A 259,722-nucleotide genomic window follows, 5' to 3' on the forward strand; every position below is an offset into this window, starting at 1 on the left:
CTAGCCTACACCTCTCCTCCTAAAACTGTTTTTATACTGCGCTAGGATTGTGTAGGCTACATCACTAGTTTTACAAGCGCACACTAAATGGAGAACAAGGATTAAAATGCAGACTGCACCTTAATTTAAATATGCAGTAGTTTACTGAGCTTTTTTTTTTTTTTTTAGCTTTTTTTTCTCACGGTGATACAATAGTTTTTGGATGACACCAGATGACACCGAGCACTTTTTATTTGGCAAGTGAACCAGACCAACTGGACTAATGCGAAATGATAAGCTGTTGAACGATTTAGTAGGCCTATGCTGAGACATACTTTGTGGTTAAAACTATGAAAACCAGTAAGCCTAGTCGGCCTCAGCTAACTTCAAGCACAGTAAACTAGCCAATACACGGCAGAAAAACAACTACATAGATCATGTATTTTTCCTCTTTATCGATTTGTTTCAAATAGTTTGCCACGCACAACACTGAATTTGAATCAAAACTTTTTTACATTGCAGCTGATCCACCCGTCTGCATTTACTTTCAATGAAACCCGTTGACGTTGACAGCCGTCCGTTAACACATAGCGAAGGACATCCGAATGGTGGCGTTTGCACCGACTAGGCTCCCTCAGAGTTCTGGGCTACTTCTGCTGAACTCATTATTTTCATGATGTCCAGTAAAGAGTGCCCAAGAGGCACCAAGAGTGTCAAATAGACGCGACCATCAGTGGGAATGGCGAGTTAAAGTCATTTTAGGACGATAGTTCAAACACCGTTACAAACTTTTTTTGAACACCCTAACACACACACACACACACATACAGTATAGCAAGGTTCCGGCACTTACTGTACACACACACACACACTCTTAGGAAGACATACACACGCACACCCACACACAGACACCAAGGGCGTAGGTTTGGTCTCAGCTTTGGGGGGGACATCCAGAAGTGAACTTTTACTGGGAAGACTGTAATTCGTTTTTGTTTTCGTTTAGTTTAAACAATGGCCTCTTGCGTTTATATTAGGCTACTATACCCGCGTGTAGTAGAGGAATGTGTGCGGACGACAATTATTATGTAGTATCCACTGTTTAACCACTAAATGGCAATGTTGTTTCTCAGAAAACAGAAGCTACACATATCTTAGATTTGCCCAGATTATATAGCCTGTTATTTAAGTAACTGTGTATGCGTATGAACCATAGTTTAGGAATAATGTCTATACATTTATGAGACATAATACATAAATAGCTGAGACTGTGTAATGCTGAACAAACAACATTTTATTAACATAAATTATTATGGACATTATACTAGCAAAAAGTAGCCTACTGCCACAGGGAATTACTTTCAGAACTGGTCTAGCAATGCAATGACAGTTCTTCATTAAACTGTGAATTCGGTGGTCTCCCTTTTATCACTAGTTAATAATATTTTCCACGGTAGGCCTACAATCTAAATTTGAAAGTCTGGTCACTAACGTTACCACTGCTAGTTTGTGTGGCTATAGTTATTTGCTTTGTGAAAAAGCTTTATGTCCCCTTTGCATGTGTAAAGCTTTGTATGTTCCCTCTTGGGTGGCATAGATGATCTACAAAGTACAAAAAGGGGCAAACATATACGTGCTGAAGAGCAAAGGGAATGTTAAAATGTTTTACTCTGGCCTTTTATGGGGTATGTATTGGCAGACAGCCTCGGTAACTTACCGTTATCGTCGACACCCGCATGCACGTTTGTCTGCCAGTCAGACTCTGCTAATCTGCTTTGACACTCTCGTGTCCTGTGCGTGTAGCATTTTCAGCCAATCAAATCACGGCGTGCCTTGTAGGCCTACTGTCGTGCTGGCCGTCGGAATGCAAAAATAAGTTCGCGGAAATATTGGGGGGGACAATTTTGTCATCTTAAAATGTTGAATGGGACTAGTCCCGTGCGTCCCCCCCTAAACCTACGCCAGTGACAGACACACACACATAAAACAAGGTTCCAGCACTTACACACACACACACACACACACACACACACACAAACACACACATTCAACACATTTGAGTAACAAATAACAAAAGCAATGTGTTGGAAACAACACAAACTGTGTTGTCCCTATCTGGACACAGAGATTTGTAGTTTTCAACAAATTTATATTAAGAGTGTACACACACACACTCACCACCACACTTAGGCAGACAAACACACGCACATACCCACACTTAGGGAGACACACACACACACACACACACACACAAAACAAGGTATCAGTTCAGCACTTACTGTACACCCACACGCACACACCCACACACACACACCTTCACCACTGTTTGCCAATTGTTTACAAAACTATGGACTATTACAGACATATTAATTATATATATTACAGTTTTTCACAGTTGCTCAAACACTAAACCCCATTCTCTGAATCAAATTCTCAAATGCCTGAACACATTTATTGAATTGTTCCCTTTTTTGGCAAAACCATAGACTACTTTCACCCACTTTCACCCATTTTACCAAACTCATTAACCCTTTTTGCAAAACTGTGAACACATTGTGCATTCTGATGCACTTCTTATTTATATTGATAACCAAACAACGCAGAAGTTGAACACAATTAGTGCACAGTCGTCTCCATTTGAACACTACCACTCAAAATTGATAACACTTCTGTCTAATGATGTGACAACCAATATAAGTCAGTTCAGAGTTGACAGAGACGCAGGGGACAGCAAGTGTGTGTTACAGTAGAAGTGGGGTACAAGGAAGAGGAGGGTGCAGGTAGGAGGAAGAGGATGAAGAGAAAGACAGAGAGTCCCAAGAGTTGCAATACTGTAAATGATGATATTTGGGCAACAATCATTGACCATGTTCTGGTTCATGGAGTGCCAATGAGAGAAGCAGGACTTCATGGTCCAACCCAACATCAGTGGTTTCTCTGTGGCGTCAATAATCCAAAGATTCAGACTACAGAAGAGAAGTAGCGTAAATGTCCATTATCATACAGTACAGTAATCACTGAACATCCACTGTTACACACTTACTGTACTACCCTTTGAGCTCAACTCTGAGAGAGTGAAAGAGCTGAGTTATCAGTATGTCCAAGTAAGTCTAAATTTAGGCACAATACAATATTACAGTATTGCATACTTACAGTACTGTCAGAGTCTGTGGCATCACAGTACAAATCATATTCAGTACAGTATTGGCCTGTCTTTCTGTTCACTTACAAAACTATTTTTTTTTTTTTTTTTTATTACTTTATTGCAATCCTTTTGTCATTCATGCTGTACACATTTAAACAGTCTTTGCATTTATCCATACACATTGAATCAAGTCATTCAAGGAATATTTTATGATTGCATTTTTTTTTTATTTTTTTTTTATATATAACAAAAAGGAAATAGGTAGAAAGTAAATAAATAATAATAATAGATAAACAAATAAATAATGGGGAAAAAAAAGAAAAAGAGAAAAGAGAGTAATGTCCATGTAGTGTGTAGTGTATGTGTGTGTGTGCGTGTGTGTATGTGTGTGCGTGTGTGTGTGTGTGCGTGCGTGCGCGTGTGTGTGCGTGTGTGTGTGCGTGTGTGTGTTGCATCCAGTATCTGTCACATGTTATTGAAATAATGTTCTATTTTGTTTATTTTTTCCTCAGGATATAATTTCTTCCATTTGTCTAAGTTATCTCTTACTTTAAATGTGAGTTTTTCCATTTCTAAGACTTTTTTTATTAAATTATGCCAATTATCTAAGTTTGGTGATTTGGGTTGTTTCCAGGACATTGTCACCTGTTTGAGGGCTGTTATCCGTACTATATTAAATATTTTTTTATCTATTAGTGCTATTTTTCCCAATATGTTAATACCCAGGATATTTTCCCAGTCCAATATTTCTTTTATGTCGAAAATAAAATACAAAGCTTTCTTAACCTCTTTCCAAAATTCATTCAACATAGGGCATAGAAAAAAGATATGACCATGATTTGCATTCTGTTCTCCACACATTCTCCAACACCTTGTACCTGACAACTGATATTTCCCACACTTATCTGGCGTAAGGAATACTTGTTGATGAATTTTCCAGTTAAATTCATTCCAGTGTTTTGATTTTGATATTGTGAAAATGTCTTTTAGAGAGTCCTTCCAGTGTTCCATTGTAATAGTAAACTTTAATTCTTCTTCCCATTTTCCCTTCTTTTCATTCTCTCTCTGACTTATGTTTTGAAGTATTTTGTATATTTTTGAAAGTCTCTCCTTTCCAGTGTGTCTTATTTCAATTAGGTATTGCAACAAAGGATTCTCTGTTGCTCCTTGTGGATTTCCATTGATATAACTCCTTATTTGTAGATACTTAAAGAAATGTTTTGAGTCTAAATTATATTTCACTGTAATACTATCATATGAATCCACTGTGTGCTTTGTGAGCATTTGTGAGAACGTCACTAATCCTTTCTTAGCCCAGTCATCTAATATTTTATCTGTTTTACTTGGGATAAAATTTGGATCATGCTTAATTTCTCTAAGTAAAATGTATTCAGACGGTATATTGATTATCTTACATAATCGTCTCCAGTTCAATATTGTATTCTGAATGCAGAAATTGTCAGTATGTTGTTTCTGAACCTTCCGACTTACAAATGGGACAGTACCTAATGATATTTTAGTTAGTTCTCTTTCTATTTTTACCCATTTGGTCTTCTCCTCACTCTTCATCCATTTCAAAATAATTTCAATTTGAGTTGAGAAAAAATAATTCTTAAGATTTGGCATTCCTAATCCCCCTTCTTCTCTCGGCTGAGTTAATAATTTTAATTTAACCCTGTGCTTTTTGTCGTTCCAAACGAAATTAGTCAGCATTTTGTTCCAGACAGTAATTTGAGACTCTGTTATGACTAGTGGTAGTGCTTGAAATAGAAACAGGAACTGTGGAAGCACCATCATTTTAATAGTGTCCACACGTCCAACTAAACCTTCTGGGACAAGTCTCCATCTATTCAAATCTTGTTTTATTTTGTTTTCCAGGGTACCATAGTTGATTTTATACAATTCATCCAAATTCTTACTTATATATATGCCCAAATATTTAATTTTCTCTGTATATTTAATATTGAATAGATCCCTCACGGTCTGCTTAGTATTTTTCCCTACACTTAAAGCCTCACATTTATGTTCGTTTAGTTTGTAACCTGAAAATTTACTATATTCTTGAATTACTACCATTAATTCTTGTATTGTCTTTTCTGGTGTTTTTAAATATATTATTATATCATCAGCATAAAGTGCTAATTTATGTGTTTCTTTTCCTATTCTAATCCCTTTTATGTTTGCATTTTGTCTTACGGCTACTGCTAAAACTTCAATATATATTGCAAATAGCAGTGGAGAAAGAGGATCTCCTTGTCTAGTACCTCTTTGTAGGACAAATTTTCTTGATATAGTTCCATTAGTTTTCACTCGGGATACTGGATTATTATATATTGCCTGTAACCATAAAGAAAATTTTTGATCTAAACCTATTTTATCGAGAACAGCAAACATAAAAGGCCAGCTTACCAAGTCAAAGGCTTTCTCCGCATCTAACATTACTAACAATAAATCCTCATTCTGTTTTTGAGCATAATCAATAATATTTATAGTCCTCCTAATGTTATCCACCAATAGTCTTCCTGGTATGAAACCACACTGATCTCCATCAATCACATCTACAATAATATTTTTTAACCTATTAGCTAATATAGTTGATATAATTTTATGATCTGTGTTAAGCAATGATATTGGCCTATATGAAGCACATTTTGTAGCATCTTTCCCTTGTTTATATATTAGACTTATAATTGATGATTTCCATGTTTGTGCCCATTTTCCTGAATCTAATGCATGGTTATATGCCTTAACTAAAAGCTGAACTATTTCATTTCTAAAGATTTTATAGAATTCATTTGTGTAGCCGTCATCACCTGGTGCTTTCCCAGATCTCAGGTTTTTTATTTGTGCATTTACCTCCTCTGTCGTAATTCTCTTTACCAGATTTTCATTCTTCTCCTGTGCTAGTCTTGGCAACTCTAGATCCTTTAAATAATTCTGTATTGACACTACATCTTCCTTAACCTCCTCTGTATATAATTTTTCATAATACCTAGCAAATTCTTCTGCAATTTGGTCCTTATCAATAATAATTTCAGACTGCTTTGTGTTTAATCTTGTGATATAACTTTTATTTGTCTGTTTTTTGAGATTATAAGCCAAGAGCTTTAAAGATTTTGGGCCCCCATCCCAATTCTGTTGTTGTGTAAATCTCATCAGTTTCTCAATGTCCAATATACGGATATCATCAAGCCTTTGACGTATTTCTTTTAGTTCTACTTCGTCCTCCTTGCTATTTGTCTGACTATGTCTATTCTCTAGCTGTTTAATTTCATCTATTAACCTTTTCTGTTGTGTTTCCCTTATTCTTTTTTTTGCTGATGCATATGATATAATATGGCCCCTTATAACCGCCTTAGCTCCTTCCCATAGTAATACTGGATCTGTACCGTCTGTATCATTTATTTCTACATAATCTTTAATTACTTTTCTAATTTTTAAAATAAATTCTGCGTCTTGTAATAATGAGTTATTTAGTCTCCATGTAGTTTGCCCTTTAGTGCTATTTACTGTGATTACAATTGTAATGGCTGCATGGTCTGACATAGTAATTGCTCCAATCCTGCATTTTTTTACCAATGTCACATCATTTTTAAACATAAAAAAATAGTCTAATCTATTGTATACAGAGTGCCTTCCTGAGTAGCATGTATACTCCTTCTTACCAGGGTGAAGCATCCTCCATACATCTACCAACCCTACATTTGCACATGTTTTCCTCAAGAGGCTTGCGTTCTTTTCTGCTCTATGTATCTTACCACTAGTGGAGTCTAATTTTGCATTCATAATCAGATTCAAGTCTCCAGCTAGGATTGCTATCCCTTTACATTTTGTAGTTAGAAGTTCTATCAATTGTTGCATAAGAACTACTCCTGTGTCTGGGGGGTAATAAACATTGAAGAATGAGAAATATGCTCCCTCTATTTTTCCTACTACCAACACATACCTACCTTCTTTGTCTTTATAAAGTGTTTCTACTTCAAAACCTACATGTGATTTAATTATCACTGCCACTCCTCTCTGACTTGAGTTGTATGAACTGAAAAATATCTGAGCATTTGTCTTTCTTTTAAGTTTCTCATATTCTTGCTTTTGCAAATGTGTCTCTTGTAAGTAAATAATATCTCCTTTATCCTTTTCCATTTGTAGGAGGATTTTCTCCCTCTTTACCTTGTTATTTAAACCATTTACGTTCAGTGATATTACATTGAGATCATGCATCAATCAATTATCAGACATATTAATGTAGCAAATCATTTTTTCTACCGAATAGTTGAGTAATTTGAAATCAAAACTCAAATCAATCGTATTTATTTTACTGCCAATACTTATACCTTTACCGACAATATTAATGTGCGTACGGAAACTGGAAGCTATGGAAAGAGTAATGTATGTAGTGTATAGGGAGTGTCTAAAAAAGAAAAGAAAAAACAAAAGAAAGAACAAAAAAGAAAACAGTTGGTTCCGAACAAAAAAAAGGTATTCATCAACCATATTCCTCCAATGGTTGTATTGGCGTGCCTCGGCCGCCTTTAAAGTGTATATATACACTTTACACACAGGTATTAATACCTGACAAGGTTATACATAGCCTCTAATCCCCTTTTCTATTAATTAATCTTTCAAATGAATATAAACAACACAATAAAGATCCACCCCCAAACCCCTTCAACCCCCCCCCCCCTTCTCACAGACATTCAGTCTACTCTTACACACTCACACTCACACACACATACACACTCTCACTCACTCACACTCTCACTCACTCATACTCTCTCACACTCACACTCACACTCACACTCGCATCTATACTCATGCTCTAGATTCACACACAGTCATGCATACACACACACTCTCGTCCTTTCACTCACATTTACACTCATGCTCTAGGCTCACACACTCGCTCACATCCACTCATATCCCGATGTCCTCCACTATGCATAAGCACACACATACATACATACACACACATACACACCCACACTCAGACTCACACTCACCCATCCCCAAACTCCCCATACCTATACTCATGCTCTACACTCAAACAAACACACACATGCACACCCATCCACTCATATCCCGATGCCATCCCAGTACATGCACCCGCACACACACGCGCACGCACGCCCACATACACATCCCTAGACCCCCACATTTATACTTCTGCTCTCGATTCACACACTCACTCCTATCCCAAAACCCTCCCCTATTTACATGCACACACATACACCAACACATTCATCCACACATTTCCACTGAGAGAGAGAGAGAGAGAGAGAGAGAGAGAGAGAATTTAATCAGTATCCTCTTTTCAGCTTTGCTTCCACATTGGGTCCCTCTGACATCCCATCAAAAACAAACAACACAAAAAAAAAAAAAAAAAAAAAAAACACTCAAGTCTGTCATTTCATATGAAGCTGAAGCTTATAAACCATCCCATTCAACCAACGTATATCAATGGGGGTCTTTTATCAGATAGATCAATTATGAAATTAGATAGAAACATAACTTAAATAAGTTCCTTTTGGAAATAGCAATGAAGGAAACACTCACAAATGTCCTCGTCAAGCATCGATCAGTTTTTGTATTCCTAAACATCAGCCTACTTCCCAGCGAACCTTTAGTAGATTCTTCATCCAGTAGGGCCTTCATTTGGCTTGTATAGGCCTCTCTGTTGTAGAATCTCCTGGGCTTGTTTTGCATTCTTAAAGACTGTTGTAGTTCCATCCTGATTGAATACTTTGAGCCTTGCTGGGGCCAAGATGTGCGATTTAATCTGCAACTTTTTTAATTGTTCCCGCACAGATCTATATTCAGTTCGTTGTTGCTTCACTTTTGTTGTAAAGTCATGATCCAGATATATGCGCTTGTCGTTGAAGAGTATCTCTGTTCTTGACCAGGCCGCTTTAAGCACTTCTTTCTTCCCATTGAAGTTTGTGAAGGACACAATAATTGGTCTAAGAGAACCCTCGTTTCTTTGGCCAATTCTATGCGCCCGGGCAATTGGAATCTCCTGCTCAATGCGCAGAACGTCTTTGCACAGTTTTTGAACAAACGTAGTCATATCATCCCCTTCAGTATTTTCATCGATGTTGTAGATGCAAACGTTATTTTGTCTCGATTTGTTCTCAATGTAATCCACCTGCTCACCCATCTCATGAATACGGGTTTGCATGCGCTTGATTTCCTCTTGATATTTAAACGTTTCATCCTCTTGTCCACTCACCCGCGTCTCCAATTCATCTGTTCTCTTCGTTAGGGTCTCGACGTCTTGTCGTAATGCCGCGTTTTGTTGCATTATTTGCTTAATGTCTCTTTCCGTTTCATTTTTGAAACTTCTGAACTCCATTCTAAAGTCCAGAATTTCCCCCGAGAGGGATTTCTTCAAGTCTGCCATAAGTTCTCTCATTTCGTCTGCGTCTACCATGTCCGACGCCGTCTCCTTTTCTTGGTTCTTTTTTTGCCTACCAGTTCTACTTGTTTTTCGGGACATCTGCGTTTCTTTCTCTAGATTACATAAACGTTATTTTCCTTCATTTTCAACATAAAACTTCTAGTTGCTTATTTTACAAACATTTTGAGGATAGAGAACTCAGCGTATCACCTTGCCGGCGCCATTAATCACCTGACCGGAACCCGTTACAAAACTATTGATGTATATCTTCATATAGGCTAGAGGATATGAGTAGAGAGTGATAAGTCCTTATTCTTTATATTTTCATTGTGATATTTTATTTTTCAAATTAGAATGAATACAATTCCTCCAGGAGCCATAAACCCTGCCCTGAAAACTGTGTCTTCCATTGTTTGGTGTATTGTCTTATCACTGCTCTGCAGGAGTGTAATTTTGCCTGATGTGTTCAATGATTTGAGACCATTAGTTAGTTTTGAGCAAAGTTAAAAGTGTTTTGAGGTGATTGTTCAGTTTTGCAACAAGATTGAAGGGTTTCGAGAATGTAGTTTGAGAAATGAGTTTTGTGTTCACAGTTTTGAGAAAAAGGTAAAGAGTTCTGAAAAAGGTCTTCTAGCAATTGTGAAAAACTGTAATATATTAATTACCCACATGACAGCATTTGATAGCCTAACATGACTGAATTACTCTAACTCTACTCTATAACATTTACATATATTAATTTACATATTACATATATATTTACATATATTAATGTTAATTTACATATAACATATAATATAACATTTGGTTATATTTTGTTTAACTGTGTGTTGGGTGTCATTCAATCTACTGTAGATTTTGGAACCACTTCCAGGCATGCTTGCCAATCTCCAGTCCTGATTGGGCCTCCTTCCTTATGCAGACGCTGGATGCAAACGATCCTGAGGGTTCCACGTGTGTGATGTCATGATGACCTCGGGGACTGCTTCCTGACAACTAAAGATTGTATAATTCTATTTCATTCTAACAGGGGAGCTACACCAGGCGCGTAACTGATGTTCCATTCGCGATGTGTATGCTGCAGCAGTTAATAATCACTATAATCAATGGAATGAATTTTACGCGTTGCGAACAGAGTGCTTCAGTTACGCACCTGGTGTAGCTCCTCTGTAATAGACTCAGACACTAAACATTGTATTGCGTAATTCTGTAATTCTTCTATTCTAAAGCTAAAAGAGTGCGTAAGTGAAAGTGTCACGTTGTCCCGGTAACGCGATTTCCTGTTGTAAACAAACAACCTGCAAATGGCATTTTCTATTGCCTCACTGTGTTGTTTCTTTCAAAATTAAAATAAATGAATTTTAAGCGGTAAAAATCACTACCATGTCGAGGCGTTTATGTATGCTTCTGGTGTACTAAAAGGAGACTTCTGCGCCAGCATGAAAAAAAAAAGTTTATAATGTAACAGTAAGCTGGGCTAATCTATGATTACATGAAGTTAGCTAATGTCAACCGATGTCAAATCGTAAATTAATTTGCGCAAAAACGTGGCTTTTTCTGTAAAACAATCATCTGGCATAGGATTTCAGATTGTGAATTTGATTTGTTTAGAACAGAAATATCGGTTGTTACGGAAACGTGACATCACACTTACGCACTCTATTAAATTACAGGCAAAATCTATAGAAACAATCCTATTAAAGAGATTGAGAACTTGACGTAAAACGCATTTTGGGAATCGGCGGCCCAAAACTTAAAGGAACACTTCACCGTTTTTTTTCATATTAAACTATGCTATTCCCTTAATTAAGACAAGTTGATAAATATCTCTCACGTTTCAATGCGTGCACTCACTGGCTCTGTGTGCGGAGCATCTTTGATAGCATTTAGCTAGCCCAATGCATTCATTAGGATCCAAACACCTCCATGTTTTCCCTATTAAAATACAGTTATACGCGAGTAGTCACACGACTAAGTATGATGAGACAAAATAAAACGTGGTGCATTTACAAGCAGGCAAAAGAGATAACTATATTGTGTGGCGGAATAACATTGGGAGCACTTTGACTCTGTGCAGTAATATCCTCACTCCAAAGTGAAACTGAAAGTGCAGGAGTGAGGATATTATTGCGGCACACAATATAGGCGAAATACCATTTACCATTTTTGGAGCTTTTGATTGCAACTGCAATACAAATGTTTGGTGTTTTCTTTGATTGTTATAATATTTTTTTAAAGTAATTTTACACTTGAACTATTTCTGTTGGTGTTTGGGGACCGTAGAGATTGGCAGGAAATGAGTAGAATAGAAGGAAGGCATGGGAGAAAAATGACTGCAGATCAGAATTGAACCTGGGTCTCCATGGGCACTTTGCCACAAATGTGGTGTGAATGCTGTGGCTTGTGCCATATCACCCCCTTCATACTTGAACTCAGGGCCGCTGCTAAGCTTTTGGGGCGCCCTAAGCATAAATGGACAGGGAGGCCCCCCAACTTGGGGCCCTGCGCGCTCTGTGTACTTTGTGTATGGGGAGCGCCGGCCCTGCTTGAACTTTATGAAAATGGGCAGTTGATCAGACCTTGGGAAACCTGGCTTCAGGAAGTAAAAGCCCTTTTCCTAAATAAACAATGAAGTGGATTAATCATAAAGTCAACTGCCTGCAGTGTGATCACACTCCTACATTATATTGTATTGTATTATCACTGCTGGACAATGGTTACAACAAGCAAGTGTGGTCTCATTCCTGCCAATAGCATTTGGGACCCTTACAACCTTTATAACTCAATCACTTCAGGGCTTAGACCTTATGAGGAGCATTATGATTAACACACACACACACACACACACACACACACACACACACATTTCTTTCCAGACAGGAGGGTGGAGAGGTGAGAGACATTTTTTTCTTTCATTTTTTAAAGAGGCTAAATTTTTGCGAGCCGGCGGCGATGACTGCGGCGTGGTACAAATGCACAATGGCACCTGAATACTGTTTTGTGCGTGTGATATATGTTTGTGTATTGTCCCGAGTGTGCTTGCGGTCACTGTCGTGTCAATGTGTAAATGTTCTCCCAGAAAAGTCCTTGATCAATCTGTACTGTTTATATTATGGGTTTTGATGATTTCAACATTGTTGGAGATCCTCAGCATTGTGTTGATATGGGTGGTAATATTACTTGTAATGTTCTTGACCCTGATAACCTAAAACCGTTAAGTGATATACAATTGTTCACTGTTACATCTTAACATCAGAAGCCTAAACAAACCTCATTCTGATCTAGCTTCCTTACTATCGAATTCAAGCAGTCATTTTAATGTTATTGGGTGTAGCGAAACCTGGCTTAATGACTTTTCATATGTCGATTTACTTAACCTTGATAGGTATAATTTACACATTAAGATCAGACCAAATAGATCAGGTGGAGGGGTCTGCCTCTATGTTAAGAGCAGTCTCCAAGTAAAAACTTGTGATTTTTATTTAGAGGATGACCATTGTGAGTCGTTATTAATTGAAATGTATAATAATGGCAAATCATTCATTGTTGGTGTACTCTATCGCCCACCAGACTCTCCTCTTGACACGTTTTGCTGTAATCTGGAAGATCTATTACACAAACTGAATAAACAAAAAAAAAGACTGCATACTCCTTGGTGACTATAACATTGATGTTTTTAAGGAAGATGGGGCAAAACATGGTTTTATGAACACACTGCAAGTCGTGGGACTCTGTCTATGATAGTGGGACTCCCAAAGCTGCATATGACTATCTGACTAAGATCATCCAAAACTCAAAGGACACAATCCCTGAAAAGACTGTCAGATGCAACACCACTCTCCAGAACCCTTGGATTACAAAGGGAATTTTAAAGTCTATTAAACATAAAAGTAGGCTTTACAAATCATACGCGAAAGATCCTTCTATCTTAAATAAAGAGAAATACACTTCTTATAAAAAATAAACTAACACAGATCATAAGAAAGAGCAAAAGAAGTCATTGCACAGAACTCTTACAAGCTTCACAGGGGGACTGTAGGAGGTCATGTAATGTGTTAAATGAAGTCCTCAACAGGAGACGTAAACTCAATGTTTTGCCTGATCTTGTCGATGCTAAAGCTGATCTTGCACAGAGCTTTAACACTCACTTTGCCTCAATAGGTGTAAATCTGTCTGAAAAGATAAGTCAACCCCAGGGTGTTACATACAAGCAATTTCTTCCTGGTAGCTACATTCGTTCATTTTACATGAAACCAACAGATAGTACTGAACTACTCAAGATCATCATGGACTTGAGGAGCTCATACAGTACACTGCTGGTGTAGATGGAATATGCAGTAATATCATGAAAGCTATTGCTAACATTATTGTAGAGCCACTGGCCCATTGTATTAACCTTTCTTTACTTACTGGCGCTGTACCTAAAATGACTAAAATAGCCAAGATAATTCCAATTTTTAAACCAGGTGACAGAAATGATATGAGCAACTACCGGCCCATGTCAATCCTGCCCACTTTTTCCAAAGTAATGGAGAAAATGGTATACAATAGACTCAGTGGCTATCTTGATAAACTAAGTATCCTTGTCCCCTCTCAATACCGTTTTAGAAAAAAGAGTACAACCTGTATGGCAATACTTGACCTAATAGAACAAATTCATGACTGCACTGAAGAGGGCAAGTATGGTGTTGGTATTTTCTTGGACCTATCAAAAGCCTTTGACACCATTGACTTTGATATCTTGCTGGATAAATTACATCACTATGGTATCAGAGGTTTAGCACTTGAATGGTTCAGAAGTTATCTATATGAGCGGGAACTACCTGTAAGCCCATAATCTTTGGGGTCCCCCAGGGTTCTATTTTGGGGCCACTCTTATTTATCCTATATATACTGTAAATGATTTTGTAAATTCTTCTAAAATATTCTATAAAATAATTTTTGCTGACGACACAAAATTGTTCACATCTCACAGGAACCCTCTTATTTTACAAGACATAGTGAACTCTGAGTTAATCAAAGTGGACTCCTGGTTTAAATGTAACAGACTGTCATTAAATGTCAGCAAAACAAATGTCATGTTATTTAAATCTAACAAAAAGTTGATTCACACTGGTCACTGCCTCATTAAAATTAATGGGCAGGAAATAAAAAGAGTGCATGCCACTAAATTCCTAGGGGTCCATATTGACGACTCTGTCAACTTTAAATGTCATATTGACCATCTTGTAAATAAACTGTCCAAGTATGTTGGCCTGTTTTTACAAGATCAGACACTTCCTTCCACTGTCTGCCCTTCTTACATTGTACAAAACTCTCTTTGAACCTCATGTTAACTATTGCAATGTGATATGGTGCAACACCTTTACCAGCCATCTTACCAAACTAGTATCTTTGCAAAAGAAAGTCATACGGGCCCTGTCCTGGTCAGAGATAAATTCCCCCACCCCTATTTCATCGTTTTGAGTTATTAAGACTGGCTGAGCTAAATGTTTACCATAATGCCTGTCTTATGTTTCAAATTGTCAACAGGCTCAACCCTAGATTAAGTAGTCGTGTTCCAAGCTCCAGTCCCCAGCACACATACCCAACTAGAACTAAATCACAAATCTCAGGAAAATGCCGCCGACATGTGCGCACTAGTATGAGTGTTGTCTGTAGGGGGCCGCAGATTTGGAACAGGATTGATCATGGCCTTAAGGTGTTGCCCTCTATCTCCAACTTCAAAAAACAACAAAAAAATAATCTCTTACTAACCTATATCTAATATAAATATTGTCACTTCATGGACCGCTGGGATGTACAGTATGTGTATGATTGTATGTGTATGTAATGTAAAGTGTTTTTAATGTAATGTAATGTTATGTTAAAGGGATAATCCGGAGTGAAATGCACTTTAGATCAATTTTTCGGACTATTGGGAGTACATACGTTGAGTTGACACCAAAATCATGTCATTCGGATGTATTTTGAGAAAGTTCGAGCTCACCGTTTTTAGCCAAAACTCGTTAGCCTGGAAGTGACTCGGGCATGTCTTTCGCCGCTACAAAACGCTATTTTTATACCTCTTCTACTGTTCCAAACAACACTACACTTACGTGGTAGTGAGTAGAGGGTCCGTAAAGCCAAACCGAAGTATCCCCACGTCTTTATGTGGTCGGATAGAGAGTCCAGAATAAATTTAATCGAGTCAGTGCCTTTCCGGAAATGTCGCAGCTGCAGCTAGCAACGTTTTAACAACACTTTATTAACATTTCCGGAAAGGTACGGACTCGATTAAATCCAAGACCGAATTAGTCTTCTTCTGTATTGAACAGATACGGGACGCTCTTTGTTCCGTATTTTAAGGAACTACTCAATGCACACACACTACAATGAAAAACACACAAAGAAAACACTAAACATATAGCCTACAACCTAATGACACTTTAATGCAGCGTTTCTCAAACTATGGGCCGCGAAACGTGGACCCTGAAAAGGACCCTGAACAAGCTACACAGCATCCTGGACAATGACTGTCATCCACTCTACAGCACTATCATACAGCAGAAGAGCTTGATCAGCTGGAGACTACTCTCCATGACATGCACAACAGACAGACTGAGAAAGTCATTTGTACCCAGGGCCATACAACTGTACAATGCTTCACTGAAGGGAAAAGGAGAGTTGGACTTCTATGCATAGTATATCTGCACCTCCACCCTCTTATACACTTACATGGCATGGCTTACATGTCTACCCTCATGTCTAACTCTTATATTATTACTATGTTAAGTTTATTTTAATTGTCCATATATTTATATTAGTACTGTTATTATTATTACTATGCTTACATTTTGTACTGTACATATTTATTACTGGTCACTAGAATTTAATCTTGCACTGTTGCACTGTTGGACTTATTTGCACTACCAACTTGACACACACCTCAGACTGGATCACAGTACCACTCCTCAGTACATTCATGCATACCTTATCTATAGTATTCTACTGCTCCTTTAGTCATGTTGATTGTTGATTTGCTTTTTAATTTTCCTGTTTACATTGTTTACATTGTACTGTATGTTGTGTGTGGTGTCTTAAGCTGCTGGGACCTTGAATTTCCCCTTGGGGATCAATAAAGTATCAATCTATCTATCTATCTATCTATCATTTTATCTTATGAAAAAACTCAACAGTTAGGCAGCCCTTCCCCCATATCGTAGTAGGCCTATAGGCAATTTATTAGAGGGGTCAAAAAAACTCATAAAGTAGGCTAGCCTGCTACTTTTTCCAGACTAAATGTGTCACTTTAGTGATTGGCTCTTTCAAATGCAAATAAGGTGGATGGGCTTTTGAGTGGGCCTGCTGCAGGTCCTAAGACAAATCCTAAGAATTTATTGTTTTAAGAAAGTGCCATTATCATTGCCATATTCTCTTAAAACATAGGCTATATATTTGAAAACGAGTTGATTAAAGGTTTCTAATGGTGTTTCTATAATATGATAAAAGCAGAGATTGAGATGTGTGTTTGGAACAGTTTTTCAAATCCCCCGGGGGGTATTTAGACTCCAGGGTGTTAAGCACTCATTCACAACTGTCCCATCGCTAAATGCTCTCTTGTGTTGCGTGATCACACAAGTGTACCTGTCGTAGTGTGCTTTTAATTTGATAGGCCTAATTATTATCTCTGCCAAGGAGGTTGTTTTCATCGGGGCTCAGTGTGAAAGGAACAGGTCAACCCCGCGATTAGGGGTGTGTGACTGATGACTTATTTGGCAAGGCTATTATTAGGCTTACTATGCATGGCTGTAGGCAGCTATGAGGCCACTGAGATCTGGATCTCATCGGTTTGAGAGCTGGAAATACATGTGTTTGCTAAATATCGGTATATTGTTGTGCATGTTGCGTTCGCGACTCGGGGAAGTGAAAGCAGTTCTGTATAGACATTGCAAGTTTTCATGGTGATCATCAGGGCAGCTGTAGCTGATTGTGAAAGCCGATTGGAAATACATAAGTTTAGAGCGAACGTTTCAACTATGTTTGCCATGGTAGACAAAAACACTCAAATAAAACAATAGCCTAAAAAATAACTGTAGTGCGTAATGGACACGGCTCTATATCCTAAATAATTTTCGAGGTTCGCCATTTGGTAATATGACCTATCCTTACTGACAATATTTTTTTGGGCACAAATGAATGGGTTTGCCCTTAGTTTAAATGGAGGCCGGGGAGAGCGCGCGGCAGCTATTGTTATGTATGGAGCTGGCTTAACAAAGTTTTGTGCGTTATATATAACGCACACAATTTTGTTAAGCCAGCTATATATATATATAGAGAGAGAGAGAGAGAGAGAGAGAGGGAGAGGGAGAGAGAGATTCATGCATGCTGCATTACCGTGACCCTATACCTTGTGGATGTTTTTTTTTCTCATTGGAATACAGCAGGACAGGATGCCTTTTATCTATCAAACACAAAAGCTGAGATTGTTGGAAGGACTAGGCTACTCAACAAACTTGTTTTTCGTTTCTGGGAGATCTCGTTATCGTTTTGGATTGTCGGATTTTATACTTATTGTATAGGATGAACAAAGTCTATGGATTTGCTATATTAAATCCAGTAGCCTAATAATTAGGCTATGTGCCACATCCGATTTCGCAAGTGGTGTAGTAGGCTACATTTAAAAATCGACAGCCGTCTATGAGATCCATTTCATGAAGACCAATTGTCTTGTGCGATCATTCCCCTTCCCCCACACTCGTCTAACCAGTTCACTACATTATACACTTGACACTTGAGCCCGACACTATGTCAATGTAAAAATGTGTGTGAGTGTGCGCTGAACCACGAATTCACATATTAACTTTTCTTTTAAGCAGACATCGCAAACATAAAAAAAATTGCAAAACAGAAAATCTTTCATTTTTTTTAATAAAACGATGACTTTTGTCTTGATGGGTTCCGGAGAGGTTCTTCGAGAGAGTTTTGAACCCCGGTTGCTGGCATACGATACACATGCTTCAACCAGATGCGCCACTGCTCGAATGTAATTACCACCAAGCTTTATTCGCTCCATACACTTGAAACGCCGATCAGAAGTTCTGACATGTTAAACTGACGTTAGTTATTAATTCACCACATGATGAAATGCTGTCATATAGCTTGACGCCCAGCAGCCTTTGGTAGTCTATGCCTATCTCTGAATCAACATGAACATGCATACGATACATACGTTGCTAGAAATTTATTTTGCGGAGCTATGCCTGCTAGTCGATGGTTACAATGAATCACCCTCACTGCCCTATCGCATATCTGACCATCCAGGGACGTGCACAGGAATTTTGAGGGGCAGTTGCTCGGACCTGAAAAAAGGGCACCCCCCCCCCCCAAAAAAAAAAAACACAACTCATCTCTAGGCCTATCTGCCCTATGTGCCTTCTCCTGGTCCACATTTTCCGGGGTCAGGGGGCTTGTGGCTGCTCCTCATCTTATAACGTAGCCTAAGAAAAATTGTCATTACAAGGCTAAAATATGAGTCTGATTAATATTAATCAGTTCGCCAACACAGTGTCATCTTTATGTCATCACAGTGCATAGTCTCTGTCTCACCTGCTGGTTGGCTTTTTCGTAGCCAACCCTACAGTGATGTGCTGCCCTTTTGCCTACTTGAGTTGTCTCTCCCTCTCCTGAATGTTTTCAGTGGTCATTTTTACTTCAATAGCCTACCCCAAATAGTGATAGGATTTAAGCATTTAACCATTTTGAATGAAATAATGCATGTGATGCATTAGGCTATTTCCATCATTTATTCTTGCAAAAACGAAATGTGAGAAACTAACTATTATGCCTACCAAAAAAATAGTAGCCTGCTATGGGACAACGGGCTGCTTGTCTGCTTGCAAGCTCTGTCTGATTATTTAGGCTAAACGTAGCAAACAGCCTGGATTTATGGAGATTGTAATTAATATCGTAAAACTTCATGATGATTGTTCGTTTGTTATACATCACAAACTAACCTTTTCCGACAACGTTGAGGAGGCAGTGGGTCTCACCAGACAACCGCGACAACATCTTTCGTCTAGGGCCGCGATAGATTGTCATGCAGACTCAACTCAGGTGCTGGTCGCGTGCAGCGCTGCAGCTACAGTACGTAAACAGAATTTGCCCTCCCTCTGACTTTCGCTCTCGGTGCCCCAATGGAATAGCCTGGCTAACGCCTCCCACTTCTCAAATGAGACGTGGTCTGGCAACCAGACGTTCATTTTCTCGTATTTGAAAAAATGCCCAGATCCGTTCATTGGGCGCCACGGATGTCAATCAAATGCGTCTCTGCATAGCTCTTCATGGTCTTGCTTTCTCCCCTGTTCTGTGATTGGCCTCCAACATCAGGCGAAAATGGGGGCGTTAGTTTCCAGACTGCCTTAGCAGCGTGAAAGAAATCGCCGCGCAAGGCAGTATGGGAAACCCAGGCTACCAATGGAAGTGAATGAGGCTACTTTTACTTTGCGATTTAAAAAAAAATCTAGGCCCACGTGAAATAAATTGTAGCCTACGATTTATTATTATTTTTTACCCTCGGAAGGGCAACAGTCGAGAAGGGCATATGGGCAGTTGCCCGAGCAACCTGAGCAACCCCCCTGTGCACGTCCCTGTGACCATCCATTGTTACAATGTTACAAAATGCGCGATCTTCTCCATGCATGTAGCCTACGGTTATAAGTAAAGTGACACGCATAGGCATGTATTAAAAGAGATTTCTGTTAAATACATTTTATTTTCAGTTGTCAAAAGTGGTGGGGACAAAATCTGTGATAACAAGTGCTGGGTACATGAAAGCTACCCAGCGTCGTCGGTTAAAATGAACATGCCTCCGTTTTAAAATAGCCTATACACATTTCGAAGTATTCCTAGCATGTAAATGTAGCCAAAATGTCCATCTTGTCCATCTCTTTCGTCTTCGCCTTGACATTGACAATAATAGCCTATTCACGGAAATGCGGCCTTGTAACCATAATGAATTCATGAATTAATCTAAGGTTGCCTTTCGAGTATTTCAGGTTGAATTGAACGCTATTTCCTTCTGATAGGCCTATAGGCGATTTTCTAAAACCATTTTCATTCATTTCAACAATGGTTTATTGAAACGTCGTTTGATTAATTTCGCCAGTCATCACTTTCATTTTAATGATTAAATGAGACGGATATGTGGAGCATTTCTCTCCCTCTCCATTGACCAAAACGTTGCTCTGGCATCTCTGCTGGACTGACTGAGTTATAGGCTACGTCGAGTGAGAGAGCTGTGAGGTAGGCTGTAAACATTCGAAAACTCTGCAACTGCAATCTAACATGCCGAGCGTCATGTCTCTTTTCTCCGCTTGTCACCAGCGCGGTGTCCTCGGGTTTTTCCATGAGCCGAACCTTCATATTATTAGGGCGGTCTATGTTGCCCCCTTGCGGTTGCAGTTTTAATTACAAAGTCCCGATTCATCGGGATTCCCGATGTGCGGGAAAAAAAGGAGCATTCTCAACCCGTACCATCTGTAAGCTTTTTATCACTGTTGCAGCATCTACTTTAGCTGTTGGAAAAATGTCCACCCATTTAGAATAATTATCAATGTTACAGTTTTTTTCAATCGCTAACAAGCGTTTGTCCATTCAGTTGACACATTTTCAAAAATCTAAACAAGGTTAGCACAGTATCGGTCTTTTGTGGCCATACCATTCACACATTTCATGTCGTTTTCACACAGTATGCAGTCAGCGAATACATTTTCACAATGCTTACATTTTCTTAACAGACCAACTATACCTCCCAACAAAAATGGATTGTTTTTGTATTATTTTCAAATGTTAACACACAACATCCCACAATAGTTAAAACAATATTCCAAACCTTAGATACAGTATAAAAACCTCTGCTTCTGCAATGTTATCAATTCAAAAGCAATATAGCTCAGCTGATAATAAACAAACAATCGAATGATTGACACATAGATGATTTATGTTGGGTAAATTGGGCCAACCACAGCTGATTCCAGTCTGTCTTTGACTCAGTGGCAGGGGTTAATTCTCTCTATTGCATTGACACTTACACAGTAAAACGAGGAGGTGATGTTTTTGGAAGCAGAAACAGAAAAAGACAAATACTGTAATGTCTGGACGAGGAAGAGTAAGAGTAAAGGGCCCAGGGAGAAGAGCAGGCCCAGTGAGAGATGCAGTGAGAGGTGCAGGAGCACGGAGAGGAGCAGGTGCAGAGATCAGACACACAATATTGTGCTTTTTTTTTTAGTTCACCCCCTTTTTATCTGGGCTTTTTTGCTGTTGTTTTTTGTTCAGAATGATGCTGGATTACATGTTTTGCATACAAATACCTGTAAAACTAAAACATAAAAGTCTATGCAGTTTTTGTAATGTCAACAATAGCCGGTATTTTGAAACCTACAGTAAGCGTTACTTGAGAATGGCCATTTCACTCACGCTTTGCCTGATTCACGTTCGGCGTGAAATGTATTACAGCTGCATTACAACTTACCGCCACTAGGTGGCAGTACAGTCCGCTGTAGCATTGCTGCGGTGTGATTGATACTGTAGCCCAGTTCTACTCATTCAATAGGCGGCCAGGAAGCAACCTCCAGTGGCCCAGCCCATATAGTAGCCTAGGCTATATTTCGGAAATGCCAACAGAAATCCCTAGGAGCCTAGTCACCTACAGACTGCAACAATACAACTCTTTTATTGTTTTGTTTTTTCGGGTGTTTGTAAATTCAGTCTGGCACTCTGAAAATGTTCGCAAGGCTCTGCACTTCGAAAAAGACGAGCATGAACTAACAAACTATTTGTCATAGTTCAAAATTGCCATTAACACAAGCAGCAGATTGAAATAACACTTTATGTTTCATTCGAGAGTTTGACAACAGTGAGGATGATTAGCACTATGCAAACAAGTTTTATTGAGTTAGACTGCTTCTCTATAGGCTAATAGTTCCGTAATCTGACGTAGGCTATTTCGTCATGAATGTAATTCTGTAATTTCTCTTTGGATAGCTATCCATCTATCCAATGGCGTCAGTGTAGTTTTCAGGGGACAAAACGCTATTTTACAGCTTGGTTTGATAAGTGCTGCGGACATACATTTTATATGATCTTAACGATGTTGAGGACTGTTGCGTTTCTGACTCTGCTGCGCTGTTGTCGCCAGAACTAGGCTATATTTAGGTTACTTTATCAGCTTCGTACTTAAATGGCTCATTCCGAGGATAGTTCTATGGTTTCTATCATGTCCTCAGGACTCGGCTCGCCCAAAAAAAAAGAAACCAGAGCCAGAGTGATGCTGAAATCGATGTAGTCATTCTAACTCCACGAAAATTACCACCGCCGCTGGTTAGTTTGCTTTGGTTTGTGGAGTATCCATATGAATTTGAGAAAATGTATAGGCTTTAGACCTACATTCTCGGGGGGCAGAGACATTTTTAAAGGTAGTCTAGGCCCTCTATGAAATACAGTAGCCAAAGCATAAATCTTTTAATCGTAGTTCCGTGGGCTATTCGAAATTACGCTCTGATCAGCGGAAGACGGGAGCAGTGAATCTAAATATTGGTCGTTTATCGAAGAACAGTAGCCTATACCATGCCTTACCATTATCTTTGATATTTCAGTGCATGGTTTTGAATATTTTAACAGTTGCCAAAAATATAAGGGATTCAGTCAGTCTGAACGCACGATCAAAACTTCTGACATGCATACTGACGACTGTCCATCAGATCAGAGTCTATGCTCTGTCAATCTCAGACTCTCACAAAATTAAGGAAGCAAGTAAAACGCAAGATGCACGGGAAGTAGGAGTATGAATGATGTAGCCTACGTTTCTTAATGATTGTCGAAATGTTTCTTTCGGTGGGAAACACGTCCGGCATGGTCCAGCGACATATCGTTATAGTCATTCATTCACCACATGATAAAATGCAGTCTAGCTTGACGTACAGTAGGCTAGACAACGGTAGGCCTATGCCTATCTCTGAATCAACATGAACATGAGTAGGCTATACCTATATCTAAGTTGCTAGAACTTTATTTTGCGTAGCTATAATGTAGGTCTAGTCAATGGTGAAAATGAATCACCGCTCACTGTCCTGTCAAGCGTAGCCATGTATTAAAGACATTTTATTTTCAGTTGGCAAAAGTGATGACAAAAAGTGTTAAAATGACGCCTATCTATCTATCTGTCTATCTATCTAACGCTCAGTTTCACTTGCGCAAAAAGACGAGCATGAACTTTGCGAGGTTATCCGGTTCCTCAAATTGGTGAGGGTTCTGTTACATCTGCGATCAAGTGATTTGAAACATAGAAAATATTATAACGATTAGTCTAGTCTAGTCTTTGACTTTTGAGTCGTTGTCCAAGCATCTATGCCGTGCCGACGATGGCTACCACAAAGCCATTCTAAATGGCTCCGAAATGGGCAGCAGCATCAAGTGTTGGAAGCTAACTGTACCACCCCCCCTCTGTGAGCTGGCCTCTGCTTAGAACACGAATTTAAAAATCCCCCACCCCCCAAGAGCAGTTTCACACATCATTAGCAATCTTTTGTATATGTTGAGTGTGCGTCTGCAACAGTGAGCCTACTCCTTTTCGGCTTTCGGAAACAGCATCATTTTCGCCGGGGACCGGGTAGCCATGTCTCCACCACTTTTTATGACGAACGATTTTGTCCCCACCACTTTTTAAATGTTTATCAATTCATCGAAAAAGTTGGTGCCCACCAGTGATGCGCGGGTACGTGTCTGAACGGCCCGCCCCGCCCCGCCGTTAACAACTAACCCGACCGCAACTCGGACCACAAAAAAGAAGGCCTTTTTTTGTTCCTTGTCAGCGTTCATCCAAAAATTAGACTATTTCAACATTGAACATAATTAGCCTAAGGATTTTCCTATACAAATTCTGTTTCAGCCGTTCCTCACATGAATGCGTTGAGACTCCCAAGCATGAAATGCAGGCACAGAATATTACCGTATTACTATTAAGAAACTCTTTATTAACGTCTTCATCAATGGACCAAAACAAAAATCAAAACGTAGGTTACGAATGTAACTATGGATCTGTGAGACCGAGGGATGACCGTCACTACGGTCTAAAAAGGAATGATCACCTTCGTTCTGCCTATCACCGAGACCATATGTCAAAATAGTCATGTCCATGACCTCCGGAAGCAGAACGACTTGCGTTAATAAATAGCAGAGAATGCTCCCGGGTCAGTCTCCTATCCCTGAACGCCTCAGAATGGTCCGAGCGACAAGGATAGTGACGGTCATCCCTCGGTCTCACAGATCCATAGTTACATTCGTAACCTACGATCTGTTTCGACCTCACTCTGACCGTCACTACGGTCTAAAAAGGGATGACACATACCAAAAGGGTCGCGAGGAACCCAGAATCAATGATTAAAACCTCGCTCGGTCACGGACATGAGGGCGGCATCGCCGACTGGAGGCGGGCGAGTGACATCCACCCTGTAAAAACGGGTAAAAGTGCATGGCGTCGACCATGAGGCCGCTGCACAGATATCGTCTGCTGCTACACCCCTAAGGGCAGCCCAAGACGTAGCCATACTCCTGGTAGAGTGAGCCCTCATACCAGAAGGAACCGGTATGCCCTGTGCCCTGTATGCATGGGAAATAACCTCCACCAGCCAATGCGAGAGTCTCTGCTTGGAGAGTGGAAGCCCCTGCCTTGCTGCACCGTAACAGATGAAAAGCTGAGAGTGCGCCTTCCGCAATGACTGCGTACGGGCCAGATAGGCCCTCAAGGCCCTGACTGGGCACAGGGTCAGCAACTTGTCTTGCTCTGCCTGTGAGGTGGAAGAAGGCTGGAATTGAGTCACCTCCAGAACCTGGTTAATGGACTGCGGATTAAGAACCTTTGGCAAGAAAGCTGGATTCGGCCAAAGTGACACGCTAGCACCTCCTGCCTGCCACCTAAGGCAGTCGTCACTAACGGAGAGAGCACACAGCTCACCGACACGTTTCGCCGAACAGAGGGCTAAAAGAAATGCAGTCTTAAGCGACAAGGAACGCAAATCTGCGTCTAAAATAGGCTCATACGGGCCTACAGTAAGTGACGTTAAAACCGTGGGCAGATCCCAGCCCGGTGCCCGCAAAGTGCGACCTGGACGCAACCGGCGGGCTCCCTTCAAGAACTGGCAAACCAAGGGATGCCTACCAAGGGGACCATTGTCCACACCCTGGTGAAAGGCCGAAATCGCTGAAGCATATACCTTCACGGTACTGGCCACCTTGCCTTGATCCAATTCGGACTGCAAGAAACGTAAAACCTGTGGCACGGGGCAAGTCGCTGGCTCGAGGCCCATGCCAACACACCAATCTGAAAAGATTCCCCACCTGAGTGCGTAGCAAGCTCTAGTGGATGGAGCCCTGGCGTTATTTAGCGTGTCCTGAACAGACACATCTACCTGCTCAACGACGGGCCCTGCAGGGGCCAGACCCACAGACAGAGGGTCCCTGGGTTCGGATGCCAGATCCGCCCGTCTGCCTGTGACAAAAGATCCGCTCTGCATGGCAACTGCCATGGATGACCCTGCAACAGCTGGAGCAGGTCCGGGAACCAAGGCCTCGCTGGCCACCGTGGAGCCACCAGCAGGACAGAGTGATGGCCCTCCTGGATCCTCCGGAGAACCTGCGCTATGAGCGGGAGTGGAGGAAAAGCATACAACAAGCCTGTCGGCCATTCTTGTGACAGAGCATCCAGGCCCAAACTGCCCCCCTGCCCTGTGAGGGAGTACCACTCCGGGCAGTGTGTAGTCTCCGCCGATGCAAAGAGATCCACTTGTGCGATCCCGTACCGCATCCAGATCTGGCTTACGACCTCCGCGCTCAATCTCCATTCTCCCGGCAGTGGCCCCGTCCTGGAGAGAATGTCGGCTGCTCTGTTCTCCACACTCGGGATGTGCACCGCCCTCAGTGAAGACAGCCGCGGCCATGCCCAAGTCAGTAAGGCCTCCGCCACCTTGAGGCACCGCTGGGACCTCGTTCCCCCTTGGTGATTGACGTAGTACACCGCCACAGTACTGTCCGTCCTCACGAGAACGTGTTGGTGTTGTAACACTGGCAGGAATCTCTGCAAGGCAAGATGGATGGCCTTCAGTTCGAGGACGTTGATGTGCTCCAACGTCCATGGGGGCTGCCACGTGCCCCTCGCCGTCCGTCCTTCCCAGACAGCTCCCCAGCCTGTCAGGGACGCGTCCGTCGAAAGGACCTGTCTCCTGTGTGGAAGGCCCCCCAGTGGGACACCTCGGAGTAAGAACTCCCGGTCCCTCCAAGGGCGCAGGGCTCTGATGCAAGCCCGGGACACACGCAGTCTCACCTGCCTGACGCTCTTCGGGTGAAGACCGAAGGCGTTGAACCAGCACTGCAGGGGGCGTGCCCTCAGCAGGCCAAGAGGAACTACCGCTGCAGCTGCTGACATCAAACCCAGCAGCTTCTGGACTCTGTGAGCAGTCGAGAGACCACCCAAGCGGAAATGACCCAGCATGCCGAGCAGGCTGTCCGCTCTCCGTGGCGTGAGAGACGCCGTCATGCCGACCGAGTCGAGGAGGACACCGAGGAACTCTGCCTGTTGGCGGGGTTGCAGGTTGCTCTTTTTGTGGTTGACCTTGAAGCCCAGGAATTGAATGTGGGCCAGAACAGTCTCCGTGTCGCGCACTACCTGTTCTCGGGAGGGGGCGCAGACGAGCCAGTCGTCCAAATACGGCAGTATTTTGAGACCGCGAGCCTGAAGGGGGGAGAGCGCGGCTGACACCACGCGAGTAAAAACTTGTGGGGAGAGTGAAAGGCCGAAATGTAGGACCTGGAACTGGAATGCCCTGCCCTGGAAGGCAAAGCGCAGAAAGGGCCTGTGTTCCGGGCAAATCGGAACGTGGAAGTAGGCGTCCTTTAAGTCCAAGGATGTGAACCACTCCCCCTGCCGGATGGACTGCATCACCACCCTTGTGTGGACCATCTTGAAGGGCAGCACCTTGAGATACTGATTCAAGGGCCTGAGGTCGAGAACGGGCCGAAGACCGCCATCCTTCTTTGGGACGATAAAATACTTGCTGTAGAACCCAGCGAGCTGTGCGCTGGGCGGTACTTCTGAGATGGCCCCTTTCAGAAGTAGCTCTTGAACCTCTGTGGCAAGTGCGGACATTAAAACCGGGTCTTGTACAGACGTTACCTTGACCCCTGAAAACATAGGGGGCCGTCGTCGAAATTGCAATCGGTAGCCACGAGCCACCGTGGCTACGACCCAAGGGTCTGGGACAATCCCCTCCCAGGAGGTCCGTGACAACTGGGAAGGACAATCGACGGGCGCCCCTGGGATGCTATGCGGGACCACCACCGCGGCCCGCACCCCTACCTGTGCCTCGCTGTGGACCCCCTCTACCCCTGGAACGGGGATATGGGGCCGATCTCCGGTCGGGTGGACGAAATCGTCGGTCACCAGAGGACTGTGGGATGTTCCCCCTCGGCGGAGGCCGGGCCGGCAGCCGCGGCCTATATCCGCCCACGGGCGCCCTGCTGACCGTTGAGGCAGGCTTACGGCACACACGCTGGACAGCTTCCCTCGACGCTGCAGCACGTTCAGCGCGGTCGAGCACCTCCTGGGATCCTGGGTGGAAAACATGCCCAGGGGTAACTGGGAGGTTCAGCAGCTCCTGCTTGATGGGCTCTGGCAGGGAGGTCTGTGCCAGCCAAACCTGCCTGCGGCACAACACCGCGGAACCCATGGCGTCTCCCACATCACGGGTCAGCTGGGCGTGGGATGACAGAGCTGCATCCAGCAGGGCCCTGGCGTCCTGGTCGTCTCGACTCAGCGTCTTGCGAAGCGACGCCAGCGTAATGGCCAGAGCGTTACCCATCCGGGCCGCTCGTGCTGCTGCATTAAACGTACGAGTGGCCAGGCGGTCCGTCATCGCGCCCTCTTTACGGGGGCAGCGTGGATTGGGCGACACCCCAGTGAGGCCCAGAGATGTCAACGCGGCCATTGACGGCTCGACCGGTGGCATGTCCCCGAGTCCAGTCTCCACGGGGTACGTGGCTGTTGCTAGCTGGCGGCAGCCTGCATTGAACTGCGGGCGCAGCGTCAACTTACCCCATGATGACCACAGCATCGCCGTGTAGTCAGGCGGCACCGGCACGGGGGGCGGTGGGGTAGCACAAGGGATGCCCTCCCAGATACCTCCCATGGGACCCGGAGCAGGTGTGGGCGCCTCAAGGCCCAGGATGTTGGCAGCGCTCAGCACCCGCGCCATCAGGGAGCTGACGGGGACCTCTCCCGCACCCACGGAGCTGTCACCCAGCACTGCAGAGCCCGTCTGCAGATCACCCATGAGGTCGTCACCTGAGTGGTCTGACTCTGTTCGGGGAGCATAGAGGGATAGCACATCCGCATCGTCCCGTTCCTCCTCCTCACCATGGCTCTCAGGCCTGGATGAGAGGGTGCCCTCCTGGCCAGGGGGCAGGGTGTCTTGAGAAGAGGCCCGGCGATCTACCAGCCGGTCCATCTTCTGTGCCAGAGCCTGGAGAGCAGAGAGGATCTGGAGCGACTCCGCGCTACCACCCTCGGTCGCTGCAGCTGTCGCCAGACGCTCAGCAGGACGCTCAGCCGGACGCTCAGCCGGTCGCTCAGCCGGACGCTTAGCTGGAGTGGGTGCAGCTCCCTGGGACAGCCTGTGGGGGGACCCACGCCGTCGGTCCCGCTTGTGAGTGTGCTTACGGCCATGCCCGCTGAAAGGGAGTGGCTGGACAGGGGAACGTCGCCTCTCTTGTCGGCCCCCATGCACGTGGCCGCATATCAGGGCGGCCCGGCGTTGTCTCTCACCCCTGGAGAGGTCGCAGGCGGCGCTGCAGGGGTGGTCGACGTCCTCCAGGACGTGTGCAGCCCCAAGACACATGGGGCACTCCCTGTGCCCATCGCTGGCACTCATGGAGGCGCTGCAGATCCTGCAGCAGTGTGACGCCATCGCAGGCCCAAGAAGCCCAGGCGGTGTCGACGACTGGAGCCCTCCTCGATCAGTCCACCAGGGTATTCCGGTGGCCCGCACCAGCGCACGAATGCACCTAGCAGGCGCACACTAGCCCCACCAGCTGCGAACAGCGGTCTAGGGTGCCACAGAACCAGAGAGGTGGCCCGCACCAGCGCACGAATGCACCTAGCAGGCGCACACTAGCCCCACCAGCTGCGAACAGCGGTCTAGGGTGCCACAGAACCAGAGAGGTGGCCCACACCAGCGCACGAATGCACCTAGCAGGCGCACACTAGCCCCACCAGCTGCGAACAGGGGTATAGGGCGTGGCAGGGGAGGCGACACAGAGGAGCACTGCAGCGATCAAACAAGAAGCACACAATAACAGCACAAATAAAGCCAAAAAACAGGCTATACAACAACAGAGAACACCCCAGAAATAAATCCAGGTACACTCAAACAATAAACCACTGCACAAGCAGGCTACAGTAACAGAAATATCACAGCAAGGTGATTACTTACCGTGCCACAATAAATAATAAACTCCTCACTGCACAAGCAGGCTAGAGGAACAGAAAATTACAGCAACGTGATTACTTACCGTGCTACAATAAATAATAAACTCCTCACTGCACAAGCAGGCTAGAGCAACAGAAAATATTACAGCAACAGTATTACTAACCGTGTGTGTTTGTGCAGGCGTGTGTGTTTGTGCGTGCGGAGACCTTGATCCGACCGTAAATAAAACGTAGACACTGATTAAAAGATGCACTTGCTTGTGCTACATTCTTATCAGCGATCATTGAAAAACTACTTCCTCGTTTGGGGCAAAGCCATCGATATCTCAGCAAGTGCTGCTTGCTTTCCGGTCCTGACAGTGCAGCGGGCACAGAATGAAGCACAAATTAGCAAGTGCATCTTTTAATCAGTGTCTACGTTTTATTTTTATAACGTAGCACAAATGTATTACATTCGTCAATGTCGACGTTTTTTAGTTATAGTTTTGGATGTTAGTACAAACAACAATCCAGTGGGATGGGATCACGTCTCACCGAGTCTCGCAACCGAGTCCCTACCGGTGCAGCGAGAATATTTTCGCGGACCAAACGTTGATAAAACGCCGAGTAATCTTAAGTAAACAACTTTATTTGCTTAACAATATGGTGTATTTGTGAAAAGAACGATGCACGTTCCTCGTTTGGGGCAAAGCCATCGATATCTCAGGACGTGACTATACGCTTCGTTTCCGGATCTGACCGTGCAGGGGCAAAGCCTCGAAGGCTTTGTGCAGGGGGTCTGACCGGTCTGACAGTGCAGGCTGCAGCTGGACGGTCGTGGTCAGACCAGGAGTGCCTGTGAGTGTGAATGAAACGATGTAGCCCTGTCATTAACAGCCCTGCCCTGTTAGTAGCCCTGTGTTAGCCCTGTCAGTAGCCTATCTTACTGTCTATGGTCGTTAATCTGGAGCAGTCCTCCGGCTGAGAGGAGCAAACGCTCCACCCAGATATGAGCTCCAAGGCCCTGGGCTGCCAGCTCCCTCAGCTCCCTCAGCTCCCCTGGCTACCTGTGTGCTTTTTTTCACGCTTCACCCTGATACACGCTCCTGGAGGGGGTGGCGTACGGTCGGATCAAGGTCTCCGCACGCACAAACACACACGCCTGCCTCCCTCAGTAGCTGAGTGACTGTTTTTGTCCATCACCTCCAACAGTAGGCTACTGTCAGCGCCAATTTCTCTTTTGCGTTCTCCTCTCTACCTGGAGACCGTCACCCGCCCTGCCCAAGACCCGCCTTAAAGAGAAGACTAACCAATGAGAGATAAACACGGACGTGACGTAGTTCCCGCCATGGGTGATGGGAGACTGACAGATTGCAATGTGTTTTGGAATCGCGTTTGCCATTGCCATTTGAATTTTGAGACACAAAGAGCGTGACAAAGTGCTATGCAATAACGGGGGCGCTATTTCTGCAAACCGGGCAAAACTTTTGGCCAAAAAATATTCAAAATGTTTTCAATATTTTTTTAAAAAACTTTTTCAAAAAACAATTACAAATTAAAAAAAAATTAAAAATAATTAAATTCTACATTGAATTTTGAACATTAAATTGCAAAAGTAATTGACAATTAAATGATGAAACTGAATATGGAAAATTGAAATGCAAAATGAATTGCCATTTGAATTTTGAGACTAAAGTACCATGGCAAAATGGAATGCAATTCAATCCATGTCTTTTAAAATGTTTAACCAAAATACATCAAATTGATTTGATGATTGCATTGCCACTTTGTATATTAAAATGCATTTTGAAAGAAAGTATTGCAAATTGTAATATTAAATTGCATAATGAATTAGCAATTGCATAATGTAATGTCTTTTAGAATTGCATATTGCAGAATGCATTCTCATTTGAATTTTGGAACTCATATGCTTCCATACAAATAATATGCACCCGTACCACGCAGGTAGCGAATTACGTAAGTGATGCCTTACCTTACAGAAGTCTCGAAGTCTCTTCAATACTCACAAGGTCTCTGAGGCGAGAAGGAGAAAGAGACTGACCCGGGAGCATTCTCTGCTATTTATTAACGCAAGTCGTTCTGCTTCCGGAGGTCATGGACATGACTATTTTGACATATGGTCTCGGTGATAGGCAGAACGAAGGTGATCATTCCTTTTTAGACCGTAGTGGCGGTCAGAGTGAGGTCGAAACAGATCCAAAACCCATAGAGCCCGATTGAGTGCGTCATTGCTTGCTCTGCGAAACCTTTATTGCACGAAAGAGCAGACGTGGGGCTTTCCAAGGAGCCACTTTATAAGTTGCGCAAGGACACACATTGCATGCTCATACCAATTGCAGGCTATATGCCTTGATGACATTGAATTAAGAAGTATTTCCTGATTGGGGACACTTTTAGTTTATTTGTCTTTCAGTCCATGGTTTTACCATTCGATCTTGCTACAAATGATCAGACTTGAGAAGCACGCATCGCATCAGCAACTTCACTCAGTAGCCGAATCGAAGGGGCCAGCAGTTCGAGAAAAAAGTTGCAGATCATAGACAAAGAAAGCATATGCTCTGAGAACAGAACACAACTGCATGTCAAGTGTAGCCGAGGGTCTGTCTACGCAGAAACAACAAGTGCACATGTTCGTGACAAAATATGGGGAATAGAATCGCGTTTCAGTGGGAATGTGTTTTCTTGACCCATAACCGCGGGTGACATTATTATGTGCAAATCTAACAACTGAGATGCATCCCCTATAATCATTAGGCTATAGATCAAAAAAGACAAGTAGAACACACAAACAACCATAGGATTCATGAGGTCATATCATTTTTAAATAAATTAAGTCACCGTTAATGCGACGGGGCAAACATGTGTTTCTTAGCGTCTTGAAACTTTCTTCTGAGAACTGAAAGTCCGATCAAACGTCATTCAAAGGCAGTCCATAATTCAAATGAAATGGTTTTCTAACGAAAAAGTCCTACCTTTTATAATAGGCCCAAATAATAGAATATTTAAATAGACAAGATGGGTGTGATGCCTAATTGTTTCCCGCCTGATCAAAACCGTTCAGGAATTATTTACGCAAAACTGAAACGTTCATAATTCATTCTCCCTCCTTCGCTTTCGGTTCAGAATGAAACAGCAGAGAGCATAAACCATATATAGTTTCTCCTGTAGGCCTATTTTAGGCTATTTGACAACAGCCAGCTATACATTTCAAATAAACATATAGCCCAATGTATAGCCTACATAGGCAAGAGGTTTGTGGTGCGTCGGAAAATGGGACATTAATTGTTTCCTGCATTTAGAATCAAGAATAACATTCGTGAACGATTTTGTTTTGTTGCCAGCATAAAAACAAGCGTAGGCCTACCATCACCCTATCCGCACATTTGAAATAAAATGTATGAATTGACCCAAAAACGAGAACACAAGGACATAGGCTTATGTTTTTAGTGGAAACTGGCCTCGTGACCTCATGAAACCGTTAGTGACAGCAAAACCAACCTAAACGAAACAGCCAGATGCCTCTTCATACAATAGGCTAACAGAAGACACCTTCATAAACAATAACAAGTTTTGTCGTGAGACTAGGCTATTAAAAGCAGAAAAGATGTTCAGCTTGCTTCGGGATTGAATTCAATTTGGGACTGTTTGGCTAGTGGTAAATGCCGACATTCCTAACCCTGCTCACAAGTGCCACCTGGTGGTTGTTTGGGACATTGCAGCTTCACTTGGGAAAAATAAATAAAATACACGTGATTCACGTGTGATTCTCATGAGAATCTCACGTGAAAGCGGCCAATGTCAACCAACGCCCACTGTAGTTTACTCTGACTGCATGTATCTTGTGAAGTGAAAACAAGCTTCATTCTTTGACAAAATAACTTCATTTTGAGTCAGGTTTCCAGTGTTTTGGTAAAGTTAGTGTGTGCAGAGAAATGACGAGTTAGTGTATGTAACAAAATGTGGTGTAACAACATGGAATGTGCTTTTGAGAGGAAAATGATCCATTTGGCCAATAGGCCCTTTTCACGTGATGTCAGCAGCTGGGTATCAGTTCGTCCGGTAGCAGTACAGTCATAACATAATTTAACTTTACTCTCAAATCAATGCATCTACGAGAGCAATGATTGCAAACGATAACTGAACATAACGTTAGTCCTAACGTTTAGGAGACCCGTGCTATACATAGCAGCAACTTCAGCTAGCTAACATGTTAGCAAGTTGGTTTGATATTAACGGGCCAAAACGCTGCCTTCTAAGATACCTTACAGGGGAGAGAGGCATCATGTCACGTCCGAAACAAAAACGCTGCCTTCTAAGATACCTTCGTTTTGCCCAGTTTTGAAGGCAGCATAGATGTATCCTTCATGCTGCCTTCAACGCCCAAAAGTTCTATTTAACTATGATGTCAGTGAACGGTAAAATGCTTCCATTCACCTCTTTGTATTTAGCTTGCAAAAATCACGATAGGTCTGTTTACACATCTAAAGCATGTTTATACTTCAAATTTCGACTCCTCTCCTCCACAACACCATCCCCGGGGTCTTAACAAGTGAACCGCGTTGGCTGGTCAGGGTTTTAAAGCATTTCCAGAAATCGCCCAGTCATTACACATCAGTGGCAATTAATTTGCAATGACTAGCATGCTAATTAGCGATATACGCTAACGCACCTAAAGATGGATGAACGATTTACATAGCCTATAGCCAGAGGTTGAAAGTAACTAAATACATTTACATTTACATTTACTGTATTGAGTAGTTTTTTGTGTGTATTTTGCACATGACGACGTCTGAGCGAAACACCGAAGTTTATAAACATTAGTGTTTTTGTTTGTAAATAATAAATAAATATAACTATTCATGTATATCCCGTGTTACATTTAACTTCTAAAATGTTTGCGATATTTTCTTTTGCAACATAACAAAATATGACTGATACAATTTGAAGGGCCTTAATTCTTCCTGAAGCACTGTTGAGGACATTAAAAACTGAACATTCGCACTGAACAGTTGGTTATGGAGGAAAGTGAAACCGTCTCACAATGCAGCAGCATCCGTTCCCACACACACACACACACATGCACGCACCCACATACACTTGCATGCACGCACGAACACACTCCACCACACTGTCTCCACCACACTATCACTCTAACACTATCACGATGTCTCAGGTCTATAGACATATCACTATCAGTCAGACAGTCAGTTTCCAATGGAACAGTAGTCTGCACTTGTATTAATGTAATGAAGATATCCTCTTCATCAGTTGTTCTACTGTGCCTCCGTACTGGTAAGTCATGTCTTCCACTCTTTAAAAAACTTTCCACAATTCAAAGTTCCATCAAAACCATGTTTGTTTCCCCATCATTCTTGTTGATTGACACTAGATGGATGAACCATTTACATAGCCTATAGCCAGAGGTGGAAAGTAACGAAATACATTTACATTTACTGTATTGAGTAGTTTTTTGTGTGTATTTTGGGTTTTTTGAGTAGATTTAAAAATCGGTATTTTAATTTAATTTAATTTAATTTTACTTGATTACATTTTGAGTGAAGTATTGTACTTTGTTACATCACAAATCCAATCAGTTACTTGAGCAAAAAAAGAAAAGAGGAAAAAAGTGAATTGTTGGAACTTCTAAGGTGACAATAATCAGCATGTCCTTCAATAGGGCATGAAGCGGTCCACTAGCGATGCTCAACTAAATAAACAACAGATAGCCTACTTTATGAATCGTTGTGCAGGTGGACTATAGGCCTACCATTTTGTGCTTTAGCAAGGGACCTTAGATAGTCTATTAGCCTATTTATATACGAAAAGGCAAACTTTACATTTTGTCTGACATTCATTTTGACATTTAATTTGGACATTGAAATATTCAGGTAAAATAAAATATACAGTGGAAAGCATACATACAATTTAGTATTAACCCTCATGTGCCTGACCATTCTAATTTTAAAAAGGAGAACTTTAGTGTAATTTTTCATGAAGATCTCCATTTCTCAAGGTCATGGAGTATGAAAAAAACCCCTAGACAATCGGTATTACTATAATTTAGCCACCTTAGCTGCCTCCCTAAACAAAAAAGTAACTAAGTAACTTTTACCTAACGATGTCGGGGGTCCACCGAATAGAGATTGAGAACGTGACGTAAAACGCAACGCATTTTGGGAATAGGTGGCCCAAAACTTAAGTTTTTTACTGACGTGCGGGAACAACGAAGTGCAGTTGTCGAAATGCCGTTTACCTGCTGTGTTATAAAATTCAATAGAGTAACATGAAGCTTATCTTTTATCGTTTTCCAGCGTGGACAAATAATAGTACACGCCATGTTTCAGACGTGACAAAAAGGCGAGAAATGGCATGGATAGCAGCAGTAAGGAAGCGCAAGATTATGTTCTGTTTTTTGCACAATTTTTCCCCGCTTAGTTTTCATTATTATCATGCCAGAGCATAGACCCAGAACACTAGTTTACATGGGCTGGCATCAAGCGAGCCAAACGCACCCATAATTCTTTGTGTTTTGATGACGTTGGTCACATGTCTTAGCGATCTCTATTGCTGATCTGCAGGGTCGCTCACTGCTTCAGACTGCTCGGTGCTTCTGCTGCTACTGCTTCTGGTGCTCTCCAGACGGCCTGCCTAGCGCTGTCTTCGGTTGGTCTGATTAGGGGCGGAGTGGTAATCGGGAGATTCGGGACATTTCCCGCCAGGCCGGCCGGCCTGATGTTGCATTTACACTGGCCCAAGACGTGACTGAGCGGCCGCTGGAACATTTGTTATCATAAGATATTTTCTCAAGTGTTTCCGTCATCTGAAATCGCTCATCGTTAATTGCTTCTTGATGGAAACCAACCACTATTTAAACCATTCAGTTGCGATATATACCTTAGTCATGGTTACCTTACATATTAATTACAGGCCTATTCATCTCAGTTCTCTCCGATCAGTGCATTTGTGTGTAGCCTTGGGTGTCTTCATTTAATTCTTCATATTATTAAAAAGTGTTATTTAACTCTTTTGGTCACAAATACATTCAAAATAGAACAGCCTCCTGGGAATGGCAAATACGTTTGCTAGGTCAGTCTATTACAGAAATGTAGGGGGATAGATGAGCGGCCCCTCCTCTAATGGCATGGCCCCTTAGCCTACACTATTCGTGAAAGTAGCGTTTTGATAGTGAACGGATTAGGTGTTTGCTTGATTAATATGGAAGGCAAGAAGAGGAAAGAGAAAGAGGGGGCTGAAAAAGGCAGAATTAAGAAGAAGCGACTGCTGGAGGAGCATGCATCTAAATGCTCAAAACAGATTTAGGCTACCCGTAGTCTAGTCCACGGCCATTACGAGTGCAGGTAAATTTGACAGAATGAAAATCATTGACGCAAAGCTCAACTACGTTAGGCTAGACGGAAAATATCACAAGCTAGTTAACTCATGTAGCCTACATTTCAAACGAATAAATGGCTTACAGTTTTTTTCAGTGACTGACATAGCGTTTGTCCAAACAGTTGTCACGTTTTCAAAACTCTAAACACATTGCGGCCATACCATTCACCAGTGGCGGTTCTAGGATTTTTCTGTAACAGGGGCCATTAAGGGGCCAGATGTTACATTCAGGGGCCGAGTACAGGGTACATCCAAGCACAGAAAATAATTTATTCAGTTCAAGTTTTCTCATTTATTTATACTGTGCGTAAAGGACACAATGCATAGAACTCATTGAATGCAACACACCACACGCACATACTCTTACCCTTATACTCTTATTTATACTATGCATAAAGGGTACACTGCATACAACAATGCATAGACCACACACACACACACACACACACACACACACACACACACACACACACACACACACACTACTACAGAAATACTGCCAAGCCTGAAAAGCTCATGGAACATCTCTTTGAAAGACTCCAGAAAAGCAACAAACTCAAGGAGCGTGGTCACTTTTTTCTATCCTATCCAGCACTCTCTTGATCTGATACACATACTCTTACCCTTATACTCTTATCTATAGGCTACTATGCATAAAGGGTACACTGCATACAACAATAGACACCCCCCCACACACACACACATTACAGCAAGCCTGAAAAGCTCATGGAACATCTCTTTGAAAGACTCCAGAAAAGCAACAAACTCAAGGAGTGTGGTCACTTTTTTCTATCCTATCCAGCACTCTTGATCTGATACACATAGGCTACTCTTACCCTTATAGGCTACTTATTTATTTGCTGCAACTGAGCAGAGCAGCCACTCATTTAATATGAGCCCTAAGCTGTTTTAAGGGCATTTTCACTACCTCTAGTTAGAAGCATTTATTCTGGTCATTGTAAGTGCCATTCACACATGCTACATATTGCTTTTTTCAGCACAGTCCAGATCTGCCACAATATCATGTATAAATACTTGCATTGATTTGATTTAGATTTTTAAATAATACAAATTTGAAAAGCGTACTATACAAATTCTTACATTTTGACGTGTAGGCTATCTCACCACAGCAAGCTGACAGCTCAACATGACTTGCATGGTTGTGTAGGCCTGACTGTCCTGAAAATGGCAATATAAGAACCATGATGGAGGTATACTTTGGGGCTGAGCAATTTACAGAAATATGTGGTGTGTGCCTTCCAGAAATAAATGGCAATTTTTATTTAGTGATGAAAAAATGACTTTCTCTCCATATTTGTGACACTAGCTGATCTCTCCATATTTGTGACACTAGCTGATCTGACATGACTTGTTTGCGATAGCACACATGACGTGCACAGATGATGATTCTCTATAATATTTGTTTTACTGCATTGCAATGAACACAGTAAAGGCAAAAAGTGTTTATTTGACAAACAAATTTGGATGCAATATGAGTCTTGAATTGGATACCATACAGGAGTTGGCATTCACACATTTCATGTCGTTTTCGCACAATATGCAGGCAGTGAACACATTTCCACAATGCTTACATTTTCTTAACAAACAACAAAATGATGGATCGTTTTTCTATTATTTTACAGATGTTACTGTTAACACATGACATCCCACAATAGTTAAAACAATTCCAACCCTCAGTAACCTCTCCTTCTGCAATGATATCAGTTCAAAAACAATATATCTCAGCTGATAATAAACAAACAATTGAATAACTGGCACATAGATGATGTTGGGTAAATTGGGCCAACCACAGCTGATTCCAGTTTGTCTTAGACTCAGTGGCAGGGGTTACTTTTTACATTTACATTATACTTACACAGTAAAAGGAGGAGGTGATGTTTTTGGAAACAGAAACATAAAAAGACAAATACTGTAGCCTAATGTCTGGATGAGGAAGAGTAAGAACAATGGGCCCAGGGAGAAGAGCAAGGTGCGGAGGTGCAGGAGCAGTGAGAGGAGCAGGCCCAAGGAGATGGCAAGGTAGAGATGTAAAATGCTTTTGACTTTTGATTACAGTATATGTTACAGTATATGTGGACATACATTTCCCAACCAAGAAATTTAGTGTAAAAATGGTGTATTGCATGTTTTGCATGCAAATGCCCGTAAAACTGAAACATGAAAGTCTGGACCTGGACCTTCATAGATTGACTATATTACATTTAGCCAACATTTTGTTTGTGTTTATAATATACGGAAGGTGGTCGTGCTCAAGGCATGGGTGGGTTGGGCCGGCAGTGGGCTGGCGGCGGGTAGGGGGCCGGTGTGGTCAGAATATTCCCGGTGGATTTTAGTGTCCCACTCCGCCCCTGTGCACATCGCCAACCTTGAACATTGGTGGGTCCACATTGCTTGGGGCCATGGGAAACCATTTTTCCCAGCTGCTACAGTTGCCAACAGGGTTTTCATTTGACATTAGCTCTGGAATGCAGTGTGAATCGTCGCCCCCGTCTCCCTCTGCTATTCTGTCCTCTAGAACAGTACGACTCATTACAAGTGTGGGCCTCGCTGTTCCACAGATCAAACATTCTTTATCTTGAGATCTATGAGATTTTGTTGGCATCCACCCTGATTACAACTCCCTCAATTGTTTTAGAGCCCGAATTAATGCCAGATTTGTCCCTGCGGTTCAAATTAACCCTAATTAATCCCATGGGGTCTTTACCTGACACATCAGCTCCCATCTGTAAGTAAAACACATCCTTTGTTTCACTCTCTGTTGTCCCCTTACAATTCTCTTCATTCCTCTTCATTCCACCCCTTCAGATCAAATGGACTTACCAGACCTGCTTTTATGTTCACAATGATAGGCTGCTTTTTCTCTGGTGTTGATCTGCTTCCCCGTGCTATGTTGATTTTATCTTTAAACAAAACGCCTAGTTACTCTAGCCCCGGCTTTGTCCCTGAACCTCTGCGGTTCCAGGACACGTCTGGTGCCGTTATCCAACTCTTTTTCTCTCCAGTCCACCACCACACATCTACCCAATGTCTGCACCCGGGCCCATAGAGTGTGGGGTAACCTGTCCCCAAACTGTCTGGTGTACCCGCATACGGACAAGCATAGATGTTGCTATTCTTCCCCTTCTCTTTGTTAGATTTACAGTCTATCACATCACAAAGGTCAAATTGAAACATCATGTCTTTGCTGGTGTCAACCTCCAGAATTACCTTAGCTCCACAGCTGTCCACTCTACTCTCCGCTGGGCTGCTCAGCCCCCAGAGAAACAGCAGCGTCACTAATCCCCTCGTTTTCATCTGATCCATATCCCCCCTGACGTTTGATTTTTATGTTGTTGTTTTTTTAAACTAACGCACAATGTGCAAAATGATGCCAATTATCTTCACCCTCCTTGTCTACAGTGGGTACGGGTTGAGAATGCACCTTCTCCCGCGGGACTCCCGAAGAGATCCCGCAGTGCGTCAAGCCGATTTTTTTCGAGGCTAAGGCAATGTACCCAAACAACCACCAGGTGGCAGAAAGTTTCAACTGCATTTAATGATGAAGACCGCATATCCGTCAATAGTCGACTCCTTAATCTCACTGAATCATTAAAATGAAGGTGATGACTGGCGAAATTATTCAAACGACACTTCAATGAACCATTGTTGAAATGAATGAAAATGGTTATAGAAATCGCCTACAGCCAGCGTTATAAGAAATATATAAGTAATAGTTAAAGTCTTCTTCCGTATTAAACAGATAGCCTAAGGGACGCTCTTTGTTCCGTAGGCTATTTTAAGGAACTACTCAATGCACACACACTGGGTAAACTGGCGCGCTACAAACATTAAAATGTCAAATCATATTTATTTCTCTTTGTCGCCATGATATTGGGGGAAACGCGGAGAGGCGAGATGGTCAGTCCTCGTATTTGTTCTTCGCGTTTCGTTATAAGAAATATATAAGTAATAGTTAAAGTCTTCTTCTGTATTAAACAGATAGCCTACGGGACGCTCTTTGTTCCGTATTTTAAGGAACTGCTCAATTCACACACACTGGGTAAACTGGCGCGCTACAAACATTAAAATGTCAAATCATATTTATTTCTCTTTGTCGCCATGATATTGGGGGAAACGCGGAGAGGCGAGATGGTCAGTCCTCGTATTTTTTCTTCGCGTTTCGTTATAAGAAATATATAAGTAATAGTTAAAGTCTTCTTCTGTATTAAACAGATAGCCTACGGGACGCTCTTTGTTCCGTATTTTAAGGAACTACTCAATGCACACACACTGGGTAAACTGGCGCGCTACAAACATTAAAATGTCAAATCATATGTATTTCTCTTTGTCGCCATGATATTGGGGGAAACGCGGAGAGGCGAGATGGTCAGTCCTCGTATTTTTTCTTCGCGTTTCGTTATAAGAAATATATAAGTAATAGTTAAAGTCTTCTTCTGTATTGAACAGATAGCCTACGGGACGCTCTTTGTTCCGTATTTTAAGGAACTACTCAATGCACACACACACTGGGTAAACTGGCGCGCTACAAACATTAAAATGTCAAATCATATTTATTTCTTTGTCGCCATGGTAGGCCTATGGGGGAAACGCGGAGAGGCGAGATGGTCAGTCCTCGTATTTTTTCTTCGCGTTTCGTTATAAGAAATATATAAGTAATAGTTAAAGTCTTCTTCTGTATTAAACAGATAGCCTACGGGACGCTCTTTGTTCCGTATTTTAAGGAACTACTCAATGCACACACACTGGGTAAACTGGCGCGCTACAAACATTAAAATGTCAAATCATATGTATTTCTCTTTGTCGCCATGATATTGGGGGAAACGCGGAGAGGCGAGATGGTCAGTCCTCGTATTTTTTCTTCGCGTTTCGTTATAAGAAATATATAAGTAATAGTTAAAGTCTTCTTCTGTATTGAACAGATAGCCTACGGGACGCTCTTTGTTCCGTATTTTAAGGAACTACTCAATGCACACACACACTGGGTAAACTGGCGCGCTACAAACATTAAAATGTCAAATCATATTTATTTCTTTGTCGCCATGGTAGGCCTATGGGGGAAACGCGGAGAGGCGAGATGGTCAGTCCTCGTATTTTTTCTTCGCGTTTCGTCATAAGAATATATAAGTAATAGTTAAAGTCTTCTTCTGTATTCTCTGCCACATTCGACAACAGCATTCAAGTTCCTTCTCAGCACGATGACGTGACTTTGCTTGCTGTTTGCCCAGATTAGAACAACATGCTCGAATTCACCAACAGAGTCGCGGCAACGTTGGTAGATACCAGTGATGCGCGGGTACGTGTCTGAACGCCCCGCCCCGCCCCGCCGTTTACAACTAACCCGACCGCAACTCGGACCGCAAAAAAAAAATATTGAAATACAGGACCCGACCCGCTTCCCGACCCGCTTATTGTAAAAAGTAGCCTAGTCTAACTTAGTCGTAGCGTCATTGAGCTATGCAAAATTGGTATCTCATATGCATGTAAAACAATAATATAGCCTATATTGCCTAATTATATATAGCCTATAATTGCTCAGAATTTGGGAAACATGCATTTAGTCTACCTTTTTTTTGTTCCGTGTCAGCATTCATCCAAAAATGTGGCTGTTTGACTCAACATTGAACATAATTAGCCTAGGATTTTCCTATACAAATTCTGTTTCAGCCGTTCCTCACATGAATGCCTTGAAGCTCTCCCAAGCATGAAATGCAGGCATAGAATATTATTAAGAAACTCTTTATTAACGTCTTCATCAATGGACCAAAAGTCCATTGCTCCGCGATTACAAATTGCAGCGAGATGAAACCTTTATTGCACGACGTGGGGAAGAGCAGACGTGGGGCTTTCCAACGAGCCACTAGGCCTATAAGTTGCGCAAGGACGCACATATTGCATGCTCATACCAATTGTAGGCTATATGCCTTGATGACATTAAATTAAGAAATATTTCCTGATTTGGGAAACTTTTAGTTTATTTTTCTTTCCATAATACCATTCGATCTTGCTGGAAATTATCAGACTTGAGAAACACGCATTGCATCGGCAACTTCGCTGCTCAGTAGACGATTCTGCCACTTTCTGTAGAGGCCAGCAGTTCGAGATAAAAGCTGCAGATCATAGACAGAGAAAGCATATGCTCTGAGAACAGAACACAACTGCATGTCAAGTGTAGCCGAGGGTCTGTCTACGCAGAAACAACAAGTGCATTTCTACATGTTCGTGACAAAATGTGGGGGATAGAATCGCGTTTCAGTGGGAATGCTGCAACTTATGTCTTTTTCTTCTAAAGACAATTATGTACGATATAAATGACAATTTATTTTTTTTACCGACCCGACCAAACATGACCCGCATATCATTAAAAATATTTTTTCTTGACCCATAACCGCGGGTGACCGCGGGTGACCGCGGTCGCCCGCTCGATTTGGATCAGCCCGCGCATCACTGGTAGATACGGATGCCTGCTCTTCAGAGCCATCACCACAAAGGAGCACTAGAGCCTGGTGCAAAACCACCAACTGGGATGGATCGAAGGGCAAGCAAGCACTGCCACACAACGTCAAGACCTTTGTCAACACTAAGCAGAAAGTTTCCTACGATGGGGAGAAGTGGCCGCAAGGACTGCATCGATAAGATCAACGAATGCCTTCGCAAGCCCCGAAACCCTGGCGATACATTTTCTTTCCTTTAATTCAATAAAACATTGTTTATCTGAAGAACTTTTCCGAGGTTGTCTTGTCTACCAAATCCTAAACTTAAATAGAGTAAACATTTTATCTTATGAAAAAACTCTTAGGGGGAACAGTTAGGCAGCCCTTCCTCCATTATCGTAGTAGGACTATAGGCAATTTATTAGAGGGGTCAAAAAAAACTAATAAAGTAGGCTAGACTAAATGTGTCACTTTAGTGATTGGCTCTTTCAAATGCAAATTAGGTGGATGGGCTTTTGAATGGGCCTGCTGCAGGTGAGAGGACAAATCCTACGAATTTATTGTTTTTAGAAAGTGCCATTATCATTGCCATATTCTCTTAAAACATAGGCTATATATTTGAAAACGAGTTGATTAAAGGCTTCTAAAGGTGTCTCTATAATATGATAAAATCAGAGATTGAGATGTGTGTTTGGAACAGTTTTTCAAATCCCCCGGGGGTATTTAGACCGTTAAGCACTCATTCACAACTGTCCCATCGCTAAATGCTCTCTTGTGTCGCGTGATCACACAAGTATACCTGTCGTTAGGGATGGGTATTGATAAGTTTTTATCAATATCGATGGCATTATCGATTCTGCCTATCAATCCAATTCCTTATCAATTCTCTTATCGATTCCCCAAAAATGTAGGTGCACCCACATTTTTCATTGCATCGCCTTTTACGCCAAAAGGTCACCTTTTATCGCTCTCCTTTCATATAATGTGAATGATTTTTTAACAATAAGGCGTAGAAAAAGCTTGTCTAAACACAATAAGGAATATACATATTCTTTATAAAGAATTATAAAGATGTATATATAGCCTACAGTATATATATAATATAATATAATTCTTTATATATTCTAATCTATACTACTGACATTTCTGATATTCATGACATTCATGACTATTCATATTACAACTCTGCCTCTTTAATTCAGCTGTCGGCTTGAAGCCTCAAATTGTAAACAAAGTAGCATAGTTGGCTAGCTTAGTCTACTGGTTGGACTGTTCAGTTTCCCCACATGTGTTTAAGTTGCAAGGTAGGCTAATACTTTTTCTCCTTGGGACAGGCCCTTTTGAGTCTTAGAGTTGGAAAACATTGAGATGATCAGTCAACTTAAATGCAAGAGTTTGAATCAAATTTGTGCAGTAGCCTCGCTATGATGCTAACCGAAATTAATTATAGGCTAATGTCGCTAGTTGTCTTCTATGCGTCATTGCTTTCACGATTGTGCATGTCAAGGGGCGTGTGTCCATTGAGCGCGCACGAGAGAGGGAGAGGGAGAGAGAGCGGGCCAAGGGGGTTACTTCTATACAGTTATGGCAAAGTAACACAAAATTTCAGGAAAACCAGAAAAAGTCCGACGTCATGCAGGCTGAGGGAATCGTTAAGGGAATCGATAACAAAAAAGACGTACGATGTCGATGGAATTGATAAGTTAAACCCGGTTCCAAGACGGAACCGGTTATCGATGCCCAACCCTACCTGTCGTAGTGTGCTTTTAATTTGATATGCCTTTATTATCTCCGCCAAGGATATAGGATGAACAAAGTCTATGGATTTGCTATCCAGTAGCCTAATAATTAGGCTATGTGCCACGTCCGATTTCGCAAGTGGTGTAGTAGCCTAGGCTACATTTAAAAACAGACAGCCGCCTGTGAGATCCATTTCATGAAGAGCATTATTGTCTTGTGCGATCATTCCCCCTCCCCCACACTCGTCTAACCAGTTCACTACATTATAGCCTATAGCCTATGCGGCACTGAGGACGACACTTGAGCCCGACACTATGTCAATGTAAAAATGTGTGTGAGTGCGCGCTGAACCACGAATTAACATATTAACTTTTCTTTTCAGCAGACATCGCAAACATAAAAAGAATCTCAAAACAGGAAATCTTTCATTTCTTTTAATAAATCGATTCATTTTGTTTTGACGGGTTCCGGAGAGATTCTTCGACTGGGTTTCGAACCCCGGTCGCTGGCGTACGATACCTATGCTTCAACCACATGCGCCACAACTGGATGTGAATTTCGAAAGGCTTCCCAGCTAACAATTTCTGGTTAGGAGAACGTTTTTAGAACGTTTTTTTCCTGGTTAGGAAAACGTTGCCTGAAAGTTGCGAAAGTTGCCACAAGGTTCCCCAGGAAAGTTTTCTTGACGAAAATACTACGTTTTTTTCTGGTTGTTTATTTTGGTTAGCAGAACGTTCTCCTACCCTTTAGGGAACTTTACTATATTTGGTTGCATTAACGTTCCCCTAACCTCCCAGCAACAAAGTGTAAAGGGGGAAAAAATATGTAGAATTATCGTGACATCCTTGCATGGCTCGCTGCACACTCGCCGTCTGCGACGCCAGCCTATCTGTAACCTGGGAGAGCGAACGTCTCTGAAGGCAATGACTAGTATACGAACCTTCACATTAGCTGCTTGCTGAACTGCGACGAATACAACCCGTTAATATGTCAGTGTGTCAGCTAAGTATTTAAATGCGGTTAGGTCTAATACTTTCTTGTCTACGGTGTCTTTTCCTATAATAAACGATTAGTCAGATCAAAACATAAGCAGAGCAGGCGCTAGCCTAACACACTGTTTCAACATTCAAAACTGGCTGTTTTTATTGCATCGTATGCCATTAAAAGTCCTCGGTTTAGAATTATGATGGATTTTGGTTTATTTTGTTTTAAATTGGGACTGGGAATTGTGGGATAGGCTGAGTGAACAGCACAGTAACATAGGCTATAACTTGGACTACGTGTTAATATAAAACAATTCTCCCCCGGGTACATTGTGCTGTTTAAGATGCAGTCTCAACGTTTGAGAAATAATTCATTGGAGTCCTCATCATCATATTTTCATAACAAATAAAGCTTTAAAAACATGAATGCATTTCAGGTGCCACTCTAATCGATTATGGATTAATCCAAAACTATTCGTCAGATTAGTTAGCATGAAATCGTTGTGTGCCTGCCTGGGACTATGGCTAGCTAGCTCTTCCACCCGGTTTACCCTGTACAGTGTTTTTTAAAAGCCTGTTGGACTTAATGGAACAAGTGCATGGAGAACGATGTGAAGAATGTGATCGATACCATACAGCCAGCCTACGTGAGTAACTTTATCTCTGTGTTATCCAAATGTCTTAAAGTTAGCGAGGTTGAGTCTGCTAAAACACCAACACCCCAGAACTCACGGAGATGAAAGTTTCATAGCTTCTCGCGCTGGTCCCTTTAGCTGACGGGCTGGCTTTGGTCGGCCGAATATCAATCCAACAGAGGGGGGAAGAATAGAATAGGGCTATATGTCGATTTTGCAACAAATTATTCCGACTTTGCAGTGTGGCTGCTGGCCGTGTTCAATTGGAAACTCATAGAAACTCTGGGGCGATTTTCATCAATCAACCCCACGCACATAACCAGAGAATACCGATATGGTTATACAAATAAGATACCTAAAAACAACTAAGTAGCAACGTTGTGTGAAAAGAGAAATGCAACCAGAATATAACGTTTTTTTCTTTAGTTGTAATAACGTTCGGGAAACTTTGATAACCTGGAGCTAACGTTCTCTCCAGGGTATTAGAAGGTTACTGATAAACTAACCACAGGAGAACCAGCGGCTAACGTTATTTGCTTGCTGGGATTCAACCAGAATATAACGTTTTTTTCTTTAGTTGTAAAAACGTTAGGGGAACGTTATTTGTTTTGACAACCTGGAGATAACGTTCTCTAAACGTTATTAGTAGGTTGCTGAAAAACGAACCATAGGGGAACCAAAAGCTAACGTTAGTGAAAGTTAGCAGAACGTTAATTGTTTGCTGGGTTTATTCGGGATATGTACTTGAACGTCGCCGTAGCCTACTTGAACGTCGCCGGTTAAAATGAACAAGCCTCCGTTTTAAAATAGCTTAGGCCTACACATTTCTAAGTATTCCTAGCATGTAAATGTTGCCAAAATGTCCATCTTGTCCATCTCTTTCGTCTTCGCCTTGACGTTGACAATAATAGCCTATTCACGGAAATGCGGTCTTGTAACCGTAGCCTAATGAATTCATGAATTAATCTAAGGTTGCCTTTCGAGTAGCCTATTTCAGGTTGAATTGAAGGCTATTTCCTTCTGATAGGCCTATAGGTTTCTAAAACCATTTTCATTCATTTCAACAATGGTTTATTGAAACGTCGTTTGATTAATTTCGCCAGTCATCACTTTTATTTTAACACTAGAAGCGCCGCGCCGTTCTGACCCACTTATACCTAGAAGCGCCGCGCCCCGGTCATTTGACCGCTTTGACGACCTACTAGAAGCGCCGTGCTGTTGTGAACTACTTAAAGCGCGGCGAGGCGGTCAAAAGACCGCTGAGTCCTTAGACTGGGAGGCTGTTACTTACACAAAATGATCGCTAGATGGCGCTTCGTGCACGAATCAAATCGTTTGGTCATAAATTCAGTTTGCACTAGTAGGCTATCATTCGTGTCAGACCGTGTTGTTGATAGTCTGTGGTTGTTTCATTATGACATACAGCACGTTCGAGTTATCTGTTCATTTAGTTGTGTTGATTTGTGTTGTTTGAGGTAAAAACTCTGGAAGAGTTCTCGAACAAACCTTAAGCAAACTTGACTTTCAACTAAAATGCTCTAAAAGTGAATGGGTGGCTAGTTCCAATTCACTCCCCAAATTCACTTCTATTCATTTAATAGGTAGCCTATCTGTTTATCCGCCGAAAATGAACAGTCTGCCGACAATGAACAGTCTGGTTTCAATTACACAGTAGCCAGGATTTCAGGCCGCATTTTACAGGCTACCGTGGCTACTTTCTAAAACATTTTTTTAGAGCAGAAAGATATTCTCCGTTTGTGAATGTGTATGATATGTTTGCGATGTCTGCTGAAAAAAGGCTATGGGCCTATTATGTTTCTACAATTTAAGCTAACGTCTAGGCCTACGTGAATTCGAGATCCAGCATTGAGATACACATTTGACCTACATTGCAAAGGAGACCTGTAGCTCACTGGTTAAAGCTTCGAAGCTTCCAGAATATTTGGTTCATATCATCAATCTTTGGTTTTGGTGTTTGTGCAACCTGGCCCTGAAGATTTAACAAAAGTCTGACTAGCCCTACGTAGGAATTAGGAAAGTATGTAAGGCGAGATCAAGATTAGGCTACGTTGCTTGCTTCTTTCCCCCATGTCAACTCACTGTGAGTTCGTATATCGTAGCAACGAGCACAATACTGATGTGGTGTGTCCAGTGGGAAAATCTCATGTAGCCTAGCCCAGAGCGGTAGGCTCGTTTATTTTTCGTGTGTCTCTATGATATAATTATTTTTAGATGCAAAAAGTCTAACTGGCTTAGTCAAAGTTTGTCAGATGGCGGCTCAATTTGGCTAGTATTGTGATTCATCCGTTTATTTCAGATAGTTTGTTATGAAAAACCATTAACAAAAAAATAATTGTTCGTCGACGTTGAAAAACAGTCTGCAAATTCAGTCTATATAAGCTACATTTTATCGCTCGTGCCAAGCTGCGAACACGGGTCTCCTGCATAGTGGGCGAGAGACTTAGCGTTGCGCCACAGAATGACTGCACCGTATATGTTTGGAAATATATTTCTATGTCCAGCAAATAGGCTATGTAAGAAAATGCGTATTAGTCTGAGCTTTAGGCTAAAAGATAGCCTACAAATAGAAGATAAGATACAACTATGAATGTACGTAGGCATACGCGCCCTACGTACATAAATAGGCTTCGACGAATTTCAGCTGAAAATATTTTTACACACGTAGGCCTGCCTAATAAAACAACGTCGCAGAACAACGTTTTCAAAACAAACTCGCATTTTACCACTGTAAATCGCCTCCATAGACTATGCCATGTAAATGAAAATAGTTATTAAAATAAATCACATATATAATACATATTGCACATATATAAACTATATGTTTTATGGTAAAATATTATTCTCATGCCCGACTGACAGGAAACCCTTGCGACATCTGCTGTGAGAAAAGAGAATAGCAGCCTGGACAAACATGGCCGAACGCGAGACAACATAGTGTTGTCACATAAGTGAGCGCAAAATAGCTCTAAACTAGCTTGTACCGGTGTGCTTTTGGTCATGTAAAAATTCTGGGTGACAAAACACGCATATTTAGGAAAAGTCGTGAACGTAGGGTCCTGGAATTGAATCGAGTGAAAAGATTTTATTTTTTTTGTAATCACTGCGGTCAAATGACCGCAGCCCGGCCGTTCTAGGTATATCTAGGTCAAACCTACACGGCGCTTCTAGTAATACGCGTCAGCGGTCAAATGACCGGTGCTTGGCGCTTCTAGTGTTAAGGATATAGGATGAACAAAGTCTATGGATTTGCTATCCAGTAGCCTAATAATTAGGCTATGTGCCACGTCCGATTTCGCAAGTGGTGTAGTAGGCTACACTGTAAAAAAAAACCTCTTAAAAAAACAGTAAATTTCCGGCAGCTGGGGCGCCAAAAAAATACTGTGCGGTACCAAAAAAATACTGTGAAGTAACAGAAAATTACTTTCTCGTAAAAATACGGTTATTTTCCATAATTAACATACAGTTTGTAGTTGTAATTTTAAAAGGATTTTTGCCTCATTTTCATGTTTTTAATGTTTAATTAGAAACATTTTCACATTTCAAAACAATGAAATTACCTACAAATATGGTTAATAAATGTTGTATTACGGATAATAATGCTTACATTTACAGAAATGTGCTGTTATTAGTTGGTTTTCATGGATATTGGTTGTATTATAATTTATATTTTATGTGATATAACAGTATATGACACACAAAATAATGTGATTCATCTTTCAAAACATGTCGCAAAAATGTGGAAAAACATGATATTGGGTTTACTATTGCAATAATTTACTGTTAATTTTAATTTTAATTTCCATTTAATCCCATCAAATGCATATTTAGAGCTCCCTCCCCAATAACACCATATGTTAGAAACCCTTCCGCAATAATACTAACATTATTGTAGGGCCCGGGTTTCTCCAGCAGTGCCTCTGCAGACACATAATGCAAGTAAGCATTGAGTGCCCAACTTTGTGACACTGCCAAGGGGGTAGAGGAATGCTATTGAAAAAGTATTCAATTTCGCATTGCACCCAAGAAGAAACATACATATACTCCAAAATGTCCATGTATTTTAGTCATGGTCCTCTCTATAGTGGTTATGCTGACAAATCCCTTACACAGTCATTTTCTGTGGAATGTTCAATCAGTTGTTCTATGACATACAGTGCACATCCCAAAAAGCCACAATAAAGAGTAATGAGGAAAAATTAAACATTATAAACAAGAAACTAACACTTACCCATAATCCCTAACTGCTGTAGGCTACTGGGATTCAGCCAATGTGAGCCCTAAGGACTAAGGACTAAAGACTTAATTGATCTCAGGTGCTAAGTGTGTGAGGCCTCATAGACCTCTGAAGTTCGCCTACAAAAAAGCCACCATCTTTGCCCAAATAAGGAGATCCGGTATAAGATTTTTTCTATGGGAAAATAACATGGGGATTTTCAATTATCGCACCTGTTGAACTCTGGCGGGGATGATGACATTGGAAATGCAGACGTTTTTCACTACACAGTTTTGTCCACTGCCGTCTAGTGGATGCTGTGATCTTCGGTAGGTGAAGACGGCACACTTTGATCTTTGCTACCCCAGAGCTAACTTACCATGCAACTTGCCATAGGCAGTTAGCTTCAATTAACTCCCGGATTTCCTTATATGGGCAAAGATGGCAGCTTTGGATCCTTTTTGTAGGCGAACTTCAGAGGTCTATGCAACTTGCCATAGGCAGTTGGCTTCAATTAACACCCGGAACTCCAAATATGGGCAAATTTGGCAGCATTGGATCCTATTAAGGCAAACTTCAGAGGTCTATGGGCTCAGATAGGTATTTGAGATTGGGACAGCACTTCACAAGATCACATGTGTCAGTATAGTTGAAAATCTAATGTTGATTCAACGTAAAACAGAGGGGACACTTTCAATATCACTTAAACATTAGGCTTCAACATAGTTTCAATGTTTCAAACCATATGAAATTACGAAAGATTTTTTTTAACGTTTTTCAATTAGTAATATATGCATTTCTGATGGGTGTTTTTGTAAAAGAACATGAATATAGTGTTTTTCACTGTTACAGTGATTTCTTGTTGTTTCAAATTTGACATGTGAAATCACAGTCTATTTTTGTAAAATAAATGGCATTTCCAAAAATAATTTATTCCAGACAAAATCTGTAAAAAAACACAGTAAAATCCTGACATATCACATTTATTTTTTACAGTGTAAGATTGCCTTTCGAGTAGCCTATTTCAGGTTGAATTGAAGGAAATAGTCCTTCTGATAGGCCTATAGGTTTCTAAAACCATTTTCATTCATTTCAACAATGGTTTATTGAAACGTCGTTTGATTAATTTCGCCAATCACTTTCATTTTAATGATTAAATGAGACGGATATGCGGAGCATTTCTCTCCCTCTCCGTTGACCAAAACGTTGCTCTGGCATCTCTGCTGGACTGACTGAGTTATAGGCTACGTCGAGTGAGAGAGCTGTGAGGTAGGCTGTAAACATTCGAAAACTCGGGCGGTCTATGTTGCCCCCTTGCGGTTGCAGTTTTCCCGATGCTTCGGGAGTCCCGATGTGCGGGAATGAAAGGAGCATTCTCAACCCGTACCATCTGTACCTTAACTGCTCGGGTTGACACCTTAGTGACTGCATAGGGGCCCTCCCACTTGGTTTCTGACCAGTGAGGCCTCCCTTTCACCTTGATATACCTGATCACCTACCACCATAGGTTGCAGTTCCTCTGCTCCTCCTTCGGTTTTTCCTGCGTTCAGCACCTACTGGGATATCAAATCGGTTATTTGCTCCAACACCTTGACGTATTCTGACTTTCGCCAGTTCATTTCTGTCGGGTCGTGTGCCTGTGGCCTGCTGCCACAGGTCCCCTGCTCTCATCAGATATTCGTGGGTGCTTTAGTTCTAGTGTGGTGAGTTGTCCAGCAAGAACTTGGTCGGGAATGTCTCCCGCAGTGATTTCCATAAAGTGTGGGCTATCTGAGCGAGGCTGCTTACCTTGTTTGGTATACACTTTCACCTGCTCACTTTCACCTGAGCTGCTGCTTTCTTCACTTGCGCTGTCCAACTTTTCATTCTGACTTTCCTCATCTCTTCTCTTGTTCATCAGTTCTCTCACTCTCCTTCCCTCTGACCTGGTAAAACTTTCATACTTACTTTTCCCTTCTCTTCTCTGTCAACCTGTCTGTTCTCTTTCTCCCAAAAATACCTTTCCATTATGCCTGCCCCATGTGTGTGTGTCAGCTCCATGTCATCTGCCTCGCTTGGTTGTTTGCTTAGTGTGTTGCAATTAGGTGTGGCCTCCTTGCTCTTATCCATTCTGGATACCTCTAAGCGCCCAGGGCCTGTTATCAGGACAGAATCCCCCTTTCCTGACAGCCCCCCTTGTTTTGAAGTGTGTGTGTGTGTGTGTGACCAGAGCCGCAGCAAGTGTGTTAGCTGGGCTCTATCTTAAGACTTTGTTTCAAACTGGCCTCATTCCCATAATTCTCAAATGCCCGGAGAGGTGGGGGTGCTGAACATCCTCCTCTCTCCGTCAACTGTGACCTTGGTGCTCCTAGCATGCATTCCTCGCCTCGCCTGAGCAAGTGTTTGCCACTGAGAGAAGTTACATTTTTATCAGCCCCCACCGTTCCCCTGACTTCGCCCTTCAGGTTTTCATACAGCTTCTCTGCCTGTATCTGTATTTCCAACGCATGTCTCAAGACATCTGGCTGCCTCTTTTGCAGGTGCATCTTTTCCAAGCATTTTAGTTTTGACTCTATCAAACACATCCCCGGCTCTCAATAGCCCTGCCATGTTGGCACAGACGTTTAGTCATCCGAATTTTACAAGCTAATTAATTTGCAAACAGACGTTCTTGTCTTCCCGAATTAAGCTAGTAGTATTCAATTTGCAACAGAAATTCACGTCTTCCCGAATTAAGCTTGAGATATTAATTTGGTTTCTATTTGTAACAACAATATTGAGGCAGCGTCGTCGCCTCAATACTTTTGTGACAATTCTATGACAATAGTCGGTGTTAATACTCACAACAATTGTGTACAACTCTGAAACACCACTATTAATATTTATTACACACACAGTATGTCCCTATTGTCCCACAGTTGTGTATGGTGTCAGGAGCTGGGTATACAAAAACCCAAAAACACTTCCTGCAATATCCGTGACTAATCAGACACTGGGTGTGTGACGTGCTGATAGTCTCGTTTCACCACACACAATCTATCCCCTTTTATCCTACCACACAAACACAGTACGTGCACAGTACTTACACAAACAACTCACGCTACCTTTTTTCCACAGTTCTAGAGTTTTCAAACTGCATAGGCCTGACCAAATGTCCCTTCCACTCAAGGCTCTAACCTCTATCCGGTCTTTTAAAATCATAGAAATTTGTAATTTGCAAACAGACATTCTCGTCTTCTGAATTAGGCTCGTCAAAAAATCTCTATATTTTGCAAACTCTAGGCTAGAATTTCACTCACACAAAAACTCATAAGCACTCAGTGTGCCTGAGTTTCGAGCGGTGATGGTGCACTCCCCCCCTACTCACTCACTAATCTCACATCTGAGAAACGACGAGGCTCGTCAGGACCGACTGGGGGTCGCAAGCGTGATCAGTGTCCCGAAAATTGCCTGCCTCGACACCCCGGCGGCTACCCTTTCCAGAGAGTGGAGTGCCCCCACCACTACCTTGTTGGGACTTCCCTAAGCATGCAATAATGTAATGAGGCTAATCCTTTTAATTCAAAACAGTCTGTGTTATCACCACTTACACTGTCAGATTTGGTCTTCTGTGATCTTTGCAGACAGACAAAAATCTACTCTAGGATAACAGTTCTATGCTATGGAGAATTTAGTGAAATAGGTTTCTCCTTACCTTTTTAAATGGCTGGCCAGCTTTTGTCTGTCCACAGGATCGCAGAAGAGAGGTCTCCTCTCCCCCAACGTCGGGGTCACCAATTGTTAGAAGAAAATGTGGTAACACTTTATAATAACTACACACAATTCATCATTTATTAAGCATCTGTTAATTATTAGTTAATGGTTTGTTCATCATTAGTAATTTATTGTTCATGCATAATTCATCATCAGTAAAGCATTTGTTCACAAAGTTATGAATGGTTTGTTCATAGTAAATAAAACAAATGTTTGTAAATACATGGTTTATGCCTTATAAATAATGAAACAACCATTTATAAATGAAATCATCTCCCTATTATGAACCAGTTACAAACTATTAGTAAATGCTTTGATCATCATTTGTAAAGTATTACTCCTATGCTAATTCTCATACTGTAATTCATGATTAACTCAGGAGCTACAAGTGGTTAGTTAATGATTTTTGTGAGCTCATCTAAAGTGAGGTCTGAATATGCCTTGCTACATATTTACAAATGAGTTATAAAGGTTACAGTTGTATTTATTAAGACACTTTTATCCAAAGAGACTTACACTATCAATGAAATTAAAGAGCAAGGCCACAATGGTGGCACCTGGGGATTGAACCCCCAATTCTTAGGCTTACAGCATGCTGGCCCAATGCCTTATCCACTACACTACCCCTGCCCATGGCTCTTCTAGCTAAAAATTCAGAAATATAAAACAGATGCGCGTGTTTGCTTTGAACAAACATTTATAATTGTGTATAGGCATGATTTACAGATGAGAGTTAATTTAGGAATTATGCTTCAAAATTAAGAATACAGCATTTAATAACATGCTTAACAGTGTGTAGTAGAAGACACTCTTGCATAGTTTTATGTGTTTTTAACTGAGCGGATGTTATGTTCTTCACTTCACAACAAACAATTAATAAACACCAGAGTAAAGTGACAATGTTTTTACTTGGTTAACTTCACTTCAGTATACGTCAATCAATTATTTACTTGTATGCTTTAACTCTCTAACTATTGTATCAATGCGCTGCTTAGTGCTACATCAAATGTAGTCATACGCATAACAGGAAAGTAGTCCTCTAAAAACAAGTAAAATTAGATCCCATCTAATTCTGAATAGAAGCAGAGGTAGTGTAGTGGTTAAGGAGCAGGGCTATCATTCTGTCACCTGTTCAGTTGGGGGTTCAAATCCTAGCTGCTGCGATTGTGTTTAATTTAATTGACATTATTGTGTATGTCGCTCTGGATAAATAGTCAGCTTAATGAATGAATGTGAATGTAGTATTTACAACTTATTTGCAAATGTGTAGCAAGGCAGAAAAAGTCCTCACTTTAGATGAGCTCACAAAAATCATTAACTAACCACTTGTAACTCCTGAGTTAATCATGAATTATAGTATTAGGAAGTGGTTTATAAAACATGTATTCACATCCTTACTAATCATTAGTGCATATGTAACAACTGTTAAAAAATGTATAGTATTTCATTAACAAAATGTTATTGCATGTTATATTAAGTATTAGCAACAATTTATACATATTTTAGAAATAGGCTTATTCACTATGAACAAACCAATCATAACTTTGTGAACAAATGCTTAAGTGATGATGAATTATGCATGAACAATTAATTACTAATGATGAACAAACAACTAACCAATAGTTAACAAATGCTTAATAGATGATGAATTGTGTGTAGTTATTATAAAGTGTTACCGAAAATGTTTTTCTTCAGCGTGTTGGTTCAGGGAGAGAGACGGACACAAGGACTGTGTTAAGAAAGACGGTTTACTGGTAGTAAGACAGAGAGTACAGCAATCGCAATGGGCTGCTGGGGAAGCTATCCTCCAGCTCACAGTTACAGCTAAGGTTTTATACTTCGCTGTTATCAGTCTCTGGCCTATTAGGCCAGTGCATATTGTTGCTACTCTGGGCTGGTTCCCAGAGTTTCAGCATTTCAGAGTTAGTGACATTCTGTTAGAACATAATGTTAACTAAATCATATTATTCTAACATAATTTTGATGTGATATTGATGTCACAATGTATTGATAGTCACAATGATGTGATCATTTTACAGTTTATAAAACATTAGTGTTTTTGTTTGTAAATAATAAATAAATATAACTATTCATGTATATCCTGTGTTTACATTTAACTTCTAAAATGTTTGCGATTTTTTTTTTGCAACATAACAAAATATGACTGATACAATTTGAAGGGCCTTAATTCTTCCTGAAGCATTGTTGAGGACATTTAAAAACTGAACACTCACACTGAACAGTTGGTTATGGAGGAAAGTGAAACCGTCTCACAATGCAGCAGCATCCTTTCCCACACACTTACACACACACACACACACACACACACACACACACATGCACGCACCCACATACACTTGCATGCACGCACGTACACACTCCACCACACTCTAAAAAGCGTGTGAAATGTTTCCTGTTCATGCTTCCAGACTATCACGATGTCTCAGGTCGAGACATATCACTATCAGTCAGACAGTCAGTTTCCAATGGAACAGTAGTCTGCACTTGTATTAGGTTGCTTATACTTTTTGAAAACATGTCTGTAGTTAACATTTTTTTATGATAACCCTAATTTAGCTGCGACTCCAGAAGGGCTATCAGCTGTTAAAGTTACCCTCCCCCATTGAAAAAAACCACATTTTGACACAGGTGCATATCTTGCTATTGGCCTTTGTTAAAGACATATTTACATATTCTATTTTTATTATGTTTGGTATTCTGAAATTCTACAAATTCTACAATCTGAGCTTTCATTCAAGTCCTTTTGTGAACACTTTGGACAAGTACAGCCAACCCTGGAGCTCTTCAAACTTTTAATCACACACGTGCCATTCCGCCTAAATCATATTTTTTCTTTTAATCCTGTGGCATCAGGGAGCATCAAAGATACAAAATGCAAACATTGTGTGACAGAGCTGAGGGGTTATTTCTGGACGACTACGCCATCTAGGGAATTGCGTGTTTTCCAAAAAATATACAAATACTTTTATTGGGAGGTTGACAAGGTACCAATGGAGTGGTCACTCCGTAAAACACTAGCAAGTGTGACCCGGGTCACCGGGTGTAAATAGTATTGTTGATTATACACTATTTACACCCGGGTGTAAATAGTAATCTTCATTATTTGCACCTGGGTGCAAATAGCATCTGCCATAAAATAAGGGGTGTGGAAGCCTGAAACTGAAACAACTAGATCTTGAATTATTTTAGATTGCAATTTCTGGCCCAAATTTTGGTAACACTTTACAATAAGGGTATATGAATTTTCATGAACTAATGCATGAATTAATGCATGAATTACGCATTAGTTAATCCATTAATATATCATGAATCATTATGACTTAACATGAATTCACTGATTGTCATTAATGAATTAATACATAAATAACTCATCATCTTAAGCATTAAGTACAGTTGGCACATCATCATGAATCATGATTAATTAAGCATGATCATGATGACTTTTTGTCAGACAAAATTTTAGACATCACCGTCATGGAGAAAAAAGAAAAGTAATTACACATGAATTCATGTTAACTAAATGTCATGAATTATCATGAGTTAATTCATTAACTCATGCATTAATTATACATGAAAATATCATTAATAAACATGAATTAATAGTATGTCATTAATGACATCAGGTATGGACAACAAATTCATCTTGAGCATTAGGTACAGTGGGTAAATCATTATGAATAATGATCAATTACACATGATCATGGTGATTTCTAGGTTTTTGAAATGTGCTCCAAGGGGTAAGTAAACTATACATTAACTCATCATGAACTAATTAAGACCATTTTCAGAGAATATCGAAGAATCCACATCGTTCAAATATAGGCATGTCCTCATTAGCTAAGCATTATCTTTTCATTAGTTAATCATGTCTGTGGCCCCTCAGATAAAGTGATGAACAGGTGGTGCTTTAAATGCATGAAGTTTGAAGTCATGCAAAAATGGTCAATTTACATTAATTAATGATGAATCACTCATGAGTTCATCATGTTTGTGGCCCCTCACCTAAAGTGGTAAATGGACCCTTCTTTATCACTGACGAAAGAAGTGATTTTAAAAAGAAATAAATTGTTATATTACATGAATCAAAGATTAAGTGCTCATGAGTTCATCATGTGTGTGGCCCCTTAACTGAAGTGGTAAACAGGTGCTTATTTAACATTGATGAATAGTGTTATTAACAATGAAGAAACTGATATTTAATTTGATATTTTTAATTCCTGCCAACAGGCACATCAGTGCATGAATCCTACACACATCAAAACACTACTTTCCATACAAAGTTGTAGGATCGAGTGGACCTACTGGCTGGCAAAGCGCCACAGCAAAGGCCCTCTAGGACGCTTAACACTAGAAGCGCCGTGCCTTTCTGACCCACTTATACCTAGAAGCGCCGCGCCCCGGTCATTTGACCGCTTTGACGACCTACTAGAAGCGCCGTGCTGGTGTGAACTACTTAAAGCGCGGTGAGTCCTTAGACTGGGAGGCTGTTACTTACACATAATGATCGCTAGATGGCGCTTCGTGCACCACGAGTCAAATCGTTTGGTCATAAATTTGTCAGACCGTGTTGTTGATAGTCTGTGGTTGTTTCATTATGACATACAGCACGTTTGAGTTATCTGTTCATTTATTTGTGTTGATTTGTGTTGTATGAGGTAAAAACTCTTTGACTTTCAACTTTTTCATAGTAGGCCTATTTCATTTTTCATATTTCGTTTTTACATTTTGTAATTGTATGCTACTTAGAAATGTTATTTATAGACTATTTTAAAACGGAGGCATACGTGTTCTGTGATTAGGAGCCTGACCCGACGGGAGGGGAAGGATGAAAAATGTCGACCCAACACCGGTGTTCTCGAGATCCGTAACCCGCAGTTCGGGTTTGGGCAGATAATCTACCCAGCAAGCAAATAACGTTCTGCTAACTTTAAGTAAAGTTAGCTTTTGGTTCCCCTATGGTTAGTTTTTCAGCAACCTACTAATAACGTTTAGAGAACGTTATCTCCAGGTTGTCAAAACGAATAACGTTCCTGTGATGTTCTCGTTGTGTGAATTAAAGAACAGACTGTGCATTCGTAAAATGTCGTTTACTTTACTAGGAGGTTCACAAGCATACATCCAACACCATCGGCTCTACCTAGACTGCCCTACCTACGCATGCCTGTAGGGGTCATGCTGTACGTCACTGTTTAAGAACATTACATCACTCCTTTTTTTTTTTTAAAGAATAAACATCTCTGTAAACATCATCTAAGAAAGAACTCATTCACTTGCTGTGTGCTACAACATTACTGAATTGTATACAAATTGACTAATGTAAAAACAATGCTCAAACTCTCAGTTTCTTAATGTTCTTTACAAACTATATCTAACTCAGCAGTCTTTCAGGAATCATAAACATGCATTCATCTCAAGTGAACTGTAATGCAGAGTAGTTGAATACACATTCATAAGGCTATTGTAAGTGTCATTGAACCTGTTATCTAAAACATTCAGATACATAACTTTGCTTTATGTCAAAACAAGTGCAAACAACACGTATGAACATAATTTCTCTTTTTTTTTTCTTTTTTTCACATTCAACTTGGTGATTCAATGATCACTCATAGTCTTTGAGGTGCAATGGCAACCGACGATTAATCCTGGATGGATACCTTGGAGTTGCCACCACAACAGCGTCATGGACTGGATCGTTCAGATCTGTTTGAACCTCGTGGGTTCCAGCATTGATCTTCTTGAAGAAGGAAGAATTCCTAGTTATGGAATGTCCACCTTTAGTTGCTGTTACCATGGAGCCTTTGACCTCTGACACAGTGTATGGCTCACTGTTGTATGGAGGTGTGAGCTTGTTGCGCTTGGGCTGCTGGCAAAGCACTGTGTCTCCAGGGGTCAGTGTGTTCGGCTTGGCGTGACGGTGTGAATCAGAGTTGGACTTCATCTTTGCTTTCGCCGTCCTATCACGCTCTCTGATGATGTGATCAGTGCTGTTGTCACTGGCTATGGTGAGCAGCGGGATTTTGGTGTGTATTTTACGCTGAAACATCAGCTCTGCAGGTGATGCATCTGTGGTACTGTGTGGTGTGGAGCGGTACTCACGGAGAAACGTGTTGAGTCTCTGTTTCCATGGGATGCTTTGAGTCTCTGCCACACGTATGGCCTTTCCGAGTGTGCGCATGAAGCGTTCTGCTGTAGCGTTCGCTTGGGGCCAGAGAGGTGTTATTTTGCGGTGGTGGAACCCTAGATATGCAGCAAACTGGGAAAACTGTTCACCGTTAAAAGGGGGGCCATTGTCTGTTTTCAGAACTCTGGGAATGCCAAACATGGAGAACACTTTGTCCAGGACCGGGATTACTGTACTAGCTGAGACAGACCTGACTATTTCAACAACTGGGTATCGAGTGTACTCGTCTATGATGACCAGGAGGTATTCGCCAGTCTGAAAAGGGCCATAGAAATCAGCGCATAAGTCATGCCAGGGAGCTTCTGGTAGCTCAGACATTCTCAGAGGTTCTGACTGTGTGACCAGCGTGTTGGCTTGACAGGCTAAACAGTTCTTAACAACGGATTCTGCTTTCTGGTCAATGTTAGGGAACCATACCTTTGATCTGAGCAGTGTCTTGGTCTTTACGACACCCTGATGTCCTTCATGGGCTAGCTGGAGCACTCTCTGTTCGAGGGACGCAGGGATGACAATTCTTGTGCCTCGGAGTATGAGGTCATCAGAAAGGGACACGGTGAGCTCTCCGCTGATTTGTCTGAACTTTTTCAATGTCTCTGCATGTTGTGTGTCACCTGTTACTTTGTGCCATGTGCTGTTTCTGATGTGGGCACTGACCTGCTGCAGGATCGGATCTTTGCGTGTTTCCTCCTGGATTTCCTCGAGAGTCATGGCTTTGGGTGTAGCGTGTTGAGCCACGAAGTTGACATATTCTTCTGCCACCTTCACCGCTCTTGTGTCCACACCCGTCTGTAGCTGGATGGGGTGGCGTGAGATGTAGTCGGCAGGGTTTTCTGCGCCTTTCCTGTACTCCACTCTGAGGTCGTAGGGCTGTAGCCTCAGTCCCCATCTCTCAATTCTCGCCGGTGGCTTTGAACGAGGGTTGTTCCATATGACCTCTAGAGCTTTGTGGTCTGTGACGAGAGTGAACGGGTTGCCATAGAGATACAAGTGGAAGTGTTCACAACTCCACACGATGGCCAACGCTTCTTTTTCTGTCTGTGAGTAGCGTCGCTCTACGTCACTGAGAGCACGGCTGGCGTATGCTATGGTGCGCCTCTCGCCTAATGTGTTCTTCTGGTAAAGAATAGCGCCTAGGCCAACTGGGCTGGCGTCCACCACAAGCTCTGTGACTTTACCTGGATCAAAGTACGCCATCACCGTGTTGCTGGTCAGGCTGTCCTTGATGGCCTGAAGTGCTCTAGCATGCTCTGGACCCCAGCGCCACGGTGTGTCCTTCCTGGTCAGCTCACGCAGTGGTGCTGAAATCGAAGCGAAGTCTCTGATGAAACGAGCACAGTAATTTGCCATGCCGAGCAGGCTTCGAACTTCGGTCGCCTCTTGAGGGTCGCTGGCTTCCTGTATGGCAGTAACCTTTTTGGGGTCAGCTGAGATGCCTCCAGCTGAGAAGATGAATCCGAAGAATTCAAGCTTGGGTTTGTTGAATTCACACTTTTTTTTGTTGAGCGTAAGCCCTCTGTCCCTCAGTCTCTGAAACACTGCTTTGAGGCTATCATCATGTTCTTTCTGTGTTCTACCGTACACTATATCATCACTTAGATTTTTAACACCTTTTATGCCTTGCAATGTTTGACAGATGGCGTTTTGGAACACCTCCGCTGCCGAAGATATGCCAAAGTTCAAACGCTTATAGCGTCTCAAGCCAAGGTGTGTGGTAAAGGTAGTGATGTACCTGCTGTCTGGGTGGAGCTCGAGCTGATGGTATCCGGCTGTCAGGTCAAGCTTAGAGAAGACCGTAGCTCCATTCAATTCGTGGATTACATCATCCATGGTGGGGGTGATGTGTCGTTCACGTTGGATGGCGACGTTCGCCTGTCTCATGTCGACGCAGACTCTCACCTTGTTCGGGTCCTTTGGCTTGGGTGGTGTGACGATCGGGGAAACCCATGGCGTAGGGCCTGTGACCATCTCGATAATGTCTTCCTCCTCAAGCTTTCTCAGCTCCTCTTCCACCTTTTGCCTGACATGGAAGGGAACTCTCCTATGCGGCTGACAAGTCGGCTGAATGTCTTTGTTGATGTGGAGTTTCACTTGAAAGTCTTTCAGCTTTCCAATGCCTTGGAATAATTCCGGATATGTCTCCATTAGCTCATTTGCTACTGTGCTGACTGTTGGAGAGGACACGGAGCTCACAACTTTGATGAGGCCCAGGTCATCAGCGGTGTTGTAGCCTAACAAGGTGCAGCTATCACCCTTCATTACATAGAACTTCGCCACAGTCTTTTTGTGTTCAGTCTCTGTGCTACATGTGAACACACCATTTATGGGAAGTGGCTTAGTGCTGCCATCCGAAAATATTTTAATGTCAGCTGGGCTGAGCTGTGGACTTGATCTCAGGGTACTGAGAACAGCTTCACTAATAATGTTCACTGCAGCCCCTGAGTCAATCAGTGCAGATATCCTTACCCCATTGAGCCTGATGTATGTCCGTGGCTGTTTGGAGTTGTCATCGCTGCTGGCAGCAAACACATAGGCTTCATCGTGCTCATCGCTGCTGGAGTGGACGTCGTCTGTGTTGGTGCTTGTGACGTTGTACACCTTATTGTGCTTTTCCTGGCGTCCAGCGCTGTCTCTGTAGTCTCTGCGTTTAGTGTCAACAGCTTTTCTTGGTTGTCTTTGAGTTGACCTGCACTGCTTTGCAAAATGATTAAGCTTGCCACACGCTTTACAGTCCTTTCCTTTCGCAGGGCAGTCGCCATTGTGTGGGTACTGTCCTCCGCAATTTCGGCACTGGCTGTTGGGCATGGCTCTCTCGGCGCGTCGGCTGAAAGCTGTTCGCCCCTTCTGGTGCACTGCATTCACTGACGCAGCGTTCTCCTCCATGCCTGCGGCTTGCTGCTCAGACAGTTCCATTCCTCTCCCGTAGTCTAACAGGTCATCTAGGCTAGCTCCTGACTCTCTGAGAGCTCTCCTGCGCAGTCTGGCTGAACTGCAGCTCTGAATAACTTGTGCCTTAATTTCGTTATCGACGTCGGCAAACTCACAGTTTTTTGCTAATATGCGCAGCCTGGTGCTATATGAGTCTAAATTCTCGTCTGGCTGCTGCACTGCCTTTCTGAACATGTAGATTTGATATTGTACGTTCTTTTTAGGTTCGAAGTATGTGCTGAGCTTCGTCTTAACATCTCCGAATTTGTCCTGATTGGCAGCTAACGTGTCATAGATATCATGCACACGCTCGCCTGTTAAGTGCAGAAGCAATGCTTTATGTCTAGCATCTCCAGTAATGTTCATTGCAGTGATATAATTGTCAAACCTTTGCAGCCATTTAGTCCAACGTGGTCCCACGGTAGTCGGATCAGCCTCGACATCGAATGCTGGCAGAGCGATTGTGTTTACTAGTGTCATTTTTTTTTTTGGAAAAAGTCTTTTTCGTTAGCTAACTTTACTCCAGTGGCTGAGTTAGCTTGCACGTTGAGTTAGCTATTCTTCACCTCACGTGTCTTCCTAGTATCCGTTCGTTTACCTTTCTTCCTCTTTTAGCTTTTGTTTTTGAGTGCAGGTTTCTCCTTCGGTTTTGTCCTCGTCGCCAATGTGATGTTCTCGTTGTGTGAATTAAAGAACAGACTGTGCATTCGTAAAATGTCGTTTACTTTACTAGGAGGTTCACAAGCATACATCCAACACCATCGGCTCTACCTAGACTGCCCTACCTACGCATGCCTGTAGGGGTCATGCTGTACGTCACTGTTTAAGAACATTACAGTTCCCCTAACGTTTTTACAACTAAAAAAAGAAACGTTATATTTTGGTTGAATCCCAGCAAGCAAATAACGTTAGCCGTTGGTTCTCCTGTGGTTAGTTTATCAGTAACCTTCTAATACCCTGGAGAGAACGTTAGCTCCAGGTTATCAAAGTTCCCCGAACGTTATTACAACTAAAGAAAAAAACTTTATATTCTGGTTGCATTTCTCTTTTCACACAACGTTGCTACTTAGTTGTTTTTTGGTAGGCCTATCTTATTTGTATAACCATATCGGTATTTTCTGGTTATGTGCGTGGGGTTGATTATTGTTGATGAAAATCGCCCCAGAGTTTGTATGAGTTTCCAATTGAACACGGCCAGCAGCCACACTGCAACTTAGTCGGAATAATTTGTTGCAAAAACGACATATAGCTAGGCCTATTCTATTCTTCCCCCCTCTGTTGGATTGATATTCGGCCGACCAGAGCCAGCCCGTCTAGCTAGAAGGGGCCTAGGTTGAGAAAACTATAGCCTACTTCCATCCTCTCAAGTCCGTGAAAAAAAACAGCCAGCTCTGGTGTGTTGGTGTGTTAGCAGACTCAACCTCGCTAACTTTAAGACATTTGGATAACACAGAGATAAAGTTACTCACGTAGGCTACTGGCTTTATGGTATCGATCACATTCTTCACATCGTTCTCCATGCACTTGTTCCATTCAGTCCAACAACAGGCTTTTAAAAAAACACTGTACAGGGTAAACCGGGTGGAAGAGCTAGGTAGCCATAGTCCCAGGCAGGCACACAACGATTTCATGCTAACTAATCTGACGAATAGTTTTGGATTAATCCATAATCGATTAGAGTGGCACCTGAAATGCATTCATGTTTTTAAAGCTTTATTTGTTATGAAAATATGATGATGAGGACTCCAATGAATTCTTTCTCAAACGTTGAGACTGCATCTTAAACAGCACATGTTCCCGGGGGAGAATTGTTTTATATTAACACGTAGTCCAAGTTATAGCCTATGTTACTGTGCTGTTCACTCAGCCTATCCCACAATTCCCAGTCCCAATTTAAAACAGAATAAACCAAAATCCATCATAATTCTGAACCGAGGACTTTTAATGGCATACGATGCAATAAAAACAGCCTGTTTTGAATGTTGAAACAGTGTGTTTGGCTAGCGCCTGCTCTGCTTATGTTTTGATCTGACTAATCGTTTATTATAGGAAAAGACACCGTAGACAAGAAAGTATTAGACCTAACCGCATTTAAATACTTAGCTGACACAATGTCAAGGTAACAAGCTGTATTCGTCGCAGTTCAGCAAGCAGCTAATGGTAGGTGAATTTACAGCCTATAATGTCATTGCCTTAGTCATCAGAGACGTTCGCTCTCCCAGGTTGCAGATAGGCTGTCGCCGCAGACGGCAAGTGTACAGCGGAGCCATGCCTCGATGTCACGATAATTCTACATATTTTTCCCCCCTTTACACTTTGTTGCTGGGAGGTTAGGGGAACGTTAATGCAACCAAATATAGTAAAGTTCCCTAAAGGGTAGGAGAACGTTCTGCTAACCAAAATAAACAACCAGAAAAAAAACGTTGTATTTTCGTCAAGAAAACTTTCCTGGGGAACCTTGTGGCAACTTTCGCAACTTTCAGGCAACGTTTTCCTAACCAGGAAAAAAACGTTCTAAAAACGTTCTCCTAACCAGAAATTGTTAGCTGGGTTTCTGTTGCAATCAAAATCAACCTAAGCCGACACGGTCTCACACCCAACTCGTCGAACGAGGACGCATGCAGCCGTGTGTTTAACACGATTTCAAACTCCTGTTTTAGGCCTAGGCCTACTTGGTAGATCGTACAATCTCTGGCAGGCTACAGTGAGGTAGCCTATATGTTTTGCAGCAAAAAAAGCTTTAAGTAAATGTGACAACCTTACATTTCCTTGCCATGCTATTTTGTAAGGTTGTTACATTTTCCGTGGGTGGGTTGTCTGTTCCTAGAACAATGATCTGCAGCATTGCACTAGGCTAACTGTGGGCTGGTTTGCGGAGCCCCGAATGGTATTTTCCTGAGGCATCCCTATGTGCGATATGGGCGCTCATTCCACTCCCTGCGCGACTCCTTGCATTAAGTTGGCCCAATTCTGTCCCTCCCGAACTGCGTTTAAATTGTGTGTTTAGCATCCAGTTGTCTTGCGTTCGTTTTGGTGCCCAATGACTGTGCGTGCAAAACATATCGGCATAAAAGCGCTTTCTTATGTTGACCCCAATAATGCCTGAAGTCGGCGTCACTGGTTGAAAAAGAATCCAGCATTTGTTTTAGTGCTTAACAACGATTAAATTTCCATTGACATCATAGTGAGTTAGTTCAGTTGAAATTCAATATGGTTTCAATATTCCTGATAACTGAAATCGCGTTGTCAAGGAGAGCGAGCCCCACCCAGCTGCTGAGGCTGCGTGTGACTGAATGTACAGTAACTCACCTCATATTACCAGTGGGTAGGGCCAACTTGCATGCGACAGGTGCCCGCTCGATTTGGTTAAGTTACTTTCATCGAGCTACGTTTTGAATAGGAAGTTGCACTTGTTGGACAAACCACCTTTGTGCTGCACAACCAATTTGACATAATTATTCAACGGGTGACCAATCTACTCTGGTAAGTTTGATGGGATTTCGATTTTTGTTCTTTCTTTTTCTTTTTGATGCTTTACTAATATAAACGCTGTCCTAACATGAGGATCTGGTGTCCCTGACTAATATGATCAAGTTCTGCTTAGCAGCTTATATTAGACTATTTAAATGTTTTAATATTGTTGGCCTCTTTCAGCCCGTTTTGATGAATTAAAGGTAGGCCTAAAGGTCCGATAGCTGACCAAAAATGGCAAAACGCCGTTCACCAATCGTCTAACCGTGTTGGCCCTCAGGAGCGCCTGCAGGAATTAATGCTATGGGACGCAAACCCATCTACAGAAGCCCCCACCCCTCTCCCCCCTTTCAACTTTTACATTTTTTCCATAAATTATGTATTTATTTAGAACATTCAAAGTATCTTCATGTGTGGATGACAACATGAATGAACATTTTTAATAATAGACTAGGAACATGCACTTTTCCTGGAACACGATGGATTTGTGAGTAGGCTTCACTGTAAAAAAATAACTATGCATCTTACTGCAATAAGACAAATACAATATAGCCGCAAGCGGCGATGACGGGCCCGAGCACCTGTGGTGCGGACCTGTGACATTTCGGAATTTAAAAAAGCAACATGTGCGGGTTGGTGGGCATGTGCATGAGCAACACACATGCCCACCAAATTTGGTTAATTTTTGTGAATATATGTGTCAACCACAACAGACAACAAGCTAGGTGGCGCTGTACACAGTAAAAGCAGCAGTGTAAATTTAACTCTTAAGGCCTATTCGAATGGGACTTATTTTACAGGGGGATGTAGAGTAATGCAGGTTTATCATATGACCTCTGTAATATAAATGTCCAATTCGGACGGGACTAGACATCTCTGTCATTTTACCTGACATGGGAGGAGTAACTACGTTTACGTTCCGCAGTCACATCTTCGTCGCCGTGCACGTGACACTTTGCGTCAGTTGCGTGCGGCATTTTCAGATTTCAAAGACTACACAAGTTAATTAAACTAGCAAACGTTAGCTTTATGTTATGCCATAAGTAGTTTGAAATGGCTAACAATATCAAGCTATTTTTTTTTTTAAAACATTTCTTTATCAGAGTTTTGTTCTTTTATACACACAACAACCCCAATCCCAAGGCACAAAATGAAATGATAAAGAAAGTCTTAAAAGCATCTTCTGTAGTAAAAAAACAAACAAACAAACCCAAATGTATATTTCCAACATACTATGTCATACTGGTCGGTGTCTAAACCTCCATACAATATACACAAACAAACAACAAATCAGTGAAGTATTTTTAGGGTTGTGGGTTCTTTAGGGGAAGAATGGAAAATACATACAGACTTTAAAAATAAATGCAATGCATTCAAATTCCAACCGTTTCCCAGCCTTCTACTTCAATATTGTTGTTTTCAAGAAAATCACAAAATATGTCCCAGATCCTCCAAAACCTGTGTAGCTTGCCTTTTGTAGTATAACTTAGCAAAATAAAAGCACATTCCTTTCAACCATTGCGCCAAAACAGGGGACCTGTCTGTCTTCCATTCCTTGGCCAGACAGCGTTTAGCCTCCAAAAAACAAATATTCAGCAAACGTTGGACATTATTAGAGGGGGTAAAGTCTTCCGGATAGATGTGCAATAGGCATAGTTTTGGTTTAAGGGGCACCTCTCCCTCAATGATCAGACTAGCAACCTCTATCACTTTCTTCCAAAATGATAAAGATTGTGGGCACTCCCACATACAATGGAATAAAGACCCTTTGTCGTGTTTACATTTAAAACAAGTGTCTGGAATGTTAGGATTAAATCGATGAAGCTTGGCTGGAGTGATGTATAGTCTATTTAACCACTTGTATTGTAGTAATTTAGAATTTGTATTTATGGTTTGTGACTGAGCTAAAGCATACGCTTCAGACCACTCTATCTCTGTGATATCCTTCTGTAAGTCAGTCTTCCAAGCTTGAAGGATATTATGTGATGATTCTGAGGATTTACTTACAAGGAGGTTGTACAATAAAGAGACCTGTCCTCTGGAGTTTAAGAAATCAAGAATGAGTTTTTCTAAAGTAGAAAGAGGGGGCAGTTGTAAGCTGTAACCTTGGCGACTTCGGACAAAGCTTCTTAATTGCAAATATTTAAAGAAATGTTTGGACGGGATTGTGTATTTAGATTGAAGTTCTTCAAATGACCTGCAAACAGACCTATCGTCATATAGGTCAGCTACCTTGGCTATACCTTGGGACGCCCAGAATTTAAATCCTGAGTCAGATCTTCCAGGATGAAAGGCATTATTACCATAAATGGGAGAAAACTGTGATAATGTTTGTGGAGGCTCAGCTAAATGTGCACAAACTTTAAACCAGACTGAAATGGTATTTTTAAGATAAGGATTTTTTGTCTTGCTAATTAGTATGTTCTTACTGGCAGAGTACATATATAAGTTTGGGGAGATACTAATTTGATGTGATTCAACTGAAATCCAGGATGGAGGATTATTTTTTTCAAAATAAAACATCCCTGCCCTGATTTGAGCTGCCCAGTAATACCACTCAAGGTTTGGAAGCTGTAGTCCACCTCTATCATATGGAAGATACAATAGTGATAACCTGAGCCTAGGGCGCCTATTGTTCCATATGAAGTTAGTAAAAAGCTTTCGTAGTAGGGGAAAAAAAGATGATGGTGGTGCAAGTGGGATTGATTGAAAGAAATATAATAACTTTGGTCAAATTGACATCTTAAGAACATTCACTCGTCCTATCATAGAGATAGGGAGTTTTGTCCATCTGTTCACTAGCTGAGTGACCTTATCCACAATGGGATTGTAGTTGTCGGGAACAATCTTATTAACACAAGGAAGGATCTTAATGCCCAGATAAGTGAAGCCTTTTGGGCAAATCAGAAAAGGACTGTGTACTAGAGGATTTTGTGCCTCATTTTCATTCAAGAACATAAGTGCTGATTTGGTATTGTTAATCTTATAACCTGAAAAAGAACCAAATAAATTAATTAGTTCTAGTAGAGAGGGTAACGTATATTTCAGATTTGAACAAAATAAAAGAATATCATCTGCATAAAGTGCTATACGGTGTTCTACATCCCCAACCTTTATGCCTTCTAATTTGGGATCTTTACGGATAGCCATAGCCAGTGGTTCGATAGCCAGGGTAAATAACAATGGCGATAAAGGGCAGCCTTGTCTTGTACCCCGTAGTAGATGGAAAGGCTGGGAAGTCAGTCCATTGGTTAAAACCATGGCCTGTGGATCAGCATATATTAGTTTAATCCAACTAAGAAAGTTCCCTTTCAATATCAAGCTATTAGGCAAACTAGCTAACGTCCTATTAGGAGCTGCACAGCATGTTATGTTTTCATTCAGACTATGGTGGAATTGTTTTCAAATCAGGATGTGACGAAATATTACAGACATGTTTACAGAGGGTCGCGTTTGCACAGGATTAATATTACCTAAGGTATATTTCTCCGGACCGTTTTACGGAAGGTAAAAGTGTCTGTAAATTTCACCGACATACTCCGTTATGTTTACTGACATGGCGCGTCCGGACGGGACTACATTACCTGGTAATTATTACTTTACCTGATGTCACCCCATAAAACTAATCCCATCCGAATAGGGTCATTCCATGCCAAACGTACAAATGTCCTCACTCGACCGTCACAGATTTTGCTGAAAAAAAATCAAGGTTGTTCACACACTTCTTAATAGGTTTAGTCCCAAATATTAGCTCTCTACTTCCAATTGTTTTGTCACAAAACATGTTTTAGCAACTACTCCCCCCCTGCATTTTTAGGCAGTGTTTTCTGAAGAGCCATTTTCAAATTGCTAATACCATAAAAGTGTTTAAGCTAGCTCATTCAAACCCTCCATGCTTAAAATACGCTACCATGACTTGAGGAATAAGGAGCGCCGAAGCGAGTGTTTGATTCAAACAACAATGGCGGCACGCAGCGAGGAGTCTTGTGCTGACATTGATTCTGCTATTTCAACCGTTTTGTCGAATCTATTCATTCTTTAAAAGATTAACAGAGAATGGTTTTGAAGACATTTTGAAATCCACCTGCCAATTTTTTTTGTGTCCAAAATAACAACTCAGAATGGTTTTTGCACTTGTGCAGAATACACATAAGCACGCATCAGCTCATCACTGGAGTAACGTGCACAGCTTGATAAAACTCAACGAGGCTGTGTCTCAAATCGTGTAGCCTACTGCTGCACTTGCCCGATCATTAATCACTAATCACTACATCCCATGTAGAAAGACTAGCGCCCGGGGAAGGTTTTGATTAAGTGTGCGTGTGCTTCTGTATAATATTTGCAGCTAATCTTGGCATTAGCGATAAAATTCCGTTAGTACACGCAACGTTTTGAGAGAACTGTCGGACACCCTTTTCTATGTTCTGAGTGCCGCTAGCGTTTCTGTGCTATTTTGAATGGCATCGGTGTAGACAGACATATCAGTCAAGACAATCGATCGATCTTACATGGTGTTACAGTGTATCTCTGTAAACATTGTTGCAAGTCTCGTTTTATCGGTGTTTGCTCAGTGTTTCGTTGTTTTATTGGCTAAGGCTACCCGCCAATGTGGCAGGTAGATTGAAAGTTTCACCCGCCAATCACAAAATTTACCTGCATTTTCACGACCACGAATGTAGCACAAATTAGCAAGTGCATCTTTTAATCAGTGTCTACGTTTTATTTTTATAACATAGCACACATCAGCATGTCAGCACTGTCAGACCCGCTCCATTAGGCGCGTTCAAGTTCAACTCCAAATGACCTCTTGCAGCAGCGAGAGCTGCCGGTGGCAGCAGGGGAGGGGATACAAATGCTGCTATGAAGTTGTACACTCTCTACTTCCCGTAGTCTAGACTTGACCATGTGACGAATCACGAGGCACGGACCCGCACGGACCCCTTGTGGATATAAGGAGGCATCTAAACACCTGCACATACGTCAGGGATGTAAAGGCCAATTAGGACAAAGACCTGACGTCATGATGGCAGGGTCTAGGCTCCGCAGCGCTTCGCTGTACCTTTTGGGCTGCTGCGCCGCCGCCTGGCCACGCCTTGCTCCCGCGATAAGTTGAGGCCAAGTGATACCGACTGCCGAGTAGGGTTGGGTAGGGGAGAACCGGCACAATCGTAACACTTTTTTACTGTCTCAGTTCAAACTAGCTTTACACAAAGACGATAGACTTGAGAGCTGTGAAACTTGACCAGCACAGAGTCATACATCTATACTCCATGAAAGTTGAAACAGAATTAAAAAAATATTTTATAGTTTGTTTATAATTTAACTGAACAGTGTCATGTACCTTTGTTACAACCTAGACACAGCCTTAAGAAGTGCGGTACAGTTGTAACGGTATAGCGTCATGGTTGTAACAGTGCTAAAATCGTGTTAAAATCGTGAATCCTATAACATATTTTAACACAAAACACTGCTGGCTTAAACAAAGAACATCTGTTTTCATATATAATCAACAAAAAAAATCAAAATGTATGACTGTTAAAGCTAATTTATTGTATGAGTGATTAGCCATTGCAGACCGTATGATACGATGTTATGCTAGCTCAGAACAACCTTTAAATATGCTTATTTTGGTCATATCAACTTGATAAAACCTGTTAATATAGTTAATAAACTGCTTATCTCTTACATGTCTGAAGCATTTGGTCCAACACTGATATTTGAAGTTGCTGTGTTAACTTTAATTGGGGGTGATCGCGGCACAAAAATCATAATCCATAACTCGCAATCATAACTGCTCACGCATGCGCAATAAAATCAGTTCATTTTGCCATAGAGACGGGTGTTACAACTAACCCGCACAGGTCATGTTTTTATTTTCATTTAATTGCATTTGCTATGACTATATAAATGAAATGGCACTCATGTTAACTTGAAACAGGGACTGACGATATGAATGGCATTTGATTGAAGTCTACACATTAAAATTTCGCGACGCAAACTTAAACAAACAGTTGTGGTTTAAAATAAAATAAAAATCGCGATGCTTGAATTTGGCTCTTTTTTGCTTAATATCTCTGGTTGTATGTATAGTAGACCATTCATATTTGGATGGCTATACGATTGTAGATAATTAGGCTACTTGATCTATTTGCGTTTCTGTAGCTACACCATGTCTTGAGAAATAAACACTGTTACATTTGTACCGCTGTTTCAATTGTCCCAGTTCTCCCCTACAGACCCCTGTACTTTTACCGGTACCGACCGAATCACGTCGGTATTACCGGGTATTGCTTCACTTGAAATTGAACGGTGCTAAATTTCGGTACTTTCATGTGCATCAGGAGCGGAGTGCGCCATCTGACGTCATGTCTGAGTGTAGGCTATAACGTTATGTCGGTCTCAAAAACTAAAGTGAATAGGCTAACTTAATATGCACCATTTAAGCCTGCATGTATTGCACCAAGAGCAAGCATAAATGAATCAAAATAATAGGCCTCTCCCTGGTAAGAACTTAAAATAAAACTGAGAGTTGACGGAGTGCAATGAAATGCACCCATCTTCTGAATCGCGAGTGAGCTGGATCCATTCAAAACGGTAAAACAGGACTTTAAATAGTTCAACGCATATGCGACAGAAAAATGTTTGAATACTATTAAAATGTATCATGGCTAGATGATAATGATGTCTTAACAGCATTAATAATATCTAGGCTATTTGCCAAATACTCGCTGTATTTGTTGTGACAACAGTTGCTCTAAGGATATTTGTGACCTTCCACGGCGAAATCAGTCACAATGTCCAAATTTTCAAAATCAAGTTATTACGTTTTCAGGAAGGGGCATAATCAACCTTCAAAACGATACCTATATCTAATGAATTGAACGTCATATTACTAAAATATAAACATTCAAAGGAGTTGAGTTCATCCTGTCATGCCAATAGAAAAACGGAGAAATCTGCCTTTGAAGTTAACCGTCGGCTCAACACTCACGAACGCTTTGTAAGGTCGCCGCTATTACAAGATTTACGGTACTTGTATCAACGACACAGCACGCGGATGGCTTGGTGGTTGTCGATGAGTGCATTTACCGTAAAGCGGCAAAAACGAGACGCCTCTAACTTCCTGCTTCCTCTAACTTTCTCACCTCAACAAACTCACGTTTTTAGACTACAAAAGGTCAGTTTTTCGGCGAAATGTATTCACGGCCGTACAGTGTAGACCTCCCACTGTTTCAAAACACTTACAAAAAAAAATCCACGATTTTAGCACAAGTGACATAAATGGCCATTTTTCTCAGAAACGCCTGTTGCGACAAGCGACTGGTTTTGCCGTGGAACGTCACATTTGTATTTGCTTTTGCTGCGCTGCTCCAAGCAATCAGCAGATAAAAGATGGTCATAAAAAAAATAGAAACTATGTCCTCACCGCGATGCGAGCAAACATTACGATACAATTCGTTTAATTTCATTGCTGTCAATTGCAGTGTCCTGACAGCAAGCAACACGAGCAGCGCGATGTTTTGAGAGAAGTTTTGTTGTTGGCATACGGTTTCTATTTTCTCTCTGTCGCTCGCTTTGCTCTACGTTGTAGGCCCACGCAACAGTTTGCTGGTTAGCCTACACAGCTAACCTGACAGACAGACTATGCGTAGCGTTTCAAGGTGGAACAATGCGCTGCATCAAGACTAAGTTCAAATTCACGATGGCATGGTTTGTTTTATTAGTCAAAGGATAACCGAACGAACGACCAAACTCGCCAGCCTACTACTCACGTTAGAAACGGAATGAAACGAAGTAATTTAAACAACAGAACTGGTAAGGAGTGGATAATAATCTACCTAGATAGCAAAATGTATTTGGCCCGGATCCGCCAGGGATTCCCAAACTGTGGAACGCATACCACCTACCTACTTGAGATAGCCTATGCGAGATGAAAAGGGCTATGGCGGAGAGGTGTTAAAACATGAACTTTTAAAGTATTTTGTAATTAATTAATGAATAAATGAATAACTTCTAAACCATTTGTAAACTCTATAGTAGGCTCAGAGGCGATTCTAGAGTCTGTGGGGGCCCTAAGCAAAAAATCCTAGGGGGCCCTACCCCAGTGGGCATTTGATATCAATTTGACATCAATATGACATCGAACATTGATGTAAAAATTACGTCACGAAATAGGTCTAGAATGAAAGTCATATTGACGTCAATGTACTGATGTCAATTTGATGTCAAGATTTTGACCTCTGCTGATGTCATTTTGATGTTATTTTGATGTCATGTTTTGTCGGGATTTGATGTCAATTCAACATGTATTTGATGTCATGATGGTTGATTACGTTTTGATGCTATTTTGATATCATTCAATATCAGGCTTTGATGTCAATTCAACATTTATTTGACATCAAGATGTCATGATGTTGATGTCATTTCCATGTCAAGTTTTGTTGGCATTTGATGTCAATTCAACATTTATTTGATGTCAAGATGTCATGATGTTGATGCATAGGAAGACAATGTTTTAATGCTATTTTGCTATCATTCAATATCAAGCTTCGCTGTCAATTCAACATAAATCCGAAATCAAACATTAATGACAAAAGTATGAACATTTATTGACAAATTTTGATATAATTTCAATGTCAAGAATCACTCAGGACAGGATGAGAAAGCGTAGACCCCCAAACCAGACTGGAGCCACTTGTGAATAACCTGTAACACAGATACATAAATGTACATTTCATTAGAGAGCTTTTCGGTCGAGGGTAGGTTTTATTACAGCAGACAAAGGCATTTAAGCATGTTGACATTTACCTTCACTTCGTCCTGAACTAGTAACACCAGTTACAGAGGCATATGGTTATTTTTATTATTAATGCTTAGACCAAAAGTCAAATAAATCAAATGTAAAACTGTATAGCTTACTTCACTTGGGTGGCAGGACAGGATGAGAAAGCGTAGACCCCCAAACCAAACTGGAGCCACTTGTGAATAACCTGTAACGCAGATACATAAATGTACATTTCATTAGAGAGCTTTGAGGTAGAGGGTAGGTTTTATTACAGCAGACAAAGGAATTTAAGCATGTTGACATTTACCTTCACTTCGTCCTGAACTAGTAACACCAGTTACAGAGGCATATGGTTATTTTTTATTATTAATGTTTAGACCAAAAGTCAAATAAATCAAATGTAAAACTGTATAGCTTACTTCACTTGGGTGGCAGGACAGGATGAGAAAGCGTAGACCCCCAAACCAGACTGGAGCCACTTGTGAATAACCTGTAACGCAGATACATAAATGTACATTTCATTAGAGAGCTTTTCAGGTAGAGGGTAGGTTTTATTACAGCAGACAAAGGCATTTAAGCATGTTGACATTTACCTTCACTTCATCCTGAACTAGTAACACCAGTTACAGAGGCATATGGTTATTTTTATTATTAATGTTTAGACCAAAAGTCAAATAAATCAAATGTAAAACTGTATAGCTTACTTCACTTGGGTGGCAGGACAGGATGAGAAAGCGTAGACCCCCAAACCAGACTGGAGCCACTTGTGTGAATAACCTGTAACGCAGATACATAAATGTACATTTCATTAGAGAGCTTTTGAGGTAGAGGGTAGGTTTTATTACAGCAGACAAAGGCATTTAAGCATGTTGACATTTACCTTCACTTCGTCCTGAAGTAGTAACACCAGTTACAGAGGCATATGGTTATTTTTATTATTGATGTTTAGACCAAAAGTCAAATAAATCAAATGTAAAACTGTATAGCTTACTTCACTTGGGTGGCAGGACAGGATGAGAAAGCGTAGACCCCCAAACCAGACTGGAGCCACTTGTGAATAACCTGTAACGCAGATATATAAATGTACATTTCATTAGAGAGCTTTTGAGGTAGAGGGTGGGTTTTATTACAGCAGACAAAGGCATTTAAGCATGTTAACATTTACCTTCACTTCGTCCTGAACTAGTAACACCAGTTACAGAGGCATATGGTTATTTTTTATTATTAATGTTTAGACCAAAAGTCAAATAAATCAAATGTAAAACTGTAAAGCTTACTTTACTTGGATGGCAGAACCCCCAAACCAGACTGGAGCCACTTGTGAATGACCTGCAACACAGATACATAAATATGCATTACTTTTATCATCAGAAAGAAATGGCCAAATATTTATCATAACCAATAATACACCCCATTAAAAATGCATTATATTGGGATCCACAGAATATGGTGCTGATCATTTTAGCTCCTCTTCCCATATATTCTAAACATTCACAACAAAGTGTCTGGTCTGTGCCAAGGCAAAGCAAGGACATACATGAAGTCAACAACTGCCTCTTCTATTTTGCCTCTTCTCAGTTAAATCTTACTCCAAGGAACGTTCAATGTCATTAAATGAACTCGTAGACGACAGTATTTCTACATGAAAATTTAAAAGAAATAGCCTCGTGCCCTTTGTGCATTTATATTTCGTAAAAGTTAGAGAGTAATCTCTAGCAGCTACAGTTCAATCTAAAAAGTCACCAGGAAACACGTCAGGAAACCGGACTTTTTAGATTGAATAGTAGGCCTGTTTGCTGGTTTCTAACGTGTACAAAATATAAGCACGAGTCCCAAAGCTATTTGTTGCTGCCAGCAGAGAATGTCGAGCTATGACGTATGTGTTTGAGCATGCGGCAGCTGGTTAGCGCTACCTTATTAGAACTAGCAGGCTACTGCTAACGTCATTCATATTAGAACCATTAGCTAGCAGCTAACGTTATCCCGGACTGGTGAACAATGTGAAATCAGCCTCCCTCCCAGAAAGAAATGATGTTTAGACATCCGAATTGGCCTACGTTTTCTTAAAGACTCCTGAGTCCAACATCTAAGCTTTCATAACGTTAACAAAAACTAGTTTTCCTGTAGCTAACTTTAATGCTATCGTTAGCTAACAAGCTAACGCTAGCTAACGCAAGCCAACTTTTGTTGTTCACAAACACAAAGTTAGCGTTAAACCAAATTAAACGTTGCTCATTTTAAACTCAGTTCTGAGTTTAGCTTTCATTAAAAGGGTAACAAAGCCCTAGTTGGACAGGATTTAGCCCTGTCTAAAGTGGGCTAAATTAGCTTGCGAAAGCTAGCAGCTAGACCGTAGCTGGTGTGCAATATCTGCAGACCAGCAAATCTTCGGATAATATCAGCAAATAAAGCTAGATAAGTAGGTTACTTGTGTTATGGAAGTACTTTTTCAGTGGATAGACTCGGTAGCTGCATAAATAAAGCATATAGGAGCATACTTACAGTGAGCCTTCAGACGCCGCTGTTTCGTCTTCCACTTCATCAACTAGAAATTTGAAAACTGAAGGAGCCGTTAGGACTGGAAAGGGCGCGTTCGATGTGCGTATCCGCACCGAGTCCGCCGCAGAGGGTCCGTTTTGGAACCCTCTGCTGTGTGGGTCAGGATGTTGAAAAACTCGCGTCGATTTACAATGAGTAGGCTAATAATATACCTTTTCAGACATTTTAACAGGCGTTGTTTTGACATAAATTTCACATCAATTTGACGTCTTATTTCCTGACATCAAATCAACGTTGATTTAATGTCAATAATAGCCTATAGACCTGAGATGTAGGGACCAGAAAAAACATGTTAGATTGATACCTTTGTTGGGCCTCTTTACAACCACAAGGAAATCATTACAAAATATAATGAAATTATGCATATTTATGCACGTCATACATGTTGGTCAAAATCTTGACTACTTGTTGATGTCAAATTGACGTCAGGATGCCAGCTACACAACCCCCCCCCCCCCCCCCCCCCCAAAAAAAAAAACTTGTTTTTAACATGTTGCTAGCCCTATGCCAAGCATTTATCATTCATTGCAAGTGCCATTCACACATGCTACATACTGGGGTTTTTTTTCAGCACAGTCTAGGCTACCCAGATCTGCCACAATATCATGCATAAATACTTGCATTGATTTATTTTAGATTTTTAAATAATACAAATTCAAAAAGCAGGCTACTAAATACAAATTCTTACATTTTGACGTGTATCTCACCACAGCAAGCAGCTCGACATGACTTGGTTGTATAGGCCTGACTGCTCTGTAAATGGCAAGAACCATGATGGAGGGATACGGGTCTGAGCAATTTACAGAAATATGTGGTGTGTAGGCCTACCTTCCAGAAATAAGCTGATCTGACCTGACTTGTTTGCGTTGTAGCACACATGACGTGCACACATGATGATTCTCTATAATATTTATTTTACTGCATTGCAATGAACAAAGTAAAGGCAAAAAAAGTGTTTATTTGTCAAACAAATTTGGATGCAATATGAGTCTTGAATTGGATACCATACAGGAGTTTGCTATAGCCTATAGGATCTCAAAACCGTATGCTATTATGAACGTGCCTTGCCATATAGAGAAACACATGACACGTTGGATTATGAACAGCTATTATCGCACACAAAAACATAGGGTAAGTGGAGCTAAATGAAGTTATTATTTTGCTGTCACTTGGTCTGTTTTATAACTTAAAAGGTTGTATTTGGTATCTGTGTGGATAGCTCTAGCTCTCCTCTTTCATCTGACATGCGTGTCATCTTTCTGATCGCGATTTCACGAGTAAATCAAACGAGAGCTAGTATATGACATTATTATTTGTTTGTCACTTCGTCTGTTTTTATAACACAAAAGGATCGATGTATTTGGTATCAATGGAAAGCTCTGTTTCCCCTCTTTCATCTGATATGCGTAGCATCTCTGTGCGATGCCGGGTTTGCCAGTAATTCAAGCGAGACTGGATGTGCGGGTGTATGCAGAGCAATATAGACTGTAAATATGATATACTTTGATTTAACTTCATGACTTTCATACTTGATCGTACAGACAAGTGCCTAGTCTCGTTGGAAAGCCCCGCTTCTGCTCTTTCGTGCAATACCGGTCTCATCTCGCTGCGACTAATAATTGCGGAGCAATGTAACAGTGAAGAATGGGTGTGTTTTTTTGATGCACTTTGCGCTAGTCGGGCTCAATATGTGTGGATTGTTTGCACTCTTTTGGACACAGATCCACTGTTTATAAGCCGATAGCATACACGTAGGCTACTATTTGTAAGACAGGACAGGACAGGAGCACACAAAATCACGTAACCCACCATTCAATCTCTGTTGACGAAATTCTCGCTTGTCGCACCAGTAAACGCTCTGAGGTCTCGGGGCCCCCTAACGGCTCGGGGCTCCAAGCAGTTGCTTGCCATGCCTGTCGGCAAGGTGCGCCCCTGAGTAGGCTATAGGGGCGGCTTATTAACACTAGAAGCGCCGCGCCGTTCTGACCCACTTATACCTAGAAGCGCCGCGCCCCGGTCATTTGACCGCTTTGACGACCTACTAGAAGCGCCGTGCTGTTGTGAACTACTTAAAGCGCGGCGAGGCGGTCAAATGACCGCTGAGTCCTTAGACTGGGAGGCTGTTACTTACACAAAATGATCGCTAGATGGCGCTTCGTGCACGAATCTAATCGTTTGGTCATAAATTCAGTTTGCACTAGTATCATTCGTGTCAGACCGTGTTGTTGATAGTCTGTGGTTGTTTTATTATGACATACAGCACGTTCGAGTTATCTGTTCATTTAGTTGTGTTGATTTGTGTTGTTTGAGGTAAAAACTCTGGAAGAGTTCTTGAACAAACCTTAAGCAAACTTGACTTTCAACTAAAATGCTCTAAAAGTGAATGGGTAAAAGTCAATTCACTCCCCAAATTCACTTCTATTCATTTAATAGGTAGCCTATCTGTTTGCGCCGCCGAAAATGAACAGTCTGCCGACAATGAACAGTCTGGTTTCAATTACACAGTAGCCAGGATTTCAGGCCAGATTTTACAGGCTACCGTGGCTACTTTCTAAAACATTTTTATTCATTTAGGGAGAAGCATAGGGTCTAGCTACATCGGAGGGAGGGAGATAGAGAGCTATGCTGAGCAGAAAGATATTCTCCGTTTTGTGAATGTGTATGATATGTTTGCGATGTCTGCTGAAAAAAGGCTATGGGCTTATTGTTTCTACAATTTGCTAACGTCTACGTGAATTCGAGATACAGCATTGAGATACACATTTTCACTGCAAAGGAAATGTGGTCTGTAGCCCACTGGTTAGAGCTTCGGCCTCACATCCAAAGGATTGTTGGTTCGATTCCCGACTTGTTCATGATGGAAGTTATTTTAAGCAAAGCATCAATAAATATAGGCTATGTTCTGTTTTTTCTATTCATACAACTACACGCACGCTGGCGAATTCGAACATTCTGAAACGCGCATATGCGATGAAACATGATCGCGCATTCTTCCACGAGTTGCCTAAATAACCATGCCTACAGCCTAGCCTATGCACAGAGAGAGGCGGTGGGGGTGGGGAGGCAGTTAATTGTCCTCGATGCGCGGTGATGTCTGTAGTAGGCTAGCCTAGACGAGTGTATGGGGGAGGGGGAATGATCGGTTTCAAATAGGCTATGTTGCAATGGATAGTGTGTTATGTATAGACCCCGAAGCCATTTGCTTTGAGAATAACGGCTGGCTGATGAAGTAGTTGGCTGGCTAGCTGGCCCAGCCAAAACCTAAATGAGGCTGCAGCCGCCAACGTTTTCATGACTGATCATGGCTTTAGTTGCCACTTCATGTCTACAGATGTCTATATTGTACTAGATCTCAACACACAATGTTATTGTATTGTTTTGGACAACGTTCTGCACGTTTCACTTCAATGTAGACTGCATGCGTTGTGAACAGGAAAGGAAACGGTGGAAGTCGCATCACGGACTTCTGTTTTGTTCTGTAATACCTCTATAATATCCTCTAGCCGCTATAGTATTTCTATAGCAATCTTGTAGTACTTCTGTAGTATGTCCCAATTTACTATAGTATTCCTATAAGATTCCTTTAAGATTCCTACAATATTTAGTCCCAAAATACTATAAGATTCCTATAGTACTTTTTCGTAAGCCTAATAACCTATCGCGTTCAATGTTGTAAATCCGTCTGTTCCAGAATATTTGGTTCATATCATCAATCTTTGGTTTTGGTGTTTGTGCAACCTGGCCCTGGACATTTAACAAAAGTCTGACTAGCCCTACGTAGGAATTAGGAAAGTATGTAAGGCGAGATCAAGAAGGCTACGTTGCTTGCTTCTTTCCCCCATGTCAACTCACTGTGAGTTCTGTATATCGTAGCAACGAGCACAATACTGATGTGGTGTGTCCAGTGGGAAAATCTCATGTAGCCTAATTTCTAGGCTCGTTTATTTTTCGCGTGTCTCTATGATATAATTATTTTTAGATGCAAAAAGTCTAACTGGCTTAGTCAAAGTTTGTCAGATGGCGGCTCAATTTGGCTAGTATTGTGATTCATCCGTTTATTTCAGATAGTTTGTTATGAAAAACCATTAACAAAAAATAATTGTTCGTCGACGTTGAAAAACAGTTTGCGAATTCAGTCTATATTAGCTACATTTTTACGCTCGCGCCAGGCTGCGAACCCAGGTCTCCTGCGTAATAGTCGAGAGATTTAACGTTGCGCCACTGAATAACTGCACCGCTCTTCTTTGGAAATGTTTGTCCAGCAAATAGGCTATGTAAGAAAATGCTTATTAGTCTGAGCTTTAAAAGATAGCCTACAAATAGAAGATAAGATACAACTATGAATGTACGTAGGCATACGCGCCCTACGTACATAAATAGGCTTCGACGAATTTCAGCTGAAAATATTTTTTACACACGTAGGCCTGCCTAATAGAACAACGTCGCAGAACAACGTTTTCAAAACAAACTCGCATTTTACCACTGTAAATCGCCTCCATAGACTATGCCATGTAAATGAAAAATAGTTATTAAAATAAATCACATATATAATACATATTGCACATATATAAACGATATGTTTTATGGTAGAATATTATTCTCATGCCCGACTGACAGGAAACCCTTGCGACATCTGCTGTGAGAAAAGAGAATAGCAGCCTGGACAAACATGGCCGAACGCGAGACAACATAGTGTTGTCACATAAGTGAGCGCAAAATAGCTCTAAACTAGCTTGTACCGGTGTGCTTTTGGTCATGTAAAAATTCTGGGTGACAAAACACGCATATTTAGGAAAAGTCGTGAACGTAGGGTCCTGGAATTGAATCGAGTGAAAAGATTTTTTTTTTTTTTGTAATCACTGCGGTCAAACGACCGCAGCCCGGCCGTTCTAGGTATATCTAGGTCAAACCTACACGGCGCTTCTAGTAATACGCGTCAGCGGTCAAATGACCGGTGCTTGGCGCTTCTAGTGTTAAACATGATGCCTGGCATACCGCCGACCTAGGCTACTGTTAAATTGCACAAAACAAAGATGGAAGGATTGCTTTTTTCATGAACATGGCCTAAAATAGCTAAATCATCATATAATGGATGATGGACTAATTTTTTGTTCTATGTTTGGGTTTGATGGAGTCTTTTTAAAAAAACGTTCACTATCCATTGTTCCTGTTCATACTTAAGAAGGGGTTTGTATTGTGTTAAAAACATTCTCAATGTATAAATTTGATTTTGGGCAACTTGTAGTTGATACAAACAAGGTGTTACAGATTCAGTAAGGGTAAGGTACCGGAAAAAATACCGTTGAATACCGACACCGAACCTCAGGCACCGGCACCGGCACCGGCACCGATATCGGTTCAAATGTGATAGGTACCCAACCCTACTGCCGAGTCGAAAACACACCCATCTAGACCATCGTGGACAGATTTTTAACGACGTGCATCTTGTGCTGCGCAGTTTTTGTGCTGCGCAGCCATCTTGAACGCGCCTACTGTCAGGACCGGAAAGCAAGCGCAGTCACGTGCTGTCACGTGACAACGTCAGCCCCAAACGAGGAAGTAGTTTTTCAATGATCGTTGATAAGAATGTAGCACAAATTAGCAAGTGCATCTTTTAATCAGTGTCTATGTTTTATTTTTATAACGTAGCACACATTAGCAAAGTGTATTACATGCGTTAGTGTCAACGTTTTTCAGTTATAATTGTGGATGTTGAATGTTTGTACAAACAAACACAAGAAATAAGCTTACCCTTAGCCTACCTAACGTTACCCTATACAATTGGCGGCCCAGATCTGGTCCACATATAGTGACATACTCATACTGACACACATCTCATACTGGATCACAGTACCAATCCTCAGTACATTCATGCACATCTTATCTATAGTATACTGCTTCTTTAGTCATGTTGATTTGTTGATTTGCTTTGTATTTTCCTGTTTACATTGTATTGTATGTTGTGTGTGGTGTCTTAAAGGGATAGTTCGGATTTTAAGACACGAAGTTGTATGGGTTCCCTGTCAGCAACGTAGTGCATCAGCACTGACTTACCCCCGACAGCGTCCTGTGAGCCGAGATCCAGCCGGTTTTAGATCGTTTTTGATGCCGGACTATTTTCTTCAGCAAGTTTCTGGGGTCACGAAAGTAAAGTGTTTTTCTTCTCAAAACCATATGCGTTCAACAGAGTGATATATTTGCACCACAAAAACGTTGTCCAGCTGTCAGTAGCGCGCAGTGATAGGAATCGCGAAAAATAAGTAAGTGATAACGAGGTTTGAATTTTTCCTGGACAACGTTTTTGTGGTGCAAATATATCACTCTGTTGAACGCATATGGTTTTGAGAAGAAAAACACTTTACTTTCGTGACCCCAGAAACTTGCCGGACTACTTTCTTCAGCATCAAAAACGATCTAAAACCGGCTGGATCTCGGCTCACAGGACGCTGTCGGGGGTAAGTCAGTGCTGATGCACTACGTTGCTGACAGGGAACCCATACAACTTCGTGTCTTAAAATCCGAACTATCCCTTTAAGCTGCTGGTGTCATGTACTGATGACGTCAGTGGCCGACGTTGTAATGCAGGTTCGGAACGGAGACGCCATGAAGTAAAGTTGAGTGAAACTTACCTCTCAGTGTGTGCGTGATTTAATTCGCTTACTAATGCATAACATGCAGCTTTAAGTGTAACATTGGCGACGAGGATAACCAAGCTCGTTATTAGTTAAATCTGAAGTGAGTTTAGTTCGTCTACAATGATGGAGAACAACAATATTAGCGTGCCGAAGTTTGATTGCTACAAGGAGCCGGCTACGCTAGGTCCTCGCTGGACACGGTGGCTAACAGCATTTGAGCTATTCGCAGATGGCAAAGGACTGATTATGGCGGAAAATGTCAGTGACCACAATAAAATTAGGAGAAGAGCACTACTCTTGCATCACGCCGGGACGGATGTACAGGATATCTTTTCTACTCTCGAGGACACAGGAGGTTCGGGGGACTACGATAAGGCAGTGGATGCACTGAACAACTACTTTGTGCCTCAGGTGAATACAGCGTTCGCGCGCCAATCATTCTATCAAATATCACAGAACAATGGGGAAACGGTGCAGCAGTTTGTAACACGCTTGCGGCAGAAAGCCAAAGACTGTGCTTTTGGGGCTGATATGGCTAACCAGCTAAGGGATGCTGTACTGAGTAGATGCACGTCGGAATATGTGCGTAGAAAGCTGCTCGAGGAGGGCTCGACGTTGACTCTGGCAAGAGCGCTAGAGATCGCGGCACAGTGTGAACGAGTCGAAGAGCAGATGATGGCAATGCGTGTGAGTAGCCCAGACTCTAAAGCCATAGAGACTGTAAACCAGATATCCAAAGGGAAATGGGCCAAAAAGAGCCGAAAACGTGATGGGGAGGAAAAAGGGAAAGAGAAAGTGTGTTTTAGATGCGGGCACGGAGATCACTTTGCAAAAGATGAGAAATGTCCAGCACGTGGACAAACCTGCAGGAAGTGCAATGGGAAAGACCACTATGCTAAAATGTGCAAATCTAAAGCTAGCAAAGGGTCAGTGAAATATGTAGACTCGGGAAAGGAAGAAAAGCAAGATGATTTTGCATTTGTAGTACGGGACAATAGATGCACTGATAGATTAACATTTAATGTGGGGGGTGTAGACCTAGTAATGTTAATTGACTCAGGGGCTACAACCAACATAGTGGATGAAAATACATGGGAAGGGTTAAAGAAAGAAAAGATAAAGTGTAAGTCATACAAGTCAGATAAAAAACTATACACATACTCATCAAAGGAACCATTGCCAGTGAAGGGATTATTCACATGTGATGTGAAAATAGGGAAAAGAGAAGCCAAGGCAGAATTTACAGTAATAGCAGGTCAAGGAGTACCGCTACTAGGCAGGGAGACAGCTACAGAGCTAGGGGTGCTAAAGGTGGGTGTAGATGTAGCAGCAGTCACTGATGTGAAGGCAGAGGTGAGGGGAAAATACCCAAAACTATTCACTGGGGTGGGTAAACTCAACACCAAGCAACTCAGGCTGCACATCGATGACAACGTGGAGCCCATAGCACAACCACTGAGACGGATACCTTTCCACCTAAGAGAGGCGGTCGACAAGAAGATTGTGGAGCTGCTGAAAATGGACATTATCGAGAAGGTGGAGGGTCCCACACCGTGGGTAAACCCAGTCGTTGTAGTTCCAAAGGCAAAAGACACTGACATTCGGCTATGCCTAGACATGAGAATGGCAAACAGGGCTATCATTAGGGGAAGATATCCGATTCCGACAGTGGATGAGCTGTTGCATGACATGAATGGCTCAGTTGTGTTTAGTAAACTCGATCTAAAATGGGGCTACCACCAGATGGAGCTCACAGAACAGTCAAGAGCTATAACAACGTTCGCAGTGCACAGTGGAACGTACCGCTACAAGAGACTTATATTTGGGGTCTCATCTGCTAGCGAGCAGTACCAACATGAGGTGGCGACGGCTCTGGCTGGCATTGAAGGGGTAGCCAACATATCGGATGACATCATCGTTCACGCGCCCGACCGTGAGACGCACGATGGGCGACTGCACGCCGTGTTGGACAGACTGGTGAAATGCGGCTTAACCTTAAATGGTGAGAAGTGTCAGTTTGAGATGGACAAACTAGTGTTCATGGGCATATTACTGTCAGAGAAGGGAATAGGGCCCACAAGCGAGAGAGTGAGAGCACTGGTCGAGGCACGTGAGCCAGAGAATGCTTCAGAGGTCCGCAGTTTCCTGGGATTGGCTGGGTACAGTAGCAGATTCATACCCCAGTTCGCTGCTATCTCAGAACCGCTGCGGAGACTGACCAAGAAAGAGGTGCCATTTGTCTTTGGGCCAGAACAGAAAGTGGCCTTCGAGTCACTCAAGAAAAAGTTAGCTGAGGCGGGCACACTGGCATACTTTGACAAAGATGCCCCCACCAAAGTGATAGCTGATGCAGGGCCAGTGGGCATAGGCGCAGTTCTGATACAGGAACAGCAGGGAGCTATGGTGCCTATATGTTACGTGAGCCGGAGCCTGACAGACTGTGAAAGGAGATATTCGCAAACGGAGCGTGAGGCCCTGGCACTGGTTTGGGCATGCGAACGCCTACAACCATACATATATGGCAAGAGGTTCGACCTCGTAACAGATCATAAGGCCCTGGAGGTGATCTATAGCCCCAGATCAAAGCCATGCGCCCGGATTGAGCGTTGGGTGCTCCGCCTCCAACCTTATGACTTTCAAGTAATACACATAGCCGGAAAGTACAACATTGCTGATCCTCTGTCTCGTCTCCTGGGGGACACTGCTAGGAAGACGACACACAAACACGGAGCAGAGGAATACGTGCGATTCGTGGCGGTGCAGGCGACGCCCAGAGCACTGACTACGAGGGAGGTAGAGAGAGCCTCCGCAGAGGATGAAGAACTGTCTGAGGTGAGAAGAGCGATACAGTCGGGCCGATTTGAAAAGTGTTCAGCTTATGGCCATATCGCAAATGAACTGTGTACCATCGGGCAGTTAGTGTTGAGAGGGACACGGATTGTCCTACCCCATGCCCTACAGAACAGAGCTTTAGCCTTAGCTCATGAAGGACATTTAGGCATTGTAGGGACAAAACAACATTTGAGGGGAAAGGTGTGGTGGCCGGGAATGTACGGGGCGACAGAAAAATATGTTAAGTCATGTCACGGGTGCCAACTAGTGGCGCGGCCCGACGTACCAGAACCATTGCGACCCACAGCTCTCCCTGATGGACCGTGGCAGGACATTGCCACAGACTTGTTAGGTCCACTACCAACAGGACATTCTATCCTGGTAGTTGTAGACTATTACAGCCGTTATTATGAGTATGAGATCATGCGATCCACGACGACAGATAAAGTGATAGACTGCTTAGAGAACGTCTTCAGTCGCCACGGTCTGCCTGTCTCTATCAGGTCTGACTGTGGGCCACAGTTCTTGTCATCACAGTTCCAGGATTTCTGTCAAGAGAACGGCATACAACACGTGAAGACAACACCTAGATGGGCACAAGCGAATGGAGAGGTCGAGAGGCAAAACGCGTCGATCATGAAACGGATTCGCATCGCACAGGCGGAGGGACTGGACTGGCAGAAGGAGCTGCGGAAATACATCACCATCTACAGATCCATTGACCACTCCACCACGGGCAGGAGCCCCGCCGAGCTCTTGTTCAATAGAAAGCTCAGAGGAAAGCTGCCAGACATCAGTACACCGAGGAGTGACCTCGAGGCCCGGGACACTGATGCTGAACGCAAGGGCAAGTCCAAAGTGTATGCTGACGAGCGGCGCGGAGCTAAAGAATCCCCAGTGCAGGTGGGAGACGAGGTGCTCTTGAGACAAGACAAGACAGACAAGTTCACAACAACATTTAACCAGACACCTCACATGGTAATCAGTAAGAACGGTAACAATGTGGTAGTCAAGTCACCCACAGGAGCTCAGTACTCCAGAAACACCACACATGTCAAAGTGTACACACCAGCCGAGCAGACACCACCACCCGGTGAAAATGAAACACAGACGGTGAATGACACAGAAAACACACACGCCGATCATGCTGTGAGGTCCACACCAGAGACGCTCACCAAGGGGTCATCCCCATGTCGACCTCTTGCAGTACAGGCAGAGCGACCTCGCAGAGAAGTGAAAATGCCCCAGAGATTCACAAGCTTTGTTATGAAATGAATGAAATTAATAGGAATGCATATGTTCATGTGTATGGTCTAAAAGATGTATGCACAGTGTTAGGAGGCATAAATGTTTTATTTGAAAAGAATGTTTTATTCTGACAGAGAATGTTGATGATGATTTGATTCATTATGGTTATTGTTCAAGTAGCCTAACTGATGGTTTATGTAAAGGGGACATTAGAGTTTTAATTCAAGTAAGGGGGGAATGTCATGTACTGATGACGTCAGTGGCCGACGTTGTAATGCAGGTTCGGAACGGAGACGCCATGAAGTAAAGTTGAGTGAAACTTACCTCTCAGTGTGTGCGTGATTTAATTCGCTTACTAATGCATAACATGCAGCTTTAAGTGTAACAGCTGGAACCTTGAATTTCCCCTTGGGGATCAATAAAGTATCTATCTATCTATCATCTATCTATATGCGGCCCAGATGAAGCTGCAGCAATAAAAGTAAAACACCATTCACGAGCCTTTATGAAATAAGCTCATAATTGGCAGGTAATAATGTTTCATGGTCCTAACTTGTCAAGCAACCGATTTAAACATTAACCACTATTTTAACCTGCTCTATGTGTTTATGTCCATCTTGATCTATCAGAAACCGTTCGTTTAGTCACAGAAAAATAGTAACGTTAAGCTCGTCTTTATCAAACTGTGCAGATAATCCGCCATTAATCAGAAGAAGAAGAAGAGAGTTTGTGAGGAGTAAAGGTAAGTTAACGTGACAAGTTTTCGACGTTAACTTATCTTTACTCACGAACTATTTTCTTCTTCTTCTCTCATCTTCGCGGAACTGGGGACGCATGAAAAAAAACCCTCACTTCCGGTCCTGACAGTGGAGGGGGCCTGTCCGGCCTGACAGTGCAGGGGGCCTGACAGTGCAGGCTGCAGCTGGACGCCTCTCCGCATTTTGGCGTGTTGGCGGGTGCCAATTTCATGCCCTGCTGACAGCTATACGTAGACAGGGCAAAACCCAGAACGATATGATTCAGGTCACTAGGCCTACCAAACATTTCTCAAGTTTGGTAGTGATATAAAAGTGCGTGATATAAAAATGTCCCAGGCAGAAATGGATTTTACGCGAAAAGTACTATAGATTGAGAAAAGTTTGGTAGTGACTTTAATCAGATCATTCTGGGTTTTGCCCTGTCTATGTGTTCACAGCAACTCCGGTCGATGTTTCAAGTCCATTACTTTAGTTTTGGCTATGTCTTTGTTTGTACGCAAACATTCTTGAAAAAAGCATTTTTTTTAAATCATGCGTGAAATCTTTTGTTCTGATTTTGCTTGACATATATATATATATATATACATAGAGGGGGGGGGGGGGTAGTTATTGGTTGGAAAATATACATTTTATTAAATAACATTTCAACAGTATACCTTGGAACACCAAAGTATTGTATAATGTCCTGATATAAAAACAGAAAATACTGAATTTCTGATGTTCATGACAGCAGAATTTCTGTAGATTAGCTTACTATTCATAGTGTGTGTGTGTGTGTGTGTGTGTGTGTGTGTGTGTGTGTGACATTTTTTATACATATTTTTTTATTTAACTAACAAGATGGTTGACATCTTTTTTTTGCAACAGGCTCAACGAAAGCCTTGGCTGTTTCCATGGCATCCCAGTTTGCGCAGAGCGTGCTGACCCTGGACTCCGAGGCTGTCGGGTCGCTGAAAGACGGCATCAACTTCAAGAAGAGCCCTGTGGATGGGAAGTGCTACATCATCTACAAGAGCAGCGAGGGTCAGCTGCGAGCATGCAGGAACCAGTGCAAGCACCAAGGAGGCGTCTTCATCAAGGACATCGAGGACATGGACGGCAGGTCAGTGGACAGCACTAAACAAACAACAAGTTACTCATTTTCACAGACAAAATATCAAAACCTTTTCCTTGTAAAATATCAAAACCAGTAAAACCTGAATTAAATGTGGGCAATAGTCATGAAACATCTAAACTGATTCAAAGGCCTCCTGAGCATCTGGCCTAAGCTTATAAAATTAATCACCACTGAGAGGAATATGCTTTGTGCCTTGCCTTACTTGGTGCACTTTTTGAGCAATGTTGCTGGACAACCACTAAACCAGTTCCATGTGTTCTGATCGGACAGTGATGAAAATCTGGTTAAATCTGGCTAAAGTCTTTCAGAAAATACACCTGTCCAATATCAAAGGGAAATGTTCCAGAACTTCAATACTCTGGAACATTGCCTACAGTAGCTTGCTTCAACCCAGAGGAAAAAAATGTTTCTCATTTGTATCTCTTCTGTTGCTCAGGAGGCAAAATTGAGATTCTCATTTAAGGATCATTTTAGGATCATTGAAGTATCATTTTTTTCTCAGTTCTTTCTCCTAAAATGGCCTTAGGAGAAATAGGTGAGACATATATTAATGAGACAAGAAGGAGCCACAAAAGAGATATTCGTTTGAGACCTAGTGGAGATCTCCTTTATGTTTGAGTGTAGTCTCATTTATAACTTGTTTCTCCTTTGGAGAAATAGGGGAGACCTAGTGGAGATCTCCTATATGTTTGAGTGTAGTCTCATTTATAACTTGTTTCTCCTTTGGAGAAATAATAGAGCAAATGAGGAGACATTGCTATGAGACATTATTGAGAAGGAGGAGTTACAATTGAGAAATCAGTTTGGGGATCAGAAAAATAGACCATTCCGTAGCATTTAAAACTTTTATTTCATGAACTATATACATGGACACTTTGACACTTTAAGGTGCAGACATTACAAAAAGCAATCATAAACATTTAACTAATAAATAATGACATACAGTCAAGCCCAAATGTATTGGAACACAAGCTAAAGTTGACAATATAAAATCATCTTTTGGAAATTGCTCTTAATGCTTTAAATGAAAAAATGAGGAAATATTCAACCTTTAAGGACATACATTTTCTTTGCGAATGAATAATGCATGGATTAAAGTGAAAAACAATCATCTGACTGAATTTTTTTTGTCCAAAAAAAAAAAAAAAAAAATGACACACGCAAGTGATACAAATCAAAGGGCCTTAGCGTAGACCTATGTAAAATAGGGCCATACAGACTAATTGTACCCTCCGTTTACAAGTAACACATTTTAAAGTAGGCCTAGCTATTCAATACTGCAGACTGTTGCTTATTAAGAGTGCTCCCAGGGCCGGCCATAGCCGAATTGGGGAGATTAGGGCCAGCATTATGCCTAAAATACATGTCTCCAAAACATTCCTCATCTGCTATCAGACATGCATGAAAACAATTAAAACTCACAGCCATAGGTTATTTACCGTCAGATAGGCCTCTGTTATTGAAGATTTGGAATAATTTATTTGAAATGTAATATGCTAAAGAATTCTGATGTTTTCTGATGTCAGGATATAATTTGGTGTAATTTTACTTAGTGTGATTAGGCCCTAGGGGACATGTTGTTTAATTAGGTGCATGTCACTTTAAGAGGATTTCGTTTTTGGGTAAGAACGTGATGCACGGCATGAATGTTAGGAGTTTCATGGTTTTTGGTCGTGTCAATTATACAGTATAAGTATGAACTGTGCTGTTTGTTACAATAAACATTCAAGAACATTAACTGGAAGACAAGACGTTTTTATAAGAACACGCGTCAGTAATAGGATAAGTTTCGTTAATTGGAAACGGACCTACGACTTTCTCTTTGAAGAAGACAAATTAGGCAAACTTTAGGCTATAGACATAGACTAAGCTACTGGATCCTTTTGAATTGTATAAGTTAACCTTGTTGGCTTATTATAATTATTTTTATAGAAATTAGTAGTTAAACTTAAACAGTAGGATAGCCTAATAGTGGCGTGGCGCAGACACACACTTTCCCGTAGTCTGTCTCTGCGTTTCGGGCGCACCCGACTCTATTAATATTAATAATGACCGAAAGTAGTTCATGTTCTTTTTGACAATTCATCTTTAAGCTCCCCAACACTGCCGACGCCTAATTTGATGAGATCGGGGAACTACACAGCAAGTGCGGACAAGAAGTCATCGCAAACAACGCAGACCTTTGCGCAGCTAGTGTGTGGATGTCTGTCCTGATGATGCTATTCTATAGCCTACAATTACAACTGGCGAAACAACTGTTTATTTTAATTTTACTTTTATGAAGAACAATTAGCCCAAATCATAGACAAATTAAACTGAAAAAAAAACAACAGCTTTCTTGAACTTCTGCATAGCTTGTTTAACCTACAAAAGCCTAATAGGCTGCGGCTCCAATAGGATATAAATCAGGACTGTTCTTTCATCTGTTTCAATAGACCCCTTCACAACGGATAAACATTCGGAGTGGCGTGACGTCAGTGGCGGCAGAAAAGTTAGACGGCCATTGAAAAGCACTAGTAATGCGGCTAAAATTAGTCCGTAATTAACCTTTGATGAAATGGCTAACGATATAAAACAGTATGTACATACACTCAGTGTACGGGATTGGGAGGATTATTTGAAAAAACTTTGAAAAAACGTACGTTATCAGGTGGGATCATTCTGACAGATCCCCATTCTAAGTGAATGGAAAGAAGACGTAGCAAGATTGCCCTCCGTTGAATGGCCAGATATTTATAATTACGTTATTGAAAAACCGAGCGTATACAGTAAGGAGAAGTGGCGGGTGTATAGATCATTGGATATATAACTATGTCCCAAATGGTCATGTCTAAGATTTACAATACAATGACATATCGGAGGAGTTTAGCGTTGTCGCTGATGGCAGTTGATGGTTGTTTTGCCGCCAGCGAACGTAGTGACGTAGGCTCAGCAGGGGTCTATAGGACTTTCTTTCGTTCATTATTGTATCATTATGATTATGATGATGATTATTATTAGTAGTAGTAGTAGTAATAGTAGTAGCAGCCTAATAGTGGTAGTAGTAGTAGCAGCCTAATGTTCATTAACGCAGGTGCACCAACGCATTGATTTATTTATTCATTTATTTAATTTGCGCATTGACATCTAGCGCCTCCGGTTGACGGAAATCCGTCGTAGCGACGGAAAACTTTAATCCATGATAATGTATCGTAAATAAATAAATTGTTCCTTAAAATACAGGGGATATAAGTATTGGAATGCCTATGTTAACCTATGTGATAAATTTCCATAAAGGTTAGCAGATTTGTATTTGTTTTATTTTTAAAATGCCAGTTATTTCATGTATCCAGGGGGGTATTCCATCAAGCGAGCTAACCGTAAATCGCGGCTAACTTTGATAAGCCTCGCTAATTTTAGAGAGAGTTCGGTTCCATTACTCCCGCTAACAGGAATCTCAGCTGAGTTGCTGGGGTAACATATGGCAGGCTAACTGCCGAGCTAAATTAATCTGTGTTGCAAAACAAAAACACCAGTCGGAATCGAGTCCCAAACCATTGGTTCCGTCAACCTGTGCTTTCGTCACCATAGCCTACAACTTAAAAAATAGAAGGAGAAACTTTTTTCCAACAGTGTTGCAAGCATTGATTAAGGCTACCTATTCGCTAGTTTCAAAGAATTTCTGAAAATTATGCCAAATGACATTGTTTGAACTTGATCTGTGTGTGGTCCAAGGAATCTTGCGGCTCTGCTCCTAGTAGGCTACAACTTTCGTGGTGTCATGCGCAGCGTGACAGGATATTAGCCGAGATCTGTTTTGCGTGTTCTCGGGTTCGGTTCCCATGCGATGAATTTACATAGGCTATATGTTAACACATTAATATTGCCATGTTTAGTTGGCCTATACTCTTTAATGAAAGGCATCACTATTGATAAAGGGTCATGTAGGCCTACAGTAGCTTGTTCAGTGACAGTAGGCAGGCTGTCAGTGATGAGGCAAGCCAGCCTGCCTAATTCTGTAAAGGCTATAATAATTAAAACCGCTTCATATAGTCTATTGATTAGGCCTATAGTTCAGATATCAAACCAACTGTATTACACAAATTAAATATGAAATGACATAGGCCTATTGAAAGCCAATATCGCATTTCAGATATTTCACAAACACTTTGGCAGAACTAATGCTTATGGGAGACAATAGGTTTTCTCCCAATACTCCCAGGACAATACTAATTTATTTTATGACCACCGAAAAAATATTTTAGAGTGAACCCTTTTAATAGAACGTAGGTTGTCTTTAATGTTGAAGAGCTGCCAAAGTTGTTTTGAGTTTAAATAGCCTAGGCTACTTATTCACTCGTTTTGTTCAGAGTGAAGACAATCAAAGTCCCAATTCAAACCATCATAATTACTGTTTAGCGATTTACAGTAGGCCTAGGCCTACGATTTCGTTATTCTCAATTTTTAGGCAACTACTGTATCTATTTTTTTTCTCTCGTGTTCAATTTGATTACTTCCGATGAAAATCCTGTAGATGGCGCTTGTAAATCGAACTGAAATCTTCTAGTTTGCCTTAATTTTACGACATGTATCGTCTTTTCGTCAATCTATGGTTTTGGTCTACTTTTCTACCTCGTGCACGAGCAGACATGAAGCTGATTTTAGCCTCGTTTGAATAAACGAGGGCAAGATGCAGCTAACTTGAGTTAATGGAACGGCTTTAGCTTCAAGTGGAAGTCTACACTAGTTCAAGCCAGGCTATTTCTGTTGAGCGCCGCCTTGTTTAGCGAGGTTGATGGAATACCCCCCAGGACACTATGTCCCCTTGGACTCTGGAATTAAAATCACCCCACATCAACACATACCTCTCACGTTTCAATGCGTGCACTCACTGGCTCTGGCGCGCGGCGCATCTTTGATAGCATTTAGCTAGCCCAATGCATTCATTAGGATCCAAACAGAGATGAAGTTAGAAGCGACAAAACACCTCCATGTTTTCCCTATCAAAATACAGTTACACGAGTAGTCACACGACCAAGTATGGTGAGACAAAATAAAACGTGGTGCATTTGTAAGCAGGTAAGAGGGATAACTATATTGTGTGGCGCAATAATATCCTGCACTTTCAGTTTCACTTTGGAGTGCTCCCAATGTTATTGCGCCACACAATATAGTTATCCCTCTTACCTGCTTACAAATGCACCACGTTTTATTTCGTCTCACCATACTTGGTCGTGTGACTACTCGTGTAACTGTATTTTAATAGGGAAAACATGGAGGTGTTTGGTCGCTTCTAACTTCATCTCTGTTTGTATCCTAATGAATGCATTGGGCTAGCTAAGTGCTATCAAAATTGCGCCGCGCGCCAGAGCCAGTGAGTGCACGCATTGAAACGTGAGAGGTATGTATCAACTCGTCTTAGTTAAGGGAATAATGTAGTTTAATATGAAAAAACGGTTAAGTGTTCCTTTAATCCCAATGTAGGTAAAACCAAATGAGAATTCGTTCCATCATTATTGTAAAGATACTGTATGCACGACAATCTAAACATCAAATCAAAACAACACACCTGTCTATATTGACTGTCTGCAGGCAAACTTGAGCCAACATCCTCATGTGTTCAAGATCGAAATTGATGTTTCAGGGGTGGAGCGATGGAGCAGCATATTGAGAAAAGACTCCTTGTTTCCTTTCTGTTTTAGCCATGTGGGAACAGACGTCTGCTTGACCTCAGTGGTTTAAACAGTCCATGGTCAGGGTGTGAAATGTCTTTTGGAAATAGTTTTGGGCCGTTGTTGTACTTTTCTGGTATAGATATCCTGCAGGGTAGGGAGAGGTGCTCTGATGGTACCTTTCGCAGTAAATGTCAAGTGTCTGTGAAAGAGAAAGGAAGCATACATTACAATTGACCCTGTCCATGAATATAATCAATGCAAACTACTCCGCTTGTGTGTGACACATAAAAGCAAACCCACACAACCAGTCAGGCACAATAGTTATAAGTAATGCAGATGTGAACAACATATACTTGTATTAGAAAGTTTGGGAGTGCACTTAGATATGTTCGGTATTTATTTATCTAGTTTAATAGAGAGGCCATTTGAAAGTGACCCTACACTTCTGCGCAGTAGTATGTCTGTGTGATATCATACCTAATCGCAGCTTTGCCTGCAGATCATCCCCCATGAGTCTTGCAATAGCAGCCACTGGCTCCAGGCTGGGACTTCTGGATGGCACCTTAAAAAAAAAAAATAATAATAAAAAAAAGTTTGCCATACAATTAGTTATTGTTGATTAATCTGTAAAATCACAGAATTAAAAAAAATAAGCAAGGTAAGTCTATCAGATGTACAAATATAAACGATAATTACCTTATGGAGGCACCCTTGCCACAATCACCATCCATATTAATTATTGATATCAGTTTATTTCTGAGGGCTCTGTCAATAAAAATAAGAATAAACAAAATGATGCATGCTGTACAACAAACTGAATTGGTAAAACATGGCTAATCGCAAATTTAAGACTACTTTTAGGTAACTGCAATAATCATGATTACTTTCTGGATTAATGAATTGCATAGCACTTATGACAAACAAATTAGAGCATGCTCAATAACATAGTCCACACCCACCACGTTGAGGGCAGCAGCCATGGTTACCATCAAGGAACAGGGAGTGTCATCAGGGTAGACCGACTTTGCTCTGGACAGTTCATAGAGCCCACTACAAAGTCATAACAGACACATGAAAGGAGGGGATAAACTAACCGTTACAGACACAAATACATGCACACATATTAGTGTTATATGCGTATGTGTGTCTATCTGGTGAGTGAACTCACTTGTGGGCTTGGAACTTCTTCCGTATGGACGTGTTACACATTTGGAACATTTCAAAATGCACACAGTGGTCTCAGTGGAATCAAGAGTCCAACTTGGGTTCTTGAATCCTTGATTTCTGCCTTCAGAAAAATTCCCTACTTCCATAAATTGAGAGGAAATATCTTCTCCAAACAGTAGCTGGAAGACCTGCAGCACCTACAATCACCATGACACAGACAAAACAAGAGTTAAGTCAAAACATGATCATCTGAAATAATAATACAGTGGCCAAATGTTTTATAGATCATTTAATCGTGTAAAATGTTCTAATATACACGTCTAAATTTACTGGTTGATGTCGAAAATGCATTGTTTCACCTCTTGGAATTGTTGATTCATTGACTTGAAAAAAAGGAAAATATATCAAAATGTAATTGTGGATATTCATTAATTTAGGACCTTTCCTTACCTGATCAGAAGAGTCCATCAAACTTCATCCAGTACACCACTTGTTTCCTTGATAACCTTTATGAAAAAAAAATAAGGACGTTGACACATTAAAGAAAACGCCAAACGGCAAGCTAAAACCTGACCAGCGGTTATAGGCCAGTCAATCTAGCGTTTGACCCATAACTAATTGCAATAGTAATCATTCCACGTTTTTTTGTGATCCCTAGGTATATCTAATTAACATATTAAAAATCTACCTATTTATATTTAGTGGAACATAGTTTTTTTTCAAGGTTAAAGGCAGCAATTTCCAATGCATTTTGCCATTGGGATTTACTACAGGTGAAATGGGTAAAATGTTAAACTAAAGATATCAACTTGAAACGTTCACAGTTCACAGAACAAATGATTGTCAATGATATGGTATGATGGAAGTATCTCAATGCATCCCAAGTCACTTGATATGTTGTCTAAAGGTCAATATCTTCCTTATGTGACTTGGCATGCATTGAGATACTTCCATTATACCATATCATTGACAATCATTTGTTCTATAATGTACTTTCATTGAAACGCATTGATTTTGACTTGACTTGATTTCCTCATTTTTGAGGTGATATGAAGTGTTATCTAATATTCCCTTTGCATAGGCTTTTGGTATCCAACATATAAGCAAAATGCAGCAATTATTTTGAAGCTGACTGTATCTATTGTTCAGATTTAGTTTTCTAGAAATATATGCAAATTATTGCATATTTAAGTAAAACTGGTCTCATTTGCATATCTAAACATCACATTTCAGAAAACTTGCAATACAAAAAATCTTTGCCTTAATGTGAGTAAACAACTGAGAAAGTTTCAAGTTGATATCTAGCAGCTATAGTTTAACATTTTACCCATTAAATCCCAATGGCAAAATGGCAAAATGCATTGGAAATTGCTACCTTTTACCGTATACCCGAATATAAGACGACCCTGAATATAAGACGACCCCCCCCCCCCATTTCCCAGACTTATTTTTTAAGGGGAACATTTTTTTGAAGAAATATGGTTTTCAACAGAAAATCATTTTATTTGATAGTGATAATTCATTAGAAAAAACATTTGAACACCATTCATTCAATATTTGGATAAATGTTTCACAAAATAAAGTGCACTCTGTCAATGAATGAGTTTTGAAATGAGTGAATGAGGGAAGAATGAATAACCTTTCCACAAAAATGCATTATATTATGTAGGCTGTATGTAACTGTGGTACTGTGAAGATAGAAAATAACCATTTTCTTTTTATCAAACACATCTGACATTAAAGTATTGAAGCAAACCTGACTGTGGGGTTGCACTTGCAATTAGAACAGCAGTGCAAAGGGCCTTTATGCTGCACATGAAACTTGGCCTATTCCTCACAGAGATCCCCTGCCTCGCTATGCTCACTCTCACTGTCACCACTATCATGATGCTCCACGAGCCCCTCCCACAGAATGTCATCCTCGCTCCCATCAAGGGCATTTGATATGCAGCATTTCTTAAACCCATGAACGATGCTCTCCTGGCTTATGGCATCCCATGCTTGGAGGATCCAAGTGCAGAGCAGATGCACAGCTGGCTTCTGAAGTTTTCCCGTAGGCGTCAGTGCGTGATCGTCTGACAGGAGCCACTCAGTGTACCTCTTGCGCAGATTATCTTTGAATGGCTTGTTCACGACTACATCCAACACCTGTAGCTGGCTTGTCATCCCCCCCGGTATGATCACTAGATCGCCGTTCATTTTTCGCAACTGAGTCTTGACGGGCTCCGTCAAGTGTCCGCGGAATGCATCCAAAACGAGCATATTTCTCTTCTTGTGAAGCGCACCACGGCGCCTGCCCCACACTACCTTGAGCCAGTCCACTACCAGGCCAGTGTCCATCCAGCCCTTTTCCTGGGCACGTACGATAATGCCAGCTGGCATCGTCTCCTTTGGCATGGTCTGACGTTTCAAGATCACATATGGAGGAAGTTTGGTCCCGTCAGCGAGACACGTCAACATTACAGTGATTCTATTTTTTTCATTTCCAGTGGATCGCACAATAACTGATTTGTCCCCTTTCTTGGCAACAGTGACAGATGTTGGCATGTCAAAAAACACTGGTGTTTGGTCAGCATTTCCTATCTGATCCAGGGGGTATGAGTGAGTCTTCCTCAGTTTAAGAACATATCGCTGAAAAGACAGCAACTTCTCCTCGAAGTCTGAGGGCAGGCGCTGGGCCAAACTTGTTCTACGACGCAGTGTCAGCCCTTTGCGCCGCATCATTCGTGTACACCACCCAGTGCTAGCTTTGAATTCATCTGTCGGTATGTTCAGCTCCTTGGCTATCTCCAGAGCCCTCAGCCGAATTATTTCTCTTGTGATTGGCATCGCATCCCGACGTTTTTCTATCACATATTCATAAATTCTGTCATCAAGCTCTGCAAACTTGCCACTTTGAGGTCCGCGGAAAGCTTTCCTTTGGCTGTGGGCATTTTTTAGTCGTTCTTTTTGTGCTCGCCACCTCCGAACATTGCATTCCGTGACTCCAAATTTTTTGGCAGCTTTACAATTATTAGATGATTCCGCCTCATTCACGACCATAATTTTAAAGTTGGCGTCATAACTGTTTCGAACATGCTGGTTTATTTGACCAACTTTTGAAGCGCTTTTCTCAAGATGATCTCTTGACCTCTCCATGGCAGCACTTTCCTGTTTATTTTAATTAGTTAGTCGTTTACAGTAATTCATAACAATGTCACTAATTAGCCTATTGTGTTAGCGCCCTCTACTGTTTCCCCCCGCTTTCTCCCTTTCCCCCGTGATTTTGTCTATATGGCGAATATAAGACGACCCCCCGTTTTTCAGTCTATTTTTAGGACAAAAACCTCGTCTTATATTCGGGTATATACGGTACCTTGAAGAGCTAACCACTAACGTTACAGTTACACTACACAGCAGGCAAGCTTCGTCGACCTACACGTCTCTTACAGAAAAGTAAAACATGACCAACGCTTGTATTCATGAATTCAATCCCACTATTTAACAGAAAAAGAGTTTGGTCAGCTTTGATATCGTGTGCTAAAAGTTGCTAGTGCGCTAACCTAACGTTAACCCTTTTCAAAGAAAAAAGACAGGAATTGAGAGGGATTATTAAAAAATCCAAACAACAACATAGAGATAAAATGGAGAGTCAGTTTGTTACAGGGGATGCTCGTAAAGCATGGAATAGTCTTAATAATATGATGGGTAGAGAGGCCAGGAAGCAACACTGCCCACTCAGTAACACTATTTCATTTGCTAACGAACTTAATCAGTTTTATAGCAGGTTTGATAACACACAGGGGATTAGTTCTGATCAAGCATGTAGTCCTGTCTGGCATACCATCACTCTCACTGAGCAGGAGATAGCAGGTTGTCTTGCCAGGGTTAACCCTTTTAAAGCACCGGGTCCAGATGGCCTTAGGGGGAGGGCCTTAGCTGGGTGCATTTTCCAACTTAAAGGTGTTTTCACTAGGCTATTTCAGATACTGCTTGACACACACACAGTTCCGCTTTCATGGAAGAAAACTACAATAATCCCAGTGCCGAAAAAGTCTCACCCTGTCTTACTCAACGACTTCAGACCAATTGCTCTCACCAGCATTCTATGCAAATGTATGGAAAGGGTAGTATTGGGTCGTCTAGCAAACTCTCATTTGCTAGACAATCTACAGTTTGCATATAAGGCACAAAGAGGTACTGAGGATGCCACTCTAACTCTCATTCACATGGTTAGCAAGCACATCCAACTCCCAAAGGCCTACGCTAGAATTTTGTTTATTGATTTTAGTTCAGCTTTTAATACGGTCAAGACTGACATCCTTTTAAAACGATTATCAAAACTAGAGACAAATGGGCACCTTGTATTATGGATTAAGGACTTTTTAACTGATCGTCCTCAAAGGGTCTCTGTACAGGGTACCATGTCTGATGAGGTTGTTTTAAATACTGGTGTGCCTCAAGGCTGTGTTCTATCTCCTGTGTTATTCTCCATGTACATCAATGAAATGCAGATCTGTGATAGTAATTTTAGCCTATTCAAATATGCTGATGATATGGCAATGGTTGGTCTAATGGTCAGGGGGAATGTGGATTTGGAGCAGACCTACCTTAATCACATCCACCGCCTTGTGGCTTGGTGTGAGGAAAGTGCCCTTGTCCTAAACCCCACTAAGACCAAAGAACTTGTTGTCAACACAAGGGGTGGACAACCTACATGTCAACCAGTTACAATTGGGGGCCAACATGTTGAGGTTGTCTGCAGTTTTAAATATCTAGGTACTATATTAGACCATAACCTACATTTTATTGAACACACTGATCATATTTTTAAGAAGGCATCCCAAAGATTGTTTCTCTTAAGGAAACTCAACAGCTTTGATGTGAGTAAAAAAGTCCTGGGGATGGTTTACACCAGTCTGCTGGAAAGTGTAATATCATACAACATTACATGCTGGTATGGGAACTTGGGGGTTAGGAGCAAGAGTAAGCTCACAAAAATTATAAATATGGCCAGTAAAATCATACTGAACCCCCAGAGACAGCTGGTGGAACTGTATACAACCCACACTAAGAGGAAAGCTCTACAGATAGTCCAGGACCCTCTACATCCACTATATCACACCTTTGAAAGACTCCCTTCAGGAAGAAGGTACAGAGTACCTACATCCAGTAGAAATATTTTTAAGAAATCTTTTATACCTTTATCTATTAACTTATTAAATCAACTCAACTTATGAGTTCTACAAATCATACTCCATGTCCCCACTGACCACTAATTAAGTAATTTATTATTCACTTTACTGTTTTTTATGATAATTTAACCCATTTGCACATGTCCATATCCCCATATCTGCTGTGCAGACTTGTTTGTGCCATATGTTGTACCTGCTGTGTAATCTTGGTTTGTGTTTGTTTTTTGTTGCACCTGCTGTTGAGTCTTTGTCTGTGTTTGCTCTATGTTGTACTTGCTGTGTAGTCTCTGTGTATGTCTGCCTTATGTTGTACCTGATGTGTAGTCTCTGTCTGTGTTTGCTTTATGTTGTACTTGTTGTGTAGTCTTGCCTGTGTGTGCTATACGTGTATGTTGTGGGGCCAAAGATGAATTTCCACAGTAGTGGACAATAAAGACTTCTAATCTAATCTAACGTTAGCTATCATTAAACTAGTTGCTAGTTCTAACGTTAGCACGATAGCTAACGATACTGCAGGTATTCCCCAACCTAGTACATCCTCAGCACGAACGTAAAGTTTAAACATGGACGACGGGAATGTTTCTTAAAAAGTTACAAATGCTGGGCAACTATTTAGACAAACTACATCTTACATTTATTATCTTACCTTTCGCCGAAGTGAAACAGCCGGTTGTCAGGCAGCCATTGTTCTCGGGCAACTTCGGACTTCCAGGGAGAGACGTCTGCCGACGTATTGACGTCAGATGGGTACCCGAAGGACTGAACCAAGAGCCTGACTGGCTTCGGTTTCACCCTCTCTGAACGAGATTATAATAAACACCGTTCATGCAGTAAAAATAAACTCTGGACCAACAAAAGAATGGACACTGACAAGTGTCAACTTAAGCCTACCTTACATTGACAGACTTTGCAAAGATTTGGAGAAGATTTTTGAAAGACTAGGCCAGTCTCAGATTAGGATTTTGCAAAGACTGTGGGTCACATTTACTAGACTGCTAGGCCTAGATTCATTCAAATTATTTCCATCGCGCACTACATATCAACAGGAACTCATGCGATACCCTACTCATATCAAACTATCGCGTTTCTGCAGCACTGTTTCATGTGTGACATCCCTAATAGTTATAGGGCTGTTCTGTCACAAGAATAGCCGACTAATAGTATATAAGAAATGAAATAACAAATAATCATATAGGCTACAGCTGTCGCCTATTTTGCCCCTTCCTGTTTGGTGTTGGAGAGAGGTCACTATTGATTTTTAATGTTCACGTCACTATTTGCATGAGCCACGACTAAAAAGACTTCCGATAATATCAAACATGTTAAACTAGAAAAAGACTACCTCCAACGGACTTAAATAGCCTAATAATAAAGAGACATGTAGATCTAATTCATTAATAAACTTAGTTTTGCGGAACGTAGCCAAACAAGAAAACATGATATTTGCAGGTGTGTGGTTTGGATATTCAAAACCTTCCATGCTAACCTTCCATTAGGTCCTTGCTAACCATTGTGTGACACTCTTATATTATTTATTAACTCAAAAGCACCAAAATCATACATTGGCTTACACGTGTAGTAGTCTAATTACACTGTTCGTCGTGTGCAGCAAATACAACACCTGACATTGTAGACAAATCAAAGAACCTCCTTCCGTATTTGTTTGGGTATTGAATTTATGTGAGTCTATGTCTCTGCTCTGTATGTGTATATATGTGTGTGTGTGTGTGTGTGTGTGTCTACATGTGTTTGTGTGTGGTGTGTAGCTGTGTGCCTTTCTATGTCTATTGTATAAATGTCTGTGTCTGCTTGTGTGTGTGTGTGTGTGTGTTTGTGTGTGTGTGTGTGTGTGTTTGTGTGTGTAGATGTGTGTATGAGTGTGTGTGTCTTTGTCTTTGGTGTTTGGGTGTAGCTGTGCTGTGCGTGTCTGTCTACATGTACAGTGCCTAAAGTAATCATACCCTTTTGAAATAAAGTTGCTTTTCTTGGCTTACAGCCTGAAATCAAAACCCTTTAAATTTCAGTGGAATCAGTGGAAAAAGATTTTTTAAAAATCGGTTTTGATTTCAGGCTTTAAGACAAAGTGAGTATTTCAAAAGGGTATGATGACTTTCTATAGGCACTGTATGTGTTTGTGTCTCTGCTTGCATGTGTGTGTGTGTGTGTATTGCAGCTGTGCCAGGCCCGGCTAATCAGGAGATTTGGGAGGATTCCCGGTGGGCCGTTAACGTTTTGGGCCGGTATGAATATGTGAGCTTAAATATATTGTTTCTGAAGTTCATTTGCTGCGCCCTCGCAGCACCTCTGCAGCCTGGGCTGTGCGGTCTCGGCCTCTTACTCGCAGTTTCCCAAATATGAACAAAGTAGCACTCACAAAAATGTTTCGGAAGTCGCAACTAAGTCTATTTTTGCAATAATTTACGGAAGTGAATGAGCGGCCCCTTCTCCAGTGCCACAACCATGACCATGAATGTGTGCAAGGGAGATGTGTAGGCTAATAATAATCAATTTGACTGTAAGATAATAACCCCAAATCTCAAAAGCCCTCAAAGATAAAATATCATTAAAGATAAACGAGAGGAGCGTTCAAATCCCGCAGACACAGGACAGAAAGTGCACATTTACAGTGGTAGCCTAGCAGCTATTGTGCCTTACTCGGGTACTGTATAGGCCTATACTATGTGCAGAAATAAAATGGCATTGGAATTGGTGTGTTAAAGTCATACTTTTTCTCCTAAAATGTATGAATGAAATATTACCATTCCACCCAATGTATAGCCTATAGTCTGCCAAAGTTGTCAAAAATCTTTTATTAGCTCAGGGGAGGCCATTCCTATAAACTCCTATCCCATCTCTCTTATAGTAGTAGGCATGTGATGTCGTGTACTTGAATGACCCACGCCCCTCAAGGGCCGCTAAAACTTGAAATTTCACAGTAAAATGAAGTGTCCCACTCTGGCCCTGAGCTGTGCTGTGTGTGTGTGTGTGTGTGGCTTGCAGTTGTGTACCTGTCTGTATTTGGGTATTGTGTTTATAGAGACTAATTTCTAATTTGAAACAAATAGGTTTGGATGAGCATGAGAGGGCTGGACAAAACAATGATTTAAAAAAAAAAAAAGATTAATCTAACAATTTTATTTTTTAGTTTGATTTCAGTTATTGATAATTTCTCCTTTAATTAACATGACAATCTATTCTGGCTAATTTAGCCTATCTAGGACTGTGTAGCCTAATACATGTTTAAAGTGCACACAAACATGTCGACAGACACACACAGCACAGTTACACACGAACACACACACGTGGATAGACACACACAGCACAGCTACACACACATGTACAGAGTGTATAATAACACTGGTAAAAAAATATTTTGGTAAGAAATGTGTTGAGGAATCTTTTATGGAACTGACTGAGCCAAATCTGAGATTTACCAAATAGATATAAATGAGAATTGCTTGAGTTTACAAAGAGACCTCTCTGGCGCCTCAGCCTGAGTAAAGAATGAGACATATAAATGAGACAAAACTGAGCATTATTTAAAACATAGCTGAGATCTCATTAGTAGATTAAAGGGAGTCTACACTGAGCCTAAGACGAGATTTACCAAAGAGACTTAAATGAGAATTTCTTGAGTTTACAAGGAGAGCTCTCTGGTGACTCAGCCTGAGTAAAATATGAGACATACAACATGGACAAAACTGAGCATTATTTGAGACCTAATTGAGATCTCATTTATAAATCAAAGGGAGTCTACACTGAGATAACATAACTCTTTGGCTCCCGAGACAAACCTGAGAAGCGTGAGACAAAGGCAATAATCTCATTTTTGTATCACTGTGATCTCATTATTGTCTAGGAGAAACAAATGAGAAACAAAAGAGATCTCATTCTAAGAATTTCTTTCCTCTGGGAAGAGCTGCTCAGAAAGTTGCCTCAGCTTCCATCTGTACTTCCTGCCACAGGACGGTCCGCTGTACTAAGCATAACTGGAAACTCAACATGGAGACCATGCAGTACGTCAACCCCCCTGACAGCTTCATGCAGGATGAACTCGGTAAGCCGGAGCACCCTGGGGTGAGTTTAAATTGGCCACAAACAATGGAGAATGTTCGTGGCAAGTATGTCTTCTTTGAACAGTTACATTTTAAATGACTTAGGCTCCGTTCAAATCGGAAGGGAGCTGCCTACTGCCTCCCTCCCTAAATAGAGAGCTCTCTAACTAGACATGACTTTAGATTAAACGTGTCGTTTAAAAATGAGCGTAGCACTCTAGAATCTTTGGTTAACACTACGGTATGACGTTAGCAAAAGCCTGACGTTAAACTAAATTAGCCTACGTAAGCTAGCAGGCTAACGGTAGAAAATAGTTTCACTGGCAGCTAATATATCAGACCAGGCGTTATTAGTGGGTACAACAATGGTATAACCAGGTAGTAAATTGTTTATTTTCAATCTACTTTCCACAAATCCAAGCTAAATAACGTCACACAAATGACATTTCAACAGATTCGGCAGTCATTTACCGATATCGGCAGCCATGTTTGTTTTGTTTTCACAGAGATTCAGACGTGGCCGTAAAGGATTATGGGTAGAAGGCAGCTTGAAGTGTACATCGATGCTGCCTTCAAAATTGACCGTTATTCAGGAATTCTAAGATATCTTAGAAGGCAGCGAAAATCGTTTTTTCGGTTTCGATCGGCCTTCGCTGCCTTGCTCTCTAGTTAGATATCTTAGAAGGCAGCAGTTTTACCCGATTCGAACGGGGCCTTAGTGTTAACATTTCATTGTAACGATAATCGGTCATCCAGTTATGATGAGATTTGAATCTGAATCTGTGTCTGAATTGGAATCAGAATTTGGACTGAATCCTGTTTACATGTACTCTGGATTTCCTCCTCCTGCATCTATTACTATTCTTATATCTCAGTAATAAATCAATTGTGAGTTTGATTTTCTAAAACTGATAATAATTCCGGTCCTTGATTGTGATTGGCTGAATCGCGTTCGATGCCGTTGTAAATATCATGATAAACTCACACCTTGACCGCATTTCGTTCTATAGTAATGCGCTAGCACAAAACTAGCAGTGGCTGCGTCTTGTTGTTGCATGGCAACCATTCATAAGGAGGGAATATATTTCTTGGCGGAAGAAAGATTATCTCTGGATACATCGTTACATTGTCGTTGCTGTGCCTTCGTTTCATGAAATCTTGCTAGATCGACGTAGTAACCGTTTTAGAAAAGCAATAAGCCACTCGAGTCCGTGGGTTATACTGTATAATCGAACAGCTAAGGGGGTTTTAGGCGTCATGCCTAACAACTCCCCTTAGCTATTCGATTATACAGTACAGATTATACACCCACGGCCTCTCGGGGCTTATTGCTTAAGTCTTCACTTATGAACAAAACGAGTGAATGAATAAATAGCATAACCTCAAAACAACTTTAGCATAGGCTACTCAAAATTGCATACGGTCTTAGGTCTCCAACAGGATACAGTTAGCCATAGAATGTTTGAGAAATAAAGGAAATACAAATATGTGCAGCTGCTTTCCCAAGGATCAATGTGTGTGTGTGTGTGTGTGCTGTATTGTGTGTATGTGTGTGTTTTTATTGTTTTGTGTGTGTGTGTGTGTGTGTGTGTGTGTGTGTGTGTGTGGTTCATGCACAGAGGTTGTGTGGGCAGATGACCCTGATGGTGGTCTGGACCTTGTGGAGCTGAATCCTCCTGACCCCTGGCTCACAGACCCCATGGAGGCACAGGAGCTGCAGCCCGGTGAAGTGACCGTGAGTATGAGTGAGTGTGTGTGTGTGTGTGTGTGTGTGTGTGTGTGTGCATGTGCGTGCGTGTGTGTGGTAGTGTGATGCCATGGAGACCCAAGACTTACTTACTATAGTTACTTCCGCATCCAACGACATGATAATTGTATCCGTTTTAAGGGTATATTTGTCAACAATTGTCACTGTCAAAACCAATCTCATGATCATAAAGCTTTGTTTCTGCCTTCTCTATGTGGGGACTAGGGATGTAACGATGCATCGTGACACGAATAAAAATCGATACAAATGCGTGACGATTCGCACCGGTTGATAGAAAAAATGAATCGCGATGAGTCACGTGACTTATGTCACTAGGTACGGGGCACAGAACGAGGGACGACGGTAGGCAACAACTTTGAACTAGAGTGTGTGTGTCAGGGTTCGTATGGGTGCTTGAAATCCTTGAAAATGCTTGGATTTTAATGTGGTGTTTTCAAGGTTTGAAAAAGACATAATTTATGAAGTTGTTTTGTTTTTGCCACGCGTTCGCGTCCAGTTTGACGTGTCTGGATTTTCCGATAATGACAGCAATCTTGTGATGCTGATATTGACTTTTAATTTCTGCGCGTGTAAACTAGTCTAAGCTACTGTGCTTGAACGAAGTTAGCTGTGACAGACTAACCTACTGGTTTTCATCGTTTTAACCACAAAGCCTGTCGACCTTAGGTCTACTCAATTGTTTAGTTAACACCTTGTCATTTCGCGTTTGTCCCGCCGTTCACCTCCGTGCGCCCCATGTACATCAAAACATATGTCGGGATAGCCATCTCACTATGAGAAAACGTATGACGATAGTGCTAAGAGATTAACACGTTTGCATGCTTGGTAAACATCAGTCTTGCACATAATATTGAGCTGATTTTTTTAGTGGAAATGGCTTACTGTAGCATTGTGCTGATAGATGGAAAAAGTTGCCTATTTAAAGGCACAGTCTGAATTTTAATCCTAGCTCTCCATTTAGTGTGTGCACTTGAACAACTATAATGATGTAGCATATAACAGTACTGCCTAAAGCAGAAAGGCAGTAACTGCATTTTTGGTCGAAAATTAGTTATTATAATTTTCATGACATTAAAGTTGTTATGAAGATTGAAGTACCAAAAATAAGCTAATGTAAAGTTAAAAAAAAAATAAACCTCCAATAACTGCTACATTAACTACAACCATAAGGCTAAGCAACAGCATAACTTAAAAAAAAAAAAAAATTCAGTTTGCACTCTGCACTCTTGGAGAGGGAGTGGTGCAATTTGATTTTCTTTGGAGCAACCTCTTCAAACAGCATCAATATCAAAAAAAAAAATCGTGATAAAATCGTATCGTGAACAAAAAATCGTGATCCATATCGAGTCGTGAGTTGAGTGTATCGTTACATCCCTAGTGGGGACCAAACAAAAAAACGTATATTTTGATTACTAAAGAAGTTGCTGTGACACTGCCCCCCCTCCTCTTCCATCACTAGGATTGTAGGTGGATTTAGCCAACAAGCGATAATATTAATGTCTGACCTTGAAAAGTTGCCAAGTGAGCCAAGTAATTATTACCACCGTGCAGCGAAGCAGCGGTCATATAGTTTTTAATATAGTTTTTTCATCCGGAGTTTTGTGTCACGCCTAACACACACTTAACTACTGTACACTACTGTATACCCTTACAACTGATGAAACAGATATAATTTCACTAAATCAGTTTTGTCATGCTGGTGGTTTGTTACTCTCCTTTCTCTTCCCTCCCCTCTCTCTTCCTCAATCTCTCTCCTTCTCTCTTCCTCTCTGCCCCCCCCCCTCTCTCTCTCTCTGCCTTTCTTCATCTCTCTCTAGTTGACGTATCTCACTCATGCGTGCATGGAGCTGAAGTTGGGTGAGCGGAAGATGATGTTTGACCCCTGGCTGACGGGCCCGGCGTTTGCTCGTGGCTGGTGGCTGCTGCATGAGCCTCCGCCCGACTCCCTGGACAGGCTCTGCAACGCTGACCTCATCTACATCAGCCACATGCACTCAGACCACCTCAGGTAGGCTGGCCTGGACTGGGCTTGGCTGGGGTTGCTGAGAACGAAGTGACAGGCAGTGCTGGGAAGTTACATATTTGTTTTACATTTGGTTGAAAATGCAATATTTAGGTGTGGTTGTAAGACAGGTGCGCCTTTACCCATCAACCAGGAATCAACCCATAGCTACCCATAGCAACCAATAGCTTGAGTCCAGGAAATTAGACGTAGGCCCCTAACTACAGTATTTCACACACACAGACACACACACACACACACACACACACATGCACACACTCACACACACACACACACACACACACACACACACACTTAAATACATGCACACTCATACACACATACAGTATACATATAAACACAATACATACACAAACACACTATTTCTGTGGCAGTTTGGAGGGGGAAGTTCGCTCACTGACGCCAAGGATGCACCCAAGCAGAACAGCAAAACCCTGCAATGCAAATCACAATATTCCCCCTTCATCTCTAAACACATAACACATAGTCACATACGGAAATATCCAGGGACAGTACAAGAACATTTACATTTAATAATTTGACAAACTGTCTACTTCTTAGTTACCCGACACTAAAGACCCTATCTGAAAAGCGACCTGACCTACCCATATACGTGGGAGACACTTCTCGACCAGTGTTCTGGTAAGGGACATAAACATCTCCGCTACATATTCAAATATTACAGTAATACAATATAATCTTATATTAATGTATTAGAATATACTGTACATACAGTATGCATTGTTACTGATATATATTGACCACAATCCATCTTATAAAATCCATATAAGCAATGTAAGAATATAAATGTTAAATATATTAAAATCCCATTGTTCTCTTTTTCGATATACAATATTGTTAATGCTATTTTTGCTATTTTCACTTTTCAACTTTATGTAATTCATTATATTAGTTTAATGTGTAAGACAAAACCATTTGCCAACACCATAAGCATAAAGGCAATGACACTTTAACAGTAACCTGACCATGTTGCAGGTATCTGAAAAACAGCGGGCTGAACCTTACCAACATCATTGTGGTTCCTTTTGGTGTCTGGCAAAATGCAAGTATTTCATTAGTAATTTCATTAGTAGTTGTGTGTATGTCTGTGTGGCTTTTTTTTTTTTTTTTTTTTTTGAGCAAATACTCTCAGACACCAAAACAATGTTTGGGCTTTGTTTGTGTGTGTTTTTCAGGTAGACAAACACCTCAGATTCATGATTCTAATGGATGGTGTCCATCCTGAAATGGACACTTGTATAATTGTTGAATTTAAAGGTATTTGTGTATTTTATCAATATAAAGGTATTTGAATAATTGTTGAATATAAAGATATTTGTGTATTTTATCAATATAAAGGTATTTGTATAATTGTTGAATATAAGGGTATTTATATAATTGTTGTATATAAATGTACTTGGATAATGAATATAAGGCATGTGAAGGCTATAGTTGATAAAAGTATGTGTATAATAGTGTAAATGTAATTGTGTAAAAGGTATGTGCTTTATATATGCCATGCTGTTCTCATTAACTCCACATACAACACCCATTACTCTATCCTCACATGACCATGAGCTCTGTGGTGGGGTGGCCCAAAGGTTATATGACCTTGAGCTTTGTGGCGGCCCAAAGGTTACATGACCTTGAGCTCTGTGGTGGGGCGGCCCACAGGTTACTTGACCTTGAGCTTTGTGGTGGGGCGGCCCACAGGTTACATGACCTTGAGCTTTGTGGCGGCCCACAGGTTATATGACCTTGAGCTTTGTGGCGGCCCACAGGTTATATGACCTTGAGCTTTGTGATGGGGCGGCCCAAAGGTTATATGACCATGAGCTTTGTGGCTTCAGGCTGCATTTTATTATGCTCTGCGAATCGACTTGGACCTTGGATATGATGTTACGTCCCCGCTTCAAGCGCTCTATTATGTTTTTCTTTATAACAATATTCATTTGTTTGAGTGTTGTTCTTTGAGAGCAAAGTTAACTGGAGTCAAATTCCTTGTTTGATTACGTCAACCTGGCCAGTAAAGCTGATTCTGATGCTGATGTTTTGTTCATCCAAGTTGGAGAAAAACATGGACGCCACTTGTTGCGGTAGCACTGGCTGAGTACCAGAGGGATATATTACGAATCTCGTTGAACATAACCAGGTTTTCTTTGGATAACCTGGATTACTAAAAACGAAAGTCGCAATCAGAGTTGAGTGGTACTACGAAACTCACTCAAGGATGAATTTGTCCAACTAGGCTTTCAGCTCAGATCTGTGCGCGTTCTCGTGGTTGGGGTGACTTTGACCAATCGGGAAACGTGGAGACGCACAAGACAGCCTAGGTTAACCAACGATTACTTCCGCATGTATGAGCGGCAGAGAGATCTAGGGTGGTCTTTTTTGTGTCTAACCCATAAGTTATCGATGGTCATCAAATATTGCATGGTATGCACGTCCATAGTAGTGACATATTTGCACGCGCAACATAGTTAAAAGCGCCTTCGAGTTTCAAAATGTTTGCAGAGGCGGGGCTGAACTTGTTCTAAGTATGACAGATTAGCACACGTGAGATAACTTCGTTTTTCAACATAATGGATTGGTTAGAATTGGCCAGAGGGCGGTAGTTTTTCACGATTTGAGCTATAACTTCACATAACCTGCTCCCGACCAGGTTTGGTTGCGAGCATAAGATACCATGGTGATACAGCGACGCTAAAACAAATCCACTTTCGTATGACAGCATACCCTGGCTTTGAGCGCAACATACCTCGCTAACCCACTAATCGAGATTCGTAGTATACCCCACAGGCATGGTAACCTTCTGTTAGCAACGCTAGCCACATTTACCAACACCAGTGTGGAACAAGTCTTCATTCAATATTGCACTCACAACAAGACCGATTCCCATTCTCATAAGCAGTGATGCGGATGCAGTAAGGTATTGCAGTGATATGAGTGATTGAAATCCGCATTTAAACATCCAAGTTCAACAGAGCGAAAATGTTCGCCATCCGAGTAAAGTATCCGAGTATTGGTGTGTGTTAGGGGTGCAACGGATCGAAAAAGTCACGGTTCGGATCGTTCCTCGGATCAAGAGTCACGGATCGGATCATTTTTCGGATCAGCAAAAAAAAAAAAAAAGACAAATAAACATAGTTTTGTCTTTGACAGGATGTTGTAACGTGGCTCAAGCACTTTCAGCATGTGTTTAAAGAAGGCTAGTGTTGTCATGATACCAAAATTATTGTTTCGATACCGATTCTAAGTCAAGAATGACTTTTTCGATGCTTTTTTACAATTTTAGTTGATTTGGTGTTTAATCACCTTATATTGAATATCGTGTGATCATTCACACCAGTGGCCATCCAAGATTCTGCTTGACCCTCCACATACAATCTGCATAATTACTAGTAGCTACAAATGTTTAGTCATTTGTGTAGGCCTACTGATTTAGCTATCTTTAATGTGGTGTGGAGGAGTGCGCATAGAAGGTGTGTGTAATTGATCCCTGTCGCTTTAAGAAATACGTGAGGGTAATTAGGCTTCAGTCTCACGGTTTTATTCTTGAGAAAATAAGTTGGATAGCCTATAGTGCATGATGACAAGGATATTTCATTAGATAAAAAACATGTTAATAAAACTAACAAGTCGAAGAAAATCTTTCTGGGATCATAAAAGAGATGAGTGTCTTGCAATGCTCCTTTATGATTTTAGTGAGCACTTAGCTATCTCCAGATGTACAAGTTAGCCAATGTTGCGTAGCTGCTGACATTGAACCCAACAGTAGGCTAAGCCTAAATTACCTAAATATCATAGCATAGGTAGGTGCGCAACAAACTTGAGATGTAAGTGTGCACAAACGAACTTGATATTAGGCTATTATTGTGTTGCTGCTATGCAGCCACATCAGCACTTAAACTAGCAGCCATGTATTGCTGGTTATGGCATGACCGCTAATAACGTGTGTGAGAGCAGAAAAGACGCGCAGGCAGGCTAGGGGAGCAGAGCAGGGAGGGACTAGAAGCATGCCTTGTGGACACGCATGTTACTTCAAAAGAACACACGGACATTATTATTAATAATTATTATAAATCAGTCCGCGGATCATGTGTGTGCCGAACCGAAGATACTGATCCGAACGGATCACGGATCAATGATGATCCGTTGCACCCCTAGTGTGTGTTGCTTGACAACATGCTGTGTTTCTCCTCGGAACTCCGACACAAAGGTCACATGACCTTGAGCTTTGTGGCCCCACCCCCAAATATCACATGACTTTGACCTATTTGGCTCCACCCCTGTAGGTCACATGATCTTGAACACGGTGGACTGCACACGGCCCAATGGGGGTCGTCTGCCTCATGGGGTGGACCTGATGATGAGTGACTTTGCTGGTGGAGCCTCTGGGTTTCCCATGACCTTCTATGGAGGGAAGTACACTGGTAAGGCCTCACAAACACAACCAGTTACAACACCATAATAACAATAAACCATTACAGTGGATAACACATCAAAACCAGTACGGTCATTTAGCTCTGTATTATTGCTTACAGATTTGTTGTTGTTGTTGTTGTTGTTGTTGTTGTGATTTATTGAGTAAACATTGTAGCTGTGTGTCCATAGAGAGCTGGAAGGCGGACTTCATCCGGACAGAGAGGAGGAAGCTGCTCCATTATAAGGCCCAGCTGGTGAAGTCACTGCAGCCCAAGATCTACTGCCCATTCGCTGGCTACTTCACAGAGGCACATCCCAGTGACAAGTAGGTTAGCTACACACACACACACACACACACACACACACACACGTACACACACACACACACACACACACACACACACACACACACACACACACACACACACACACACACACACACAGCGAATACTGTATTTCATCCAAAAAGTCAGACTTGGTGTGAACTGGCCTTTAGCTGGGAAAACATGAAACACACTGACACCTGCCTGACTTTTGAGAACCTAAATGGAAAGACTCCAGCACCACTTTCTACTTTTATCAGGCAGAAAAATTCAGTCATCAGATCTTCGAGGTCTGCCCCTAAGAGGGGATGATGGTGTCCCTCTTGAGACTTGAGACTTGTGATGTGAGACTTGAAGAATGCTTGTGTCGTCTTCTTATAACTTTAAATCCAATGTTAACCCAATCGAGTTAGCTATACAGAGCAGAGAAATATTAAAAATTGGCTTGCGAAGTTAAAGTTCTCTATTCTGGATGTTACAGGAGAGTGCCATGCATTAGCCTGACTCTCGCCAGACCCTTGTAGTTCCGCCATGCTCCACCAGAGGCGTTTCGCTGAGCTCCACACAAGGGTCTGGACGCGAGGGCAATCCAAACCCCTGGCGGTTGCTCAAAAAAATGAGCAACCAATCAGGAGCGCCGAAGCGAGTGTTTGATTCAAATAACAATGGCGGCACGCAGCGAGGAGTCTTGTGCTGACATTGATTCTGCTATTTCAACCGTTTTGTCGGATCTATCGAGTATTCATTCTTTAAAAGATTAACAGAGAATAGTTTTGAAGACATTTATTGGTGGCAAGGATGTTTTTACTCTTCTTCCGACCGGGTTTGGCAAGAGCTTGAAGAAGCCGAGCACGTCATTCAAGATAACAGGCAAGTGGTTTATCAAATCACATGCGAGGATGTTTTACAAGGACCCGCCTTCAGAAATACATACCCTATCGAGAAGTCCCAGATCCTTGTGTGAAGCAGACGGCGAACTACAGGATCTGGCGAAAGTCAGGTTAGCCATGCATAGCATTCAGCATAAAATGTAGCTAACAAAGCCAAGTTGGTTGGATATAGTGAAATTAGAAAAGACATTCACTCAAATGATTCTCCAGAGGTGCCTGTCTGGAGTCAGGTAGTGGGGGAGCAATTAGTGATGGGAAGGTCCAAATAAGGGCTTCCTGTGTGGGTTCCTCTAAGTACCTTTTTAACCCTTATGTTATCCTCAAATTTTACCGACATTCGTTATCCTTGGGATCAATTTGACCCCAGCTAAATAAACTCTCAAAAAAATGTTATAATTCATATTGTTACCCAGTTTTTTTTGTGGTAGGTACTTAACAAGAGTGTAATAACACCCCTTTATGAACCCTTGAACCCTGGCTGGCAATATTGCCCATCCAGTGTCAGCAGCCCAACGGCTGACTTTCTTTTACCTTTTCAGTCCTGCCAAAATAACTATAATATTAGTTATATGTAATATGTACTTTTCTAAAATGGATAGTTCCGGTCCTTGATTGTGATTGGCTGAATTGTTGTATATGTAAGGGATAATGTATAGAATGCCGGTCATTATCGGAAAATAACTCCTGACAGGAAGAACAGAACCCCGACGCGCAGCGGAGGGGTTTTGCTTCGTCCTGAAGGGAATTATTTATTATCTTATTTATTATTTATTATTGCGCTTATTATACGGCTACTTGCCAAAACGAGAAAAAAAAACTTAACTCAGTGTGTCTTCAGCAATGTTTCGTGGCTTCCGCTAGAACTAGCAAAATAAATAGTTTGCCACAGTTGACAGTTGTTAGGTGTTGCCGGGCAACATACTTTGTAGCTGAGTTCCAATGAAATTCCATTGCAACCAGCGAACGGATTTGTTGCGGATTGATATGAAAGACGTGAATTAAACGCACAAAACCCGTTGCCATTGGCAGCGGTCATTATACCTCCGGAGCGGTGATTATGCAAAAATAACTGACCGCAGAACGTTGGGGAGGCCCATTCAAAGTGAATGGGAGCTCCCTCAACATTCTAGAGAGCCATATAATAAATCACGATATACACACACCTACACTCTAAAATATTTGCCATGTTAGATAACAGTTTTTTTAAACAGTGCACTACTGTGACAGTATTTTCATTTTAAATATATAACAGGCCTTGGCTGTAATTTTGGGGGGAAACGGGAATCAACTGACAGTACACGCATGAAACCTCAAAAAGTTCCATCCATGGAACCATTTGAAGTTTGTTCCCAGACTGCCACAGCCCCAGTCCACATATTCTAAAATAGATCATGTCAATCCTTGCTGAAATGTAGCCTAACCTTAATAGTCCAAGAGCATTAGCTCAAATTAGAGTCAAACCCGGAACAAATTAGTAACAAGCTGAATTTTTCAGGATATGTTCAGAATACCTTTAGGATTAACATACTAAAAGTCCCCGTGAATCCCCCTTGTGCTCTCTGAGATATTCAAGATGGCGTCCAAAATGGCCGCTATTTAGAGATTTTTCTGCATCTCAGGCTTAAAACCTAATACAAATGCAATTAAAAGGTCAAAATATATGATTTTTAGGGTAAGTAAGTCAAGTTCATCATTAGTTTATTGAATGGAGACATTTCATAATTATACAGTTACCTCCATAAGTATTGGAACACATGCTAAAGTTGACTGTATAAAATTCGTCTTTTGGAAATTGATCTTAATGCCTTAATGAAAAAAATGAGGAAATATCCAACCTTTAAGGACATCAATTTTGTTTGTGAATAAGTATCATAATGGTTTTATTTCAGTTAAGTTATTAGCTGGTTTCATTCTCATTGAGCTCAATGCAATTCAAACCAGCTAATAGGCTAACTGAAATAAAACCATGCTAATCTCTTGGTATGGTGAAGGGTATGTGATGATGTGGGGCTATTTTAATTTCAAAGGCCAAGGGGACTTTATCAGGGTGCATAGTGTCCTGGATGGAACCATGAAATATGTTTTCTCATACAAGGAATCCAAATTCACCATTGACACACTGCTAAAATTAAAGTTAACCAAGATTACAAGATAATTAATGTGACAATGACACAAAATATACAAATTTGATAGTCGACATGATTGTGAAATGGAACATAATGTAACCGTGCCTTGACACCAAGAGTGACCAAAGCTGCGAAATCACCGCAAGCAATTGACTTTGAATGGAGACGAGCGACTAAAGCAACAAAAGCGATCAGCGGCAAAATTTGGGCGACTAGAGCGACTAAAAAAAGTTAAAAGTAGGGATGTAATGATACACTCAATCCACGATACGATAGGCTGCACGATATTAAGGTCACGATACAATACAATTATATTATTATTATTATTATTATTATTACTATAAGCTATATAAAATAGCAGATTATCTTACATTTTCTAACAAAAAATGAGTTAAGAGAATTGAAATTGAAGGTTAAAATCTCTCATGAGCATGATCAATGTCATGAGCAACTTCATAATTATTATGTAGCAGCTGCATTTTACAGCTACAAAAGCGATCTTGCAACTTTGGTAGCTCTTGGTGTGAACGCACAGTTAGACAAACAATCAGACAACAATTTTCCCTCTATAACCTTTGTAATATAATAGCACATAATATTATATATAATGCTGACCTCATATAGCATATAATATTATACTTGTACATAACGTCCTAAACATCAAAAAATAAAGCCATTTCATAAACATACAGTATACGAGAGGTATTCATTATGCAAATAATGACTTTTTTTGTCATTTCTTCTTGGAAACCTACAAGCATTTACAGTACTGTGAACATTCTTAAATGTGAACCTGTGAAGTCCTGAGCTCAGTAGGAGTTCACATATAAATTGACACGGTCACAGCCTATAGATATTAGATTTTTGACATCAGAGTCATTCAGCGACAGCGACGGAATCATGCATTATGCACGGATTATGGGCAAGTTGGATGCAAAGGAAGGCCAACTCTGTCATCTTTACTAGATGATGAAGAAACTGAAGAATCAAGACCAGTTTCTGATGATGAGGATGATGACTGAAGTGATGTACAGTCCCCTCCGACCATAAGTATTGGAACACATGCTAAGTTGACTATATAAAATCATCTTTTGGAAATTGATCTTGATGCCTTAAATGAAAAAATGAGGAAATATTTTTCTGAATGAATAATGTATTATAAATGAATAAATGTTTTCCTTAAAATACAGGGGTCATAAGTATTGGAACGCCTATGTTAACCCTATGTGTTAACATTCCCATAGAGGCAGGACGATTTTTTATTCATTTATTTATTTTAGATAAATGGATCCATCCAGGACACTATGCACCCTGATAAAGAACCCTTGGCCTTTGGAATTAAAATAACCCCACATCATCACATACCCTTCACCATACCAAGAGATTAGCATGGTTTTATTTCAGTTAACCTATTAGCTGGTTTGAATTGCATTGAGATCAATGAGAATGAAACCAGCTAATAGGCTAACTGAAAAAAAAACATTATGATATATACTTATTCACAAACAAAATTGATGTCCTTAAAGGTTGGATATTTCCTCATTTTTTTCCATTTAAGGCATTAAGATCAATTTCCAAAAGACGATTTTATACAGTCAACTTTAGCATGTGTTCCAATACTTATGGAGGTAACTGTATTATTATAAAATGTCTCCATTCAATAAACTAATGATGGAATTGACTTACTTGCCCTATAAAACATATATTTTGACCTTTTAATTGCATTTGTATTAGGTTTTAAGCCTGAAATGCGGAAAAATCTCCAAATTACGGCCATTTTGGACGCCATCTTGAATATCTCAGAGAGCACAAGGGGGATTCACGGGGACTTTTAGTATGTTATTCCTAAAGGTATTCTGAACATATCCTGAAAAATTCAGCTTGTTACTAATTTGTTCCGGGTTTGACCCTATTACTACTGGACTATAAGGCGAGACACGGCAGGTGAAAACATCGTTTTTGTGACCTCCGGTCAATTTCAATATTTTGTGCTAGTTTGCTACCTTAGCATGTATTCTACCACCCTACTACAACAATAAAGTCCGATTTGCACATTTAGGTGTTTATTTCATGACATTTTGTCTACTCGCGCCTATATATTTCTCCTAATTTTACCAAAAGTTCCCATTCTAAAGTGTCATGTACTACCGCGACCGTGATCCAAATCATATCATGTGTGATACCGTTGGAAAGCCCTTTTCCTCCTGAATGACGCTATGCAATCCAAATATGGACATTTCCTTTGTATTAGCAACCAATCGTGAAAGTTCAAAGGCGAGTCTAGGCTTAGAACGTATCCCATTGGCTGTGTTTCAAGGCTGTTTTCTCAAAACGAGTTTCTTCTCCCACTCTGAGAACATAATCTCCACTTCTGAAGCACTTACATGCGCCAAACTTTCCAGTCTTATGCCAAACTATATTTACAAGACTTTTACAGAGGGGTTTGTTGAAATATTATTCCTAACCTGATATATATGACATTTTATGCTTAAAAACATGGCAAAAAACAATTTTTCAAGGCTATTGACACTATATGCTGATTTACAAGACAACAGAAGTAGATATCCATAAATCCCTCTGTAATTTTTCTCCGATCTAATATATTAACACAATGAAAAAAGAATTTTGAACCTGGCTTTATCCAAAACTCAGATTATGTATTTTGAAATATATGCAAATTAACGCATATTTAATGAGATAATGCCTAATTAGCATATTTAAACATTAAATTACAAAAAACGTGTGATACATTTTTTTCTTATGTTGATGTAAGTAATCAACTGGGGAAGTTTCATAGTGATATCTGCTAGTTAAAAAAATTACCCTATTCACCTGTAGTGTCTCGCCTTAAAATAAAATCACAAACGAATAAGTTGACAGTGACACTAAAGTATGCATTGTTGTTGTCATGTGTCATGTCTGTTGCTACAATTATTTGTTGGTGTCAGAAACCGTTAAGATGACCTTCTGAAATATCTTAATCCTGTGCATAGGATGTCATATATTGATTGGCATTGTGAATATAATTTTGTTTTGAAAAACTATTATTCCAGTTGCCACAGCTTTTGTATCCATAATAAACTTACAAGGTCCAAGAATCTTCTTCATGTACTGTAAGGTGAAAATTGAGGAGGAAAGAGACACATTGCATTGAGTGCCCAACTTTGTGACACTTGCAAGTGGGTAGGTTAATGCTAATTGAGAAAGTAATCAATTTTGCAATGAACCCTCTAAAATGTCCTTTATACTTCAAGAATGGTCTTCTCCCTAATGGTAACAATGATCCTTCATTACTGACAAGATAGAGCAACATAATAGCCTGGGTTTCCCATACTGCCTTGCGCGGTGATTTCTTTCACGCTGCTAAGGCAGTCTGGAAACTAACGCCCCCATGTTCGCCTGATGTTGGAGGCCAATCACAGAACAGGGGAGAAAGCAAGACCATGAAGAGCTATGCAGAGACGCATTTGATTGACATCCGTGGCGCCCAATGAACGGATCTGGGCATTTTTTCAAATACGAGAAAATGAACGTCTGGTTGCCAGACCACGTCTCATTTGAGAAGTGGGAGGCGTTAGCCAGGCTAGCAACATAATGCATCTCAATGAAAGCAAAATTCGAACAGTTCCTGTCTGCTTAAAGAGGCGTGTCGCAAAGTCGTCATAGTGGGATATCGATCTCTGTCAGATTGGCAAGAGGTTCAGTTCGCATGTAACGTCACTTTCTAGGTCTGCTTAAAGGAGAATTCTGGTGTGATATTGACTTAAAGTGTGTTGAAACATGATACCGAGTGTGAGCGTTTGTCTCAGAGCTGATCTCTACCTGCCCCCTGCACTCAGAGAGCTGCCGCTCATTAGCCGATGCTAGCACCAGGTTTTCAATGTGAGTGCCTCGGAATCGGGTTACCCATGCAAATAAATCACTGTTTTACACCATTTACAGTGGGTACGGGTTGAGAATGCACCTTCTCCCGCGGGACTCCCGAAGAGATCCCGCAGTGCGTCAAGCCGATTTTTTTCGAGGCTAAGGCAATGTACCCAAACAACCACCAGGTGGCAGAAAGTTTCAACTGCATTTAATGATGAAGACCGCATATCCGTCAATAGTCGACTCCTTAATCTCACTGAATCATTAAAATGAAGGTGATGACTGGCGAAATTATTCAAACGACACTTCAATGAACCATTGTTGAAATGAATGAAAATGGTTATAGAAATCGCCTACAGCCAGCGTTATAAGAAATATATAAGTAATAGTTAAAGTCTTCTTCCGTATTAAACAGATAGCCTACGGGACGCTCTTTGTTCCGTAGTCTATTTTAAGGAACTACTCAATGCACACACACTGGGTAAACTGGCGCGCTACAAACATTAAAATGTCAAATCATATTTATTTCTCTTTGTCGCCATGATATTGGGGGAAACGCGGAGAGGCGAGATGGTCAGTTCTCGTATTTGTTCTTCGCGTTTCGTTATAAGAAATATATAAGTAATAGTTAAAGTCTTCTTGTGTATTAAACAGATAGCCTACGGGACGCTCTTTGTTCCGTATTTTAAGGAACTGCTCAATTCACACACACTGGGTAAACTGGCGCGCTACAAACATTAAAATGTCAAATCATATTTATTTCTCTTTGTCGCCATGATATTGGGGGAAACGCGGAGAGGCGAGATGGTCAGTCCTCGTATTTTTTCTTCGCGTTTCGTTATAAGAAATATATAAGTAATAGTTAAAGTCTTCTTCTGTATTAAACAGATAGCCTACGGGACGCTCTTTGTTCCGTATTTTAAGGAACTACTCAATGCACACACACTGGGTAAACTGGCGCGCTACAAACATTAAAATGTCAAATCATATGTATTTCTCTTTGTCGCCATGATATTGGGGGAAACGCGGAGAGGCGAGATGGTCAGTCCTCGTATTTTTTCTTCGCGTTTCGTTATAAGAAATATATAAGTAATAGTTAAAGTCTTCTTCTGTATTGAAGAGATAGCCTACGGGACGCTCTTTGTTCCGTATTTTAAGGAACTACTCAATGCACACACACTGGGTAAACTGGCGCGCTACAAACATTAAAATGTCAAATCATATTTATTTCTTTGTCGCCATGGTAGGCCTATTGGGGGAAACGCGGAGAGGCGAGATGGTCAGTCCTCGTATTTTTTCTTCGCGTTTCGTCATAAGAATATATAAGTAATAGTTAAAGTCTTCTTCTGTATTCTCTGCCACATTCGACAACAGCATTCAAGTTCCTTCTCAGCACGATGACGTGACTTTGCTTGCTGTTGGCCCAGATTAGAACAACATGCTCGAATTCACCAACAGAGTCGCGGCAACGTTGGTAGATACCAGTGATGCGCGGGTACGTGTCTGAACGCCCCGCCCCGCCCCGCCCCGCCGTTTACAACTAACCCGACCGCAACTCGGACCGCAAAAAAAAAATATTGAAATACAGGACCCGACCCGCTTCCCGACCCGCTTATTGTAAAAAGTAGCCTAGTCTAACTTAGTCGTAGCGTCATTGAGCTATGCAAAATTGGTATCTCATATGCATGTAAAACAATAATATAGCCTATATTGCCTAATTATATATAGCCTATAATTGCTCAGAATTTGGGAAACATGCATTTAGTCTACCTTTTTTTTGTTCCGTGTCAGCATTCATCCAAAAATGTGGCTGTTTGACTCAACATTGAACATAATTAGCCTAGGATTTTCCTATACAAATTCTGTTTCAGCCGTTCCTCACATGAATGCCTTGAAGCTCTCCCAAGCATGAAATGCAGGCATAGAATATTATTAAGAAACTCTTTATTAACGTCTTCATCAATGGACCAAAAGTCCATTGCTCCGCGATTATAAATTGCAGCGAGATGAAACCTTTATTGCACGACGTGGGGAAGAGCAGACGTGGGGCTTTCCAACGAGCCACTAGGCCTATAAGTTGCGCAAGGACGCACATATTGCATGCTCATACCAATTGTAGGCTATATGCCCTGATGACATTAAATTAAGAAATATTTCCTGATTTGGGAAACTTTTAGTTTATTTTTCTTTCCATAATACCATTCGATCTTGCTGGAAATTATCAGACTTGAGAAACACGCATTGCATCGGCAACTTCGCTGCTCAGTAGACGATTCTGCCACTTTCTGTAGAGGCCAGCAGTTCGAGATAAAAGCTGCAGATCATAGACAGAGAAAGCATATGCTCTGAGAACAGAACACAACTGCATGTCAAGTGTAGCCGAGGGTCTGTCTACGCAGAAACAACAAGTGCATTTCTACATGTTCGTGACAAAATGTGGGGGATAGAATCGCGTTTCAGTGGGAATGCTGCAACTTATGTCTTTTTCTTCTAAAGACAATTATGTACTATATAAATGACAATTTATTTTTTTTACCGACCCGACCAAACATGACCCGCATATCATTAAAAATATTTTTTCTTGACCCATAACCGCGGGTGACCGCGGTCGCCCGCTCGATTTGGATCAGCCCGCGCATCACTGGTAGATACGGATGCCTGCTCTTCAGAGCCATCACCACAAAGGAGCACTAGAGCCTGGTGCAAAACCACCAACTGGGATGGATCGAAGGGCAAGCAAGCACTGCCACACAACGTCAAGACCTTTGTCAACACTAAGCAGAAAGTTTCCTACGATGGGGAGAAGTGGCCGCAAGGACTGCATCGATAAGATCAACGAATGCCTTCGCAAGCCCCGAAACCCTGGCGATACATTTTCTTTCCTTTAATTCAATAAAACATTGTTTATCTGAAGAACTTTTCCGAGGTTGTCTTGTCTACCAAATCCTAAACTTAAATAGAGTAAACATTTTATCTATGAAAAAACTCTTAGGGGGAACAGTTAGGCAGCCCTTCCTCCATTATCGTAGTAGGACTATAGGCAATTTATTAGAGGGGTCAAAAAAAACTAATAAAGTAGGCTAGACTAAATGTGTCACTTTAGTGATTGGCTCTTTCAAATGCAAATTAGGTGGATGGGCTTTTGAATGGGCCTGCTGCAGGTGAGAGGACAAATCCTACGAATTTATTGTTTTTAGAAAGTGCCATTATCATTGCCATATTCTCTTAAAACATAGGCTATATATTTGAAAACGAGTTGATTAAAGGCTTCTAATGGTGTCTCTATAATATGATAAAAGCAGAGATTGAGATGTGTGTTTGGAACAGTTTTTCAAATCCCCCGGGGGTATTTAGACTCCAGGGTGTTAAGGCGAGACACTACAGTTGAATAGGGTAAAATTTTTAAATAATAGGTATCACCATGAAACTTCCTCAGTTGATTACTTATACAAGTATGAGAAAAAAATGTATTACAAGTTTTTGAAATGTGTATGTTTAATTATGCAAATGAGGCATTATCTCATTAAATATGCATGATTTTGCATATATTTCCGGTAGATAGATCTGAGCATATGATAAAGCCAGGTGCAAAATTATTCTTTCGTGTTGTTTACAAACAAGATTACAATAAAATTACAGAAGGATTTCAGGATATCTGCTTTCATTGCCTAGGAAATACAAATATACTGTCCATAGCCTTAAAAAAACGATTTTTGCCATGCTTTTTTGATTAACATGTCACATAAATCAGGCCAGGAATGATGTATTAACAAATCCCTCTGTAAATGTCTTCAGAATACTGTTAAGTGTATAACTGGAAAGTTTGGTGTAGACAGGTGCTACAGAGGCTGAGAAGTATCTACCGGAAAATGACTCAAAACCGCAAATAACTAGTTTTGAGAAAACAGCCTTGAAACACAGCCAATGAGATTCGTTCTCAGCTTAGACGCGTCTTTGAACTTTCGCGATTGGTTGCCAATACAAAGGAAATGTCCATATTTGGATTGCATGGCGTTATTCAGGAGGAGCAGGGCTTTCCAACGGTGTGAGACACGATATGATTTGGATCACGTTCGCGGGAGTACATGACATTTTAGAATGGGAACTTTTGAGAAAATGTGAAGAAATACATAGGCGCGAGCACACAAAAGTTCGTGAAATAAACACCTAAATGTGCAAATCGGACTTTGTTGTTGTAGTAGGGTGGTAGAATACATGCTAAGGTAGCAAACTAGCACAAAATCTCGAAATTGACCGGAGGTCACAAAAACAATGTTTTCAACTGCCGTGTCTCGCCTTAAGCACTCATTCACAACTGTCCCATCGCTAAATGCTCTCTTGTGTTGCGTGATCACACAAGTATAGCCTACCTGTCGTAGTGTGCTTTTAATTTGATATGCCTAATTATTATCTCCGCCAAGGATATAGGATGAACAAAGTCTATGGATTTGCTATCCAGTAGCCTAATAATTAGGCTATGTGCCACGTCCGATTTCGCAAGTGGTGTAGTAGGCTACATTTAAAAACAGACAGCCGCCTGTGAGATCCATTTCATGAAGAGCATTATTGTCTTGTGCGATCATTCCCCCTCCCCCACACTCGTCTAACCAGTTCACTACATTATAGCCTATAGCCTATGTGGCACTGAGGACGACACTTGAGCCCGACACTATGTCAATGTAAAAATGTGTGTGAGTGCGCGCTGAACCACGAATTAACATAACTTTTCTTTTCAGCAGACATCGCAAACATAAAAAGAATCTCAAAACAGGAAATCTTTCGTTTCTTTTAATAAATCGATTCATTTTGTTTTGACGGGTTCCGGAGAGGTTCTTCGACTGGGTTTCGAACCCCGGTCGCTTGCGTACGATACCTATGCTTCAACCACATGCGCCACAACTGGATGTGAATTTCGAAAGGCTTTATTCGGCATATGTAGGCTACTTGAACGTCGCCGTAGCCTACTTGAACGTCGCCGGTTAAAATGAACAAGCCTCCGTTTTAAAATAGCTTAGGCCTACACATTTCTAAGTATTCCTAGCATGTAAATGTTGCCAAAATGTCCATCTTGTCCATCTCTTTCGTCTTCGCCTTGACGTTGACAATAATAGCCTATTCACGGAAATGCGGTCTTGTAACCGTAGCCTAATGAATTCATGAATTAATCTAAGGTTGCCTTTCGAGTAGCCTATTTCAGGTTGAATTGAAGGCTATTTCCTTCTGATAGGCCTATAGGTTTCTAAAACCATTTTCATTCATTTCAACAATGGTTTATTGAAACGTCGTTTGATTAATTTCGCCAGTCATCACTTTCATTTTAAGGATATAGGATGAACAAAGTCTATGGATTTGCTATCCAGTAGCCTAATAATTAGGCTATGTGCCACGTCCGATTTCGCAAGTGGTGTAGTAGGCTACATTTAAAAACAGACAGCCGCCTGTGAGATCCATTTCATGAAGAGCATTATTGTCTTGTGCGATCATTCCCCCTCCCCCACACTCGTCTAACCAGGTCACTACATTATAGCCTATATGCGGCACTGAGCACGACACGACACTTGAGCCCGAAACTATGTCAATGTAAAAATGTGTGTGAGTGCGCGCTGAACCACGAATTAACATATTAACTTTTCTTTTCAGCAGACATCGCAAACATAAAAAGAATCTCAAAACAGGAAGTTTTTCGTTTCTTTTAATAAATCAATGCATTTTCTTTTGATGGGTTCCGGAGAGGTTCTTCGACTAGGTTTCGAACCCCGGTCGCTGGCATACGATACCTATGCATCAACCACTTGCGCCACAGCTGGATGTGAACTTCAATAGGCTTTATTCGGGAAATGTACTTGAAACGTCGCCGGTTAAAATGAACAAGCCTCCGTTTTAAAATAGCTTACACATTTCTAAGTATTCCTAGCATGTAAATGTTGCCAAAATGTCCATCTTGTCCATCTCTTTCGTCTTCGCCTTGACGTTGACAATAATAGCCTATTCACGGAAATGCGGTCTTGTAACCGTAATGAATTCATGAATTAATCTAAGGTTGCCTTTCGAGTAGCCTATTTCAGGTTGAATTGAAGGAAATAGTCCTTCTGATAGGCCTATAGGTTTCTAAAACCATTTTCATTCATTTCAACAATGGTTTATTGAAACGTCGTTTGATTAATTTCGCCAATCACTTTCATTTTAATGATTAAATGAGACGGATATGCGGAGCATTTCTCTCCCTCTCCGTTGACCAAAACGTTGCTCTGGCATCTCTGCTGGACTGACTGAGTTATAGGCTACGTCGAGTGAGAGAGCTGTGAGGTAGGCTGTAAACATTCGAAAACTCGGGCGGTCTATGTTGCCCCCTTGCGGTTGCAGTTTTCCCGATGCTTCGGGAGTCCCGATGTGCGGGAATGAAAGGAGCATTCTCAACCCGTACCATCTGCACTGCACTGGTGGTTTACTTGCATGACTGTTTATTCAGGCAGTAACTTCCAAAAGTTTTCCTTTCGCAGCCATCTTGAATTTAGTCACTGGGTGTTGTGGAGTGCATGGAAAAATGTGGTATATATGAATTAATGAAGTTCTCCATTTGGAGTTGTAGATAAAAACATTCTGTCTGTTTACAATAAATATCCTGTCTCAGCCATCTCTTTTTTTCTCTTCTTACACATTCCCGCCACATTATCGCCTGATCTGGCTTCAGAGAAGTCAAAAATAAACATTTTTAACTTCCCTGATCACTGTATTGATATTGGTCATGTCTTGGGGCACGTTGCCAGGAGTGTCTGTGAATGCTTGTTGTTGATGATGTATGATGGCGATTGTGGTTATGGTTACATGATTTAGTAGACCCTTTTATCCGAAGAAACTTACAAATAATAACAATACGATAGTTAAACATTAACAGTGAAAAGTTGTTTAAAATGTTGGTATCTACTTAATTTATTCTAATTCTAATTAAGATCTAAATCTTAATGTTAAGATTAAGTCAATTAAGTCATTTGTGTAATTCCTGAACATAAGAAATGTCATAACTGATGAATGCTTATTTATGAGTACATGGCAATAAACTTGAACTTGAACTTGCTCAGTTATACTGCTAGACTCCATAGGGGTTTGTATTCTGTAAATAAAATCAGTTATTTTTTTTAAATTCCATATTTCTACCACATTCTCATACAACCTTTAGCCATGTGGCAGTATAATCATCAGTCAGAACAAACATATCGGACGAGAGAAATAAATCATATTAAAATAATTGCCAGGGGTATGAATGAACCGTTAACAAGCCACTTCTTACCTGCTTGTAGTAAATTCTGCAGCCCCCCCAATCTAAAGCGAGAGCTATGTAACTAACAGTTAACAAGCCTAATGTTCTATCTTTAAATCTTTAAAGCGGTTAAGCCAGGGGTCGGCAACCCAAAATGTTCAAAGAGCCATTTTGGACCAAAAAAACAAAAGAACAAATCTGTCTGGAGCCGCAAAAAATGAAAAGCCTTATGTAAGCCTTATATGAAGGCAACACAGGCTGTAAGTGTATATTATCTATATTAGCCTACTATCAAAATGACTAAGTAGGCTACAACGAGGCTACATAATGAGCTTTCATGATTAAATGTTTTTCCCTGCAGCGCATCTCGGGGAGAATGACACACCACGTGACTACTCCGCTGTATATGCCGTTTTAAGTTCAACTTCGTGTAATCACCATCCGTGAACTGTTGTTTTCCACGTTTTAATATCTCTCAGGTTGCAACAAAATTTCTCCAGAAGTAGGCTACTGCAATCAAACTTTTTCTCTCAGTCCCAACTAAGTCGGCTGCAAATGTAGCATGCCTTCCCTGAAAATGTCTTTCTAAATGTCTCTCTCTTTGTTGTTCACCAACTTCTCATTACAAGGCAAACATGCAGGCAATCCTTCCGCAATGGCAATGAAAGCAAATGATTCGGTCCATTCTGCCTTAAATTCTCTGATCTCATCGGCTATCTTTCTCTTTTTCCCTTTGGGATCCATGGCATGGCCCATGCTGACACACCCGCCGGTTTGTTTACAAAGGTTTACAGCCACCTGCCTGGCACGGCGCCGCCCTGAAACATGTGTCGCAGGCTATCAAATCTTCGTTGACAGAAATGTTGAACTTTAATATTTATTATGCACATTTTTACAACATTGGAAAACGTTAAGAATGTTTCTCCTCATACAGAAACCATATTAAAACAAACAAACAAAAATCCCCCCATTCATACATTTTTGAAGACGCTCCAGGGAGCCACCAGCTTGGCGCTAAAGAGCCGCATGCGGCCGACCCCTGGGTTAAGCTGTGAGAAATGCACCTTTAAAATAGCTGCATATGGTGGGATTCGAACCCGCGCCGCCTGCATAGCACTGCAAGCCTTATCCAACTGAGCTATGTTCATGTAGCTACATTGTTGAGAAATTGTAATTGTTTCATACCAATTACTCTAGGCTACTCTTTTTACAAATATGTTTCTGATGGTGATGACGTTCAAAGTCGCACACATAGACAAACAGTTTCCGATGCCACATCTTATATGCATTCACTGAACTGAAACACCATCAGAAACATATTTGTAAAAAGAGTGATTGGTTTGATATAAAACATCAGCGGGAATTAGAAACAAGTAAAACAGTTCCACAGAATGAACCCACATCAACATAGCTCAGCCAGATACAGCTTGCAATGCGATGCAGGTGGCCCAGGTTCGCCTCCCATCATGTGCAACTATTTTAGAAGTGCATTTCTCGGGGGACTTCCGGTGAGCCACGCTGCGAAATGGTCTTGCCACACTGAGCTCCTGCCACATTTTCCCCTTTTTTGACGCTTATTACTTTGAAAGTGTAGTTTTGACTTCAGACACCATACCCGAACTTCTCTGAACGATGCCGAACAAAAATCCTGCAAGTTCTCCACAAAAACAGCAAGAAATTGTCAACAAACGCTTTAAAGCTAGTTTGCCACACGAGGACATAGCATTGCTAATCAAACAGACAGTGGAGACAGAACGAGAGACTCTGCGTGAGGTGGTAGGTTCCATGCTAACTGTGACTCTAGACAAAGCACTGTCGCCTCTTAGCGCTTGTATCTCCGAAAACGGAGCCCTGCTACGTTCGCTTCAAGACAACATCGATTGCCAAGCAGCTAAAATTGAGACGCTAACCACTAAAGTAGATGGCCTCCAAGGCTCTGTTCGCCAAGTGAAAAGAGAAGCAAACCACTGCATAACTGAACTGAGCAAACTGCAACTAAAGACTGACGAGCTGGAAGACAGAGGTAGACGAAACAACATCCGAATCGTGAACTTGCCTGTGGGAGTGGAGGGCGAAGATGCTGCTGGGTACCTGAAAACCATGCTGCCTGTATGGATCCCTGACTTAGCAAAGACGGCAACCTTACCACTGGAGATTGATAGAGCCCATCGAGTGTACACTAAGTCTTCCCAAGCCAACACGATGATTTTTCGACTTCTTCGGTATCCTGACCGTCAAGCGATTTTGCAAGGTGCAAGGAAGGCTAAACCCCCTCTCCCGAATGGCCCTAAATTGGAATTCTACGCCGATTACTTTGCAGGCACGGCCCAGAGAAGAAGTGCCTTCAAAGGTCTACGAGCCCGATGTCGCCAGATGGGAATAGACACCTTTCTGATCTACCCAGCTATCCTGCGGATTAAAATCAACGGTAGGGATGGGCGATATGGCCTAAAATCTATATTGCGATATACATTGCAGCCTATTGCGATAACGATATATATTGCGATATAAAGATTATAATAAAACCATTTCAGAACAGTTTACATAGACAATAATGAAAGACCGATTTGGGGTTTTCATAAGCTGTAAGCCATAATCATCAAAATTGTAATACTTAAAGGCTTAAAATGTCTCACTTTGCATGTAATGAGTCTAATAGCCAATTAGTTTCACCTTTTAAGTTGAATTACTGAGATAAATGAACTTTTGCACAATATTCTAATTTTCTTAGTTTATAGTCTACCTTGGAACACCAGAGTATAACATTATAAAAGAGAAAATACTACATTTCTGATATTCATGACCGCACACTTTGCATATTATAGCCTACTATTCATAATACAACACCTCTTTAATTCAGATGTCTGACTCTGGATTAAGCCTTAAAATACTGTAAACAAAGTAGCATAGTTGGCTATCATATCGTCTAGGCTACTGGTTGGACTGTTCCGTTTCCAAACGTGTAGGACTATTTTGAAGGTTTCAAGGTAGACTGATACTTTTTCTCCTTGGGACAGGCCCTTTTTAGTTGGAAAACACTACTGGTATTGAGACGATCAGTCAAATTGAATGCAATTGTTTAAATCAAATATGTGTAGCATGATGCTAACCGGATTTTACATTAACAATAATTAGCTAGTCGTCTTCTATGAGTCATTGCTTTGAAGATTGTGAATGTTTTATTTGGATTGTGCATGTCAAGGGGCGGGTGTCCATTGAGCGCGCATGACGGAGGGAGAGAGAGAGAGAGAGAGAGAGGAAGAGGGAGAAAAAGCCATAAATGGAAGAGCACCCGAATATATTAAAGATCTTCTAGTCCCATATAATCCACCTAGACCCTTACGATCACAAAATACTGGACTTCTTGTAATTCCAAGAATTTCAAAAACTACAGTAGGAGGCAGAGCCTTTTGTTACCGCGCACCCCTCCTCTGGAATAATCTTCCTCCCTCAATTCGATTAGCAGACACCCTCCCTATTTTTAAGTCTAGACTTAAAACATATCTCTTTAGTGCTTCCTATAGTTAGGTATGGTGCAGTGTGGAACTTCAACCACCTCAGGGTCTTACTGGAACGGACCACCTCTGCTGTGGGCTTGTGTGACTGGTGCCCCAGTCATGCATCCCATGGTGGCTACTGACCACACCTGATCTGGTGCTGACCACCCTCCACCATGCCTTAGTTATGCTGCTTTAGCATTGCGCTGTCATGGACTTCTTATGTGGCATGCCGTACAACTCCTCTTCTCCCCTCTCCCTCTGTCTCTCTCAACTCTCCCTCTTTCCTTCTCTCCCTGTCCTGTCCTCTATAGTGTAGCTTGGGGGGGAGGGTCCCGCGTGCTGTCTGTTGCGCGTGCGGGCATTTGTTCATTCACTGCACATGCGGGCTTTTGTCCATTTGCGCCGTTTCGGTCATGGGCCTTCCCCGGGTGGGCTTGCGCATCATGTCTGGGCTGCGCGCCTGGGTGGTGTGGCTGGGTGCTCTGGGCCGGTCGGGGTCCGTTCGCGGGTGGCGTTGCTCGTCCGCGGGGGGCCTCCCGTCGCCGTCTGTAGATGGGGGGGGGGGGGGGTTCGTGTCGGCTCCATTCGCCAGTGGCTCTGCGTGGGCGTATATTGGCGGTCTGGCTGGGGCATGCAGTCTGATCAGATGTGCACGGCTGTGCATTTAGTGGGATGGGGGGGACGGGGGAGGTGGGAATGCTGGGAGTGGATGGCGGAGGGGAGGGCTGTTGCGGCATTGTATTTGGATTGGGCTCGCGGTCCGGGCCTTCTTGGGGTGGTGTTTCTAGAGTGGAAGTCCAATGGTTTTAACGATTTTAATTACATTACACCAATGTCCAATGATTTTAACGTTTTTAATTACACTACATCGCCTCCCTACGCCTCCCGACCCTGTCAACAGGATGACAGGATGACACGTCCAAAGACATGAAGCATTCTGGACTTTTGCTCTGGGGGCGCTGCTTCCGGGGGGCCTGGGCGGCGGGGCGGATCAGACTGTGTGTCCTGGTCGGGCCGTGGTGTGTGTTCGCGTGGTGTTGTGGTTGGGGTGGGGCTGGCGCGGGCCCCGTTCTCTCTGCTCGCGGATGGTGGTGGGGGGTGTCTGCGGATGGGTGGCGCCGCCTGTGGGCGGACTCTGGCTGGCCATGCTCAGCCATGCTGCTCCGACGCGCGGTTCAGAGGTGGTGTGTGGGTTCGCCTGGGGGGGGGGGGGCATTGGGGGTGGCATTGTGGGTGGGTGGATGTTGCGTGCGTGGTGGGTGGGTGGATGTTTGCATGCGTGGTGGACGATGTGCGGGATGCCTCTTCGGGTTTAACTGGGTAACCTATTCCTACGCACCTGTCCCCACAAAAGAGGTGTGTAAAAGCGTTTTGTAAACCCTCTATAGTATAACCATTTATATCACCATTGATATACTTATTAATACTTAATATGACTTACAGTAATACTAACACACTCTATTTCTCTTCCCTTTCCCCTATACCTCACCTGTGAGGTAAACCATTACCAGCCATCAACCATCTCTGTGCCTGTCCCTCATCACACCTGAAGTCACATCCCTCTGACTGCCCTACCATCGCCATTGCCTTCGCCATCCCTATGACTGCCCTAACATCGCCTGCTGTGGTTCCCTGCCCGAATCTTTGGCCCTCGGATCCCAGCGACCCATCACCTTCAGAAATAACTAATGGATTACTAATGGACAATGTATTCCCTACACTGGACTATTTGAACTTTCATTGTCATTGTAACTTTCAAACTACAAATGACTGTACTGTAACTGACCCAAGGCAGATGGGTTGGGCCCTTGAGTCGTGGGTCTGTCTGAGGTTTCTTCCTATATGTATCTCCAATTCTAGGGAGTTTTTCCTTGCCCCTGTTACTCATGGGCTCTCTTTGAATGTCTAACACTCTGTAAAGCGCCTTGAGACATGTGTAATGTATTGGCGCTCTATAAGCGACATTAAATTGAAATTGAAATTGAAAATTTCTATTCTTTTGTTAAATTGCCCACCTAGCTTACAACGAAAACTTAAAGAAATGGATACTTTCACCCGAGCAGCGTCAGGTGCACCACTGCGACTTAGAATTGTTTTCAGTTGCACCAGAGAGGGTTAAAGCGGATCTTTTAGTTGCACTCTTAAAAAGTTTGGGAGCTGGAGCCCTGAATTTCGTCATCAACATGCATACCGCGATAGTGCAATATAACTGAAATCTCTATCGCAGGCCAGTTTTATATCGTTTATATCGCATATCGTTTATACCGCCCATTACTAATCAACGGCGAAACCAAATCATTCAATTCTGCTGAGGAAGCTGAACAGTTTGTCAGACTATGATGCCAGACCTGGATCAAGCCAGCTAACCAGTTTTGATCCAATCGCTCCAGCTGAACCAGCGAATACAGGGCCAGGATCTGAAGGGCAAGTAACACTTGATATGGAGAGTTGATGGTTTAGTTTGATTGTGCAGTATATGGCCTATGTTAGCCCGTTCAGTTTATGCAAAGGACAGTTCATGTTGCTAAATGCAGTTCCACTAATAATCTGGCTAACCGAGGGCATACAACATAAGGTCAGGAATAGAATAGCCTACTTTATTGTCTTGAATTTAAGTGACTAGCGTTATAGGTGCTAGTTTCGTTTTTGCTGTTTCAATTCCATATCCAAGCAGGATGTGTTTTCTCTTGTACTATGATGCAGTTATTTTACTTTCTACCGCCACGTTTCTTTTTATAGTAAAACTACACTGTCAGTTTTATTTTTGCTTAAAGGGATAATCCGGAGTGAAATGCACTTTAGATCAATTTTTCGGACTATTGGGAGTACATACGTTGAGTTGACACCAAAATCATGTCATTCGGATGTATTTTGAGAAAGTTCGAGCTCACCGTTTTTAGCCAAAACTCGTTAGCCTGGAGGTGACTCGGGCATGTCATTTCGCCGCTACAAAACGCTATTTTTATACCTCTTCTACTGTTCCAAACAACACTACACTTACGTGGTAGTGAGTAGAGGGTCCCTAAAGCCAAACCGAAGTATCCCCACGTCTTTATGTGGTCGGATAGAGAGTCCAGAATGAATTTAATCGAGTCAGTACCTTTCCGGAAATGTCGCTGTTGCAGCTAGCAACGTGTTAACAACATTTCAATAACATTTCCGGAAAGGTACGGACTCGATTAAATTCATTCTGGACTCTCTATCCGACCACATAAAGGCGTGGGGATACTTCGGTTTGGCTTTAGGGATCCTCTACTCACTACCACGTAAGTGTAGTGTTGTTTGGAACAGTAGAAGAGGTATAAAAATAGCGTTTTGTAGCGGCGAAATGACATGCCCGAGTCACCTCCAGGCTAACGAGTTTTGGCTAAAAACGGTGAGCTCGAACTTTCTCAAAATACATCCGAATGACATGATTTTGGTGTCAACTCAACGTATTTACTCCCAATAGTCCGAAAAATTGATCTAAAGTGCATTTCACTCCGGATTATCCCTTTAAGGGGGATGGTTAGGCACAAGTTCATTGTTAATAGACTTCGCCACGCGAATGTCACGGACGCTAGCTATAGAGGGGTTTGAGGGAGGGGTGGGGGTGTGGCTGCGGCCACACATGAACCAACACATGGAAACTTGTATATTTCAATTGTCTGAATATGTAACTCGGTAACGCTTTAGAATAACATGTGCTTATTAGCTATTAACAGTGCATAATAAGCAGTTAACAATTAGTTACTAACAGTTAGTTAACTGTTGTTATCCTTTAATAACATTAACTAACTGTTAATGTAGCCCTGTTAGATTCAGTGCCACTTTGCACCGCGCATGCGCGAGAATTTTCTTTTCAGCTTCAACCTGAGCACTGAAAGCCACGTTTTCGAATTCCGATAGAATTACACATTTATTACTAATAGGAACGTTTCAGAAATAATTTTTGTTATTTTTTTTACTTTACTTTGTTATATCACGCGTCAAGTGGATCTTTTATTTTTGTTTTAACGAATGAAGAGCTTCGGTAAGTTATTTTTATCATATTAGTCGAGTACATGTGAATAGTGTGAATTGGAGACTTAGAAAGCTCACAAAAACCAGTCGAAGCATGTATACCAGCACTAGACACTTTTATTTGCTGAATTTGAGTGGTAGTTCCACATTTTCTTTGGTTGTTTTGGTTTAAACTTTGAAGGTAACTCACGCAAATCTGCCTAGCTAATGGGTTCACGGAGCTCATGTTGTGATGTTAGCTTGCTAATATGCATAGAAATGGATGTTAGTTTGACAGTTAGTCGATACTTTAAAGTGAAATATGTATTGTTGTACCTTTTCCATGTGAATTACGGGTGTGTTGGCAAACTATTTTTATGTATACTGTCTGCTCAAGGTTTGTTAGCCGTGCTGGCTTACTATTCAGCTGTGCTTTATCAGCATGCTGCAGCTGAGATGTAGTGTCCTTATATGGCAGTATTACGGCGTTATGCCTGTTGAGAGTTTGATATAAGAAAAAGTTTAAATGAGATCTCATAGGAAAGAATTGCCTGATGGTAACTGTTACGCTGTTCTGTGTAGATTGTTTTTTTATTTTGGGATAAAGATTCATTGGATTCAGACCAACTACGATGGCGAGCCTGTCCAAAAAGATTTCCCGTGTCGACCACCCAGCCAGCTGCAGTGTGGCCAACTGCAGCCAGGTCTTTTCACCGTCTGCGTGAACTTCAAACATCGCACGTGGATTACAGATAAGCGTTCTTTTCCCACACAGGAAGGAGCATATTGGAAACTATTTTTTGCATTTTTACTTTTATACCATAAGGGACGTTTGCATTTTTACTTTTATACCACAAGGGACTTTCTACATTTTTTTCTTTAATACCTAAAGGGACTTTTCTTATTATTTGATCAAGCTAATTGAAGTGCATTTGCTCTCACTTTGACATTGTTGATTGTATTGTGAGGGGATTGATATTGTGATATATTTTGTCATTTCTACATTTACATTGCCTTGCTTACACTACTACATCCATACATTCCACCACAACATTTTACTAATAATCACACACATCCATTCTTTTCTTTTTTTATTCAACACAAAGGAACTGTACAAAATAAAGTGAATATAGTTGCCATATCTCGGTTTCAGATTTTAGTTATTACACAACTCAAGAACCTAGAAATCTGTGTGTAGCTTTTACTGATCCAACACAAGTGCTACATTAACATACAGCTTGTAAGTGTTAATAAGCAGCATTTAAAGGTGCTTACAAGCATATTTGTTAACAGTTAACATGCAGCTTGTAAGTGTTAACAAGCAGCTTGTTAATGGTGAAAAAAGACATTTCTTACCTACTTGTAGTAAATTCTGCAGCCCCCCAATCTAAAGCGAGAACTATGTAACTAACAGTTAACAAGCCACTTCTTACCTGCTTGTAGTAAATTCTGCAGCCCCCCAATCTAAAGCGTGAACTATGTAACTAACAGTTAACAAGCCTACCGTTCTATCTTTAAATTGGTTAAGCTGTGAGAAATGCACCTTCAAAATTGCTGCAAAGGGTGGGATGTGAACCTGGGCTGCCTGCATTGCACTGTATGCTTTATCCCACTGAGCTAAGTTCACACAATGATATTTGATAAAATTGTTTTACTTGTTTCCAATTCCCGCCCATGTTTTTTTGTCATACCAATTACTCTTTTTACAAATATAAAAACACACACTAAGAGCTATCATTTAAGAAAAAGTGGAGAGGAGTCGGAGACTATATATAGGGACAGACATCCTGCCTCGCCTCTTTGACCTAATGCTAATACGACCCATTATTGTTTTAAGCTAACTAGCTTAAACTTCGTTTAAGCCTCAGTTGCTAGGTAACCAAATATTTATGCCAAAGATTCTAGAGCGGAGCATAGCGCTCTATGATCTTTGCTTAACACGTAGACTGCGGAAAAAATGACTGTTTTATGCATTCACTGAACTGAAACACCATCAGAAACATATTTGTAAAAAGAGTAATTGGTATGATAAAAAAACATGGACCTCCTACAATGGTTCGGTGAACTTAGCTCAGTGGGATACAGCACCCAGTGCAACGCAGGCGGCCCGGGTTCACCTCCCACCCTTTGCAGCAATTTTGAAGGTGCATTTCTCACAGCTTAACCGATTTAAAGATAGAACGTTAGGCTTGTTAACTGTTACTTACATAGTTCACGCTTTAGATTGGGGGGCTGCAGAATTTACTACAAACAGGTAAGATGTGGCTTGTTAACTGTTAGTTACATAGTTCTCGCTTTAGATTGGGGGGCTGCAGAATTTACTACAAGTAGGTAAGAAATGTCTTTTTTCACCATTAACAAGCTGCTTGTTAACACTTACAAGCTGCACGTTAACTGTTAACAAATATGCTTGTCAGCACCTTTAAATGCTGCTTATTAACACTTACAAGCTGTATGTTAACAGTTAGTTAATGTTATTAAAGGATAACAACAGTTAACTAACTGTTAGTAACTAATTGTTAACTGCTTATTATGCACTGTTAATAGCTAATAAGCACATGTTATTCTAAAGCGTTACCTGTAACTCTTATTGCCAGTCCGGGTGATTTTTCACAGAAGTTGTTTTTTGTAGAAGCATGTTGATTTTGTTTCGTTTAGTATTCGATGATAATGGGTAACCACACCATACTTTCCCTTAACGTCAAGGGGCTGAATTCACCTTTCAAACGTGCCAGTGTTCTAGATTTTCTACGTAGGCATAACATAGATGTAGCGCTCTTGCAGGAGACGCACCTTAGACCAAAAGATGTAACTAGAATGCAAAATAAGCACTATAAACCCATCGTGGCCTCAGGAGATGGCTCTCACACCAAAGGTGTTCTGATACTAATGAAACGGAACTTAACTCTCCAAATTGAAAAAAATAAGCTCTGGTGCATCAGGGAGGTTAGCTTACTGTTGTGCTTCTATACAGGGAGAAAAGCTAGCTTTTGTGGCAGTTTATTCTCCAACCATATGTGATAAATCTTTCTTCCCAAATTGAACAAAAGAGCTGCTTTCTTTGAACGACTATCTTTTAATTATTGGAGCAGATATGAATACCTTTATTGATAGAAACCTAGACAGGTCTCATGCCAACATTTCAACAATTCAAGCCACTGCATCAGATGCTTTAAAGCACTTTTGTAAGAGTCTGGATTTGATAGATATTTGGAGAATACATAATCCAACTATTAAGAACTTTACCTTTTATTCAGCTGCTCATAAAATGTCGTCTAGAATAGATTTTATTTTATCATCATCAAAACTGGGTCAGTATGTTAAGTCAGTTAATATATGTCCACGCTACATGTCAGACCACAATCCAGTTATTGTTACTTTCGATCTCTTTCCCATGCATAGAAAACCAACAAGGTGTAGATTCAACACAACTCTCCTTCAAAATGAAGAATATCTCACTCAATTAAATTTGAAATGAAGAGAATTCATTGACATTAATATCAGTAGCGTTTCTAACCCCATGTTTGTATGGGCCGTGGTCAAGGGTTTCATAAGGAACAATGCTACCAGTTTTTGTAGTCATCTTAAGAAATTGAAAGCACTCCGAATAAAAGACTTGGAGTTAGAGTGTCAATGTTTGGAAAGGGATTTGAATTCTAGATACTCTGAGGAAAAAGATGTGCAACTTAAAATTAAACAGTCAGAACTAAATGATTTGGTTAAACAGAGAGTTGAATACTTAATGCATGTAACTAAACATAAGTATTATTCAGAGAGTAGTAAACCAAGTAAACTCCTCGCATTGACACTCAAGAAACAAGAGAATAAAATGTCTATTTCTGCTATCCGCAATCCTCTTAAACGGATTGTAACAGCACCACCTGATATAAATGATACTTTCAAGACCTTTTTTACAAACTTATACTCATCTGAATTCTCACCATCCCAGGACCAATTTGATGATTTTTTTAGCAACATTGAACTTCCAGGTCTCTCCACCGATGAACTTGAAAAACTAGATTCCCCAATTACTTTAGAGGAGCTCCACCAAGCCTTAAAGCTTACTAATAAAGGTCGTTCCCCTGGCATTGATGGGCTACCGGCGGAATTACTTTTGACGTGCTGGGAAATATTGGGACCATTATGGCTTGATGTGCTAAATCATGCAATAGAAAATGGCAGCTTTCTTAAAGATATTAACATGTCACTCATAACCCTGTTAGCAAAGCCAGGTAAAGACCCTATTGAATGTGCAAATTACCGTCCCATCTCATTGATAAATGCAGACCTGAAAATATATGCCAAAGCGCTGGCCCTACGCCTTGAGAAAGTATTTGGCAGGCTGATTCACATGGATCAGACCGGCTTTATGAAAGAACGTCTAGCATCTGATAATATAAGGCGGCTTCTCCATATTATTGATGAGACAGGGAAAACATCTTCCCCTAATGGATTGTTTTTTCTGGATGCTCAAAATGCATTTGACAGATTGGAATGGAAGTACTTGTGGAGAGCTCTGGAAGAATTCAAATTTGGTCCATATTTTATTAGAATGATGCAAATTTTAGATGCTAACCCATCTGCGAGAGTTTTTACAGGTGGGATTTCCTCTGACCCATTTGGCATATTCCGTGGGACGAGGCAGGGATGTCATCTTTCCCCACTTCTTTTTAATCTTTCAATTGAACCCTTGGCCCAGTTTATACGTCAAAATAATATTTCAACACCAATAACAATAGGTCCTTCACAACATCACATATCCCTATATGCTGATGATGCATTGATTTATATATCTGATATTCAGTCCTCCTTGCCAAAGATCATGAGTACGCTGGACAATTTTGGGAAACTTTCAGGCTTTAAAACTAATCTTAAAAAATCAGTTCTCATGCTTCTCAATGTGGACAAAAATGAGCTGGCTGTTCCTTCCGACATTGTGGTGGCTGACCAAGTGTCCTATTTAGGGGTTCAGATAACATCAACTCTATCATCTATTTCCAAGATTAATTATTGTGCTATTTTGAAGAAAATAGAAAATGATATTAATAGATGGATGCCACTTCCATCATCAACACCTAGTCGAATTTCGGTCATAAAAATGAATGTTTTACCCCGAATTAACTTCATTAGTTCAATGATACCTCTGCCCCCTCCAGTGGACTACTGGAAAAAACTAGATACTCTACTTAGGTCTTTTGTATGGAATAAGAGACGTCCACGGATAAAATGGTCAATGTTACAACAAACCAAACTCCAAGGAGGTTGGGCTCTTCCAAATTTCAAGCTATATCATTGGTCCTTTATATTGCAGCATAGTAGACACTGGTTTAACTTAAATGCACAAACCTCCTGGATTGAAATTGAAAGAGCTCTTGTGGCCCAAATAAGACTTCAGGATGTCTTATTTTCAGGTATTTCAGCTAGACAATCTTCCTTACGGTGTGGCCCCATTGTATCTTATTTGTTGAAAACCTTCAAACTGGTAGAAAGATATTTGGGTGTGGAAGTAAAATGGCACAAACACTCCCCACTATGGATGAATCGATGTTTGCTGTCTGGGAATAAAACATTTAATCAAGGTCCATGGGCGCATACAGCTATACATGTACTAAATGACATTAAGGTGCTGTGTCCACCAAACGCGTTTTTTGCGCCGACGGCGACAATTTTCAATGTAAAGTCTATGTAGCTCAGCGCTCACAGCGCTGAGCGCCCTTGGCGAAAAAAAAACGGTCGGCGCCGACCTTTTTTGTCGCAGCGCTCAGAGCGCTCAAAGTTGAAATCTGTTCAACTTTTAGAACAGCGCCGGGCTCGTCAATGGCACTTCTCGTTATAAACCGTCTCTGGTTTTGGTAACTTAGCAACAATAAACACTTATCGAAGCGCCGAGAGGAGGAGGTTTTGGGCGCTCTGGCTGTAAAAAACGCATTTGGTGGACACAGCACCTAATGGAGAGAACTCTTTATTGAGTTTTGGTGACCTGGTCTCTCTTTATGGTATCCCTACTCATTCACTTTTTCACTATTTTAAGTTGCGATCAGCCCTTAGATCATGTAACATCCAATGGGGCTCCAATTTAAAATTACATCCTATTGTAGAATTAATACAAAGAGCACCCAGAAGGATAGTCTCATTTATTTACACTCAATTGCTGGCACATCTTGGAACCTCTGACTATTTTGTTAAAGACTGGAAGAAAGATGTAGGAAATCTACAGGGAGACATTGATTGGGAAACTGTATGGGACAATGTCATCAATTCATCAAAAAATCCGAACCATAAATTTATTCATTTTAATATATGTCACCGTACCTATTTGACCCCCCAAAGAAGATATTTGATGGGTTTAGCTCCCCATCCCTATTGCACCTTTTGCCCACATGGTAATGTAGGGAGTTTCATGCACTCTTTATGGAGCTGCCCAGAGGTTTATTCTTTTTGGAATAGTGTAAGCAATATCATATCCAATTTAACAGACATCATATTTCCAATGGACCCTGCATTGCATCTTTTGCCTGATGATTCAAAGTTTTGCATCACAGAGAAAACACGGAAACTTTGGTTAGCAGGTATGACCGCAGCCAAAGAAATAGTGGTTCAGAGATGGCTTCCACCCCATGATCTTTCTGTAAAACACTGGTTGTATACTGTATTAGACATTATGCACCTAGAACTTTCCTCAGCAAGAATTAACCATGCAAAGCCTTCTACTATCAATAATTGGCTACATGGCATTGCTATGATTAAAGAGTTGCTCCTGTAAAAGCTTTCTTTCTTTGTTTATTTTCCAATTCCTTTTTTATAATGTGTTTTCTTTTTCTTTCTTTTTTTTTGTATGATTTGTTTGATCTTTTTTACTCCGCTGACTAATGCGGATCCATGTGTTGGTAAGGGATTGGGTGGGATGGGGGGGGGGGGGGGGGGGGGGGGGTTGGCCAAAATGCTTTGTACTGTGTACTTTGTATTGTGTTAAAAAGTCAATAAAAATTGAATTACAAAAAAAAAAAAAAAAAGAAGTGCATTTCTCAAAGCTTAACCGCTTTAAAGATATAACGTTAGGGCTTGTTAACTGTTAATTACATAGCTCTCGCTTTAGATTGGGGGGCGGCAGAATGTACTACAAGCAGGTAAGAAGTGGCTTGTTAACTGTTAGTTACATAGTTCTCGCTTTAGATTGGGGGCTGCAGAATTTACTACAAGTAGTTAAGAAATGTATTTTTTCATCATTAACACTAGAAGCGCCAAGCGCCGGTCATTTGACCGCTGACGCGTATTAGCCTACTAGAAGTGCCGTGTAGGTTTGACCTAGATATACCTAGAACTGCCGTGATTACAAAAAAAAAATCTTTTCACTCGATTAAATTCCAGGACCCTACGTTCACGACTTTTCCTAAATACGCGTGTTTTATCACCCAGAAGCACACCGGTACAAGCTAGTTTAGAGCTTTTTTGTGCTCACTTGTGACAACACTATGTTGTCTCACTTTCGGCCATGTTTGTCCAGGCTGCTATTCTGTTTTCTCACAGCAGATGTCGCAAGGGTTTCCTGTCAGTCGGGCATGAGAATAATATTTTACCATAAAACATACAGTTTACATATGTGCAATATGTATTATATATATGTGATTTATTTTAATAACTATTTTTCATTTACATGGCATAGTCTATGGAGGCGATTTACAGTGGTAAAATGCAAGTTTTGAAAACGTTGCGACGTTGTTCTATTAGGCAGGCCTACGTGTGTAAAAAATATTTTCAGCTGAAATTCGTTGTAGCCTATTATGTACGTAGAGCGCGTATACCTACGTACATTCATAGTATCTTTTAGAGCTCAGACTAATGTATAAGCATTTTCTTACATATTTGCTGGACAAACTGAGTTGCGTCGCTTCAAATACCTATTTCCATTCGTGTAAAGTACTAAATGTTGAGTGGCGCAATGTTAACTCGCTCGACTGTTATGCCGGAGACCCGCGTTCACAACTCGGCACGAGCGAAATAATGTTGCTTGAAATGAGTGAATTGACAGACCGTTTTTCAACGTCGACTAACATTCAAGGCCGTAACCAGGATTTTTAAAATACCGAGGTCAGGGCCATCGCTAGAAATTTTGGGGACCCCGAAATGCCAGGGGGGTTCTTCCGAGCCCTCTGATCATTTTGCCAACGACATAGAACTATAGATTTGTTCATTGTATAACATGTTTTGTTCATAACTTGAACCAACACACTTTTCCACAATATTCTTTTTGTAGAGCCTCAAGAGCCTTTTCCCAAACTGACTTTGGTTATTTAAACTGGACCCTACTCCATCTGTGATTAAGAATGCTCTGCATCTCCTCATCAGTGTAGGGAATGCTGCATATAAACTGCAGGGTCATAGCTAGGGTTGCCAACTATGTGAAAATAACATAAGGAACATTCAATGTGAAATGGAGCGCGGGGCGTGGAGCTTAGCTTCTTTAAGTTGAGGCTTATGGCAGACTTTGGGGTCATAGGGCCCACCTACACGTACCTACACCCCACCCCCCATCAAATCATCATTATGATGATCATTACATTGATTATTATGCTATATAGTTAGACATGCACTTTCACTTCAAAGCAGTCAATGTTTGAAGTGCCAAAATTGTTCACAAAAAGTTTGTGAAAACTATGCCCATATGCATATGCACATGTTAGCATGTCATATGCACATCAGAGGCCTGCTTTACTAATGTAAGATATATGGTTGCATGTGGGAGAATGGAGAAAAAATGGATATGGTTTATAATGAAATTTCATTTGAATGCCTGAATGTAAGGATTCAGGAAACACGATAGCAACTTTTGTCTATGGTAAACGGCCGTGCAGATAGGCGAAATCTGGAGATCTTTAAATGAAAGACTAGATCTGACCATGTTCAAATTTGACTAAACGATACTCAATCCTTGAATTTCCCCTCGGGGATCAATAAAGTATCTATCTATGCTAAACAATGTATTGTACAGTCTCTGCTCTGTTTTTATGGGAGTTGCGAGAATCCACGTTGTTCTATTAAATGTCGTATTATAGCCTTCCAACAGGTTGACGCGGAGCTTTGCCACCAACGTAGTTTCAGTTTCTGTCACGCAAACGCGTACACGCATGTATTCAATGAACGTTCATACCACCACTTAATTGTATGGCTCTATGTTTAATCACATCAATTTCGCAAGCTTTTCCTCCTGATTGCAGCAACGTTTGCTTTCTTTTTCTGTCGGTCCGCGGTTGCTTGCGCAGCAAATTATCAGGTGAAGCACCGGGCCTAATTTCACTCTATGCCTCGCTGACCAGCAGTCTCCACGTTGCGCGGCGCATAGTTTGAGAAACGCTGCACAAGTGTCATTAGGGTGTATAGCCTGTTCAGGGTTTTTTGTGTGTGTTTTTCATTGTAACGTGCGTGCATTGAGCAGTTTCTTAAAATACAGAACAAAGAGCGTTCCGTATCAGTTCAATACGGAAGAAGACTGTAACGTGTAACACTTATTAAACGAAACTTGAAGAAAAAAATACCGAGGACATGACCTCGGTGTCCTCAATGGTAGTTACGGCCATGCTAACATTATTTTTTGTTAATGGTTTTTAATAACAAACTATCTGAAATAAACGGATGAATCACAATACTGTCTACCATTAACGAAAAATAATTTTGCCAAGGGCCACATGAGAAACTGGGACTGTTGAGGAGGGCCGGACCCAAAACACCGAACTCAAGTCTGAACTCAATTCGGTTAAATTCTATTCTGCTCTTGTATAACAAATTGTATGGTTTTGGTTACGACTAGTAAGAAAAGATGAAAATGTAAGGAAGACAAAGTAAAAATGGCAATATTTCATATATGTCCAGTGGTCTAATCCTCATTCTCAAATAAAATTGTTTTGAAATTGTTTTTTTTTTTTTTTTTTCAGTTTACAAAGACTGGTAAAAAAAGCCACCAATATTTCAAAGACCGACATTAAATTAACTCTGTACAAAATACAGACAATAGTAGGCTATGTGAGTAGTTAATCAACATTCACAAAAAAAAAACTGTTTTGAGAATTAAGGTTATGTTTTTGCTTTAACTTTATACACAAGACTGTGATTGGTCAACTCGCCCTGTGTTGAGGCGGCTGTTTCAAGCAACCTGTGGGTAGTAACATCATACTATTTCGCTAGCATAAGCTTTGCAAACAAACTCAGGCAGATTTTGGTTACAATGACGGGGTTATCCGATTGTAAACTGTCTATCTGTCAGTAACGTTTTGAAATGAACACTTCGTATCGCCACCAAGCAGCAGTAGGACTCCGTTGCGGTGGTGAGCGACGCACACAGGAGACATAAAAACTTTGAAAGGTTTAAGCCTATGTAAAGGCAACTGCATTTAGATGCGAAACTCTATTCCCCAGCACATCAGTGAGGGTGTTTACATCGTAGGCATAAACGCACAAATATGGGATTAAAAATAGCAGTCGCTTTCAAAATAAATGCAACAATGTTTATTTGCGTGCATTATCTCTATAGGCCTACTAGGCGCTTGACTGCCAACTGTTTTTTCACGGACCTTGCCCCGGCCGGTCAGGGAAAGCCTGAGGGCCGGATGTGGCCCGCGGGCCGTAGTTTGCCCAGGTCTGGACTAAGCCATAGACTTTTTGCATCTAAAAATAATTATATCATAGAGACACGTGAAAAATAAACGATAGCCTAGAAACTATAGGCCTAGGCCTACATGAGATTTTCCCACTGGACACACCACATCAGTATTGTGCTCGTTGCTACGATACACAGGACTCACAGTGAGTTGATGACCAATTAAAATGACATGGGGAAAGAAGCAAGTACAAGGTAGCCTAATTTTGATCTCGCCTTACATACTTTCCTAATTCCCACTTAGGGCTACTACGACTTTTGTTAAATCTTCAGGGCCTGGTTGCACAAACACCAAAACCAAAGATTGATGATATGAACCAAATATTCTGGAACAGACGGATTTACAGCATTGAACGCGATAGCTAGGCTATTAGGCTACTGCGACTTCCACCGTTTCCTTTCCAGAGATTGCTGCGCTGTTCACAACGCATGCAGTCTACATTGAAGTGAAACGTGCAGAACGTTGTCCAAAACAATTCAATAACATTGTGTGTTGAGATCTAGTACAATATAGACATCTGTAAACATGAAGTGGCAACTAAAGCCATTATCAGTCATGAAAACTTTGGCGGCTGCAGCAGCATTTAGGTTTTGGCTGAGCCAGCTAGCCAGCCAATAACTTCATCAGCCAGCCGTTATTCTCAAAGCAAATGGGCTTCGGGGTCTATACATAACACACTATCCATTGCAAACATAGCCTATTTAAAACCGACCATTCCCCCTCCCCCATACACTCGTCTAGGCTACTTAGGCTACAGACATCACCGCGGCATTGAGGACAATTAACTGCCTCCCCACCCCCACCACCTCTCTCTGTCCCCTGCATAGGCAGGCTGGCTGTTTAGGCAACTCGCGGTGGAAGAATGCGCAATCATGTTTCATCGCATTTGCGCGTTTCAGAATGTTCAAATTCGCCAGCGTGCGTGTAGTTGTGTGAATAGAAAAGAATATAGCCTACTTTACTGATGCCTTCCTCAAAAGAACTTCCGCCATGAATAGGTCGGGTATTGAACCAGCAACTCTTGGAATATGAGGCCAAGCTCTAACCAGTGGGCTACAGCTCTGCTCTCCTGTGAAGTTAAAATGTGTGTCTCAATGCTGAATCTCGAATTCACATAGAAGTTAGCTTAAATTGTAGAAACAATAGGCCTATAGCTTTTTTTCAGCAGACATCGCAAACATAGCCTACACATTCGCAAAACGGAGAGTATCTTTCACTCATTTTTAATTAGGCTACTCGCGCCTATGCCTGCTCAGCATAGCTCTCTCTATCTCCCTCCCTCCGAGGTAGCTAGACCCAATAAGATGCTTCTCCCTAAATGAATGAAAATTGTTTTAGAAAGTAGCCACGGTAGCCTGTGAAATGCGGCATGAAATCCTGACTACAGTGTAATTGAAACCAGACTGTTATAGGCTCTTTGTCCAGTTCCGATCATTTTCTGCGGCGCGACACTAGGCTACTACCTAAATGAATAGAAGTGAATTTACTAACTGTTAGTAACTAATTGTTAACTGCTTGTTATGCACTGTTAATAGCTAATAAGCACATTTTATTCTAAAGCGTTACCATATTTTTAGACTGGACAGAATCAGACTTCTGGTATGATGCTTATGACGCACTTCTTACAACAGTGTTGTCCGTCGCTGAAATATCTAACCCCTATGGTGTCTCTGACCACTTCCTGTCCCCCATCTCTGACCACTTCCTGTTCCTTGTCTCTCCTGCAGATACATTAAGGAGACCAACATCAAAAACAGCCCAGAGGATCTCAACGCTCAGATCAGGAAGAGCAGTCCTGACATCCTCACTTGGACTCCCAAACCTGGGGCTGTGCTGGATCTGGGTGTAGCATTGAAACACCCTTCCAGGTACACTCACACACACACACACACACACACACACACACACACACACACACACACACACACACACACACACACACACACACACACACACACACACACACACACACACACACATAATGGTATAATGCCCTTCTACATGTATTGAAGGTCATATATAGTATATAAAACAGTACAAACATACATACATACACACATACACACGTTTTTCTGTTAAGTGGTGTGTGTTAAGTGTGTTTAACAGACATGATGCAAATCATCTGCATTCCTTTGAAGCTTATGCTCTCTCTCTCTTGCTTCATCACATGCAAGCATATACAGTACAGACCAAAAGTTTGTACACACCTTCTCATTCAAAGAGTTTTCTTTATTTTCATACTATATGACTATGAAAATTGTAGATTCATACCGAAGGCATTAGAATTATGAATTAACACATGTGGAATTATATACTTAACAAAAAAGTGTGAAACAACTGAACATATGACTTATATTTCAGGTTCTTCAAAGTATCCACCTTTTGCTTTTAATACTGCTTCGCACACTCTTGGCATTCTCTTGATGAGCTTCAAGAGTCACCTGAAATGGTCTTCCAACAGTCTTGAAGGAGTTCCAGAGATGCTTAGCACTTGTTGGCCCTTTTGCCTTCACTCTGCGGTCCACACGGTGGTTGGAACCAAAGATCTCAGATTTGGACTCATCAGACCAAAGCACAGATTTCCACTGGTCTAATGTCCATTCCTTGCGTTCTTTAGCCCAAACAAGTCTCGTCTTAACAGTTGTTCTAGAGATGTGTCTGCTGCTACAGTAGAACTGTGTGGCATTGACCTGGTCTCTAATCTGAGCTGCTGTTAACGTGCGATTTCTGAGGCTGGTGACTCGGATGAACTTATCCTCCACAGCAGAGATGACTCTTGGTCTTCCTTTCCTGGGACGGCCAGTTTCATTGTAGCGCTTGACGGTTTTTGCGACTGCACTTGGGGACACTTTCAAAGTTTTCCCAATTTTTGACTGACCTTCATTTCTTAAAGTAATGATGGCCACTCATTTTTCTTTACTTAGCTGCTTTTTTCTTGCCATAATACAAATTCTAACAGTCTATTCTGTAGGACTGTCAGCTGTGTATCACCCCTGACTTCTGCACAACACAACTGATTCCCAACCCCATTTATAAGGCAAGAAATCCCACTCATTAAACCTGACAGGGCACACATGTGAAGTGAAAACCATTTCAGGTGACTACCTCTTGAAGCTCATCAAGAGAATGCAGAGTGTGTGCAAAGCAGTAATCAGAGCAAAGGTGGCTACTTTGAAGAAACTAGAATATAAGGCATATTTTCAGTTGTTTTACACTTTTTTGTTAAGTACATATTTCCACATGTGTTAATTCATAGTTTTGATGCCTTCATTGTAGGTCCACAATGTCAATAGTCATGAAAAGAAAGGAAACTCATTGAATGAGAAGGTGTGTCCAAACTTTTGGTCTGTACTGTATATATATAGACACGCATCCACACACACACACCCACACACACTCACATTTATCGATGAAGCTTAAAGACATTCAGTGTCGCAATATCAGTGTAATAATATAATGTTTTATAATGTGGTTATTAATGTAGGAGTGCCATAACAGACCCACCAGCTGGAACAAAGGTGTTTAAGGACAGCTGGGAGTTGGACTTGTATGTGAGAGAGCTCAACGCTGCTATTGGTGATGACATTTTTAAGCACAGAAGCTGGATCCCATTTTACTACAACTGGGCAGGCTTTAAAGACTACAACCTTGTCATTCGGGTAAGATCGTTTTACAAAGTTCACAATTATTCTAAACACAGAGACCCTCCTAACACCATCATAGTAAACACAGGACCCCTGTATTCTGGCGTCTGGTGCCTTTTAGTCAAGTTGGAACATGATTGGTTTGAAAGAGCAAACCGAGGATGCAGGCGTGCGCCAACTCCAAGATGTGTGTTAGGTCTTTTTTTGTCTTTCTGGGTCTATAAAATAAAGGTAAAACTTCAGAATAAAAGTGTTTCGCAAACACAAGACAGGGACTACTGTACAGTAACTCCAGTCTCACTGAGGCGTAAACAAAATATGGGTTACAGGAAGCTTCAAGTACACTTTATTTTATTGATCACATCATGGCAAGAGAGCACACCTCTACCACCCATCATATTCTGTCCCCAGTCCTTCCCACCAGATACATCTCCCCCAGAACGAACTCTCTCCTGACCCAGCAGACTGAGTAACTAAGTCGACTTTATACAGTACAGATCACCTATATGAAAACAAAATATGAAATGAGAAATACACTCAAAATGTTTGATAATTAATTAATACAGAGCAAAACAGGCAACAGAGCTCCCTGCCTGGGCTTGAACCTGCAACATTTTTATCAGCTCGGATCAGGAGGCAGAAGTGACAGCAAAGAGGCTACAGTAGCTCTCCCGAGTGTCACGAGGATGATTTAAAAAATGCACATACTGCACAGATACTTTACCTGTTGGCTATCGTTTGCAGTAGCCCGTAAACTGTTTGTATTCGTAATTGCAGGTGATTGAAACGGATGACGATTTTAACCCTGTCCCTGGGGGCTATGACTACTTGGTGGATTTTCTGGATTTGTCCCTCCCCTCCAAGCGCCCAAACAGGGAGCACTCTTACCTAGAGGTAAGTGGGACGATACCCAAACCACGCATACCTGTCCAATCTGCAATCTGCAGTTCACAATTTCATCTTGTTCATCTATAACTGAAAAACTGAAAACGGAAATATTACAAACAATTCCCGACAATCGAAATAATCTCTTGTCCAACTTTGGTTGTGATATAGTGGGAAAGTTCACTCTCTGGGTAAGAAGTTGAACTTCATTCCATTTCTGGCCTTCATTTCATCACTTCACTTCAGAAACTACAGATGGTACGGGTTGAGAATGCTCCTTTCTTTCCCGCACATCGGGAATCCCGAAGCATCGGGACTTTGTAATTAAAACTGCAACCGCAAGGGGGCAACATAGACCGCCCTAATAATATGAAGGTTCGGCTCATGGAAAAACCTGAGGACGCCGCGCTGGTGACAAGTGGAGAAAAGAGACATGACGCTCGGCATGTTAGATTGCAGTTGCAGAGTTTTCGAATGTTTTACAGCCTACCTCACAGCTCTCTCACTCGACGTAGCCTATAACTCAGTCAGTCCAGCAGAGATGCGGGAGCAACGTTTTGGTCAATGGAGAGGGAGAGAAATGCTCCGCATATCCGTCTCATTTAATCATTAAAATGAAAGTGATGACTGGCGAAATTAATCAAACGACGTTTCAATAAACCATTGTGGAAATGAATGAAAATGGTTTTAGAAAATCACCTATAGGCCTATCAGAAGGAAATAGCCTTCAATTCAACCTGAAATACTCGAAAGGCAACCTTAGATTAATTCATGAATTCATTACGGTTGCAAGACCGCATTTCCGTGAATAGGCTATTATTGTCAATGTCAAGGCGAAGACGAAAGAGATGGACAAGATGGACATTTTGGCTACATTTACATGCTAGGAATACTTAGAAATGTGTATAGGCTATTTTAAAACGGAGGCATGTTCATTTTAACCGGCGACGCTGGGTAGCCTACATGTACCCAGCACTTGTTATCACAGATTTTGTCCCCACCACTTTTGACGACTGAAAATAAAATGTATTTAACAGAAATCTCTTTAATACATGCCTATGCTTGTCACTTTACTTATAACCGTAGGCTACATGCATGGAGAAGATCGCGCATTTTGTAACATTGTAACAATGGATGGTCAGATATGCGATAGGGCAGTGAGGGTGATTCATTGTAACCATCGACTAGCAGGGCTAGCTCCGCAAAATAAGTTTCTAGCAACGTTTGTATCGTATGCATGTTCATGTTGATTCAGAGATAGGCATAGACTACCATAGGCTGCTGGGCGTCAAGCTATATGACAGCATTTTATCATGTGATGAATTAATAACTAACGTCAGTTTAACATGTCAGAACTTTTGATCGGCGTTTCAAGTCCATGGCGCGAATAAAGCATAACGGTAATTACAATCGAGCTGTGGCGCAACTGGTTGAAACATGTGTATCGTACGCCAGTGACCGGGGTTCAAAACTCGAAGAACCTCCCCGGAACCCATCAAGAGAAAAGGCATCATTTTATTGAAAAAAATGAAAGATTTTCTGTTTTGCGATTTTTTTTTTATGTTTGCGATGTCTGCTGAAAAGAAAAGTTAATATGTGAATTTGTGGTTCAGCGCACACTCACACACATTTTTACATTGACATAGTGTCGGGCTCAAGTGTCTGTCGAGAGAGAAGAGGGGGAGGCAGTCGTCCTCAGTGCCGCATATAGGTAGGCTATAATGTAGTGAACTGGTTAGACGAGTGTGGGGGAGGGGGAATGATCGCACAAGACAATTGCTCTTCATGAAATGGATCTCACAGACGGCTGTCGATTTTTGTAGCCTACTACACCACTTGCGAAATCGGACGTGGCACATAGCCTAATTATTAGGCTACTGGATTTAATATAGCAAATCCATGGACTTTGTTCATCCTATATACAATAAGTATAAAATCCGACAATCCAAAACGATAACGAGATCTCCCAGAAACGAAAAACAAGTTTGTTGAGTAGCCTAGTCCTTCCAACAATCTCAGCTTTTGCGTCTGATAGATAAAAGGCATCCTGTCCTACTGTATTCCAATGAGAAAAAAAACGGTAACACTTTATTTGAAGGGGTCTACATAAGGGTGTCATGTAACCGTCATAAGAATGACATTACACATGTCATGCACATTAATGACACATTATTGACGTTTATGACTGTTGTCATAATGTGTCATTCGGTTTTTGTTATGTCAAGTTGACATTGTTTGGGCGTCATCATTATGACAACTTGACATTAGGCACGATGACATTATTTGACGGCATCTTTGTCATGACAACTTGACATTAGGCAAGAAAATGTAATCCGTTTACAATATTGTCATGACAACTTGACATATAATTGTGTTTGGCCTGACTTATTTTCTAGGTTTTTTAAGTGATGAGCCTGAATAATTGGCTGTCATGACACCATTATGAATTGGTCATGAATACTTTTCTTGACCTCAACTACAGTGGTACAGTTTTGATTTGTCATTAAGCTGTCACAAAGAACTATTACTGACCAAAATAGTTTTCTGACAGTGTCATGAATACTTACCTTTGACCTCAAGTACAGTGAACCATCTGAGATGTTTCCTGAACATGTCATGAAGTGTCATTACACTGTCATGTAGGTTTCATTTCTGTACATTTTACATTTCTGGAACATTGAGTCTAATTTCAAGTATAATAACAACAAACACCATACTCAAGTTATGACTTCAAATAGTTTATTTCAGCAATGAATCTTGCAAAACCATAATACATTGTAGCGCCTCGTTGCCATGGGTAGCTATCCTGAGTTCTTTAAAATATTAAATAAACAAATTAATCCAAGTGTTCATTCATCACCTCTATGTGAAATACAACCACTTAGCTTAGTGATCCCACAATTATATGCAAATTCTATTTACTCTTATTTACACATTCATCACACATGCATTACACTCAGTCTTCAATAGTTTTCAATAGGCTAACTTTCAGTTTCAGGTATCAAATGTAATACAACCAACATCCAAGCAAACAATGGTTTTCTCTTTAATTGAAATAAAATACCAAACCCTATACTATGGCCGGTAGTTATTAAGTAAATAAATAAGAAATGAGTAGGCTACCCAACCAGTTGTCAGAGTTCATGTGGCAGGCCTGTAACGTTGCTAGTGTGCGTTGAAGCCTAAAAACCAAAACGGCTCTTTCACGCCACTCCAGCACATAGCTCCAGTAGCGCAACAAAGAACATAGCTCCAGTAGCGCAACAAAGAAAACTCAGGTGTAGGCTAGATGTAATGGATGGACCAGATGGACAGACGTCTTCAGCGAGGCTCGTGGAGGTTCCGAGGATACTAAGTGGCCGTGCAGGCTATCTCACGCAAAGTCATTGACAAGTGGCATCGTGCTAGCAGCTAGCTAGGTCTTGCTGACTAGTGAAGGCTTTATACTCGTGGGAAATTCTCGTCTCGAAGTTTTCACTTCCAACACAACTTCACCGTCTAGCAGTAATGTTTAAGTAAGCGTTTTACCCACTAAACACAAAGGCTATATTTGTGTTAGGCTGCAGTAAACCTTTCCCGCTAAGCAGTCGTTCTCTCTTCTTCTCCCTGGTGTTGTTTCTTATTTCCTGATTACCCTTGACCTCTAGCTCAATTCTCATTGGCTCAAATAATACAAATGTAACATAAACTACACATTTCTATCTTTTTCACTTTTAGAATCAAAACATAATACCTTGACAACATTTCAGTAACTAGGAAATTGTAAACAAATATATATTCATCTCTAGCCTACTGGAAACGTTGACTCTTGTGCACGCAAGTCATGTTTATTCAATTTCATGGTTATGCATTGCTTTAGATGAATATATTTTGTTTATAATTTCCGAGTTACTGAAATGTTGACAAGATATTATGTTTTGATTCTAAAAGAGAAAAGGATAGAAATGTGTAGTTTATGTTACATTTGTATTACTTGAGCCAATGAGAATTGAGCTAGAGGTCAAGGGTAGCCTAATCAGGAAATAAGAAACAACACCAGCAGAGCCCGTCTACGCCCCTTATTAGACATTCTCTGACACCAGGGAGAAGAAGAGAGAACGACTGCTTAGCGGGAAAGGTTTACTGCAGATTAACACAAATATAGCCTTTGTGTTTAGTGGGTAAAACGCTTACTTAAACATTACTGCTAGACGGTGAAGTTGTGTTGGAAGTGAAAACTTCGAGACGAGAATTTCCCACAAGTATAAAGCCTTCAGCTAGTCAGCAAGACCTAGCTAGCTGCTAGCACGATGCCACTGACTTTGCGTGAGATAGCCTGCATGGCCACTTATCCTCGGAACCTCCACGAGCCTCGCTGAAGACGTCTGTCCATCTGGTCCATCCATTACATACTACACGCTGAGTTTTCTTTGTTGCGCTGCTGGAGTGGCGTGAAAGAGCCGTTTTGGTTTTAGGCTTCAACGCACACTAGCAACGTTACAGGCCTGCCACACGAACTCTGACAACTGGTTGGGTATAGCCTACTCATTTTTTATTTATTTACTTAAATTTACTTAATAACTGCCGGCCATAGTATAGGGTTTGGTATTTTATTTTAATTAAAGAGAAAACCATGTTTTGCTTGGATGTTGGTTGTGTTACATTTGATAGGCTACCTGAAACTGAAAGTTAGCCTATTGAAAACTATTGAAGATTGAGTGTAATGCATGTGTGATGAATGTGTAAATAAGAGTAAATATAATTTGCATATAATTGTGGGATCACTAAGCTAAGGGTGTTTTTAAAGAACTCAGGATAGCTCCCCATGGCAACGAGGCACTACAATGTATATGTTTTGCAAAATTCATTGCTGAAATAAACTCTTTGAAGTCATGACTTGAGTATGGTGTTTGTTGTTATTATACTTGAAATTAGACTCAATGTTCCAGAAATGTAAAATGTACAGAAATGAAACCTACATGACAGTGTAATGACACTTCATGACATGTTCAGGAAACATCTCAGATGGTTCACTGTACTTGAGGTCAAAGGTAAGTATTCATGACACTGTCAGAAAACTATTTTGGTCAGTAATAGTTCTTTGTGACAGCTTAATGACAAACCAAAACTGTACCACTGTAGTTGAGGTCAAGAAAAGTATTCATGACCAATTTATAATGGTGTCATGACAGCCAATTGTTCAGGCTTATCACTTAAAAAAACTAGAAAATAAGTCAGGCCAAACACAATTATATGTCAAGTTGTCATGACAATATTGTAAACGGATTACATTTTCTTGCCTAATGTCAAGTTGTCATGACAAAGACGGCGTCAGATAATGTCATCTTGCCTAATGTCAAGTTGTCATAATGATGACGCCCAAACAATGTCAACTTGACATAACAAAAACCGAATGACACATTATGACAACAGTCATAAACGTCAATAATGTGTCATTAATGTGCATGACATGTGTCATGTCATTCTTATGACGGTTACATGACACCCTTATGTAGACCCCTTCAAATAAAGTGTTACCAAAAAAACATCCACAAGGTATAGGGTCACGGTAATGCAGCATGCATGAATCTCTCTCTCTCTCTCTATATATATATATATATATATATATATAGCCTATATATATATAGAGCTGGCTTAACAAAGTTTTGTGCGTTATATATATATATATAACGCACAAAACTTTGTTAAGCCAGCTCCATACATACAGTAACAATAGCTGCCGCGCGCTCTCCCCGGCCTCCATTTAAACTAAGGGCAAACCCATTCATTCGTGCCCAAAAAATTATTGTCAGTAAGGATAGGTCATATTACCAAATGGCGAACCTCGAAAATTATTTAGGATATAGAGCCGTGTCCATTACGCACTACAGTTATTTTTTAGGCTATTGTTTTATTTGAGTGTTTTTGTCTACCATGGCAAACATAGTTGAAACGTTCGCTCTAAACTTATGTATTTCCAATCGGCTTTCACCATCAGCTACAGCTGCGCTGATGATCACCATGAAAACTTGCAATGTCTATACAGAACTGCCTTCACTTCCCCCGAGTCGCAAACGCAACATGCACAACAATATACCGATATTTAGCAAACACATGTATTTCCAGCTCTCAAAACCGATGAGGTCCAGATCTCAGTGGCCTCATAGCTGCCTACAGCCATGCAGGGGCGGAGTGGTAATCGGGAGATTCGGGACATTTCCCGCCAGGCCGGCCGGCCTGATGTTGCATTTACACTGGCCCAAGACGTGCCTGAGCGGCCGCTGAAACATTTGTTATCATAAGATATTTTCTATATTGTTTCCGTCATCTGAAATCGCTCATCATTAATTGCCCTTAGAGGAAACCAACCACTATTTAAACCATTCAGTTGCGATATATACCTTAGTCATGGTTACCTTACATATTAATTACAGGCCTATTCATCTCAGTTCTCTCCGATCAGTGCATTTGTGTGTAGCCTTGGGTGTCTTCATTTAATTCTTCATATTATTAAAAAGTGTTATTTAACTCTTTTGGTCACAAATAAATTCAAAATAGAACAGCAAAGCCTCCTGGGAATGGCAAATACGTTTGCTAGGTCAGTCTATTACAGAAATGTAGGGGGATAGATGAGCGGCCCCTCCTCTAATGGCATGGCCCCTTAGCCTACACTATTCGTGAAAGTAGCGTTTTGATAGTGAACGGATTAGGTGTTTGCTTGATTATTTTGGAAGGCAAGAAGAGGAAAGAGAAAGAGGGGGCTGAAAAAGGCAGAATTAAGAAGAAGCGACTGCTGGAGGAGCATGCATCTAAATGCTCAAAACAGATTTAGGCTACCCGTAGTCTAGTCCACGGCCATTACGAGTGCAGGTAAATTTGACAGAATGAAAATCATTGACGCAAAGCTCAACTAGGCCTACGTTAGGCTACTTGCTAGACGGAAAATATCACAAGCTAGTTAACTCATGTAGCCTACATTTCAAACGAATAAATGGCTTACAGTTTTTTTCAGTGACTGACATAGCGTTTGTCCAAACAGTTGTCACGTTTTCAAAACTCTAAACACATTGCGGCCATACCATTCACACATTTCATGTCGTTTTCGCACAATATGCAGGCAGTGAACACATTTCCACAATGCCTACATTTTCTTAACAAACAACAAAATGATGGATCGTTTTCCTATTATTTTACAGATGTTACTGTTAACACATGACATCCCACAATAGTTAAAACAATTCCAACCCTCAGTAACCTCTCCTTCTGCAATGATATCAGTTCAAAAACAATATATCTCAGCTGATAATAAACAAACAATTGAATAACTGGCACATAGATGATGTTGGGTAAATTGGGCCAACCACAGCTGATTCCAGTTTGTCTTAGACTCAGTGGCAGGGGTTACTTTTTACATTTACATTATACTTACACAGTAAAAGGAGGAGGTGATGTTTTTGGAAACAGAAACATAAAAAGACAAATACTGTAGCCTAATGTCTGGATGAGGAAGAGTAAGAACAATGGGCCCAGGGGAAGAGCAAGGTGCGGAGGTGCAGGAGCAGTGAGAGGAGCAGGCCCAAGGAGAGGGCAAGGTAGAGATGTAAAATGCTTTTGACTTTTGATTACAGTATATGTTACAGTATATGTGGACATACATTTCCCAACGAATAAATTTAGTGTAAAAATGGTGTATTGCATGTTTTGCATGCAAATGCCTGTAAAACTGAAACATGAAAGTCTGGACCTGGACCTTCATAGATTGACTATATTACATTTAGCCAACATTTTGTTTGTGTTTATAATATACGGAAGGTGGTCGTGCTCAAGGCATGGGTGGGTTGGGCCGGCAGTGGGCTGGCGGCGGGTAGGGGGCCGCTGTGGTCAGAATATTCCCGGTGGATTTTAGTGTCCCACTCCGCCCCTGCAGCCATGCATAGTAAGCCTAATGATAGCTTTGCCAAATAAGTCATCAGTCACACACCCCTAATCGCGGGGTTGACCTGTTCCTTTCACACTGAGCCCCGATGAAAACAACCACCTTGGCGGAGATAATAATTAGGCCTATCAAATTAAAAGCACACTACAACAGGTATACTTGTGTGATCACGCAACACAAGAGAGCATTTAGCGATGGGACAGTTGTGAATGAGTGCTTAACACCCTGGAGTCTAAATACCCCCCGGGGGATTTGAAAAACTGTTCCAAACACAATCTCAATCTCTGCTTTTATCATATTATAGAAACATCATTAGAAACCTTTAATCAACTCGTTTTCAAATATAAAGCCTACGTTTTAAGAGAATATGGCAATGATAATGGCACTTTCTAAAAACAATACATTCTTAGGATTTGTCCTCTCACCTGCAGCAGGCCCATTCAAAAGCCCATCCACCTAATTTGCATTTGAAAGAGCCAATCACTAAAGTGACACATTTAGTCTGGAAAAAGTAGCAGGCTAGCCTACTTTATGAGTTTTTTTGACCCCTCTAATAAATTGCCTATAGGCCTACTACGATATGGAGGAAGGGCTGCCTAACTGTTCCCCCTAAGAGTTTTTTCATAAGATAAAATGTTTACGCTATTTAAGTTTAGGATTTGGTAGATAAGACAACCTCGGAAAAGACACACCTAATTGTATGGCTCTATGTTTAAAGACATCAAATTAGCAAGCATTTCCTCCCGATAGCAGCAACGTTTGCTTTCTTTTTCTGTCGGTCCGCGGTTGCCTGGTCAATTGCGCAGCAAATTATCAGATGAAGCACCGGACCTAATTTCACTCCACGTCTCGCGGACCAGCAGCAGTCTCCACGTTTCGCGGCCCATAGTTTGAGAAACGCTGCATTAAAGTGTCATTAGGTTGTAGGCTATATGTTTAGTGTTTCCTTTGTGTGTTTTTCATTGTAGTGTGTGTGCATTGAGTAGTTCCTTAAAATACGGAACAAAGAGCATCCCGTATCTGTTCAATACGGAAGAAGACTTTAAAGGGACATTGTGTAAGCTTGAGGACATTTCATTGTGAAATTCTCCCATCTAGCGGTTAGGGATTATATCGCAGCCTATACGGACAACGGTAGCTTCTCAGGTCAAAAAACATAATGCCCAAAGATCTGCGACGAGACAAAACTGTTGCGGAGGTGTGAATTAAATGCAATTTTCTTTTACTGTCTATGATTAAACGTTGCACATCGTTGCCAGCATTTGCAAGCCGTTGCAAAACATTCATTAGGTTGTTGAAGTATAATGTTAATCTCGTCGTGAATCTACCAAGACAATGGCCCTAGTTCCAGTCTCCTAGTCAAAACAGAACTTTTCTCTATTGTCATTGCTTGTGTGTGATGCCAATAAAACTCACTTTCAGATACGTAATAAATTATTTCACTTTGCCTGTTAACCGAGCTGGTTAGCACAGTAGCGAGCTAGCACAGTAGGCCTACATAGAAAGTTAATGGGAAGGGCTAGTCAGGCTTGCTAGCTAGGTAGCCAAGGACTGTGGTTAAACTTGTTGTTGCAAACTAACCTGAAATAACATAAAACCAAAACTTCTCCATTGTCATTGCTTGTGTGTGATACCAATAAGACACACTTTCGGACACAACAAACCATTTCATTTAGCCTGTTAACCGAGCTAGCTCGCTAACGTTTGCACCGTAATGGGAAGTGGTAGCTAGCGGTTTTGTACAAAACCTCACAGCTGTTTACAGCTCCTCGAGTCACGGTAAAATGTCATGTTTGGTACAAACCTAATTAAGAAACACTTATGATGTGGGTGCTTGCGTTTCTTTACGAATCTGCAGTCTTAGTTGGTATAGAAATGACTGTGACACGTAAGAGGGCAATAATATGGTGCCCGTGAATGTTTTGCAACTAACCTGAAACATCCTCCTCCGTTCAGCAAATTTGTATAACTTTGTAGAACTTCTAGTTCTAGTAAAGCTATGGTAGGCGATTTTCTATAACCATTTTCATTCATTTCAACAATGGTTCATTGAAACGTCGTTTGAATAATTTCGCCAGTCATCACCTTCATTGTAATGATTAAATGAGATTAAGGAGTCGACTATTGACGGATGCGGTCTTCATCATTAAATGCAGTTGAAATGCGGGATGAAACTTTCTGCCACCTGGTGGTTGTTTGGGTACATTGCCTTAGCCTCGAAAAAAATCGGCTTGACGGCCTGCGGGATCTCTTCGGGAGTCCCGCGGGAGAAGGTGCATTCTCAACCCGTACCCACTGTAAGAAGTTTTAATAACCCTTCCTTTACAGTCCCTTATTTAGCCTACCCAATAAGTGATTATTGCGATTATTGGGTACTAATTGCCACGGGTAACAGTACAGTACAGTATATTAGGGAGTGTTAGGTACTAATAATTACCACAGCTAAGTAAGGGATAATGTATAGAACGCCGGTCATTATCGGAAAATAATTCCCGACAGGGTGAACAGAACCCCAACGCGCAGCGGAGGGGTTTTGCTTTGTCCTGAAGGAATTATTTTTCCGATAATGACCGGCGTTCTATACATTATCCCGCTTATTATACGGCTACTTGCCAAAACGAGAAATGAAACTTAACTCAATGTGTCTTTAGCAATGACTTGGCTACCGTTTGGTGGCTTCCGCTAACTTCTAGCAAAATAAATAGTTCGCCACAGTTGACAGTTGTTAGGTGTTGCCTGGCAACATACTTGGTAACTTTCAATGAAATTCCATTGCAACCAGCGAACGGCTTTGTCGCGGATTGATATGAAAGACATGAATTCCCTCAAAGCCTTTTTATTTTCATAATTTCTTGACGTCACACCAAATGCTATGGTGTCATGCCATGACACCAGATAACAATCTGTTAATGCAAACATGTGTATATAACCAGGCCCAGTGGACAAAATGTCTGTGCTGTCTGCTAAACCAAAGAGCTGAACAACAGAGGGTATCTGTCTGATGTTCAGCGCTTCGGTTTAGCAGACAGCACAGACATTTTGTCCACTGGGCCTGGTTATATACCCTGTAGTATTTGCAGGACATACTTTAAGCACATCTCCAGTAAAACAACATAATTTCAAAACAGTAAGAAGTTATATGTTTTTGGTTGACTTACCAAAGTCCTAGGTTTGTGACACTGCTGTTCTCCCTCAGCTTAGCGCAGGGGGGACTACAGGTAGGCTACCTTCAGCTGCGAGTAGGGAGCTGACTGATACAAAAGAGCAACCCAGTGGTTGCACAGCACAGCTCCAGCAATGCAAGAACATCTGTGGCTTGCGGTCTTTAAGCACCACCTGCAATGTCAGAATGTCATAGTAAGTCACAAATTATCATAGCCTGGTCAGTCATTCTTTTTCAATACTTATAAATGCTTATTTATGAGTACATGACAATAAACTTTGAGCTTGAACTTCATTGCTTACAGATTATTTTAAGATACAGTCTTGCATTGTGACTAATTCATTTAGACCAGCAGACCACCCCTGATGTTGAATCTTCTATCTAACTTTTTAAAGTTAGGAGATAGGATAATATTCTTAGCTATGTGTTGGATTAATGTGCTGAATATGATATGGCATAATATTCAGCACTAATCCAACCTTTCAAAGTACCTTTCACCCCAGACTGTAGCTTAATTGAAGGATCAAAACAATGAGCAAGAAAACCTTCACCCAGTGGGGACCAGCTAGGTAAACTTACCTTTTAACCTGCTTGCTCTTACATTTGCAACTATTTTCTAGTCACCATCGTCAATTCACTACACTTTACCCTAGCTGATTCCCCACCTGCTAACATTATAATAAAAGCAAGCAAAAAACCCACTGGGAACAAGCAATGCACAGTGAACCTGTGGCAGCTAGCTAAGGTACAGTAAACATAGCACTACAGTACACATTGATGATCCCATGGGGACATAAAAAAACGCTGGGTTATTTGGCTGATAGGCGAACTCTTATCTTATTACATTATCTTCTTATCTCATCTTATCTTATCCATAACTAGCATACACTCAAGCTGGTTTCTCCTTTTTCTTCAGCGATCTGTAGTACATTGCCCTGACGCCCACCTCTCCTGAATCCCGATCTTTTATAGAAACGGATAATTTGTTTTGAATAACAATATTAGTATTTGATAACAAGCAAACATCGTGGTAAACACTAGCTGGTACTTTTACTAGGTAGCGTTAGTCAAGCGTTAACGTTAGCCGTTATCATTATCAGATACTTACCATAGTTGTGAATGTACGAGGAAATGTACATTTTAAAGGAGTCATAGAACGCATTTTTTGACCATTACAAATTGATCTTTGAGCCTAAATAATTTCATATGTAAATTTGTGGGGCTGAAAACGCCCCAGGAGCACTGTTAGATCGCCTAATACAAGGTCATAAATAAGCCTTGCAATGAAACAGTTTGTTTTTCCCGCCCACTCAGCAAGTTCATGAATATTCAAATGAGATGCGCGCTGATTGGTCTATTGGCCGATATGTCCTGAAAGTTGATTGGCTCAATCCACCGGTCTGAAGCTAGAGCAAAGTGAAACTACGTTTACTGCTGGTAAATAAAGCCAAGTCTTTGATAAAGCTATCAACAATGGATTTAAATAAGGAATACAGCCGTACATGTATAAACCGAGTCAAAAGAAGGTTCTGACGAAGATGAAGTGCAGCAGATTCCCCAACAGAATGAATGTGTTAGATTGGTAAGTTTTATCAGTACATTTCTTAGTATAGTAACTCTCCAAAGTTAGCTGTAATAACGCTAGCATTACAACATCTCTGCCATAGACCACATATCTAGATACTAGCATCGTAAGAGCAGTTTAACAAGAATTATTAATCGAAGGTATGCAAATGAGAGGGGGTGTATCTAAAGGGGGATGGGCGCCTATTACGTGTTATCTGAGCTCTGTTCAGATTGGAGCATTTCAACACGGCTGTTTCTATTTCCAAATTTGCATACGAAAGCAGGCGGGGGAGTCTTTGGTGTTGTCCTTTGGACACTGCTCGCAGCCTAAATTCAACAGGAACAAGGTGAATGTGGTTTTGAATTCTAGGACTCCTTTAAATCCCTTGTCCCTCTTACTCTTCGGGGTGCAGGGCAGGGCACCTACGATCCTGTGGACGTCGCTGACGCTCACTGCCGGTAAATCCGTAAAACATCGGGAAAGTGAAAAGTAAGCCCCCTTCCATTGAGAACAACGGAGTCTGTTTATCCATTTCTTTTAGCTCGACACCTATCAGAATCAGAAGGAAAAAGATGATAGTTAGATCAATATGTTCAACTGATACGGAAGGCTACTTACAAGTGAAACTATAAATTATACACATAATAAAGTGTAACTTACTGATAACTAAGGCAAGCCTAATTATAAATAACGTTAACCTAGCATGATGAACAGCCATAACTAACATAGAACATTGATTTGGGTTACATGCTGCCACTCAGACATGCCACCACTACGACATGCTTCCATTTAGACATGCCTCTATTTCGACATGCTGCTATTTAGACATGCTGCCAATCCGACACATTTTAGTACCCCCATTCCGACAATTTACAAATCCTATTTTTTTCCAAGACAATTTAACGGACCCTATGAGCCCGACGGACGCAAAGTGCGTCAAAAAACACACCCATTTTTCTCTGTACATTGCTCCGCGATTATTAGTCATAGCGAGATGAGACCTATATTGCATGAAAGAGCAGAACCGGGGCTTTAATGAGACTAGACAGTGTCTGTACGATCAAGTATGAAAATAAAATAAAATCATGAATTTAAATCAAAGTATAGGCCTATCATATTTACAGTCTATATTGCTCCACGCAGCCACTGCTCTCGCTTGGATTACTCCGGGACCAGGCATCGCAGGCAACAGACACGCATATCAAATGAAAGAGGAGAAACAGAGCTTTCCATTGATACCAAACACATCGATCCTTTTGTGTTATAAAAACAGACGAAGTGACAAACAAATAAGAATGTCATATATAGCTTCGGCTACCGCTACTTTCGTTTGATTTAGGCTACTCGTGAAACCATGGTAAAAAATATATGGCTTGCATGTCAGATAAAAGAGGAGAGCTAGAGCTATCCACAGATGCCAAATACAACCTTCTAGGTCATAAAACAGACGAAGTGACAGGAAAATAATAACTGTAACATTAATAGCCTATTAATTACCTCATGTCGGAATGGCACGTTGTTTGAAAAAAAAAGTTAAATACCGCCACTGCGACCATGAAAAAAAAATATGTCGGAGTGGTGGGACTTTTTCCCATAAGGAGACATGCCTCCACTACGACAATTGGACGTCAATGTCGGAGTGCTGGTATGTCGGAATGAACGGCGGATACCATTGATTGATTTTTAACAGCAAGTAGCCTAGCTAGCTAGCATAATGTTACTTATCATACGTTGGCCCAACAAGCACAAAATGAGTTTGTAAGTTAGACAGCACGATGCACATAGACTGTAAACATGCCAGAATTTAATTTAGTACAATTTCACAATAAGACATTAACGTTAGATAAAGAAATGCCTGCTTACCATTTAGGTGGAGGAGCAGCGAACTTGACAGAGAGCTGAACACAGTTGCTTTGAGTGTTGTGAGAATTAAGGAAGTGAGCCGTTCAGTAAGCGGTGCTGTGATTGGCTGTTTAGGTCACACGACTTTTGGCGATGCACGTGACTTTTGGCGATTGGTAAAAGTTTTGCACACTTGTAAATTTGTTTCGTACCCGTAGTACGGTGTACATTTTAGGACATCCTCAGACTCAGGTGTCAGACTCAGAAAAACAACCGTCATCTTCAGACAAAACTGTCTCAGCGTCAGAAAAAAACTTGTCATCCTCAGACAAAACTATGTCAGCGTCAGAAAAACCTTATCATCCTCAGACCAAACTGTGTCAGAGTCAGGAAAACCTCTGTCAGAGTCAGACAAAAAAGTCTCGGGTGAAAAGTTCTCAGAGTCAGGTCTCGGAAATAAAGAGTCAGACAAAAAAGTCTCGGGTGAAAAGTTGTCAGGTCTCGGAAAAAAAGAGTCAGACAAAAAAGTCTCGGGTGAAAAGTTGTCAGAGTCAGGTCTCAGAAAAAATGCTGTCGGAAAAAAAGAGTCAGACAAAAAAGTCTCGGGTGAAAAGTTGTCAGAGTCAGGTCTCGGAAAAAAAGAGTCGGACAAAAAAGTCTCGGGTGAAAAGTTCTCAGAGTCAGGTCTCAGAAAGAAACTCTGTTACCATGGATACTCCAAACAAACTCAACTGAAGAATCAACACGTCACGTGAACTAGCTTGCAGAAAACAACTTTGTATTAGGCTATATCTAGGTTCTACGCAATCTATGATTATATCAGAAACAAGCCTGAAGTTTGTTTGCTGTAGCCTAATTTATTGAACGAAAGAGTTGTTTTCTGCCAGCTAGTTCACCTGACGTGGTATTCTTCAGCGGAGTTTGTTTGTAGTAGCCTATGCTAACCCAGCTGTTTCTAACTGGTAAAGAAAGCATAGCCTATTTGTGATATAATTCGAAACAGTTGTTTTCTGCAAGTTAGGCTGATTCACTCGTGCAAATCGTATCCAGGATATTTGTTGTTGATGATCTTTGTTAAGTCATGAGGTTGCCATGGATACTAACTCCGCTGAAGAATACGGAGTATTTCTAGCTGGCAGAAAACAACTCTTTCGTTTAATAAATTAGGCTACAGCAAGCAAACTACAGGCTTGTTTCTGATATAATCATAGACTGCGTAGAACCTAGATATAGCCTATTACAAAGTTGTTTTCTGCAAGCTAGTTCACGTGACGTGTTGATTCTTCAGTTGAGTTTGTTTGGAGTATCCATGGTAACAGAGTTTCTTTCTGAGACCTGACTCTGAGAACTTTTCACCCGAGACTTTTTTGTCTGACTCTTTTTTTCCGAGACCTGACAACTTTTCACCCGAGACTTTTTTGTCTGACTCTTTTTTTCCGAGACCTGACTCTGAGAACTTTTCATCCGAGACTTTTTTGTCTGACTCTTTTTTTCCGAGACCTGACAACTTTTCACCCGAGACCTTTTTGTCTGACTCTTTTTTTCCGAGACCTGACTCTGACAACTTTTCACCCGAGACTTTTTTGTCTGACTCTGACAGAGGTTTTCCTGACTCTGACACAGTTTGGTCTGAGGATGATAAGGTTTTTCTGACGCTGAGACAGTTTTGTCTTAGTCTGACACCTGAGTCTGAGGATGTCCTAAAATGTACACCGTACCGCAGATCTGTTTCGTGTCTGTAGAAAACAGATACGCACTTGCAAAGGGAAAATCTGTGCGTGCAGAAACCGTTTGCAAACTCACAAAACTTGTTTCCACTCAGTGACAAAACGGATTTGCAGATGTGCGAATAAGTTTTACATGCACAAAAAAAAATTACAACTACAAAATGTTTTTGCAGGTGCACAAAACATTTTTACGAACTCAAAATATTTCTACAGACACACAAAACTTTTGGCGAGGATTTTATACCATACGCCTCTGGCCCGACTGTAGTCCCGACTGGCCCAACGATTTTGTTGGGCCAGAAATCAGGGGCAGCCCCGATTTGGCCCGCAGTTAGCACCCGCCAAGAGGTGTGAAAGCAATTAGCCCTGGCACGGCCTGGCTAGCTCGGCTTTGGCCCGACGGTCTGAAAGGGGCTAATCAGGCCCTAACCCGACCCGGCCCGACATATTAAGCAATTACTGAGCCCGAGCCCGAATCCGAGCCCAACTAAAAGGGTCCGCTATTTAGACATGACGGTTTCCCGACACTTCGGTCACGTAGCCTAATGGTTTCTCAGAAAGCCAACTTGAACAATTAAACAAACTAGATGCACCGCATAGCGGTACACAATATGACCGCCGCTCAGTTCTGCACATTCTCTCCAAAACGAATTACGCTCGTCAACTTTCCTGTATGGCTGGGATTATACTTGCTGTTAGACCAACCGTAAGCGTATGCACCCGTGTGCGACCTGCTGTGTCCGGTGTACAGACTTGCTGCAGCATTACACACCCTACTGGAGGTCTTCACTAGGGGGAGACTATAGTAACATGGATGTGGCCATGTGCCATTGTTTACTCTCATGATTGCCCCCAGCTTCGATGTCGATAATGCATCTTGCAGTCACCTTTTTTTGTAGTGATCGCCCCCTACTTTCTTATCAGTATTGCATCTCACGGACGCGTCATGTTCGCTTGCGACGACGTGCACGACCGACGCACCAAACGACCGCAAAATACGCGAGGCAGCCATGATACGAACACGAACGCGTTGTCTGCAGCAAGTCTAAACCTGCCTATCTCCGATTTGTGCAATATACTGTATATATCTCCTACTCTTGCAGCTCATGTGTATATGAGTGTGTGCATGTGTGAGTTTGCTTGTATAAAGATGTGTGTGTGTCTGTCTGTGTGTGTGAATGTGCATGTGTGCGCATGTGTGTGTGTGTGTGGAATCCGTGGAAGTGTGTTTATCTGTGTGTGTGAATCTGTTGATGTGTGTGTGCGAACTTAGTTACTTTTTAAACTGAGCCCCCTGCCGGCTCTACATAAAAATCACAACCTGCAAAAAGTAATTTCAGGGAGGTATCTAAAAAATACTTTAACCTACTGAGATACTGAAATACAGATGAATAGCCTATGTTTGTTCAATAATGTCTAGTCAGTATACCAAATAAGAGAGGCCTATAGATAGAAACTGTGGTAATAAAATATGAAGATTTTGGTAGTTTGGGCTTTTCGTGTATCCTTCTACTGTAGCCATTTAGCCATCTACTATAGGCCTGAATTATATGCCAATGAAATTACACTTGTTAAACTCACCTCAATAAATATTTTGCAATCATTTAATCCACCATGGGCAATGCTAAAGTTATCGTTACAAACCAGCGGCAGAGTTGGCGGTCCAACGGCGGTAACCACCAGTGGCCCGCTGGAGTTTTGCTCATCAGTTCTCTGGCTGTCCACCGGCGGCTCAGAAGCGGCTCCAGATAAAGGGCCACCCTTTTGCCGCTTACTACCCACCAGCTTCTAATTGGCCTTATTTATGGCCATAATAATGAAAATGATGCACTAAAATAGCAATAATACATTATAACACTTTCCATTTGCCCTCAATCAGAACAATTTACAATTATTTGTTACCAAATTTACTAAGGTGAAGACAGTGCCTGCTGATGAGAAACCTATAAATGTATTCTGTAATTTAATAATCCAATATAAAAACATTTATCCTCAGCAACTATCACACAGACTCACCACACATAGTATTAGGTTCAATACATTTTGTTTATTTATTTATTTTACTTGCTTTTGTTTATTTATTTCATTTACATGCTTTATTTATTGTACATGCTTTTAATTTATTAAAATTATTTTTAATAATGATATAAATATGCAACACACTCTTCAGATGTAAGGAAAGTAAAGATGCAAAGAAGTTGTGACAGACATTCATGGCTTGTTTCTCCCTTGATATTGGTGCCAGATTAATGAAAATGCAGTTCTACCTTGCTGGGGTGTTACTGGCAGCGTTGTGAGCGAATTTGACAGAGGTGTAGGTCTGACTGGTAAACTCTGTTGAACAGATTAGAAATGAAAAGGCGTATAGTGAGATGATTACTGCAATGGCAGGGTTCATACAAAAAAATTGAGCTGAATTTACTACCTTTTCACTACCATCAACATGTGTTCTACTACAAAAGCAAAAGGTGAAGAGTAATGTAATGCAATACCTTTCCAAAACACAATAACACATTTAAGAACAACAGGGATTTAACAATGGACAAAGCTACTGGCATTTGAACAGGGGTGTGTAGGCTGTCAATAGGCACTGTATTTACCGGCATGGCTGGAGTTGATGAAGCTTGCAGGGTGGTGGTGCTGGCAAAGGTGTAGTGGTCTGACTGGCAAACTCTGTTGAACAGATTGGATATGAAAAGACGTGTTTAGTGAGATGATTACTGCAATGGCACCTGGCAACCTAGCATACAACACCTGGCACGCTAACTAGCGCCTAAAGTACAAACACTTCTAAAGGATATTTCCACTTAATTTTCAGACAAACCAAGCAAGGGACCACATGTACAGACTCTACAAATACTAACCATTATATCCATTTTTTATTTAAATGACTTGAAAGAGATCGTCAGGTATAAATGCACCATACAGTAGTAGCCAGTTCATTTATTCAGATGCTGTTACATGCTAACTAGCGCCTAGAGTACAAACACTTCTAAAGGATATTTCTACTTAATTCTCAGACAAACCAGGCTAGGGACCACATGTACAGACTCTATAAATACTAACCATGATGTCAGTTTTTAATTCAAATAACTTGAGAGATCGTCAGGTATAAATGCACCATGCTAGTGGCCAGTTCATTCATTCACATGCTGTTGCATGCTAACTAGCGCCTAGAGTACAAACACTACTAAAGGATATTTCCACTTAATTTTCAGACAAACCAAGCTAGGGACCACATGTACAGACTCCTATAAATACTAACCATGAGGTCCGTTTTTTATTTAAATTACTTGAAAGAGATCGTCAGGTATAAATGCACCATGCCAGTTCATTAATTCAGATGCTGTTACATGCTAACTAGCGCCTAAAGTAAACACTTCTAAAGGATATTTCCACTTAATTTTCGGGCAAACCAAGCTAGGGACCACATGTACAGACTCTATAAATACATTTTGGAGACAGGTGTTGGCTAGAATTACGCTTTACATACAGTTTTTAAAATGAAAATAGTAGAGATATAGAGAAGAGATGTTTTACTTACCTAGTCCTAAGCCTGCTACTGGTGGTTTGAGTACTGACAGGCTATTCGCATCTGCTTGGATGAGTTTGCTTGATTCACCAACTTCTTTATCAGTCTGACGGTTACACAGTTACGTGCAAGAACAACAAGTCACGTAAGAGATGAAATTGTTTAGCTTACTGCAACATGAGAAATCAAGTAGTGTGAAACCATAGAGTGTGAAACTAGCGACAGTAAAGAAAATTCCAATATGGCCGCCATTCGGAACTGAGAAATCACAACTCCATCTTCTTCGTTTGTCTTCTTCTCTCTGATCTGATCTATCATTCACTGAGCAGCGCCAGCGCCACACACCAGTGGCAGCAGGCTGCAGTGTTTGAACGTTGTTGCATTAGTTCTGCTTTTGACGTTCTCATATAAAATCGTAATAAATACATAATTGTTTTATTTGGTAAGCACAGGGTAGCCACGGGGGTAGCCAGTGACACAGCTACATGGGGCACGGGCCATTCTAGGCTTCGGTGTAGAGCAGCCACGTTGAGGGACCATTCACTAAATGCACACATAAATACATTTATTATAGCCCCCCATGGATGAAATTCCACAAAACTTGGCATACTCCCAGAGGGTGTCAGGTTAATCATACACATGAAATTTGGTGCAGTTCATAGCATCTCATCTGAAGATAGGGGCAATTAAAGCAATATTACATTACATTTTCAATTTTTACCATGGGGGTGCAATTCACAAATGACTGTTTATAAGCTAAGTTGATCCGAGCTCTTGAGACCAACATACCATAAAAATTTTGTCATCCTCGGTGCCACGGTTCAGGTAGTTATATAGGAAAAACTGCAATTTTTGGGCTTCGGGCGGGGCCAGCGCGGGGGGGGAGTGACCCCCGGGGACGAAACGAAATTTTTCCGTAAAAGTCTACTGGGGCTACATGCCCACCAAGTTTCATGTGCCCCGGTGTTACGGTGTCCCGGGAATCGTTGACCAAAAATTCAGAACCGATGACGGAAAAAAAAAAAAAAAAACTTTGACAACAACTATATGACCGCTTCGCTAGCTATGCTAGCGGCGGTCATAATAATACTTTTAACACACGATTAACGCTTGCAAAGACAAGCGTTCATGAATTGAATTAGACCTCAATGTCGAAATAATGGGATGTCGCAAAAGCAGTAAAGGACAGCCAGGATAGGCATATGACATCGGTAAATCTGTATGCACGGCGGGAGTAGATAAATGAGCAGCACACATGAGCTCCTTGTCCATAGCCAACTTAGTAAGCACCGTGTAAATAAATAAAGGAATTGAATCACTTTGAATTGAATATTTATTAGGCTAAATAACAATCTATTGCTCACCTTAAAGGCAACAAGCGCTATAGTATGACCGCTTCCAACACAGCCTAACAAAGTAACAGAAAACACTCACATTCTTTGAGTTGCAGGTCCAAATAATTCCAAATAAACACAGGCAAACCTAGGCCTATTTATAGTCCATCCATGATTGTTAATTTCGCTGCTTTGTGCAGGGAGACAATCGCGTCCACGGTGGATGGCTTTATGGGTCCGCCTCACTTCCAGCGCTCGGCCCGAGGTGCTAAAGTTCCGTTCACTGGTGCTGCACTGAAGACATACCGCGCAAGGGTAGCAAGCATTGGGAGAATTACCTCATGCCGTTTCCACCAAATAAAAAGCGTTAATGTTTTTTGGACATCATGAATACTGTACATAAAACCATTAGCCTACTAGTGTCAAGCCCGAGCCTGTGCTATTTATTGAATTTAAGGCCCGTACCCGGCCCGAATTTGCATATAGTGTCGGGGCCCGTCAGCTTGCAGACCTCTACTACTCAGTAGTGTAAATAAGATTCCTGACAAGCTGTAGTAGAGGCGAAACCATGCTAACAGTGTTTATGCGCCTCTTAAATAAGTGTGCGTGTGTCTGTCTGGCCCAGCCAGAGCTGTAACTGAATATTGCCGATTGTTGCCGATTGTTGCAGTCTGTAGGTGACTAATCTACTAGGGATTTTTGTAGGAATTTGTGAAGGCTTCCAAAATGTTTCTTTCTCTACATTTCAAAACTACAGGCTGGGCCACTCAGAGGTTGCTTCAGTTCACACACACACACACACAGACACAGACACAGACACAGACACAGACACACACACACACACACACACACACACACACACACACACACAGACACAGACACAGACACAGACACACACACACACACACACACACACACACACACACACACACACACACACACACACACACACACACACACACACACACATGTAACACCCACAAACGTAATAACTTCCCACAAATGTAATGTGGGTGTTACACACGCAAGCAAGGAAAACAAGATCTAAATACTAAATACCCCCCACAGAGCACAGATCTTATGAATAGTCATTGAATGAGATTACATCTCTGTCATAACACACGCACACTTTTACAAAATAAGACCGCCGCTCCAGAAACGGTTTATAAAGCGAGACAATTCATAAGAGGGTAAATTCTGGTTTCATTGTGACGTAGGCTACGGTTCGCAACTGCCACTCCCCTTTAGGAGGCAAACGGGAGGTCCGGTGTCAATGTATTTCTATGGGAGAAATAAACATTATCTCGGATTATGACCATTAGCCCTACATTTAGCAATGCAAGTAACAAACCCATATTCTACAAGGCACACTTTCTAACATTGCCACATTGAAATCGAAATTCTGTTCCCAAAGCTCAACGATAATGTCCTCCATCTCCGGTGTCCATTTCACCTTACCAGCCATCTTTTTTCCTTATAGCAGCTAATTCTAAAACGGTTAAAATTCAGCCTATGCTTTCCTGTGGCAGAGAGAACACTGACTCGCAAAATAGAACGCTTTGGCTCACTCAACATTCTGAAAATATCTATCCTGTCTGATAACCCCGATCGGATGCTCTTAAGTAGGGTTCAGACCAAAGCGTCCCGACGAGACGAGCCGCGACGTTCTAAAACCTTGCGACTGCGACTTAACGTGTTTAATGCTCTGCGACGGCTTGCGACTGCATGCAACTACGTGCAACTTCTAATTCACACCGCTGCAACTCAGTCTCGTCGCGTCGGGAATCTTTGGTGTGAATTGGGCTTTAGAATGGATATGATTCTATCTTAGAACACTACGCCAGACAATCAAATCTTGACCGATTTTCTTCCAGATTTCAAAATCGGGACAAAAATCTTGTAGTGTGGGGTGGGCTTAATAGCGCAGGCCGCCTATTCTCAATGGCACACTGCTTCTGCTGATTCCACACCGTTCTACACCGATTATTTCGTCACCGATCACGCCCCTTTAGGAGGCGAAAGTGGTGCCATTTCATTCCATTGAAAACCAAAGCAATTTGGATGCATATATCTCCTACTCGTTCAGCTCATATGAGTGTGTGTGTATGAGTTTGCTTTTGTGTATAAGAGTGTGTGTGTGTGTGTGTGTGTGTGTGTGTGTGTGTGTGTGTTTATGTGTGCACACATATGTGTGTGTCTGTGCGTGGGTGTATTTGTGTGTGCCTACGTGTGTAATGTGGATATGTGTGTGTCTGTGCAAATGTGTGTGTATGTGTGCATGCGTGTGTGTGTGTGTGCCTGTGCATGTGCGTGTGCATGTGTGTGACTGACACTATCATTGTAGACCAGCAACCCTTCACTCAAAAACACCATCAAAAACACCATCTACAGGCCATCTACAGGGTGTGCAGTCACTAAATGTACACATAAATTCATTTATTTTATAGCCCCCCATGGATGAAATTCCACAAAACTTGGCATACTCCCAGAGTATGTCAGTGTAACCTGCGTTGTGTGGAACCACCGCGGTCCAGCCCTGCACACGCCCGGACTCGAACCCGCGAGACAGCAGCACCTCGGATCGGGAGTCGAGCGCGCTAACAATCCAGCTAAAAGCCTAGGCTACTAGCTTTCATGCCAGCAGCGCTCTTGAAGCGTCGCGGAGTGAGGTTTACTAACGTTCCACAGCATAGCTAACCAGCTAGCACCCGTTACATCAGGTTGATCAGGAAATTTGGTGCAGTTCATAACATTTCATCTAGATGATTAAAGTTCGTAAAGGTAGGAGCAGGCTTCACTCAAGACTTTTTTAGAGTGCTGACCAAAGTATAGACTATCATTGAAAACAAGAGATAGGCCGCACTATGCATAAGCAATCACCATTTATTCAAGCAATGGTGATTGCTTATGCACAGTGCGGCCTATCTCTTGTTTTCAAATCTAGATGATTAAAGCAATATAATATTGCATTTTCATTTTTAGTATGGGGGTGCAAATCACAAATGACTGGTTATAAACTAAGTTGATGCAGGCTCTTGAGACCAACATACCATAAACATTTCGCCATCCTTGGTGCCACGGTTCAGGTAGTTATTTATGAGGTTGGAGTGGCCCCCGGGGACCAAATGAAAGTTTTCTGTAAAAGTCTACTGGGGCTACATGCCCACCAAGTTTCATGTGCCCTGGTGTTACGGTATCCCGGAAATCATTTACCAAATATCCAGGAAGTAGATGACGGGGAAAAAAGAAGAAGTAGAAGAAGAAAAAAACTTTGACAATCACTATATGACCGCTACGCTAATGGCGGTCATAATGAAGAGAGGAAAATATAGATTTTTTTCTACTCAAAATCAAACTTTATGAAATGAGCTTAAGACCTAGTCTGGTTCTCACCATACTAAGCCCAATCTTTTAAGTCTTTGTTTCTACTGCACAAGAGGCGTGATCAATGGACATCGCTCAAATGACTCGTACGCAATTGACCTTTCCAGAAGTCCCGCCCTCCATGTTGCTAGGCCTGTCAAGCTTTCGCACCCTGCACATCTATTACAATGGAGGAGAACTGGGAGTTTTTAAACAAATGTAATTTGGTCTGTTTTAACAGTCGGCGACTAAATTTCCAAAATCGGGCGGAAATCTTGGGAGTTGTACTGAAATCGCAGCGGGGCTAGTTGGTAAATTAAACTTTTACCAAAGCCGGTCGGTAGATTCGCTAACACGTCCTTCTATATGAACTGTTCCGGGCAAGTTTTTTGAAAGCTTGCCTTTAAAATCTTCCAAAACAGAGGCGACAGCGGCATCGATTGAGTGTGTACACAACTGCTGCTTCGCGTCGCTTAAGTTTCAAATTCAAATTCCCTGGAAGTTTTGGCAGGGTTCACCCAGCCTACGTGGGACCATCTTAGATCTTCAAATCTGACTTTTAGTTGTTGTCGTCTACTCTCATGCCTACTTAAGGCTGGCTTACATTGCACGATTTTGGTCTGTTTTAACAGTCGGCGACTAAATTTCCAAAATCGGGCGGAAATCTTGGGAGTTGTACTGAAATCGCAGCGCGCTCCCGTCATCTAAATCGTTTAGTGTAAGGTGCCAAACTTAGCGGTTTTAAGTCCGTCGGAGGCAGTCTTTTTCTAGTTTTGCCGTTACGACAATATCAAACATGTTTGATATTATCGGAAGTCTTTTCAGTCGTGGCTCATGCAAATAGTGACGTGAACATTAAAAACCAATAGTAACCTTGCGCGAACATGAAACAGGAAGGGGCAAAATAGGCGACAGCTGTAGCCTTTATGATTATTTGTTATTTCATTTCTTATAATGTATTAGTCGGTTGTTCTACGTGACAGAACAGCTCTATATCTGTTAGTGATGTCACACATCAAACAATGCTGCAGAAACGCGAAAAAATTACTTTGATATGAGTAGGCTATCATGTGATTTCCTGTGAATGATGACGTGTAGCCTATTGCACGATGGAAATAATTTGAAGGAATCTAGCAGCAGTCTTGTAAATAGTGACCCACAGTCTTTGCAAAATCCTAATCTGAGACTGGCCTGTGACTAGACTGTGACTAAAAACTCAATGAATTGTCTTTAGATGTGAGAGGGTCTGAGACTGTAGTTTTTCAAAAATCTTTTCCAAATCTTTGCAAAGTCTGGCAATGTAAGGTAGGCTTTAGCTAGATATGAGAGTTATGCGTTATGACAGAGATGTTATCTCATTCATTGACGGTTCATAAGATAAGACAAAGGCTCCATTGTCATGCTGCAATGCTGGGGATATTTAGTATTTAGATCTTATTTTCCTTGCGTGTGTGTGTATGTGTGTGTGTGTGTGTGTGTGTGTTGTGTGTGTTTGTGTGTGTGTGTGTGTGTGTGTGTGTGTGTGTGTGTGTGTGTCAGATGAAGAACAGGGTGGGAGTGATGAGACACGTGGTGAAAACCGGTCTGTTGTGGGACGATCTGTACATCGGTTTCCAGAACCGCCTCAGCAGAGATCCTGATGTTTATCACCACAGGTGAGACATGGGAATACACACACTCACACACACACACACACACACACACACACACACACACACACACACACACACACACACACACACACACACACACACACATACAAAATCAAATTATGATTTTTGCTTCCCATGATCAAATTTGTGTGATCAAGCCATATATATGGCTTGTGTGATCAAGCCATACTGAGGGCTCTCAACTCATGCCATGAAACACACGACGTCATGTGTTTTTTTTAATCATGTAAATTTGACCTCTTGCTTGCTCCCTCCATGTATAATGAGCGTTGAGCTGATGATGGGATCAGTGAATTTTGTTCATGTAATTGCACATGCATATGTGCTTCAAGACAAAACTTTCAAAAGACCTAGATAATGCAAAAAAACCTTGAATTCATGCAGCACACACACACACACACACACACACACACACACACATTCACACACACAAATAGAACAAGGTACTAGCACCTACACAAACATAAGCACATTGTGAAATCTTATAAATTGGTGTTATATTCTATTTAACTATGTGTGTTGGGTGTCATTCCATCTACTCTAGATTTTGGAACCACTTCCAGGCATGCCTGCCAACCTCCAGTCCTGATTGGGCCTCCTTCCTTCAGCAGACGCTGGACGCAAACGATCCTGAGGGTTCCACGTGTGTGATGTCGTGATGACCTCAGGGATTGCTTCCTGAGAACCTCCGACAGAGTTCAAGCAGAGTAGACACATCAGTTCAAATTACAGAGGAAGGAACACATCAACAACCTCAAAAGCTCAGAGCCTCATCATTCTATTTGGTTGTTAAGTCGTGTTGTTAAGGAATAATGTACTGATTATTCTTTTTCCGTCCAATCAGCTTATCTACCTGGCCGAGGACTAACAACCAGTATGGTTTTTGCTGCATGAAATGTAATGAAAAATATTTGGGGGAATTTTCACTTCCTGAACCAGGTTTCTGGGGCCTCATTTATACAAATGTTGCGTAGAAACCATCCTTCATTTGATCTTAGATTATTTCTGAAATGATCGCACGTGTGATTCAGAGAAAACAAAGTACGCACAAAAAACGTATAAATCGCAAATGAGTGTGAACTTGTGCGTAGCCGGATGGTTTTACGTCTTGTAAACGCCCCCCCCCCCATCAATATAATTAGCATAGACTTTAATGAGATCAATGGCTGACCTACCTACAAATATATATGGAAAACATTGTAAAGGCCTAGCGTATACCATCTGATGTTAACCTATATTTATGTGCTGTCAGTTAGAATAACTAATTATAGTTTTTTTTTTTCAAGCAGCACTATCTGGAAGGAGATATGCATCCATGTCCATTGTCCTCTGCTTGCTTTCATTCCTTCTGCCTATTAAGTAGGCAATGTGTGGCAAATGTTGTGTTTACTTTGGTAATATACTTGAACATGAACTAGTAGGCTACCTTATGAAAGAAAGACCTCTACATCAGAATAATGTACAGTAGGCCTACATTATGTTACAGTACGTTTCCAATATAACCCAGGGTAAGATATTGCTGATGTAGCCAACAGCGGGCTAAATTATAAATGTGATATGTCATGTACTGTAGGCCTAACGTTTATTTTAGTATAGGCTATGTTTTTGCGTACAGCAAAGTGTAGTATAGAAGTAGTTCACCTTCATTCATTCTGATCTTGGGCACTGCCATCAGTCATAGAGCAAACAGACTTGCGTTCTGTAACTCCTTGGGAAACTTGCCCACAATTTTATATATGAAGAGGATAACTTCTGTCCCTTGGTGATGTATAGATTATGCAAAATACCTTTCCATATATAGCCCACATTCAAATATTATCTCTCATAAATGTCATACAGTATTTCCCTCTCCTAAAGAAGTGTAAATGGACACTTTATGGTCAATATTACATTGATGGGAATATGAAATACTGTATATTAACTAGGCCTTCCTGTTTTTTAGATGTTATGAAATAGATAAGGTATAGGCAGGAGTGTAGTGGTAAAATAAGAATTGATCATGAATATGGTATAAAAGACATTGTTGGTCTTCATGGAATTTTGAGAATTCATTTCATTTGGACCTCAGATTATTTGCAGTACCCCGGCTTTACCACAAGGAAATGGTCGTACATCAGGTTGGATCCTGACGTGGAGATAATATAAGCACTTTTCCATGTCAAAGACTGTTTTTTTTTATAAATCTGAGCGATGGCATGGATTTGAGTGTACGGTGTTAGATAAAATCTGTGTGTAAGAAACGTTTTATTAATGAGGCCCCTGATCTCTACAGATGATTAAATGTTTGCCTTGATCTGATTATGTAGCTGCCACAAAATAAAGGTTTTTAAGGTTTTTTAAATGTATTTATGTTCATTTGCGGGCTTAACTGGTTGTTGGTCATTTGTATTTGTTTTTTTATTATTATTATTGTCATCTCCCAGTAGGTGTGGCTAAGGTTCCTCCTGATGAATTTGGTGCCGGGAATTTGGTTTTACTTTGGTTAACATTGCAAGGGAGAGGTTGTGCAGTTCCTAGACATATTTTGTTTATTCTGCGTTATTTCATTTTCCTGGACTTATTTGTTCTCTGTTTGTGGCTGTTTGTGGTTGTGTTTCCTGCGTCCATCTCCTGTTGAATGTAATCCCACGTGGGTGCTCAGGGCATTGCTGTAAGAGATCTGAATGATCTGTCCCTTCTACTGAATAAACAATGAAGTGGATTAATCATAAAGCCTACTGTCTGCAGTGTGATCATGTTCCTATATTATATTGTATTATTCATTTTTTATTATATGTATAATTGTATAATCAATGTTTTAGGTCATCTATTGGGCAATGGTTAGAAGTGCTGTCCTATTCCTCCCACTGAATGGATGAACTAGCCTTAGGTCATGTGAGTGAATGGATGAACTAGGATTAGGTCATGTGAATGAATGGATGAACTAGGCTTAGGTCATATGAATGAATGGATAAACTAGGCTTAGGTCATATGAATGAATGGATAAACTAGGCTTAGGTCATGTGAATGAATGGATGAACTAGCCTTAGGTCATGTGAGTGAATGGATGAACTAGGATTAGGTCATCTGAGTGAATGGATGAATTGGCTTAGGTCATGTGAATGAATGGATGAACTAGACTGAGGTCATATGAATAGATTACTGTTATTTTGACCACCATGCAGCGAAGCAGTGGTCATATATTTTTTCTCATGAGCAAATTTCTGTCAAAGAGTCCCAGGACACTGAAAGACTGAAGTGCACGGAACTTGGTGGGTATGTGAATGCATGCCAAGTTTCGTGGAATTCCGTTTATGGAGGGCCATAAAATTAATTAATTTATGTGTACATTTAGTGACTGTACACCAACTGGCCTGTAGATGGCCAGGCACAGTTTTCTGTGAATATCTCGAGAACCGTGCTGTAGTCTAGGTTCAAATAATGATTGCTGACCTGTCCAAAGGGAAAACAACGGACGATGAAACGGCTGGACAGGATACGGCTCTCCGTCAGGCTCCTCCTGTCCACCACCCAAAAGAGCGGGCCCTCTTCCTTCTCCATCTAGGGGTACTTGAGGCATCCATCGCCTCTCAATGTCCTGTCGCATACTGCTGAACTGATGCCTTAATACTTCAAACCGTTTTTCTTGCTCGGCCACCTCGTCTGGCCTCTCTGGCACTGTGAGTCTGCATCAAACTGGCCCAATCCTTCATGGATGGTCCAGTGCTGTTCTCACCACGTTGAGGTTTGGGCCCCTCAGCACTTCCATCCACAGATCCTTGGCAAGACGCCTTGGAATGCATTGAGCCACGGCCTCTTCCTCCGCAAGTATGGCTCATCTTTGACGGAGATACACTCCAAAAAATATAGAAACTAAAGAATGAAAAAACAATCCTGCTCCCTTGCTGGCTCATCCCACCGCTACCACCAGTGAGGGATCGAGCAGTCAACACAGGGATGCCAGATTTAGATTTCTCCAAAAATGGTTTTATTACCAAAAAGGTCAATAAATAACAAAATGATACTTTAAATAAAGTTCTGCGCCAACAATAAGGGCATCTAAACAGAACAGACAGAATGCACCGACAGGAACACACGACCAGAAGCCCCCCAAAATGAGACAAAGAGGAACTTATATGCAAACTGATCAAACCAATAACTACTAAAAGGGATCCCACCAAAATAAATTAACTTTTAGAAAACTACTAAACATTGGAAAAGATAACAAAATACTTCTCTAGAGATAAATAGACTACATTGAATAATTTGTAAATATAATCTAATCCTTAATAAAACAACTCCAAGTTAAGATACTTATCTTATGTCTTGCTTCCCCCCTCCGTCCTACAATGTTTAATGTGGGGGCTTGCTTTCATGTTAAATGTTAAAGGAGCACTTCACCGTCGTTTCATATTAAACTATGTTATTTGCTTAATTAAGACGAGTTGATACGTACCTCTCACGTTTCAATGCGTGCACTCAGGGCTGGACTGGGACCAAAAAACGGCCCGGGCATTTTTGGCCATAGTGGCCCACCATGATAATTTACACGATAAAACATATGTGCACACTGTTTTGTTTGTAAAAAATATTTAAGTAAACCGCAGTAGCCTGCATGGAAGCGAGTAGGCTAGCCTACCCTTGCTAAAAAAATATTAATTATTATTATACTCTCTCTCTCTCTCTCACACACACACACACACACACACACACACACACACACACACACACACACACACACACACACACACACACACACACAAGAGTGACCTTTAAACCAGCAAGGATGAGGTTGTGCACAAAACTCATGCTATTAAATGCTTCACTAAATAAAACCTGCTATAATTTATGTTGAGCATTTGCACAGTTTTAGCCAACAATTCACCTTGATACTATTTAGTGAAGATGTATAGGCTACACATCCCAAAACATTTTCATTGTTAATTCCATGGGCTATCACCATTCCTGTTTCATTCCATGCGTCTGACTGCATGTCTGTGTGTATGGGTGTCTGCTTGTCGCAAAGAAATTTGATAGTTTGCTTGTTGTACTGCGTCAAGATTGACAACAATTTCGACCAATCGTGACTGTCTTATGATTTCAGAAGGTTGATGGCGAGCCGACAACTCGTTAATTTAATGGGTATCGCAATTCAAATGCATGCGAGAGGGGTAGGCCTACACAGAAACCACACAAGAAGACGCGCTCACACTATAAAACTTTGTTTTGCTTAACTGGGTGCTGAATCCTACATAGTAGGCAGGTTAATAGCCTACATCTAAAAGAAGCAAGGGGAAGAAGCAGTCGCAGATAAACTTTTAATTGTTCGTTGTGCGCCCAAAAAGTTCAGCCAACATTTCGGCTCCTTCTTACCTGCCTCACAGTAGCTATTCTGACCTCCTCCTAAATCTGTCCCTGCTGGGTCACGTCTCTCACCTCTTCCTCCTCCTCCGAATCAATTTGAATAGCTACTCCTTCCTCTGTGTAACTCTGTTGCACACTCGCATGTGCCTCTCTGAAGCCTGCACTCGGTGCTGCTTCTGCACTGCTGCTATATGTCGACGGCCCTGTTTGAACTTGTGGTGGCAAACATTTCTGTAATTTTAGCACATTTTTGCTGCATCCACTTGTAGGCTTTAGCCTTTTACCTCGCAACTTCTCTGCGCCCCCCTTGCGCTTTTGTGGTTTGTCTTCGTACATTTTCATATACGGACGGTCTCAAACTCCGGTCGAACTCCAGTCAAGGGGGAGATGAGGCCGGGAGGGAGATAGGGAGGGCCCTGAGATTTCATTGGACTAGCCCAATGTCCATTAAGGCAGTCAACCAATGGGCCGCGATTCGCTGCCGTTGTGGCCGTACGCTATATAAATGAGCCTAATATTTTTTTTTTATTATTATTATTAAATTGACAGCCTCGGCCCAAATATACGTCGGCCCACCGGGCATTGCCCGGTATGCCCTATGGCCAGTCCATGCCTGCGTGCACTCACTGGCTCTGGCGCGCGGCGCAACTTTGATAGCACTTAGCTAGCCCAATGCATTCTTCAGGATCCAAACAGAGATGGAAGTTAGAAGCGACCAAACACCTCCATGTTTTCCCTATTAAAATACAGTTACACGAGTAGTCACACGACCAAGTATGGTGAGACAAAATAAAACGTGGTGCATTTCTAAGCAGGCACAAGGGATAACTATGTTGTGTGGCGGAATAATATTGGGAGCACTTAGACTCTGCGCAGTAACATCCTCGCTCCAAAGTGAAACTGAAAGTGCAAGAGTGAAGATATTACTGCGCCACACAATATATAGTTATCCCTCTTACCTGCTTAGAAATGCACCACGTTTTATTTTGTCTCACCATACTTGGTCATGTGACTACTTGTTGAGTTATGTTCTCATTACCAATGTGATTTATACTGTATTATTTTATGTTACTCACTACTCTTATTTTGTGTTATGCAATTATACAAACTGTATGTTAAAATGTGCCAGAATTCATTGTGCGCATGTGTGAATCAAGAGGACTTTTACTTTGATAAATGGTGTTGCTTTTAAGTGAAAGTGAAACTTAACTTCGTCAGAACGTCTTACTGCTCCCTCGGGTACTGATGTGTGTTGCCGGTACATTGAGATGTATAGTCTAGCGTTTAATAAACTTCCTAATAAATAACTTCCTGGATTCTTCTTTTGGTGAATGGATGAAGACAACATATTACAAATTGACATGGCGGACAGAAATGAAACCTTAACAGGTTATGGGCCCAGGCGCGCCAATGCTACAGGAGGAAGATGGCAGAGGCTAGTCTTCGATGGAGACGAAAGTAACTACGAATTATGGGAAGTAAAATTCCTTGGTCATCTGAGAATAATGGGTTTAAAAGAAATAATACTGTCTACCGGGGATATGGACAAGGAAAAGAATGAGGAGTGTTACGCTGAACTAATCCAGTTTCTTGATGATAAAAGCTTGTCACTGGTAATGAGAGAGGCGACTGATGACGGCAAGAAAGCTCTGCAAATTCTTCGAAATCACTATGCCAGTCAGGGTAAGCCTAGAATTATCGCCCTATACACTGAACTAACTTCGTTAAAGAAGGAATCTAACGAGACGATAACAGACTACATTATCCGAGCAGAGAAAGCAGTGACCTCCCTAAGAAACGCAAAAGAATTAATAAGTGATGGACTGATAATTGCTATGATTCTAAAGGGCCTGCCAGAGTCCTACAAACCTTTTGCTATCCATACAACACAGAGTAGTGAAGAATTGACTTTCACCCAGTTCAAAAGCAAACTAAGAAGCTACGAAGAGACAGAAAAATTTGATGATAAACCCAAAGCTGACAATGTGATGAAAGTGAACATAGCATCCGTGACCTGCTATGGATGTGGAAACCGCGGACATATTGCGCGCGATTGCCGCCAAAAAGGCGCACCTAAGTGGTGCAACTACCATAGAAGTTCAACACACAGTGATGAGACATGTCGCCGGAGAAAGGACGAACACAAAGATGAAGCAAAACAGGCTGCAGAAAAACAAGAGGACCATGAGAAAGAGCACACATTTGTGTTTAGAGTCAGTCAAACATATCTTCCAGACAGTATAATGAAAAATGAACTAATGGTAGATTGTGGAGCAACATCTCACATCTTAACAGAGAAGAACGATTTCACAAAATTTGATGAGAGTTTCGACCCAAAGTCACACTACATGGAGCTGGCGGATGGAGCCAGGATGAACAACGTGGCATTAATGCAGGCGATGCAGAGGTGTTACTGCTGGACGTGGAGGGGAAAGGCGTAAGGGTCACTCTGAAGAAGGCCTTGTTCATACCATCATATCCACAGAGCATCATCTCCGTTCAAGCTGCTACTACGGATGGGGCCAAGATGATCTTCCAGGAAGGACGGAATGAACTGATAAACAAGGATGGAAATGTGTTCCACATAGAAGAGTATGAGAGACTGTACTATCTGAAAAAGGTAAATAGCCACAAACAATGTGTTGATGCATCAGTTAATGATATATTGTCCAGGGACAAAGTGAATTTAACTTGTGACGTTAAAACATGGCATGAGATAATGGGACATTGTAATGTTAGTGATGTGTTGAAATTGCCTTAAGTGGTAGAGGGTATGGAAATCACAGGTAATACCAAACTGGACTGTAATGTTTGTACTGAGGGAAAGTTTGTAAACAGCAGGAATAGGAAAGCTGACACAAAAGCTGGTGAGGCTCTAGAGTTGGTGCACACTGACTTAGCAGGTCCCATTGAACCAACCTCCCAAGATGGATATAAGTATGCAATTTCATTCACAGATGATTTTTCAGGGGCAGTATCTGTTTACTTCCTTAAGAATAAGAGTGACACTACTCTGGCGACAGAAAAGTTCCTTGCAGACAGTGCACCATACGGTAGAGTGAAATGCATAAGATCAGACAATGGCACAGAATACACAGGCAATGCATTTCAGTCACTTTTACGAGAAAAGGGTATAAGACATGACACGTCATCTCCGTACTCTCCTCATCAAAATGGTACAGCTGAGAGACAATGGCGAACCATTTTTGAAATGGGAAGGTGCCTGTTAATAGAGAAGGGATTACCAAAGGTTCTGTGGCCTTATGCTGTCCAAACTGCAACTCACATCCGAAACAGATGCTATAATGACAGAATTAAGAATACTCCATACTTCATGTTGACGGGAAGAAAGCCAGACCTCTCAAAAATGTGGGTTTTTGGATCAGAATGCTATGCGTACAAACACAATCATAAGAAGTTGGACCCCAGATGTGAAAAGGGAATATTTGTGGGGTATAGTAAGAATAGCCCGGCTTATATGATATACAGTGCCTATAGAAAGTCATCATACCCTTTTGAAATAGTTACTTTTTTTGTCTTACAGCCTGAAATCAAAACCCATTTAAAAAAACATCTTTTCCAGTTTTATTAACAAATGTAGCTGTACAACATCAAAATAATGAAAAAAAAGTAAACAGTTCTGAAAATTCATAAAAAAATAAAAACTAGAATAACAGGGTTGGAAAAGTCATCATACCCCTGACTTAATACTTTGTAAAGCTTCCTTTTACTTTCATTACAGCCATAAATCTGTTTGGATATGTCTCTATTATAGCTTTGCACACCTAGATATGTTTAGGACCATTGCCGTGTTGGAAGGCGAATGACCTCCCCATCCTCAGCTGTCTAGGAGAGGGACGCAGGTTTTCCTTAAGAATTTGGGTGTACTTGGCAGCATCCACTTTCCCTTCTATCCTGACCAATTGCCCAGTTCCTGCTGAAAATAAACATCCCCACAACATAATGTTGCCCCCACCATGCTTCACACTAGGTATGGTGTGTTTTGGGTGGTGTACTGTGTTGGTTTTCGCCAAACATTGCGCTTGGAGTTCAGTGCAAAAACACATCTGGAATATTCTGCTACCATGTGGAAAAAGCTTTTATGGTCAGAAGAGACTAAGATCGAACTTTTTGGAGACTAAGATTGAAGTTTTTGGACTGAGCTCCAGGCGCTAACCAAACACAGTATACACACCCAAACACACCCAAAACACACCATACCTACTGCGAAGCATGGTGGGGGCAGCATTATGTTGTGGGGATGTTTCTCTTCAGTGGGGACTGGGCAATTGGTCAGTATAGGAGGGAAAATGGATGCTGCCAAGTACACTCAAATGATTGAGGAAAACCTGCAGCCCCCATGCTAGACAGCTGAATATGGGCAGGTCATTCGCCTTCCAACACGGCAATGGTCCTAAACATACTGCCAAAAGAACAAAGTCGTGGCTTAAGGATAAGATGGTGAATATCCTTGAGTGGCAAAGTCAGAGCCCTGACTTAAATCCTATAGAAAATCTGTGGATTGACTTGAAGAGAGCAGTCCATCTCCATTCCCTACAGAATTTGACTAAATTTTAACATTTCTGCACGGAAAATGTTAAATATTCCCCTATCTAGGTGTGCAAAGCTATAATAGACATATCCAAACAGATTTATGGCTGTAATGAAAGCAAAAGGAAGCTTTACAAAGTATTAAGTCAGGGGTATGATGACTTTTCCAACCCTGTTATTCTACTTTTTAATTTTTTATTAATTTTCAGAACTGATGACTTTTTTTTCATTATTTTGATGTTGTACAGCTACATTTGTTAATGAAACTGGAAAAGATTTAAAAAAAAAATGGGTTTTGATTTCAGGCTGTAAGACAAAAAAAGTAACTATTTCAAAAGGGTATGATGACTTTCTATAGGCACTGTACAATCCACATACAGGCAGTGTCTAAACACAGATTGGTGAAATTCATTAGGAAGAGCAGTGCTGAACAGCAGACACAAACCGATGAAGACTACTTAGAAACCCAAGGCTACAGAGACAGGCCACATAATAGTGAGAAAAGTGATGATGCCACACAAAGTGAGGAAAACACAGAAAACCAGGTCCTAGGGGGAAATATGGAGAGTATTGACACAGACAATACAGAGGTGTCAGAAAATGATGAAACTATAGAAAAAGTAGACACAGAAGAAGATAAAAACAGTGTAAGCCCAACCACACGTAGTCAAACACTTTATCAATCAAAGAGAGAAAAGAGAGCCCCAAAGTATTTACAAGATTACCTGACATACTCAAAAGATGATGTAACCAATATGAGTGTTGATTATTGTTACAGGGCAATATGTGGAGTCCCTCAAACCTATAGAGAGGCCCTTATGTCACCTGAGGCTCCCAGATGGGAACGTGCTATGAAGGAAGAGATGGACTCGCTTAAAGAAAATTGCACATTTGAACTAACAACTTTACCACAGGGCAGAAAGACGGTCGGGGGAAGATGGGTGTATGCCCTTAAAGAAAATGCAGAATCAGGAAAAATCTTCAAGGCTAGGTATGTTGCTAAGGGATACAATCAGACTGAAGGCATAGACTACCATGAGACATTTGCTCCTACAGCGAATCTCACCTCAATACGGGCATTGATGCAGATAGCTGCTCAGAACGACTTCTTTGTTCATCAGATGGACGTAAAAACAGCATACTTACATGCTCCAATAGAGGAAGACATATACTTGGAACAACCAGAGGGTTTTGAAGAGACATCAGACACAGGACACAAGTTTGTATGCAAATTGAAGAAAGCTCTTTATGGTCTAAAACAGTCCGGAAGGAACTTTTAAATGACCATTTGGAACAAAACAACTTTCAGAGAAATCAGTCTGATCACTGTGTGTATAGAAAGCAGATTGAAAATGAGACAATCATAGTGATCATCTGGGTAGATGACTTGATCATTGCAGCCAGCAGTGAGGATCAGCTCAACCGCTTTAAAGAAATAATGAGGTCCAAATTTAATATGAAGGATCTAGGGAAAATATCTTATTTTTTGGGCATTCAGTTTGAGCAAAACAAGGGAGAAATTAAAATGAATCAGAAAAGTTACATTCTCAAAATGCTTGAAAGGTTTGGAATGTCAAACTGTAAATTAAAAGCAACCCCAAGTGAGTTAAAAATAGAGTGCAATGGAAATGAGGAATTAAACAACTTGGAGATTGAGAACCCTAAAGAATACCGTGAAATTGTTGGGAGCCTGATCTACGCAATGACCTGTACCAGAACAGACATTAGCTGGATAGTCAGTAAATTGTCACAAACTCTAGCAAAGCCTAAAACACATGACCTAGTAGCTGCCAAACATGTTCTGAGATACTTGAAAGGTACAGCTGACTACGAGCTGTGTTTCAAGAAATCAGACAAGACTTTAAGCCTAATAGCATTCAGTGATTCTGACTGGGCATCTTCTACAGAAGATAGGCGTAGCACTTCAGGATACTGTTTCAGCCTGACAGAACAAGGTCCTGCTATTTCATGGAAGTCTAAGAAACAGCCGACAGTGGCACTGTCGACCTGCGAAGCTTAATACATTGGTCTATCAAACACTACTCAGGAAAGCATGTACCTAACTCAACTGCTAAATGGCATGGACAGTAGCGTTTACACTTGCACAACAATGTATGGTGATAATCAGGGGGCCATTGCACTGAGTAGAAATCCAGTGAATAGATCAAGATCTAAGCACATTGATGTGAAATATCACTTTATTCGTGACGCTGTTAGTGAGGGGAAAATACATATTGTGTACTGCCCAACAGAAGACATGGTGGCAGACATTTTGACAAAATCTGTGTCAAAAATTAAGATTCTCAAGTTCAAAGGTTTTCTGTTTGGGAACTAAATATCTGTAATGACATTGTACATGGCTTAAGATGATGAGAACAAGTGGGGGTGTTGGGTTATGTTCTCATTACCAATGTGATTTATACTGTATTATTTTATGTTACTCACTACTCTTATTTTGTGTTATGCAATTATACAAACTGTATGTTAAAATGTGCCAGAATTCATTGTGCGCATGTGTGAATCAAGAGGACTTTTACTTTGATAAATGGTGTTGCTTTTAAGTGAAAGTGAAACTTAACTTCGTCAGAACGTCTTACTGCTCCCTCGGGTACTGATGTGTGTTGCCGGTACATTGAGATGTATAGTCTAGCGTTTAATAAACTTCCTAATAAATAACTTCCTGGATTCTTCTTTTGGTGAATGGATGAAGACAACATATTACAAATTGACATGGCGGACAGAAATGAAACCTTAACACTACTCATGTAACTGTATTTTAATAGGGAAAACATGGAGGTGTTTGGTCGCTTCTAACTTCATCTCTGTTTGGATCCTAATGAATGCATTGGGCTAGCTAAGTGCTATCAAAGTTGCGCTGCGCGCCAGAGCCAGTGAGTGCACACATTGAAATGTGAGAGGTATGTATCAACAAGTCTTAATTAAGGGAATAACGCAGTTTAATATGAAAGAACGGCGAAGTGTTCCTTTAAACTATTAAATAGCAAACTATTGTAGTGAGGACTTTAATTTGAAAAAGTTGTGGACAGAGGTAACTGTCAGTGGTAGACATACTGTAGTTGATGAGAACTGAGAGTTAGAATGGCTTTAACTATATAATTATGATTTATTGTAGCAAGGACTTTTATTTTGAAACAGTTGTGGGCAGAGGAGACGTGTACTCAATTAAATTATTCAATCTCAAATCTCAGAGAGGGCCAGAGAGAGAGAAAGCCGGCTTCAAGCACACAGAAACAGGGAATTTCCTCTCATTCAGTCATTCATTCATTATTTTGTTGCTGTCCTGATTTTCAGAATTCATCGTGATATGTCCAAAAATCAGATTTGGGCTGCAAATCTGAACATAGCCACAACAAACAATGAGATGACAGTTGCAGGAGAAACTTTCTGCCTAAGTGGGGCAGATAAAAGACAGAAGAATGTCAACTTCATTTTTGATGATCACTCGTTCAGGATGAATGTTCTCTTTGTTATAGTGGCACGCGGTCATCTGCCACACGTCCAGGATGTAGACATTCATGTCATAGAATATTTCTCGCAGGACTCGATCAAGCTGCACATAATGCCAGTTAGTGCAATAGTAATCCTGCAAAACACAAACACACACATTTGATGGTCATTTTCAGCTCAGCAACCTATTACAATATGGCCCTTCCTTCCGTGCGGCTGAAGCAGCATACATACGGGTACGTGTATGAACAACCCGCCCTGACGTTTTCCACTAATCCGACTGCAACTCAGACTGCAAAAAATAATTATTAAAATACTGTACCCGACTTGCTTCTTGTAAAAAGTAGTCTATGCTCTTGATTAACACTTCCGGGTCTGAGGCCTTTCAGACACTCTGAGCCTGAGGCAGTTTGCTACCACTTTAGATTTGTACGTTTTTTGTCTAACTGAAAACATCCATGCAAAAGTGACATATATGGTTTTAATCTAGAAGTCCTAAGCAATAAGAAAATGAGAGTGGAGTGAATGTAAAGAAATTCGTTTTTATTTAAATTAAGTGCAAACACAACCTTACAAAATCCCATTTTCAAAGGTCTTCAAACTTTATAAAAAAGCACACTATAAATATATCTATTCTAGGATAAAAACTCGCAGAGCGTCAGACGTGTGTTTGGAACAGACCAAAAAATCCCACCGATGGGATGGCCGACCCCTAAGGGTTAACTTAATCATAGCGTTATTTAGCTACGCGAAACTGGTATCCAAGAGTCAAACGCATTTAAAACAAAGTAGGCCTATTCAAATTATATAGTGATTGTTTAGTCTACCTTTTTTGTCCCGCGTCATTCATCCAAAAATTAGGCTATATGACTATGATTTTATATGATTTTCCACTACACATTCTGTTACAGCGGTTTGTCACATGAATTAATTGAAGCTCTCCCAAGCATAAAATGCAGCCATAGAATATTATTAAGAAACTCTTTACGTCTTCATCAATGGACCAAAACAAGTAGCCTAAGACCTAGTCCTTTATGTGAATGAATAAAAAATATGTATGAGAGCAATTTGACTCGGTGCAGTAATATCCTCACTCTTGCACTTTCAGGTTCACTTTGAAGTGAGGATATTACTGCGCCGAGTCAAAGTGCTCCCAATTGTTATTCCGCCACGCAATATACTGTAGTTATCCCTCTTACCTGCTTAGAAATGCACCACATTTTATTTTGTCTCACCATACTTGGTCGTGTGACTACTCGTGTAACTGTATTTTAATCGGGAAAACATGGAGGTGTTTGGTCGCTTCTAACTTCATCTCTGTTTGGATCCTAATGAATGAATTGGGCTGGCTAAGTGCTATCAAAGTAGCGCCGTGAACCAGAGCCAGTGATTGCAGGCATTGAAACGTGAGAGGTATGTATCAACTCGTCTTAGTTAAGGGAATAACATAGTTTAATATGAAATCACCTTTAATTACCACTGCAAACAATTCCCACACTTTGGTCTTTCAATCGGTGTATTTTGGGGGTTTCCACTCCCCAGTCTTGCTTCTCCCTTACCGCCTACATCTCTATCCTCAAGCAGGCACCTGCGGCGCTCGTGCTGCATCTTTGCGCCAGTCATTCATTTCACTGAAATCAATTAATTAATTAATTTCACTCCAATAGGCTATTTGTTACAACACAAGCTACCTCTGTTAGGCTACAATAAATATTTGTTGGATTTTTTTTTGGAATTCTATGAATCGATTTAGAGTGGTAGAGCTTGAATCGCTCCAAATGAAACGCATGTCTTAGGCCTACAATAAAACGCAGGTAGGCTACAATAAAGTCTAAATTCGAAACATGTCATGTTGGGGGATACTGTAGTTGGATATCCATTACTTTATTATAGAGCACCCCTGGTCAAAATTATGTTTCCAAGCGCATGGACCAACGGTAACTTCTGTTTATTTTGAATTCTTCGAGTATCTTCTTATTATTCACCACATGTAGCAAAAGATGAGGGCTCAAAGAATATACCCTGTGCCCTGTGTTGGCTGTCTTGATGATGACCTTGGTCTCTGGTGCACGTCTTAACAGATCCACGACCGCACGCCGGATCAGGGACACCCGGTAGGCATAGTAGGACAGAGGCAAGGTCGGGAAGTGTCCAAAGATGTTGAGGATGATAACTGTATGCGGTCCACCAGCCATGCCGTCTATCTCGTTACTAATATAATGGATTTCCGCCCAGTTTTGCATCTTGACGGTGTTTCGAGGAGGGCCGTGCGAGCGGTAGTGCAGGTCGATATTGTTCTCCACATCCACCGCCAAATTGGGCCCATTGTTGTAAAGGGTATGTTGGTTCATGAATTTCAGACCTGGGTGGGGAACAAACAATGCTCCATGATATACAGCTTCACTAAACACATCAATATTGTATATTCCATAATTATAAAACTCATTTGCACTGGATAAAATACTCAGTGGCATGTACTTGTGTGAATGTATTCATGAGTGTCAGTTCCTCAATGCCACCATTTGCAGAGAGCTGAAAAGATCAAATCCATGGGGGCTTATACTTTTTATTATTATTGCTTTCAGAGTAACAAGAGGGTCTTCAATTTAATTTTGGTCAGTTGATGTGCATGTTTTAACTGGCTACAGCCTAAAATTAGAGGAGTGGTGATGCTGCAGTTTAACATGTGTGTGGTTGTGCGTCTTGGGCATACATCCTGGACGTCGATTCTACTTTTGAGTTTGAAGAAATGTAATTTCTATAGATTTGAAATGAGATTACTCAATGAGATGGTCTGGGAACCAAACATTCTTTTTCTCCTATTTGGGGCATGGCTTATGAATGCCCAGAGCATTTATTAGCCACTATCAAATGTGTCGGTCGGTAGCACATAGGCTAGCCAGTCGTACCAATTAGCTCATACCAGATGACCTATGGAGAGCGTTTTAATACTGCAAAATGACATTTTTATAATAACACAAATTAACCATACAATTTTCAATAATGATAGGTGTGTAGATTTGAACAAAAGCTGTCCTCCCCCTCCCTTTCTGCAATAGGTTCCCTAGACGAAAATTAGGTCCATGGTTTCCAGACTGTGTAGCAGCGTACTGTAAGTGAAATCACGTGCAAGGCAGCATGGGCATACCCAGGCTATGGCACTCTCTCACCAGGCCAAGTTTGTGCCCTCTCTGTACTCCATCTTTCAGATTTAAAGTGCAATTTTTAATGCTACTGCCATATTTATGTGTGTGTGTGTGTGTGTGTGTATGTATGTATCTTACTTGGCACGTAATCAATGAGGAAGTAAAACCACTGTCTGCTAGTGGAGTCGCCCATTATGTAGATGTGCTTGTCCTTCAGACACTTAGTTGTGTCCACTGCATTAAAGTGACGAGTGGCACACACAAATGATGTCCAAACATCATGCATGTAGAATCCTGCTGGTATGGGTGTGGACATGCCAGGCTTGCAAGCCTCTCTCACTCCTAAAGGTGAGAGAGTATGAGGGGATATGATGAGGGGAGCTTATGGCAGCATGGCATAGATGTACTGTATACAGATCCAGAGAAAAAGGGAAAATATACCAAGAGTGGAGTTGGAGGCAAAGACTCTAACCATGCGTGAATCACCCTTCATCCAACGATTCACATATTGTCTGAAGAAACAAAGAATATGCTATATTTTGTTTCTGATTATGCATACAGCATACATATTTTGCACATTTAAACAACAGCACATCTTGTATGAATTAATGAATAGGAACGGACTTAAAACTTTAAAAAGAATTCATGAGTGGCCCTTTCAGACCAACATACAAAAAAATTTTGTCCTCTTGCCCTACAGTTCTCGAGTTAGAAAACCGTGTTCGCCTTGCTAGCAAGACGGTCAAAATAACATAATATTCATACTACTATTAAAGGAATAGTTCAGAATTTTGGACATAGGACCTCATTTCCAACTTAGCCAGGGTAATATAGGTCGGTGGAGACAGTTTTTAGCGTATTTCATCCGGTCCTTAATTTGCAATGTTCATCTTTGCTGAACTGGTGCTGAGCTAACGCAATTGAACGGTAACATCCAAAACAGTCTACCAGCCCACAGAACACCCGAGAATAATGTTAGGAAGTAAAATTAACCTTGCATCTCAATGATTTATTACATTTTGAGGGACTAGTTTCTCAGCAGCAGCTGAGCGGAATTACTTGGAGCAGCAGATAAATAAACTTGTGTGATTGTCACGAAACCGGCTTCCTCTGGCTTCGTCATTGTTTGAAGAACATTTATCAGAACCAACATTTCTAGATGATGCAGGGAATGGGGTAGGCCTACTGTTATAAATGCATAAAGGTAGCCTATGCCTGCTTTTTACATCCCGACTATTTAATTTAGGTTCTAGGCTAAGCCTACACAGTGAGAGCAACTCAAGTTGGCCAGAATTATGAAATAAGGGCATAAAGGGCATTAATAAGACAACTCCTTAGGAGGGGTTGGGAATGCCTGGGTTGAGTTTGATGATGCATTAGGCCTAGCCTACACATGGATCATCACTATTTGTTTTGTGCTTTTATCCAACTTTGATAACATGCATATAAATATGGAGATTACTTTCTTTTTCGCCTTTTCATTGTTATTATGCCAATCAACTGAGTTGAATGCTGTGCATGTTGTCTTTACACAGGCTACACATATTGCTGTGCATGTTGTCTACACAGCCTATAGCCTACACTTTGCCGATAGGGTAACATTTCTGAGTGATTCTGACACACCCATCATACAAAATAAATCGAACTCAGTCAAAAGCCTGTTGCAAAAGCCAAGTTCAGCGGCCACAACGTTTTGAAACTTTTCCTCCAGTTCCCATTCGGCTTATGTGACATTTGCAACGTTTAATCATCTTTAACATCGTTCATAAACCTTTACTGACCTCAATCACGCAGACCACCTCAGCATCAGCTCCCTGTCTCTCTCCTGCTCCTCACTAACTTCTTGAAACATCTTCGTATCATCTATTCTAGCCAATGAATTCAAAGAGTTTAAATGTCCCCATGCCAAAAACAAATGCTATCCAATGCCATTTAGTTTTCACTCGCAATAAGAAGCAGTTAGCCTGAGTTTGGTTGTTCGATGTTGCCATTTTCCATAACGTTCCATTTAGCTGCCAAAAGCAAATGATATAGACATATAGCCTACAATATCGCCAGGCTGCAATATCACCTTTCCTTCCCCATAGCTAAATGTAGGCAACGTTAAGCAAATAATTACTGATATCAACTTACAATCTCACTATGTCGTTCACTGCGAATTTTGTCCTCTCTTCCGCCCACAGCACAAGAACTTTAAACACGCTCGCCTGCCTACCGCGCCAGAGCGCTATGGCTCTGAGGCATGGGAATCATAACGATACTTTCGTTCAATAAACGGACTTGTATAGTTTGACTCGCTTTCTTGCTGGCTCATGTTAAGTTCATATCTGCACTATTTTTTTAGTTTTATTTTTTTTAAATCCGACCCAAAATTAGAGGGGGGCTTGGGATTATTTTAGGGGGGCTGAAGCCCACCCAAAATGGACCTAGATACGCTTCAGCCCCCCTAAAATAATCCCAAGCCCCCCTCTAATTTTAGGTCGGATTTATGAAGACGCCTTTTATAGTTATTGCACGTCTCCATGATCTGACAACATGTTGCGCCCGGTAGGTTAATTGGATCATGGCATAGTCTACATGCCACACGATTTCCAGCGCTACACGGAGGAGAAAGGCCCGTGCACTACAGTAAAGCAGTTTTTCAGTCCTTGAACATTCATGCACGAACCGTATGGGACACACACGGAATGGCCACAGGACTTTCGCGAAGACATGCTTCCATTTGCTACACCATGCACAACCCGGAAGTAGGCCATGCCTCCGAAAAAATCCGCAAAAGAGTTTGCAACTGATGAGGAATACGTTACTGTCAGTGTCCTTACAGAAATGCTAGAACAGCAGAAAGTTTTCTTTAAAGACATGATGGATCTCCAGGAAAGGAACTTTAAAACGTTCCTGCAACTAATTATGGAGACAACAAACAAGCGAGTCGACGACCTCTTAAAAGACTTCACGGATTACAAACATAGCCTGGAATACACACAAACTCAGGTGGATAATCAGAAAAAGTCCTGTGACGAGATTGCAACTCTTTGCAGAGATGCGCGCAAAGATATAAACACGGTTTGCGAATCTGCACTGTCACTTGATGGTAAAGTTGACAACCTCGAGGGGCAATCCAAAAGGAACAACATCATTATTGATGGCATTCCGGAATCTACACGTGAGAACTGGGATGTAACAGAGAACAAGGTTCGTCGGATTCTAGCCGAAAAATTGGAAATGGACGAGAAACGGATCGAGTTGGAGCGAGCCCACCGGATGGGTGACCCGCCAGCAGAAGGAGAACGACACAGATCGATCGTCGTCAAGTTCTTAAGATGGAAGGATAAGGAGGCTGTTATGGCGAGAGCAAACAAGCTAAAAGGCACGAACATCTACCTTAACGAGGACTACTCTGAAGCCGTTAGGCTGAAACGAAAGGAACTCATCCCAATTATGAGAGCTGAAAGACTCAAGGGAAACATTGCCTACATTCGCTATGATAGACTCATTGTCCACCCTCCCTCCCAAAAGACTGTTGGAGTCGGAGGGGAAACATCTGGCAAGACCACAGGTTCGTAACTGCAGGCGCGCAAGTACACGCACTCTGGACTGTAGCCTACTGAGCCTTATCTTCATTCATGTCAATGTCAACACTTCCCAAGAAAGGGCTAAAAATAGCCCATGTGAACATATGTAGCTTACGAAACAAAGTTCAAGACATCCATAACCTGCTGACGACTGATAAAATTCATATGCTAGCCATCTCTGAAACTCACCTAGATAATACATTTGATGATGCTACAGTGGAGATACAGGGATACAGCATTTACAGAAAGGACAGAGATATGTATGGGGGAGGAGTTGCTATGTACACTCAGAGCCACATACCTGTTAGGCTCAGAAGGGATCTTATGTCATGTGATGTTGAAATGCTATGGTTACAGGTTCATCTACCCCACTTAAAACCTATATTGCTAGGGTGCTGTTATAGGCCACCAAGTTCTAGCAGTCAGTATCTTGATAATCTGTGTGAAATGTTTGAAAGAGCATGTGACGAAAACAGAGAAATCTATGTACTGGGAGACCTAAACATTAATTTTCTTGCATCAAGTTGTCCTTTGAAAAAGAAAATTCTTAGTATCACCAGTGTCTGCAATCTTGTTCAGGTTATTAACCAACCAACCAGAGTGTTCACTAACAAGAACGGAACTGTATCATCCACATGCATTGATCACATTTACACCAATGCTGTTGAACTCTGCTCAAAAGCCATATCTGTTTCCATTGGTTTTAGCGATCATAATTTAGTGGCCATATCTAGGAAGGCTAAAGTTCCAAAGGCCGGGCCAAAAATTGTATATAAAAGATCTTACAGGGGTTTCTGTTGTGACTCATATGTGAATGATGTTAAAAATATTTGTTGGTCTAATGTCAGTAAACAAAGAGATCCAGATACTGCGCTTAATGTCTTCACTGAACTGTTGGTTCCAGTTATGGATAAACATGCACCTGTTAGGAGACTAACTGTAAGAGCTGTTAGGTGTCCCTGGGTTGATGATGAATTAAAAGAATGCATGGCTCAGAGAAGTGAAGCAAAAGAAGTGTCGAAAAGGTCAGGCTGTACATCTGATTGGCAAGTATATTGTAAACTGAGGAACTATGTCACTAAAATGAATAGAAAGAAGAAGAAATCGTATTATGGATCAATGATAAATAACATAAAACATGATGGAAAGAAACTATGGGGCACCCTAAATGACATCATGGGCAGAAAGAGCAACTCGGCTCCATTTTTTATTGAAGTTGAAGGGTCTTTCATAACTAAACCTATGGATATTGCCAATTATTTTAATGACTATTTTATTAGCAAAGTTTGTAAACTTAGGCAGGAAATGCCAACACCACACAGTGAGCCATTGTATTCATGTATACAAAACGAAATAATGTATGACAAGAACTGTTCTTTTGAATTCTGCAAAGTGACCATAGAAGAAGTGAGAAAACTTTTATTGTCTATCAGTAATGAGAAACCACCAGGTATTGATAACCTGGATGGGAAGTTATTGAAGATTGTAGCGGACTATATTGCCACTCCTGTATGCTACATCTTTAATCTTAGTCTTGATAGTAATATGTGCCCTCAGAATTGGAAAGAGGCTAAGGTAATCCCTCTACCTAAAAATGCCCGTGCTGCCTTTACTGGCTCAAATAGCCGACCGATCAGCTTGTTACCTGTTCTAAGCAAACTGCTGGAAAAAATTGTATTTAGTCAGATACAATGTTACCTGTCACTGAACAACTTGACAAGCAACTACCAGCATGCTTACAGGGAAGGACACTCAACCTCCACAGCGCTCACGCAAATGACGGATGATTGGTTAAAAGATATGGATCAACAGAATATTGTTGGAGCAGTACTATTAGACTTTAGTGCTGCCTTTGATGTAATTGATCATAGCTTACTATTGAAAAAACTCAAGTGTTATGGCTTTACTCCATCTGCCATAGCATGGATAGAAAGTTATCTAACCAATAGGACACAGAAAGTTATCTTTAATGGAAGCCTCTCAAATGCACAACATATACATTGTGGGATTCCGCAAGGTTCTTCACTTGGACCATTGCTCTTCTCCATTTTTACAAATGATCTCCCACTTGTTTGTAAGAAAGCCTGTGTGTCTATGTATGCAGATGATTCAACTCTCTATATGTCTGCACAAACAGTTGAGGAAATCACCTCAGCCCTCAACAAAGAGTTGCAGGAGGTTTTCAAATGGATCTCTGATAACAAACTTGTCCTGAACATATCTAAAACCAAGAGTATTGTATTTGGAACAAAACACTCATTAAGCTCTAAGCCCCAACTCAATTTAGTACTGAACAATGTTGCGGTTGAGCAAGTACAAGAAATAAAGCTCCTGGGGGTAAACTTAGACTGTAAACTGTCATGGTCAAGGCATATAGATTTATTGGCGCAAAAGATGGGGAGGAACATATCTGTAGTCAAAAGATGCTCTTCCTTTTTAACACCTCATCTGACCAAACAGGTCCTACAAACCCTGGTCTTGTCACAGTTAGACTACTGTTCCGTGGTCTGGTCAGGTACCACAAAAATTAATCTAGGGAAGCTTCAGCGGGTACAAAATAGAGCAGCAAGGCTTGCCCTTAAATGCACACAGAGAGCCAATGTAAAAAACATGCATGACCAACTCTGCTGGCTGACAGTTGAGGCGAGGTTGAAAGCATCGCTTCTTTCTTTTATAAAGACCATAAATATACTAAACAAACCAGACTGTTTGTTTAGACAGCTCACACTTAGTTCCAATGTTCACACATACCCCACTAGACATGCTACTAGTGGTAACTACACAATTCCACTAATCAAAACAACACTGAAACAACGCACAGTGCTATGTAGAGCTATGGTTGAATGGAACTACCTCCCAGATCAGATATCAAAAATCCAGAGCAAAGTTAGTTTCAAAAAACAAGTAAAGCAGCACCTTATGGTTGATTGCACTAAATCCTAGTATGTACAGTAGCCTACTGGTTTTTATTAACTCACATGCACTTTTTCCTTTTTGTCACTTCATCTCTTGTTGAGGTTTGTCTGTGTTGTGTGTTGGTGGCTTAGTTAGTCATTATTTTTCTGTTTTTCTTTTATTTGTTTGTTTTTTTATATATGTTGTCTTGTTGATTTCTTGTTTGTTATAGTGTGCGGACCCCAGGAAAAGTATTTTCTTTTCCTGTTTTTATATCTGTTGTGTTGTATGTTGATTTCTTATTTGTATGTTGATTTTCTTGTCTATTATATGTTGTGTGTGGACCCCAGGAAGAGTAGCTGGTGCTTTTGCATCAGCTAATGGGGATCCAAATAAAATCAAATAAAATCAAAAAAACCAGACGAGCGAGCTGTTTTTTTCTGCATGTGTGCGAGCAGCATGTACTGTATATACGCTCCACTTCCGTTGTCGATTGAATGGGAAAGGTTATCGGAGCCAAAGGCTAAAAGTTAACCAGCTAGGCCTAACTTAACCCTGTCATGCACGCATTATGAAAAAAACATTCTAGATTTTTTTAGTATTGATTTTATTACTCTATATGAGCGCAATATTGAAAATCAGTTGGAATTTTTTTAAAATCTGCTTTTATATAGAAGTTATGTTACTGTCCACGTATGTGCGCAACAAAGGGGTAAAAAATAATAAAATGTAATGACAGAAAATGTGGAAACTATGGCCCTCTACTTCTTCCATACTACCCACCCAGCCCTCTACTACCCCCATACTACCCACCCACCTCTCTACTACCTCCATACTACCCGCCCACCCCTCTACTACCTCCATTATTACTCACTGACCCTCACCCACCCCTCTACTACCCCCATATTACCCACCTCTACTACCACCACTACCCAACCACCCCTCTACTACATCATACTACCCACCCCTCTACTACTAACCCACCCACCCCTCTAGTACCCTCATACCCACCCCTCTACTACCCACCCACCCCTCTACTACCCCCATATTACCATACCACCTTGGCATTACCACATGTAATTAGGTCATTATTTATAAATATGTTTACCAAATGTTTGTTTCTTTGTAATTTAAAGCAGTTAAAATCATATTTGAAAAAAAAAATCTACAAAATCTATTGAATCTATTAAATCTATTTGCCCATTTAACTCCTCTGTTGCGCAACGTCCACATACGTGGACAGTTGCTTTTTAGGATCTACAAACTCTATTTTACATCCGATTTAATTTCTGAAAACATAGAGTTGTTCAACACACTCTCCTGTACAGCATAATATTTTTTTTACATGATTTTGCCTTCTTGAGTACTAACTTTTTACAGATATGCCTGGAGCATTCAGCATAATGGCCATTACCTCTTTCCTGGCGCTTGCGCACGCAGCGACTGGCAGTGAGTGAGTTTGGCGTCCGTTCTGTTTAGCTGTTTTTTTCTGTTGTACACGTCGTTAAGTGTTCCGAAATCGGTCAAAGTTTTGTGTTTGTCACCCAGCACCGAATCCATCGGGCCATCCAAAAAAAATGGAACTTTTCTGTATGATTTTAACCTGGATTATCATAACATGCCTGCTCTTTGCCCACGACTCAAAGCAGGCCGCAACCCAAACAAGACTTTGGTACAGCAGGGATCAACTACTCCAATTTAGATCTGGTAGCCTACAAACTACATCAGATGCAGCACTACAGTTACCGGACTACATACAAAAGGATTATAAACCCGAACCCTCGACATGGCAGAGGAAAAAGAGGAAGCGGGGCAAACGCGGAGGCGTCCGTGTTCGCATGAGAAAGCAGTGTTTGAGAAGGACTCCCCTGCCCACAATGATATTGGGGAATGTGCAGTCCCTAAGAAACAAGATCGATGAGTTACAAGGAAATGTCAGACTACAGAAGGATTTTCGGGAATGCTGCGTCTTGGCCTTCACAGAAACCTGGCTGTCCAACCGAGACCAGGACCACGACTTGTGGATTGATGGCTTTGGATCACCTGTTCGAATGGATAGAGACATCAGCGCAACGGGGAAGACACTCGGCGGCGGGGTATGTGTATACCTAAATAAACGCTATTGTTCATCTGTGACTGTTAGAGAAAACATCTGTCTGCCCGATGTTGAGCTCCTGTCTGTGTCGGTTCGCCCATTCTATTTACCACGGGAGTTCCCGCAAATCTTCATAACAATTGTGTACATCCATCCGAAGGCAAACGCCTCCACTGCCTGCACTGTTATCTCCGATGTTGTTCGAAAACTACAGTCACTCTCGCCCGACGCTCCAAACTTCATCCTTGGAGACTTCAATCATGTCACCTTGAAAAAGTCACTGGGAGATTTCTACCAGTACGTTACCTGCCCTACCAGGCGAGGTAAGACACTGGACCTCTGTTATGGCACAGTGAAGGACGCGTATAAATCGGTGTCACTGCCACCCCTTGGCTCTGCGGATCATAATTGCATCCAACTCCTCCCCACGTACAGAACTGTTTTGAGAAGTGAGCATGTGCAAACAAAGGTTATTAATGAATGGACTGAGGAATCAGTTATGTGCCTTCAGGAATGCTATGACTACAGATTGGGACCTTTTTAAAGAATGTAATGATTTGGATGAAATTACAGATGTGACTTGTTCATATATTGCCTTTTGTAGGGATATGATCATACCGTGTAAACAAATTAAGATTTACCCTAATAACAAGCCATGGGTGAATAGGTCGATAAAAGATTGTTTATGGAGGAAAAGGCAGGCACACAAGCACGGTAACTCTTCTGAACAATATGCAGCTAACAAGGATCTTAAAATTGAGATATCTAAAGCAAAACAAAGATACAAGTCCAAGCTCGAAGAAAAAATGTCTGAAAATAACCTTGGCTCCGCATGGTCTTGTATGAAAACTATAGCGGGTATCCAGAATAAAAGTAACAGTAGCCATGTCTCCCTAGAGGGTTTTAAATCTGACAATGACCTTGCCAATGATTTGAACTGTTTTTATACCCGTTTTGACAAGTTTGACTTTACACAGGAGGTTCAAGAACTCCAACACAAACTTAAAGACAGTCAGCACATCAATATTACATGTAGTGATGTTGAAAATGTCTTTCGTAAGACAAAAGTGAATAAAAGCTGTGGACCAGATAACATCTGTGGGCGTGTAATTAAGTTATGCACAAGTGAACTGAGTCCAATATTTCAATTTATTTTTAATAAATCTCTACAGACACAACACGTACCCAAAGTTTGGAAAGATGCTGTAGTGGTTCCTGTCCCTAAATGTAGCAAATCCAAAACTCTGAATGATTTTAGACCCATTGCTTTAACATCGATTTTAATGAAAAATTTTGAAAAGCTGATTAGGTGTGAAATTCTAAGGAATACCGAACATGTGTTGGATCCCATGCAGTTTGCTTATAGGCCAAACAGGGGAGTAGAAGATGCCACTCTTACCATACTCCACACACTTCTCAAACATCTTGAGGGAAGTGGCTCCCATGCCCAGATTCTTTTTGTTGATTTCTCATCAGCTTTTAATACGATCCAACCACATATTTTAGCCAATCGTCTTCTTGAACAATTTGATTTAAGTTTTAATCTTGTTGGTTGGATTTTGGACTTTTTAACAAACAGGACTCAGAGAGTCAGGGTCAATGAGGTTTTGTCTGGTCAGCTCTGTTCCTCCACAGGCTCACCACAAGGCTGTGTCCTCTCACCTCTCTTATTCATCTTGTACACAAACATGTGTCAAAGTAAATTTGTAAACAGGACCATCATCAAGTACGCTGATGACTCTGTCATTGTTAGCTTGTTAAATAAAAATGAAAGAGGTCATGGGCCAATAATCACAGATTTTATCCAGTGGTGTGAGGAATCACACCTACAACTAAATATATCCAAAACAAAGGACATGCATATTGACTTTGGAAAAAATCCAAGATATGAGGACACTACCATAAAAGGTCAAACTGTGGAACAAGTGAAATCCTACAAATATCTAGGGACAATTATTGACTCTAAACTAAATTTCCAAGACAACTGCGAAGCCATATGTAAGAAGGGGCAACAGCGTCTGCATTGTCTAAGGAAACTGTCAAGATTTAATGTGGATAAGACCATGATGTCACTGTTCTACCGTTCTTTTATAGAGTCAATAATGTCCTTTTCACTTGTAGCATGGTTTGGGCATGTTTCAGTACCATTTAAAAATCGTCTATGTCAAATTGTCAAATGGTCAAGTAAACTAATTGGCGAGCCACAGTTATACCCCCCAACTCTATATGGAAAACAACTACAGCGAATAGCTGTGGCTATCTTGAATGATGACCTACATCCCCTGAATCGTGAATTCCAGTACCTTCCCTCTGGACGGAGGCTAACAGTCCCAGGTTGTAGGACCTCAAGATATAAAAACAGCTTTGTTCCAGCTGCAATTATTTTGCTAAACAAGCTGTAAAATGGATATCTGTAACCTTTAAGCATTCTCTCCTTAAAATACAGTGTAAAGCTATTTTGCATAACATCTGCACAAAGCACTTTAGGTCATGTACCATCCAGTAGCCATGTTTGCACAATAATTGCACAAAGCACTTTGGTCATGTACTGCAGTTTTGCACAACATAAGCACAAAGCACTTTTGGTCAACCTTATTTGCACAACTGCACAAAGCACTTTTGATATGTATAGCTTACATGAAAATAACTGTAAATTATGCTGGTCATGTACTGTAGCCCATGTGTACAAACAACTCTATAAGTCAACAATGCAATACTGTTTGTCCATATGTTTGTGTGTATGTGCTTGTGGTTACCTAAGTCATTCGTCAATGTCTGTTCCATTTGGTTTACCCCAATGTGCATGTCTACTGTATGTGTTGTCTTGTAAGGATGTCAATTCTCTCTCTAACTGCAACCTAGTTTACCCACGGGTACCAATAAAGTAACCTGAACCTGAATTACTGTCACTCATGTTGAATTGATGATGTCATCAAGCAGTCAATATTCCAAATATAAGATGATACATATTGTTAATATATTGCCATGGACCTACTAAAACTGCCCTGAAGTGGATTGGTGTATATCAACATGATAAATAAGTAGAAAACAGAGTTAAAGTTACTGTCCACGCATGTGGACGTTGCGCATGAAAGGGTTAAGGTATCACCACCAATATCAAGTTAATGTTAATGTAGTTAAGGCTACAGATTGTTGTCTACATACATTCTTAAAATGGTTCTTGTCTATAGTTGCTGTAGTCTGTGAGACTCCCCCTGGTGGAATAATTATGGGTAGTACTAATTTTAGAGAAGTAATAGAGATTGAAAACGTGACGTAAAACGCAACACATTTTGGGAATCGGTGGCCCTAAACTTAAGTTGTTTTACTGACGTGCGGGAACAACGAAGTGCAGTTGTCGAAATGCAGTTTACCTGCTGTGTTATAAAATTCAATAGGGTAACATGAAGCTTATCTTTTATCGTTTTCCAGCGTGGAAAAATAATAGTACACACCATGTTTCAGAGGTGACAAAAGGGCAAGGAATGGCATGGATAGCATTAGTAAGGAAGCGCAAGATTATGTTCTGTTTTTCACACATTTTTTTCACGCTTAGTTTTCATTATTATCATGCCAGATCATAGACCCAGAACACTAGTTTACATGGGCTGGCATCAGGCGAGCCAAACATACCCATAATTCTTTGTGATTTGATGAAGTTGGTCGCATGTCTTAGCGATCTCTATTACACTGTATAAATACTTGGGTGCAAGGTTATTTCTTATTCTATAAACTAAATATAGTTTGAGTTGTGAAACCCTCTCTTCCACTTTGAGCCACCAAAGTCTGGAGAAATGTTCAGGAAGAAGATGAGTTCTTGGATGGAGTTGAAGTATCACTCTGATTAGTTTATTTTGACAGATCCGTAGCTTGTTGAGACCTCTAGTAGTTCCAGTGAACTACTAGAATTTTTAAGGTGTAAGAGGCTGGATATTCTTAGGAATTTAGTCCTTTGACTGACCTTTGACATTACTTTTTGAGCCATACCCTCCCCTGACAGTTTGTTGTCTAGTATACAGCCCAAGTAAGTGACTGATTCCTTGGCCATAATTTCAACATCCTCTACGACTACCCTAAATTCCAAACAGTTTTTCAGTTGGCCCTTGGACCCAAAAAGAATAGACTCTGTTTTGCCTAGGTGAAGGGACAGCTTGTTGTCTACCAACCGATCCCTGAGGTTAAGAAGCTCTAAACTAAGGAGCCTTTCTACTTCTGATTTATCTTTATGAGCAACTAGAATAGCTGAGTCATCTGCAAATAAAAACAAGTTACATATGGCTGACTGCTTATCATTAACATACTGTATAACAAAAAGAAAAGAGGACCTAAAACACTGCCCTGGGGAACTCCACAAGTTAATTTAAGTTGAGTGGACAAGGTCCCTTCCACATCTACCACCTGTTCGCTTCCAACCAGGTATGATTTCCCATTGGAGTGATGAGTGAGAGAAACCCAAAGCTTTGAGCTTAATTAAAATTATATCATGCTGAACTGTATCAAAGGCTTTTTGGAGGTCTATTAGTACCATGCCACAAAAGTTCCCCTCTTCCACCTCTTTCCTAATAAAGTCTGTCAGATAAAGCAGACAGTTATCAGTGGAATGGGCTTTTCTAAAACCAGATTGAAAGTCAAATAAAAGGTTCTGCTCTACTAAGTAACTGTCTATCAAGTCATAGATAATCCTTTCAACAAATTTTGATATTGAACACAGGATAGATACAGGGTGGAAGTTTCCAGGATCAGATTTGGGCCCTTTTTTACATAAAGGTATCACTCTTGCCACCTTAAGTTCATTGGGGAAATTATTGTTTTCAATGGATACATTAATAAAATAGCTTATGACAGGAGTGATTATTTTCAGCAGCATCCCTGAGAAATCTAGCAGGGATGTTGTCAAAACCGGTAGCCTTAGAAGGATTCAGACTTTTTTTTTTAAGTACCAACTCCTCTGTTACTTGTTTAAAATAAAAAGTATTTGGTTGGACTCCCTTTTCTTCATAAAACGTATATATACCCTTTGTGGGTCACTAAAACACCAGATGTAAGTGGAAGCTTCTGCACCAGATTACTTATTACTAATTGTTGTAAAGAAACTATTAAAAGTATTTGCCACCAATTTTTTGTCATACGATATGGACCCATTCATATCTAGGCCTATTTTACCTTGGAAATGCAGTTCAAATAACTAGTACATAACAACACACTTAGCACCAGGTGACCGCTGCAACATAAGGACTGGATGAAATACACTGAGAACTGTCTCCACCGACCTTTATCCCGCCGCCTAAGTTGGAAATGAGGCCCTATGTCCAAAATTCCGAACTTTTCCTTTAAAATAAGGAATTGATAGGAACCGGAAACAATTCAGTTTTAAATGATACACAACCCTACTCACTTGCCCATGACTCTCGCCTTAGATTTAAAATCAAAATAAGGAGTCAATAGGAACCGGACAACAATGCAATATAAAATGATACCCAACTCTACTCACTTGTCCATGATTTTCTTCTCAAGGCCTGTCATGTGATTCTTGTAAGCACCTAAACTGTAGTACACCAGGGTATTGCATGGCAGAGTTGGGGGTTTGCGACACTGCCACGTCAGCCCTGTACGGACGTCTGGGTACTCACAGCAGCAGTTCCCTTCGCCAGACAGCATCACCCCATCCCATTTGATGTTGCAGACCACCTTCTCCACCAATTTAGCACCCATGTGGTTCTTGCCCACAAAAAAACCATAGTAGACAACGCGGTCAGGGTCTGTGTCCCTGTTTCGCTTGAGGATCTGCACACCCTCACTTGATTGAAGAAGGCAGACCCCTACCGACGCTTCGCCTACCCATGGCAGGGTAAACCGTGCCGTGTAGGTGCCATTCTGGTGGTCCAGAACCTCTCCAAACACACTAGCCTACCATTCATGGGAAAGAGGAAATGAAGAGTTGGATTCCAAAACGCTATACTGTATATCCATTTTAAAAACATTAAAAACATTAAAAAGTAATGTTATTTAATTGTGTATTTCAGGTAATATCAATAAAAATGCAGTTGTTTGGTTTTGATTGAGTAAAGATAAATCAACTAAACATAAACCAATACAGTTTCACTGTAAGTACTTGCAAAACAAAATATGAAAAAAATATTTATGAAAATTCATTAAAATGGTGGATATAGCGTTTTGGAACCAAACTCTTCAAATATTACTTATTAATAGTTAATTAGAGATAAACATTTTCTTCTCTGGATATATAAGACCATGACAAAATCCCAATGTGTTAACTTAGTCAACCAGCTGAAAATTAAAGGCAGGGCTCCATTTGTGCTGGAGCATAGACCTCTGAAGTTCACCTGCAAGAAGGCCATCTGCCATCTGCCATCTGTTCCCTATGGGGTCATTCCGTGTCAAATCACCCAATTTCAGCTACATTTGGAAAGTGACCCTCTCCAAAAAAATCTGAAATAAATCACAGGTGTTTGTAGACTAAACCTATGCATAAATCTTAAATAGTATATCTGGATCACTAATGGTTTAAAAACTACAGCCCTTTGAAGCTTCAAGTCATTTTAAGCATTGTGGTGAACAATCCTTTTTGGTCAACTTGCAATGTTATTGGTTCTTTTGGCATTTCACACACATCAGTGAAACTATGTGAATGGAAGCACATTTTCCTGTTGAATTAAGAAATCTAATCAGATGAGACGTGTCTTGTGTAATTTCCCCTCTGCAAAGCTCTGAAAATGGCTATAAATTCATTATTTGAAAAGACATCATCACTTTTGAAGGCTTCTCATTCGAAAGGTATGTGCCACAAATTTCATCAGGTTTTTTTCCCACTCATATATGGACTATAAGGTCATGTCCATGCATCAACTTTGGTTTTAATCATTGTCATATTGTCAGAGCATTTTGTTTTAATTGGGCTTGATTTTCAAAAAGCCAATTTTCGTCCTATCATTTCACCATGTGGACAGTTAACAGGATTTTTTTTAATTTTACCATATCACATTCTGTATGTGAGGATCATCTGTCCAAAATTTGGGCTTGTTGCTGAGTTTCTTTATTGGATTTATGATTTTTGGAAAATATTCTCTATAAATCCACTGAACTTGCACTGGATCTGCAGTACCACTTTGCACCACAAGTCAATGGAAGAGGAAGAAAGTCACTTGTTTGCTGCACATATCCAATCTAAACACACATTTTATGGTTCATAGTTGAATTGCTCCAAGTAATTATTGCAACATGAACAACATACTACTCATAAATAAATCTTATTTAGAGAAAATAAGCGGATCAAGCAAATTATACACACATAAGACTGACTGGTCATCATACATGCAGCAAGAGGATTTAGCATAATTGCCATCTTTGGCAGTTCCCACTGATATAGATAAAGAATGATGGGGCGGCAACAATAGGATAGAATATCCAGTGTTAGTTAGATCAGTGGGAATGAGCCTGGAGGACCTTCCTCCAGAGTTGAGGAGAGAGGTTGAGAAGGGGCCTATATGCTTGGTATGCAGTCCTCTGTGAGAGATAAAGAGCATCAAGGTGGATCAGTGGTTTGTCTCCATGGGAAAGTGGGAAAATGAATGTCATGAAGGAACATTAAAAAGGGGGAGTTTCTAAAATTCAGTGCATTGCCGGATGCAGAAAAAAGTATTGTTTCAGTTGAGATCAGGTATTTTAAAAAGATACTTGATGAATTATCTCCTTTTCATGAATGCGTCTTGGATCCAGGAATAGCGTTTTGAGCCCTCATACCTTTTGATGAATACTTTTATGTGATGGAAACATGCATGGTCATCTTCATCAAGTGAAATACCTGCTCAAAACTGCATCTGACGCTTTTTCTGCATCTGACAATGCACTGAATTCTAGAAACCCCATTTTAATTGAATATGTTCATGACTTTCATTTTCCAACTTCTATGGTGGTGTAGAAAACTGTTACAAAGATGGCAAGCTAAATCCTCTTGCTGCATGTATGATCAGTCAGTCTTATGTGTGTATATTTTGCTTGATCCGTTTATTTAGCTAAATACGATGTATTTATGAGTAGTATGTTGTTCATGTTGCAATCATTACTTGGAGCAATTCAACTATGAACCATAAAATGTGTGTTTAGATTGGATATGTGCAGCAAACAAGTGAATCTCTTACTCTTCCATTAACTTCCATTGTATTAAAAGAGCACCCCATGTGGTGCAAAGTGGTACTGCAGATCCAATGCAAGTTCAGTGGATTTATAGAGAATATTTTCCAAAAATCATATCTCCAATAAAGAAACTCAACAACAAGCCCACATTTTGGACATATGATCCTCACAAAATGATAGGACGAAAATGGGCTTTTTGAAAATCAAGCCCAATTAAAACCAAATGCTCTGACAATATGACAACGATTACAACCAAAGTTAATGCATGGACATGACCTTATAGTCCATATATGAGTGGGAAAAAAACCTGATGAAATTTGTGGCACATACCTTTCGAATGAGAAGCCTTCAAAAGTGATGATGTCTTTTCACATAATGAATTTATAGCCATTTTCAGAGCTTTGCAGAGGGGTAATTACACAAGACACGTCTCATCTGATTAGATTTCTTAATTCAACAGGAAAATGTGCTTCCATTCACATAGTTTCACTGATGTGTGTGAAATACCAAAAGAACCAATAACGTTGCAAGTTGACCAAAAAGGATTGTTCACCACAATGCTTAAAATGACTTGAAGCTTCAAAGGGCTGTAGATTACCATTAGTGATCCAGGTATACTATTTCAGATTTGTGCATAGGTCTAGTCTACAAACACCTGTGATTTATTTCAGATTTTTTCGGAGAGGGTCACTTTCCGGCACTGGGTGATTTGACCCTATGGCAAGATAGCTCTGGGGTAGCAAAAATCTAAGTGGTCGTCCCGACGTACCAAAGATCACAGCACTTGCAGGCAGATTCAAAATCCCCATATTATTTTCACAAGATACCGAATCTCCTTATATGGGTAAAGCATCTTTTTTGTAGATAAACCTCCGAGGTCTGTGCTGAAACATGCTCTGGGATCTCCCATATTAGGAGCTATTTGATCAAATCCAGCATCTCCCTTGTATTACTCTACTCCGTTGGCTCACTCAAAAATGATGTCAAAATTCAGGACATGAGCTAAAACATGTTAAGAGATTAACACTGAATCTATAACTGTTAGGTGTCCAGTGTTTATGATGTGTGAGTCATGAATGGATCAGTACTTTCAAATTGGCTATAGTTCGTAGAACAATATATTGCGTGAACTGTCCATCAATGTCAAGCATACAGTAAATAATACAGGATCACAGGCAAACAAGACATCAGTATCTCAAACTCATTGTGTTTTAGGGTAACCTATTATATATAGCTGCTCAGATTCATCAGAGATTACTTTGCTCTGTTGTACTCTGTGTAGGGGTGTATACATTCTATGATAGGCTGAGTTTATGATTAAAGGTACACTATGTAAGATTTTTACCTTAATAAAACATCTACAAAGCCAATTTGAAAACATCTCTTGAGAATTGTGAAACATTACCTTATCCAGATGTAAGTCTTGGAGATAGATTTTGCCTGTCCCTACAACAAAAGCATTTTCATTGTGTACAAGGGGAACAAGCCATGAGAAGTTGGCTTTACAATGGCAAAGTAAAATATAGGTATATTGCGACTCTGGGGGGAGATTTAATGTAGCAAAACATATCTGTGACTACTTAGTATTATTGTCATTATTTAGATTAGTAAAGTTTTAGAGAATACAAAAATTGCAACAACTAAATGCATGTTGCAATTATATGCCATGGTTCATAACTTATTTGCGGCTTACATACTGTATCAAAGATAAACATATATCCTGAAGTGGCTCTGAACATTTCACCAAACAGTATAGCTTTTGGGTATTTTCCTGACTCAAGAGCTCCCCGTAGAGTCATGGAATATTGATGTTTTTTTGCTGTTGTACCTCTCATACCTTGAGCTCTTCCCCCTGGACACAGTGCATGTGCATTTGTTTCTGAGCTGAAAGACTAGCAACAGACGAAGACAAACTCTAAAGATCCTACTATCTTATTATTTAAAGATCCATGTCTACTGACCACGTAATGTTTCACAATTCTTGTGAGACGTCTCAGACTTGCCGTCAGCCAAATTGCAAGGTTGGTTTTCTGCCTGTGAGGCGCTGCCAGCAATCACAAGTGCAAGATTCTCCCCATTAGTCTGTCAAAATGACTTTGAAGCTGTAATATTACGGTAAAAAAGTGTGCATAGTGCTGCTTTAAATAAAATATCACAAATGGATTATTAGACTGAAATTACCTTTAATTCATTTGAATAAGCCTTTGCATGGAAGAAATCCCCTCCGTAATTTTTTAGCCTACCAGTGAAGTCCTTGGCAACAATGGTGGCGTGGAGTTCCTCTCCCACATAGTACTTGTTCTTGAAGTCATTAATAGTGAAGGTGGAGTGGGACGGACTAGTGCACATAGTCACACTGGTAATCTGGCGGTCCGGTTCACCCCAGGAAACTGCCCTCTGTATCCGGGCCCACTCCTCCACACTGAGGCCCAGATCTTTTGTGATTTTGAGCGTTTGGTTAAGGAGACTGTTGGATCTGTTCCTTTGCTGTTGAGGGAGAGGCCTTGGAAGAGGATCATCACCTTTATTGTATCCAATGGTGAATGACCACAGCACCTGAATAGACAAACAAACAAACAACTAGAATTGTGGTATTGTGTTGATATGCCTCCATGCAGCAATTCATTTTTGTTTGACAAACATTTCTGTGGCAAGGAAGGAAAGCAGAAAATAACGGTAACACTTTACGGTAAGGGTACATGAATCATCATGAATTCATACATGAATTCATTCATAAATTGTGCATTACTTCATGCCTTAATATATCATGAATCATCAGGAATTGACATGAGTTCACCATATATCATTCATGACCTCATGCACAGAGGCGTCGTTAGACCTGGGCATTCGGGGCTATAGCCCCGGATGTATTGGGGATAGCCCCGGATCTCCGTGCCTTACAAAATGATGAAAATCGCCACAGAGTTTTTTTATAAGGTTCAAATTGAATGCCACGGTCAGCAGCCCCTAGCCTGACGTGATTGCCGCTAGTGGCGTCTAGATTTCTATTTCTTAGCAGTCACAACTTAGCCTGAGAGCCAGAAACACAGGCACAACTGCAATATTGTTACTCTTGTTCGCTGACGTTCCATGGAGTCGGAATAAATTGTTGCAAATATGACATCAGTGTTCCATGCTTCCCCCCTCTGTCGGGCTGACTGCCAGCCTCTGTAACTCGCTAACTTTAAGACCGTTCATTTGGATAACAAAGAGATAAACTTACTCACCTACGTTACCTAACGGCTCTGTAGGATAGATTAACGAAACGTTCTGCACAAGCATTCCATTAAGTCTACTAGTAGGCCTACAGTAGCCAACAGTAGTAAACACGTAGTAGCCTACAACAACACTGCCCTACAAAGGCTAAGAGCAGTATCTGCACTTTTTCCAAAAAAAATGTTTTGCACGAATAAGAAGTGCCGGATCTGCTCTTCGATCTGTTAAAATTTCATATGGCTACCTAATACATTTCTTAGATTAATTTGCATTTTTAGTTTGCAGTTTGTACAGAAAAGTAGAGTGAAACCAAGGCAGATTGCAGTATCCACATAAATTGCATTGATTTCACTTGCCATTACTGCATTCTGCCTTGGTTTCACTTGCCTTTGCCATTACTGCATTCTGCCTTGGTTTCACTTGCCTTTGTTCTATTTTTACATAAATGTGTATAAATGACAGTGTTATGCCATTGTTAAGGCATCAAGAAGCATATCTTCACTAAAAATGTAGTAAATACCTCCTCAATTAATATAAAAACTGAGTGATTATGAGCACTTGCTACACTTACTGCAAAATGTTATTGAATGGCCATGCAAGTATAAGCAGTAATGCAAAGGCAAAGCGCAGTATAGCCTATAACACTACCAAATTTTGTATGAATGTCAAAAAACAAATGGTTTAACATTCAGCTCACTTTGATCTATCTAATGATACTCTTTGTTGTTGAATATAATTTTATGCTTATACTTGATGTAAGAAAAACACAAAAAGCTGTTTTTCTCAGTTTGCCATTTTTGCTGATACTGCTCTTAGCCTTTGTAGGGCAGAACAGTAGTAAACACTGCTAGTTACCACAAGTAGATCTCCTAGGCAATTATACCAATGATTTCCATGCAAACTGAAAATTGGACGAGGAGTTGTGTTGGATTAATCCATTTACAGCCATTAGAGTGGCACCTGGAAATGATTCATTCATTCATCATGTCACGGGCAGAAATTTTTTTTTGGGTGTGAGGTCTCTGTTAGAACTTGAGGGAAATTAGCTTTATTTGATATTAAAATGTGATGAGGAGAACCCCAACAAATTTCCTTCCTTTCCTTCTCAAACTACGTTGAAACGGCATCTTTAACGGCCCAATTTTCAAAATTTCCCGGGGGAAAAAACCCCGGACCCCCATAGGAATGGGAAAAAAAAAGAAAAAAAAAATGAAAATCGGGCTACAGCCCCAGATCTATGGTACACCTAGTGACGCCCCTGCTCATGCATGAACAACACATCAACTAAAGCATTAAGTATGGTGGCTACATCATTATGAACTATGGTTTATTAAGCATGATCATGATGATTTTTTTTTCTGTACATAATTTATCATGAATTCATGCATGTAAACCTTCTTGAAATATTAGGGGATTAACTAGGTATTAGTTACTCATGAGTTCATCATGTTTGTGGCCCCGGGCCTCAACTAAAGTGGTGAATAATGACGTGTGTTTAGAGTAAGAGTTTAAGAAAGTGTGTTTAGAGAGTTTGTACAAATTAAGCCCAACAGTCATAGTAACTAATGCTTAGTTAATCTCCTAATAATTCAGGAAGGCTTACATGCATGAATTCATTATGATTCGTGTACAGAAAAATAAATCATCATGATCATGCTTAATAAACCATAGTTCATAATGATGTAGCCACCATACTTAATGCTTTAGTTGATGCGTTGTTCATGCATGAGGTCATGAATGACATATGGTGAACTCATGTCAATTCCTGATGATTCATGAGATATTAAGCCATTAAGTAATGCATAAATCATGAATGAATTCATGATGATTCATGTACCCTTACCGCAAAGTGTTACCGAAATAACAATTAATACAGTTACATTTCTTACAATAAATCTATCTATCTATCTATCTAGCTATCTACCTATCTATCTATCTATATCTATATACAGTGGAGAGGACATTTGATACCATGCTTAAGTTGCTTAAAAAGAGGAATCTAAAATTTGACAATTGATCTTAATGCTTTAATTATTTAATTTTCTTTGTGATTGAAGAATGTATTGTAAATAAATAAATGTTCTTCTTTAAATGCTAGGGGGCATAATGGGGTCAAATGATGATTTTATATTCCTCCTTTTAGGCAACTTTAGCATGGTATCAAATACATGTCCTCCCCACTGTATGTATGTATGTACGTATGTATCTATCTATCTATCTAAATCAAGTTTGTAATCATAATACACACACACACATGCACACGCACGCACGCACACACACACACACACACACACACACACACATACACACACACACACATTCTACATGATGTTAGGATGTTGTAATACCATACCAATACTGAGAGGCTACTACATGCAAAGCTATAAAACAGATAGATTACATAGGCTACTCTACATAAAAGTATTGTACGATACAGCAAAATTAAAAGCTACAGGACTGATACTTATCATTTTATGCGAGCATGACAGTTTTTGCAGTGATATCATTAAAATTGCATCCCCCACTTTGAAAATCCCCACTGCCAAAAGGCGGAGAATGTCAAGCACTACCCTGACAGTAACTTCAATTCAGGACTAGTTCAAGGATTTCTTTTAAAAGGATTATAACATTGGTAACCCTGGATCAATAGGTCTACCAATTAACTATTCTAAGAACACTGCAATAATAAACAAGTATCCACCTACCACGATAAACAGAAGTCCAAGTGACAAAATCACAAAGCCATAGCGTTGGATTTGACTGTGTATGCCAACTAAAACGACAATAGTTGCGAGATATAGTCAGTTCATCTTCATGTTTAAAACAAGTAGAATAGGTCTACAGAAAAAGTATTGAGACCCATGAATACATGCCAGTTTGATAAACCAGCGCCTATACAGAATTAATAATTTGATCAACAACCGTAAAAAATGCTTAGTCTACTTACACTTCAGAGTTTGCACATCCATTACTTCTGATTGTTATGCACTGTGACACAACCCTCTCTCCTCTTGGGTTAAGGAAATGTCAGGTGGCACCTTATGACACATATGGTGATTTGAGGTTTGTAAAAATTGGAAATACTGGTTGGCATATCAAAATTGATGTGTGTGATAACACTGACAGCATCCACCCATGAGAGGCTCTAAGAAACTTGGTGTAGGCAGACTACATCAGTAACAGTACAAGTACATGATAGGCTACTGCAAACAACAGCAGGTCAACCTCAAATATTTAGCCTACTCAGTCCTGCACATTCCCTCCGCAAAAATAAATCATGCTAGTCAATTTGCGTGCGTTTTTTTGTGTGTGTCCTTGCAGGTGCGTGAAAACCCTCCTTTCCATGCTATCCTTGTGGGGCTACATGCCAACCAAGTTTTGTGCACCCTGGTCTTGTCAGTGTCCTGGGAATTCTTGACGGAAAATTGTTCATGTGGGAAATCAATCAATCAAGAAATCAATCAATCTATCCATCTACTGTATCTAATATCTATCTATCTATCTATTAATGCAAGGAACGTCTGTCTGTGTGTCACTGTCTGTGTGTTCCACGCATAACTCTCAAACCACTCATCCAACTGACCTAAAATTTGACACATGTATTGCTAATGACATGCGTGAGTGCAGTGCAAGGTTTGGTCATGTTCGAACAAAAAATGACAAAGATATCGTTAAATTAAACAAAATACAACTCTGCCGCAATCCCACAATTCTACCGCTCTCTGCACTAGCCACATTCCCCTCACTCTCACTTACTCCAGCATAGAAACAAAAAAGCCCATTTCGCTGACAAACTCCGTGTTCATGGAAATTATGATGTCTCACGTAAACAACGGACCGTTTCAAGATTGTTCATGTTGGATAAACATGCTGAGTCCGACACACATGCACCCATGTTGGTAAGCAGGCTGTTAAAGTCACGTAACGTTGCATAGGCTACTCATCAACAACCGCCGTTGCCTTGCGCTTCATAGCACTGGCATGGCCATGGCATAGACGGGCCATGCATGCGGTTAGCTTTAGGTTATCAGTATCATTTCCCAACAACAGCAAAAACGCACGGGTATGTAATGTGTCTAATAACCATTAGCTGCAACTCAAACGCCTTTCCCCTTCACTTTTTTATTACCTTGCAAAGAGTAAAAAGCTCTAACAGCACGGGCCTGATTCTCATCACCAATCAAACATGATCTACCTGCATCAACGTCATTGGGCAACACGTTTCTTGGAAAACATTGTTTGCACGGAAACTGCACTAGTCTATCTATTAATGCAAAGAACATCTGTCTGTGTGTCACTCTGTCTGTCTGTTTGTTCCACGCATAACTCTCGAACCACTCATTCGACTGACCTAAAATTTGACATACTGTAGGTCTTGCTAATGGAATGCGTGAGTGCAGCGCAAAGTTTGGTAGTTTTTGGACAAAAATGACAAAGATATCATTAAATTAAGCATAATACAATTCTACCGCTCTCTAGCCTCTCTAACTCTAGCCACTCCCCTTCTCACTCTCATTTACTCCAGCATAGAAAAAAAGCCAATTTCGCTGACAAACACACGTGTTGCCATTCATGGAAATGACGATGTCTCACTTACACAACGGAGTGTTTCTAGATTGTTCATCTGGATAAACTAGTGCAGTGCCCGTGCAAACAATGTTTTCCAAGAAACGTGTTGCCCAATGACGTTGATGCAGGTAGATCATGTTTGATTGGTGATGAGAATCAGGCCCGTGCTGTTAGAGCTTTTTACTCTTTGCAAGGTAATAAAAAAGTGAAGGGGAAAGGCGTTTGAGTTGCAGCTAATGGCTATTAGACACATTACATACCCGTGCGTTTTTGCTGTTGTTGGGAAATGATAGCCTAAAGCTAACCGCATGCATGGCCCGTCTATGCCATGGCCATGCCAGTGCTATGAAGCGCAAGGCAACCGCGGTTGTTGATGAGTAGCCTATGCAACGTTACGTGACTTTAACAGCCTGCTTACCAACATGGGTGCATGTGTGTCGGACTCAGCATGTTTATCCAACATGAACAATCTTGAAACGGTCCGTTGTTTACGTGAGACATCGTAATTTCCATGAACACGGAGTTTGTCAGCGAAATGGGCTTTTTTGTTTCTATGCTGGAGTAAGTGAGAGTGAGGGGGAGTGGCTAGTGCAGAGAGCGGTAGAATTGTGGGATTGCGGCAGAGTTGTATTTTGTTTAATTTAACGATATCTTTGTCATTTTTTGTTCGAACATGACCAAACTTTGCACTGCACTCACGCATGTCATTAGCAATACATGTGTAAAATATTAGGTCAGTTGGATGAGTGGTTTGAGAGTTATGCGTGGAACACACAGACAGAGTGACACACAGACAGACGTTCCTTGCATTAATAGATAGATAGAAGATAGAAGACTAGTGCAGTGCCCGTGCAAACAATGTTTTCCAAGAAACGTGTTGCCCAATGACGTTGATGCAGGTAGATCATGTTAGATTGGTGATGATGTAGAATCAGGCCCGAGCTTTTTACTCTCTTTGCAAAGTAAAAAAAGTGAAGGGGAAAGGCGTTTGAGTTGCAGAGCTGGCTATTAGACACATTACATACCCGTGCGTTTTTGCTGTTGTTGGGAAATGATAGCCTAAAGCTAACCGCATGCATGGCCCGTCTATGCCATGGCCATGCCAGTGCTATGAAGCGCTAGGCAACCGCGGTTGTTGATGAGTAGCCTATGCAACGTTACGTGACTTTGACAGCCTGCTTACCAACATGGGTGCATGTGTGTTGGACTCAGCATGTTTATCCAACATGAACAATCTTGAAACGGTCCGTTGTTTACGTGAGACATCGTAATTTCCATGAATGGCAACACGTGAGTTTGTCAGCGAAATGGGCTTTTTTTGTTTCTATGCTGTAGTAGGCCTAAGTGAGAGTGAGGGGGAGTGGCTAGTGCGGCGATCGGTAGAATTGTGGGATTGCGGTAGAGTTGTATTTAGCTTAATTTAACGATATCTTTGCCAAACTTCGCACTGCACTCACGCATGTCATTAGCAATACCTGTGTCAAATTTTAGATCAGTCGGATGAGCGGTTCGAGAGTTATGCGTGGATCACACAGACAGAATGACACACAGACAGACGTTCCTTGCATTAATAGATAGAAGATAGATAGATAGATAGATATGCTGAGTCCGACACACATGCACCCATGTTGGTAGCAGGCTGTTAAAGTAACATATCGTTGCACAGGCTACTCTACATCAACAACCGCAGTTGCCTACCGCCCTAGTGGTTCTCTTGCCTGATCAGGTTGCTGATCTTGCAACATATGCCGACACACACACATTGGTAGGATTCTGTTAAAATTTTCATTTACAATAGCAGTTCTTGACTCTATCTGGACATCAGCTGTGGGTATAACATTCATTCAAACATTACTTCCGAGTTAATAGCACTGGCATGGCCATGGTCATTATCATCTCCCAACAACAGCAAAAATGCACGGGTATGTAATGTGTCTAATATTGCCATTAGCTGCAACTCAAACGCCTTACCCCACCATTTTTTTACATTGCAAAGTGAGTAAAAAGCTCTACTAACTGCACGGACCTAATTCTTCATCATCGCCAACCTAACATGATCTACCTGCATCAACGTAATTGGGCAACAAGTGTCTTGGAAAACATTGTTTGTACGGGCACTGCACTATATGACTAAACCTGTATGACCGCTGCTTCTTTGCGTGGCGGTTATAATGAGTTCTAAGAATCCTGACATATGCAAAGACCAAATATATGCATTTTCAGGGGCGTATCTAGGCGAAAAGAAAGTAATCTCCATATTTATATGCATGTTATCAAAGTTGGATAAAAACACAAAACAAATAGTGATGATCCATGTGTAGGCTAGGCCTAATGCATCATCAAACTCAACCCAGGCATTCCCAACCCCTCCTAAGGAGTTGTCTTATTAATGCCCTTTATGTCCTTATTTCATAATTCTGGCCAGCTTGAGTTGCTCTCACTGTGTAGGCTTAGCCTAAAACCTAAATTAAATAGTCGGGATGTAAAAAGCAGGCATAGGCTACCTTTATGCATTTATAACAGTAGGCCTACCCCATTCCCTGCATCATCTAGAAATGTTGGTTCTGATAAATGTTCTTCAAACAATGACGAAGCCTTTGTAGGAACGATGAACATTTTTCGCCGCACGCTTTGCACGCGCATTATAGACACACTCCTGAGGCTAAGCACCCCTAACCTCTCAATCCTAGATACGCCCCTGCTTGAGATCACTGTTAACTTCTTATCAGTGCTTGAAGTGGGCCGGAACGCAGCGGAACGCAGTTCCGGAACTTCTGTATTTTCGTCTTTTGGGTTCCGCCACTTTTTGCTGCGTTCCGGTAGCCTACTTACTGAAACTGATCCGACGCAGCGACAGTGGCCCGAGAATAGACAATATCACAAGACCGATGAAAGACTACATTACCCACGAGCTACGACAGTGCCCTATCCCTACTGTTTCTCAATCTATGGGTCGCGGCCCGGTAGCCTACCTGTGAGAAGATTACCATCGGACCGCCGGCCGACCCTCTCTGCCTTCTTCGAGAGACGCACCATTCGGCCGCGGCCGCACCCATTCTTCTCGGTCATATTGCTGCGCAAAGAATTTCTCGCACAGAAATAACAGGCATATCATATGAAACTGCAGAACCTGACCTTTCCAATGGCGTTAGCCGCTAGTTTCTATGATGAACGGTTCGCGAGATAATTAGCGTTGAAAATTACAGTTACATACAAAAATGAATGTCACATTCAGTTCTGCGTCATACCCATTCTTCTCTGTGAAATATTTCACGATTTCGTAACTGCCCCATGGCAAACTACATATCAAAATAAACAGGAGATCCTACTGATTCCAATGGCGTATAGAATGTCTCTGTATAATTACGGTAATCACGAGAAATTATTTTTTAAAAATCACATCAAATTTCTGCATTTTTTCATACCTCCCCATTTCCCCCACTTCAAAATAATTTATTTTTCATATCAGAAGTTGTATTCAGACCCCGTGTTTGTCATACTGTATAGCCATGGCAGATGCTATGCCATTTCAGGACCCAAAATAGCAATAGAAAGAACACTTTACAGTCACTTTACTCTCTTGTTCTGACTTTTGATCTTGAATCTCTGTTCTTGGCCAGTTGTTAATATTGTTAATTAAATCAATGTAACAAGTAGGCTATGCCTATTTCACAGTTTTCTTCAACTGGGCCTTTAGCCCAAAGGTTTCTTTAAGGTTCTAGGGCCTTTAGCCCAGTCTGTTAGGCCTAAGTAGGCTATCACACTGGTCTGGTTCATGTTGTTTTAATGGTTTTTCAGTATTCCATTTGTGAATTAGAAAAAAGTAGCCTAGGCCTATAGGTTATTGCTTGAAAGAATGATTAAATTAAAATAGTTTTTGAACCAACACATCCTAAAAACTGATTTTTTTTTTTCACCGCACAAATGTCAAATGTCGGAAAATTAGAGTTCCTGCACTTATTTTTCCCCACTTCAAGCACTGCTTCTTATCAGAGCAACAGGTATCCTAGCAACATTCTGCACACTGTCCCTTAGCAAAATCCTGGATGGCATCCTCCCAAAATCTAGGATGTTTTCTCAGATCTCATCACATATTTCATATTACATCATTGTGAAAACTGTCTTTTCTAGAGAGTGGAAGACATGGCACAGCATACCTGTTTGGAGGCACAGCAGGACCACAGATGAGATCTTTGTTACATTAATACAAGTGCAGACTACTGTTCCATTGGAGACTGACTGATAGTGATATGTCTTGACCTGAGACATCGTGATAGTCTCAGGTCATGAACAGGAAACATTTCCCGCGCTTTTTAGAGTGTGGTGGAGTGTGTACGTGCGTGCAAGCATGCGTATGTGTGTGTGTGCACATGTGTGTGTGTGGGAAGGGATGCTGCTGCATTGTTAGATGGTTTCATTTCCTCTCTGCAACTGTTCAGTGTGTTCAAACATGTTTTTGATGTCCTAAACAGTGCTTCAGAAATAATTAATGCTCTTCAAATTGTAGCACTCATATTTTGTTATGTTGCAAAAAAATATTGCAAATGCTTTATAAGTTAAATGTAAACACGGAATATACATGAATAGTTATATTCATTTATTATTTACAAAGAAGAGATAGGCCGCACTATGCATAAACAATCATTTATTCACACAGACGCGTTTGTGTGAATAAATGATTGTTTATGCATAGTGCGGCCTATCTCTTGTTTCCATGATAGTCTATACTTTGGTCAGCACTTTAAAAAAGTTATAAGTCTTGAGTGAAGCCTGCTCCTACCTTTATGAACTTTTTTTACAAAGAAGAACACTAATGTTTCTAAAATGTAAAATTATCGCACCACACAATTCCATACAGTGGTCAACATAATAAGCATGGGCAGTATGAAGTGTGTGTGTGTGTGTGTGTGTGTGTGTGCGTGCTGATGAAATATCAGCCACTTCCTGGCAGTATCACAAACCTGGGTCTTCAATGTAATCTTATCGATTTATCAGTAGCTTGGTTGTCGCGTACTGTAGCTATTTTCTGAAGCAAATAGCGCTGTTTTTTTAACCATGTAGTGCAGAAGCTAATTTTGCCAGCGCATTTGTGGAGCTCACTGTAGAGCTCCTTTCTGGCCACCCATACATGCATTTTACACGCTGTATTATATAAACTTGAGTGACTAATTTTCCATCCAGAGATGAACAAAATTGTGCTTGAAAAGATGTTGGTGGTAGTGTACTGTGTGCATAAAAAATAGCAAACTACTGTTCCATTTCTGCAATAATACTGTAGATAACATATCTTTCTATAGATGCCATGTTAGAAACACTAATGCAGAAAGGATGAAAAATAGCCCAATGCATTCTGTGTTTGATATTAGTTTTAACTTGTACATTGTAATCACCCATGCTAAGTGTTACACCTCATGCTATGAAGAAGGCTATGAGATGAAGTCTGGGAACCAGCATTCATTTTCTCATATATTGAACTGTGGTTTTCGAATGCCCAGAGCCATTTATTGGGTGCTACAAATGTCTATCAAATGTGTCCGGACATTACAATGCTCATAGAAAATTGTATCAATTACACCAGATGACTAGAGTCTTAAATACTTCAAAATAACGTTTTATAAATAAACCATACATTTTTCTGTAGTGATTGTTGTTTAGATCTGAACAAAAAGCTGGTTTTGTTCTTAACCCAAACAAGCTTTGGTGTGTCACTTAGACGTCGTCATCGTCTTGCTGTCCCCCCGATCTGTGACTGGTTCCTTCACTTAGGCGAAAATTACTGTAGGTCCATGGACCCCAGGCTGCTTAGCAGCATGAATGAAATGGTGAACAAGGCAGCATGGGTATACCAATGCCAAGTGTTACCATCTCCCAGAGCAAAGGACAGACAGACTGACGGGTCTAAATGAGACTGCACTAGAGTACATGGAGCATCACCCAGGCTATATGATACCACATATTACTATGATAAGCAACGTAAAATACAGATCAACCACATGCCACACTGCATGTTACATAATATGATCATCATAAACTACTATACCTCCCAGTTTGCATGATACCACATTGCATGTTACAGACGATCCTAAACTACATCACCCAGTTTCATTTAAATCACACTGCATGTTAGACGATCATACTGTAAACTACATCACCCAGTATACATGATACCACACTGCATGTTGCATATTATCATAATAAACTACATCACCCAGTCTACATGATATCACACTGCATGTTGCATATTATCATCATAAACTACATCACCCAGTTAACATGATACCACACTGCATGTTACATGTTATAATTTACATAAAACACAGCTCAACCAGATACCACACTTCATGTTCTGGATTATCAGATAGGTGAAATGATCAGGCTTTTCATATTTTGACATTTTAACATTTAAAATTAACTGAGTGGTGGTTAAAATGTCTGTAAAAGGTAATGATCACCATAGTATTTCAGAGCAAGAAAACATTAATATCATGATTGGCCACACACATGTGTGATAAATGGGAGATTTGACTGAAGCCTGACTGAACACGTCTGCACAGTTCAGGTTACTGAAGCTGGTGAGCTTACCTCTCTAAGGGTAGCTCCAGTTGTCAGGATGAGAATCAGTACAGCAAAGGTCATCATTCTGCCTAAATGATGTCATCAAATGCAACAAAGTGTGTATAGAGCAGCTGTATAGCATGTCATATGGGGTGCCTCTCATTTAGAGTTTATACGTCCTCCCTTGCTCCTCGGGCCTCGATCCTCACTGATCTACACAAAGAAAGATACAATGGGATAGACTATCATTGTTGCCGCCCCATCATTCTTTATGTACATCAGTGAGGATCGAGGCCCGAGGAGCGAGGGAGGACGTATAAACTCTAAATGAGAGGCACCTATGGTCTTAGCATGCCCCCCCTCCCCCACACACACACCAGTTATGTGTGAATGCAAGAGGCAGTGAACAGGATATGTCACTTCCTGCCCCCCTGCTCTGATTGGTCACAGTTGCTCTCTGTCTTTCCCTCATCCTCTGTGGGGCTTCATGTGCAAAGCTTGCGTACACCATCTTACACACTAACCGTCACATGTATCAAGAGAAATTAATGTGACAATGTCCTCTCTGCATCTACAGAACTTATGAAAACTTTTGATTAACACATTGATTGACACATCGATTGAGTTTTCGATCGAGTGGCCTTGAGCTTTTTTTAAATGAAAGTAGTAACAAGAATAGGTATAAAAAAACAAGAATAAATATAAAAAAAAAAAATAATAAATATATAACAGCATAAATGATAAAAGACAGTGATAATAAGACAGACTGAGTCAACCACAGTGAACAAATTAGTCTTCAGACTAGACTTAAAGCAGAAAGCAGTTGGAAGTTGTGTTGTGCACGTTCACACTTTTTAGTAACTAGTTCAAAGTTCAGTTCACACACGTGCAAAGTGAACTGTTCACGTTCATAGTTAACCATTTTTAATTTTGAACTAGTTCAAGTTCAGTTCATTTTAATGAAAATCTGTTTCTGACAGTAGCGGACATTCAGAGACGTGAAACAAATGCAGAATGTAGGCTATACATCATTCTCATCTAACTAATGTCCGCAAATTGGACTTTGTTTCGCATATGCGGCCGCTCTGTCTGCCTGACAGCGGATGCTAATTTTTACATCAGGAGTATGGAGGAGCCTTGCTGCATTACCTGCAGCGATGGAACTGATACTGTAGTAGGGCTCTTTGAACACACGTTTGTGGTATATCCTACCGGGGTCACACGTTTGTGGTATATCCTACCGGGGTCGCTATGATATGTTAATGAGTTGGATAAGGACAAGTGTATAATGTAGAATGAGAAGAAGAAAGTAAAGGATAAGTTCATACGTATTCCCCGTACGCATCATACGCCTTTGCGTCCCGCACTCTTACAGACGGTGAGAGAAAATACTCCACAGTCGAAAAGGAAGCCCTTGCCTGTGTGTGGGCAACTGAACGTTGGCGCACTTACCTGTGGGGTGTTCATTTTACACTGCGAACTGATCACAGCCCTCTAACAACGCTGCTCACCACCAAGGGGCTTGGCAGAGCAGGTATGAGAATTGCTAGGTGGTCTGCAAGGCTCTTGACATTCAATTACACCATCGAGTATAAGCAAGGTTGTGATAATGTAATTGCTGATTGTCTCTCACGTCTGCCGCTACCTGATACTGAACATGTGGACCCAGACATGGAAATGGTGACATTGGTGTCTGACCATTTTGCTGCTGTTACTGTTGAAAACTTGACAACTGCATGCAGGGACTGTCCTGTCCTACAACAGGTGAAAACATACATCAGGGGAGGTTGGCCACGCACAGCCAAAGGACTTGCTCCAGCTCTCATGCCATACTTCAGGATTCAGACTGAGCTTTCTGAACATGACGAATGCATCATCCGCGGCACACACCGTGTTGTGGTCCCGAGAAATGTTCAGCCCAAGCTCATTCAAATTGCCCATGATACACACCAAGGAATTGTACGTACGAAACAGAGGCTGAGGGAGCTCTACTGGTGGCCAGGCATGGACGCTGACGTACAAGCTGCCATCAAGTCCTGCGTCACATGTGCTCAGCATGACAAGACTGCCGTTGTGAGAGCATCTCCACTGAACCCGGTAAGACTCCCTGATTCAGCATGGGAAAAGCTTGCAATAGACATTGTTGGTCCTTACCACCGTGCTCCTCCTGATTGTCGTTACGCCATAACCTTAGTTGATTACTATAGCAAGTGGCCAGAGGTTGCATTCACTTCTGAGGTGACGTCTGCTACAGTCATTAAGTTCCTGTCTACTGTTTTCAGCCGTGAAGGGAACCCGCTGGAGTTGGTGACAGACAATGGGTCAGCTTTTGTCTCAGCTGAATTTGATGCATTCCTTGCCAGCCGAGACATCAAACACTGCCGCAGTGCAGTCTACTATCCACAATGCAATGGAGAGGTTGAAAGGTTGAAAGGTGGAACCCTTACATTGCCAGACTTTGCAAAGATTTGAAAAAGATTTTTGAAAGACTACAGTCTCAGACCCTCTCACATCTAAAGACAATTCATTGAGTTTTTAGTCACAGACTAGTCACAGGCCAGTCTCAGATTAGGATTTTGCAAAGACTGTGGGTCACTATTTACAAGACTGCTGCTAGATTCCTTCAAATTATTTCCATCGTGCACTAGGCTACACGTCATCATCAACAGGAACTCACGTGATAGCCTACTCATATCAAAGTAATTTTTTCGCGTTTCTGCAGCATTGTTTCATGTGTGACATCCCTAACAGATATAGAGCTGTTCTGTCACGTAGAATAATTAGACTAATAATTTATATGAAATGGAATAACAAAAAATCATATAAGTTACAGCTGTTGCCTATTTTGCCCTTTCCTGTTTCGTGTTGGAGCTAGGTCACGATTGGTCTTTAATGTTCACGTCACTATTTGCATGAGCCACGACTGAAAAGACTTCCGATAATATCAAACATGTTTGATATTGTCGTAACGGCAAAACTAGAAAAAGACTGACTCCGACGGACTTAAAACCGCTAAGATTGGCACCTAAAGGCTGGCTTACATTGCACGATTTTGGTCTGTTTTAACAGTCGGCGACTAAATTTCCAAAATCGGGCGGAAATCTTGGGAGTTGTACTGAAATCGCAGCGCGCTCCCGTCATCTAAATCGTTTAGTGTAAGGTGCCAATCTTAGCGGTTTTAAGTCCGTCGGAGGCAGTCTTTTTCTAGTTTTGCCGTTACGACAATATCAAACATGTTTGATATTATCGGAAGTCTTTTCAGTCGTGGCTCATGCAAATAGTGACGTGAACATTAAAAACCAATAGTAACCTTGCGCGAACATGAAACAGGAAGGGGCAAAATAGGCGACAGCTGTAGCCTTTATGATTATTTGTTATTTCATTTCTTATAATTTATTAGTCGGTTGTTCTACGTGACAGAACAGCTCTATATCTGTTAGTGATGTCACACATCAAACAATGCTGCAGAAACGCGAAAAAATTACTTTGATATGAGTAGGCTATCATGTGATTTCCTGTGAATGATGACGTGTAGCCTATAGGGAGGGAAAGTGAAAACCAGCGCCCCAAGTGGTTGCGTTCCTATCGAAGAGCAGCTCCAATGTTAAGTCCCATAGACCGACTTTTCAAAAAAATACTACGCAGCTATTCCAGCGATCTTATCCACCAAAAATATTTTTCAGTCTTCATACTGTAATAATCTACTAACTGTGAAAATATCAGACCCTATTTCGCCTTAATAAAAAAACCCGTAATTGCTCGTTTCATTTCATAAATGGACTACAACTTCAAGTGACGTGACACCCTTCCACGACGTTACTCGCCTAGCATGGTTTGTTTATTAGCCTGTTAGCTAATTGGTTAGTTAGTAGACAATCACACTTACTGCCAGCTCTTGTGTGAGTAGGAGCACAACACAAGTTGTCCCAACATAAAGGTAATTACCACGCGGTTTACATCGCTCTCTGTTATTACAAAAATATGTAAAGCCAGTTCAGCAAATTGCCGTTTTGATCGGTTGGAGATGAAGCGCCCAAACTGGTGACGTCAAATGCTACTGTAGCTAGTACTGTAGTTCGTTATCACCATGTTACAAACAAACTCAAAACAATTAAACTGATCCTACAAAATAAAGTATGACCACTAGAAGCAATAGAGCTGACCTAAATGCATAGCATATTGAGGGCATTTAACTAAGTTCCCATCATGGGCAGAGATATATTTTTTCTAAAAGAAAATCCCATCCCCTCCCGCTAGCCTCTAGGAACGCAACCGCTAGATGGCGATGAGATTACTTTCCCTCCCTATTGCACGATGGAAATAATTTGAAGGAATCTAGCAGCAGTCTTGTAAATAGTGACCCACAGTCTTTGCAAAATCCTAATCTGAGACTGGCCTGTGACTAGACTGTGACTAAAAACTCAATGAATTGTCTTTAGATGTGAGAGGGTCTGAGACTGTAGTTTTTCAAAAATCTTTTCCAAATCTTTGCAAAGTCTGGCAATGTAAGGTAGGCTTTACACTAAACGATTTAGATGACGGGAGCGCGCCGAGATTCTAGTACAACTGCCAAGATTTCCGCCCGATTTTGGAAATGTAGTCGCCGACTGTTAAAACAGACCAAAATCGTGCAATGTAAGCCAGCCTTAAGACGTATTCATGGGTTTCATCAGGTCCCTTTCCACAGGTGTATAAAATCAAGCACTCGATTATCAATGCAATTGCTATCAGTTGCTTGATGATGTTCCACAATAATCTTGCTGCTCTTTCTAGTCTTCTACATTTATTAATTCTAATATGGAAAGTAACACACACAAAGTACACTTTCAAGGAATTGAATAAAAAAATCAATGGAATAATGGAAATATGTCGCTGATCTCATTAAGTTACCCCAGCGCCATCTGATCGTCGTTAGCACAAATCAGGATTTGGTTCAGCTGGCTGGCTAAAGCCTACCTTACATTGACAGATTTTGCAAAGGTTAGGAAAAGATTTTTGAAGGACTACAGTCTCAGACCCTCTCACATCTAAAGACAATTCATTGAGGTTTTTAGTCACAGTCTAGTCACAGGCCAGTCTCAGATTAGGATTTTGCAAAGACTGTGATCACTATTTCCAAGACTGCTGCTAGATTCCTTTAAGTTATTTCCATCGTGCACTAGGCTACACGTCATCATCAACAGGAACTCACATGATAGGCTACTCATATCAAAGTAATTTTTTCGCGTTTCTGCAGCATTGTTTGATATGTGACATCACTAACAGATATAGAGTTGTTCTGTCACGTAGAATAGCCGACTAATAAATTCTAAGAAATGAAATAACAAATAATCATATAGGCTACAGCTGTCGCCTATTTTGCCCCTTCCTGTTTCGTGTTAATTCGACCGAGGTCACTATTGTTTTTTAATGTTCACGCCACTATTTGCATGAGCCACGACTGAAAGACTAACAATAATATCAAACATGTTTGATACTGTTGTAACGGCAAAACTAGAAAAAGACTGACTCAGACGGACTTAAAACCGCTAAGATTGGCACCTTACACTAAACGATTTAGATGACGGGAGCGCGCCGAGATTCTAGTACAACTCCCAAGATTTCCGCCCGATTTTGGAAATGTAGTCGCCGACTGTTAAAACAAACCAAAATCGTGCAATGTACGCCAGCCTTAATGTGTTGTCAAGGTAGAGCGTACGTAGCAACCGGCCAACATCAGCAGAATAAACAAGAGGGGCACATCTGATATAAAGTCGATTTTCTCCAGACGGGAATGCTCAAAAATGCTGAAAATGTACCTGAAATGGTCAGAAGGGGTTGAGGGTCATGAAACTCTGCCCAAAATTCACATTCCTAACTCTAGAGAACGAAGATCTTAGCATATACTTGAAATTCTGATCTATGTCCATAGACTTCAGTGGAACAGTTGCTGCCTCTGCTGTGCATAAAGGGGGATTTTGACCCCCCCTCTTGTGATTCGGGTTCCAGGAAGTGGCTTCTCATGAAGTATCTTGCTCCGCCCCTTAATGATCTTTAGGTGCCTCTCATGTAAAGTTTATATGTCCTCCCTCGCTCCTCGGGCCTCGATCCTCACTGATCTACATAAAGAATGATGGGGCGGCAACAACGATAGATTATCCCTTCTTCTATCTTTCTTTATGTAGATCAGTGAGGATCGAGGCCCGAGGAGCGAGGGAGGACGTATAAACTTTACATGAGAGGCACCCTATGTCTTTACTCCTCACAAACTCTTTTCTTCTTCTCTCATCTTCGCGGAACTGGGGACGCATGAAAAAAACATCACTTCCGGTACTGACAGTGGAGGGGGCCTGACCCATGGGGGCAGCGAACGGTCTGAGAGTGTAGACAGTATGGCGGCCGCCATGCTAAAAAGTAGACCAGTGCTAGTTAGCCATTCCATTGAATCCTATGGGGCGTAAGCGCCACTTTTGACATCAAATTACGTTACAGCTGAAGCGTTTAAGCCTTTATATGAACATTTTCTATTGTCGGAGTACATACTACATTGTGAAATCATAATCATAATCTCGTAATGTCTTACTGTCTAATAAACGTTTTCCGAAATCAATGCAAAAGTGTTAATGCGCATGCGTCTAGAGAGAGTAAAGCGTCGCCATAGGTCAGACTTGGTCAGACCAGGTGCCTACGTCACATGTACGACACCTGAGCCTGCGCAGAAGACCTATGACGGAAATAGAAGACCTAAAAAAACCGTTGAAATTTGCTTCCTCGGTCTCTGCTGACGTCTACGTGATAGCTCTGTCCATATCTTTTACTGTCTATGGCCTGACCGGCCTGACAGTGCAGGCTGCAGCTGACGCCTCCCCGCATTTTGACGTGTTGGCGGGTGCCAATTTCATGCCCTGCTGTCAGCTGTACAGTATATACATAGACAGGGCAAAACCCAGAACGATATGATTCAGGTCACTACCAAACATTTCTCAGTTTGGTAGTGATTAAAATGCGTGATATAAAAATGTCCCAGGCAGAAATGGATTCTACGCGAAAAGTACTATAGATTGAGAAAAGTTTGGTAGTGACTTTAATCAGATCATTCTGGGTTTTGCCCTGTCTATGTGTTCACAGCAACTCCGGTTGATGTTTCAAGTCCATTACTTCAGTTTTGGCTATGTCTTTGTTTGTACTCAAACATTCTTGAAAAAAGCATTTTTTTAAATCATGCGTGAAAACATGCGTGAAATCTTTTGTTCTGATTTAGCACCTGGAGGTGCGTGTTTAGCTGTGTAGTTACATTAACATAGGCTACATGAGATTTAAAATTCTGACCAGCATGCCAAGCAAACTCAGTAGCCAAAGATACAAAAGTACAGTAAATAGGCTATGGTGTTATTTTTATTAGTAGTATTATTAATGTGATTAATAATACTAGCCTATTGTGATTTTATCATCCTCATTATTCTTGCTTATTAGTACTGTAGTTCTTGTTCAATATTGAATTGTCTGGGTGGGGATGGGGGTGTGATGTAAGTTCAATGATGATTAAATGTGATAAACTTTAATTATATAATTCTAATTTAATTTAATTATATATACACTGAGTGAACTGAATTCAGCTGCTTTAGTTTAAAGGAACACTTCACCATTTTTTCATATTAAACTATGTTATTCACTTAATTAAGACGAGTTGATACATACCTCTCACGTTTTAATGCGTGCACTCACTGGCTCTGGCGCGTGGCGCAACTTTGATAGCACTTAGCTAGCTCAATGCATTCATTAGGATCTAAACAGAGATGAAGTTAGAAGTGACTAAACACCTACATTTTCCCTATTAAAATACAGTTACACGAGTAGTCACACGACCAAGTATGGTGAGAAAAAATAAAACGTGGTGCATTTCTAAGCAGGTAAAAGGGATAACTACAGTATATTGTGTATACGGCTCAATTACCGACCCGACCAAACATGACCCGAATATCACACATACTGTACTTATCACATATACAAAGTATGAGCCGATTTGGCCGACCCCCATCTTCCCACCTCTGCCTGGTTTTCTCATGCAATGATTCTCTACATAGTCATCCCCTACAGAAAACAACCCTCTGTCCTAGCTTGCCTTTGATCAAGCTACCACATGACCACTCATTAGCCTAATATTCATATTAAATCACTGCCATACTGTATAGCGTATAGGGTCTCCACTGTGTATGAAATAATTGTGATATTGAAGACTATATAGCGTATAGGGTCTTCACTGTGTATGAAATAAGTGTCATGTTGAAGACACTCTATGTATCGTTTAGGGCAGATCTCCACTCTGTATGAAATAAGTGTCATGTTGAAGACGTTTTATATATCGTTTAGGGCAGGTCTCCACTGTGCATGAAATAAGTGTCACTTTATGTAGCGTATAGGGCAGGTCTCCACTCCCCATTCTGCCTGTCTTAACTCAGGAGGATGTTGCTCCTGTTTCTGGTCTCCAGTTCTGTCATCTTATAATAATCTCTGCCTTTCACTTGTGTGCAGGTTCCACGACATTCATATAATATGGTTTAAAGTGATTTTTGTAAATACAAAAAATGTGAGTAGTACTGTATAAAGAATGATTTCAATATTAAAACATCACACTGTAAAAAAAAAACCCTGTAAAATTACTATAAAGTACTGGCAGCAAATATTCCAATAACTGACTGTATTTGTACAGTATTGATACTGTAAAAAGTAATTACCGGAAGTCACTGTATGCAACATTACAGTATTTACCTGTACAAATACAGCACTGTCTTGTGAAATAACAGCAAGCTGTACTTGCCTTTCCTGTAATTTTTTGGCAAGATACTGTATATGTACAGTACTGTTACAGCAACCTAAATTACAGTAAAATGCTGTTTCTGGATATAAGAACAGGATTTTGTGAAATGAATGATATACTGCAATGCAAATTGCAAAACAATGCAAATCTATTAGCACATTTATAAAACATTACATGTTTGCACATAAGCATAGGCTACAGAGGAAAGTTCTTTGCGGAACACCTATGCAATGCTCATTGTTTGTGTATCAGGAAGGGGCCATCCCCAAACTCTTCCCACGAAGTTTGGAGGATGGAATCCAAAGCCTCTTGGTTAATGCTGAAACATTCAGAGTTCCTTTCACTGGAACCAAGGCCCAGCTCAGGGATGGCCCCTTCCTGTTCCAACATGACTGTGTATCAGGGTGCAAAGCAAGGTCCATAAAGACATGGATGACAGAGTTTGGTGTGGATGAACTTGACTGGCCTGCACAGAGTCCTGACCTCAACCCAATAGAAAACCTTTGGGATGAATTAGAGCAGAGACTGAGAGCCAGTCTCCGCTTCCAACATCAGTGTGTAACCTCGCAAATGCACTTCTGGAAGAATGGTCAAAAAAATCAAAACAAAACAAGACAAAAAAACACACTCCTCCTATACAAATTCACACACCCTAAGGATTAAGAATGGGATGTCACTTAAATTCATTTGTGAGTCAAAGCAGGTGACCCAATACCTTTGCAATACAGTGTATGTGTTCAGTGACATGAAATGGTGTGTGTGTGTGTGTGTGTGTGTGTGTGTGTGTGTGTGTGTGTGTGTGTGTGTGTGTGTGTGTGTTCTCTATACAGTTATCTGTTGTATTTTAGTAAACACAGATGGTTACTGTAAAATATTGCTGTAAATGTGCAGATTTTTTTTTACAGTGCATAACACTTTAAGTCAAGGATCATATTAAGAGTTCAGATGCAAAACCCTCTAAATCTGCCTGACCACTATTTCAGACCAGGAAGAGAGTGGTAGTTAGCGAGTTTTAAAAACAAAATTATGTGATTAATGATGTTAGCCTGAACATTAACATATTGCCTGAATATGTTGGTTATAATTGCAGAATTGTTTTAGAATTACAGTAAGCAATAAGCCCCGAGAGTCAGTTTAGTCTGATTTTAGAATGGAAAGATTATCTATGAATACATCGCTAAATGTTTCGTTGCTGTGCCTTTGTTTCATGAAATCTTGCTAGATCGACATAGTAACTGTTTCAGAAAAGCAATAAGCCACTTGAGTCCGTAGTTTACACTGATTTTAGAACAGCTAAGGGGCGTTGTTAGGCACAATGCGAAGCGTCTATGAGCGTCTATGATGTATTCATAGATAATCATTCTTCTGCCAAGAAATATATTTCCTCCATATGAATGGTTGCCATGCAACATCGAGACGCAGCTTTTGTGCAAGTTGTGGTAGCGCATTACTATAGAACAAAATGCGGTCAAGTTGTATGTTTGTGTTGGATTTTACAAAGGCTTTGAACGTGATTCAGCCAATCATAATCAAGGACCAGAACTATCTGTTTTAGAATAAGTATTCATATTGACAAACTTCGACATGATATTTCATGGACGCACACAAACACACACTAACCATTTTGCATGTGAGGTTTGGTCTTCTCTCCACACATACTACACACACACACACACACACGCACACTTTCTTTGTTTGCAAATGCAGTTAGAACTCTATAATTCTAAGGGGACAAAATAGTAATTGATAGAATTGAATAAACTTTAAAAGTTCCTAATAAGTGGAATGTTTTTAATGCTACAAAACAAGTTTAATAGAAAGAAACAAGAGATAAAACTGTTATTCATCATCATCATTACCCTTTTCTAAAGTCAGAAACACTAATACGCAAGGGCTACATCACAGCCTCTTTTAGGAACAGAGGGGAGAGTATTTTTATATTGTTTAATATGTGAGAGTATTAACTTATTCATAGGAAATAGGAAAACACAAAGCCAGTTGAATGAGCCGATTGGCGTCTTCTCTATTTAACTGAACTCATACTTGACATACAACTAAGCTGACCCCCATTTGTCAGAGGGTCTTGACCCCGATTTGGCCAGGGTCTTGACCGCATTTGGCCAGGGTCTTGGGTCCATTTGGCCTGGATCTTGACCACATTTGGCCTGGATTATCATCTTGATCTTGACTAAATCAGCCCAAAACAGTGGCTCTTTCAAGTGAAATATTCCAAATCTGTATCGCCTACATTTTTTGTCCCCCCTTCTACATTATGATGTAATGATTGTGATGCTGTTTTTTGGGGTAAGGTTTTCAGAATGCTTGGCAACACTGCCCCCTTGAGGTTAAAACACAAAAGTAAATATAGCCGCAAGCGGCGATGGCGGGCCCGAGCACCTGCGGTGCGGAGACCTGTGACATTTCGGAATCTAACAAAGCAACATGTGCGTGTTGGTGGGCATGTGCATGAGCAACACACATGCCCACCAAATGTGGTCAATTTCCCTGAATGTATGTGTCATCCACAATAGACAACATGCTAGGTAGCATTATAGAGTCCCTAAGCCACAACCTACGCCAGAGCTCTATATCTGACTATCGATAGCAATAACGCACAAGCCCACCAAATTTGGTTCATTTTCGTGAATGTGTGTGTCATCCACAAAAGACATTGCGCTAGGTGGCGTTATACAGTCCCTAAGACACCCTTGGCCAGAGCGCTGTCTCTGAATAGCTATAGCAATAACACATATGCTAACCAAATGTGGTTCATTTTGGTGAATGTATGTGTCAACCACAACAGACAATGCACTAGGTGGCGCTTTAGAGTCCCTAAGCCACACCCGAGGCCAGAGCTCTGTCTCTGAATAACTATAGCAATAACATACATGCCCACCAAATTTGGTTCCTTTGGGTGAATGTACGTGTCAACCACAACAGACAATGCGCTAGGTGGCGCTATAGAGTCCCTAAGCCACACCCTAGGCCAGAGCTCTATCTCTGACTATCGATAGCAATAATGCACAAGCCCACCAAATTTGGTTCATTTTCGTGAATGTTTGTGTCAACCACAACAGACAACGCACTAGGTGGCGCTATAGAGTCCCTATGCCACACCCTTTGCCAAAGCTCTGTCTCTGACTAGCCAGAGCAATAACACACAAGTCCACCAAATTTGGTTCATTTTCGTGAATGTTTGTGTCAACCACAACAGATAACGTGCTGCTAGGTGGCGCTATAGAGTCCCAAAGCCACACCTTAGGCCAGAGCTGTGTCTCTGACTAGCAGAAGCAATTCCACATGTAGCTGCCAAATTACATCCAATTCATAGCCTTTTTTCTGCCTATAACACCAACTTCCTGTTTCTTAATAAAACGCCATAATTCAAACCTTCGCCATTTCGATATACTTTTGAAATTCAAAAATCTGGTCGCAATTCCTTTCGGGCAACCCCTCAAGATCATTTTAGTGCTGATATGACATGATTTCGATAAACCGTCTAGGAGAAGTGTTTCAAAATACATGATGTGCAAAAATCATAATCATAATCATAACTCAAATTTGTTTAAGATTCACTATGTAGTGTAAATGTAAAAGTTGTTCAGATTCATGCAACACATCTGCCTACCAAATTTGGCTCATTTTCGTGCATGCACGTGTCAACCACAATAGACAGCGCGGTAGGTGGCGCTATAGAGTCCCTGAGCCACACCCTTGGCCAGAGCTCTGTCTCTGAGTAGCGTTACCAATTCCACATCTTACTACCAAATTTCAAGAGTTTTAGAGCATGCCAAGTTGGTGAAAAAAGGCCAAACATGAGCTGTAAGAGGATTCCACAGACATAATAATAAATATAGCCGCAAGCGGCGATGGCGGGCCCGAGCACCTGCGGTGCGGAGACCTGTGACATTTCGGAATCTAACAAAGCAACATGTGTGGGTTGGTGTGCCTGTGCATGAGCAACATACATGCCCACTAAATTTGGTTCATTTTTGTGAATACATGTGTCAACCACAAAAGACAACATGCTAGGTGGCACTATAGAGTACCTAAGCGACACCCTAGGCCAGAGCTCTGTCCCTGACTAGCGGTAGCAATAACACACAAGCCTACCTAATTGTGTCAATGTATGTGTCAGAGCTCTATCTTTCAGTAGCGGCAGCAACAACACACAAAACCACCAAATTTGCTTCATTTTCGTGAATGTACACGTCACCACAACACAATCTGCTAGGTGGCACGCACCTATAGAGTCCCTAAGCCACACCCTAGACCAGAGCTCTGTCTCTGACTATGGGTAGCAAAAACAATTTTGTCTGTGAAATTTCTAAAGTACGCCTTCTGCCACGAAGATAAGTTGTAGGGTTTTAAATGTTCAAAAAAAGAGTAAAAGGTCCGCACACTTCCTCTCACTTAATTTACTTTATTAGTTCAAGGGTTTTAAATGTTCCTCATAAAAAGTCTATCCGAAGTCCAAATAAAAGAAAATGTTGCTGTTATTGCTACGATAGACCGTTAAATTTACATGCACAGGGTTTGTACACCATTATCATGGCCAAATTCAAGCACTTTTTAAGGACTTTCAAGACCAGTTTTCCAGTATTGAAATTGTGAGTGAACAAATTCAAAGCCCTGTTGTTTGAGGTCACTGTAGGATAAAGAACCAGGAAATTTGATACAACCTTAGCCGAATACTGAACCAGCAACTATCATTAGGTTAACTCAGCGTTTCTCAAACTGTGGGGCGCGCCCCACTAGTGGGGCGCAGAGACATGCCAGGTGGGGCGCGAGCTGACGTGAACAACCGGAGATTTCTTTTTAATCTGTAGCCTGTGCCTTCCTTCATTGATAATTACGAGAATGCACCTCCATCTCACAAAACAAACACAAACAAGGTTATCTAGACTCTTGTAGGCCTATCATTGACCAGATGAAAATGTTAGTCTGTCCTGGAACCATAGTCCGAAAAAAATGATTGATGTCGGAATTTTAATTGCAGCGGAAACAAAAAAACCTGTTTATGTTTCGAGACGAGCGCAGTAAAATTGAAGGATATCTTGGCTATCTGTCCGACGACACAATTGCTGTTCTGCGATCTCGAAGAACAAGTGCTTGACAAACGCAAACATGTTTTGCCTTGCAAGTGGACAAAGCCACCGACAGTTACAAAGGTGGTTTAGTTATTGCTTATGTCCGCTTTGTTAACTTGACAGCGGGCGAAGATATTCTATTCTGTGAGTAGGCTATGCCAAAAGTAGGGCCACTGCAGATGAACTATATTCAACATTGATCTCAACAATTAGTCTACCTGGCAGAACAGGACATCAAATGGAAAAACTGTGAGGGACTTTGCTCGGTTGGCGCACAGACGAAAGCAGGTAAAAGAAATGCTATCGTCGTGATAAAGAGGGTAGTGCCCGATGCGCAACAGGCGGACTGTTTCATTCAGGGAAGCGCTCGCGTCAAGGCTTGACCTGAATAAGATTTTGAACGAGGTCGAGAGTGTTAAACTTCATTTATAACACAATGGTAGCATATAGTTGGCCCTTTTGCTGTATTATTGGAAATCAGCTTTTTTTGAAGCAAGGATTGACACCTTGTCAATGACAAAAAACTGACGTTATTGGTCATTGATTTAGATTTTTATTTTCTCTATTCTTTAACTGATATTTATCTTTAGTAGCCTAACTGTTATTTGTTAGGCCTACTGATGTATATTTAGCAAGTGACGTTATAAATATGACAATTTTGAGCTTGACCTATACTTTCTATAGAGCGATGATGGACAGGTGGGGCTCGAGAAAGCCCCCTTGATCAAAGTGGGGAATGAAAGAAAAAGTTTGAGAACCACTGGGTTAACTGAATGGGGCATAGAAAATGAGTGTTTGCTGCTCTGTCATATCAAGTTTCCTTGTTCTTTTTCTTACTGACAGCACTCGATGATGTTGAACAGCATGGATTGATTCACACCATATTTCAGGGGTGTGATTGGCAAAGGACAAAAAAGAGGAAAATATACCCAGCACCCTCAGGAGAAAGTTTTCAAAAATGACCCCTTAAATGATAACATCTTTTATGAGAACTGTTGATAAACTGTGATACATATAAACATTATAACATATATCGAGGGCTGAGAACCAAAGGGGCAGTTGCGTAAGTGACATTTTGGTCAAAATTGAGTTATATATATCACCTGAAAGCTCTTGAGCTCTTTTTAGCTGACACAATTATAGAAGTAAAATATTTATAAATATAAAATGATTGACAAAACCAAAAACCAAAGGTCTTTAACTGTGAACATAAGCAGTTAGATTTGTTTTGGCTCTCTTGTAAAGTTGGTGAAATGTCACTTACGCCCCTGTGGTTCTCAGCCCTCGATATATATATAGATATACATAGACTATATTGTAATAAGTCTACGACTAATTTATAGCAAAGTAGCCTAGGCCTGCTCAAGACTAAACCAGATATGGATGAAATATGTAGGCTATCATGATCATTTTGCCAACAATGATGTAGTACCATGGATTTTCCTAGTTCATGACATGCTTTGTTTTCACTTAAACCAACATAAAGTTATAATGTTGACTACATGTTTTAATATAGGCCTACTTGATAACATATAGCCTGCCCCCTTAGTCCTCTAGCTCTAGTCCTGTACAATATAATATAATAGTGAATAGGCTTATTGATATATTGATGCTGTTTGAAGAGGTTGCTTGATGATATTTAAGTTCCAAAGAAAATCAAATTGCACCACTCCCTCTCCTTCCAAAGTAACATGTCCTACACCTTTCCTCTTAAAAACAGATGTCTGGCCCTACTGTTATAAGCTACATCACTTGTTCAAGTGCACACACTAAATGGAGAGCTAGGATTAAAATTCAAACTGTGCCTTTAAATAGGCGACTTTTTTCATCTATCAGCACAATGCTACAGGCCATTTTCACTAAAAAAATCAGCTCAATATTATGTGCAAGACAAGTTTACCAAGCATGCCAATGTGTTAATCTCTTAGCACTGTCGTCATACGTTTTCTCATAGTGAGATGGCTATCCCGAAATATGTTTTGAATGACGTTTTGAATGACATGGGGCGCACGGAGATAAGGCTGGAAAAACGCGACATGACAAGGTGATAACTAAACAATTTAGTTGACCTAGGGTAGACAGGCTTTGTGGCTAAAACTATGAAAACCAGTAGGCTAGTCTGTCACAGCTAACTTCAGGCACTGTAGCCTAGACTAGTTTACACGCGCAGAAATTAAAAGTCAATATTGCCATCACGAGATTGCTGTCATTATCGGAAAATCCGGACACGTCAAACTGGATGCGAACGCGTGGCAAAGCCAACAACAACTTCATAAATTACGTCTTTTAAATAAATAATTTGAGCCTACCGTTTCATGCCTAACGTCGACAGCAGATTTCTCAGCCCATCATAGGCAAAGTTATTAATGCATAGGCCTATAGCCTAATTAAACTAGGCTTAGTGATGGCAGATCAAATAATAAAAAAACGTTTTGAAGTCTACCCAGAGTATGTTTGCAAACGCATGCAAAGGGATAAACTATGTTCATACCATCTTCAATCGTTTCAAAAACTAGGATTAGGCAGTCTGCCTATGTTGTTTCAATGTATAGTTGCAGGAATCAATCGTTTGAAAAATATCGTTGTTTCTAGCCTCGTATGGTTTCACTTGGATCACACACACATTGCACGACTGCTCATATGAATCGGTGGCACCAAACTAACGTATTTCCAGACAGTGGAAACGTTTAGATTATTTTGAATAGATAGATGGTTCACTCCATTTAAAGGCAATTAATCACCACAACTGATTAACATTAACCTGCCTTGCACTGGAGGGAAATGTTCTTACCTTGATTGAAAGCTAACCAGTGAAGCAGACGGCCAGTTCTAGTTCTGTCATCTTCTCTCCTGCTTTCTAGATGTCCATGGAGAAACATCCTCCTTCAGTTAGGCAGAGTAAGTTCGTTGTGGTTTCAAACTTACGTCCTCCACTAATAGCTAGCATTAGCTAGCTTCCACTCACAAACGGTAGGCTACTCCCAAAATGTGACACATTTGAACTTCTCGTTACGTTTTACAACTGTCAAAAGTTTGGATTATGTTTCAGGAGTTAAACTGACACCTAGGCTATCAATGCTCTATTTGTAAGCTAAAATAAACTAGTAAGCACCATATCGCTAACGTGCATCACTTGGAGTTAGCTAGCTAGCTAGCTAGCTTAGGCCAAGATTTAAAACCAGGTCGAATTTACTACGGCTGGCCCTAGGTGCCTGTTGTGTTTTCCGCTAGACCTTTTCAAACAAGACCAACTACAGTAGCAGCTAGGCTATTTGACGTTCGTTATCGCACTGGGACTTGTTAATTACCGAACGTGACAAAAACCTGCCTTGCTATAACGTTAGCTCCCAAAAGGCAGGCTACTCCCAAACAGTGACACATTTGAACTTCACGTTACATTTTACAACTGTCAAAAGTTTGGATTGTGTTTCGGTAGGCCTAGTTAGGCTGTCACCTAGGCTATCAAGGCTCTATTTGTAAGCTAAGATAAACTAGCTAGTAAACACCATATCACTGAAGTCCATCACTTGGAGTTAGCTAGATGGAGGAAACGAGCGCTTTAGCCAACTTATTGAACCGCATCAAATAGCTTGCAAAGTTGCGTTTCAACAAAACTGTTACCTTACTTTCAAGAATAACTCCGTAGACAAAAAGTCAAAATGATTGCACTGTTTCCACAATATAAATCCACGAAAACACTCAGTGTAGAGCTATGCTATGAGTCGGGGTCGCCTGGATCTGCACTGACTAACAAATCACATGATGTAGTGGGCGGGACAGTGCTCTCGACCACAGAATGTCAAATGAGTGAGAGACTTTTACAGACAATTGAGTTTCATTCCCTAGGGCATCAAACAAATAACCCTAAATAACTCACTTTCTGTTAATGTGTTTAAAGTCAAAATTGCAGCATAGGTTAATATGACTATTAGTATTTGTAAACTCATCTCATAATACTTTAGGTAAAACTATGTGTCAATCATTAATATGCTATTATAAGTGACAAAATCACAACCACACCAAACAACATCAAAACTTGAATGTGACTGTCACTACAACCACACTATCTAATACTCCATTCAATTTCATCCAAATTAGTCACTGCTTTCTGCCTATAACACCAACTTATTGTTCCTTTTATAAGACACCTAGGTTCAAACCTGTGTGTGTGTGTGTGTGTGTGTGTGTGTGTGTGTCTGTGTGTGTCTGTCTGTGTCTGAGTCTCTATGTGGAAAGCGGGGGAGGTTAGAGAGACATCCAGCTGGGAGAGAGGGGAGGGGTGGGAAGAACTGTGGGGGGAGAGTGGGTGAGCCACAGTGAGGGAGCAAGACCATGCGCGGCTAGGCACACAGACCTATAAAAACCTAATAAACCTAAATATCTCACTTTCTGTTAACATGGTTGAAATCAAAATTGCAGCATAGGTTGATATGATTATAATTATTCATCAACTCGCTTCAAAATATTTTAGCTAAAACTGTGTCCACCACAATCATTAATGAGCTTTTAAAAAACACAAACAACACCAAATTCAAAACTTTGTATATGACTGTCACTACAAACCCTCTAACTAATACTCCATCAAATTTCATCCAAATTAGTCACTGTTTTCTGCCTATAACACCAACTTTTTGTTTCTTTTATAAGACACCTAGATTCAGACCTTCGCCATTTCAATATACTTTTGAAATTCAAAAATCTGGTCGCAATTCCTCTCAGGCAACCCCTCAAGATCATTTTAGTGCTTAAATGACATAATTTCGATAAACCGTCTAGGAGAAGTATTTCAAAATACATGATGTGCAAAAATCAGAAAATCTCACATAATTCAAATTCTTCTAAGATTCACTATATAGTTTGAATGTAAAACTTGTTCAGAATAATACAACACACATGTCCACCAAATTTGGTTCATTTCCGTGAATGTATGTGTTAACCACAGTAGACGGCGCGCTAGGTGGCGCTATAGAGTCCCTGAGCCACACCCTAGGCCACAGCTCTGTGTCTGAGTATCAAATGCAATTCTACATATGCCAGCTAAATTGCAAGAGTTTTAGAGCATGCCAAGTTGGTGAAAAATGTTACTGGTAAGATAATTATACTATAATAATAATAAGAAGAATAATCTGAGCAAAAACAATAGGGCCTTGCACCTACGGTGCAGCCACTTTCAGTGGCCGCACCTCGGTGCTCGGGCCCTAATAAATATAGCCGCAAGCGGCGATGGCGGGCCCGAGCACCTGTGGTGCGGAGACATGTGACATTTCGGAATCTAACAAAGCAACATGTACGTGTTGGTGGGCATGTGCATGAGCAACACACATGCCCACCAAATTTGGTCAATTTTCCTGAATGTATGTGTCAACCACAAAAGACAACACGCTAGGTGGCGCTATAGTGTTCCTAAGCCACACCCTAGGCCAGAGCTCTATCTCTGACTATCGATAGCAATAACGCACAAGCCCACCAAATTTGGTTCATTTTCGTGAATGTGTGTGTCAACCACAACAGACAATGCACTAGGTGGTGTTATACAGTCCCGAAGACACCCTTGGCCAGAGTGCTGTCTCTGAATAGCTATAGCAATAACACATGCCAACCAAATTTGGTTCATTTTTGTGAATGTATGTGACAACCACAACAGACAATGCACTAGGTGGCGCTATAGAGTCCCTAAGCCACACCCCAGGCCAGAGCTCTGTCTCTGAATAACTATAGCAATAACACACATGCCCACCAAATTTGGTTAATTTGGGTGAACGTACACAGACAATGCGCTAGGTGGCGCTATAGAGTCCCTAAGCCACACCCTAGGGCAGAGCTCTATCTCTGACTATCGATAGCAATAACGCACAAGCCCACCAAATTTGGTTCATTTTCGTGAATGTGTGTGTCAACCACAACAGACAATGCGCTAGGTGGCGTTATACAGTCCCGAAGACACCCTTGGCCAGAGTGCTGTCTCTGAATAGCTATAGCAATAACACATGCCAACCAAATTTGGTTCATTTTTGTGAATGTATGTGTCAACCACAACAGACAATGCACTAGGTGGCGCTATAGAGTCCCTAAGCCACACCCCAGGCCAGAGCTCTGTCTCTGAATAACTATAGCAATAACACACATGCCCACCAAATTTGGTTAATTTGGGTGAACGTACACAGACAATGCGCTAGGTGGCGCTATAGAGTCCCTAAGCCACACCCTAGGGCAGAGCTCTATCTCTGACTATCGATAGCAATAACGCACAAGCCCACCAAATTTGGTTCATTTTCGTGAATGTGTGTGTCAACCACAACAGACAATGCGCTAGGTGGCGTTATACAGTCCCGAAGACACCCTTGGCCAGAGTGCTGTCTCTGAATAGCTATAGCAATAACACATATGCCAACCAAATTTGGTTCATTTTTGTGAATGTATGTGTCAACCACAACAGACAATGCACTAGGTGGCGCTATAGAGTCCTTAAGCCACACCCGAGGCCAGAGCTCTGTCTCTGAATAACTATAGCAATAACACACATGCCCATAAAATTTGGTTCATTTTGGTGAATGTACGTGTCAACCACAACAGACAATGCATTAGGTGGCGCTCTAGAGTCCCTACGCCACACTCTAGGCCAGAGCTCTGTCTCTGACTACCGATAGCAATAACACACAAGCCCACCAAATTTGGTTAATTTTGGTGAATGTTTGTGTCAACCACAACAGACAACGCACTAGGTGGCGCTATAGAGTCCCTACGCCACACCCTCTGCCAAAGCTCTGTCTCTGACTAGCCATAGCAATAACACACAAGTCCACCAAATTTGGTTCATTTTGGTGAATGTACATGTCAACCACAAAATATAATTTTCTGCTAGGTGGCGCTATAGAGTCCCAAAGCCACACCTTAGGCCAGAGCTCTGTCTCTGACTAGCTGAAGCAATTCCACATGTAGCTGCCAAATTACATCCAATTCATAATCTTTTTTCTGCCTATAACACCAACTTCCTGTTTCTCAATAAAACACCATAATTCAAACCTTCGCCATTTCGATATACTTTTGAAATTCAAAAATCTGGTCGCAATTCCTCTCGGGCAACCCCTCAAGATCATTTTAGTGCTTATATGACATGATTTCGATAAACCGTCTAGGAGAAGTGTTTCAAAATACATGATGTGCAAAATTCATAATCATAACCATAACTCAAATTCTTCGAATATTTGCTATAGAGTGTAAATGTAAAAATTGTTTAGATTAATACAAGACACATGCCCACCAAATCTGGGCCATTTTCGTGAATGCATGTGTCAACCACAACAGACAGCGTGATAGGTGGCGCTATAGAGTCCCTGAGCCACGCCCTAGGCCAAAGCTCTGTCTCTGAGTTTCGATTGCAATTCTACAAATGGCTGCCAAATTACAAGAGTTTTAGAGCATGCCAAGTTGGTGAAAAAAAAAAAACAGGTAAGACGGAAAAAGAATAATAATAATCTGAGCAGAAACAATAGGGCCTTGCACCTACGGTGCAGCCACTTTCAGTGGCCGCACCTCGGTGCTCGGGCCCTAAATATAGCCGCAAGCGGCGATGGCGGGCCCGAGCACCTGCGGTGCAGAGACCTGTGACATTTCGGAATCTATCAAAGCAACAAGTGCGTGTCGGTGGGCATGTGCATGAGCAACACACATGCCCACAAAATTTGGTCAATTTTCCTGAATGTATGTGTCAACCACAACAGACAACACGCTAGGTGGCGCTATAGAGTCCCTAAGCCACACCCTAGACCAGAGCTCTATCTCTGACTATCGATAGCAATAACGCACAAGCCCACCAAATTTGGTTCATTTTCGTGAATGTGTGTGTCAACCACAACACACAATGCGCTAGGTGGCGCTATACAGTCCATAAGACACCCTTGGCCAGATCTTGTCTCTGAATAGCTATAGCAATAACACATATGCTAACCAAATTTGGTTCATTTTCGTAAATGTATGTGTCAATCACAACAGACATTGCACTAGGTGGCACTATAGAGTCCCTAAGCCACACCCGAGGCCAGAGCTCTGTCTCTGAATAACTATAGCAATAACACACATGCCCACCAAATTTGGTTCATTTGGGTGAATGTACGTGTCAACCACAACAGACAATGCGCTAGGTGGCGCTATAGAGTCCCTAAGCCACACCCTAGGCCAGAGCTCTATCTCTGACTATCGATAGCAATAACGCACAAGCCCACCAAATTTGGTTCATTTTCGTGAATGTGTGTGTCAACCACAACAGACAATGCGCTAGGTGGCGCTATACAGTCCCTAAGACACCCTTGGCCAGAGTGCTGTCTCTGAATAGCTATAGCAATAACACATATGCCAACCAAATATGGTTCATTTTCGTGATTGTATGTGTCAACCACAACAGACAATGCACTAGGTGGCGCTATAGAGTCCCTAAGCCACACCCGAGGCCAGAGCTCTGTCTCTGAATAACTTCAGCAATAACACACATGCCCACCAAAATTAGTTCATTTTGGTGAATGTTTGTGTCAACCACAAGAGACAACACACTAGGTGGCGCTATAGAGTCCCTACGCTACACCCTATGTCAAAGCTCTGTCTCGGACTAGCCATAGCAATAACACACAAGTCCACCAAATTTGGTTCATTTTCGTGAATGTTTGTGTCAACCACAACAGACAATGCATTAGGTGGCGCTCTAGAGTCCCTAAGCCACACTCTAGGCCAGAGCTCTGTCTCTGACTACCAATAGCAATAACACACAAGCCCACCAAATTTGGTTAATTTCCGTGAATGTTTGTGTCAACCACAACAGACAACCCACTAGGTGGCGCTATAGAGTCCCTACGCCACACCCTATGCCAAAGCTCTGTCTCTGACTAGCCATAGCAATAACACAGAAGTCCACCAAATTTGGTTCATTTTCGTGAATGTTTGTTTCAACCACAACAGATAACATGCTGCTAGGTGGCGCTATAGAGTCCCAAAGCCACACCTTAGGCCAGAGCTCTGTCTCTGACTAGCAGAAGCAATTCCACATGTAGCTGCCAAATTACATCCAATTCATAGCCTTTTTTCTGCCTATAACACCAACTTCCTGTTTCTTAATAAAACGCCATAATTCAAACCTTCGCCATTTCGATATACTTTTGAAATTCAAAAATCTGTTCGCAATTCCTCTCGGGCAACCCCTCAAGATCATTTTAGTGCTGATATGACATGATTTCGATAAACCGTCTAGGAGAAGTGTTTCAAAATACATGATGTGCAAAAATCATAATCATAATCATAACTCAAATTCTTCTAATATTTACTATAGAATGTAAATGTAAAAGTTGTTCAGATTAATAGAACACACATGCCTACCAAATTTGGTTCATTTTCGTGCATGCACGTGTCAACCACAACAGACAGCGCGGTAGGTGGCGCTATAGAGTCCCTGAGCCACACCCTTGGCCAGAGCTCTGTCTCTGAGTAGCGTTACCAATTCCACATCTAACTGCCAAATTTCAAGAGTTTTAGAGCATGCCAAGTTGGTGAAAAAAGGCCAAACATGACCTGTAAGAAGATTCCACAGACAGAATAATAATAAATATAGCCGCAAGCGGCGATGGCGGGCCCGAGCACCTGCGGTGCGGAGACATGTGACATTTCGGAATCTAACAAAGCAACATGTGCGTGTTGGTGGGCATGTGCATGAGCAACACACATGCCCACCAAATTTGGTCAATTTTCCTGAATGTGTGTGTCAACCACAACAGACAACACGCTAGGTGGCGCTATAGAGTCCCTAAGCCACACCCCAGGCCAGAGCTCTATCTCTGACTATCGATAGCAATTACGCACAAGCCCACCAAATTTGGTTCATTTTCGTGAATGTGTGTCAAACACAACAGACAATGCGCTAGGTGGCGTTATACAGTCCCTAAGACACCCTTGGCCAGATCGCTGTCTCTGAATAGCTATAGCAATAACACACATGCCACCCAAATTTGGTTCATTTTCGTGAATGTATGTGTCAACCACAACAGACAATGCGCTAGGTGGGCTCTAGAGTCCCTAAGCCACACTCTAAGCCAGAGCTCTGTCTCTGACTAGTGGTAGCACTAACACCAGATAACCAGTGTGTTGATTGGTGTACTGTAAATCATGCATCTGTAAGGCTTACATCAATATCTTGGCTTCAGATCATTGAATTCATAAAACCTGTTGCTGTATTTAATGTGTGTGTGTGTCTTGATGTAAACAAAACATAACTAAGTCATGATTGTTTGACTTTTCTGTATTCTGGTTATTACATGCTATTCCAACCAAGCATTTTTGTGAGGATAAGAACTTGGGTCTGGCTTAGTCAGTCCCCAATTCAATCACTAAAAATGACTTAACCTGAATAAAATCATCATACACATGACTTTTTCTTTACCTTTTACTTTACATCACACTGTCATTCTTGACCGACTCATGGCAAATCTGGCCATTCATTTTCATGTGGATCAAGGAAGGGAGAGAGAGTGTGTGTGTATATGTGTGTGTGTGTGTGTGTGTGTGTCTGTGTGGAAAGAACGGGGGAGGGGGAACAATGCAGCTGAGAGAGAGAGAGAGAGAGAGAGAGACAGAGAGAGAGAGAGAGAGAGACAGAGGGGGTAGAGACAAATGGATCAATAGAATATACACTTTTTTGATCCCGTGAGAGAAATTAATTTCTCTGCATGTAACCCAATTTAACCGAATTAGTGAACACACACAGCACACAGTGAACACACAGTGAGGTGAATCACACACTGACCAGCGGTGCTGGGAGAGCAGTGAGAGGTTGTGTGTGTGTGTGTGTGTGTGTGTGTGTGTGTGTGTGTGTGTGTGTGTGTGTGTGTGTGTGTGTGTGTGTGTGTGTGTGTGTGTGTGTGTGTGTGTGTGTGTGTGTGTGTGTGTGTTGTGTGTGTGTGTGTGTGTGAGTGAGTGAGTGAGGAGAGTGTGTGTGTGTGAGTGAGAGTGTGTGTGTGTGTGTGTGAGTGAGTGATTGAGTGACCAGGAGTCCCATTTGGGTCACGGACCGCAGGTGCTTGGGCCCATCAATGCCCCTTGCGGCCTTTTTGTGTCTTAAAAGACACCCCAATTCAAACATTCACCATTTCAATATACTTCACAATTCCTCTTGGGCAACCCCTCAAGATCATTTTACTGCTGATATGATATGATTCGATAAACCCTTGGTTTGATTCGGTAAACCGTCTGAGTGTTTCAAAATACATGACTTTACTGTATTCTGGTTATTACATGCCATTCCAACCAAGCATTTTTACGAGGATTAGAACTTGGGTCTGACTTAGTCACTCCCCAATTCAATCACAAAAATGACTTAACCTGAGTAAAATCTTCATACACATGATCTTTTCTTTACCTTTTACTTTGCATCACACTGTCATTCTTGACTCTGTGTGTGTGTGTGTGTGTGTGTGTGTGTGTGTGTGTGTGTGTGTGTGTGTGTCTGTGTCTGTGTCTGAGTCTCTGTGTAGCAAGCGGGGGAGGTTAGAGAGACATCCAGCTGGGAGAGAGGGGGGTCATGGGGCTAAGACAGTAGTTCTGTGTGTAACACGCGCGGGCAGAAAGGAGCGGATAGGAGAGACCATAGTCATATGAAAACCTGAATAACTCACTTTCTGTTAATGTGGCTAACGCCAAAATTTCAGCATAGGTTCATATGAGTATTAATATTTGTAAACTCACTTCATAATATTTTAGGTAAAACTATGTGTCAACCACGATCATTAATACACTATTGAGTGACAGAATTAATGCCACATCAAAACTTGTATATGACTGTGACTACAAACACACTAACTAATACTCCACTTAATTTGATCCAAATTAGTCACTGTTTTCTGCCTATAACGCCAACTTCCTGTTTCTTTTACAAGACGCCTGGATTCAAACCTTCGCCATTTCAATATACTTTTGAAATTCAAAAATCTGGTCGCAATTTCTCTTGGGCAACCCCTCAAGATCATTTTAGTGCTGAAATGACATAGTTTCGATAAACCGTCTAGGAGAAGTATTTCAAAATACATGATGTGCAAAAATCAGAAAATCTCACATAATTCAAATTCTTTTAATATTCACTATATAGTTTAAATGTAAAACTTGTTCAGAATAATACAACACACATGTCCACCAAATATGGTTCATTTCCGTGAATGTATGCGTCAACCACAGTAGACGGCGCGCTAGGTGGCGCTATACAGTCCCTGAGCCACACCCTGGGCCAAACCTTTGTCTCTAAGTACAGTTAACAATTCCACATCTAGATGCCAAATTACAAGAGTTTTAGTGCATGTGAAGTTGGTGAAAAAGGGCGAAAAAGTTAAGGGTAAGAGGAATAGAAGTATAATAATAATAATAATAATCTGAGCAAAAACAATAGGGCCTTGCACCTACGGTGCAGCCACTTTCAGTGGCCGCACCTCGGTGCTCGGGCCCTAATAATCTGAGCAGAAGCAATAGGGCCTTGCACCTACGGTGCAGCCACTTTCAGTGGCCGCACCTCGGTGCTCGGGCCCTAAATAGACTGTACAATCGGTCCATATTGAAGTCAGCAGAACAGGACTGACCTATGTGGTCTGTGTGCAGATTATATTTACAGCTGCCCAAAGCTCAGAGGTTTTCACACACTCTTAATTAACAAGCACTAAGAGCTCCACGCTGTGTGTTTGGTAGACAAACCTCACTCAGCCACTCTCTCTACACACAAACACAGTTTACTTCTTTATTTGTATAAGAATAAATATCACATAAGGATACAAATTTGACAGATGCAATAATTGCTCAGACAAGATTCAGTCACGTGATTCTGCTGACAACAACCAAGCTCAGTAGGCCTACAGCAGTGTACACAACACCTCCTTCTCCAAATGTGGCGACTTCCAATAATGGAAGAGATTGATAAGTATTTGGAGAGTTGTTTTGCTTTCACTTTTGTAAATCCCACCATCTGGAGTCCTCTAGTGACAAGCCTATGTAAATGGCCCAAACTTCCAAATATGAGCACAACATATTGGCATTTATAACCAAAACTACAGATCTGCTGTACAAGAGGCTGGTATTTCACAAGCTTTGTTAAATAGGCTTCCTCAAGACATGGGTCAAAACAACATCCTACTTCCAGTATGAATACACTCTCATTGCTCTCATCAATGACAATAATATCAGGTCGGCTCACTCAGCCACTCTCTCTCCACAAACACACACACACATACTAAGAAATACAAACACATGTTCAAACACATGCGCACGCACACACACACACACACACACACACACACACACACACACACACACACACACACACACACACACATAAACTTTCCAGCCCGGTTAACAGGTTATTTGGCTGTAATTAAACAGACAAGTGGGCACTTAACCACATTGGAGAGATACAGTGTGCATAGATAAGCCCAGATACCAGCGTGCGCACACACACAGAAGGCTGTTGGTTAGTGGAGTGTGTGGTTGTAGGGAGCACAGGTTAGGTGTTGCAGGTGCTAGTTTGGTGAGTGGATGAAACACACACAGTCTCGGGTGTGCATTAGTTGAATTAATATATGTGTGTGTGTGTGTGTGTGTGTGTATGTGTGTGTGTGTGTGTGTGTGTGTGTGTGTGTGTGTGTGTGTGTGTGTGTGTGTTAGTGGTTCACAGTATAAGACTGCATACACGGCATACTTGATATTTCTCACGCTTATTTTTCCCCTTTCAGTATTATTATTTTCAGGATAATAAACTGTGGTTCTTTTCTTGCCTTGCCGTAGTTCGAGCAACTCTGATTGACTGACCGCAATAACCAATCCATCAGTCCTTTGTGCCTAAAGCTGGGCTCAAACTACACGATTTAAAAATCGTATGCGATTTTGACGTCGGGTTGCAGCGCACACATAAAGAGAATCGCAACCGATTATCGTGTCTCCAATCGTAAACATGCTCACACTACACGACTGTTCCGCACGATTAGGCTACAAGATTTTTCCTGCGATTGACTTGTTACGTAGGCTATATTCCGTGATGACGTGTGAGATGAAAACTCAGTACATTTTCCTGAAAGCATGTCACACGGTTTTCAGTCGGGTAGACTAGCCTTCATGGCATTACAATGATAACGTGACACAAAGCTAGGACCACCGAAAACGGGGAACATTGAATGGGATAGGCAGAGTTGCAATCTAGTTCACCGAAGTTCGTTGCAATGAAATAAACTTTCGGAACGGTTTGTTTGATGCGAAATTTCGCATGCGAAAAAGAGCTCCTGACCAATCAAATAATGATTTCGCAGGGTTTCATTAAGGACGACGAGCAGGCAGCAAAGTCTGACAGAACGGGTGATCTTGCTGGCCGCGATGACTAGGCCATAACATTACAGAGTTTACTTTACAGCAAATCTCCCAGTCAAGAGTGCAAACTCCTCACATGCAGCTTTCCCCACTTCTTACCACCGTCCCATAATTTCACACTCCAAAAATAATAAATAAATCCTACTACAGCAGTGAACAGAGACCTTCGCAATGCAGATTTGCATGGAGAAAATATAATATCAATCCACGGAAATTGAAGTTTTTGAAATAGGCCAATAGGCATCTGAACAGTAATTGGATGCTGTTCGTGATAAGATAACCTATACTTTTACATAGGCTTGTAATTTTGCCTGTTGCCTGGTGCGTTAAAGTAGGCAGGCTAGCCCAATGTGGAACTTAATGGAAAACGTTCTGTGGACCTTATAAAGGTAAGCCTGCCAGACTGCCTAGTTTTTGCTGTGTGTTGATCATCGCCATAAGATGCTCAATTTTACTTGTAGCAGCAGTGCGACATTATTCCATGCTCTACAGGCTAGATGTTAGGCTATGCCCTCCGCTTCATAACAGATAACTTGACGTAGGCTACTCTATGCATGCGTGTGAAATGGTTTCAACTTTCGTGCATGTAGGCTACATGCTATGGCCTAGCCGTTTCACAGCGTGTTGGCATTACATTTGGTCTTGCAACACTGTAAATGAGGCCTATAGCCTAGTTATAATCAGTCCGCCCAAATAGCATACATGTAACCCCGCGTTCACACTGTCTACGTCCGTCAACGGATCTCATTCACTTTGCATGGGGCGGACTCGAAATGCATTGTGGGTCCGTCCGTCGCTTCAGCTCCGTTGCCTCCGTCAAGAAAGTTGAGAAATGTTCAACTTTTCAGGCAGCGACGGATCCGTCAGCCAATCAGATCACGTGTATGCAAATACACATACGGCAGATCCAACCTCCGTGATCCGTTGACGGACGGAGACAGTGTGTACGCGGGGTAACTTGAATCACACATGCGAGAGCTAAAGGTGTGTGTGTGTGTGTGTGTGTGTGTGTGTGTGTGTGTGTGTGTATGTGTATGTGTGTGTGTGTGTCACAGTTACACCCATCAAACAACGTCTCCCACCGGAAAATATTAGCCTACTGGACAAGTCCGTTTCTCGGTTTTAGGTTTGTGCATTGGTCAGCAAAAAAGTAGCCTACATAACAGTATCCACATGCAATCAATACATTAATACAACAATAAAGGCTAACAGTGGCCGACTCATTTGGACAACGTTACACAGACAACCCTATCAAGCTAAGTTATCTTTAACGTCTTGCTTTAAACAGCTAGTCAATTCCGACAAGCACACAGTTGTCTACCTGTTTTGTCCATCTGGAATAGGCCTAGCTTTGCTGCCTCCATTCTCCACCCTTTCTGTTCTTGTTGTTTAAAAGAATTTGCGATATAATATCCATGATGAGTTGAGTATTGAGTTGTGATTAGCTTCACATTAATTGTGTGCTGATAACGATAGCAGGGTAAAAGAAAACAAGTATCCTATTGCACGCCTGCGTGCTAATCTCTCCTGCTCAAACAAAATGTGTGTGCGTGGATAGAGCTCTGCAACTCTGTTAATTTTGATAACGTTGTAGATTTGCCTGATGGCGTGCAGCTAATGGGATACTGTGCATAGTTGGTAAGGTATGGTAGTCCAATTTGGTGTACACACACATATACGTATAGACGCACACATGCAGGCGTGTGTGTGTGTGTGTGTGTGTGTGTGTGTGTGTGTGTGTGTGTGTGTGTTTGTGTTTGATGGTGGGTGTACTGGGGCCTGTACTACGAAGCGGGGTTACTGGCTTAGCTGGGTAACTTCGAGAGTAAGTTGATCACGTGTGGCGTAACTTCCCGGTTAACCCGTACTACGAAAGGTGGATAGGTTTTAACCTAGGTATGCTGCCATGGCAATTTACGCTGCATCTCAAACCTGCTCCGAGCAGGTTATGATCTTGGTTAACCCGAGGTTTGCGGTTAACCACACCCCACAATGTCGACGTAGGCTACTTGGAAGATACATTATTGGAGCCCAAATTGTAAGCGCCTCTCTTCGCAAGGCGAGAGTTTTTTAAGACCGCCAGAATCTTTCTCCATATAATATTCTCTATGAAAGATAGCCTATACATTCTCAGCCGAGGGAATTCGTTGCATTTGTCAGCTGACCGAGGCAAAGTGGAGGCTATAAGCATTGGCAATATAACATATTTTCATAATTAAGAAATATTAATGCAAGCTATAACTAGGCCTATAAACCTTCTGAATGTTCTTGAGTTTCATTTTCACCTGCTGCCAGCGGCACTGCATCTAAAATGTTCACAGGATAGGCATACACTAAATCAGTCAATGGGGCTAAACATTCAATTATCCTTTATTAATATTTATTAATTATTAATATTTATTAATATACATGGCATGAATTGTGTTGCATCTGTAGGACTCTTATGAACTCAAAATGTATTTATTTAAACACATTTCAGACATTCCGCAAGCTATTAATCCTCCGTAACACATAGGCTATTTAAGGAACATGAAATAAAACTTTACTTTCATATATCCGATCTGCAATAGCCTACGTTGCCAACAGCCTTGTCTTGCTTTGTTTGCTGCCGACGTATTTGATGTATCGTAAAGTGGGTTTTAATTCATCGCAACTTTTTTATAATCATTGCTCATAATTATGCGTAAAATAACGTGATCGCGTCATCATTAAAAGTGGTGATTTTAGCTGCAACCCGCCCATTTTATGTGAACGCGCACCAACTCCGATGAGGTTAACCTCAGTTCAACAAATCAACTTCTTACTCAGCGTCGTAGTACCGATTAACACCAATGAAGATAACCAGGTTTTGTCAACCCCGGTTTAGCAAAGTAACCCTGGGTTACATCTGGGTAGGTTGAGCTCCCTTCGTAGTACAGGCCCCAGATGAGCCCAACCAACGTTGTGTTGTACAAACATTCATATTGTTCCCACAATTCTTCAAGCGCTTCCCTAGTTGGTTTGTCCACTTAATTTTTATTTTTTTCTCCTTCGAGTTCAGTAGGCCTATCAAAAGAACTCTCGTCGTTTCTCAACATTCTATTTCCAGTCGTAAATATCAAACATGTTTGATATCTACGATTTGCGATCGGGCAGTCTCAGAACCCGTAAAATTCTATCTTAGAACGTCGTTCACGACTAGGGAAACGGGGCCGACAATCGCTTACGATCCTCCTGGGAAGTGAACGTTCCACCGATTGTCGTAAGAGCCGGTTTCGGCCGATTATCGGCCTGATAGTCGTGTAGTTTGAGCCCAGCTTAAATCTAACCAACCACAGAAGGCAAAATGCAATATAAACCAATCAGAAGCAACCTAAGGCGGGTCTTGGCATTGAGCGCCGAGTCCCACATTTTAAACGTTCTCTTACTTGCTAGATTTTGTTCACTGTTGATTCGCTGTTTCTCCTTGAGTTTCCAAGTTAACATGTAGCCTACTGTTGTAAGGCTGCTAAAAGTCTACCATTGTCCTATATTTGTTGCAGAGCTGTGTAACATTTATTTGCCTCTCCTCTTGGTCAGTTAACACTTGAAAAAGCGACTCTAATCGGAGCTGCCAAGTGTCACGCTTTGAGAGTGACAGTCGAAAAAAAATTCGGCGCCAACCTAGGGTCGGCAGTCTCACGCTTACCATTTTCTGAAACTTGGCAGCCCTGGCATACTAAACAAGTATACTACAGAGTGTACCTATGAGTGTATAGTATACGTAGAACTGTGTGTTAGCTTCACAGTGGTGTGGATCTACAGATTCAGTGTGTGTGTGTGTGTGTGTAACGGTAGCCAGCTGGTCCATAGCTGTGCAGTATGTATGTTGGGTAAACCTCCTTCCCAGAGCCTTAAAGAAAGAGAGAGAGCTAGCAGTCTGGGCTTTTTAGCTTGATAGCTAAGATGTTTGATTCCAAATCAGAGGTGTTGTGTGTGCAGGTTCCAATCTGGAAACTCAACGCAGGTTTGTTTGGCTCCCTGGGCTAGTGAAATGCAGGAAACGAAAAAAGGAAATGTGTTTATCAGGAGACAAGACACCCTGGTACTTAGGCCTGGAGTTATTCTAGGTGAGCATGATAGCTCTTCTCCTGATACTGTGGTATATCTACACATGAATAAATCAGAGCTTTGTTTAGCACACGCACACACACACACACACACACACACACATACACACACACACACACACACACACCCTGATACAGTGGTGTCTCGACGAATAAACCACGGTCTCAGCCCGAGGCATTGGTGCTATCGATCTGTAACAAACTCAAGTGGTTTGTACGTTGGAGTATTTCTTTCAAAATGAGTATGAGAACAACTGCATTTAAGTCTTTCGGATGACCAAAATAAAGCTAATGTTCTGCTATGCTAAATAATGAAATGTTATTATATAACCCGTTATTTTATACAATCCATTCTCAATCTAAAAGAATTGAGTTATACTTTGCTGTTGGCACTGGAACACCTGTGTATCTGACCAGCTGTCATGAGAAGGATGTGTTAAACTTTTACACAAGACACACAGTGATCACACTATACACACATGAACCTACACTCACCCTACACACAAGCACACACATGCGCGCACGCACACACACACACACACTCACGTCTACATACAGTACATGTGCACACG

General features: G+C 41.1%; 5 protein-coding genes and 1 long non-coding RNA gene across 7 annotated transcripts in view; 3 read left to right on the forward strand and 3 right to left on the reverse strand.

Moving 5' to 3' along the window:
- Positions 1–25,956: 25,956 nt before the first annotated feature.
- Positions 25,957–28,732, reverse strand: LOC134061670 (uncharacterized). Its single transcript, XM_062517423.1, has 2 exons — positions 28,244–28,732; positions 25,957–28,155 (listed from the first exon to the last, which is right to left on the reverse strand). Exons 1-2 carry the CDS (start codon positions 28,730–28,732, stop codon positions 25,957–25,959), a joined length of 2,688 nt encoding a protein of 895 aa, XP_062373407.1.
- A 6,444-nt stretch (positions 28,733–35,176) lies between these two features.
- On the forward strand, positions 35,177–181,939 carry LOC134062096 (cytidine monophosphate-N-acetylneuraminic acid hydroxylase-like). The gene is made up of 16 exons (XM_062517979.1): positions 35,177–35,322; positions 40,079–40,168; positions 91,481–91,715; positions 107,691–107,782; positions 109,400–109,515; positions 111,366–111,556; positions 112,133–112,213; positions 112,568–112,634; positions 112,768–112,849; positions 115,867–116,004; positions 116,186–116,321; positions 150,321–150,461; positions 152,078–152,252; positions 153,015–153,131; positions 179,105–179,220; positions 179,783–181,939. Exons 1-16 carry the CDS (start codon positions 35,277–35,279, stop codon positions 179,895–179,897), a joined length of 1,938 nt encoding a protein of 645 aa, XP_062373963.1. The 5' UTR covers positions 35,177–35,276; the 3' UTR covers positions 179,898–181,939.
- Positions 97,051–98,428, reverse strand: LOC134062479 (uncharacterized). Its single transcript, XR_009935461.1, has 4 exons — positions 98,344–98,428; positions 98,081–98,149; positions 97,862–97,946; positions 97,051–97,583 (listed from the first exon to the last, which is right to left on the reverse strand). It is a non-coding gene; the product is annotated as an uncharacterized LOC134062479 (long non-coding RNA).
- Positions 125,445–135,153, forward strand: LOC134062095 (uncharacterized). The gene is made up of 2 exons (XM_062517978.1): positions 125,445–132,888; positions 134,272–135,153. Exons 1-2 carry the CDS (start codon positions 132,093–132,095, stop codon positions 134,274–134,276), a joined length of 801 nt encoding a protein of 266 aa, XP_062373962.1. The 5' UTR covers positions 125,445–132,092; the 3' UTR covers positions 134,277–135,153.
- Positions 181,940–190,413: 8,474 nt separating the features above from the next.
- Positions 190,414–218,719, reverse strand: LOC134062506 (NXPE family member 3-like). 2 transcript variants are annotated; one of them, XM_062518528.1, is made up of 8 exons: positions 218,626–218,719; positions 218,384–218,451; positions 214,644–215,018; positions 209,800–210,215; positions 196,188–196,258; positions 195,885–196,088; positions 194,622–194,962; positions 190,414–192,736 (listed from the first exon to the last, which is right to left on the reverse strand). In XM_062518528.1, the coding sequence occupies exons 1-8, from the start codon at positions 218,645–218,647 to the stop codon at positions 192,542–192,544; spliced, it is 1,692 nt and encodes a 563-aa protein (XP_062374512.1). In that variant the 5' UTR covers positions 218,648–218,719; the 3' UTR covers positions 190,414–192,541. The 2 variants fall into 2 exon arrangements, with proteins under 2 accessions (XP_062374512.1, XP_062374511.1); XM_062518527.1 differs by having other exon boundaries at positions 194,586–194,962.
- A 9,907-nt stretch (positions 218,720–228,626) lies between these two features.
- LOC134061671 (uncharacterized) overlaps positions 228,627–259,722 on the forward strand; it is a 103,932-nt gene continuing 72,836 nt past the window's right edge. Inside the window, exon 1 of the mRNA XM_062517424.1 lies at positions 228,627–229,236. Within this exon, the coding sequence (XP_062373408.1) occupies positions 228,627–229,236 (610 nt within the window). The remainder of the gene's footprint in view (positions 229,237–259,722) is intronic.

This window comes from Sardina pilchardus, chromosome 17 (genome assembly GCF_963854185.1).
Source record: "Sardina pilchardus chromosome 17, fSarPil1.1, whole genome shotgun sequence".
NCBI classification, from domain to species: domain Eukaryota; kingdom Metazoa; phylum Chordata; class Actinopteri; order Clupeiformes; family Clupeidae; genus Sardina; species Sardina pilchardus.

Coding starts and splice junctions, on each gene's coding strand:
- LOC134062096 (XM_062517979.1), top strand. CDS start 35,277: ATGAAGATATCCTCTTCATCAGTTGTTCTACTGTGCCTCCGTACTG. Junction 107,783..109,399: donor CTTCATGCAGGATGAACTCG/GTAAGCCGGAGC, acceptor GTTCATGCACAG/AGGTTGTGTGGGCAGATGAC. Junction 112,850..115,866: donor TATAATTGTTGAATTTAAAG/GTATTTGTGTAT, acceptor CCACCCCTGTAG/GTCACATGATCTTGAACACG.
- LOC134061670 (XM_062517423.1), bottom strand. CDS start 28,732: ATGGGAGGTATCTGGGAGGGCATCCCTTGTGCTACCCCACCGCCCCCC. Junction 28,156..28,243: donor CGGTGTTGTGCCGCAGGCAG/GTTTGGCTGGCA, acceptor TTTTCCACCCAG/GATCCCAGGAGGTGCTCGAC.
- LOC134062095 (XM_062517978.1), top strand. CDS start 132,093: ATGCCGAACAAAAATCCTGCAAGTTCTCCACAAAAACAGCAAGAAATT.
- LOC134062506 (XM_062518527.1), bottom strand. CDS start 218,647: ATGGATGTGCAAACTCTGAAGT. Junction 196,259..209,799: donor GAGAAGAAAATCATGGACAA/GTGAGTAGAGTT, acceptor TTGTTTCTTCAG/ACAATATGTGAATCGTTGGA. Junction 194,963..195,884: donor CCTCATTGATTACGTGCCAA/GTAAGATACATA, acceptor TTCCCCACCCAG/GTCTGAAATTCATGAACCAA.